The sequence below is a fragment of the Apium graveolens genome, chromosome 7, assembly GCF_009905375.1.
Source record: "Apium graveolens cultivar Ventura chromosome 7, ASM990537v1, whole genome shotgun sequence".
Taxonomy (NCBI): Eukaryota; Viridiplantae; Streptophyta; class Magnoliopsida; order Apiales; family Apiaceae; genus Apium; species Apium graveolens.
In genome coordinates this window covers 49,285,067-49,558,557 of record NC_133653.1, presented here as the reverse complement: position 1 = coordinate 49,558,557, position 273,491 = coordinate 49,285,067, and the positions used below count along the sequence as shown (strand labels likewise).

Genomic DNA, 273,491 nt, shown 5'->3' with positions numbered 1-273,491 from the left:
TTCCAGAAATGATTTGTCTTTCAGGATAATGACTATCCGTTGATGAGCAATTTTGACTTCAACGGATAGGGAACATCCGTTGATGGAATAAACTATGTTAAAAGTCAAATTTGTTCTTAGCAACTAATATATTTCAGGCTTCAATTCAAATTGCAATAAAGACATAATTTTAAGAGTAATTAAGGCATACCTAGCTCACTTACCAATCTTGTGAATGTTGATTCATCAAGTGGCTTGGTAAATATGTCAGCAATTTGTTGTTCACTTGGAACCAAAATGTATGTCCACTGTACATTCATGACATGCTCCCTAATGAAGTGGTACTTGATATCAATGTGCTTGTTTCTTTGAGTGCTGCACAGGATTCTCTGTTATGGCTATGGCACTTGTGTTGTCACAAAAGATAGGGAATTCTATCAACATGAAGTCCCATAGTCAAGGAGTTGGTTCCTCATCCATAACACGTGAGAACAGCAAACCTTCCAGCAGCAATGTATTCAGCCTCAGCTGTAGAAGTAGAGACTGAATTTTGCTTTTTGCTAAACCATGATACAAGCTTGTTTCCCAGGAATTGGCAGGAGCCTGTTATACTTTTCCTATCTATTTTGCAACCTGCATAGTCTGCATCTGAATAACCAATTAGATCAAAGCCAGATTCTCTGGGATACCAAATACCTAAATTTGGTGTACCCTTGAGATATCTGAAAATCCTTTTGATAGCAATTAAGTGAGACTCCCTAGGATCAGCTTGGAATCTAGCACATAGACATGTAGCAAACATTATATCTGGTCTGCTAGCAGTTAAATATAAAAGTGAACCAACCATGCCTCTATAACTTGTATATCCACAGACCTTTCAGTCTTATTTAATTCAAGTTTGGTGGCAGTGGCCATGGGAGTTTTTGCAGATGAACATTCCATTAAGTCAAACTTCTTTAAAAGATCATAAATATATTTAGTTTGACTAATGAAAATTCCATCACTAACTTGTTTAACTTGTAAACCAAGAAAATAGGTTAGTTCTCCCATTAGGCTCATTTCATAAGTACTTTGCATTAGCTTAGCAAACTTTTTGCAAAGTTTATCATCTACAGAGCCAAATATTATGTCATCTACATAAATTTGAACAAGTATACTAGAGCCATTAACATCCCTAAAGAAGAGAGTTTTATCAACAGTACCTCTAGTGAAGTGATTCTCCAAAAGAAATTTTGATAAGGTTTCATACCAGGCTCTAGGTGCTTGCTTCAGTCCATAGAGTGCTTTCAACAGATAATACACATAGTCTGGAAAATTTGGATCTTCAAATCCTGGAGGTTGACTTACATAGACTTCTTCTTCTAATTTCCCATTTAGAAATGCACTCTTGACATCCATTTGATAGACTTTGAAATTGGCATGGGCTGCATGGGCTAGAAATATTCTGATGGCTTCAAGTCTTGCAACAGGAGCATATGTTTCATCAAAATCTATTCCCTCTTGCTGAGAATAGCCTTTAGCAACCAGTCTGGCTTTATTGCTTATGATAATGCCATTCTCATCCATCTTGTTTCTGAATACCCACTTTGTGTCAATAGGACTCTTGTTCTTTGGTTTGGGTACCAGCTTCCATACTTGGTTTCTCTCAAATTGGTTCAGCTCTTCCTGCATAGCTAATATACAATCTGGATCCAATAGAGCTTCTTCCACTTTCTTAGGTTCCTCCTGAGACAGAAAACTACTATACAGACATTCATCTTGAGTGGCTTTTCTTGTTTGCACTTTAGATGATGCATCACCAATGATCAGTTCAAAGGGATGATTCTTGGTCCATTTCCTTTGTGGTGGAAGATGCTCTCTAGATGAGGTGGCCTCAGTATTGTCATGATGTGAGACAGAGTGTTGACTAGTTGTAACTCCCCCTGAGTTGTTGGTCCTTTGCAGGGAACTTGGAGTTCTATCAACTGATGATGTAAATCGATTATCCGTTGATGAACTATGATCAACGGATGCTTCATTTTGTACTTCAAACGGATGATGCACTATGTCTTTCAACGGATACTGCATTGCCTCTATCAACGGATGCAGTATTTTGTGCATTATCCAAGGGCATGTTTTGAATCCCTTTTGAAGTGTCATCTCCATCAGTCTCCTCTTCACTATCATCACAATATATCTCAATGTTGTCAAATTTGAGTCTCTCATTATGTCCCTCATCTGTTAGTCCATCAATCTTTTTATCATCAAACACAACATGCACAGATGCCATAACAATGTTGGTTCTTAGATTGTAGACCCTATAAGATTTTCCAGCTGAGTAACCAACAAATATCCCTTCATCAGCCTTTGCATCAAACTTCCCTTTATGGTCAGATTGATTCCTCAGTATAAAGCATTTACATCCAAAGACATGAAGAAAGTTTAGAGTTGGTTTTCTTCTCTTGAACAACTGATAAGGAGTCATGCCTTTAGCTTGATTGATCAAAGAAATATTCTGAGTGAAGCAGGCACAATTAACAGCTTCAGCCCAGAAATATGTTGGTAACTTTGATTCTTCAAGCATTGTTCTGGCAGCTTCAATTAAAGATCTGTTCTTTCTTTCAACAACCCCATTTTGCTGAGGTGTTCTTGGAGCTGAGAACTCATGCATGATTCCATTTTCTTCACAGAACAGCCTTAATGTCGAATTCTTGAACTCAGTTCCATTGTCACTCCTGATATTTCTAACCTTCAAGTCAGGATGATTGTTGACTTGCCTGATGTGATTGATAATGATTTCACTTGCTTCATCCTTTGATCCAAGAAAATAGACCCATGAGAACTTTGAGAAATCATCTACAATCACTAAGCAATATCTTTTTCTTGCAATAGACAATACATTGACTGGTCCAAACAAATCCATATGTAGCAGCTGTAATGGTTCATCAATTGTTGTTTCAAGCTTCTTTTTGAATGATGCTTTCCTTTGTTTGCCTTTCTGACAAGCATCACACAAACCATCCCTTGAGAATTCAACTAGAGGGATTCCTCTAACTAAGTCCTTTTTGACTAGATCATTCATTGTCTTGAAATTCAAGTGAGATAGCTTCTTCTGCCATAACCAACTTTCAACTGTGCTTGCTTTGCTGAAGAGACAAGTAATGGATTCTGCATCTGTAGAGTTGAAGTCAGCTATGTACACATTTCCTTTTCTAACTCCAGTTAGAACCACTTTGTTGTCTTTCTTACTAGTGACAACACAGGCTTCAGAATTGAAGGAAACTGTATTCCCTCTATCACATAGTTGACTGATGCTCAGTAAATTGTGCTTGAGACCATCAACTAATGCAACTTCATTAATGATGACATTCCTTGTTAAAATCAAGCCATATCCCATAGTAAACCCTTTGCTGTCATCTCCAAAGGTTATGCTAGGGCCAGCTCTCTCCTTGAACTCTGTGAGCAGGGAGAAATCTCCTGTCATGTGTCTTGAACAACCACTGTCCAAGTACCATAGATTTCTTCCATTTCCCTGCACACCATAAAATCAATCAATTTGATTTTGGTACCCAAGTTTCCTTGGGTCCATTCTTGTTAGCCTTTTTCCTAGACTTCATTCCTCCTGCATCTTTAGACTTAGGTAAGTTTGAGTCAACCTTGGTCTTAGATGTAGTTGGTTGAGGTGTAGGGTTAGTCACAGAATCATTTAGCACATTTGTAAAATTATTAGGCATTGATTGTGCAAACATGTTATTCCACATGGGCATATTGTATGGCATTTGAGGCATACTAAATGCAGCAAGATAAGGATTGTTAAAATATGGCATGTTTACAAAATGTGCATAAGGATTTTGTTGAGACATAACAGGCATAGCATGCAGAGGTGATGCAGACATATTAGGCATAGAAGAGGGTACAGTTATGGGAGTCTTCTTAATGGATTTACAATTATCAGATAGATGATTAACACTACTACAATGCACACAGCTTTTTCTAGGAGCATACCTATCAGGTGTGTAATTGTTGTGTTTATTAACTCCTACCTTCCCATTTCTGTTGGATTTTCTTTTAGATTCCTTTTTATCCTCAACCATCTTGAGCCTATTATTTAACTGTTCTAAGGTCATGTGCCCTACATTCACCTTACTGACATCTTTGGATGTGCTTGCTTCTTCTTTGACAAAGTTCTTAAAGTTGAACCAAACTTTTTGTTGAGTTTCTTTAGATTCTCTCTTTTAGAAACATCTGCCTGTTTTGATTGAGGAACCTTCAACGGATGCTCCTTTTCTTCCTTCAACGGATAACTTTCATCATCCGTTGATTCCACATCCGTTGACAGCCCATCAATTAATTCCAGTTTCTTTTTATTTTTATCCCAGGCAGTTTCACAGAATGATTCAATTCCTTGGACCTTAGCAATTTGAGCACTTACATCCCTAGATGTCTTCCAGGCTTTAATCACCTCTTGCTCTTTCTCTAATTGATTGGAAAGTATTTCTACTTTCTTAACAGATTCAGCTAGTTCATTTTCAACAGATATACAATGCAACTTTGTTTTCTCTAGGTCAATCATCTTATCTTCTAACAACGCATTTTTATTACTTAAAAACAGATTGTTCTCTCTAATCCTACTATTTTCTTTAGCAAGAGATTTAAGAGACACACGAAAATGATACAATTCAGTAGACATGTCATTAAAAGCATCATTGCACTCTTCTTTAGTAAGCTGTGTTAAGTCAGTAGTGATTACCTGATTGCTTGATGAACTAACTTCATTTTCTTCAGAATCAGCCATGAGAGCAAGGTTGACATACTCCACATCTTCATCCTCTTCATCTCCATTAGCTGCCCAGTCCCTTTCTTGAGTAATGAAAGCCCTCTCCTTTTGCTTGAGTAGATCAAAATATTTCTTTTTGTAATCTACTTGTTCAAATTTCTTCTTTTCAGAAGTTGGCTTTCTGCACTCACTTGCAAAGTGTCCACTTATACCACAATTGAAACACTTGAACTTGGATTTGTCCACAGTGTTTTTGTGAGGTTTAGTGGCTCTAGTGTTTTTCTTGAATTTCATCTTTGCAAATCTTCTGGACAGAAATGCAAGATGCTCATCAATACCATCTGAGTCATCTTGGCTGGAGTTGTCTTCATTTTCAGCAACTTGCTCTTTCCCCTTGCTTGATTCCTGATTTCTTATACCATCTTTGGAGTTTGATGTAGATCTTGCAGTTTCTTGTCTGCATTTCCTCTCATCTTCAGCTACCAATGCAACTGAATTTCCTTTCTTTCTCCCCTTCTCCAATATCTCATCCTGTTCCAGCTCTAGTTCATAAGTCTTCAAGATTCCATACAATCTTTCAAGAGTGAAGTCCTTATAATCTTGAGAGTTTCTTAAGGAGACAGTCATGGGTTTCCATTCCTTTGGCAAGGATCTTAAAAATTTAAGATTTGAATCCTTCACCTGGTACACTCTTCCATACAGCTTCAGTCCATTCAACAGCTTTTGGAACCTATTGAATGTTTCATTTAAAGATTCATTTTCTTCAAAATGAAAGTATTCATACTGTTGAATGAGAAGATGCATTTTGTTTTCTTTCACTTGTTCTGTACCTTCACACAGTAGTTGAACTGTGTCCCAAACCTCTTTGGCAGTTGTGCAATTTATCACATTATCAAACATATCCATGTTAAGACCATTAAACAAAATGTTCATAGCCTTCTTATCCTTGTGGACTTCTTCTGTGTCTTCCATTGTCCATTCTGCTCTAGGTTTTGGAATGGATTGACCAACAGCAACTGTGGCTGTAGTAACTGTTGCTACTTTGTGGGGAATGTGAGGACCATTCTCAATGCAGTTTACATAACCTTCATCTTGGGAGAGTAGATGAAGGTGCATTTTCACCTTCCAATGGTGATAACTGTCTTTGTCAAGAACTGGGATCTTTACTCCAATATCCTTCTTACTCATCTTTGTTAGATTCCAAGATCTTTAAACTCTTTGTATGTCAAGAGCCTGCTCTGATACCAATTGTTATTCCTAGTGGACTAACAATGAGATTTACAGAAGGGGGGTTGAATGTAAATCTCAAAACTTTTCAAGTTTTGAGCAGTTTATGAAAGTTGTGTGTTCAAGAAGAACAAGTGTGTGAATTGCTTTAAGCTAATACAGACAGATATATATTCAAGCACAAATGTAAAGAACACAACAGACCTTAAAAACTTTTCTGGTGGATTTGTTGTTCCACCAGAGATGGTATTTTAGAAAATCTGTGATTCAACAATGTTGATCACAGCTGCATCCTAGTACAAACTAGATGAATTTTCTCTCAATATTTTTCTAAACAGCTCTGGAAAATCTCTCCTCTAATTACTAGCTTCTACTTGGTTTATATATTACCAAGTGTACAAGTGAAGAACAATATAAAATACAGTAATAAAATAAGATCTTCACTTGCTTCTTTTCCTGCTCACTCCAGTACTTTGTTGACTATTGCATCTTTGTACTAAAGAAGAACGGCTGCTTTTTCTGTTGTTCCTGAAATTCGGCTACCACATCTCAGTTGTCTCTATCAACCCATGTGCCTCTGTTTGTAGGTACAACTGCCCCTTATCAACGGCTAATCATCAGAACATCCGTTGAAGCTTTCATCCGTTGATGCACTCATCCGTTGAAGGATGTTATCCGTTGATGACTTTATCCGTTGAAGCTTTAGAGACATCCGTTGAAGCTTAGCTTCTCATCCGTTGAAGGTCTTTAAGTCATCCGTTGATACCACTTCACTTATACAAAATTACAAGGCATGAAGTATTTACAATTGGCCTTCCTATCTGCATATCATCTAGTAGTCAACATGACTCATAGTTTCTCTCAACTTCCAAGAATTACATTTTAAATACAGAGACTGAAATATGCTACAACACTAGACTTATTTCTAAGTAAAGCTACACCATCAACGGATAGCCAAAGTGGTCTTATCCGTTGAGGCTACAGACACTAAATTTCTACTTAAGTATTTTGTTAAACATATCATCAAACTAATGCATATACATTCCTAACAACAGCCTTCTGTGGAACAGCTCATTCATAGATCAGGGAGAGTGTCTCACCAACCTTAGAGGTAATATGGCCTTGTCATTGAGAATGATAATGAGTTGTCAATCATTGATGATGACGACCCTGTGACCTATAATGAGGCTATGAGTAGTGTTGACTCAGAGAAATGGCATAGTGCCATGAAATCCGGAATGGAATCTATGTATACGGTATACGAAAGAATGATTAGAGCAGATGGCCAGGTGGAGACCTTTAAGGCCAGGCTTTTGGGAAAAGGATTCAGACAAAGGCAATGGATTGTCTTTGATGAAACTTTTTACCTATAGCCCTGTTAAAATCAGTTCGGATTTTGCTTGCGATTGCTGCTTACTACGACTATGAGATCTGGCATATAGCCAGATGGTTTTCTTTCCAAGGTAAATGAAAGCCTAGTGTGTAAGCTACTGCGAACCATATATGGTTTAAAGCAAGCTTCTCGAAAGATGGAACATTCGTTTTGATGAGACAATCAAAGAGTTTGATTTTATCAAAAACGAAGATGAACCATGCGTCTACAAAAGGGTAAGTGGGAGCGCGGTAACATTTCTTGTATTGTATTGAATTAGAGTTGACACACATAACAACATAGCAGACCCACTCACAAAGCTACTTTATGAAAGTCACTTTGATCGTCATAAAGACAAGATGGGTATTAGATACCAGAGTGATTGGCTTTAGTAGAAGTGGGAGATTGAAAGGAATATGTCCTAAGTCCAATCATGTATGAGGATTTAGGAATAACTTTTATGTAATATGTTTTGATTTCATTGATATTAATAAAAGACTTGTTTTATTTTTATTACGGGCTTTATCTATTTAAGTGTTTAAATAAGATATACCATAGTTTAGAATAAAGCTTTTTATGGATTATGATGAGATTATAATAGTGAGACCTAAAAGATGATAACTCTAAACTTAAATAGTTCCTGGTCGTAGGATTACTAACTGGTAATTAATAATCCGCAAAGATCGGTACATACTATGCTTGCTTCATTAAGAAGGATGTCTGTTCTCATAGACATTTATGTGGTGACACTATAGCTAGTATGTAGGTGCTTATTATGGAATAAGTTCACTGAACATGACTCGCACAGCTGAACAACTGATGGAGTTCACTCACGTGTCAGCAGTTGTTCACATAGTGATTGTTGTACAAGTATCCTTAGACTTGAGGTCATCATAGTCATCTTGTGTACACTGAACTATGCTTTGGTTTAGTTCTTAGTCTCCAGGGACAATTATTAGGGCTCTACTGGGTATAGGAATTTGTACACGAAGATAGTGTATGATCAATAAAGGATCTACCCCTTCCAGTAAAGGAAGCGAATGTTCAAGGCTGATCCACTTATGCTAGTTCAGGAATCTCTGGCCAGAGTGAATGAAATTAGAAAGGAGTTTCTAATTTGCATAGAACTAAGCACAGTAATTGGTAAGCAAGTGATTGAATTAGATAGGCTTGACACGAGATCCATGCCTTGTATTTAATCGGGACATTGTAGGGTAGAAGGAGTTTATTGTACGGTAACTATTCACTGAATAGGTTCTTGGTATTCTAAGCAATGAATTCATATTATCCGGATAGTCGCGATATGCTGAGAAGTATCCCTCACGATGTAGAATAAATGTGATTAATTAATTAATCATATTTAATAAATTAGAGAATTTATATAAATAATGATAAAATAGTTTTATTATTATTTATTTCTACTACCGGCTTAATAATGAACCTACCGGGTCACACCATAAAAAGAGAATGATTTAATGGTGGAGGAATTAATTAATAATGGCTAATAATTATTTATTTATGAAATAAATAATTAATTGACAAATTTAATAATTGATTAAATGAGATTTAATTGATTATAAATTAATTAAGAAAAGTTCTTAATATTATTAATTAAGGATTTAATTTTTGGAAATTAAATCAAGAGAGAGAATTATTTCTAAAGTATTTAGAAAAAGGATTAATAATTAAAAGGTGTTTTAATTATTAATGAGAATAATAAATGGGATAATAATAATAATATTTATGGGAAAATTTTAGCTGAAAATTTTGCCTATAAATATACTATTATAGACCCTATTTTTATGCGAACCCCAAAACCCAAAAAGTTTGGAAAACCCAATTCTCTCCACCTCCTTCCTCCTCCTTAACATCGTTTTCTTGGTGGATACCGGTGGAGTGCTTCACACTTGAGGAGCAACTGCTAAGGATCTCTGATCGTTGTCTCCGAATTATTTTAAAGGTTAGATTCGATCCCTATGTTTTTACCACGATTTATATGCTTTTATTTGGATTTTGTATGTGTAAAAGTGTTTTACCATGCCCCCGCTGCGATTAAAATCCAACATTGACAAAGTTTGATATCAGCTTCTCTTCTGCATTTCTTAGGACTTGAGCTAATTTAGCCTTGACTTGCTGCAGTTCTTCATCTTGACTTCCAATATGGTAGATGGCAGTCCTAAGTGCTGAAATGTGATTTCTTTCCAATCCATCTTCAAGTCTGATAACTCTGGGATGTAAAGAGTCTTCATTGTAACATAAGCATCTTCCTTTCAAAATTACTTCTACCTTAGCAGAATTCTTCCTCATAGGAATTTCTCTTCCATCATCTTCAACTATCCTTGGAATAAATTCTGCAACCCTTGATCCAGAAATTCTGGCTTTATCCCTTATGGTCTTCATCAAGAAATTTGACCATCTTCTGGTAACCTCAGACTTTATCTTCAAAAGATAATTAATGAATTGAAGTTCTTTAAGAGATTTGTTTAGCACATCTGATTCTGACATTCTGTATGTTCTTCCACCTTTAAGAAATAGAATCAGCTTTTCCTTGACTTTACTCTTATCATGAGTATCCAGTACCACTTGAGCAGATATAACCTTGTCAAGGTGTTTCTGTGTAACTTCCTCAAGTGGTTTGTCAGTTAATAAAAATGGATCTTTGATAGTTACTTTAACTCCCATTTTGATCTTGGCTTCGCTTGATCCTAATCCAGATTTGTCTCTTGCTTCTCTGGTATTCAATCCAACAGTCATGAAATCAGATAATAGTTGACTTTTCTTGGGATCTGATGGTTTAACATTTCTCCATATGAGTTTCTTCTTATCAGCAATTGTCATCTTGTTCAAATCAACTTGAGCTCTGTCAGAGGTTGATGTCTTGATGACTTGTTCAGGATTTGTAGATTCTTCTGTAGCTTGCTGTTCTCAAATATCTTCACTCTGAACAACTTGAGCTATGTCAAAGGTTGTCTTAGATTCTTCTGTCATCTTTCCTTTTTCCAGAGTTTCAACAGTTTCATCTTCATCAGCAGTATCATCAAAGACTTGAACCATCTTGCGCACAGAATCCATCAGAATTTGAGGAATCTTCATTTTCTGCTTCTTCACTGTCTCCCCAAGTTTTCCTTTTCCCTTATATTTGGGATCAGTAGTAGTTTGAGATCTAGTCCTTGATGTAGGAATATCTGTGGAAGATCTTTTTTTTATCACTATACCTTTCTCCTTAGGTCTGGGAGGCTTCTTTGCATTAAGAGCTTTAGATTTAAGATTTGTCTTCTCAGCAGCAAATCTAGCTTCTTCCTCCTTTAGAGTCTCTAAATCCATTCCAGGATTATGCTTGAGAAACAATCTTTTAGCAATTTCTTCATCAAGAGTCTGAATCTTGGGATCCTTATAGTAGATAGTAGTCTCCCTTCCCTTAAGCTTCAGAGTTTGTAAAAACTTCTGAGAGTCTTGACTTCCAGACTGAATCAGAATATCAGAACTTGATATCAGAGTTTGAGCATTCACAGCTTCGGAACTTGTATTCTTCTGTGTAGAAGATTTGCTAGAATCAGAAATTAGTTTTTGTGAAGAAACTTTGCTGCTTTGCTTGCCTTGACTTTGACCTTTGCCCTTGCAAGGGTTTCCCTGGTCATCTTCAGAATCATCCTTTTTCTTCAATGTTTGGCTTGGTGAGCATTTGGACTTAACTACCTTCTCCCCCTTTTTGGCATCATCTGACATGAGTAGAAAAAGAAGGAGTTCCACTGAAGATTGAATTTCATTGAGCTGTGTTTGTTGAGAGGCTTGATTCTGCAGGACCTCATTCAGTTGGGCCTGCTGCTTTTCTTGAACAAGCTCAATAGCCTCCACTTTTTCTTGAATTGGTCTGATAAACCTATTCTTATCTAGTTTGAGGATCAGGTCTAGCTTATCAGCTGCTTTCTGAAGTTTATCAACCTTTTCATGAGTCTTGGAGTGTAGACCTTGAAGATTTTTAGTACTGAGAGCAGTGACTTTTAGTTGGTGCTTGAAATCAGAACTTGTCAGCAACTCATCAGCTTTTGAAATTTGTTCTGACAGAACATATGAGCTGGAAATGAAGTCAGGTTCATTCCACTTCTTTTTCCATTCAATTCCTCTAAAGGTCTCCTCCCATGGAACAGGAGCATCTTCTTCATTAAATTTAAGCAGTGCCTCCTTGCCAAGAATTGGAGCATTTACTGGAGCACTTGCTGGAGCACTTGCTGGAGCACTATCTCCAGAATCTGATAAAATCTCATCATCTTCTGATAACACCAAAGTGTGTGTAACTGAAGGAGATTCTGGAGCAGCTTCATCTAAATTCTGATCTTCAATACCAAGATCAAGAATTGGTGTTGTTGGAATGTCAGCCTGTAAAATTGGAGAAGTAACAGGAGTTGGCTCTTGTGCTGGTGGTGCTTCCAGATACAACACAGTTGGAATATTCAACCTGTGAATGTCAATTTCAGGACTTAACCCTAAATCTTTAACTATAGCAGTTTCTTTGAATGGAGAGATAGGAGGTGTGATCACTGTGTCATGAACAGTGTCTTCAGGTTGAGGTGGAGCTGTCAAATCTTCAATGACTGTAGGTTCTAATGAGATCAGAGATTCCTGATCCCCTTCCTCAGCATCTTCAGCATCCTCATATTGAATTTGTGCAATATGCACACCTGCTCTAGTCTTCCTTGATCTTCTAGATGGAGGAGTGACTTTATCTGTATCAGAACTTGAAGGTATTTTCCTTTTCAAAATTCCAGAACCCTCAGCTTCATTCTCTTTCTGAAGAGTTGACTCTTCAGCTTCTAATGTCACAGGTTCTGATGTAGGAACCTATACTTGTTCATCCTCATCAGATTCATCTCTCAGAATCATCCTTCTTCTTCTCATTGATGGAGATTTAGGTACAAAGATAGTTCTTTTAGATTTGAGAGGTGAGGTTCTGATAGTAGGTGCTGATGGTTATGGTTGAGAGGATTGTGCTGGTTGATAGTAGGTTCTGATAGTAGGCTGTGGTTGAGTATTGGAAGGCTGGGTTGGTGGAGGTTGAGGAGTAGTAGCCTGTGTAAGTGCAATATCAGGATATATGGTTGTGTATGTTTGAGGATCAGAATTTACTAAGAACTGTTTTACAGATTAAGGAATTTGAAGAGATCTTAGTATGTCTTTCTTATTATCAGTAGATAACAAGTCTGTGAAGGCCCTTTTATGAAGTTTAAAAGGTTGAATCAAGTCACTAAAGGCTTGGGGCTTATCAGAACAACAAAAACTATAAATAAGTTGACAAAACCTAGCAAAGTAAATAGTATTTGGGTCCTCTTTCAACCTATCCCCAATAAAACCCAAAATAGCAGTAGCATAATCAAAATGAGTTTGATTAAGAAGTGCATACCCTATTTGCTGACTCAGAATTGGAATAACATCAAAGTTTGAGCATTTGTTGGCAAAGGCTCTGGTGATGCAATCAAAAAAGAAGCTCCACTCCCTTCTGATGTATGGCCTCTTCAGTTGTCCCAGCTTGGACAGACTTTTCTCATAGCCAAGATTGGCCATCATACTCTGTAGAAGTGGATCCTCAATCTGAGCATTGAAAGTACAAGTTTCTGGCAAATGCAGAGCTTGTCGAACAGTAGACAGGGTAACCAGGTGCTCATCTTCCCCAGTTGTGAAAATGATGTTTGGAGACCCATCTTCACCACCATCATCATAGACTGCAGTCCTCCAAAACTCCAGAATTTGTGTTCCTAAGAGTGCTTGTGGTTGGGTCAAAGCATACCCAATCTCACTGCGAGCCAGAAAATCTTAAATAAAGTGAAGATCTGAAGGAGCATCGTCCTTGCTAAGCATAACCATATTGGTGTTGGGGACGAACTTGGCTCCATTAAAGATAATGTCCTTTGGTGCCATTTCTGTGAGAAATTAAGTGAAATAATGTGTGTTCGCAAGGTGTTTGATAAAATGCCTATAAGAAAGTCCGTCAGAAAATAGAGAGAAAAAGAGAGAGAGAGAGAGAGAGAGTAAAAGAAATAAGAGATAAGGTAAGAGAGAATTTAAAAGATTTGTATAGTCTTTTATCTCTAATATTTATACTCTTTCCACTCAACGGCTCTTTTTGGAAGTAAAACCGGCATAATTACACCTGTCATGCAGTAAATAGTCAAGGCAGTAATTAGTGGGCACGAGAAATGTGCAGTAATTATTGCACACATGCATATGCAAAAACCAACACGCAACCCATTAACCAAATAATTATCACTGTTTTTATCTCACTTATTTATTTTTTGAAAATATGACCGTTACAGTAAATATAAAAAATAAGTCAAGTAAATAAATAATGCCACACAAGCATCAGAGTTTGCATCAGAACTTTACTATTATCAGAATTTAACGGTCATCAGAATATGGCTTCTGTACTCAAAAAGTGAATGACTGTTTATGTGATTCTTCACATAAATACTGACTGGTTTTTTCAGAGTTTAATCATCAGAACATAATCAGAACTTGTCCTCAGAATTTATGCAAATAATACTTAATTGTTTATCAGAAACAACTTAATCACCACAGTAATTTTCATCATTCATATGGAGTGATAGTGTGTGTATGTGCAAATGATCAGATAAAGATTAAAGTCCGATAAACTTCAGTATATCTTAGAAATAAGGTATAACTAAGAAAAATGTTTAAAATCTGTCTTGAATTGTGAAGTCTACTATAGAATAAAGTTATGCAAGAATCCACCTCAACTGTTTGTGCTTATTTTATGCATCTTTTGAAATTCTTTTGACAATGGGTTCTCAGTGTAAATGAGTTACAACTGTCATCAGAATTTATGCTGTTATCAGAATATTTCTCCAGTAATTAGAGAATGTGAAAAGTCACCAATAAAAATTAATTTGCTTTTCTAATGCATATAACTTAATACCAGCAATGCACTTGGATCTTCCCTTTCACATATTTACTCTAGATCTCAAAAGAGTACCTGATTTCAATTTTTCTTTTATTTTCTTCAAATAAGTGAGGCTTATCAAGCATGTAGTTCATCCTTAAGATTTACTGACATCAGAATTTGACATATAAGAAGCAATAATCTAGTTTGTGACTTAGTAATAAGATACACAAAGTAAATTTGACTAAGATCAAAATCAGAATTTGTTTGTGTTATTGATTTCCACATAAATAACTAATTCAAACATAGGATATATAGTTTATTAAAGACTACTAAGTCAGCATCTAACAAGATAATCCTCATTGGATTGAATAGTCACTGAACATTTAAAACACTTTTAGAGTTTATAGTATCACATCGGTTAATAAGCAGTGTTTAATATATTACAATTTAAGCACAGATAACATTGAGATAAGAAAATCTGTAAACACTGATCATAAAGTCTGATGCATGACAACAAAACTAAACAGATTTTGAGAAAGAACCTAAAACCATTCCAAGTTCATTTACCAGTCTTGTAAAAGTAGCTTCACATAGTGGTTTTGTGAAGATATCCGTTAGTTGTTGATCTGTTGGAACAAAATGCAATTCTGCTGTACCTTCCATCACATGTTCCCTTATGAAATGGTACCCAATGCTGATGTGCTTTATCATTGAGTGTTGAACTGGATTTTCTGTCATAGCAATAGCACTTTGATTATCATAGTAAATGGGTATTTTAGAAAATTCTAACCCATAGTCCAGTAACTAATTCTTTATCCAAAGAATCTGTGCACAACAGCTTCCTGCAGCAATATATTCTGCTTCTGCAGTTGATGTGGAAATTGATTTCTATTTCTTGTTAAACCAAGAAACCAATCTGAATCCAAGAAATTGGCAGCTTCCACTAGTGCTTTTCCTGTCAATTTTGCATCCTGCAAAATCTGCATCTGAGTAACCTATTAGCTAAAAATCTGATTCCCTAGGATACCACAATCCTAGATCAGCTGTACCCTTTGAAAGGAATATGTCCTAAGTCCAATCATGTATTAGGATTTAGGAATAACTTCCTGTGTAATCTGTTTTGATTTCATTGATATTAATAAAAGACTTGTTTTGTTTTTATTACGGGCTTTATCTATTTAGGTGTTTAAATAAGATATACCATAGTTTAGAGTAAAGCTTTTTATGGATTATGATGAGATCATAATAGTGAGACCTAAAAGATGATAACTCTAAACTTAAATAGTTCCTGGTCGTAGGATTACTAACTGGTAATTAATAATCCGCAGAGATCGGTACATACTATGCTTGCTTCATTATGAAGGATGTCTGTTCTCATAGACATTTGTGTGGTGACACTATAGCTAGTATGTAGGTGCTTATTATAGAATAAGTTCATTGAACATGACTCGCCCAGCTGAACAACTGATGGAGTTCACTCACGTGTCAGCAGTTGTTCACATAGTGATAGTTGTACAAGTATCCTTAGACTTGAGGTCATCATAGTCATCTTGTGTACACTGAACTATGCTTTGGTTTAGTTCTTAGTCTCCAGGGACAATTATTAGGGCTCTACTGGGTATAGGAATTTGTACATAAAGATAGTGTATGATCAATAAAGGATCTACCCCTTCCAGTGAAGGAAGCGAATGTTCAAGGCTGATCCACTTATGCTAGTTCAGGAATCTCTGGCCAGAGTGAATGAAATTAGAAAGGAGTTTCTAATTTGCATAGAACTAAGCATAGTAAATGGTAAGCAAGTGATTGAATTAGATAGGCTTGACACGAGATCCATACCTTGTATTTAATCGGGACATTGTAGGGTAGAAGGAGTTTATTGTACGGTAACTATTCACTGAATAGGTTCTAGGTATTCTAAGCAGTGAATTCATATTATCCGGATAGTCGCGATATGCTGAGAAGTATCCCTCACGATGTAGAATAAATGTGATTAATTAATTAATCATATTTAATAAATTAGAGAATGTATATAAATAATGATAAATAGTTTGATTATTATTTATTTCTACTACCGGCTTAATATTGAACCTACAGGGTCACACCATAAAAAGAGAATGATTTAATGGTGGAGGGATTAATTAATAATGGCTAATAATTATTTATTTGTGAAATAAATAATTAATTGGCAAATTTAATAATTGATTAAATGAGATTTAATTGACTATAAATTAATTAAGAAAAGTTCTTAATATTATTAATTAAGGATTTAATTTTTTGGAAATTAAATCAAGAGAGAGAATTATTTCTAAAGTGTTTAGAAAAAGGATTAATAATTAAAAGGTGTTTTAATTATTAATGAGAATAATAAATGGGATAATAATAATAATATTTATGGGAAAATTTCAGCTGAAAATTTTGCCTATAAATATACTATTATAAACTCTATTTTTATTCTAACCCCAAAATTTTATAAAACCTAATTCTCTCCACCTCCTCCTCCTCATTAACGTCGTTTTCTTGGTGGATACCGGTGGAGTGCTTCACATTTGAGGAGCAGCTGCTAAGGATCTCCGATCGTTGCTTTTGGATCGCATATTAAAGGTTAGTATTCGATCCCTATGTTTTTACCACGAATTATATGCTTTTATTTGGATTTTGTATGTGTAAAAGTGTTTTACCATGCCTCCGCTGTGATTAAAATCCAACATTGGTATCAGAGCATAGGTTGTATGCATATAGATCTGTGGTAAAAATTTCAGAATTTTATGTGCTTGTATGAATTAATTATGATTTTTACAAGTTATATCATGGATTAATTTTGTCTGATGAGAAATCATTTCTCAGAATAATTTTGAATGTTGATCTGGGTTCTACAAGTGTTGTAGATCGTCTGGGTATTTTTTTCATAATTTTATGATGTATAGATTATTTATTATGAATTTTTGAAGTTGTTTTGTTAAAAATTCGTAATTAAATAAACATATATATATATATATATATATATTATTTGTTAGTATGTATATATATATCTGTACTAATGCTGTGTTGAATGCTGATGGCACGGAAAGAGAAGGACGGCGGCATGTTGTTCGAGAAGTGTCAGACAAACGGCGACTGTCACAGAGGGGAAGGACCGCGCGACTAGCGCGCGCGTGGGGCTCACGCGCTGGCGGGCCACGCGCGGCGTGTGCCGGACACGCGCTGGTCAACGTGCTGACGTCATGCTGACGTCATCAGATGATGTCATGCTGACGTCAGCATAGGGGTTAGGGTGCGTGAAGCGCGTGTGGCGCGTGGAGCGCGTGGTCAGGTGTTAGATACGCGCCTGACAGCCCGTGTGCGCGTGTCGGCGCGTGGGATTGCTTCTCAGAGTGCGTGAGGGCGCGTGGGAGCTCAGAATTGGGCGTGCCTGGTGCCGTTGGATTCGTCTTTTCGAGACGCTTCTAATGGTGTATTTTATGATATTTTATGAAATTGTTTCGAACTGTTTATAGCTAACATAAGTGTTTTTAAGCTATTTTTGACTGTTTTAATTGCTTTTAAATGCTTCATGTGATACATAGAGATGTATAATACTTAGACTAATGTGCTAGATGATATAACATGCCTACCTTGATGTTTATTCATGTTTATATATATGATATATGCTTAGTTTATCATGCGATGAGAGATTTAGGTGAACTTAAATGAACATAAGGCGCTTGTTAGACAATCTAGTATAGTGAAATTGTTTCATAACCCTAAGAATAATATTATGAATACAATCATGAGATTCTTGTGTTTATGAAACACGTAATTGAATATGAATTTTCGATATGAGAGAAAGGATGATTCTGGCAACAACAGATTTCTATCTGTAAGAAAGGGTTATTAAGTGACGCCTCTTGACAATGCTCCACCCGATCTGGGAATCATCTGATTATTGATTATTGATTTGAAATATTTAATTTAAAAGGAAGAATCTCTTTATAATATGATTATGATTGTAACATAATATAATCCCTTTAAAATTAAATAATATCAAGTAGTAATTGGCCAATGACACAACGGGCTTGTGTTGGTCATAGCCTTCCAACATGATAGAAAGTAGTTCTTATTTTTGAATCATTGTCGGTTCGTGCTACAGCTGAGGGCTTTGATTTCGAAATAAGAAATACCTGTCTATTACATAGAGATGTGTACATTGAATAAGAATCTAAAGGTCGGTACGTGCCACAGCCGTGGGCCTTTGGGGACTGATTCAATTGTACGGAATGTTGGGTTAGACTTGACTTAAAATATTGAGTTTGTCGTGCCACAGCCGTGACTCAATTATTCAAGAGGCTAAAGTTTGATTAGGGAATAATATTAGATGTAATTGACAAGAGTTGTCTGCCTATTGAACATTACATAGCGGTTCGTGCTACAGCCGGGGTTGTGTAATGGAATGTAGGATCCCTATTCCCACTAGCATTATGAATGCTTAATTTTTCACGTAGGGGGTTGAATAAATTAGATAAACTAGTGGGAGCCACTTATGAATAAAGACCCGATTCATATAGTGTTTTGAAATGAAATCGAATATTTGCTAAGTGTTGTTATGTGTTTATCATTTACAGATTTACTTTGTACGTCATGTCTTCTGCACTATCACTCAGGAGCATACTAGATGCTCACAAGTTGACTGGTCCTAATTATGCTGACTGGCTTCGAAACTTGAGAATTGTTCTCAGGATTGAGAAGCTGGAATACGTGATTGACTCACCTAAGCCTACTGAACCTGCTAGCGATGCGCATAATGATGAACATGTTGTGTATCGTAAGTGGATAGATGATGCAAATGTTGCTCAATGCATCATGCTAGCCTCCATGAACACTGAGCTACAGAAGCAACATGAGCATATGGATGTTCACAGTATCCTCATGCATCTACAAGAGTTGTATGATGTGGCAGGGAGGACTGCTCGATATGAGATATCGAAGGAGCTGTTCGGTTGTAGGATGTCTGAGGGATCATCTGTGAATGACCATGTACTTAAGATGATCAATTTGATTGAACGTCTTGGACAACTTGGTTTTGCCATGGATGGGGAGCTGAGCCAAGACTTGGTCTTGCAATCGCTTCCGAGTTCGTTCTCGCAGTTTGTTGTGAACTTTCACATGAATAAGTTGGATGTCAGCCTGCCTGAACTCCACAACATGTTGAAGACTGCGGAATCGAATTTTCCCCCTAAGAGGAGTTCTGTTCTTCTAATTGGTGAAGGTTCCAATCCTAAGAAAAGGAAGAGGAACCCTTCCAAAAAGAAGAAAGTAGGTGAGAAATCGCCGGTTCCACCAAAAGCTGAAGACCCCAAGAGCAAAGTTGTTTGCTTTCACTGTAACAAGGTGGGGCACTGGAAGAGGAACTGCAAGGTTTACCTTGCAGAATTGAAGAAGAAGAAGGGTAGTGAGACTGTCGCTTCTGAATCAGGTATGTTCATAATAGAAGTGAATATGTCATTAAGCCAAATTTCTACTTGGGTATTAGATACCGCCTGTGGTTCTCAAATCTGCAATTTGTTGCAGGGACTAAGGAGAAGCAGGACTTTTAAAGAAGAGGAGGTGATTCTACTGATGGGAAATGGAGCAAGAGTTGTTGCTAAAGATGTAGAATCATTTCATTTACATATGCCTACGGGCAAGACTATTGTTTTAAATAATTGTTATTTTGTTCCCTCGATTGTGAGGAATATTATTCCCATGTTAGACTTGGCTGGATTTTCATTTATTATTGAGAATAATAAATGTTCTATTCTTAGAGATAATATTCTTTATGGATGTGGTACTTTAAATAATGGTCTGTATGTATATGACATAGAGCATGATTTACTTCAGATTGAACAAACTAATAAAAGAAAAGGGATGATGAAAATCTCACTTTATTGTGGCACTGCAGTCTCCATTTAGTGGACATGGAGAGAGGGCTGCAGATTTGCTAGGATTGGTACACACAAATGTATGTGGACCAATGTCTACGCAAGCCATGGGTGGATTTTCATACTTCATTACTTTCATAGATGATAGATCTGGATTCGGATATGTGTTTGATGAAACACAAGTCTGAGGCCTTTGAAAAGTTCAAAGAATATAAGTATGAAGTGGAGAAACAACCAAACATAGTATTATAACTCTTCGATCAGATTGAGGTGGTGAATACTTTAATGGAGTGTTTCTAGATTATCTCAAAGTAGATGGTATAGTCTCCCAGTGGACTCCTCCAGATTGGTATCTGAAAGGAGAAATCGAACTTTGTTAGACATAGTTCGGTCCATGATGAGCTATGCGAATCTTCCAGTATTCCTATGGGGTTATGCATTGGAAACCTCAGCATATTTACTGAATAAGGTGCCTTCCAAATCTGTTGCTCAAAACTCCGTATGAGATATGGAAAGAAAGGAAACCGAGTCTTAAACACGTTAAGATTTGGGAATGTCCAGCTTATTTCAAGAAAGTTGACCCAGATAAGCTGGAATATCGATCCATAAAATGTAGTTTTGTGGGATATCCTAAAGAGACTTTAGGGTATTACTTTTACACCGATCATCGGGTGTTTGTCTCCAGACATGCTACCTTCTTGGAAAAGGAGTTTATCCTTGAAGGAAACAGTGGGAGCAAAATTGAACTTGATGAAGTTCAAGAAGCACAAACTACTATGGATCAAGTGGAAACACCTGTTCTGACTGAACAACCTTTTGTGGAACAGCCCATTCATAGAACAGGGAGAGTGTCTCACCAACCTGAGAGGTAATATGGCCTTGTCATTAAGAATGACAATGAGTTGTCGATCATTGATGATGACGACCCTGTGACCTATAATGAGGCTATGAGCAGTGTTGACTCAGAGAAATGGCAAAGTGCCATGAAATCCGGAATGGAATATATGTATACGGTATACGAAAGAATGATTAGAGCAGATGGGCAGGTGGAGACCTATAAGGCCAGGCTTTTGGTAAAAGGATTGAAACAAAGGCAATGGATTGACTTTGATGAAACCTTTTACCTGCAGCCCTGTTAAAATCAGTTCGGATTTTGCTTGTGATTGCTGCTTACTACGACTATGAAATCTGGCAAATGGCCAGATGGTTTTCTTTCCAAGGGAAATGAAAACCTAGTGTGTAAGCTGCTGCGAACCATATGTGGTTTAAAGCAAGCTTCTCGAAAGATGGAACATTCATTTTGATGAGACAATCAAAGAGTTTGATTTTATCAAAAACGTAGATGCACCATGCGTCTACAAAAGGGTTAGTGGGAGCGCGGTAACATTTCTTGTATTGTATTGAAATAGAGTTGACACACATAACAACATTACAGACCCACTCACAAAGCTACTTTCTGAAAGTCACTTTGATCGTCATAAAGACTAGATGGGTATTAGATACCAGAGTGATTGGCTTTAGTAGAAGTGGGAGATTGAAAGGAATATGTCCTAAGTCCAATCATGTATTAGGATTTAGGAATAACTTCCTGTGTAATCTGTTTTGATTTCATTGATATTAATAAAAGACTGGTTTTGTTTTTATTACGGGTATTAGATACCAGAGTGATTGGCTTTAGGATCTACCCCTTCCAGTGAAGGAAGCGAATGTTCAAGGCTGATCCACTTATGCTAGTTCAGGATTCTCTAGCCAGAGTGAATGAAATTAGAAAGGAGTTTCTAATTTGCATAGAACTAAGCCTAGTAATTGGTAAGCAAGTGATTAAATTAGATAGGCTTGACACGAGATCCATGCCTTGTATTTAATCGGGACATTGTAGGGTAGAAGGAGTTTATTATACGGTAACTATTCACTGAATAGGTTCTAGGTATTCTAAGCAGTGAATTCATATTATCCGGATAGTCGCGATATGCTGAGAAGTATTCCTCACGATGTAGAATAAATGTGATTAATTAATTAATCATATTTAATAAATTAGAGAATTTATATAAATAATGATAAAATAGTTTGATTATTATTTATTTCTACTGCTGGCTTAATATTGAACCTACAGGGTCACACCATAAAAAGAGAATGATTTAATGGTGGAGGAATTAATTAATAATGGCTAATAATTATTTATTTGTGAAATAGATAATTAATTGGAAAATTTAATAATTGATTAAATGAGATTTAATTGATTATAAATTAATTAAGAAAAGTTCTTAATATTATTAATTAAGGATTTAATTTTTTGGAAATTAAATCAAGAGAGAGAATTATTTCTAAAGTGTTTAGAAAAAGGATTAATAATTAAAAGGTGTTTTAATTATTAATGAGAATAATAAATGGGATAATAATAATAATATTTATGGGAAAATTTCAGCTGAAAATTTTGCCTATAAATATACTATTATAAACCCTATTTTTATTCTAACCCCAAAATTTTATAAAACCTAATTCTCTCCACCTCCTCCTCCTCCTTAACGTCGTTTTCTTGGTGGATACCGGTGGAGTGCTTCACGTTTGAGGAGCAGCTGCTAAGGATCTCCGATCGTTGCTTTTGGATCGCATATTAAAGGTTAGTATTCGATCCCTATGTTTTTACCACGATTTATATGCTTTTATTTGGATTTTGTATGTGTAAAATTGTTTTACCATGCCTCCGCTGTGATTAAAATCCAACACCCTTGAGGTACTTGAAAATTATTTTCACAGCTATTAGATGAGGTTCTCTTGGATCAGCCTGAAATCTTGGACAAAGATATGTAGCATACATGATATCAGGTCTACTTGCGGTCAAATATAAAAGTGAGCCAATCATACCTCTGTAGTTAGTAATATCTACTGATGCTCCAGTGTCTTTATCTAACTTTGTGGCTGTGGCCATGGGAGTGGATGCAGTTGAACTGTCTTGCATTCCAAATTTCTTGAGTAAATTTCTGGTGTACTTGGATTAATTAAAGAAAGTACCTTCTTCAGTTTTCTTGACTTAAAGTCCTAGAAAATAGCTAAGTTCTCCCATCATACTCATTTGATATCTTGACTGCATTAGCTTTGAAAATCTTTCACAAAGTTTTGAATTTGTAGAGCCAAGGAAATCTGTACCGAAAGTAAGTCCTTTCCATGGTTGAGGTAGAATAAATTCTTGTCAACTGTGCCTCTATGAAATCCACTTTCCAGAAGAAATTGAGTCAGAGTCTCATACCATACTCTAGGAGCTTGCTTAAGGCCATAAAGTGCTTTGTCAAGCCTGTAGACATGATTTGGAAATTTTGGATCTACAAAGCCTGGAGGTTGTTCAACATATACCTCTTCTTCCAATTCTCCATTGAGAAAAGCACTTTTCACATCCATTTGAAAGACTTTAAACTTCTTGTGAGCAACATAAGCCAAAAAGATTCTTATGGCTTCCAATCTAGCAACTGGAGCAAATGTTTCATCATAGTCAACACCCTCCTATTGAGAGTCACCTTTAGCAATCAGCCTTGTTTTGTTTCTTATAATTATGCCATCACAATTGATCTGTCCTTTGGTCTTGGTACTAGGGTCCAGACTTTATTTCTTTCAAATTCATTTAACTCTTCGTGCATTGCTTGCACCCAATCAGCATCTTGAAGAGCTTCTTCCACTTTCTTTGGTTCAGTCTGAGATAGAAAGGAATGATACAGACATTTATTTGTTGTTGCTGTTCTAGTTCTGACACCTGTTTCAGGATCTTCAATTATTAAGTCAGGTGTGTGTGATTTAGTCCACTTCCTTACAGATTAAAGTTGATCTCTAGAACTGGATCCTCCCCCATGATCCATGTTGTCTCCATCAGCATTTTATGATGCTCCCCCTGAAGTTTTGCTCTCTGAGATTCCATAATTTGAGTTGGATCCTTCAGGAATTGAAGAATCAGAGTTTCCAGAATTATCAGAGATTGGCTCATCAGAACTTGATAAATCAAAACTTGAAGAGCCAGTGACTGGTTCTGATGCTTCTTGAGAGTCTTATGATGTGGTATGATCATCAACTTGCTCCCCCTGAACAGGTGCATTTTCCTTTGGAGCAGTTACCACAGTTTCAATGACATCAGAATTTAACCCATCAGAACTTACATGATCAGGATTTAGGTCATCAGAATTTACAGAATCAAGATTTAGGTCATCAGAATTTACAGAATCAGAATTTATATCTTCATTTTCAAATCTCAGCTAATCATGATCATTGAAATCTTCAAGTCCAGTAATCTTTTTATCATCAAAAGATACATTGATAGATTCCATGACAACCCTTGTTCTTAAATTGTAGACTTTGAAGGCTTTTGTGGAAAGTGGATATCCAACAAAAATTCCTTCATAAGCTTTTAGATCAAATTTTGATAGTTGTTCAGGATGAGTCTTAAGAACAAAACGCTTGCATCCAAATACATGAAAGTATTTCAGATTTGGCTTCTTTTTCTTCACCATCTCATATGGTGTTTTTCCATACTTGTTTATGAGTGTAGCATTCTGTGTAAAACAAGCAGTCTGCACAGCTTCAGCCCAAAAATAGGTTGGTAGCTTTGCTTCATCAAGCATAGTTCGTGCAGTTTCAATAAGAGTCTTGTTCTTTCTTTCTACAACTCCATTCTGCTGTGGAGTTCCAGGTGCAGAAAATTCATGCTTTATTCCTTGCTCTTTGCAGAACTCTTCCATGATGGAATTCTTGAACTCAGTGCCATTATCACTTCTTATTATTTTAACAGAATCTTTGACTAACTTATCCAGTTGTCTGATATGATCAGTTAGAGTAGATGCAGTTTCATTCTTCTTGTGCAAGAAATACACCCAAGTGTATCTTGTTAATTCATCCACTATAACGATAGCATATTTCTTCTTTGCAATAGACATGACATTGAATGGACCAAATAGATCAACATGCAGTAAGTGATAAGACTCAAAAATTGAGGATTCAGTTTTGCTCTTGAATGAAGATTTTCTTTGTTTTGCCTTTTGACATGAGTCACAAAGACCATCAGGAGCAAATATTGATTTTTGCAGTCCTCTCACAAGATCTTTCTTTACTAGCTCATTTATGTTGTTGAAATTTAAATAAGAGAGTCTCTTGTGCCAATTTCAGCTTTCTTCAATTGATGCTCTGCTTAACAGACAGATTGCAGAACCATCAGAATTTATTGAAAGTCTGGCTTCATATATGTTACCATGTCTGTAACCTTTCAAAACCACTTTGCCTGTAGAATTACTTACAACTTCACAGTGTTCTTCAAAGAAATCCACATGATAACCTTTGACACAGATTTGACTCACACTTAGCAGATTGTGTTTAAGTCCAGAGACAAGAGCTACTGATTCAATTATGACATTCCCATGATTGATATTGTCATATCCAAGAGTCTTTCCCATGTTGCCATCTCCATAAGAAACTCCTGGGCTAGCTTTCTCCACAAAATCTGATAGCAGGGCTTTATTTCCAGTCATATGTCCTGAACATCCACTGTCCAGAACCAGGATATTTTTCATGTTGCCCTGCAATCACAAATACCACTATTGATTAGTTTAAGGACCCAGAAGTGCTTGGATCCTTTGGCCTTATTAAGTTTGTTAGCATTTGCAGCGGATTTATTTTCAGAGTTTGTGCTAACATGCTTTTTATCAGACTTTATATCAGAATTTACACTAGAAGGAATTACACTAACTTTCTTTATAGAAGGTTTTATTTCATAATAATCAAAGTACAAACTATGATATTCCTTATAAGTATAAATAGAATGTCATAAACTATCACAACGTAAACAAGGATTTTGTGGTTTAAACCTAACAGACTGACTCTTAACTCCTGATCTAGGAGGTAAAGAGTTTATATCTTTATTTTTCCTACAAAAAGAAGCAAGATGGTTAAAGTTTCCACAATTATAGCATTTCTTTCTAGGAGCATTAGGAACAAGCATTTAATTATTACTTTTATTCACACCTTCCTTTCCATTCCTATTTTTTCTAGCTTCCTTTACCTTGTTTATATTTCTAATCTCTTTCAGCTTATACTTAAGCTGCTTCTTTGTTATTAAGCCAATGTTTACTACAGTTGGTTTATCCTGTTTTAATTTGTCAGAAGTTGACTTTTCTTTGACTTCTGTCTTAGAGTCTTTCATCTCTTCAGAATCAGACACTTCAGTTTTTGCTACAAATTTAACAGGATTTACCTTTGGCTTAATTGGCAAAGTCCCTTTCTCACTTTTACCATCTTTATAACCTAGCCCCTCTTTCCAGTTTCCACTACTTAGAATATTCTGAGTTGTTTTTCCTGAGTTGGTCCAAGTCCTGATGATTTCTCTTTCTTTTTCTAATTCAGAATTTAGATAATAATTCTATTTAAGCAATTCATTCTTAACATACACAACATTATCTCTCTCTGTCTGAATAGTGTTCTGGTGGACTAACTCTTCTTCAAGATAGCTAATTCTGTTTTTGTACTTTAGATTTTCAGATTTTAATCTTTCATTCTCTAAAGTCTGATCTCTATAGCTATTATAAATGTTTTTCAGAAATAATCTCAACTCAGTAATATCATCTGTATCAAAAGTAAGAGTTGATAGAGGTACCTCTAGTTTAGCAGCATCAGAACTACTACCAGCATTTGCCATTAAGGCATAGTTCACCTCTTCTTCAGATTCTGAAGTGTCTGCCCAGTTTTTCTTCTTTGTGATAAATGCCTGGCCTTTATCACCTTTTTCTTTCTTGCAATCAGGAGAGATGTGGCCTCTTTCATCACAATTGTAGAATTTGACATTTGAGTTGTCTCTTCTGTCAGACTTTCCTCCTTTGCCTTCAGACTTTCTGAACCCTTTCTTGTCAGAACTTCCACCATTCCTGGAAAAGTTCTTACCCTTTCTGAATTTCTTGTAGGCTATCTTTGTGATACCCTTCACCATAAGAGCACACAGTTGCATCATCTCTGCATCAACATCCACTTCAGATAAATTTTCAGGTTCTGAATCATCATCATCAGAATCTGATGACTCTGAATCAGACTATATGATGAGAGCCTTTCCTTTTACCTTCCTAGAGATAATTGGCTTTTCTTTAGCCTTTAAAGCAACTATCTTTGAATTCCCTCCATGCCTCTTCTTTCTTTGCTCCATCTCAAGTTCATGAGTCTTGAGCATCCCATAGATTTCATCAATAGACATATCAGCAAGTTCATAGTTGTCTCTTATTGTAGTAGCTTTCAAATCCCACTTTTCAGGAAGAGCTAGTAGGAATTTCAGATTTAAATCTTCTTGATCATATTCCTTATCTACTAGTGACAGATCATTCAACAGCTTTATGAATCTGTCATATGTATCAGTTAATGACTCATCAGATTTTGAGTCAAAGTGCTCAAACTCATGTGTGAGTATTATCTTCCTATTCTTTTTGATGGCATTGGTTCCTTGACATCTCACTTCCAATGCATCCCAGATTTCTTTTGCAGTCTTGCATGCAATCACCCTATTTGACATGACATTATGAAGTGCACTATGAAGCAAGTGTCTTACTTTTGCATTCATGCGTAGTGAAGCAATGTCTTCAATGGTGTATTCTCTCTTTTCTTTGGGAATCATCCTCTGTGGCTCAATCCTAACTGTAATAGAAAGTTTTGTGGGCTTGTGTGGACCATCATAAATTCTGTCTAAATATTCTGGATCTGTAGCTTCCAGACACATGGCCATCTTCACACTCCATACAGGGTACTCAGACACCCTGAGTAAAGGAACCCTGATGGTTTCATATCTACTGGTGTTTTGAATGGGTTGAACCTTTGCATGTTCTTGAGGGTCTGGTATTTTTGCTTGTTCAGACATGATTGATTATTTTTTTGGATCTTAACTGTTTGTAAGCTTAACAGATTGGCTATGATACCACTTGTTAGGCTTCAATGATACTATAGAAGGGGGTTGAATATAGTATCTACAATCAATTCAATTATGAACATAAGTATGTAACAGAAAATAAGTTTATTCAATATATCAAACTCTGTTACAGTAGGTTAATCTACTCTCTCAGTGATGTATGATATCACTAAGAGCTACTAGGGTTACAATTAATAATAATCTCGTGAATGATAACACATATAGTGTAAACCCTAATCTGTGTTTATATAGTACACAGTTACAAGATATCTTCTAATTGATATGAAATATATCTCTTCCTAAAATATATCAATCAGATATTATCTTTTTACAAGTCTTCTAGTTGTCCAACTCCTAAAGCATATCTTCCTTTGTTTAGTCCAGATCCTCTCCTAGAAATCAGTCGCATTTTACTTCTGAAGCATATCCTTTCTTAAGTTCTGATATCACAAGTTCTGATACCTTAAGTTCTGATATCTTCCTATCTTCAGTAAATCCTGATTTCCAGCTGAGTCCTGATAAGTCTCGATATTAAGTTCTGAAACTAAACACATCAGATTAGTCATGACATCACAAATATATCTAACATGGACAACCGTTCGAGTGATACAGGTCATTGTGCTATGACTAAATGCTTAATTTGCATTATGTAGAAAATCTATCTATTTTCATCTTTCAATTTGCTTAATTATTTTGTTTAGATATCATTCATGTGAGAAATGTTTACTTAAATTGAATAATCAATGTTTATTTGTATGTGATAGAAATGCAAAATGATATCGAACTTGGGGAACCAGAGAACCATGAGCTTGATTTGGAGGCTGGCGTGGAGCACATTGCTACAGGAATACAACAAGCAGGACTAAACATTGATCTTATCAATTTTACTGTTGTGATGAGCCAATCTAATATGGACAACACAGCTCATGGACCAGTACGTGAAACGTGTAAAAAAAAGAATTAATATAGTTCGCTGAAATATCATAGTGTTTGTATTCTTCAAATATTTTGTAAATAACAATTATAGTTCGCTTTTGAGATTTTGTTGGATTGATCAGTTTAATTAAACTCTCTTTCTGTAGTATATTCCAAAACACATCAGTTCACGAAATTGGTCTTTCGAAGCTAGCGATAGAGTTATCTTGAGGACTCCAAACAGTGAATGGAGTGTTGCGATTGTGATATCCGGCATAACTTTTAGGATGTCAGGAGGATGGAATCAATTTTCAAGAGATAACCACGTATCTTTGGATGAAACTCTGGTTTTCATCCTTTTGGAAGAAGATGCTATCGTATTTCTTGTTAGCTTCCCCGGTAGAAATTAATTAACTCATTTTATGCTTAAGCTACGGAACTTGCTTTTGACATGTACGGTGATTTAAAAAGATGTTGTTGAAGGTTTCTATTACTCTGGCATTTCACAAATTGTCATTGACTCTATTCTAATTCTATCAAGTTTTTAAAGTATGTTGCTACGTGCGAGTATTATACTCCGTTTAATTATCATTTTATGAATGTTTAATAAATTTTTATGCATTGTCAATTGAAATCATTACACATTTGAATGCTTTGTTTAATTTTACTTAGTGTATGGAGGCATCTCACAATGGATTATTTTGTCTAAATTACATGTATAATAGAATAACACATATTGTTTAATGATTTCGTAGAAAGATAGTGCAATATTGATCAACAAGATATGTAAAAAATGGAAGAATTATGTTCAAATCTTACTAAAAATACTTTACACATGAAAGATCAAATATCGATTTCACATTACTATAAATTAGGTGAAAATAAGGCAATTTTGAATATATTATTTCTGATATTTGAACAATCCTATAAATTAAATTCATACAATAAAGTAAAGATTAGGAAGTTAAGTGATACATATCCACTCTATAAATTTGTAAGATATTCTTTAACAAAAGTTGTTATTAGAGATAAATGTAAATTGTACAGTTACTGATTTTGATTATCTTTGCTCGGAAAATTGTAGAAAACTTCTTCAAAAATTACATTAGCCGTTACATTTGTATATCCTCCACTATCACTGTCAATCAGAATATGTAAGCCTGAAGGAGAAGTAACTCTCGATACAACAACATAAAGTTGTCTATGTGTAAATACGGATGTCGGCAAATAAAGTCCAACTTTATGAAGCGATTGTCCCTGACTCTTATTAATCGTCATAGCATAACACAACTGGACTAGAAATTGAACTCTTTTGAACTCAAATGGCCATTACGTATCTGACGGTTCCATTTCTATCCTTGGAATAATGTGAGTTGTTCCAACTTGAGAACCAGTAAGTATATCGCATACTGTACTATTGGGCAAACACCTGTTGACAATCATTCTTGTTCCATTAAAAAGTCTCATTATCTGTTTGAGGTTTCTCATGGGCATAATCACGCATCCTTCTTTAATTTTCAAATAATGTTTTGGCAGGCAAGGCATATTAATGGAATTTAAGTATTCAATGGGAAAAGCAGAACCAAAATCATTGTTATCACCTTCACTGTCTACCAAGGAATCTTGACTAAAATATGAGTGCTCCTTTCCTGGAACCTGATCAAGAATGTATGAATTTATATCACCCACAATGGCATTCATTGGAGTAAGAATTGATTTTTCCCTCAAGTAGTCAGCATTCTTTATGTTCTTTGCAAGATCAGGATACACTACGTCAACAACAGCCTTGAGTGGGTTCTCTCTTTCTCTAATCAGAAATTTATCCAGAATTTCTACTTTCGGATCACTGATCTTGTTAGGTCACACACACTGTAGAAGGGGGTTGAATACAGTGTCTAGTACAATCAAATTGAATTAAGAACACAAGTATGAAACACAGAATAATCTTATTAATAAAATAGTATTACAATGGAACCATTCTCTCTCAGTGATGAACAAATTTCCAAGAGCTGCTAGGGTTACAAAGAATAATATTCTCGATTAAGATAACACTTATAGTGTAAACCCTATGCTGTGTTTATATAGACACACAGTTACAAGATAATCTTCTAATTGATATCGAACATAAGTCTGCATCCTAAAATATATCAACTAGTTATCTTTTCTTCCAAGTATTCTATTCTTCATAGAATTCTTCTCCATGCATATCTCTTCTTGTGTTTGCCTTAATCTTCTTTCCTTCAATCAGTCGTCTTCCTTATCTGAATGTCTTCTTAAGTCCTGATATTATCTCCTGATAAATATCTTCTGATATCTTAAGTTCTGATAACTTAAGTTCTGATATCTTAAGTTCTGACTTCAGTATAAGTACTGATTTCCAGTTAAGTCCTGATTTGTCCTGTTAGTTAAGATCTGAAAACTAAACATAAATCATTATTAGACATGGCATCACAAATATATCTAACAATCTCCCCCAACTTGTAAATTAGCACAAAATACAAGTTCAATAGATATTTGATTATGTCAAAAACATTAAGTACAAATGCATATGAGAATTTAACTAAGTAACTACAACTCACAGTCTTTATAGCTTTTACCATCTTTAAAGTCTGATATCATCTTTAACCTGTATAACCTTCAGAATTTAAAAGTTGCAGTCCTTGACTTGGCTTCAGTGTGTAATCTCTCTAATGTCAGGAGTTGTTCTGAGATAGTTCCTTAACAAACTTCTCTCAGCATATTCAAGTTCATTCTTCATCCTCCTTTTTGAATCTTTAAGTTCAACTGTATCTTCACCTGTTTGAAAGATAGCAGCCCTGAGATCATTTATTTTTGCTTTCCTTATATCCTGATCTAGTCTGATGACATAGGCTTTATCAGACTCTAGATTGAATTCAGGACCTTTAATACTAAGAAATGTAGTGATGATTTTGGCGGTATTAGGCTTCATCTCAACTATATCACCATCATGAGCTCTGTACCTAGGATAGTATGGCCTGTCAGACTTTACAGAGTAAAGTTTCTTCTGCCTTTGAATATCAGATTTGAAGTAACTGACAGCACCTTCTGTTGACCTGTTTTTCACTTGAAGTAGAAATAGCACATGTTGCAATTCTTTAAAGTACTTCAAACGAATAGTATTCTTTCTAATCTGGAATACCCTCCCATCTTCATGAAGTATAGCATGACATCTTCCTTTAATACAGAGTGGTAAACCATTTGTACAGACTCCAGTTGATTCAATCTTTTAGGAGTTATTCCTACTCCTGCTTCACTCAAAGAAGTTGGATCAGAGGTAGTATTATTTACCCTCTTTTCTTTAGAACTACCCAATCCTGATTTATCTCTAGCTTCCTTTCCTCTAATAACTCTTGCTTCAAAACCACTTGATATAGTCTTCAAAAGTTGTGTAGATCGTTGAGCTTTAGTAAACCCAGGTAGTAGAATTTTTGAAGGTTTAACATGAGCAATGTTAGAGGTTTCCTTTCCTTTATCTTCTGATATCAAGCCAACTTGAGCTCTGTCAGAGGTTGCTTGCTTCATTGTAATATCAGAATTTACTAAGTCCTGATCTTGAACAACATGAGCTATGTCAGAGGTTGTTTGAATATTCTTTTTCTCCAAAATCAGACTAGTATCTTCATCAGATTTTGCTTCCAGATCCATGATTGGCATATATACCTTTACAGGTTCATCAACTTTAGCTTTGCCCTTGGATCTAGGATCAACTTCCACCTGTGATTTGGCTTTGAATTCAGATTTGATTGCCTCAGAGTTTTTTTTCTCTTTAATCACAATGCCCTTAGGCTTAGGTGGTTTCTTTGCAATAACTTGAGCTTTAGACTTTGATTTGACATTTTCTGCTTTAAGTTTGGCTTCTTCTTTCTTCAGACTTTCAAAGTCCATTCCTGGATTGTCTTTGAGAAATAGTCTTTTTGAAATTTCTTCATCCTGCTTCTGTAACTTGGGGTCTTGATAGTAGACTGATGTTTCCTTCCCCTTAAGCTTCAGTTTCTGCATAAACTTCTGTGATTCTTGACTTTCACCGTGTATCAGAACATCAGGCTTAGTCAGAACTTGCTTATCAGAACTTATTCTTCTATCAGCATCAAAACTTAATTTCTGAGGTAAAAGTTCCTGTTTTCCTGAATGCAGAGCCTTTGCCTTGACCATGACCTCTACCCCTTTCAGAGTTTCCCTGGTCATCATTTCCATCATCCTTTTTCTTCAGTGCTAAATCAGATTTGCATTTGGACTTAATCACTTTCTCCCCCTTTTTGGCATCATCAGGTAATAGGAGAGAGAGAAGTAATTCCACTGAAGATTGGATTTCATTTAGTTGAATTTGCTGAGAAGCTTGATTCTTCAGTTTTTATTCCCAAGGAACTAACAATGAGATTTACAGAAGGGGGGTTGAATGTAAATCTCAAAACTTTTCCAAGTTTTGAGCAGTTTCAAAGGCTAAGTGTTTTGATGAACAGTTGTGTGTGAATTTCTTTGAGCAGGTGCAGACATATATATATTCAAGACACAAATGTAAAGAACACAAAGTCTTCAAAAACTTTTCTGGTGGATTTGTTATTCCACCGGAGATGTGTATTTCAAAAAATCTGTGATTCAAAGAATTGATCACAGCTGCGTCCTAGTACAAACTAGATGATTTTCTCTCTGGATTTTTCTAAATAGCTCTGGAAAAATTCACTCTCTAATTACTCGCTGCAACTTGGTTTATATATCACCAAGTTTACAAGTGAAGACAAAAGTACAAATATAATTAAAAAGGTTCTTCACATGTTTCTTCTTCATTTCTCTATCCAATGCAATCTAGGATAATCTGTGAATCTTTGAATACTTCCTTGTTTGCATTAGAACAGAAATGCTGCATTTTCTTGATTCCTCCAAGAGGCTACCACTACCACATTTCAATTGTCTCTGTCAACCCATGTGCCTCTGTCAGCTTATGAATTATCACTGTCAACTGCTATTGAACTGAGCATCCGTTGAAGCTTTCATCCGTTGATGGCTTTATCCGTTGATGCACTCATCCGTTGATGCTTTATCAGTTGAAGCTTTATCCGTTGATGCACTCATCCGTTGATGAATGTTATCCGTTGAAGCTTTAGAGACATCCGTTGAAGCTTTGTTTCTCATCCGTTGAAGGCCTTTAATTTATCAGTTTATACTACTTCATTTATACAAAATTACAAGGCATGAAATATTTACAATTAGCCCTCCTATCTGCATATCCACTAGTAGTCAACATGACTTATAATTTCCCATAACATCTAAGAATTATAACTTAAATACAGAAACTGAAATGTGCTACAATACTAAACTTATTTCTAAGTAAAGCTACTCCATCAACGGATAGTCAGAATGGTCTTATCCGTTGAGGTTACAAACACTAGATTTCTACTCAAGTGTTTTGTTTAACTTATCTTCAAACTAATACACATATTCCTAACAATCTCCCCCTATTTATGTCTACTAGAATTGTAGGCATAAATTTGGGTTTAACTTGATGATAATAAAACACTTAACAAATATATGAACTGAAATCAAGTAGAAATTCAAAAGTGCTGCAAAAGTGTATGTACTGAGATAGAATTGAAGAATTACATTATTTCCAAGGATGCTCCTTTAGGCTGAGCAAATTATTTTCTTTTCCTTTGATCCCTTGTTTTCTTCCCTAGCCTCTTGTCCTTTTCCTCTACTTGGAGTTGGAGTTGTCTGAATTCAGCTTCATCTTCTTCACTGATGTCCAACTTAGATTGCATGTCCTTGAGAGTTTCATTACTGGCAATTTTAAGTTGGTCTTCAAGTCTGAAAAATCTTCTGACTCCTTTATTGTCTCTGAACTCCATCAACCAATGAGGTGATTTATGAATTTTAATTCCATGCTCAGGTATGAGTAATGTTCTAGGCAAGGAATTAGACTCCCACCAAGTTTTCCTTATGCTGGCAATCTTGTTGAGAATCTCAGTTTTGGCAGTCCTGGTAAATCCAGAATCCCTTTTGATAGCTGAGTAGACTCTAACCAAGGTAGAATAGCCTTCATTCCGAATTCTTTGAAGAGGCCAAGTCCTTTCCTCACTTCCTTTATACTTGAACACTAGCCTTTCTGGGAGTTGTTTGTATGCACTTATTCCCCTTACTTCCTCTAGCTCATCCAGATAGAGTTCAATATCTGTAAACTCTTTTATGTCACAAATGTGAACATAATCATCCTTTGAGGCTTGTGGCTTAGGCTTAGGTTTATATTTCTGAGTGAATTTACTTGAGGTTGGGGGAGGTGTTGATTTGGATTTTCTTTTCAGTTTCTTTTGTGGTGGAGAGGTAGTTAGGAAGGTAGGCAAGTTGATGGTGTCCCAATCAATAGGTTCCTCTTTAGGGATGATTGGTTCACCATGGACATTTATACTAGGATCAGCAACAAAAGGTTCAGGAATGGAAGGTAGTGGTTTAGATTTTGATTGGGTTTCCACAGTGTCATCTCCACTCTTCCTTTTTGCATTGGCCTTCTTTCTGTTCCCTTTCTGCCATTCCTTTCTTTCCTCCACACTTTCACCAACCACATTCCCCATATCCACATTTCTGCTTTCAATCTTGTATTCTTCACTCTTGTCTTCAATCTTCTTCTTTTCTTCAGTCTGACTTGACTTTAACTGTTTTTCAAGCTTTGCTTGTGCTCTTTTGTCATCCTTCAGCTTTTTAGCTTCTTCCTTTAACCTCATGGTTTCTTCCCTCTTGGCTTTTGAGAATTTAGGATGTCCTTGCATCACACAGATACTCTTTCCCTCTCTATAAATGATAGCCATATTCATTCTTTCCACTACATCATTGGTCTCTTTGTGCTTTATGATGCTACCACCCAAAACTTTGTCTTCATCAGGTTTTAGAAGAGGAAAATCCACTTCTTTTGGTTGACCAAAGTTTAAAGGGTTCTTTGTAGAGTCCCTGTTAAATCTAGTGGATGGCTTGAGTACCATGGGTTTCAAATTCCTGAAAGAAGTTTCTCCAACCTTATTCCTCCTTACTGGCTTGTGCTCCATAATGATTGGCTCAACCTTTGTGCTATATTTCACAGATAATGATTTTGAAGTTATAGAGCCAAACACCTGTTGCATCCTTTCATCAATTGTTCTCCTTTGCTCCTTCACCTTCATCTCAGCTGCTGCTAGCTGGATTAGATCAATTCCATCAAGCTTTCCTTTGATTTAAAGTGTTGGAGAAGTAGTGATGGCAGGAACTAGCACTTTGGATATTTGAATGTTTGTAGATGGCTCCCCTCCCCCTTCCACTTTATTCTCCCCCTTTTTGTTATCATCAAGGAGAGGAGTCAAGCCTTGTGCTTTAGCCAGTTGCATTAGAAGACTTGTTTGAGACTGTTGATTTTGAAGAATGGTGACCACAGAGTTTTCAATGACTTGAACTCTGTCCTCCAACTTGGCCAGCCGCTTTTCAACATCTGATTCTCTTCTCTGTCTCAGTAACAAGTCCTGCATGGTACCACAGGGCATGATTGAATCCAGCTTCTCAGAATTGTAGGACTTCAAGTCAGCTATATCCCTCTTGAGTTTATCCATACTCAGATTCTGTCTTAATTGCTGTAGCTTCATGAGATGTAGATAATCTAGGTGGGCTTGAAGAAGAGCCTTGGTACCAGCATTGGAGGTGTTCTGAATGGCTTTTTGGATAGACATGATTTGTTTGACTAAGGATACATTGAATTGTCCTGGTGTTGACTCATTTGTCAATGCCCATTCAGGTAAATCTGGAATAGAACTTGGGCCTTCATCTCCCCCTAAGTTCATGCTTCCATCAAATGAAACAGAGTCATCATCATTAGAATTTACTCCAAATTCTTCAAATGGTACACCAACTGTAGAAGGCATCAAGTTGACATCAACTTTATCCCTTTGTAGAGATTCTGAAGTATGTACTAGATTTAAAGTCTTTTCTGCCTCCTCATTGCCCTGAGTAGCCAACAATTGATAGGCTGACACAGGATGAGTAAAAGTGTCAGCATCCAAGGAAATGTTATCAATTACAGCTTTATAATGTTGCTGAAATTGTCTTTCCTTTTCAGCATCATCAACAATCATTGACTCATTAGCAATGGCTGGATCCGCCCTTATACCATCTGTACCTGCTTTTCTCTCAATTTCTCTCTTTTCTTGCATCAGGGGCTCCCCCTGGCTCACACTCCTCACACCCTCACCTTCACCTACTAAGGTGGCACTCCTCTCACTTTTTTTTGCCATGCTGGAAGAAATAGCATGCATATTTAGACTCTCAAGCTCTCCTTTTGCCTGGGAGCAACCCAGCCTCTCACTCAAATTTTCACTCCCTTCCCGCAATCCTAGAAGTGATTGTACAGTAACCATGTCTTCTACACTAGGAATTGATTCAGTTATTTGTGTAGAGACTATCAACAGATAGGGAGTATCTGTTGAAGTAGGAACTGATGGTATCAACGGATAACTGTTGTTAAGCTTATCCGTCGAAGAACAACCACTTGTCAACGGATGAGGAATATCCTTTGAAGAAGGAAAAGAAGTAGAAATTGAAAGTGACATAATTGTTAAATCTGTGTGGATTGATTTTAATTTAGGTGACACAGATTCTTCAACTAAGTCTGAAAGTATTGGCTGATGATCCAACAAATCATCTAAAAGATGATGATCACCAGTATTTGAGTGGGGCTCCTCCCTGAGTTGTAAAGAGGGAGAATCAGGAATTGATGTGAATATCATGTCCACATCTAGAGATGGTGATGGATAATTTGGTGATTGATGTGTGTCAATTTTGAGAGAATGGGGCTGTGACTCCATATTTGTTGGAGTCACATCAAGCTGAATTGGAGAAGGCATAGATACAGGTGGGTGTATCTGTGCAGTGTGTGCACCCTATGTGGAAACTAAGGTTTTGACCCTCTTTCTTCTTGTAAAGGCTTTTACAGGTGAGTGTGTGGCTTCAGTGTCCCTCCCTCTTTTGTTCTGTGTCCCTGGTTGGGGACTATTTTCAATAGCTGCACCCTTTTGGGAGGATGCAACTAGGGATGAGTTTGAATCCTTTTCAACCACCACAGTCTTTTGAGAAACTATGGCTTGGCTAGCTGGGGTACCACTCACCTCTCCTACCTTATCCTGGGGAGTTTCTTGATGTTCACCCCTCCCCTCACCACTCACACCCTGTTCACTCTCCTCAGGGTTTATGGTAGTTGTTACAACTGTTGTCTTTTGAGAAACAACAGAGGTGGCTTTCTTTGACTTTGGTTTTGAAACTTTAGATTTGGTGGCCTTGGTAGGAATCTGTTGGGACAAGGACACAGATTCCATGGCCACACTTTAAGGCAAAGAAATAATGGGGTTGGAAGTAGTGGAAGTTGAAGAAGTATTTACCTCACTTACCTGAGGTGCATTCATTATTGGTAAATATACCAATGGCACCTGATTGTTGAGGTTAATTCTCAAAAGGTCTGCAAGGACTCTTTTCTCTTGTGCCCAGCACTTGAGTTTATTACTCTCATTGGTTATGACCAAACCTTCAGCAACATGGTTAGCCAATAACATAAAGAATCTAGCATAGTAGATGTGATGAGGTCTATTAGCTTTGTTACCTAACCTGGTACCCAATTCTAGCATAACATAGTTGCTAAAATTAAAATACCTATCAGAAACTAGCATATAGAGCATATTAACAAGATATGAAGTTATTGCATCAAAATTACTAATTTTCCCAGAGAAAACCTTGATAAAGGCATCATCAAGAAAACTCCATTCTTTCCTAAGGCCTTTTCTTCTAATACTCCCTAAACTAGCAAATCAAAAGAATAGCCTATGGAATCTAACATGTTAGATACATCATTATCAGTGTGTGGTGTCATGGAATTGTTCTCAGGTAGTTTGAAACAGGACTGTATATCATCACAGTTAATACAGTAATATTTACCTTTGAGAGAGAAAGTGATGGTCATATCAGTTGGGTTGAACTCTGCAGTTGTCCAAATCTCCTCAATTACCTCACAGTAAATAGTTGGGGCTTCCAGCATTGCATAGCTTAGTTTGCAGTTTTTGATGAAGTCCATCATCTTGTGATAATCTGAGTGGGCTTCACTCTTTTCCACCAAAGCTACGAATTTTTTTTTCTCATAGACAAATCCAGACTGGGACATTATCTTTACTACTGGTGCCATTGTAGTGGGTAGAGGTTGCAGAGAAAAGTTGAGAGTTTTAGAAGAGAAAGAGAGTAAAAGCTTTTGTAAAATTGCAAAAAAAACGTAAAGTGAAAATAAGAATTCAAAGGACTTTTATACTTTCTCAAATTAAAACATAAGGAGAATGATTAAACAATATTTTTTTAAGTAAATTACAGCCGTTTGAGAATAAAGAAAACTGTATGAATTCTAAAAACTGCCTTTAATACAAATATATACAACTGTGTATATATATATATATGTATCAACGGTTAAGTAAAAGAATCAACGGTTGTGACTTACTTAAAATAACTGATGTGACACTTCAATGGATGAGGTAAACAGTTATCCGTTGAATATTAACACAGTTTTATCCGTTGAAGGATAAAATTACAAGAAATGTATTTGTCTTTCAACAGATAATGAACATCCGTTGATAGAACAATTTTGGCTTTCAACGGATAGGGAATATCCATTGATAGGATAATCTTTACTTAAAGCCAACTTTGTTCTTGCAACAAATTCATTTCGGGCTACAAAAAAATTATAATAAGGACATGAATTTATGAATAATTAAGCATACCTAGCTCACTTACTAATCTTGTGAATGTTGATTCATCAAGTGGCTTGGTAAATATGTCTGAAATCTGCTTTTCACTTGGAACAAAATGAAGTTCCACTGTACCATTCATCACATGTTCCCTTATGAAGTGGTACTTGATGTCAATGTGCTTGGTTCTTGAGTGTTGTACTGGATTTTCAGTAATGGCAGTGGCACTTGTGTTGTCACAGAATATTGGAATTTTGTCAACATTTAGCCCATAGTCAAAAAGTTGATTCCTCATCCACAGTATCTGTGCACAGCAACTACCAGCAGCAATGTACTCAGCTTCAGCTGTTGATGTAGAAACAGAATTTTGCTTCTTGCTGAACCATGACACAAGCTTATTCCCTAGAAATTGACAGGTGCCAGTTGTACTTTTCCTGTCTATTTTGCAACCTGCATAATCTGCATCTGAGTAGCCAATTAGATCAAAACCAGACTCTCTATGGTACCAAATTCCTAGATTTGAAGTCCCTTTGAGATATCTGAAAATTCTTTTAACAGCCACTAAGTGAGATTCTTTAGGGTCAGCTTGAAATCTAGCACAGAGATATGTAGAAAACATTATATCAGGTCTACTAGCATTTAAATATAGAAGTGAGCCAACCATGCCTCTATAACTTGTAATGTCCACAGACTTTTCAGCCTTGTTTAATTCAAGCTTGGTGGCAGTGGCCATGGGAGTTTTTGCAGATGAACAATCCATTAAGTCAAACTTCTTTAAAAGATCATAAATATATTTAGTTTGACTAATGAAAATTCCACCACTAACTTGTTTAACTTGTAAACAAAGAAAATAAGTTAACTCTCCCATCATGCTCATTTCATATTTACTTTGCATTAACTTAGAAAACTTTTTGCAAAGCTTATCATCTGTAGAACCAAATATAATATCATCTACATAGATTTGAACAAGTATTGTAGAGCCATTAACATTTATAAAGAAAATAGTTTTGTCAAAAGTACCTCTTGTGAAGTAATTATCTAGAAGAAATTTTGACAAAGTCTCATACCAGGCTCTAGGTGCTTGCTTTAGTCCATAGAGTGATTTCAATAGATAATACACATAGTCTGGAAAGTTTGGATCTTCAAATCCTGGAGGTTGGCTTACATAAACTTCTTCCTCCAATTCTCCATTCAGAAATACACTCTTGACATCCATTTGATAGACTTTGAAATTGGCATGGGCTGCATAGGCTAGAAAGATTCTGATGGCTTCAAGTCTTGCAACTGGAGCAAATATCTCATCAAAATCTATCCCCTCTTGTTGAGAATAGCCCTTGGCAACCAATCTAGCTTTATTCCTTATGACAATGCCATTTTCATCCATCTTGTTTCTGAATACCCATTTTGTGTCAATAGAGCTCTTGTTCTTTGGCTTGGGTACCAGCTTCCATACCTTGTTCCTCTCAAATTGGTTTAGCTCCTCTTGCATTGCTAAAATCCAATCTGGATCCAATAGAGCTTCTTCCACTCTCTTAGGTTCCTCCTGTGATAGAAAACTACTGTATAGACATTCATCTTGAGTAGCCCTTCTAGTCTGCACCTTAGATGTTGCATCATCAATGATCAATTCAAAAGGATGATTCTTGGTCCATTTCCTTTGAGGTGGTAGATTGGCTCTAGATGAGGTTGCCTCAGTATTGTCATGATGTGAGATAGAGTGTTGATTGGTTAAAACTCCCCCTGAGTTACTGATCCTTTGAAAATAACTGGGAGTTCTATCAACTGATGAAGTAAATTGATTATCCGTTGATAGACTATGATCAACGGATGATGCACTTTATCTTTCAACGGATGCTGCATTACGACTTTCAACTGATGCGGCATTTTGTGCATTATCCAAAGGCAGATTTTGAATCCTTTTTGAGGTGCCTTCTTCATCATTCTCATCTTCACTATCATCATAATATATCTCAATGTTGTCAAATTTGAGTCCTTCATGATGTCCCTCATCTGTTAGTCCATCAATCTTTTTAACATCTAACGCAACATGCACAGATTCCATAACAATGTTGGTTCTTAGATTGTAAACCCTATATGATTTTCCAGCAGAATAACCAACAAATATCCCTTCATCAGCCTTTGCATCAAATTTCCCTTTGTGATCAGGTTGATTCCTTAGAATGTAACATTTGCAACCAAAGACATGAAGAAAGTTTAAGGTTGGTTTTCTTCTCTTGAAGAATTGATAGGGAGTCATGCCTTTTTCCTGATTGATTAGAGAAATATTCTGAGTGTAACATGCACAGTTAACAGCCTCAGCCCAAAAATATGTTGGGAGTTTTGACTCTTCAAGCATTGTTCTTGCAGCTTCAATTAGTGATCTGTTCTTCCTTTCCACCACACCATTCTGTTGTGGAGTCCTTGGAGCTGAGAACTCATGCATGATCCCATTTTCTCCATAGAGCAACCTCATGGTAGAATTCCTGAACTCAGTTCCATTGTCACTCCTGATATTCCTTACTTTGAAATCTGGATGATTGTTGACTTGCTTGATGTGATTGATAATGATTTCACTAGCTTCATCCTTTGATCCAAGAAAGTAGGTCCATGAAAACTTTGAAAAATCATCTACAATCACTAGGCAATATCTTTTCCTTGAAATTGACAATACATTGACTGGTCCAAAAAGATCCATGTGTAGCAGTTGTAATGGTTCATCAATTCCTGATTCAAGCTTCTTACTGAATGATGCTCTCTTTTGCTTTCCTTTCTGACAAGCATCACACAGTCCATCCCTTAAGAATTCCACTAGAGGCATTCCTCTAACTAAGTCCTTTTTTACTAGATCATTCATTGTCTTGAAATTCAAATGGGACAGCTTCTTGTGCCATAGCCAACTTTCATCTGGACTTGCTTTGCTAAAAAGACAAGTAATTGATTCTACATCTGTAGAGTTAAAGTCAGCCAAGTATACATTCCCTTTTCTAACTCCAGTTAGAACTACTTTGTTGTCCTTCTTACTTGTGACAACACAGGCTTCAGAATTGAAGGAAACAGTATTTCCTCTATCACATAGTTGACTGATGCTCAATAGATTGTGTTTGAGACCATCAACTAATGCAACTTCATCAATGATGACATTTTCTTTTGAAATCAAGCCATATCCCATAGCGAACCCTTTGCTGTCATCTCCAAAGGTTATGCTAGGGCCAGCTCTCTCCTTGAACTCTGTGAGCAGGGTGAAATCTCCTGTCATGTGCCTTGAACAACCACTGTCCAAGTACCATAGATTCCTTCTTTTTCCCTGCACACAACAAAAACAAATCAAGTTGATTTTGGTACTCAAGTTTCCTTGGGTCCAGCCTTGTTAGTCTTTTTCCTAGACCTCATACTTCCTGCATCTTTTGACTTAGGTAACTTTGGTTCAACCTTGGTCTCTGATGTAGTTAAATGAAGTGTAGGGTTAGTCACAGAATCATTTAGCACATTTGGTTGAATTTGATAAGGCATAGATTGTGCAAACATATTATTCCATATAGGCATGTTGTATGGCATTTGAGGCATACTGAATGCAGCAAAATAAGGATTATTAACATATGGCATGTTTGCAAAATGTGCATGAGGATTCTGTTGAGACATAACAGGCATAGCATGTAGAGGTGACATAGATATGTTAGGAATTGAAGGAGTTAAAGGCATGGGAGCATTCTTAACAGACTTGCAGTTAGCAGATAGATGATTAACACTTTTACAATGCACACAACTTTTTCTAGGAGCATACTTATCAGGTGTGTAATTGTTGTGTTTGTTAATCCCTACCTTCCCATTTCTATTAGATTTCCTTTTGGTTTCCTTTTTATCCTCAACCAACTTAAGCCTATTTTTCAACTGATCTAAAGTCATGTGTCCTATATTCACCTTACTGGCATCTTTGGATGTGCTAGCTTCTTCTTTGACAAAGTTCTTGAAAGTTGAACCAAACTTCTTATTGAGATTTTTCAAATTGTTCTTTTTAGAATCACTTGCCTGTTTTAATTGATGAGCCTTCAACAGATGCTCATTTTCTTCCTTCAATGGATAACTTTCATCATCTGTTGATTCCACATCCGTTGACAATCCATCAATTAATTCTACTTCCTTTTTGTTTTTCTTCCAGGCATTCTCACAGAGTGATTCAATTCCCTGAACCTTGACAATCTGAGCACTAACATCCCTAGATGTTTTCCAGGCCTTGATTACATCTTGCTCACGTTCTAATTGTTTAGAAAGAATTTCTACTTTCTTAACAAATTCTTCTAGTTCATTCTCAACAGATAAGTATTTGATTTTAATCTTTTCAAGCTCAATTACCTTACCCTCTAACACAGCATTCCTATCACTTAAAAACAAATTATTCTCTTTAATTCTTGTGTTTTCTTTAGCTAGTGATTTAAGGGAAACACGCAAATGATATAATTCATTGGACATATCATTTATAGCTTCATTGCATTCAATTTTAGAAAGCTGAGAGAGGTCTGTAGTGATTACCTGGTTGCTTGATGAACTAGTTTCATTTTCATCAGAATTAGCCATCAGGGCTAGGTTGACATATTCCATATCATCATCTTCATTGGCTCCATCCGCTGCCCAGTCATCCTGAGTCAGAAAAGCTCTTTCCTTTTGTTTGAGCAAATCAAAATATTTCTTTTTGTAATCCACTTGCTCAAATTTCTTCTTCTCAGAAGTTGGCTTTCTGCACTCATTTACAAAGTTTCCACTTATGCCACAGTTATAACATTTGAACTTAGATTTGTCCATCATGTTCTTGTTTGACTTAGTGAATCTAGCATTTTTCTTGAATTTCATCTTTGCAAACCTCCTGGACAGAAAAGCCAGATGTTCATCAACATCATCAGAGTCATCTTGACTGGAACTATCTTCAACCTCAGCTACTTGCTCCTTTCTCTTGCTTGATTCTGATTTGCTTGTGCCAATTTTGAGACTTGGCATTGTCTTTTCTTCATTCCTGGCTTCAGACTTCTCATTGTCAGCTACAAGTGCAACTGATCCACCTTTTCTCTTTCCCTTTTCCAATAGCTCATCTTGCTCCATCTCAAGTTCATAGGTCTTCAAAATTCCATATAATCTTTCAAGTGTGAAGTCCTTATAATCCTGAGAATTCCTTAGTGAAACAGTCATAGGCTTCCATTCCTTTGGTAGAGACCTCAGAAATTTTAAGTTGGAATCCTTGACTTGGTACATTCTGCCATACAGCTTCAATCCATTCAACAGTTTCTGAAATCTATTGAAGGTATCATTCAGTGATTCTCCTTCTTCAAAATGAAAGTATTCATACTGTTGAATGAGAAGCTGCATTTTGTTTTCTCTAACTTGTTCAGTACCTTCACAGATAAGTTGCACAGTATCCCAAATTTCCTTAGCAGCTTGGCTGTTAATGACATTATCAAATATATCTTGATCTAGGCCATTAAACAGAATGTTCATGGATTTCTTGTCCTTGTGAACCTCTTCAATATCTTCATCAGTCCATTCTGCTTTTGGCTTGGGAATAGACTGTCCAACAGCAACTGTGGCAGTTGCAGCTGTGGCCACCTTGTGAGGGATGTGAGGACCATTTTTAATGCAGTTGATGCAGCTTTCATCTTGAGAGAGAAGATGTAGATGCATCTTCACTTTCCAGTGATGATAATTATCTCTTTCCGGGATTGGAATCTTTACACCAATATCCTTCTTACTCATGATGTTAGTAGAATAGATCTTTAAGCTCTTTGTAAGTTAAGAGCTCGCTTTGATACCAATTGTGATTCCCAAAGAACTAACAATGAGATTTATAGAAGGGGGTTGAATGTAAATCTCAAAACTTTTTCAAGTTTTGAGCAGTTCAAAGGTAAGTGTTTTGATGAACAGTTGTGTGTGAATTGCTTTGAGCAGGTGCAGACAGATATATATTCAAGACACAAATATAAAGAACACAAAGGCTTCAAAAACTTTTCTGGTGGATTTGTTGTTCCACCAGAGATGTGTATTTCAGAAAATCTGTGATTCAAAGAATTGATCACGGCTGCGTCCTACTACAAACTAGATGATTTTCTCTCTGGATTTTCTAAACAGCTCTGGAAAAATTCACTCTCTAATTACTAGCTGCAACTTGGTTTATATATCACCAAGTTTACAAGTGAAGACGAAAGTACAAATATAATTAAAAAGGTTCTTCATATGTTTCTTCTTCATTTCTCTATCCAATGCAATCTAGGATAATCTGTGAATCTTTGAATACTTCCTTGTTTGCACCAGAATGGAAATACTGTATTTTCTTGATTTCTCCAAGAGGCTACCACATTCCAATTGTCTTTGTCAACCCATGTGCCTCTGTCTGCTTATGAATTATCACTGTCAACTGTTATTGAATTGAGCATCCGTTGAAGCTTTTATCCGTTGATGGCTTTATCCGTTGATGCACTCATCCGTTGATGCTTTATCAGTTGAAGCTTTATCCGTTGATGCACTCATCCGTTGATGGACGTTATCCGTTGAAGCTTTAGAGACATCCGTTGAAGCTTTGTTTCTCATCCGTTGAAGGCCTTTAATTTATCAGTTGATACTACTTCATTTATACAAAATTACAAGGCATGAAATATTTACAATTAGCCCTCCTATTTGCATATCCACTAGTAGTCAACATGACTTATAATTTCCCACAACATCTAAGAATTATAACTTAAATACAGAAACTGAAATGTGCTATAATACTAAACTTATTTCTAAGTAAAGATACTCCATCAACGGATAGCCAAAATGGTCTTATCCGTAGAGGCTACAAACACTAGATTTCTACTTAATTGTTTTGTTTAACTTATCATCAAACTAATACACATATTCCTAACATCAGTACTTCAGCAATCTGAGCTTGCTATTTCTCCTGAGCTTTGTCAATATACCCAATGCGGCCAAAGGCTGGTTTAAAAAACCTGTTCTTTTCCAATTTGACATTCATGTCTTGCTGAATCAGAGTTTCTTGAATTTTGTTCACCTTGGCTTGAGTTATTGAGTGTTGACCTTGAAGGTGCCTTGTACTCAATGCAGTAACTCTGAGCTGTGCTTTGAAATCATCATTCATTAGCATCTCATCAGCTTTAGCCAGGTGCTCAGCAAGAATTTTTTCAGTAGGAATAAAATCAACTTTGTTCCACTCCTTGATCCATTCTTGTCCTCTTGGAGTTTCACTCCGAGGTACTGGTGCATCCCCTCTCACAAACTTTTTAATCAAATCAGCTTTATTAACTGCTAGTAGAGGTGCATGTCCTGAAGGACCAGCTGCATCAGCATTTTCATTTATAGCAGCTTCACCAGTAGTGTCAACATTTGTAGCATCAGAACTTACAGAGCCTGCAGAATGTGTGTGAGGCTATAGAGGTTTCAAAATCATCCTCTAAGTTCTTATCAACATCCAAATTCTGATGCTCACCTAATATCTGAACTTCATCATTTAGATTCAGAAGAGGTGTTGTTGGAATATCTGCATTGAGATTAGCATCTAAAATTGGTGTTGTTGGTGGAGTATGTTGAGGAATGGTTGGAGCTTCCAAGTACAGAACTGTTATGGATTAAAACTACTATATATAATTGCTGTATTTAATACTAAGGAACGTGAGCTTCGAGGCTCGATTTGACTGCTCTTGTGTTTCGTGACTCAATCTGCCTTAACAAGATGCCTACGTACCTTGCTGATTGCCAAGGATCAAGTCAAAAAACGTAGTTCTGATTTGTGGGGTGAGGCCCCTTATATAGATGCGGGAGTCCTTGAATTGGACTTGGTATAGGAGACTTGGTGGGCAAGTCTCATAGTTAGAATGGACTTTGGAGTCCTAGATAGTAGGAAACTGATTTCTTATCCTTTTAGGTCCCCTTGAGGCTAATCTACAAGGATTTATATCCTTATCAGGACTCTTCTCAATAGCTGACTTTTCCCTTATTAATTAATTACGAAATTAATTAATAATCAGGGTTTTTGGGCCTTCTTTATTCCATCAGGCCTGATCTGATCCACCAGGCCTGATCAACGTGTTAACCTTTCTGGTCTGAATATCATACATCTTCTTATTGGGCCCAGCAGCCCATTAATGTAATATTTAATTATAAAATCAGGATTTATTTATCCCTATCATTTGCCCCCCAACTTTTGGGAAACATCGGTTAGGTTTCACAGAAGTTAAGTCTATTCATTCCCTTGCAGGGTTTCGTTTTTGCGTAAAGTGTGGAGCGACCTACACGTTTACGATGAATTTTCCTTTTATTCAGGATTTATTTTAATTTCCAGGAATTTTTTTCCTTATTTCCGGGATTTTTCCCTTAATTTCTGGATTTTCCCTTATTTTCTGGGATTTTCCCTAATTTTCTGGGATTTTCCCTAATTTTCTGGGATTTTTCCCTAATTTTCTGGGATTTTCCCTAATTTTCTGGATTTTCCCCTAATTTTTTGGGATTTTCCCCTAATTTTCTGGGATTTTTCCTAATTTTCTGGATTTTTCCCTAATTTTCTGGGATTTTTCCCTAATTTTCTGGGATTTTCCCTAATTTTCTGGGATTTTTCCCTAATTTTCTGGGATTTTTCCCTAATTTTCTGGGATTTTCCCTAATTTTCTGGATTTTTCCCTAATTTTCTGGGATTTTCCCTAATTTTCTGGGATTTTTCAGATTTCCAGCCCTTTTTCGACCAGGATCCTAGTCGAAATTTCGACCAGGATCCTAGTCGAAAATAGGGGTCAGCCTTGCCATCCTGGTCGAAGGATTTCGACTAGGATCCACGACCTGGAATTCGACCAGGATCCTAGTCGAAATTTCGACCAGGATCCTAGTCGAAAATAGGGGTCAGCCTTGCCATCCTGGTCGAAGGATTTCGACTAGGATCCACGACCTGGAATTCGACCAGGATCCTAGTCGAAATTTCGACCAGAATTCTGCTCGATTTTTGTTTTTTTTTTTTTTTTTTTTTGGTTCTCTTGATTCCTAGTCGAAGGATTTCGACTAGGATTCACGACCTGGATTTCGACTAGGATCCTAGTCGAACCTTCGACCTGGATCTAGGTCGAAAATTTGTCCTTTTCCTTGAAAAATATCATGCTTGATTTGGGAATTCGACCTCAATCCTGGTCTTTTTTTCCTGGATTTTGACCTCAATCCTGGTCTTTTTTACCCGTAATTTTCGGGTGTCTGTTCGAAAGAATTCGAATAGAATTCACGACCTCAAATTCGACCTCAATCCTGGTCTTTATTGGGCTTCTTCTTTATTCAACTTGGAATGGGCCTTACTTGGACCTTCTCTAGAATTCTTGGGAATATTCTTGAATTTTTCTTCCCTATTCATTTATTTCCTTTAGAATTTCTTGGAGTATTCTGGAACGTTCCACTTTGGGCCTTTCTTCTTTGGGCTTTTAAACTTACTGGGCTTTTTGTCCCTTAAGACTATCGATTTGTGTTTAGCCTCAACCAGGCTTTTCTGATCATTTTCTAGTAAACGTTCTATTCTTCATGAAACTTGTTTTCGTGGATGTCCTAGTCTTCACGAAATTTGTTCTCATGGACTCTTTAGCCTTCGCGGAACTTGTTCTCATGGACTCTTTAGTCTTCGCGGAACTTGTTCTCATTGGGCGCCTAATTTTTCAAGAATTCTCAAGGAATTTCATAGGAGTTCCACCAGAAAACCTTTAGGAGGGTCTGGATCAACCCTACATAGGTTCCCGTCGGCTATGAGGCCTTCATGTGGCCCGGTCGGCGAATTCTGCTCTTTTTGGACGTTTGGCCCTTTTTCTAGTGAGCGTTATGTACTTGTTCTTGTGAACATTCTATTCTTCACGAAACTTATTTTCCTCTGTGAAGGTTCTAGTCGGCCTAATCCTTCCTTGTGGAGGGCTAGGCGTCACTGACTCTTGGTAGCCGTGAGCGTCTTACTCTTCGTGAAACTTATTTCCCTTCGTAAGGGTTCTAGTCTTTACGAAACTTGTTTTCGTGGAAGTTCTTGTCTTCATTAGGAGCATCCCTTGGCTCTAGTTCATGGTTTTCTTGGAACCTTCTTTTAGGGGCCATCCCTATTAGTTCAGGACGTCTCTAGACGTTCCTTTGAGGACATCCTAGTCAGCCTAACCCTCCATGTGGAGGAGTCAGCTTCAAGGACTCTTGGTCGGCCATAGAGACCAAGCCCTTGAGGCCCTTGGTCGGCCGTAACCTTAATGTCTAGAGCTTCTTGGCCCTTCGGGATCCTATTTCATGGAAGTTCTTGAACTTCAATATTCTCAATATCAATTCGTGGATTTGACTTCTCTCTTTTTTATTCGAGGGAGTGCATTGCCGGGTGGGGACCTCATCCAAGGAACCTTGTTAAAGTTGGCCTAACCCCTCTTATCTTTCCATTGGTTAAGTTTGTTCCAATTAGGCGAACAGCTTCCTGAGGCGAGGATGTGCGGGGCTCATGCCTTGTATTTGGTACATCTATTCTTTTTTAGAACTTTCAGTACTTCACAAATTAAAGGAGGAGCTTGGCTGGCTTAGGACATCCCTTGGAGGCCGGTCTGGCGGAGCCCTTTCTAAGGGATCTCCAGTTGGTCAGGCTTTCTCTTGAGGCTGATCAGCCTTCTTTGGTAGGCTGGAGTTTGTAATGTGGACTCCAATTGACCATATACATTTTGTGAAGTTAGATTTCTAATATCTTTTTCTTATTAGGCCAACGCCTACTTCACAGCTTCTTTCACTAGGAGTGCAAAATGAAGGAGTGAGCACATGGCCTTGGAGGCATTGATGAAGAAACTTGAGAGAAAGTTTTAGGACTGGGATTCTAGAGCTCTCTTAGCGTTTATCGACGGTCAGAAGACTTATTCAAGATGATGGACACCCATGATGATGCGTTAATATGTCCATTGGCTCTGTTCATAGCTCTTACCCGGATATGGTAAATTTGCGGGGCTTTCCTAGCCTTTGGGTTATTTCTGAGGTTACCATTATTGGCCAATCATCTGATTTTGGACTATAGATTGTCCTTCAGTGTTTAGGCCTTGCATGGCTTTGTTTGTCGTGTGTGGCTTTTATCTATTTACGGTCCTTTATGGACTTGAACATCTTCAGTATGTAACCTAATTGTTCATCATGACTTGATTTCTGATCCTTCAGGATCTCATGCATTTGTAGTTTGATTTCATATTCGTCTTTTATTTTTGATACTTTGGTCCTTCGGGAATTTTATTCATTGGATGCTCGTACACTGGTCGACCTTATTCCTCCATTTACTACTAAGTACCACGAACATGTCTTTCATGTCCTGAACATATTAAACCTTCAGCTTCGAAACGTGCCAGGTATGAGGCACTTTGTCACTGCTCAGGGTTTCCGACTTGTAGGATCCTCGTCCTCATGTTTTCTTGACCTTATACGGTCTTTCCCAGTTAGGGATTAGCATTTCTTTCTCTTCAACTCCCGAAGCCTCAATCTTTCTTAAGATCAAGCCTCTTTGGTAAAAGAACCTTTCTTTAACCCTTAGGTTGTAATAGAATGAAGCCTTTTTCTGATATTATACTATCTTTGCATGTGCCTCATCTCGCACTTCATCAATTAGATCCAGGGCTAACCTCTGCCCTTCCTCATTTTCTACAGCATTGAAAGTCTGAATCCTTGGAGAGGAATGCGATATCTCCACGGGAACTACTGCTTCTGCCCCATATGCCAACACGAAAGGAGTTGCTCCTGTCGTGACTCTACAGGTAGTCCTATAGGCCCATAATATTGGAAGTATCTCATCCACCCAATTATTTCTTGACTTCTCGATCCTCTTTTTTAGTCCATCCAGGATTATCCGATTTGCTACCTCTGCTTGCCCATTGGCTTGCGGGTGAGCCACAGAGGTGAATCGTAACTCAATTTCATTTTCTTCACAATACTTCTTGAATTCCTCATTGTTGAATTGTGTTCCATTGTCAGTGACGAGGATACGGGGAATTCCATATCGGCACATAATGTTTTCCCACAGGAATTGTGCAACCTGCTTAGTTGTGATTTTGGCCAAAGGTTTGGCTTCGATCCACTTGGTGAAATAATCAATGGCTACAATCAGAAACTTCCTTTGTGCTGTGGCATAGGAAAAGGCCCTAGAATATCCATCCCCCACATAGCAAAGGGAATAGGTGAGTTGATAGAGGTCAGCATCTCGGGGGGTTTTCTGGCGACTGGTGCATGCTTCTGACAGCGATCACACTTCTTTACATATTCTTTGGCATCAGCCATCATTTCTGGCCAATAGAAGCCTAAACGGGTTATCTTATGAGCCAAGCCAAGGCCCTGCCCCCCAAGTGTTGCCCACAAATACCTCCATGCACTTCCTCAAGTGCTAAGCGTGCCTCATCGGGCCTGAGACACCTCAAGTAAGGAACCACGAAAGATCTTTTATATAGAATCCCATATATCAAAGAGTACCTTAGTGCTCGAACAGTTAACTTCCGTGCCTCAATTGCATCGCTTGGCAACCAACCGGTCTGAATGTGAGCCTTGATGGGATCAATCCATGACGTCCCCAAACCTATGGGAGCCACAAGCTTAACATCTATGCTTCGTGTCTTCAAAACACGGAAGTACACACTTCCTGAACTTTCTTCAATCTCAGATGAAGCAAACTTTGATAGCGCATCTGCTTTAGCATTTTCTTCCCTTGGAATGTGTTCAACATGGCATTCATTAAATTGGGTCATCACAGCCCTTACTAGGTGAACATACTTAGCCATCGTATCATCCCTTGCCTCAAATTCTCCCTTTACCTGGGATATGATCAATTTCGAGTCTCCACGGACCTTTAAGTTTTTGACTCTAAGTGTCCCAGCTAGACCAAGGCCAGCAATCAGGGCTTCATACTCTGCCTCATTGTTTGTGGTTGGGAAGTCTAGCTTCATGGCATACTCAATTAAGAACCCATCAGGGCTTTGCAAAACCAACCCTGCTCCACTGGAATTTGTTTTTGATGCTCCATCAAAATAGAGAACCCAATATTCTTTCTCCTTGTCATTCTTCTCCCTGTCCCCATTGTCGACTCCGACTCCCTTGTCTTGAGGTATGGTATCTTCCTGCCCCCGACTTCTTGGTTGGGTATGGTACATTCCACCACGAAGTCAGCTAGTGCCTGGGCTTTTATGGCCGTACGTGGCTTATACTTGAGATCGAACTCTCCCAACTCTATTGCCCACTTAATCAGTCTCCCACTTGCCTTGGGACTGTGAATGATATTTCTCAGTGGCTGATTTGTTAGCACTTCAATTTGGTGAGCTTGAAAATAAGGACGCAGCTTTCTTGAAGCCATTACCAAGGCTAAGGCGAATTTCTCAATGGCAGAATAATTCAACTCAGCACCATGCAAAATTTTGCTGACATAGTATACGGGTTTCTGGACTTTCAGTTCCTCCTTAACCAACACCGCGCTCAAGGCGCTCTCTGAAACAGCCAAGTACAAGAATAAAACTTCATTCAGAACTGGCTTGGCCAACAACGGGGCCTGGCCCATATATTTCTTTAACTCTTCAAATGCCTTCTGATTTTCCTCACTCCATACAAAGTCTTTGATGTTCTTTAGTGACTTGAAAAATGACAAGCACTTGTCTCCTGACTTGGAAATGAACCGTCCTAACGCAACAACCCTTCCTGTGAGCTTCTGAACATCCTTGACAGTTTTGGGGGTTTCCATGTCCAGGATTGCCTTTATTTTATCGGGATTTGCCTCAATTCCCCTCTTTGAGACCATCAATCCCAAGAATTTTCCAGATCCTACTCCGAAAGCACACTTCGTCGGATTCAACATCATCTTGTGGTACCTCAGGACCTCAAAAGCTTCCCTTAAATGGGCTATATGATCAGTCTTTACTAGACTCTTGACTAACATGTCATCAACATAGACTTCCATAGTCTTACCAATAAGATCCTTAAAAATTCTATTCACCAACCTTTGATAGGTGGCTCCTGCATTCTTGAGACCAAACGCCATAACAAGATAACAATAAACACCAAAGTCAGTGATAAATGATACCTTTGGAATGTCATCCTTATGCATTTTGATCTGGTTGTATCCGCTAAACCCATCCATGAAACTCAGCATCTCATGTCCAGCGGTGGCATCAATCAAAGTATCAATTCTAGGCAGCGGAAAACAGTCTTTGGGGCATGCATCATTCAGATCGGTGAAGTCTATACACATCCTCCACTTTCCATTAGCCTTCTTTACCATTACAGGGTTTGCTAACCATTCCGGAAATTGAATCTCCTCAATGAAACCAGCCTCTAAGAGCTTTTCCACTTCCTGCTTTATAGCCTCTTGTCTTTCCGGGGCAAAATTTCTTTTCTTTTGTTTCACTGTCTTCCGGCTTGGATCTACGTTTAGCTTGTGAGTAATTAACTCCGGGTCTATGCCTGGCATATCAGCTGCTGACCATGCAAACACATCACTATTTTCTTGCAAAAATTTCACTAACTTCCCTCTAAGGGGCTCCTCTAATGTGGCTCCAATGAAAGTCGTCCTCTCAGGATTCTCGGGGTCTAAAGGAACCGAGACCAATTCTTCTGCTGGCCTTCCTCTATTCTCATCATTTTCTCGAACATCCATATCTTCAATAGGAAGAACCTGCCCCCCGACTCCATCTGCCCTCAAAGAGGCCACATAACAGCTTCCAGCCATTTTTTGATCTCCTCTCTCTTCTCCAATCCCGTTTCGGGTGGGAAACTTCATGACTGAATGGTAGGAAGAGGGGACTGCCTTGAAGGCATGTATCCCTGTTCTCCCCATGATAGCATTATAAGTTGAACTAGCCTTTACCACTACGAAATCCAGCATCTGCGTTGCTTGCCTTGGCTCCGTACCTATGGTGGTTGGCAACTTGATTATCCCTTCCACAGGATATTCTACTCCAGCAAATCCATATATCTGCATGTCGGTTGGTGTTAACTGGGAGTCGTTATACCCCATCCTTAGAAAGGTGTCGTGGAGCAAGATATCCACAGAAGCACCATTATCCACAAGGACCCTCTTAACCGGGCTATTTCCTATTATTGGTGTTATGACCAGCGGGTCGTCATGGGGAAACTTCACACCCTCTAGGTCGGAATCATCAAAAGCCAATGTTACTTCTGTCCTGGCCCTCTTCGGGGCTTCTCCAACAATATGCATAACCTCTCTAGTATATGCCTTTTTGGAATTTTTGGACAATCCAGCAGCAGTTGGACCTCCAAAGATCGTGTTTATCACAGGCCCTCGAGGTCTCGGCCCTCCATAAATGGTGTTTATAACTGGTCCTCTAGGCTGGGGGTTTCGCCCCTGATCGTCTTGGTCCCTCCTACGATCTTCAAAGTTCTTCCTTCCATTATTATTTCTGTCCCCTCCATCTCCAGTATACTTTTTTAATCTTCCTTTTCGAATCAAAAACTCAATTTCATCTTTCAATTGCCTACACTCATCGGTGTCATGGCCAACATCTTTGTGAAACCTGCAATACTTGCCCTTATCTAGCTTGGCGGGATCAGCCTTCAAAGGCTTAGGCCAGCGAATATCTCTGTCTTTCTCAATCTCCATCAAAATCTGACTTCTGGGAGCATTCAGCTTAGCGTATTCAGTGAACTTTTGCCCAGGTCCTCCCTTCTTGGGGGTTGAATCAGGGTTTTGCTCGGTTCTAGGATATTTGTCCTTTGCAATATATTCCAAATCAGTTTTTCGCTTCTTGCCTCCAGTGGGCTCATTACTTACTATGGTCTTCCTCATGCTTTCTTCAACCTTGATAAACTTCCCTGCTCTCTCTTGGAGTTGCAACATGTTTTCAGGGGGACGTTTGGCCAAGGACATCTTGAAAAACTCATCCCTGGTTCCTTGTTGTAGTGCTATCATGGCTACCTTATCATCAAGGTCTGGGACTTTTAAAGCCTCCTTTGTAAAACGATTCAGGTAATCTCTCAAGGATTCCTTAGCTCCCTGCACAAGACTCATAAGGGATGCTGAACTTTTCTCATGGACTCTTCCACTGATGAATTGCTTAATAAAAGCCTGACTTAATTCTCTGAATGATCCAATAGAATTTGGGGGTAGGCGACTGTACCATCTTTGAGCCATACCCGACAGGGTTTGACGGAAGGCCCGACATTTTATAGCATCGTTCACGGGTTGCAGCAGCAGTGCATTAGAGAATGTCCTAACATGATTAGCGGGGTCTCCCGTGCCATCATAGGCTTTGATAGTGGGCATCTTGAATTTCCTTGAGATATGGGCATTCATTATCTCTTCTGTGAAAGGTGGAGTTGGATCATCAGGATCTCCAAGGGGAAGGAGATTGCTTGGATCAGTTCTTGGGACAGCAGCCCTTCTTCTTATCGGACCATCCAGGTCTATGATAGGAGGAGGATTTCTCCCCCTAGGAGGTATGTGGGGTCTGGTGGCTTGGTGAGCCTCCAAATCACGCCTCAGCCTTTGGATTTCAGCCTCATGAGCCCTGATCTTTTCCTGCACTTCTTGGGGATTCGCCCCTGGGGTGCTTTGGGGGCGTTGCCTTCCATCGGCCATTGGCTCTTTTCCAGGACGCCTCCTTCTCGGGGCCACTTCATCATCCGAAGATTCGGAGTCTCTCTCAGTGTATGGACCAGAAAATTCCCGATCCTCAGGGATAGGATCCAAACCTCGTATATAGGGGGGCGACCGCCCTCGTGCTTCGCTTCGCCCAGCATATCCACTTCCTCCAACCTCAGGGTGAAGGGGCATCCCATAAGGGGGGTTAGTAGTAACAATAGTTGAGTATTCATACCCGACGGGTCGAGAATTCACAGGTATATGTATTTGTTGAACTTGAGGATTCGTACCTTGAACAGTCGGGGGAGTTGTCCCTTGTGGCTGAGGATGAGTTGCCCCTGTCTGGGCTTCCCCCTGAGTAGATGCATAAGTTGAATGGGGAGGAACCTCTACGGTTGATGAAATCACCTGGGTTGTCCCTGATGGTGTTCCCTCCTCCAGAGTGCTGGTTGTTCTCCGTGTTCTCGCCATGGTCGTGGGTTCGTGTCCCACAGACGGCGCCAAATGTTATGGATTAAAACTACTATATATAATTGCTGTATTTAATACTAAGGAACGTGAGCTTCGAGGCTCGATTTGACTGCTCTTGTGTTTCGTGACTCAATCTGCCTTAACAAGATGCCTACGTACCTTGCTGATTGCCAAGGATCAAGTCAAAAAACGTAGTTCTGATTTGTGGGGTGAGGCCCCTTATATAGATGCGGGAGTCCTTGAATTGGACTTGGTATAGGAGACTTGGTGGGCAAGTCTCATAGTTAGAATGGACTTTGGAGTCCTAGATAGTAGGAAACTGATTTCTTATCCTTTTAGGTCCCCTTGAGGCTAATCTACAAGGATTTATATCCTTATCAGGACTCTTCTCAATAGCTGACTTTTCCCTTATTAATTAATTACGAAATTAATTAATAATCAGGGTTTTTGGGCCTTCTTTATTCCATCAGGCCTGATCTGATCCACCAGGCCTGATCAACGTGTTAACCTTTCTGGTCTGAATATCATACATCTTCTTATTGGGCCCAGCAGCCCATTAATGTAATATTTAATTATAAAATCAGGATTTATTTATCCCTATCAAGAACCTCATGCATAACCAAGTTGTGAATATCTATTTCAACACTTGTACCTGGGTCTTCAGCATGAACTTGTTCAATGATAGAAGACACATGAGCTGTAGGCACTCTGTCTTGAGCAGTGTCTTCAGCTTGAATTGGTGACAGTAAAGGTGTAGATGCAGTGGCTTCAGCAAATTTTGGTTATGTAGAAGGAAGGGATTCAATTATAATTGGCTCCTTTGAGATCAGAGATTCCTGATCCCCTTCCTTAGCTGCTGCTTTCACATCCTCTGAATCTGACTCAACTGTGTCCCTGTTAGCTCTTTGTTTCTTCCATCTCTTCAAGGGTGGAGAGAATTTGGGAGCTTTGTCATCAGAATTTATCTTTCTAAGCCTTTTGAGGGGCCTAGAACTCCCAGTTTCCTGAACTTTCTGAGAAGAGACCTTCTCAGCTACTTTAGCAATAGGTTCTGATGGTTGAACCTGTACCCCTTCATCATCAGACTCATCTCTTAAAATTATCTTCCTTCTTTTCTGTTGTGTCTGAGGTACAGTCTTTGTCCTCTTTGCTCTAGAAGAAGAAGGCTTAACTGTAGGTGCTGATGGTTGAGTGGTATGTGCTGATGTTTGTGGTTGAGTGATGGTTAGTTCTGGTGGCTGTTGTGTGTTGGTGGGTTGGACATCAGGATATAGCAATAAATAGGTAGCAGCATCAACATTTACCAGAGCTTTCTCTATTGATAAAGGGATTTGTAAAGGTCTCAAAACTCCCTTCTTGTTGTCAGCAGTGAAAAGATCAGTAAGAGCTCTCTTTGCTAACCTAAAAGGTTCTATGAGTTTACCTGCTAGTTTTGGTTCATCTTCTGTACAGTAATTGTAAATTAACTGACAGAATCTAGCAAAGTAAACTACATTCCTGTCCTCTTTCATTTTATATCCTATAAAACATAACACAGTCTTTGCATAATCAAAATGAGACTGGTTTAGGAGTGCACACCCAATTTGTTGTGTTAGAATAAGAATGGCATCAAAATTTGAGCATTTGTTGGCAAACGTCTTCGTGATGCAATCGAAGAAGAAGCTCCATTCCTTTTGAATATATGGGCGTTTGAGTTGACCTAACTTAGCCAAATTCCGTTCATACCCAAGATTAGCCATCATTTGTTGTAGCAAGGGCTCCTCCATAGCAGAACTGAATTGACAGGATTCAGGTAGGTGTAGAGCTTTACGAACTGCTCCTGGAGTTACCACATACTCAACCTCATTTGCTGTAAATACGATGTTTGGAGTCCCATGCTTACCACCATCATCATAATGTCCAGTACGCCAGAATGTCAGAACTTGAGTTCCAGATATACTGGATGTCTGTGTCAATACGAACCCAATATCAATATGATATAAGAAATCCTGAATAAAATGAAATTCCAAAGGAGCTTCACTCTTAGTGAGAATGGCAGCATAGTTGTTGGGGACGAACTTTGCTCCATCAAAGATTATATCCTTGGGTGCCATCGAAAACGAGTGAGAATTTAGAATGCCTGAAAAGTGTTTGATAGAATGTCTGTATAGTAAACCGTCAGAAAATATGAGAGAATAAGAAAAAGAGAGAGAGAGAGAGAGAATAGAATAAAAATGTAAATAAAAGATTTGAAAATCTTTTATCTCTTTTACTTAGACACCCCACGTGACAACAGTTATGGAGAAGTGGAACAGACGTTACACCTGTCAGGCATGTAGCAGTTAAATTAAAAGTTAATGGGCACGGGAAATAAGTAATGATTACTATGCACATTCAGTTTTTCCAAAAAACAACTGTTCCCACGAAACAAATGATTATGACTGCTTTATCTCACGTAATCCAATATTCCGATAAAATATAACCATTCAAGTATTGACTTAAAAATAAATCAAGTAAATAAATACTGCCACATAAGCATCAGAACTTGATTATTATCAGAATTTAAAAGTTATTAGAATATGGATTCTTTACTCAAAAAGTGAATGTTTATTTCTATAATTCTTCACACAAATACTGATATGGTTTCAACAGAACTTAATCATCAGAACTTCCATCAGAACTTGTCCTCAGAATTTATGCAACTAACACTTAAACTGTTCATCTAAAACAACATTGATCACCACAATAATTTTCATCATTCATATAGAGTGTAAGTGTGTGCATTAAGCTAAATATCAGACAAAGAGTAAAGTCTGATTCACTTCAGTACATCTTAGAAATAAGGCATAACTAAGAACTTTGCTCAAAATCTGTCATTAGTCTAAAGTCTACTATAAAATGAGTTCATGGATGAGTCCACCTCAATTGTTTTATGCTCATTTATGCAACTTTTGAAATTCCTTTTTATAGTGGCTTCTCAGTGTAAGTGAGTCACGACTGCTTATCAGAATTTATGCTGTTATCAGAGTATTTCTCCAGTAATCAGAGAATGTGAAAAGTCACCAAGAAAATTTTATTTTGCTTTTCTAATGCATATTACTTAATACCAGCAATGCACTTGGGTCTTCCCTTCCACATATATTTTTCTCTAGATCTCAAAGGAGTACCTGATTTTTATTTCTTTTTCTTTTCTTTTTCTTTTGATAAGTGAGGCTTACCAGCACTTAGTACACCCATAAGCTTTACAAACATCAGAACTTAACAGATAAGAAGCACTATTCTAGTTTTTGACTTAGTAATAAGATACACAAAGTAAACCTACCTAAGCTCAACAACAGAATTTGCTTGTGTCAAAAGATTTCCACATAAACAATTACTTCAAACATGGGATATTTAGTATATTAGAGATTACTAGGTCAGTATCTAGCACAGTTATCCTCATTGGATTGAATAGTCACAGAAACATTCATATCACTATCAGAGTTTAGAAATTCACATCAGACAACAATCAACACTTAGGTAAATTTCAATTTAAGCACATATTACATAAAGAGAGTAATATCTGTAAATACTGATCATAAAGTCTGATGTATCAGATCATAAACTAAACAGATTTAGAGAAAGAACCTGAAACCATTCAAAGTTCGTTTACCAATCTTGTAAAAGTAGCTTCACATAGTGGTTTTGTGAAGATATCTGCTAGTTGTTGATCTGTTGGAACAAAATGCAATTCTACTATACCTTCCATCACATGTTCCCTTATGAAATGGTACCTTATGCTGATGTGCTTTGTCATTGAGTGTTGAACTAGATTACCTGTCATAGCAATAGCACTTTGATTATCACAGTAAATAGGAATTTTAGAAAATTCTAACCCATAATCCAGTAACTGATTCTTCATCCAAAGAATCTGTGCACAACAACTTCCTGCAGCAATGTACTCTGCTTCTGCAGTTGATGTGAAAATTGACTTTTGTTTCTTGCTAAACCAAGAAACCAATCCGCCTCCAAGAAATTGGCAGCTTCCACTTGTGCTTTTCCTGTCAATTTTGCACCCTGCAAAATCTGCATCTGAGTACCCTATTAGCTTAAAATCTGATTGCCTAGGATATCACAATCCCAGATCAGCTGTACCCATAAGGTACTTGAAAATTCTTTTCACAACTGTTAAGTGAGGTTCTCTTGGATCTGCTTGAAATCTTGCACAAAGGCAGGTAGCATACATGATATTAGGTCTACTTGTAGTTAGATAGAGTACTGAGCCAATCATACCTCTGTAATCAGTAATATCTACTGATGTACCGGTATCCTTATCCAATTTTGTTGCAGTGGCCATATGAGTGGATGCACTTGAACAGTCTTGCATTCCAAATTTCTTCAACAAATTTCTGGTGTACTTATATTGACAAATAAAAGTTCCTTCTTCATTCTGCTTGACTTGAAGGCCCAGAAAATAGCTAAGTTCTCCCATCATACTCATTTGATATTTGACTGCATTAGCTTGGCAAACCTTTTGCAAAGTCTATCATTTGTAGAACCAAAAACGATATCATCAACATATATCTGCACCAAAAGTAAGTCATTTTCATGGTTGAGATAGAATAAAGTTTTGTCAATAGTCCCTCTGTTAAATCTATTTTCCAGAAGAAACTGAACTAATGTCTCATACCATGCTCTTGGAGCTTGCTTAAGGCCATAAAGTGCTTTATCAAGTCTGTAGACATGATGAGGAAATTTTGAATCTACAAAACCTGGAGGTTGTTCAACATATACTTCTTCTTCCAATTCTCCATTAAGAAAATCACTTTTTACATCCATTTGAAAGACTGTAAACTTTTTGTGAGCAGCATAAGCTAAACATATCCTTATGGCTTCCAATTTAGCAACTGGTGCAAATATTTCATCATAATCAATTCCCTCAAGTTGAGAATATCCTTTTGCAACCAGCCTTGCTTTAAACCTTGTAATTATGCCATCACTATCAGTTTTGTTTCTGAACACCCACTTTGTACCAACAACTGATCTGTTCTTTGGTCTTGGCACTAGGGTCCAGACTTTATTTCTTTCAAATTCATTTAACTCTTCCTGTATTGCTTGCACCCAATCAGCATCTTGAAGAGCTTCTTCCACTTTCTTTGGTTCAGCCTGAGAAAGAAAAGAATGATAGAGACATTCATTTGATGTTGCTGTTCTAGTTCTAATACCTGCTTCAGGATCTCCAATAATCAAGTCAGGTGTATGTGCTTTAGTCCACTTCCTTGCAGATGGAAGATTATCTCTAGAACTGGATGCTCCCCCATGATCCAGACTGTCTCCATCAACATTATCTGATGCTCCCCCTGAAATCATGCTCTCTGAGTTGGATTCTTCAGAATTTGGGTTTCCAGAATTATCAGAACTTGGCCCATCAGAACTTGATGAATCAGAATTTGAGTTTCCAGAATTATCAGAACTTGATGAATCAGAACTTGAAGAGCCTGTTCTAGGTTCTGATTCTTCTTGAGATGTGGTTGGATCTTCAATATGCTCCCCCTGCACAGGTGCATTTTTCATTGGCGTAGTCACCACAGTTTCAATAACATCAGAGTTTAACCCATCAGAGTTTGCAGTATCAGGATTTAGACTATCAGAATTTACAGAATCAGAATTTAAAACTTCATTCTCAAATCTCAGCTGATCATGATCATTGAAATCTTCAAGTCCAGTAATCTTCTTATCATCAAAAGAGACATTGATAGATTCCATGACAATCCTTGTTCTTAAATTATAGACTCTGAAGGCTTTTGTGGAAAGTGGATATCCAACAAAGATTCCTTCATCAGCTTTTAGATCAAACTTGGATAGCTGTTCAGGATGAATCTTGAGAACAAAACACTTGCATCCAAATACATGAAAGTATTTCAGATTTGGCTTCTTTTTCTTCACCATCTCATATGGTATTTTTCCATGCTTGTTAATGAGTGTTGCATTTTGAGTAAAATAAGCAGTCTGCACAGCTTCAGCCCAGAAATAGGTTGGAAGCTTTGCTTCTTCAAGCATTGTATGTGCAGTTTCAATAAGAGTTCTATTCTTTTTTTCAACAACTCTATTTTGTTGTGGAGTTCCAGGAGCAGAGAATTCCTTCTTTATTCCATGGTATTTGCAGAACTCTTTCATGGTCATATTCTTGAACTCAGTGCCATTATCACTTCTTATAATTTTCACAGAGTCTTTTACCAACTTATCCAGTTGTTTGACATGATCAATCAAGATAGATGCAGTTTTACTTTTTGTGTACAAGAAATATACCCATGTGTATCTGGTAAACTCATCTACTATAACCATAATATATTTCTTCTTTGCAATAGACATGACATTCACTGGACCAAATAGATCAACATGTAGTAGGTGATAAGGCTCAAGAATTGAAGATTCAGTCTTGCTCTTGAATGAAGATTTTTTTTGTTTTGCCTTTTGACATGAATCACAAAGGCCATCAGGAGCAAATACTGATTTTGGCAGTCCTCTCACAAGATCTTTCTTGACTAGATCATTTATATTGTTCAAATTTAAATGAGAGAGTTTCTTGTGCCAATCCCAGCTTTCTTAAATTGATGCTCTGCTTAACAGACAGATTGCAGAACCATCAGAACTTGTTGAAAGCTTGGCTTCATAAATGTTACCATGCATGTATCCCATTAGAACAACTTTGCCTGTAGATTTACTTACAACTTCACAATGTTCTTCAAAGAAATCCACATGAAAACCTCTGTCACAGATTTGACTAACACTCAGCAGATTGTGTTTAAGTCCTGAGACTAGAGCTACTTTTTCAATGATGAGATTCCAAAGATTGATATTGCCATATCCCAGAGTTTTTCCCATGTTGTCATCTCCATAAGAAACACCTGGGCCAGCTTTCTCCATAAATTCTGATAGCAGGGTTTTATTTCCAGTCATATGTCCTGAACATCCACTGTCCAGAACTAGGATGTTTTTCCTGTTACCCTGCAATCACAAAGACCACTAATGATTAATTTTAAGGACCCAGACTTGCTTAAATACTTTGGCCTTATTAAGTTTGTAACATTTGCATCGGATTTAACATCAGAGTTTATGTTAACATTTTTCTTATCATAATTTACAGTATCAGACTTTGCATCAGAACTTACACTAGAAGGAATAATGCTAACTTTCTTTAAAGAAGGTTTTATTTGATAATAATCATAGTATAAACTATGATATTCCTTACAAGTATAAATCAAATGCCATAAACTACCACAATGAAAACAAGGATTTTTTGGTTTAAACCTAACAGACCAACTCTTAACTCCTGACTTAGAAGGTAAGGAGTTTATATTATTATTCTTCCTGCAAAAAGAATCCAGATGGTTAGAATTTCCACAGTTATAGCATTTCTTTCTAGGAGCATTAGGAACAGGCATATAATTATTGCTCACACCTTTCTTTCTACTCCTATTTTTCCTAGGTGGCTTTACCTTGTTTACATTCTTAATCTCTTTTAGCTTGTACTTAAGCTGCTTCTTAGTCATTAAGCCTATATTAATTTCAATTGTCTTATCCTGTTTCAATTTGTCAGAAGTTGACTTTGCCTTAACTTTTGTCTCAGTATCTTTCATCTTTTTAGAATCAGACTTTACAGATTTAGCTACAAACTTAACAGGATTTAACTTTGGCTTAGTAGTCTATTTAACAATAATTGGCTTAATTTGTTCAGTTCCTGTTTCACTTTTATCATCTCCATAACCTAAGCCCTCTTTCCAGTTTCCACTACTTAACAAATTCTGAGTTGTTCTGCCAGAGTTAGTCCAAGTCCTGATAATCTCTCTTTCCTTTTCTAACTCAGTTTTTAGAGATTGATTCAATTTCAACACTTCATCTCTAACATAAAAAGCATCATCTCTTTCTTTCTGAGTTTGATGGAACATAACTAACTCCTTTTCTAAATAGTCATTCCTTTTCTTAAAAGCCAGATTTTTAGAGGTTAACCTATCACATGTTAAAGTCTGATCTCTATAGCTAATGAATATGGTTCTAAGATAAGATCTCAACTCAGTAATATCATTAGTATGAAAAGCATAAGTTGTTTGAGGTACCTTTAACTCAGCAGCTTCAGAACTGCTATCAGCATTTGCCATCAGGGCATAGTTCACCTCCTTCTCAGAATCTGAAGTGTCTGTCCAGCTTTTCTTCTTTGTGACAAGTGCCTTGCCTTTGTCACCATTTCCTTTCTTGCAGTCAGGAGATATGTGACCTTTATCACCACAGTTGTAGCATTAAACATTTGAGTAATCTCCTCTGTCAAACTTTCCAGCTTTGCCTTCAGATTTTCTGAATCCCTTCTTATCAGAACTTCCACTTTTCCTGGAAAACTTCTTTCCCTTTCTGAATTTCCTATAAGCTATCTTTGTGATGCCCTTCACCATAAGAGCACACAATTTCATCATCTCTTTATCAGCATCCGTCTAAGATAGACTTTTAGTTTCTGAATCCTCATCACTATCAGAACTTGATGACTCAGTGTCAGACTTTGTGATGAGAGCCTGTTATTCCCAAGAAACTAATAATGAGATTTACAGAAGGGGGTTGAATGTAAATCTCAAAACTTTTTCAAGTTTTGAGCAGTTTCAAAAGCTAAGTGTATGATGAACAGATGTGTGTGAATTGCTTTGAGCAGGTGTAGACATATGTATATTCAAGACACAAATGTAAAGAACATAAAAGCTTTAAAAACTTTTCTGGTGGATTTGTTGTTCCACCAGAGATGTGTATTTCAGAAAATCTGTTATACAAAGAATTGTTCACAGCTGCTTCCTAGTACAAACTAGATGATTTTCTCTCTATGTTTTTCTAAACAGCTCTGGAAAATTCACATCTAATTACTAGCTGCAACTTGGTTTATATATCACCAAGTTTACAAGTGAAGACAAAGATAAAATACAATCATAAAATAGTTCTTCACATGTTTCTTCTTCATTTCTCTATCCAATGCAATCTAAGATAATCTGTGAATCTTTGAATACTTCCTTGTTTGCACCAGAATGGAAATGCTACTTTTTCTTGATTCCTCCAAGCGGCTACCACATTCCAATTGTCTCTGTCAACCCATGTGCCTCTGTCAGCTTATGAATTGTCACTATCAACTACTATGGAACTAAGCATTCGTTGAAGCTTTCATCCGTTGATGGCTTTATCCGTTGATGCTTTAGTGACATCCGTTGATGCTTTAACAGTTGAAGCTTTATCCGTTGATGCATTCATCCGTTGATGGATGTTATCCGTTGATGCTTTAGAGACATCCGTTGAAGCTTTGTTTCTCATCCGTTGAAGTCCTTTAATCTATCAGTTGATACTACTTCATTTATACAAAATTACAAGGCATGAAATATTTACAATTAGCCCTCCTATTTGCATATCCACTAGTAATCAACATGACTTATAATTTTCCCCAAATTCTAAGAATTATAACTTAAATACAGAGACTGAAATGTGCTACAATACTAAACTTATTTCTAAGTAAAGCTACTCCATCAACGAATAGCCAAAGTGGTCTTATCCGTTGAGGCTACAAACACTAGATTTCTACTTAAGTGTTTTGTTTAACTTATCATCAAACTAATACATATATTCCTAACAATCTCCCCCTATTTATGTCTACTAGAATTGTAGGCATAAATTCAGGGTTAACTTGATGATAACAAAACACTTAACAAATATATGAGTTGAAACCAAGTAGAAATTCTAAAGTGCTGTAAAAGTGTATGTACTGAGATAGAATTGAAGATTTACAGTGTTTCCAAGGGTGCTCCTTTAGTCTGAGCAAATCATTTTCTTTTCCTTTGTTCCCTTATTTTCTTCCCTAGCCTCCTGTCATTTTCCTCTACATGGAGTTGGAGTTGTCTGTAGAATTCAGCTTCATCTTCTTCACTAATATCCAACTTAGATTGCATATCCTTGAGAGTTTCATTACTGGCAATTTTAAGCTGGTCTTCAAGCCTGAAAAATCTTCTGACTCCTTTATTGTCTCTAAACTCCATCAACCAATGAGGTGATTTATAAATTGTAATTTTATGCTCAGGGATGAGTAATGTTCTAGGAAAGGAATTTGACTCCCACCAGTTCTTCCTTATGCTGGCAATCTTGTTGAGAATCTCAGTTTTGGCAGTCCTGGTAAAGCCAGTATCCCTTTTGATAGCTGAGTAGACTCTAATTGTGACGCGCTCCAAACCCGGGTCAGAAGTTTGGGGTCCAAAACACATTCACAATATATAAACCTGTACATAAAATATTAATTACAATGACCCTGTTTCACATAACCACGGATCGCAACAGGTTAAAGTATGAGAACAAGCCACAACCTTAATTATTACATCGTACCAAATCCCAACTAATTTAACTTACAATTGATAATAAAATCATTCTTACAAACTAAATATCTCTTTACCGCGTGAAACTTCTGCTAGCTCGATCCAACTCGACTGGAACCTTAGCCCGCACTTTGGACTGAGGAACTTCACTATCATCCATATGCTTTTCAACTGTAAAATATATAAAAGAGTCGCAAGGGTGAGCTAACTAGCTCAGCAAGTCATAATAGTGATAACTGAGGTTAAACAATGATCAAATGAGATGATTCAAAGGAATCAAGTTTCTTTTTAACTAATCATTAGAATTGGATATTCATTTTAAGTTTCAAAAACCAAGGTTAGGCTGCTGATCAGTCACGCACTAACCCCGAGCAAGCACACAGCACTGCTCTAATTACTGGATCCAAGGCACACATTGGCCTAACTTGACCATTGGTATGGTCTGACCACGAATCTGGTCCACATATATAAAAACTATCCAATCCTAAAGCAGTTCAATATGATAAACAATATAATTTATTAAAACTAGACCATAATCAATGATGGTTAAACACTTGAATAAAAACATAAGGAACTCATGGATATCTCAAGGGTATATCAGGATATGTATAAGAAACGGTTTTCAGTTTGTACAAGGGTCAGGTATTAGACCAGTAATGATTTTTCAAAATATGGTTCTTTGAGGTTATAAAGAATGATTGGAGTATAAAAGTTTCTGTGTTTTTAAACCATTCTCTTCCAGTGTTTGGTGTTTGGTAGTTATACCTTAAAGAGTAGTATTATATTTGTATGGTTTGGTGTTTGAGGATCAACAAAGGACAAATTATAAAGAATAAAGCTTATGGCTTAAGATCAAGAAAATCAGGGTTCAAGGTTAAATGGTTTAAAGCTCTTGCAATACAAAACATGAGTTATTTTGAATAATAGCGATATGTTATAAAACAGTTCAAAAACATTGGTAATATATATCTTGAAGAAAAGTTCAGAAATACTTGCCTTACAGGCTTTACAACTACTGCTGATCAATTCTGATCCAACGCTGTCGCTCAGGCTTTAACGCCCAACCACTAGATCCCATTAGATTCGACTTTGACACTCAGGTTTTTCTGTTGAAACCCTACTGAGCTCATCGACTGATCACTATGTTATCTTTAATCCATCGTCCACTTTCAGGTTCCCGACTATAACCTACAGGGTCGAAATACCCTACGTTAGATGTCTAGGTATGCTTGACATATCCTCGATACTAATTCTTACTCAATGATATTCAAACCCGACTCGTAATTATTTATATTAGAATAACACAGAGAATAATTAGGGTTCACATTCTCGAAATCGATCTAGTGTTCATGTTCAGAAAATACGTATACTCGTCATTTTATGAAATTAGGGTTACTGTGTTTTGGTCAAAACATACAACACAACATACAATCAGGTTCTGTATAAAACATGCATATATGTATTTACTTATATTCGCTCGACGTCCCGATAATCCTCGGATACGCTCTAGTATTTCCGTAGTTTGATTTTCCGAAAATTGGACAGGGTCTCCTTTGTTTATCGGATTACCCGCCGAACACAATATCGACGTCAAATCAATTCACAACAACTACAATGACAACCCCAAATCACAATCCAATTGTACGAATCCCAGTCACCGATATTATTTAACTATTACTCTTATTCATATTTTATATTTTTATTTGTATTAGGACTCAGAATAAACATCATAGTCCACCGTCCACTCATAAATAGTCATCGCAAACAGCGGTAAAATATCGCGGGTACCCGATAAATTTTCGGGTTTCAAGCACAAATTTCACTAATAAATAAATTCCTGCACGGGTATATTTTATTTCATGATTTTTAATCAACATATATTTTTCTGCAAGAAAATAAATATTTCAATAAGTAAATTAAAATAAGCATCGGTAATTTTAAAATAAGCATTCGGACAACCACAATCCCGGACACACGCTTCACGCGCCCGGAATACAGATGAGCACCAGCCGGAAAACAACCGACGGCGCAAGCAATAAACAGAGCAGCACAACCGCAACTAACCATTCATATACGGATATACACATACCCAAACATATACATACACTGGATTCACCAAACCACTCGGTGGAAATTCGCCAAAAATCAAACGGAGAACCACCACAACAGAGCGACAACGGGAGGAAGAGAGAAAATGAGAGGGAGAGAAAGAGAGATTAATGAGAGGAAGAGAGTAGAGAGAGAGCAGGAGATTAAGGATAATCCGAGAGGTAGGAGATTGAGAGTTGAGACTGTGTAGGATTAACTCTAATGAAACAAAAAGGAAAACTCAGAATTACATAGCAAAGACTCGAATCTGCCTATTAACAGAAACATGACACGTATCCCTCATGGACAGCAAGCCTAATTTGGTATCGTTTTTAATCTAGTTAACGGTACATAGCCCCGAATTATTTTTAATTAAAATTAATATCCAAATAGTCTTAAAATGTTACAAATATCTCGAATCTAATAAAATAAAAATTTCATAATTTTTAAAAAAATATTGAAACGCAACTCGTACCCGTATTTCATAATTAACGAAATGAGCTACTCTTAAAACAAATTCTAAGAATCGCGAAAATAGTCTTAAAATATTAAAGATATCCCGAAGTAAATAGAAACGTAAATTTCGTAATTTTAAAATAATTTTTAAAATGCACTTTATACTCGCTTTTAACAAATAAACGAAACAACGCACGGGTAAAATTAATCCCGAAAATTTCCAAAATAATTTTAAAATTCTCGGAATATTCTAAACTTAAATAAATATAAGTTTCATAATTTTTAAAGATTTCCTGAATTAAATATAAGTTTTACAAATAAATACAATCAGAAAATCATACAGGGTTAAATAATTGATGAAATATTGATTTTTCAATTTTATAAAATCCCAAAAATAAATATTGTCATTATAAAAGCATAAAAACAATTTTAAAGATAGTTCCAGTATTTATGCAAATAAATTTGCAATAATCCACTTTTGAAAGTGAAAACAATTCAGTACGATCCCATAATTAATCGCGCGGACAACCCGGTGCACTATAAATCACATATAGATAATACTCAAGCATCACATAGTGGTCAAAATCAACACACATATTTTATTTAATAATTTACATAATAATCACATATTTAAATAACTCAAAAATACACGAGTCGTTATATCCTTCCCCCCTTAAAATGATTCTGTCCTCAGAATCTGATCTAGTTACACAAGTGAGGATATTTGTCAAGCATATATGACTCTAGATTCTAAGTAGACTCTTCTACTCGAGGTTTTCGAACGTACTGACTATAGATATACACTCATTTCCAATGACTCGCCTTTAACGATCACGAGTTTAGATTGATCACTATATGCAAAACAAACTTGGACAAGAGCCCCATTAGCTTCTGATCAATCACTTAATTCAAACCCAATACTTATCACTTTAATATTGACAAGTAAGATACATTAGGTGTACACACTGGTGTGACGGTCATATCATTCATAAACAACTTTATCTATATTTATCAATACCTCGAATGGTTCACTAATTTTAGGACTTAGCTTGTCCCTTCTACTCACACTTATCCAATCTCTTTCAAGACGACACTTTTACTAACACTACTGGTCCTATTTCTATGCTCATACTTTCTCTCAATACAATTTCATCTTCTTTCTTTGTCTACTCCGAGCTGCTTTAACCAATAACATTACGCTCTTGGTGTGTAGAATTAACTTAGAATTTAAAAACTTCCTTTCTCTCACTTTATCTCAAAAAAAATGGGAACTTACACTTGTATTCACATGAAGCTTGGTAAAGTAGCATTCCAAAGCTGACATTGATGATAAATAATTATTCCAGCATTTTCTTAAAAACTCAATCTCTCAATATATCTTATAATTCCTGAATCACTTTCGTACTTTGACTCTCCGCATAAGGATGTTAGACGGTGCTCGTTTTTAACTTGGTTTCCAAATATTTAAACATCTCTTACTCTTTTCCATCAGTTAAAGCTGAAAAGTAATCTCATATTTTCATGTACTGTTATTTTTAAATATTTGAACTTCAGATTTCACTCTGTCCAATTCATTTATTAACTCCTTGGTGGTCTTAGTTATATCCAACCCCTCCTGTCGGTATAGGGCATCTGTTATCATACGATTTTGCTTAGGTAGTTGTTACTGGATTACTTCAGAACCTTTTGTTAACCTTAGTCAAAATTTTATTCTTGAAAACTTAACGCATAGTTGCTTTCCTTCTGATCCTTGGAGAAAAATCCTTGGGCATCCCACGCAGACTTTCTTATTCCTTAAGTAGCTGAGGATGTTATCAATAAATACAGTTTGCTTATCCAAGTACTCCTTATACACCACGTTCCTTGATTCTTTATTATTACCTGATACACTTGTTATTTCACATAATATCATCTGAGCTTGCGATGCTCTTAACTCATTTTGGTCGTAATCTTTGTTATGTTCTCAGGTCGGATCTTAAGTTAATCCTTGATACATAACACACTTCTTAAATTAGGTCTCATAAGTAATCAATTCCTTATAGGGTCTCACTTCTTCTTATTCATTGTTTTGTTAAACTCCCGATAATCAGTACATACTTTTATATTTTCATTCCTTTTTCTCCCTTAACATCATTGATACACTTCATGATTTGTTTCTTGTAAAACCATTTCCTGGGTCTACCTTATCTACTAGGCCTCCAATACTTCGCTTTAACTCTTTGGCATGTCTAACACTTCCCAATCTATTCTGAAATTCCCTTCTTATATCCGGTCATTACTATTTTTCTTTAAGTTTTTATATATCTTGGCATTTCTTCAATAGATTAAATACTCGATATTGTGAATTCCCTATGGGATCTCATTCCTTAATTCTGTTTGTAACGTCCAAGTGCTAGAGGAGAATCTGGGGATATCATGATCATTCTCCTGGGTGCATGAATTTCCTCTCACTACTGCTAACATCGATCCATTATCTTCTTTTAACATCTCCTTATCTTTCCCTTAACAACTTCGACTGAGAGGTCATACTATTCACTCTTGCTCCTGCTTGGATTATAAACTCTGATTCCCAATTTCAACTTCTAAAATTCCATAGAAAATTCTTCCGGTATAGTCTCTATGTCCGTTATTGCCTTCCTCTATCTTTGCTTTTCGTCGTGAATATATATGTCAACCTCTTATAGCCCGTATAGATCTTACACCTTTCTCCATACATATTATGTTTCCCAAATCTTTCAAAACGAATATTATTATTGTTACTCCCGAATTATAGATAGGATACTTTTTGCTCATAAGGTTTCGGTTGTCTGGATGCATATACAATAACCCTATAGTGCTGCATCAACACACATCCTATTCCCTAATGAGAAGCATCACTATCAACTACCAAACCTCCTTGATACTTTTAAATTGATAAAACAGGTGCTGAAACCATTCTTTCATTTAACTCCGCAAAACTTTCCCTTCATCCTTCTCTATTTTACAAAACTTCTTGCTTTTCCTGGTTAGCTTCATCCAAGATATGGCAACTTCCAAGAAATCTTGCCCTAATTTTCAATAGTAACTGGCTTATGATAACACTTCTTACTTTTGTTGGTGTTTCTGGTCTTTCTTTTATTCATAGCAACTTTAATTTCTGCTGAATCTCCTTTGATCTTCTCCATATTGACTATTTATGCTAAAAACTATACTTCATACAACTTATTTCTTCTCTAATTTTCCAATCATCATTAAATGTTTTGCCTGGTCCTCCGTTGACTTTAAGCATCATAACTATAGCTTCTCCAGATATTCCTTAAAGATTCTATCCATCAAGTTCAAATATTACCCGTATATTGGTTAATATAAATGACAATACGAGAAAAGTACTTAGTTCGGAAAATTATCCTTGATACATCCATAGGTTTAATCTTCAATTGGTGAAATACCAAGTCTTAAATCAGTCTTATAAAAGTACTTTGCTTCTTTCGTTTGATCAAACAAATCATTGGGTTGAGGTAACAGATACTTATTCTTGATAGTAGACTTGTTGAGCTTCCGCTAGTTGACGTATAATCTCTTAATTCCATCTTTCTTATTAATAATTAATATCGGTGCACCTTATGGGTACACTAGGTCTAATCGCTTCTTTTTCTAACATCTCTTGCATCTGCTTTGCTAATTTCCTCATTTTAACTGGTGCCATTTTGGGGAAGGCCTTGGTCACCGGCTTCGTTTCATGTGTTAAGTAAATCGCGAGCTTCACTTCTTTATCAAAAGAAATATTGATAACCCATTTGAAAACATATCTTGAAACTCTTTAATCGTTATAAAATCTTCAAATTTTGTTTGTTTCCGACTTTTATATATTCCATAATCACCATAAGGCTCGTATCTTGATCACCGCAATTATTATTAACAAATTCGTTACCTTCTTTCATCTTCTGAACCTCCTCACCTTCTCATTTGGCATCCTCGGAATTATCTTTTCGTCACGATGATCTGTCTGGACATCACGCTTTAGTAGTCAATCCCTTCCTTAGAATAATATCAAATCTTATTACCTTCCAGGATATCAATTCTACACCACGTATTGCCAGGAATCTCAATTCCACCAATGGTACTCACTTATTTGACAATTACACGTTCTTGACTTGCTAACCCTTTAATCACAATCTTATCAATTCAACAAGGTAATTCATCTTATCAACAAAACTTTGAGAGATAAACAATTAAGTTTCTCCCACATCTTTTAATACTTTATCACGTAAGGTATTCACCTTGATCATCCATATCATCACGTCCGCATTCTGAATAACATATTTTATAGGAAAATCGCATATTCTCGTTCTCGAAAACGTATTCCTTATTGGAGTAGATTCCCTTAATTCTTAGTGGATTCTTCACTGGGATTAGTGATTTGCAATCCTCGCCAGGTGCCCTTATTTCCTTCCCATGCATAAGACGTAGATGGAACTTCGTCCGCTTGATTCAGAATACGTTGATTTCTATTTGAAAACCTCTTGCATAGAATAACAGTACAATGAAATGACTGGAAGGATTCAAAATTCATAGAAATTAGGGTTGAAAAGAAAGAAGAAGTAAGGATTTGAATATGAATGAGACAACCACATTGGTACTTAAGATGGCCAGTCTTTCGTACCATATGGCACATAACACATGATTAGGTGGCGTCCCACCCGACTCTTCGTCATTCTGATAAAGTGTCTCACCATAACACTGTTTGTCCCAATCCGAAAGCAAAACTTGAGAGAAAAATTAAATTTGAAAGGAATGGAATATCCTCCTTTTCGATATCATAGAAAAGAGTTTATTTGAGAAAAGAAGTTCATACATTTTAGGAATTGAGAAGGAATATACGCTGTAATATTGAAGACAAAAACGATACCGTGGGTTACCATCCATATTTCATTTGTATTCACTTTTCGAACTTGTTCGATCATATCCCGATTCCATCATATAAAAGTCCATTCGCTTCAATCTACCTTTTCTTCTTCATCATGTCCCCTTACCTTCCTTAATCGATGAAAATTCAATTGTTGTCGCACATTATCTTATTCGTAGTTTCACATCAAGGCTCCCATACTGGTGATACTCCCGACATTATCATTGCAGTAGTTAAGTAAAACAGGCTATCCAATAGTTAATAAGTCTATTTCATAGAACAAAGTTTGCTCGTATCACATCACATTACTACTTTACATATCGCATTTATCATATCATCATCATTTAATTTCACAAAAATCCCAGTTTTATACTTTTCTCTCTTACTCTTTCAAAATTCATCTAGTTCATCCCATACTTATTCACAGGTGGCTTAGTCACTAAGGGCTTCTTTTAAACCGATAATAGCTATCCTCTGAAACACTTAAATCTCCTCTCTAAACTTCGTCTCACCTCTATTTATAACTCAAGCGCTCACCATTTACTGTAGCTCTCGAATCCATCCTCGTAGGTACAATCGCTTCATAGGACAAGTTCTAAACTGGGGGTATGGAACAGGATGTAGGGTAACTAAAGAGATACACTCACAGCCGAATGTCCAATAAAACAAGAATAAACAGATAGAAGTTCTTGAATAGGTAATCTCGCATCAAGAGGCGGAAAATTAGCGTAGAATAACTTGAATAAGTGCAATTGTTATACCAGAAGGTAGTACCATTAATACTGGTGAAGGAATAAGGTGCAAATTCAATCTGGGAGAAGGTGACGATCCTCGAACGGAAAGCTCCAATTGATCCAATGACACCGGGGAATCAAGACCTGTCATTGTCGTTGTCTGGGAATCACGTCGCAAGCTGAGAATCCCGAATCGCAACACGAACCGTGTCGGAGACCTACTATGTAATCGCACTCATCCTTATGACGTCTTAGCTTTCTATATCCTAATCATAATCCTAATCCTAACCCTCTACCCAATCCCGACAATCTAGGCTTGTTTCAGTGACTTATAACCTGTAGCTCTGATACCAACCTGTGACGCCCTCCAAACCCGGGTCAGAAGTTTGGGGTCCAAAACACATTCACAATATATAAACCTGTACATAAAATATTAATTGCAATGACCCTGTTTCACATAACCACGGATCGCAACAGGTTAATGTATGAGAACAAGCCACAACCTTAATTATTACATCGTACCAAATCCCAACTAATTTAACTTACAATTGATAATAAAATCATTCTTACAAACTAAATATCTCTTTACCGCGTGAAACTTCTGCTAGCTCGATCCAACTCGACTGGAACCTTAGCCCACACTTTGGACTGAGGAACTTCACTATCATCCATATGCTTTTCAACTGTAAAATATATAAAAGAGTCGCAAGGGTGAGCTAACTAGCTCAGCAAGTCATAATAGTGATAACTGAGGTTAAACAATGATCAAATGAGATGATTCAAAGGAATCAAGTTTCTTTTTAACTAATCATTAGAATTGGATATTCATTTTAAGTTTCAAAAACAAAGGTTAGGCTGCTGATCAGTCACGCACTAACCCCGAGCAAGCACACAACACTGCTCTAATTACTGGATCCAAGGCACACATTGGCCTAACTTGACCATTGGTATGGTCTGACCACGAATCTGGTCCACATATATAAAAACTATCCAATTCTAAAGCAGTTCAATATGATAAACAATATAATTCAATAAAACCAGACCATAATCAATGATGGTTAAACACTTGAATAAAAACATAAGGAACTCATGGATATCTCAAGGGTATATCAGGATATGTATAAGAAACGGTTTTCAGTTTGTACAAGGGTCAGGTATTAGACCAGTAATGATTTTTCAAAATATGGTTCTTTGAGGTTATAAAGAATGATTGGAGTATAAAAGTTTCTGTGTTTTTAAACCATTCTCTTCCAGTGTTTGGTGTTTGGTAGTTATACCTTTGAAGAGTAGTATTATATTTGTATGGTTTGGTGTTTGAGGATCAACAAAGGACGAATTATAAAGAATAAAGCTTATGGTTTAAGATCAAGAAAATCAGGGTTCAAGGTTAAATGGTTTAAAGCTCTTGTAATACAAAACAGGAGTTATTTTGAATAATAGCGATATGTTATAAAACAGTTCAAAAACATTGGTAATATATATCTTGAAGAAAAGTTCAGAAATACTTGCCTTACAGGCTTTACAACTACTACTGATCAATTCTGATCCAACGCTGCCGCTTAGGCTTTAACGCCCAACCACTAGATCCCATTAGATTCGACTTCGACACTCAGGTTTTTCTGTTGAAACCCTACTGAGCTCGTCGACTGATCACTATGTTATCTTTAATCCATCGTCCACTTTCAGGTTCCCGACTATAACCTACAGGGTCGAAATACCCTACGTTAGATATCTAGGTATGCTTGACATATCCTCGATACTAATTCTTACTCAACGATATTCAAACCCGACTCGTAATTATTTATATTAGAATAACACAGAGAATAATTAGGGTTCACATTCTCGAAATCGATCTAGTGTTCATTTTCAGAAAATACGTATACTCGTCATTTTATGAAATTAGGGTTACTGTGTTTTGGTCAAAACATACAACACAACATACAATCAGGTTCTGTATAAAACATGTGTATATGTATTTACTTATATTCGCTCGACGTCCCGATAATCCTCGGATACGCTCTCGTATTTCCGTATGTTTTGGTCAAAACATACAACACAACATACAATCAGGTTCTGTATAAAACATGCGTATATGTATTTACTTATATTCGCTCGACGTCCCGATAATCCTCGGATACGCTCTCATATTTCCATAGTTTGATTTTCCGAAAATTGGACAGGGCCTCCTTTGTTTACCGGATTACCCGCCGAACACAATATCGACGTCAAATCAATTCACAACAACTACAATGACAACCCCAAATCACAATCCAATTGTACGAATCCCAGTCACCAATATTATTTAACTATTACTCTTATTCGCATTTTATATTTTTATTTGTATTAGGACTCAGAATAAACATCATAGTCCACCGTCCACTCATAAATAGTCATCACAAACAGCGGTAAAATATCGCGGGTACCCGATAAATTTTTGGGTTTCCAGCATAAATTTCACCGATAAATAAATTCCTGCACGGGTATATATTATTTCATGATTTTTAATCAACATATATTTTTCTGCAAGAAAATAAATATTTCAATAAGTAAATTAAAATAAGCATCGGTAATTTTAAAATAAGCATTCGGATAACCACAATCCCGGACACACGCTTCACGCGCCCGGAATACAGACGAGCACCAGCCGGAAAACAACCGGCGGCGCAAGCAATAAACAGAGCAGCACAACCGCAACTAACCATTCATATATGGATATACACATACCCAAACATATACATACACTGGATTCACCAAACCACTCTGTGGAAATTCGCCGAAAATCAAACGGAGAACCACCACAACAGAGCGACAACGGGAGGAAGAGAGAAAATGAGAGGGAGAGAAAGAGAGATTAATGAGAGGAAGAGAGTAGAGAGAGAGCAGGAGATTAAGGATAATCCGAGAGGTAGGAGATTGAGAGTTGAGACTGTGTAGGATTAACTCTACTGAAACAAAAAGGAAAACTCAGAATTACATAGCAAAGACACGTATCTGCCTATTAACAGAAACATGACACGTATCCCTCATGGACAGCAAGCCTAATTTGGTATCATTTTTAATCTAGTTAAGGGTACATAGCCCCGAATTATTTTTAATTAAAATTAATATCCAAATAGTCTTAAAATGTTACAAATATCTCGAATCTAATAAAATAAAAATTTCATAATTTTTAAAGAAATTTTGAAACGCAACTCGTACCCGTATTTCATAATTAACGAAACGAGCTACTCTTAAAACAAATTCTAAGAATCATGAAAATAGTCTTAAAATATTCGAGATATCTCGAAGTAAATAAAAACATAAATTTCATAATTTTAAAATAATTTTTAAAATGCACTTTATACTCGCTTTTAACAAATAAATGAAACTACGCACGGGTAAAATTAATCCCGAAAATTTCCAAAATAATTTTAAAATTCTCGGAATATTCTAAACTTAAATAAATATAAGTTTCATAATTTTTAAATATTTCCTGAATTAAATATAAGTTTTACAAATAAATACAATCAGAAAATCATACAGGGTTAAATAATTGATGAAATATTGATTTTTCAATTTTATAAAATCCCAAAAATAAATATTGTCATTATAAAAGCATAAAAACAATTTTAAAGATAGTTCCAGTATTTATGCAAATAAATTTGTAATAATCCACTTTTGAAAGTGAAAACAATTCAATACGATCCCATAATAAATCGCGCGGACAACCCGGTGCACTATAAATCACATATAGATAAAACTCAAGCATCACATAGTGGTCAAAACCAACACACATATTTTATTTAATAATTTACATAATAATCACATATTTAAATAACTCAAAAATACACGAGTCGTTATACTAATCAAGGTAGAATAGCCCTCACTTAGAATTCTTTGAAGAGGCCAAGTCCTTTCCACACTTCCTTTATACTTGAACACTAACCTTTCTGGTAGTTGTCCATAGGCATTTATTCTCCTTACTTCCTCCAGCTCATCCAGGAAGAGTTCAATATCTGTATATTCTTTTATGTCATAAATGTGAACATAATCATCCTTTGAGACTTGTGTCTTAGGCTTAGGTTTATGTTTCTGAGTGAATTTCCTTGAGGTTAGGGGAGGTGTTGATTTGGATTTTCTTTTCATTTCCTTTGGTGGTGGAGAAGTAGTTAAGAAGGTAGGCAATTTTATAGTGTCCCAATCAATAGGTTCCTCTTTAGGGATGATTGGTTCACCATGGACATTTATACTAGGATCAGCAACAAAAGGTTCAGGAATGGAAGGTAGTGATTTAGATTTTAATTGGGTTTCCTCAGTGTTATCTTCACTCTTCCTTTTTGCCTTCGCCTTCTTTCTGTTCCCTTTCTGCCATTCCTTTCTTTCCTCATTTCTTTCCTCCACACTCTCATCAACAATATTCCCCATATCCACATTTATGCTTTCAGTCTTGTTTCCTTCACTCTTGTCTTCAATCTTCTTCTTTTCTCCAATTTGACTTGACTTTAGCTGTTTTACAAGCTTTGCTTGTGCTCTCTTGTTAGCCTTCAGCTTTTTAGCTTCTTCCTTTAACCTCATGGTTTCTTCCCTCTTGGGTATTGAGAATTTGGGATGTCCTTGCATCACATAGATACTCTTTCCCTCTCTATAGATGATAGCCATATTCATTCTTTCCACTACATCCTTGGTCTCTTTGTGCTTTATGATGTTACCACCCAAAACTTTGTCTTCATCAAGCTTTGGAAGAGGAAAATCCACTTCTTTTAGTTGAGCAAAGCTTAGAGGGTTCTTTGTAGAGTCCTTGTTGAATCTAGTGGTTGGCTTGAGTACCATGGGCTTCAGGTTCCTTAAAGAAGTTTCTCCAACCTTATTTCTCCTTACTGGCTTCTGCTCCATAATTATTGGCTCAACTTTTATGCTATGTTTCACAGATAAGGATTTTGTAGTTGTAGAGTCAAACACTTGTTGCATCCTTTCATCAATTCTTCTCCTTTGCTCTTTCACCTTTATCTCAGCTGCTGCTAGCTGGATTAGATCAATTCCATCAAGCTTTCCTTTGATTTGAAGTGTTGGAGAAGTAGTGATGGCAGGAACTAGCACTTTGGATATTTGAATGTATGTATTTGGCTCCCCTTCCCTTTCCCCTTTATTCTCCCCCTTTTGTTATCATCAAGGAGAGAGGTCAAGCCCTGTGCTTTAGCCAGTTGCACTAGAAGACTAGTCTGAGACTGTTGATTGTGGAGAATGGTGATCATAGAGTTTTCAATAACTTGAACTCTTTCCTCCAATTTGGCCATCTTCTTTTCAGCATCTGATTCTCTTCTCAGTCTCAGTAACAGTTCCTGCATGGTACCAAAGGGCATGATTGAATCCAGCTTCTCAGTATTGTAGGACTTCAAGTCAGCTATATCCTTCTTGAGTTCATCCATACTTAGATTCTGTCTTAAGTGTTGTAGCTTCATGAGATGTAGAGAATCCAAGTGGGCTTGGAGAATGGCCTTGGTACCAGCATTGGAAGTTTCCTGAATTGCCTTTTGGATAGCCATAACTTGTTTGACTAAGGATACATTGAAATGCCCTGGTGTAGACTCCTTTGTCAATGCCCATTCAGGTAACTCTGGAATAGAACTTGGGCCTTCATCTCCCCCTAAGTTCATGCTTCCATCAAAAGAATCAGAGTCATCATCATTAGAATTTACTCCAAATTCTTTAGATGGCTCACCAGCTATAGAAGGCATCATATTGACAGCATCTTTATCCCTTTGTAGAGATTCTGAAGTATGTACTAGGTTTAAAGTCTTTTCTGCCTCCTCATTGCCCTGAGTAGCCAACAGTTGATAGGATGACACAGGATGAGTAAAAGTGTCAGCGTCCAAGGAAATGTTATCAATTTCAGCTCTGTAATGTTGCTGAAATTGTCTTTTCTTGTCAGCATCATCCACAATTATTGACTCCCTAGCAATGGCTGGATCCACCCTTATACCTCCTGTACCTGCTTTTCTCTCAACTTCTCCCTTTTCTTGCATCAGGGGCTCCCCCTGGCTCACACTCCTCACACTCTCACCTTCACCTACTAAGGTTGTACTCCTCTCACTTTCTTTTTCCGTGCTGGAAGAAATAGCATGCATATTTAGACTCTCAAGCTCCCCTTTTGCCTGGGAGCAACCCAGCCTCTCACTCAAGTTTTCACTCCCTTCCCTCAACCCTAGATGTGATTGTACAGTAACCATATCTTCTACACTTGGAGTTAATTCAGTTGTTTGTGTAGAGACTATCAACGGATAAGGAATATCCGTTGAGGTTGAAACTGATGGTATCAACGTATAATTGCTGTTAAGCTTATCCGTTGAAGAACAACCACTTGTCAACGGATGAGGGATATCCGTTGAAGAAGGAAAGGAAGTAGAAATTGAAAGTGACATAATTGTTGAATCTGTGTGGATTGATTTTAATTTAGGTGACACAGATTCTTCAACTAAGTCTGAAAGAATTGGCCGATGATCCAACAAATCATCTAAAAGATGATGATCACCAGTATTTAAGTGGGGCTCCTCCCTGAGTTGTAAAGAGGGAGAATCAGGAATTGATGTGAATATCATGTCCACATCCAGAGATGGTGATGGAGAATTTGGTGGTTGGTGTGTGTCAATTTTGAGAGAATGGGGTTGTGACTCCATATTTGTTGGAGTCACATCAAGCTGAATTTGAGAAGGCATAGATACATGTGGTTGTTTCTGTGCAGTGTGTGCACCCTGTGTTGAAACTAGGGTTTTGACCTTCTTTCTTCTTGTGAAGGCTTTTACAGGTGAGTGTGTGGCTTCAGTGTCCCTCCCTCTTTTGTTCTGTGTCCCTGGTTGGGGACTATGTTCAATAGCTGCACCCTTTTGGGAGGATGCAACTAGGGATGAGTTTGAATCCTTTTCAACCACCACAGTCTTTTGAGAAACTGTGGCTTGGATAGCTTGGGTACCACTCACCTCTCCTACCTTATTCTGGGGGTTTTCTTGATGTTCACCCCTCCCCTCTGAAAGAGATGTGTCCTAAGTCCAATCATGTATGATGATTTAAGAATAACTTTTATGTAATCTTTTTTGATTTCATTGATATTAATAAAAGACTTATTTTGGTTTTATTGCGGGCTTTATCTATTTAAGTGTTTAAATAAGATATACCATAGTTTAGAGTAAAGCTTTTTATGGATTATAATGAGATCATAATAATGAGAACTAAAAGCTGATAACTCTAAACTTAAATATTTTCTGGTCGTAGGATTACTAGCTGGTAATTAGTAATCCGCAAAGATCGGTACATACTATACTTGCTTCATTATGAAGGATGTCTGTTCTCATAGACATTTGTGTGGTGACACTATAGATAGTATGTAGGTGCTTATTATAGAATAATTTCACTGAACATGACTCACACAGCTGAACAACTGATGGAGTTCACTCACGTGTCAGCAGTTGTTCACATAGTGATAGTTGTACAAGTATTCTTAGACTTGAGGTCATCATAGTCATCTTGTGTACACTGAACTATGTTTTGGTTTAGTTCTTAGTCTCTAGGGACAATTATAAGGGCTCGACTGGGTATAGGAATTTGTACACGAAGATAGTGTATGATCAATAAAGGATCTACCCCTTCCAGTGAAGGAAGAGAATGTTCAATGCTGATCCACTTATGTTAGTTCAGGAATCTCTGGCCAGAGTGAATGAAATTAGAAAGGAGTTTCTAATTTACATTAAATAGAACTAAGCATAGTGAATGGGAAAGCAAATGATTAAATAAGATAGGCTTGACACAAGTTCCATGCCTTATATTTAATCGTGACCTTGTAGGGTAGAAGGAATTGATTGTACGGTAACTACTCACTGAATAGGTTCTTGGTATTCTAAGCAGTGAATTCGTATTATCCGGATAGTCGCGATATGCTGAGAAGTATCCCTCACGATGTAGAATAAATATGATTAATTTATTAATTAATCATATTTAATGAATTAAAGAATTTATATAAATAATGATAAAATAGTTTTATTATTATTTATTTCTACTACCGGCTTAATATTGAACCTACAGGGTCACACCATAAAAGAGAATGATTTAATGGTGGAGGAATTAATTAATAATGGCTGGTAATTATTTATTTGTGAAATAAATAATTAATTAACAGATTTAATAAATGATTAAATGAGATTTAATTAATTCTCAATATTATTAATTAAGAATTTAATTTTGGAAATTAAATCAAGTGAGAGAATTATTTTTCTAAAGTGTTTAGAAAAGGGATTAATGATTAAAAGGTGTTTTAATTATTAGTTAATTGGTTAATAAGAATAATCAATTAAAGGGTTAATAATAATAATATTTTATGGAAAATTTCAGCTGAAAATTTTGTCTATAAATATACTATTATAAACCCTATTTGCCTCAACCCAAATAATTAACCCTAATTCTAAAGTAGAACAAGAGGGAGGCAACTAATTCTCTCAACCTCTTCCTCCTCCATCACATTGTACTCTTGGTGGATACCGGTGGAGTGCTTCACACTTGAAAAGCAGCTGCTAGGGATTTATGTTCATCGTTCTTGGATCGCTATTAAAGACCTCCATCTTTCCATTAACGTAAAGCTTCTTAAGGTAAACATACTGAACTACGAATTAAATATTATTTTTCGCATGGATCCTGCGGAGGGTTTCGGATTTTTTTAAGATTTAAATTTACGTTTTCGTTGCGTTTATGTGCTAAAAAACCCTTCAATGGCATCAGAGCTACTTGCGAAAAGTTTTTAATTCGTTTATGTGTTTAACTGTTTTCGATTTACAGTGATTCTTATTTTTCAAATTAGTATGAAAAAGTGATTATTGTTTTTCTGATTTGATTCTGATTTTTCTGATTTTTGTCATATTTTTTTATGATTAGATCATGGATAATATGATATGCTAAGATCAGATTATGTGTTTTAACATGCTTTTATGTGTTGTATGAGCAAGGTGGATGGTTATGGCCTTTCGACCTTAGTGTTTTGGTTTTGGTTTTAAATACGACTTGCATGTCGTCAATCTTTGTAATCATAAATCTCGAATGTAACTCGAGTTATTCATGTAAGTTCATTAGATTAGTTTTACTTTCAATCTATGTAATGTAATTGAAGACTCAAGAAGGCTATCCAATGGAGGTGATACAAAGAAGAAGATGAGGCATACAAGAAGTCTAAACAAAGAAGAAGACTTATGTAATAAGTAGTTGTATTTATTTCCATCACCATATTAGATTGACCTTGATCTTTATCATGAGCTTGATAAAGATCACATAGGATGGGGCCATAACCAAACACATTTACATTATTGCACTTTACATTTACTTGTTTATTTAATTTTATATATGAGATATATGCCTATGTTTACCATGCGATGATAGATTTAGGTGAACTTAAATCAATATAAGGCGTGCTCTAGAAAATCTAGAATAGGAATCGTTTCTTGCCTTAACAATAATATTATGAATACAATCATGAGATTCTTGTATTTATGAAACACGTAATTAAATATAAATTTTCAATATTGAGAGAAAGGATGATTTTGTCAAAAGCAGATTTCTATTTGTAAGAAAGGGGTATTAAGTGACGCCCCTTGACAATGCTCCCCCCGATCTGGGAATCATCTGATTATCGATTATTGATTTGAAATATTTAATTTAAAAGGAAGAATCTCTTTATAATATGATTATGATTGTAACATAATATAATCCCTCTAAAATTAAATAATATCAAGTAGTAATTGGCCAATGACACAATGGGCTTGTGTCGGTCATATCCTTCCAACATGGTAGAAAGTGGTTCTTATTTTTAAATCATTGTCGTTTCGTGCTACAGCTGAGGGCTTTCATTTCGAAATAAGATGTGTACATTGAATTAGAATCTAAAGGTCGTTACGTGCTACAACCGTGGGCCGTTGGAGACTGATTCAATTGTACGAAATGTTGGGTTAGACTTGACTTAGAATATTGAGTTTGTCGTGCTACAGCCGTGACTCAATTATTCAAGAGGCTAAAGTTTTATTAGGGAATAACATAAGATGTAATTGACAAGAGTTATCTGCCTATTGAACATCACATGACGTTTCGTGCTACGGCCGAGGTTGTGTGATGGAATGTAGGATCCCTATTCCCACTAGGATTATGAATGCTTAATTTTCACTTAGGGGTTGTATAAATTAGATAAACTAGTGGGAGCCACTTATGAATAAAGACCCGATTTATATAGTGTCTTGAAATGAAATTGAATATTTGATAAGTGTTGTTACGTGTTCATCATTTACAGATTTATTATATTCGTTATGTCTTCTGCACTATCACTCCGGAGTATACTAGATGCTCATAAGTTGACTGGTCCTAATTTTGATGACTGGCTTCGAAACTTGAGAATTATTCTCAGGGTTGAGAAGCTGGAATATGTGCTTGACTCACCTAAGCCTACTGCACCTGCTAGCGATGCACATAATGATGAACATGTTGTGTATCGTAAGTGGATAGATGATGCAAATATTGCTCAATGCAACATGCTAGCTTCCATGAACATTGAGCTATAGAAGCAACATGAGCATATGGATGCTCACACTATCCTTATGCATCTACAAGAGTTGTATGATGTAGCAGGGACGACAGCTCGATATGAGATATCAAAGGAACTGTTCGGTTGTAGGATGTCTGAGGGATCATCTGTGAATGACCATGTACTTAAGATGATCAATTTGATTGAACGTCTTGGACAACTTGGTTTTTCCATGGATAGGGAGCTGAGCCAAGACTTGGTCTTGCAATCACTTCCGAGTTCGTTCTCGCAGTTTGTTGTGAACTTTCACATGAATAAGCTGGATGTCAGCCTGCCTGAACTCCACAACATGTTGAAGACTGCGGAATCGAATTTTCCCCTAAGAAGAGTTCTGTTCTTCTAATTGGTGAAGGTTCCAATCCTAAGAAAAGGAAGAGGAACCCTTCCAAGAAGAAGAAAGTAGGTGAGAAAAAGCCGGTTCCACCAAAAGCTGAAAACCCCAAGAGCAAAGCTGTTTGCTTTCACTGTAACAAGGTAGGGCACTGGAAGAAGAACTGCAAGGTTTACCTTACAGAATTGAAGAAGAAGAAGGGTAGTGAGACTATCCCTTCTGATTCAGGTATGTTCATGATCGAAGTTAATATGTCACTAAGTCAAATTTCTACTTAGGTATTCGATACCGACTGTGGTTCTCATATTTGCAATTCGTTGCAGGGACTAAGGAGAAGTAGGACTCCTGAAGAAGAGGTGGTGATTCTATGGATGGGAAATGGAGCAAGAGTTGATGCTGAAGCTGTAGGATCATTTCATTTATATATGCCTACGGGCAAGACTATTGTTCTAAATAATTGTTATTTTGTTCCCTCGATTGTGAGGAATATTATTTTTATTCCATGTTAGACTTGGCTGGATTTTCATTTGTTATTCAGAATAATAAATGTTCAATTCTTAGAGATAACGTTCTTTATGGAAGTGGTATTTTAAACAATGGTCTGTATGTATGTGACGTAGAGCATAATTTACTACAAATTGAACATACTAATAAAAGAAAAAGGGATGATGAAAATCTCACTTTCTTGTGGCACTGCGGACTTGGTCATATTAGTAAAAATAGACTGCGGAAATTGCATAAGGAAGGGTTACTTGACCCCTTTGATTTTGAATCATATCCTACATGCGAGTCTTGTCTATTGGGTAAAATGACCAAATCTCCATTTAGTGGACATGGAGAGAGGGATGCAGATATGCTAGGATTGGTACACACAGATGTATGTGGATCAATGTCTACGCAAGCCATGGGTGGATTTTCATACTTCATTGCTTTCATAGATGATCGATCTAGATTCAGATATGTGTATTTGATGAAACACAAGTCTGAAGCCTTTGAAAAGTTCAAAGAATACAAGTATGAAGTGGAGAAACAAACCAAACATAGTATTATAACTCTTCGATCAGATCGAGGTGGTGAATACTTGAATGGAGAGTTTCTAGCTTATCTCAAAGAAAATGGTATAGTCTCCCAGTGGACTCCTCCATATACTCCACAGTTGAATGGGGTATCTGAAAGGAGAAATCGAACTTTGTTAGACATGGTTCGGTCCATGATGAGCTATGCGAATCTTTCAGTATTCCTGTGGGGTTATGCATTGGAAACCTCAGCATATTTACTAAATAAGGTGCCTTCCAAATCTGTTCCTCAAACTCCATATGAGATATGGAAAGAAAGGAAATCGAGTCTTAAACACGTTAAGATTTGGGGATGTCCAGCTTATGTCAAGAAAGTTGACCCAGATAAACTGGAATCTCGATCTGTAAAATGTAATTTTGTGGGATATCCTAAAGAGACTTTAGGGTATTACTTTTACACCGATCATCGGGTGTTTGTCTCCGGACATGCTACCTTCTTGGAAAAGCAGTTTATCCTTGAAGGAAACAGTTGGAGCAAAATTGAACTTGATGAAGTTCAAGAAGCATAAACTAATATAGATCAAGTGGAAATACCTGTTCAGACTGAACAACCTTCTGTGGAACAGCCCATTCGTAGGTCAGGGAGAGTGTCTCGTCAACCTGAGAGGTATTATGACCTTGTCACTGAGAATGACAATGAGTTGTCAATCATTGATGATGACGACCCTGTGACCTATAATGAGGCTATGAGTAGTGTTGACTCAGAGAAATGGCATAGTGCCATGAAATCCGAAATGGAATCTATGTATACCAACCAAGTATGGACTCTGGTTGAGGCGCCTGAAGGTGTTAAGCCTATTGGGTGCAAGTGGGTATACAAAAGAAAGATTGGAGCAGATGGGCAAGTGGAGACCTATAAGGCCAGGCTCGTGGCAAAAGGATTCAGACCAAGGCAAGTGATTTACTTTGATGAAACTTTTTTGCCTGTAGCCCTGTTAAAATCAATTCAGATTTTGCTTGCGATTGCTGCTTACTACGACTATGAGGTCTGGAAAATGGACGTGAAAACAGCCTTCTTAAATGGGAAACTTGAAGAGGAAGTGTATATGACACAGCCAGAGGGTTTTCTTTCCAAGGGAAATAAACACCTAGTGTGTAAGCTGCTGCAAACCATATATGGTTTAAAGCAAGCTTGTCGTAGATGGAACATCCATTTTGATGAGACAATCAAAGAGTTTGGTTTTATCAAAAACATAGATGAACCATGTGTCTACAAAAAGGTTAGTGGGAGCGCGGTAACATTTCTTGTATTGTATTGAAAGAGGAGACGTCAAGACAATTGACACACATAACAACGTAGCAGACTCACTCACAAAGCCACTTTCTCAAAGTCATTTTGATCGTCATAAAGACAAGATGGGTATTAGATACCAGAGTGATTGGCTTTAGTACAAGTGGGAGATTGAAAGAGATGTGTTCAAAGTCCAATCATGTATGATGATTTAGGAATAACTTTTATGTAATCTGTTTTGATTTCATTGATATTAATAAAAGACTTGTTTTGGTTTTATTGCGGGCTTTATCAATTTAAGTGTTTAAATAAGACATACCATAGTTTAGAGTAAAGCTTTTTATGGATTATGATGAGATCAAAATAATGAGACCTAAAAGATGATAACTCTAAACTTAAATATTTCCTGGTCGTAGGATTACTAACTGATGATTAGTAATCCGCAAAGATCGGTACATACTATGCTTGCTTCATTATAAAGGATGTCTGTTCTCATAGACATTTGTGTGGTGACACTATAGCTAGTATGTAGGTGCTTATTATAGAATAAGTTCACTGAACATGACCCACACAGCTGAACAACTGATGGAGTTCACTCACGTGTTAGCAGTTGTTCACATAGTGATAGTTGTACAAGTATCCTTAGACTTGAGGTCATTATAGTCATCTTGTGTACACTGAACTATGCTTTGGTTTAGTTCTTAGTCTCTAGGGACAATTATAAGGGCTCTACTGGGTATAGGAATTTGTACACGAAGATAGTTTATGATCAATAAAGGATCTACCCCTTCCAGTGAAGGAAGAGAATGTTCAATGCTGATCCACTTATGCTAGTTCAGGAATCTCTGGCCAGAGTGATTGAAATTAGAAAGGAGTTTCTAATTTACATTAAATAGAACTAAGCATAGTGAATGGGAAAGCAAATGCTTAAATAAGATAGGCTTGACACAAGTTCCATGCCTTATATTTAATAGTGACATTGCAGGGTAGAAGGAATTGATTGTACGGTAACTACTCACTGAATAGGTTCTTGGTATTCTAAGCAGTGAATTCGTATTATCCGGATAGTCACGATATGCTGAGAAGTATCCCTCACGATGTAGAATAAATATGATTAATTTATTAATTAATCATATTTAATGAATTAGAGAATTTATATAAATAATGATAAAATAGTTTTATTATTATTTATTTCTACTACCGGCTTAATATTGAACCTACAGGGTCACACCATAAAAGAGAATGATTTAATGGTGGAGGAATTAATTAATAATGGCTGGTAATTATTTATTTGTGAAATAAATAATTAATTAGCAAATTTAATAATTGATTAAAAGAGATTTAATTAATTCTTAATATTATTAATTAAGAATTTAATTTTGGAAATTAAATCAAGTGAGAGAATTATTTTTCTAAAGTGTTTAGAAAAGGGATTATTGATTAAAAGGTATTTTAATTATTAGTTAATTGGTAAATAAGAATAATCAATTAAAGGGTTAATAATAATAATATTTTATGGAAAATTTCTGAAAATTTTGCCTATAAATATACTATTATAAACCCTATTTGCCTCAACCCAAATAATTAACCCTAATTCTAAAGTAGAACAAGAGGGAGGCAACTAATTCTCTCAACCTCTTCCTCCTCCATCACATTGTACTCTTGGTGGATACCGGTGGAGTGCTTCACACTTGAGGAGCAGCTGCTAGGGATTTCTGTTCATCGTTCTTGGATCACTATTAAAGACCTCCATCTTTCCATTAACGTAAAGCTTCTTAAGGTAAACATACTGAACTACGAATTAAATATTATTTTTCGCATGGATCTTGCGGAGGGTTTCGGGTTTTTTTTAAGATTTAAATTTACGTTTTTATTGCGTTTATGTGCTAAAACCCCTTCACCCTCACCACTAACACCCTGTTCACTCCCCTCAGGGTTTATGGTAGTTGGTACAACTGTTGTCTTTTGAGAGACAACAGAGGTGGCTTTCTTTGACTTGGATTTTGAAACTTTAGGTTTGGTGGCCTTGGAAGGAATCTGTTGGGGCATTAACACAGATTCCATAGCCATACTTGAAGGCAAAAAAATGATGGGGTTGGAAGTAGTAGGAGTTGAAGAAGTATTTACCTCACTTACCTGAGGTGCATCCATGATTGGTAAATATACCAATGGCACTTTATTGTTGAGGTCAATCCTTACAAGGTCTGCAAGGACCCTCTTCTCTTGTGCCCAGCATTTGAGTTTTTTACTCTCATTATTTATGACCAAACATTCAGCAACATGGTTAGCGAATAACATAAAGAATCTAGCATAGTAGATGTTATGAGGTCTATTAGCCTTGTTACCTAACCTAGTACCCAATTCTAGCATAACATAATTGCTAAAATTATAGTACCTATCAGAAACCAGCGTATAGAGCATATTAACAAGAGATGAAGTTATTGCATCAAAATTACTAATTTTCCCAGAGAAAACCTTGATAAAGGCATCACTAAGAAAACTCAATTCTTTCCTAAGGCCTTTTCTCTTAATATTGCCTAAACTAGTAGAATCAAGGGAACAACCTATGGAATCTAATATGCTAGATACATCATTATCAGTGTGTGGTGTCATGGAATTGTTTTCAAGTAATTTAAAATGGGACTGTATATCATCACAGTTAATACAATAATCCTTATCTTTGAGAGAGAAGGAGATGGTCATATCAGTGGGGTTGAACTCAGCAGTTGTCCAATCTCCTCAACTACCTCACAGTAAATCATTGGGGCTTCCAGCATTGCATAGCTCAATTTGCAGTTTTTGATGAAATCCATCATCTTGTGATAATCTGAGCGGGCTTCATTCTTTTCCACCAAAGCTACGAAATTGTTTTTCTCATAGACAAACCCAGATTGGGACATTATCTTTACTACTGGTGCCATTGTTGTGGGTAGAAGTTGCAGAGAAAATTTGAGAGTTTTGGGAGAGAAAGAGAGTAAAAGCTTTTGAAAATTGCAAGAAAGCGTAAAGTGAAAATAAGAATTCAAAGAGGCTTTTATACTTTCTCAAATTAAAACATAAAAAGAATGATTAAACAATATTTTTAAGTGAATTACAGCCGTTTAAGAATAAAAGAAAAACTGTATGTATTCTAAAAACTGCCTTTAATACAAATACATACAACTGTATATATATGTATCAACGGTTAAGAAAATAGAATCAACGGCTGTGACTGACTCAAAACGACTGATGTGACAGTTCAATGGATGAGGTAAACGGTCATCCGTTGAAGACTAACACAGTTTTATCCGTTGAAGGATAAAATTACCAGAAATGTATTTGTCTTTCAACGGATAATGGACATCCGTTGATAGAACAACTTTGACTTTCAACGGATATGGAATATCCATTGATAGAATAAGCTTTACTTAAAGCCAACTTTGTTCTTGCAACAAATTCATTTCAAGCTACAAAACAAATTACAATAAGGATATGAATTTAGGAATAATTAAGCATACCTAGCTCACTTACCAATCTTGTGAATGTTGATTCATCAAGTGGCTTGGTAAATATGTTTGCAATTTGTTTTTCACTTGGAATAAAATGAAGTTCCACTGTATCATTCATCACATGTTCCCTTATGAAGTGGTACTTGATGTCAATGTGCTTGGTTCTTGAATGTTGTACTGGATTTTCAGTAATGGCAATGGCACTTGTGTTGTCACAGATTATTGGAATTTTGTCAACATTTAGCCCATAGTCAAATAGTTGATTCCTCATCCATAATATATGTGCACAACAACTACCAGCAGCAATGTACTCAGCCTCAGCTGTTGATGTAGAAACAAAATTTTGCTTCTTACTGAACAATGAAACAAGCTTATTCCCTAGAAATTGACAGGTGCCAGTTGTACTTTTTCTGTCTATTTTGCAACCTGCATAATCTGTATCTGAGTAGCCAATTAGATCCAAACCAGACTCTCTAGGGTACCAAATTCCTAGATTTGGAGTCCCTTTGAGATATCTGAAAATTCTTTTAATAAAAACTAAGTGAGATTCTCTAGGATCAGCTTGATATCTAGCACAAAGACATGTAGAAAACATTATGTCAGGTCTACTGGCAGTTAAATATAGAAGTGAACCAACCATGCTTCTATAGCTTGTAATGTCCGCAGACTTTTCAGCCTTGTTTAATTCAAGCTTAGTGGCAGTGGCCATGTGAGTTTTTGCAGATGAACATTCCATTAAGTCAAACTTCTTTAAAAGATCATAAATATATTTAATTTGACTAATGAAAATTCCACCACTAACTTGTTTAACTTGTAAACCAAGAAAATAAGTTAGCTCTCCCATCATGCTCATTTCATATTTACTTTGCATTAACTTAGCAAACTTTTTACAAAGTTTATCATCTGTAGAACCAAATATAATATCATCTACATAAATTTGAACAAGTATTGTAGAGCCATTAACATTTCTAAAGAAAAGAGTTTTGTCAACAGTACCTCTTGTGAAGTAATTATCTAGGACAAATTTTGACAAAGTCACATACCAGGCTCTAGGTGCTTGCTTTAGTCCATAGAGTGCTTTCAACAGATAATACACATGGTCTGGAAAATTTGGATCTTCAAACCCTGGAGGTTGGCTCACATAGACTTCATCCTCCAATTCTCCATTCAGAAATGCACTCTTGACATCCATTTGATAGACTTTGAAATTGGCATGGGCTGCATAGGCTAGAAAAATTCTGATGGCTTCAAGTCTTGCAACAGGAGCAAATGTCTCATCAAAATCTATTCCCTCTTGTTGAGAGTAGCCCTTGACAACCAATCTAGCTTTATTCCTTATGACAATGCCATTTTCATCCATCTTGTTTCTGAATACCCATTTTGTGTCAATAGAACTCTTGTTCTTTGGCTTGGGTACCAGCTTTCATACTTTGTTCCTCTGAAATTGGTTTAGCTCCTCTTGCATTGCTAAAATCCAATCTGGATCCAATAGAGCTTTTTCCACTCTCTTAGGTTCCTCCTGTGATAGAAAACTACTGTATTGACATTCATCTTGAGTAGCCCTTCTAGTTTGCACCTTAGATGTTGTATCACCAATGATTAGTTCAAAGGGATGATTCTTGGTTCATTTCCTTTGAGGTGGTAGATTAGCTCTAGATGAGGTGGCCTTAGTGTTGTCATGATGTGAGATAGAGTGTTGATTGGTTGAAACTCCCCCTGAGTTATTGGTCCTTTGTAAGGAACTGGGAGTTCTATCAACTGATGATGTAAATTGATTATCCGTTGATGAACTATGATCAACGGATGCTTCATTATGTACTTCAACGTATGATGCACTTTGTCTTTCAACGGATGCTGAGTTATGACTTTCAACTGATGCAGCATTTTGTGCATTATCCAAAGGCAAATTTTGAATCATTTTTGAAGTGTCTTCTCCATCATTCTCATCTTCACTATCATCACAATATATCTCAATATTGTTAAATTTGAGTCCTTCATGATGTCCCTCATCTGTTAGTCCATCAATCATTTTATCATCAAACACAACATGTACAGATTCCATAACAATATTGGTTCTTAGATTGTAGACTCTATATGATTTTCCAGCAGAATAACCAACAAATATCCCTTCATCAGCCTTTGCATCAAACTTGCCTTTGTGAACAGGTTGGTTCCTAAGAATGTAGCATTTGCAAGCAAAGACATGAAGAAACTTTAAGGTTGGTTTTCTTCTCTTGAACAATTGACAGGGAGTCATGCCTTTTGCCTGATTGATTAGTGAAATATTCTGAGTGTAACATGCACAGTTAACAGCCTCAGCCCAAAAATATGTTGGGAGTTTTGACTCTTCAAGCATTGTTCTTGCAGCTTCAATTAGTGATCTGTTCTTCCTTTCCACCACACCATTTTGTTGTGGATCCCTGGAGCTGAGAACTCATGCATGATCCCATTTTTTTGACTGAACAACCTCATGGTAGAATTCCTGAACTCAGTTCCATTATCACTCATGATATTCCTTACTTTGAAATCTGGATGATTGTTGACTTGCTTGATATGATTGATAATAATTTCACTAGCTTCATCCTTTGATCCAAGAAAATAAATCCATGAAAACTTTGAGAAATCATCTACAATCATTAGGCAATATATTTTCCTTAAAATTGACAATACATTGACTGGTCCAAAAACATCCATGTGTAGCAGTTGTAATGGTTCATCAATTGCTGATTCAAGCTTCTTACTGAATGATGCTCTCTTTTGCTTTCCTTTCTGACAAGCATCACACAGTCCATCCCTTGAGAATTCCACTAGAGGCATTCCTCTAACTAAGTCCTTTTTGACTAGATCATTCATTGTCTTGAAATTCAAATGGGATAGCTTCTTGTGCCATAGCCAACTTTCATTTTGACTTGCTTTGCTGAAAAGACAAGTAATTGATTCTGCATCTGTAGAGTTAAAGTCAGCCAAGTACGCATTCCCTTTTCTAACTCCACTTAGAACCACTTTGTTGTCCTTCTTACTGGTAACAACACAGGCTTCAGAATTGAAGGAAAGAGTATTCCCTCTGTCACATAATTGACTGATGCTCAAGAGATTATGTTTGAGACCATCAACTAATACAACTTTATCAATGATGACATTTTCCTTTGAAATCAAGCCATATCCCATAGTGAACCCTTTGCTGTCATCTCCAAGGGTTATGCTAAGGCTAGCTCTCTCCTTGAACTCTGTGAGCAGGGTGAAATCTCCTGTCATGTGCCTTGAACAACCACTGTTCAAGTACCATAGATTCCTTCTTTTTCCCTGCACACAACGAAATCAAATCAAGTTGATTTTGGAACCCAAGTTTCCTTGGGTCCAGCCTTGTTAGTCTTTTTCCTAAACTTCACACTTCCTGCACCTTTTGACTTAGGTAACTTTGAGTCAACCTTGGTCTCAGATGTAGTTGGTTGAAGTGTAGGGTTAGTCATAGAATCATTTAGCACATTTGGTTGAATTTGATCAGGCATAGATTGTGCAAACATATTATTCCACATAGGCATGTTGTATGGCATTTGAGGCATACTAAATGCAACAAAATAAGGATTATTAACATATGGCATGTTTGCAAAATGTGCATGTGGATTCTGTTGAGACATAACAGATATAACATGTATTGGTGACATAGACATATTAGGACTGGAAGGAGTTAAAGGCATAAGAACATTTTTAACAGATTTGCAGTTAGCAGATAGATGATTAACACTACTACAATGCACACAACTTTTTCTAGGAGCATACTTATTAGGTGTGTAGTTGTTGTGTTTGTTAATCCCTACCTTCCCATTTCTATTAGATTTTCTTTTAGTTTCCTTTTTATCCTCAACCAACTTAAGCCTATTTTTCAACTGATCTAAAGTCATGTGTCCTATATTCACCTTTCTGGCATCTTTGGATGTGCTAGCTTATTCTTTGACAAAGTTCTTGGAAGTTGAACCAAACTTCTTACTGAGATTTTTTAAATTATCCTTTTTAGAGTCATTTGCCTGTTTCAACTAATCAGCCTTCAACGGATGCTCCTTTTCTTCCTTCAACGGATGACTCTCATCATCCGTTGATTCCACATCCGTTGACAGTCCATCAATTAATTCCATTTCCTTTTTGTTTTTCTTCCAGGCATTCTCACAGAGTGATTCAATTCCTTGAACCTTAACAATTTGAGCACTAACATCCCTAGATATTTTCCAGGCCTTGATTACCTCTTGCTCACATTTTTAGAAAGAATTTCTACTTTCTTAACAGACTCTTCTAGTTCACTCTCAACAGATAAGCATTTGATTTTAATCTTTTCAAGCTCAATTACCTTACCCTCTAACACATCATTCCTATCACTTAAAAACAGATTATTCTCTTTAATTCTCATGTTCTCTTTAGCCAGTAATTTAAGGGAAACACGTAAATGATATAATTCATTGGATATATCATTTATAGCTTCATTGCATTCATTTTTAGAAAGCTGAGAGAGGTCAGTAGTGATTACCTGGTTGCTTGATGAACTAGTTTCATTTTCATCAGAATTAGCCATCAGGGCTAAGTTGACATACTCCATATCATCATCTTCATTGGCTCCATCAGCTGCCCAGTCATTTTCCTGAGTCAGAAAAGCCCTTTCCTTTTGTTTGAGCAAGTCGAAATATTTCTTTTTGTAATCCACTTGATCAAATTTCTTCTTTTCAGAAGTTGGCTTTCTGCACTCATTTGCAAAGTGTCCACTTATGCCACAGTTATAACATTTGAAATTAGATTTGTCCACCATGTTCTTGTTTGGCTTAGGGGCTCTAGTGTTTTTCTTGAATTTCATCTTTGCAAACCTTCTGGATAGAAAAGCCAGATGTTCATCAACATCATCAGAGTCATCTTGACTGGAATTGTCTTCAACCTCAGCTACTTGCTCCTTTCCCTTGCTTGATTCTAATTTGCTTGTGCCAATTTTGAGACTTGGCATTGTCTTTTCTTCATTCCTGGCTTCAGTTCTCTCATATTCAGCTACAAGTGCAACTGATCCACCTTTTCTCTTTCCCTTCTCCAATAGCTCATCTTGCTCCATCTCAAGTTCATAGGTCTTCAAAATTCCATGTAATCTTTCAAGTGTGAAGTCCTTATAATCTTGAGAATTCCTTAGTGAAACAGTCATAGGCTTCCATTCCTTTGGTAGAGACCTCAGAAATTTTAAGTTGGAATCCTTGACTTGGTACACTCTTCCATATAGCTTCAATCCATTCAACAGTTTCTGAAATCTATTGAAGGTATCATTCAATGATTCTCCTTCTTCAGAATGAAAATATTCATATTGTTGAATGAGAAGCTGCATTTTGTTTTCTCTAACTTGTTCAGTACCTTCACAGATAAGTTGTACAGTATCCCAAATTTCCTTAGCAGTTTGGCTGTTAATGACATTATCAAACATATCTTTGTCTAGGCCATTAAACAGAATGTTCATGGCCTTCTTGTCCTTGTGAACCTCTTCAATATCTTCATTAGTCCATTCTGCTTTTGGCTTGGGAATAGACTGTCCAACAACAACTGTGGCAGTGGCAGCTGTGGCCACTTTGTGAGGGATGTGAGGACCATTCTCAATACAGTTTATGTAGCTTTCATCTTGAGAGAGAAGATGTAGATGCATCTTCACTTTCCAGTGATGATAATTATCTCTTTCTAGGATTGGAATCTTCACTCCAATATCCTTCTTACTCATGATGTTAGTAGAATAGATCTTTAAACTCTTTGTATGTCAAGAGCTTGCTCTGATACCAATTGTTATTCCCAAGGAACTAACAATGAGATTTACAGAAGGGGGGTTGAATGTAAATCTCAAAACTTTTTCAAGTTTTGAGCAGTTTCAAAAGCTAAGTGTATGATGAACATATGTGTGTGAATTGCTTTGAGCAGGTGCAGACAGATGTATATTCAAGACACAAATGTAAAGAACACAAAGGCTTTAAAAACTTTTCTGGTGGATTTGTTGTTCCACCAGAGATGTGTATATCAGAAAATCTGTGATACAAAGAATTGTTCACACCTGCTTCCTAGTACAAACTAGATGATTTTCTCCCTATGTTTTTCTAAACAGCTCTGGAAAATTCACATCTAATTACTAGCTGCAACTTGGTTTGTATATCACCAAGTTTACAAGTGAAGACAAAGATAAAATACAATCATAAAATAGTCCTCACATGTTTCTTCTTCATTTCTCTATCCAATGCAATCTAAGATAATCTGTGAATCTTTGAATACTTCCTTGTTTGCACCAGAATGGAAATGCTGCTTTTTCTTGATTCCTCCAAGAGGCTACCACATTCCAATTGTCTCTGTCAACCCATGTGCCTCTGTCAGCTTATGAATTATCACTATCAACTTCTATGGAACTGAGCATCCGTTAAAGCTTTCATCCATTGATGGCTTTATCCGTTGATGCTTTAGTGACATCCTTTGATGCTTTAACAATTAAAGTTTTATCCGTTGATGCACTCATCCATTGATGGATGTTATCCGTTGATGCTTTAGAGACATCCGTTGAAGCTTTGTTTCTCATCCGTTGAAGGCCTTTAATCTATCAGTTGATACTACTTCATTTATACAAAATACAAGGCATGAAATATTTACAATTAGCCCTCCTATTTGCATATCCACTAATAGTCAACATGGCTTATAATTTCCCATAACTTCTAAGAATTATAACTTAAATACAGAGAATGAAATGTGCTACAATACTAAACTTATTTCTAAGTAAAGCTACTCCATCAACGGATAACCAACGTGGACTTATTCGTTGAGGCTACAAACACTAGATTTCTACTTAAGTGCTTTGTTTAACTTATCATCAAACTAATACATATATTCCTAACAGAGCCTTTCCTTTGCCTTTCTTTGAGACAACCACTTTGGGGGATTCCTCCTCAGCCTTAAGAGCAACTGTTCTTGACTTTCTCCCATGCCTCTTGCTTCTTTGATCCATCTCAAGTTCATGAGTTTTGAGCATACCATAAATTTCATCAAGAGTAGTTTCATCAAGAGCATAGTTGTCTCTTATAGTAGTTGCCTTCAAATCCCAACTTTTAGGAAGTGCTAAAAGGAATTTAAGATTAGTATCTTCAAGATCATATTCCTTATCCACCAGTGACAAATCATTCAAGAGTTTGACAAATCTGTCATATAAACCAGTTAATGACTCATCAGGTTTTGAGTCAAAATGCTCATACTCTTGAGTGAGTATAGTCCTCCTGTTCTTCTTAATTGAATCAGTTCCCTGGTATCTTGTCTCCAAGGCATCCCATATCTCCTTTGCAGTCTTGCAGTTAATTACCCTGTTTGACATGACATTATCAATGGCACTATGCAGTAAATGTCTTACCTTTGCATCCTTGGCAATAGATGAGATATCTTCAGCTGTATATTCACTTTTCTCCTTTGGTACAGTCTGTGCTGGCTGATCTGCAACTATAACAGAGAGCTTGGTTGGCTTATGTGGACCTTCATTAATTCTGTCAAGGTATTCCGGATCTGTAGCTTCCAGAAACATAGTCATCCTCACTTACCATATGGGATACTCAGAAGGTTTCAGTATGGGAACCCTAATAGTCTCATATCGATTATGGTTTGAGTCTTTGGAGTTTCTTCAGTTTTGGTGGGCTTGGTTGGAGTTCTCTTCTTCAGACATGATTGTTTTGGATCTTTACTGTATATTTGTTAACAGACTGCTCTGATACCACTTGTTAGGTCACACATACTATAGAAGGGGGTTGAATACAGTGTCTAGTACAATCAAATCGAATTAAGAAACAAGTATGAAACACAGAATAATCTTACTAATAAAACAGTATTACAATGGAACCGTTCTCTCTCAGTGATGAACAAATTTCACGAGAGCTTCTAGGGTTACAAAGAATAATATTCTCGATTAAGATAACACTTATAGTGTAAACCCTGTGCTATGTTTATATAGACACACAGTTACAAGATAATCTTCTAATTGATATCGAACATAAGTCTACATCCTAAAATATATCAACTAGTTATCTTTTCTTCCAAGTATTCTATTCTTCATAGAATTCTTCTCCATGCATATCTCTTCTTGTGTTTTCCTTAATCTTCTTTCCTTCAATCAGTCATCTTCCTCATCTGAATGTCTTCTTAAGTCCTGATATTATCTCCTGATAAATATCTTCTGATATCTTAATTCTGATAACTTAAGTTCTGATATCTTAAGTTCTGATATCTTAAGTTCTGACTTCAGTATAAGTACTGATTTCCAGTTAAGTCCTGATTTGTCATGTTAGTTAAGATCTGAAAACTAAACACAAATCATTATTAGACATGACATCACAAATATATCTAACAGATCTGGATGAACATTAGGAAGCGTACCATTACCCACAGCAAGTACCCATTTGCTAAATTCTGCAATTTTATGTTTTTCTTGTTCTGTTTTCCTAGAGGAAAGACGCATATTTTTTCCTAGTAAGAATACCAAACAATGATCCCATATCTTTGAACTATTTAAAGAAGCACTCACAACCTGGCTTCTTGAAGCTTTTGGTATCACGGGGAGGATTTGCCGAAAGTCTCCTCCAAAAACAATAGTTATATCTCCAAATGGTAGGTTGGCTCTTTCAGGATCCAATGATGTCATGATATCTCGTAAACTACGATCAACACTTTCGGCGGTATATCGGTGCTACATCGAAGCTTCATCCCATATAATGAAACTGGTCTGCTTTAATAATTCACCAAGTTCAGTACCATGCTTGATTTTGGCAACCGAGTACTCGTCAACCTTCAACGGAATGTGAAACCTTGAATGAACTGTTCTTCCCCCGGGAAGCAGCATAGTTGCGATGCCGGAAGAGGCAACAGGAAGAACGACCCTTCCAACACTACGTAGTTTACAACAAAAAGTATTCCACAGGAAAGTTTATCCACATCCTCCGCTTCCGTATACAAAGAAAACACCTCATTTGCCATTTTCAACGCTATCAATAATAGAAGCGTAGGCATGAAGCTGCTATTTATTAAGTGTGTGGTAAAGTTTGTCATGTTCCTCATGCTCTTGTTCCTTGTTAAAAGAAAGTTCATCAGACAATAATCTGTTATCAAGTCCATGTATAGAGCTGTCATCTAGAAAAGGCATCGAGTTGTAATCTTTAAGACTTTTGCCAACATCGTTAAAGAGTTTTTCAATTTCTGCAATGTATTTATAAATCGGAATTAATGAAAAAAATTAACAGGTTAACTGTATGCTATAACTTTAAAAATGAAGTTTGTACAACTTTAAATAATTTATAAAATACCTGCCAAAGAAAAACTCTGAATGTCAGATTGATTAAGATACAGTTCATTATTGTTGGTTATCCGTCTTCTGATCAACAGAATATCCTCAGACATGGATTCTCAATGTTTCTCTCATAGTTTTAAAGGGTCAGCAACCTGATTGTTTGATAATATATGTATAAATAACTGCCTAAGTTGACGTGGCATTGCATGAACTGCATTTTCTGACATTGCAACATCCCAGTGTCTATCGTCCTTTAGAAGTCCAAGTGCGTCACACGCTTCTTAGAAAGAATTATAAATAATTCCATTGACAGTCTTGAGATCTTGGTATGATGTGGTACCTTTGATGTGCATGAGTAACATCCTAAAAAAAAGGTTTCACCGGAATGCGAGTGAACCTCTGATAATCGACCAAAAACCTGACCACGTTGCCGAAATTTCCATTTACATAAGTCTGCCTTCCAAGTAAAATATGTTGAAAATTCAGTATAAGTGTATTTTCTTGCCTCTGGGAAAGTTTTATTTGCTTCAAACCAGACTTCAAGTTTGGTAAATCGAGTTTTGTCTCTTTCAGCAACATCTCCAAGATCATCTTGTGGCTTAAACGAAACACTTTTCTCATCTTCCATGTGTAGCACTAAGCGCTCAACAGAAGGGAAACGATGGTGTATGTCAAAACCTAGTAATCTCCAAGCTGCTTCTAACATACATATATAACGACCATCAAGGAAATTTTTGATCTCATCCGTTAACTTTGTTTTGGTAGTGGATTCATCCTGTGTATCTTTTTTATTTTTCTTTCTAAGAAGCATTGTGACAGTATCATGACCTTTTAAGCAGTATTTAGAAAGATATTTCAAAGATCGCGAGGAGTTACAAACCTTGAGATTTATATGACAATGAAAGCGCAACAATAAATCTCTATCGTATGGTACAACATATTGGTTGTCAAGAAGAACTCCTTTTTTCAAAACACTTGCTTCTGTCCGCCTTCTACGATACACTGAAAATCCACAATCATCGAAGAAAGTGTTTGCATTATACCTTTAAGAAGAGAAAAAAGTCTAAATTAAGCAGTGCCTGTTTCTGCATATATGATAAATTGCATTATTCAATTAAAAATTAAAATCCTTGCTTGGATTACAAAATTTTTAACACACACTTACTTTTTAGGAAAATGACGTCCACACTTTCCTTTCACCATACATGGAGAATATGAAAAATCTTTACCACATGGTCCATGTATCATATGTGCTTGAACTATGTTGTAGCCGATAAGATCCGTATTTTTGTCTGGTATTTTGACATATATTAATTCATCAATCTGTTGCACATGTTGTGGCCTGCTTTGCGGGTGCAACCATATTAACATATGGCAATGAGGAAGTCCACGCTTTTGGAACTCAGTAACATGCATAACTGATATTAAAAATAAAAAAATAAAAAAAAATGTGTTAAATGCGTAAAAGACTACTTTTTAATTTATATTGTTTAGACATAATGAGTGTGTGTCATGCGAATTTAAAAAATTGTGCATAAACTCCAATACATTTGCCGAAATAGTTCTTTTTCTTTATAAGGTCTAGGAGTTGATCAAGTTTTAGCCTAAACACTCTAGCTATCACATCCGGTTTGATAGCCACATCCACTCCGAGAAGATATTTCATCATTTGTTTAATTTCCGGCCATTGAGTATTACATGTCATTGTCAAGAATAATGATGGATGTCCAATCGTGCGACAAATAGCCAAAGAATCTTTGAAATACTGGTTCATGTACCGTTGAGAACTTGTATGGGTAGCTGGTAATATGACATTCTTACCAATGTCTCCAGTATTTGTATCACCATTTGTAAGGGAATCACGAATAGATCTGTACAAATCTGAACGAATGGTGCTTTGGTGGTTTCTAATCCAGTCCAATCTGTACTGTTCTACTGCAGCAAATGCGTCGACAATAAATTGTTGCCAAAGACGACCACCAACATGTAGATTCATTCCTAAAACAACATAAATAGTATAACGTATGAAATAAAAAATAATAAGATTTAACATTACATAAACTGTAACGGATAATACTTTCATCAGGACTTATCATAAGCTTATAGGCATAGTATTCCCTCATTGTGACTGTAGTTCTGTGTCTGGTTTCGTCAGGATGTTGATCATTAACCGGTTCAGCATGCACATTCTGCTTCTTGCTCTTCAATGGTATATTGAGATGGAATCCATTATCAGCATACGGAAAAAGTAACTGATACTGCAGAGACATGAAGTGCTTGCATGTTTCATAAACTCTCTTAAGAAATTTTTGCTCTGTCTGAACTACAATGTATCTGAATGGACATGTATCATCACTATCACCAATAATTAACGCAACTAATTCATTGGATGGTTAAACCTGATTTTTTCTGGCGGATGCAGCCTGTGAATACACCATAATCAAACTAAAATCATCTGTGTCCGGAATATTAAGGCGATCACGTGCATAACAGAATCCTTCAGAGAGCTTATTATTCTCATCCAACATCTTTAAGAGTCCTTCGACTATCTCTGGATCAAAACCATCAGATCCAAGTACCACGTCCATCCGATTCTGGATTTCATTGTCAGTGTCATACACATAGAGTTGAGCAAACTTTGGTGATTGTCCTTCCTTTGGTTTAAGACTTCCAATCAAATGATAATTTTGTCCATTCAGTCTAAAAAAATACGGACCTCCTCCATTACTCTATTTTACTTCCAAGTGAGGTAAATTGAAATAAGGAGTTGTACGTCCTTATATTTTTCAGGAAATGAACAGTCTTTTCACCTCCGGAAAGCATATAGTAGAGGAAAGGAGGAGGAGGACGTTCTTTGGAAAGTTCAACCTGACCATTCTTGCAGCAAATTGAGAATGTAGGTGGACTGTTTTTATTTGATTTGTTGTTTCTCTCTTCATTCCACATCCTTGATTTACATTTTCCACATATTTTCGATGGTGGTCCAAGATTCATGTATTCTTTCCAAAAATCTGGAAAAATACTTAAAAAGGTTATGATATGTTTTCATCAGTTTCTTTATATAACATGCATAGGTAAATTAAGTGATTTGGCATATACCTAAATCCTCATCTATATACTCATCGTGACAATATGATAAATGTTCACATTGGCGTTCACTTGCATCAAGTTCATCATATGTAAACACATTCAGGATGTAAAATTATCAACATTCATCTTTCATGGATGTTTTCCAAATTATCTGAAAAATATTCAATATATGTATGTGACATTACCAGTTACATATTGCTAATATTCCGGCATATCTTCCGGTGGTACATCACTTGCATCATTGAAAGCATCCATCGAATTTCCTCTGCTTGCAGAGATACCTTCTGAATTTTATACTCACTTAATGAAAATTTTCTGAAACAACAAAAAACATGCGAAAAGAAATGCCTTTAAAAATAAAAAAATATTCGGACATAACTAACCTTCATTACGGGGAAACCAGTCTGTAGAGAATTTTTAAATTTAATTATATCAATATAAAAACAATGAGAGAACTACAGATAAAATAAGTAATATAGTAATATTGATACGACATGGTAGTGGAACACCAAGATCCTCAGTCTCTGGAATTGTAACTGATACTGTATTTCGCCGTTCTCTTTTCTTAGCTATGGTAGAATTTTCAGTAATGCGGATATCAATCTGCGCTTTTTTATCTTTAGCGTGTAACTTTGACGGGGATCGTAAATTCTTACAACAATGAACTGGATCATTCATATTTAAGTTTGGATTGTTGCTTGGTATTATCCTAGATGCAGAGAGCTCAAACATACTATGTTTCTTAGCCAATGTTGGCCTATTCTGTAATATTCGAGCTACTGGACTTTGCTGCAAAACTTAAGAAGCATGAATTGAAAAAGTTAAATGTACTACTAATAACTATCCGAAAGTTATAAAGTTATTGAACAGTAATAGTTATACCTGAAGACGCTGACTGTTTAGGACTATATGGATTAGCCGAGGAGTTTATGTGCGTCAATCCAGATTGAGATGTTAAATCAAATAAATTAAGCCTCTGTTATGATGGTGTAGTAGTAACTGCAGGATTAGTTGCACGACTAACAAAACTTAAAATAAGAATATTGTCAAACTTGCGTGGACAGGCAAGATATATGTTGGCAAACAAAATGTAAGTCAATGGAGTAATATATTTACCGCTTTTACTTGATGCTGAAACATTGGGGTCTGCATTCTCATGAAGTGAATGTTGATGCAACAATTTAGATTGTTCGGAAAACTGTAGATTTTTTATCCTCAAAGCTGAAAATATGCTCACAATATTTTGTTAGTTTGATGCCTAAATACTGATCTGTGAAATAATTTAGGTTAGTTGCATTACTAAGTTTAAAAAATGGCAGACCTTTAGGCGCAGAAGAAGGAGACAATGGTCCAGGAGAGAACCTCTTATGCCCTATAAATGGGAGGAAGATCGTTAATTTGCTAACAAATTTTAAATAACATATCGTCCAACAAACCTGATGATGATTCTTGGTTTACATGTCCTTCCTTCCGAGAACCTGTTAATTGAGTTGTTCCAGAGTGGTAGATCAAATTTGATGCATCGAGTTTATCTTGTGATTGTGAGTTCTTATTGGCATGCAAGAAGCGTTCATCCCAGCCTACAAAAATTTAGTTAATAATGCTGAAAATTTTACAGTCTAGTGAAATAAAAAGACAATACCCAAACCTTTCGATGAAGATGTCTGAGACAACTGGCCAAGAGGATTTCGTTTAATACCTACAAAAACAGAACATGAATTTGATCATTTAAGATTGCTATGCTTAACAAATATCTATAACACATACCTAAACCAGAAGATCCTTGAACATTGTGATTGCGTTTCTCAGGAACCGTAGAATTAATAGAAGAGTTCTCTTTATCAATAGAAAATGTAAACAACTGACAGGTTATTTTTCTCCTAGAACCTACAACATATCATGCCACAAACCATGTCAAAATATTATAATTCAAATATGACTTGGTAATCGAAGAGAATCTTACCTTTCTGTGCAGAAGAAGGAGATAATGGACCATTGTTACGTCATTTTTGTGCAGTTAGATTACCCTCTTCAATCATGGCAAGATGCTACTGTGTCAATACAATCCAAAAATTGTAAATATTGTAACTGATGTATTAATAAAGAAAGACTACATTTGAATTTGAATTCTATGTTTACACTTGATTGAAGTATTAATGTAATTTGAATTTGAATTTTACTTAAATTGAGGAGTAATGATAGGCTTGATCTTGTTAATTTGTTACACAAATATTTGATATGATTTGAAAATAATAGACATGGGTTTTATCCATGAAACTGGATTATCCATCTTTTAACCCAAAAAAATGTAAAAATTAAATAGCTTGTTAAAACATTTAAAGTTGGACTATTCATAATTGAAAGTATATTTACCAAAATAGACATATCTGAGTATAATTTTTCTTGGAATGGAGGGTATTTAGTGTAATTTGGTTTTTTGTTTGCCAGCAAAGTTTAGGAATATATTGATTAATATTTAAAAACCCACTGACAGTGTGTTACAACGAGGTAAACAAGCATCTATAGCTCATATGTTGAATTGTAAATCCTAAAATTTTTAAAATTGAACTTTAAAATATTGGTTGATGAATAAAGATTTAAAATTATTCCTAAAATCTGATGATACTATTAAGGTTTCATAAAATGATTTGATGGATTTGAAATTTAAAAAAATGAAGTATTTGTCAAAAAAATCCACTTACATAACAAGACTTTGCCAAAATTTATTTATATTAATTATAGTTGAACATCAATTAAATAATAATCGATAAAATAATAACATCTTTAAGATAATATTTTTCTCTGTTACCAATATAAAAGAGACATTATATTTTTTCTCCCGATAAAATAAAAAACTCGCTAAAATAAATTTTTTATCGATTCCAAACCAATTATTTTAAAGAGATTTAATTGTAAGTCAACAAACACAAAATAAAATTTAAAATCTAAAAATCTGGATAAGACATTTGTGACAGTTATATGGTGTATATATATTATATGTAAAAAAAAACTAGATCGAGCATTTACATTATTCATATGTGTTTTAGAGTAATGCTGGATAACTTCAAATATTTTTTCAATTTTTTTTCTCAACAAATATGGTGACGATTAAATTTATAAATTTAATTTATAGGTGCATATAAAATTACCACATATACACCTTATTTGTTATCACTTTTGGACACTCACATTTCTCATTTATTGCAGAAAATCTAATAATTTATCTACACAAAATCCTAAATAAAAATTTAATAATATAAATATGAAAAAGTCTTTCAACAATATCAAATTTCATAAATACCGGCATATTCAATTTGACCGACGATTAGTTATTTCTATTTCATTTTAAGAATTAACACATTTTCCACCTTCCCCTCTTTTTTTTTTCTTTTGCAAATTTTTTCCCTCTTTTCAATAATAATAATAATAATAATAATAATAATAAAATGATTATATGAATTATTTTTCCCTTTACACAAGGACTTCGCATAGGTCACCCTAGAGATGCACAAAAACTCGATTAAATAATAATCGATAAAATAATAACATCCCTAAAATAATATTTTTCTCTGATACCAATATAAAAGAGATGGTATATTTTTTTCTCCCGATAAAATAAAAAACTCGCTAAAATAATTTTTCCTCAATTCCAAACCAATTATTTTAAAGAGATTTAACCGTAAGTCAACAAGCACATAAAATTAAAATAAAATCTAAAAATCTGAATAAAACATTTATGACAGTTATATGGTGTATATATATTATATGTAAAAAAAATTCTCGATCGAGCATTTACATTATTCATATGTGTTTTAGAGTAGTGTTGGTTAACTTAAAATCTGTTTTCAAATTTTTTATTTTCAACAAATATGACGATTAAATTTAAATTTAATTTAGAGGTGCATATATAAAATTACCAAATATACACCTTATTTTATCACTTTTGGGAGTGTTCTGGACACTCACATTCCTCATTTATTGCAGAAAATCCAATAATTTATCAACACAAAATCCTAAATAAAAATTTAATAATATAAATATAAAAAAATATTTCAACAATATCGAATTTCATAAATACCGATATATTCAATTTGACCCACGATTAGTTATTCCTCTTTCATTTTAAAAAATAACACATTTTCCACCTTCCCCTTTTCCTTTTTTTTCCTTTGCAAATCTTTTCCCTCTTTACAATAATAATAATAATAATAATAATAATAATAATAATAATAATAATAATAATAATAATAATAAAATGATTATATGAATTATTTTTCCCTTTACACAAGGACTTCGCATAGGTCATTCTAGAAATACACAAAAAGTCCATCGGGCCGGATTTTATTCGGCCTTTAAAAAGCCCGTTTTTTAGAACGGATCTGGTTTGACTTTTTTAAAAATCGGGTCGGGCCGGACTTCCTAAGAAATATAAGGCCGATTTTAGGCCTGCGGACCGGACCAGATCGGGGTGCACCGGGCTTTTTATTTATATATTAAAAAAATATTTAAATATTTTATAACTCGAATTATGAGTAGTTTAAATACCGGAGAAAATGCTATCTTAATATTAGTTATAGTAGTTTGAACACAGAAATAAATAATTTTTTTTAACATAATATATAAATAATCATATATACCTTAATTGCTTCTAAAATTATAATATAATATTTTAAAAATCATAAAAAGTATTGTATATTTTCAAAAATTTTATAAAAAAATCGGTTTTTTAATCGGGTTTTTTAAAAAGCCCGGGTTTTTATTCGGGTCGAACCGGACTTTTATCCGGCCTATTTAAATCCGGACTTTTATCCGGCCTATTTAAATCCGGACTTTTATCTGGGTTTTTTAGATCCGGGATTTTCAAGTTTCGGACCGGACCGAATTTTCGAGAAAAAAGGAGGCCCATTTAAGGCCCGCGGGCCGGACGGAACCGGACCGAGCTTTTTTCGAATAAGACTTTTCGGTTTTTTCCGAATCAGATCGGATCAGTTTTCGGATTTCGGAATTTTTGAACATTTCCAAGTCACCCATGCTGATATTACTTCGCTTCAGCAAGTTCCCAGTTCACAGTTCTGATTGAATCTGATGTTTTAGTAACGCACTAACTGGGTATAACAATTGTTATTAAATGTAATATACTAAATATCGCACTTAAATTACTAAAATTCTATATCTTATAATTTTTTTATGTAGCACTTTAAAATACTATTATAATTATTATAAAATGCTGTGGAAGTCGAAAATATGGTAAAACTTAATTTTTTAAACTATTTTGAATCAAAATTTAATACATTTTCGTAGATATTTAGGTCTTCTAAAATATTTATTTAAAAAACAAGACAAAATGTTCTGAACCAGAAAAGACTCCTTCGATATGTAAATAAAATTTTAAACCTAACAATTTTTCTTAGTTCACCGAGTACGAGTACTACTTTCAAGTAAATGCATTGACTTAGCAGTTAGCTGCATTATTGATAACACAAGTCATAACTTTTATCCATTAAAGCAAACAAAAAATAGTAAAAAAACCATTGGCATGCCTCCCTCTTTCATATTGTCCCGAACTTTGACCTCCGAGAAACTTGCATTTAAACAAAAACATGGTCCAAAGTCAATATTATTTTAAATTAGGACATGGTCCAAAGTCAGTATTATTTTAAATTAGCATAAATTGGCATTCCAGGCTAGGGATGAGCTTTTTTCTGGTACGGGAGGGACGGGTACGGGAATTTGGGAAGATACGTATGAAAATTTCGGGAATTGGGGCGGGGTCGGGGATTGGTGTCTCCCCGTCTCGATTCCTAACCCGAAATCGTATTTTAAATAATAATATATATATAAATACCTTAAATAAATATTAAAATATATATAATATATTATTATTTTTAATTTCATATCTCCTTAATAATTTAAGTATACTTATCGTGATATTATTTTATTACAATACTATTATTTTTATTTATTACTGATACTAGAAATAAATATTAATTCAAATTTAGGTTAGAAATTAATATTAAAATTTTTAAGAAAATCCATATATTATAAATTACTATGTGAATTTTTATTGAAAAATTATATTTGTAATTTAATTTTATTAAACGAAAAAAATAAAGAAATTTTCCGAATCCCAGCGGGGATCCGCGTTCCCTGTTTGGGGTGGGGATCGGGGAGTAAAATAATTCTCGTTCAGGGATCGGGGTGGGTTCAGAGATCAGTTTTGAGTTCAGGAATCGGGGGCGGGGATAACACTCCTCGACCCCGAAGTGACCTGATGGCCATCCCTAATCCTGCCACTATAGCCACTATATAGCCTTGATAAAATTAAATAAAACAGACATTTCCGTCTATAATTATGTTCTACGCCTCCGTTCAAAATATATATTTACTTCTAAAAATAATTATTTAAATTTATTTATTCATTTTAACTTTCGATATAAATTTATATTTTCAAAATTATATTTACTTCACATATCTTATCTTTTATTTATATATCTAAAATCAACCTCATTCCACATATCTTTGTCAATTAATTTATCAACATTCACTTTTCTTAATATTTGTGGCTTTTCAAAAATGGACATGTATTTTAAAATAGAGTGAGTAATAGGGTGGAGATTTAATTCATGAGATGAAATCAAAAATGGGAAATTATATAAAGGAAATGCAACGATATCGTTCCGGGAGATTTATGATTGGAGTTCAGAACTATGATACAGCATGTTGGCATTACATGAAACCGTTAGAAAAAATAAGAGATTTTGGTGTCAAAGAGCCAAACAGTTTTGGCTCCGTGATGGTGAGAAAAATACCTGATTATTTCACAAATTTGCTTCTACCCGAAAGGAGCATAAAAAATTAAAAAAATTAAAAAATGAGAATGGGTATTGGAAGGAAACAAATGCTGAAATTAAAGAAGTTATCACAAATTATTTCAATAATATGTTTTGTAGTACAAGTACAGTGTACAAGTTTGAGTCTCAGCAAGAATTGAAATTCCAGTTGTTTCTGAAGTGCACAACCAATTGCTTGTCATGCCTAGATTTTTTATATCTGAACATTTTGTGGATAAATTAAAATGTGATATGTATCTTTCAGAAAGGAATTTGATTATTGAAGTGGCGAATCAGGATATAGTTACTGTCAATAGAATCTGTCATAGTTGCAATATTGAAATAGAAAACTGTCATTTCTCCGGTGGCTTGATACCTTTCAAGTTGGGAGAATTTGATATTATCTTAGGAATTGATTGGTTAGCGGAACATGACGCACATATTGAGTGTAAAGGGAAGAAAGTAAAGATTAAGGTCCAAAAGTGGTAAAGAGGTCATATTTTGTGAAAAAAAACAAGAGAAGAAGTTTTTATCCATCATTCAAGCCAATAAATTATTAAGCCAATAAATCATAGCGAATCACGTACATGCTCATATATCGAAAACAGTTAAACACATAAATGAATTAAAAACTTTTCGCAAGTAGCTCTAATGCCATTGAAGGGTTTTTAGCACATAAACGCAACGAAAACGTAAATTTAAATCTTAAAAAAATCGAAACCCTCCGCAGGATCCATGCGAAAAATAATATTTAATTCGTAGTTCAGTATGTTTACCTTAAGAAACTTTACGTTAATGGAAAGATGGAGGTCTTTAATAGCGATCCAAGAACGATGAACGGAGATCCCTAGCAGCTGCTCCTCAAGTGTGAAGCACTCCACCGGTATCCACCAAGAGTACAATGTGATGGAGGAGGAAGAGGTTGAGAGAATTAGTTGTCTCCCTCTATTTCTACTTTAGAATTAGGGTTAATTATTTGGGTTTTAGGCAAATAGGTTTATAATAGTATATTTATAGGCAAAATTTTCAGCTGAAAATTTTCCATAAAATATTATTATTATTAACCCTTTAATTGATTATTCTTATTAACCAATTAACTAATAATTAAAACACCTTTTAATCATTAATCCCTTTTCTAAACACTTTAGAAAAATTATTCTCTCACTTGATTTAATTTCCAAAATTAAATTCTTAATTAATAATATTAAGAATTAATTAAATCTCATTTAATCAATTATTAAATCTGCTAATTAATTATTTATTTCATAAATAAATAATTACCAGCCATTATTAATTAATTCCTCCACCATTAAATCATTCTCTTTTATGGTGTGACCCTGTAGGTTCAATATTAAGCTGGTAGTAGAAATAAATAATAATAAAACTATTTTATCATTATTTATATAAATTCTCTAATTCATTAAATATGATTAATTAATAAATTAATCATATTTATTCAACATCGTGAAGGATAGTTCTCAGCATATTGCGAATATCCGGATAATACGAATTCACTACTTAGAATACCAAGAACCTATTCAGTGAGTAGTTATCATACAATCAATTCCTTCTACCCTGCAATGTCACGATTAAATACAAGGCATGGAACTTGTGTCAAGCCTATCTTATTTAATCATTTGCTTTCCCATTCACTATGCTTAGTTCTATTTAATGTAAATTAGAAACTCCTTTCTAATTTCATTCACTCTGGCCAGAGATTCCTGAACTACAATAAGTGGATCAGCATTGAACATTCTCTTCCTTCACTGGAAGGGGTAGATCCTTTATTGATCATACACTATCTTCGTGTACAAATTCCTACACCCAGTAGAGCCCTTATTATTGTCCCTAGAGACTAAGAACTAAACCAAAGTATAGTTCAGTGTACACAAGATGACTATGATGACCTCAAGTCCAAGGATACTTGTACAACTATCACTATGTGAACATCTGCTGATACGTGAGTGAACTCCATCAGTTGTTCAGCTGTGTGAGTCATGTTCAGTGAACTTATTCTATAATAAGCACCTACATACTAGCTATAGTGTCACCACACAAATGTCTATGAGAACAGACATCCTTTATAATGAAACAAGCATAGTATGTACCGATCTTTGCGGATTACTAATTACCAGTTAGTAATCCTATGACCAGGAAATATTTAAGTTCAGAGTTATCATCTTTTAGGTCTCATTATTATGATCTCATCATAATCCATAAAAAGCTTTACTCTAAACTATGGTATATTTATTTAAACACTTAAATAGATAAAACCCGCAATAAAACTAAAACAAGTCTTTTATTAATATCAATGAAATCAAAACAGATTACATAAAAGTTATTCCTAAATCATCATACATGATTGGACTTAGGACACATCTCTTTCAATCTCCCACTTGTACTAAGCCAATTACTCTGGTATCTAATACCCATCTTGTCTTTATGACGATCAAAGTGACTTTGAGAAAGTGGCTTTGTGAGTGGGTCTGTACGTTGTTATGTGTGTCAACTCTCTTGACGTCTCCTCTTTCAATACAATACACGAAATGTTACCGCGCTCCCACTAACCTTTTTGTAGACACATGGTTCATCTATGTTTTTGATAAAACCAAACTCTTTGATTGTCTCATCAAAACAGATGTTCCATCTACGAGAAGCTTGCTTTAAACCATATATGGTTCACAGCAGCTTACACACCAGGTGTTTATTTCCCTTGGAAAGAAAACCCTCTGGTTGTGTCATATACACTTCCTCTTCAAGTTTCCCATTGAGGAAGGCCGTTTTCACGTCCATTTGCCAGATCTCATAGTCGTAGTAAGAAGCAATCGCAAGCAAAATCCGAATTGATTTTAACAGGGCTACAGGCAAAAAAGTTTCATCAAAGTTAATCCCTTGCCTTTGTCTGAATCCTTTTGCCACGAGCCTGGCCTTATAGGTCTCCACCTGCCCATCTGCTCCAATCTTTCTTTTGTATACCCACTTGCACCCAATAGGCTTAACACCTTCAGGCGCCTCAACCAGAGTCCATACTTGGTTGGTATACATAGATTCCATTTCGGATTTCATGACACTATGCCATTTCTCTGAGTCAACACTACTCATAGCCTCATTATAGGTCACAGGGTCATCATCATCAATGATTGACAACTCATTGTCATTCTCAATGACAAGGCCATAATACCTCTCAGGTTGGCGAGACATTCTCCCTGACCTATGAATGGGCTGTTCCATAGAAGGTTGTTCAGTCTGAACAGGTGTTTCCACTTGATCCGTAGTAGTTTGTGCTTCTTGAACTTCATCAAGTTCAATTTTGCCCCACTGTTTCCTTTAAGGATAAACTGCTTTTCCAAGAAGGTAGCATGTCTGGAGACAAACACCCGATGATCGGTGTAAAAGTAATACTCTAAAGTCTCTTTAGGATATCCCACAAAATTACATTTTATAGATCGAGATTCCAGCTTATCTGGGTCAACTTTCTTGACATAAGCTGGACATCCCCAAATCTTAACGTGTTTAAGACTCGGTTTCCTTTCTTTCCATATCTCATATGGAGTTTGAGGAGCAGATTTGGAAGGCACCTTATTCAGTAAATATGCTAAGGTTTCCAATGCATAACCCCACAGGAATACTGGAAGATTCGCATAGCTCATCATGGACCGAACCATGTCTAACAAAGTTCGATTTCTCCTTTCAGATACCCCATTCAACTGTGGAGTATATGGAGGAGTCCACTGGGAGACTATTCCATTTTCTTTGAGATAAGCTAGAAACTCTTCATTCAAGTATTCACCATCTCGATTTGATCGAAGAGTTATAATACTATGTTTGGTTTGTTTCTCCACTTCATACTTATATTCTTTGAACTTTTCAAAGGCTTCAGACTTGTGTTTCATCAAATACACATATCTGAATCTAGATCGATCATCTATGAAAGCAATGAAGTATAAAAATCCACCCATGGCTTGCGTAGACATTGGTCTACATACATCTGTGTGTACCAATCCTAGCAAATCTGCAGCCCTCTCCCCATGTCCACTAAATAGAGATTTGGTCATTTTACCCAATAGACAAGACTCGCATGTAGGATATGATTCAAAATCAAAGGGGTCAAGTAACCCTTCCTTATGCAATGTCCGCAGTCTATTTTCACTAATATGACCAAGTCCGCAGTGCCACAAGAAAGTGAGATTTTCATCATCTCTTTTTCTTTTATTAGTATGTTCAATTTGTAGTAAATTATGCTCTACGTCACATACATACATACCATTGTTTAAAATACCACTTCCATAAAGAACGTTATCTCTAAGAATTGAACATTTATTATTTTGAATAACAAACGAAAATCCAGCCAAGTCTAACATGGAATAGAAATAATATTCCTCACAATCGAGGGAACAAAATAACAATTATTTAGAATAATAGTCTTGCCCGTAGGCATATGTAAATGAAATGATCCTACAGCTTCAGCAACAACTCTTGCTCCATTTCCCATCCGTAGAATCACCTCTTCTTCTTCAAGAGTCCTACTTCTCCTTAGTCCCTGCAACGAATTGCAAATATGAGAACCACAGTCGGTATCTAATACCCAAGTAGAAATTTGACTTAGTGACATATTAACTTCGATCATGAACATACCTGAATCAGAAGCGGTAGTCTCACTACCCTTCTTCTTCTTCAATTCTGCAAGGTAAACCTTGCAGTTCCTCTTCCAGTGCCCCACCTTGTTACAGAGAAATCAAACAGCTTTGCTCTTGGGGTCTTCAGCTTTTTGTGAAACCGACTTTTTCTCACCTACTTTCTTCTTCTTGGAAGGGTTCTTCTTCCTTTTTTTAGGATTGGAACCTTCACCAATTAGAAGAACAAAACTCTTCTTAGGGGGAAAATTCGATTCCGCAGTCTTCAACATGTTGTGGAGTTCAAGCAGGCTGACATCCAGCTTATTCATGTGAAAGTTCACAACAAACTGCGAGAACGAACTCGGAAGTGATTGCAAGACCAAGTCTTGGCTCAGCTCCCCATCCATGGCAAAACCAAGTTATCCAAGACGTTCAATCAAATTGATCATCTTAAGTACATGGTCATTCACAGATGATCCCTCAGACATCCTACAACCGAACAGTTCCTTCGATATCTCATATCGAGCTGTCCTCCCCGCCACATCATACAACTCTTGTAGATGCATAAGGATAGTGTGAGCATCCTTATGCTCATATTGCTTCTGTAGCTCAATGTTCATGGAAGCTAGCATGATGCATTGAGCAACATTTGCATCATCTATCCACTTACGATACACAACATGTTCATCATTATGTGCATCGCTAGCAGGTTCAGTAGGCTTAGGTGAGTCAAGCACATATTCCAGCTTCTCAACCCTGAGAACAATTCTTAAGTTTCGAAGCCAGTCAGCAAAATTAGGACCAGTCAACTTGTGAGCATCTAGTATACTCCGGAGTGATAGTGCAGAAGACATAACGAATATAGTAAATCCGTAAATGATGAACACATAACAACACTTAGCAAATATTCAATTTCATTTCAAGACACTATATAAATCAGGTCTTTATTCATAGTGGCTCCCACTAGTTTATCTAATTTATACAACCCCTAAGTGAAAATTAAGCATTCATAATGCTAGTGGGAATAGTGATCCTACATTCCATCACACAACCTCGGCTGTAGCACGAAACGTCATGTGATGTTCAATAGGCAGACAACTCTTGTTAATTACATCTTATGTTATTCTCTAATAAAACTTTAGCCTCTTGAATAATTGAGTCACGGCTGTAGCACGATAAACTCAATATTCTAAGTAAAGTCTAACCCAATATTTCGTAAAATTGAATCAGTCTCCAACGGCCCACGGCTGTAGCACGTAACGACCTTTAGATTCTAATTCAATGTACACATCTCTATGTAATAGACAAGTATTTCTTATTTCAAAATCAAAGTCCTCGGCTGTAGCACGAAACGACAATGATTTAAAAATAAGAACTACTTTCTACCATATTGGAAGGCTTTGACCGACACAAGCCCGTTGTGTCATTGGCCAATTAATACTTGATATTATTTAATTTTAGAGGAATTATATTATGTTACAATCATAATCATATTATAAAGAGATTCTTCCTTTTAAATCAAATATTTCAAATCAATAATCGATAATCAGATGATTCCCAGATCGGAGGAGCATTGTCAAGAGGCGTCACTTAATACCCCTTTCTTACAGATAGAAATCTGCTTTTGACAGAATCATCCTTTCTCTCAATGTTGAAAATTCATATTTAATTACATGTTTCATAAACACAAGAATCTCATGATTGTATTCATAATATTATTGTTAAGGCAAGAAACGATTCCTATTCTAGATTTTCTAGAGCACGCCTTATATTGATTTAAGTTCACCAAAATCTATCATCGCATGGTAAACATAGGCATATATCTCATATATAAAATTAAATAAATAAGTAAATGTAAAGTGCAATAAAGTAAATGTGTTTGATTATGGCCCCATCCTATGTGATCTTTATCAAGCTCATGATAAAGATCAAGGTCAATCTAATATGGTGATGGAAATAAATACAACTACTTATTATATAAGTCTTCTTCTTTGTTTAGACTTCTTGTATGTCTCGTCTTCTTCTTTGTATCACCTCCATTGGATAGCCTTCTTGAGTCTTCAATTACATTACATGATTGAAAGTAAAACTAATCTAATGAACTTACAAGAATAACTCGAGTTACATTCGAGATTTATGATTACAAAGATTGACGACATGCAAGTCGTATTTAAAACCAAAACCAAAACCATTACACTAAGGTCGAAAGGCCATAACCATCCACCATGCTCATACAACACATAAAAGCATGTTAAAACACATAATCTGATCTTAACATATCATATTATCCATGATCAAACGCCTTCCAGAAGATTCGTTGATAGCTTTAGCTATCAGTTTTGTTCAGACGCTCGTTTACCTATGGAATAGGGTATTCGTTTGCGTAAATCAGACACCAAACCCAGATTTCAGCAAATCTGCAGCAGCCAATTCAGAATCCGTATCTAATATGATTCTCATAATTAGAACAAACATAAATCATGAATACATCAGTATATATACAGATTGTATAATCATCTTATGATTATACAACTCACATGATTATCATATATTCAAAACCATACATATATAAGCATATTATATCAACATCAAATCATGGCGAATCACGTACATGCTCATATATCGAAAACAGTTAAACACATAAACGAATTAAAAACTTTTCGCAAGTAGCTCTGATGCCATTGAAGGGATTTTAGCACATAAACGCAACGAAAACGTAAATTTAAATCTTAAAAAAACCGAAACCCTCCGCAGGATCCATGCGAAAAATAATATTTAATTCGTAGTTCAGTATGTTTATCTTAAGAAGCTTTACGTTAATGGAAAGATGGAGGTCTTTAATAGAGATCCAAGAACGATGAGCGGAGATCCCTAGCAGCTGCACCTCAAGTGTGAAGCACTCCACCGGTATCCACCAAGAGTACAATGTGATGGAGGAGGAAGAGGTTGAGAGAATTAGTTGCCTCCCTCTATTTCTACTTTAGAATTAGGGTTAATTATTTGGGTTTTAGGCATATAGGGTTTATAATAGTATATTTATAGGCAAAAATTTTAGCTGAAAATTTTCCATAAAATATCATTATTATTAACCCTTTAATTGATTATTCTTATTAACCAATTAACTAATAATTAAAACACCTTTTAATCATTAATCCCTTTTCTAAATACTTTAGAAAAATTATTCTCTCACTTGATTTAATTTCCAAAATTAAATTCTTACCTAATAATATTAAGAATTAATTAAATCTCATTTAATCAATTATTAAATCTGGTAATTAATTATTTATTTCATAAATAAATAATTACCAACCATTATTAATTAATTCCTCCACCATTAAATCATTTTCTTTTATGGTGTGACCCTGTAGGTTCAATATTAAGCCGGTAGTAGAAATAAATAATAATAAAACTATTTTATCATTATTTATATAAATTCTCTAATTCATTAAATATGATTAATTAATAAATTAATCATATTTATTCAACATCGTGAAGGATACTTCTCAGCATATTGCGACTATCCGGATAATACGAATTTACTGCTTAGAATACCAAGAACCCATTCAGTGAGTAGTTACCATACAATCATTTCCTTCTACCCTGCAATGTCACGATTAAATACAAGGCATGGAACTTGTGTCAAGCCTATCTTATTTAATCAATTGCTTTCCCATTCACTATGCTTAGTTCTATTTAATGTAAATTAGAAACTCCTTTCTAATTTCATTCACTCTGGCCAGAGATTCCTGAACTAGCATAAGTGGATCAACATTGAACATTCTCTTCCTTCACTGAAAGGGGTAGATCCTTTATTGATCATACACTATCTTCGTGTACAAATTCCTACACCCAGTAGAGCCCTTATTATTTTCCTTAGAGACTAAGAACTAAACCAAAGTATAGTTCAGTGTACACAAGATGACTATGATGACCTCAAGTCTAAGGATACTTGTACAACTATCACTATGTGAACATCTACTGACACGTGAGTGAACTCCATCAGTTGTTCAGCTGTGTGAGTCATGTTCAGTGAACTTATTCTATAATAAGCACCTACATACTAGCTATAGTGTCACCACACAAATGTCTATGAGAACAGACATCCTTTATAATGAAGAAAGCATAGTATGTACCGATCTTTGCGGATTACTAATTACCAGTTAGTAATCCTACGACCAGGAAATATTTAAGTTTAGAGTTATCATCTTTTAGGTCTCATTATTATGATCTCATCATAATCCATAAAAAGCTATACTCTGGACTATGGTATATGTTATTTAAACACTTAAATAGATAAAGCCCGCAATAAAACCAAAACAAGTCTTTTATTAATATCAATGAAATTGATAAGCGCCAACTTTCGTTGCACGAATACCATTCTACCAGGCATCCACAAAAGAGATAGAAGCTGAATAGGCACCAATTATATTGAGACCCTATATGTCTATAGAATTTGACAACATAACGGTTTAAGCACAAGTTATCCATAATGATTATGTAGGGAAAGTAAAACGGCTAGAGTTACCTACGAATCATGCATACACATACATGAACCTATGCTAGCATGGCAAGTTCTAAACCTCTATATTCACTGTCGCCTCAATAGAGATTAACACGTTATCTTATATGTTAGCTACGCACATAAGACGAATAAGCACGACCAATACTAGGATATCAATCAATCACCACACACCAAGATATCGAAACAAATTAACTATTGAAATCCATAAGTAAATCCGCTAGAATCCCATGATAATGATTAGACCATAATTGAACTCATCGTCACCATGGGTTCCAATGAAAGCATGGTATAAAACAAGGTCTTAATAAACCGAATTATAATTAAAGTACGAATAAACAAGATCTAGGTTCAACAAGAATGAAAACGAGCATCCAAAGTTATAACAAATTCAAGGAATCACAAGTTGAAAACAAGATCTTCTTTTTCGGAGTTGTTCTGTGCTTCTAGGTCTTCTCCTTGGTATCCCAATCTTCCCGGATGATGAAAACCCTTTTCTTAAGTATATACATGCCCCTAGTGGACCTGGACCCTTAAAATTGTCAAATTCCACTAAAAAAAGGCTTTTTCAGCGACCAGCCGTGCCTCGGGCGGCCGCCTCAGCTCTCCGGGCGGGCGCCTCAGCTCCTGGGGGCGGGCGCCTGGAGCCTGTCTGGAAATTTTTTTGATGAATCTTGTTTTGGCCATAACTTGAGTTCTACTCGTCAGAATTAGGCGATTCAACTGCCCACGCGAAGCTAACGAGATTCTCTACAACTTGACAATGGCCTAGGCTTCCAAATCTGATCATTTTTTTTTATCATATTTCCTTTAAAAACTCATTTCTTCATTTAACTGATACCTGAAATGCAATAACACAAAAACACATCAAAATACCAACAACTTGAGTCCAAAACACCAATTTAAGCTTGTAATAAAGCGTTCCAAGTGGATATAAAATCTACTTATCACACCCCCAAACTTGAATCGATGCTTGTCCTTAAGCATAAACAGACTCAAAACTATAAAACAAACCTAATGCATGAATGCAACTACGTGAATAAAACTAAATGATAATGCAATCGATCCCTTCAGAATAACCATAACCAAATGAATAAGCCAACGCCTCTAAGAATGCAATGACTTAAAACATAGCTCGAATAAATCCCACAAACCAACTCACACACCAGAAATGTGCGTGTGTGGAATGCTTAACAGATATCTCTCGATACTAGATCAATAACCATAACTTATCTATCATCGAAACAATCAAAAGTTTATAAACATAATAGACAATAAACGCATTATGACTCACAACACCTCCTTTCTACTAGAGTTATACAAGGATTCACACTATTATTGAACATATAGCAAAGATGCTTATTTGACCGTGCAATGAATGAGGTCCACAAAAGACTTATGCAATAATACCCATGTAGCGAGCGTTAGGTTAGCGGATCCCATACTATAAAAGCCTTATGTCACTAAGCACAAAGTCCCCTAGAACTTAATAACTCGAGTATTAAAGAGCTCACTCTTGATCAATTATGCATAAACACATACTTTTTTCTCTTTTTTTCTCTTTTTTCTCTTTTTTCTTTTTTTTAATAATTTCTGAATGAGTGTGTTTCGCTCCATCTCATTCAACCCTAGACTACTCATAAAAATATGAGCCGGCTACTAGCCATTTGACGCCTAGCCTTACAACAACTAGCAATGAAATCCAAGTTTTTCTTCAGATAAAAAAACCAGTATTTTTACGTCATTACGAGAATATCACAAATTCTAAATGTAACCAAGTGATTAAATCTCAACAACAAACAAGTATGATCATGATCTGGATCAAAGGCAACCCTATAAGACTTTGTGAAAATATTTGTTTCTAGCATGCAAATCAATTCATTAGGACTTAAACATCTGTAATATCCTATATTTTCAAAAATAATTATTATAATTATTTGGAATTATTTATGTGATTTTATGTAAATTTTAGTGAATTATCTTTTATTAGAGTTGATGTTTTGGATGTTTATATGTGATATTATTTGAGTATTTTAATTTTTATATGTTCAGAATAAAATATAGATAATTGTGATATTTTTCTGGTAATTTTTGGACTGTTAGATGATTTTATAATGATTTATGTATTTATTAATTATTTTCTGAATAATTACAAAACTGTTTTATAAGGCCGGGAATCGTCCAACTTCAACTGTTTTTACGTTTTTACAACCCGAAACTCTTCCGAAAACTCTTTCCTAAACTAATCTGGTAATTCCGGACATTTTTCGTGTTTTGACTTTTTCGATCCGGATTACGGTTTGACCCGTGCGCGGCCCGGCGCAAGATTTTCGATACGATAACCATTTCGATAAATCAACAAAACCCGTATTCTCGAGAGACGGGATATTTTTACATTATCTTCGTATAAGGTGTTTTATGAAAAGCCCGGTTGTGATAATTATCCAATTCTGGTATTGAATTGTATCGTTTTTATAGTTACTTAGCGGCTAAGTAATCTGTTTTTGGATCATTTTATAGTTACTTAGCGGCTAAGCAACTAATTTAACGATCCAAAATGATCCAGAACGAACCAATATTCCGTAAATATAAATAGCCTATTTTGTAATAACCCCAATTTTTGAGAAATTTTGAAACCCTTATGAATAGTGTTTTTGCTGAACGAGAAAACTTTTCATGCCACGCTATGTAGGGGTTCTGTTATTGATCTTATGGGATATTATTAGTACTCTATGTGGTATATAAGTGTATGTAAAGATCGTCAGAATCCAATTCCGAACACTTTGATTTTTCCCGGAAATCCACAAGATACGGAGAGAATTGAGTATAAGGTAACAGGATAAAAAGGATTGAAATTAAAGGATTATAGGAGAGGATCATAAAAGGAATATAATATATTGAGAAAGGTTAAGGGAACCTAAGTAATAAGATCCCGGGTATGATCCCTCAAACGATAAACGAGAACGAAAGATAAGCGAACCGTAAAACAAATAAGTGACCAAGAGACAAGCTTGTACAAGAAGCCAGGGATTGTGACATCATCAAACCACAAGGTGTGGACAAGTGGGAGCATAATGACATGTGCAAGGTGACACAAGCATGACATAGAAGGGAAGGAAGTGTGGTTGAATTATAACCACACAAAATCAAGGTTAATTAAGTCATTAACCAAAAACAACACAAAAATCAACCAACCAAGCAAATCATTTCATTTTCATCAAACAAAACACAAAAATATCTTCTTCCCAAGCTAGCTCTCGGCCCATTTCTTAAAATTTGAAGATCCAAGCTCCACCACTTACTATTTAGCAAGGTAATTATCTAAGCTTCCCCATGGATAGTTACATACTTCCTATAAGTTTAAGCTTCTAATTCCAAGCCAATCTTTTTCTATAAATCAAGGAAGAAGATGGTGAATAGTAACCTTCAAGAAATAACTTTAGTTTTCTTGAATTTTTATGAAAGATTAAGGTTATACAAGCAAGGATCAAGGTTCTTTTAGGCATTCAAAGCTCTTGGGTTGTGTTAGGAAGCTTCAAGGAGGTATAAACAACTTTCACCTTTAACTTATAGTTTGAACTTTGAGTTTTGATGAGTTTATGGATGGATTAATGTATATATAGAAATATCCATGTATGTATAGCAAGATCCATGTATGATAAATGGTTTGGTTGGATTTGTGGTGATTTTGGATATGAATCTTGGTTAATGGTTAATGAATCTTAAGTTATGGTTAGTAGATCATGTTTGTGGTTGAATAAGTTGGAAAACCTTGAGATTATGGACTGACTTTGCCTTGATATAAGTTGTGTTTGAGGTATTGATGATGGTTGGGTGGTTTGTAGTGAATTGGTAAAGAATTGGAGTGGTATAAATATTGGTAATCGCGTAAACATAGCCGTCGTAACGTCCGATTTTCTTTAGACTGTTTGTGCATAACATTAGGACCCGAGAACCCCCTGCTAGATTGTGACCACTGCCATGTTTAGGTAGCTCATGTTACGAGCTTCGTTTTGATATGTAGTTCGTTCGATTCCGATGCACGGTTTAGGAGAAACGACCGTTTCAAGTAACGGCGTTTCGCGAACGAAACTTTTTCCCTCGCCTTACTTTGAAACATAGGTTAAAGACCAAAAAGGGTTAATTAATGTATGAAACATTTATGGTAAGTGTGTTAGGCAGTTGGTAAGACATTCGCGAAGGAATCGCTTTAAAACTCGTAAAGGTTAAATTATTAAAAATGGTGGAGCCGAGGGTACCCGAGTGACTTAAGCGAATCAGTAAGCGCAGAATAAGCGTTAGAGTCTAAGTTAGTTAAAGTATAGATTTACAAGTGACTTTGGTTTAATTCCAACTTACTTGTTGTTTATAGGTTACCAGACTCGTCCCGAGCCATTCGTAACCCCAGTCGCTCAGGCAAGTATTCTATCCGTTATACTGTTGTTGTGATGTATATATGTATATGCATTATCTTGCGATAGATGCATGATGTTTATATTAGCAAATGTTGCGATATATTGTAGCATGTGATATGGTATATATGCATGCCTGTTTCATATTCTTGAAATATATATCTGTTGGTTCAAATGCTTATTCGTTGCATAATACCTATGCTAGAGATAAGCGGTATTTGCGTATACCCTTAGTATAGGGACCCAAAGGTGACAATATTTTCTAAAACCGGGAGTCGAGGATCCCGAGTAGATTTTGTATATATATGGATATGGATATATATATATATATATATTTATTTATATATGGTTATAGTTTTCCAAACTATTAATCGAATAAGGTTTATTCGATAACTTTAAACTTTATTTATTATTGAATATTATTTCGAATATCATTCGAGGGCTTATGACTCTTTTATATTATTTATTGAATATTATTTGAATATTCATTCGAGGACTTATGACTCCTTTTATTTATTTATTGAATATTATTTGAATATTCATTTGAGGATGTATGACTCCTTTATTTTATTTAATGAATATTATTTATAATATTCATTCGAGGTATTATGACTCAGCGTATTTTATTTATTGAATATTATCTGAATATTCATTTGAGGATCTATGACTCCGATTATTTGCTGAGGTATATTCTTTATTTTATTAAAGAATAAGGTGTAAATAATCAAACTTATTTTCGGTTATTCAAATAAAGATAATACTTTTATATAAGTATATCTTTGGTTATTTAATATTCGTTTTAAGTATAAGTTTTAAAACTTCTACTTCAATTATTTTTATAAAGATTATTCTTTATGGGAATATTAATTAAAATAATAATATTCAGTCATTTTCTAAAATATTCTGGGGACTGATTTACTTCATTAAATCAGCCTTACTCCAAACACTCTTTAAAGTGTTTTCGAGTCTTCAAAATGATTTTTAAAAGTCAGAGCGGATCCCAAAACTCATTTTTATATTTAAGATCTTCCTTTTAAGGGGATTTAAATACTCGCTCAAAACCTGGGGAATCCGGCTCTGTGGTGTATTTTATATTCGCAACAAGGTTGCAGATTTGGTAAATGAATTGATTACTTGCCCAACGTTCGGGAAGTAAGCCCCTCTCATTGAGTCGGCATAAGCGACAGGCCGGGGTACGGTCTATTATTGTGTAAGTGGCTCAGTGGGAGTCCATCAAATGCATAAGTGGCTGAGTGGCAGTCCAGCATAGGTCTTAATTATGACCAGGGTGATGACCAGTGGGGAATTCGTCCATCTACTAGTAGAAAAGGTTACTTATTGGTATCTTTGCCTGATCAGCGAGATATCGGGTTTATGCCAAAATTCTTTTCCTTTCCAAAGTTCATTGGATGTTTCAAACTCTGTTCATACTTTACATAACAGAGGTTCCAGGAAATGTTTAAGAGATATATATATGTGGATATATATATATCGGGACTAAATAAAGTATCTCGTAACTTTATTTCATTCAATAATATTTCAAAGATTGAATCTATTCAAATCTTGTCTTGTAGTCTCATCTATGTGATGAACTTTTGAAACTGATTATAACTTGAACGGTGGTAGTTCAAGTAGTATTGGGAAAGATATAAGTATATTGGGGTATTTGGTAACCTCATCTTTTAAACTTATATCTAATTAATAATTGTCTTATGAATGACAAAGATTTTCAGAAAAACGTTGAGACAAGGTTAGATATATGAGATCACCTTGCAACGATATTTTTTTTTATATACAGTTATACACTGGGACTTTGTGTATATTATGCATGGAAGAGGACTTCCAATATTTTGAAAAGTATATATGTATATATACTGAATATTTTGCGACTTCATCGCATTAAGATATCAAACTTGGTTCATTTCTTTTGACCAAGACTTTCATGAGTATTATGAGTAGGCTCATATATTGTAAATCATTATACATATTATTTTGGTGGGCTTGCTGCTCACCCTTGCTTTATTTCTTCATCACACAACAACAGTTAGGAAAGATGGCCAGACCCCAGCAGACCCAGCGCAAGCGCGTGGGAAGCGTCCCGCGTCTTCCCGTTGATGTTGTAGCTGCTATAGCTGCAGAGGTAGATCTATTGTAGATCAGACCATCTACTTTTGAGAATCAATTATGTATAATTATAACTTGTGGCAGATAATGGCAATTAACTGTAAATTTATCAAGTAATCATTTTGGGTTGTAATAACTTTTAAATTGTGGATTCAAAGACTTGTACTTATTTAAATTTCATCTCTGAGACTATAACGGGTTGTGGTGTGTGTTAGTGTGGGGTCACAGCATAAGGTTATTTATTATTAATTAAGTGAAGTGATATTGTGGAAAGAAAGACCGTGACGACCCGGATCCCCGACCCCGGATCTGGGGGTGTTACAGAAATGGTATCAGAGCTAAGCGTTATAAACCTCAGAGATGATGGGACGTAAAGATAATAAGTTCACTAAGATAATAAGAACTCTTGCCAAGTTCATAGTCGGGCTACCTAACGTAGCACTGACAGTTAAAACCCTTATGGGAACCCTTATAAATATCGTGATAGGAGCGTAGTTCGTTATCGTATATGGTAGCGGGACTCCGAACCCTGAGGTTGAGGAGCAACATCGCGATGATATTTTATTACTAATTGGAGATCGGATTGCGGATCCGATAGAGTGTCCTAATGCAGGACCGGATGATGTTGATAGTGAGGATGTAGCGGTTGATGATGTTGTCCTAGAAGGGATAGTTATTGAGGAGGATCCCATGGAGGATCCTGACAAGAATGAATAAAGGACCACTGAGGAATTGATGACCATGGTTAGGGAAACTACCAGAGGTAGGATTGGCCGGTCACTACCGGAGGTTCGTTCAAGTTGTAAAGATAGTAGCCCCTTTAACGCGGCTTACTCGTAAGACTGAGAAGTTCGAATGGACAGAGAAATACGAGAAAAGATTTTAACAACTGAAGCAAAGGTTGGTGGCGGCCCATATGTTGGCGTTGCCGGATGAAAAATGAGATTTTGTGATTTGTAAGTGACGCTTCGCATAAGGAATTAGGGTGCTTCTTATATAGCACAACAAGATAATCGCGTCTGCGTCAAGACAATTAAGGAAGTATAAAATTCGATATCCCCACCCATGAGCTTGGGCTCATGGCAATAGTTTTTCCCTAAAGATTGGAGGCACTACTTGTATGGAGAGAAGTGCAAGATTTACACAAACCATAGGAGCTCTAGTACATTTTTGCGTAGAAAGAGCTCAACATACGCCAGAGGAGGCGGTTAGAGCTAATCAAGGATTACGATTATGAGATTCTTTATCATTCGGGGGAAAGCCAATGTGGTGGCTGATGCCCTTAGTAAAAAGGAGAGACTCAAGATGATAATGTCTTTTGGGGAGTTTATAAGAGATTTTGAGAAAATGGAAATAGAAGTGAAGGTAACCGGAGCCGGTACCGAAAAGCTGTTTGAGATTGCAATACAGCCCGAATTATTGGAAAAGAAAATATTGTGCCAGTAAAAGTGATGAATGAAGGCAGAGAGCCAACAAATAGATATGAGATTAATACCGAGAAAGATGATAAAGGAATAATGAGGCATTTCTATAGAAATTGGGTTCCAAATGTTCAAGAGCCTAAAGATGAAATCTTAGATGAAAGCTAGTTTGAGGAATAAGATTTAGAGCAAACCCTGAACGCGATAGTCAGGGAGGTCGCCATCAAGATAGAAGGAACCCATGACATAATGGAGTGGAAAATGAGGATTTTAAATTAAAAGATGACCCCGATTATGGGGAGTAGGATGAAACATTTCATAATAAGGAAACAGAAAGTCGAGTAAGGAAAGGAGACCCGAGACGGTACTCCTATACGGCAATTCATGGACCTGTCTAGACAGAACTTAGACTATTATCCCCAACCACCACCCTGAGGAGACAGTGAGGTGGGAAATTCTTTCATGACCTTTAAGTCGCTAAGCTCTCAGAGTTCTAAGGAACAAGCTGACCCAGTCAAGGCAAGAGCCTGGCTAAAGGAAATAGATGAATCATTTGAGATTCTAAATGATTGACGAACCACAAAAGACTGTTTTGTCACTTACCCTCCCAAGAGAGAGACCACCCGCTGGTGAAAGGCCAAGGAAGGCACGGAGCAAGAGATTATAATAAACTGATTAAAGTTCAGCCAATTGTTTTCGGGATCGTAATTCCCAAGGTTATGGAATAGTGTAAAAGCTTTAGAGCCAGAACAAAGGCAGACGAGTATGATGAATTATGAATCTAAGCTGTAAAAGTTGTTAAGATTCGTTCTGAAGACGCGAATCCAGAATGACGGGATATTTGAAATCAACGCTTATGTTGTGTTGGTTCATGAAATAATGATAAGAGAAAGGAAAATAAAAAGGAATTGAAGTGGAAAGGAATAAAAAGGCAACAGAGTTTGAGGAATGATAAGGGAGTTGGGTATGAGGAAACCCTAAAGACTCCTATTAATAGAAATAGAAAAGTATATGATCGTCAGGATGAGGGTGATTCACCATGAGTTAAAGTTGACGGTTGAAGGCATAAGAGATGCATATAGTTTATCCCCTGTAAGTTGGGAGGATTCGAGGAAACCTTGAGATAATTCGAAGGATAAATAATGAGACGCGGATAGACTAAGGGGATAAGAAAGTAAGAAATTAAGAAAATTGGATGAAGGAAGTGACCTTCAAGAAGGTGAAGTGTAAGACCGGTGGCATGATACCCAGAAAGGGAGACGCCAGATATGAAAGATATCCCAACATTGAGGTGACTGTTGAGATAAACAACAAAAGTAAATAAGGAATTATTAAGAAGAAGTTCACGTTGAACACGACCAATATCTTCCAGAACATCCATGTTATCGTTACCAGATTAGGCAAGAAAAGCGGATAACCGTTGTTATCTTTTGGAGGCCATTTTGATTAACCTCATTTTGTATACAGATGTTATTGTGAAATTAGGCATTTACTATCGAGGTGGGAATGATTGAATAAGATACCCATATCAGGGATATATGACTTTATTTATCCATGGAAGGATGCTTGTACCTTTTTAAAGGTGGAATTAAGGATAGAACATCGGTAACTTAAAACGAATCCTAGGGGAATGCATAAAGGTTGGCATTTCACCCTTAATAGGGATAGTATGAGTTTTGACAGTATGAATTGGAAAGGATTAAGGTAATAATAACCTTTAAGGATCAGTGGAGAAATTCTTCAGAAGTATATAAACAATGGTTCTACTATTAGTAAATGGTATTGTGATATGCCCTGTATCTAGGAAATACAGGAGGAACGATTGAAGGATAACCTTAGAGGTTTTATAAGGAAAAAGGTAATATTCAAAATTCTCAAGAATGGAAATGGGGATAAAGGAAATATGACGTAATTATAATGATGCCAAGTGGGGCACGTGTTAAACCACGAGAAAGTATGGATCAAACCAGTAAAGGTTGAAATTGTTCTAGGCAATTAGGACTTAAGATAAAAGATGTTCTAAGTATAGTTGAGAGTCAGTCGTGACAGTGATTAACCTCTAAAGACTGAGGCAATAACTTATGGAAAAATGGTGATTTTTTTTTTACTCATCAGATTTTAAGGAATACATCTTCACATAAGCTGTGATTGAAATGAGGTAGAAAATTATTTGGAGGTGGTTAAAATGACATTGACTGTAAGGAAATTGTACTATCAGGAAAGGCCAAAGAGGTGGCCGACACTTTAAAGGTAAGAGGATAATTATAGGCACTTGTGCCAAAGGAATACAGTGATGATGGTTAAAACTGTGAAGGTTGTATTATGGTTTGGAAGATTGACATTCCTTCTGATGACTGTGCAATACCCAACCGTAATAGTAGTTAGTAAAGGTTTAATTCGTGTAATCGCCATGAGCGGGCTATCTATCTCAGAAGATACTATCTTGAGATAAGCCAGGACCATAGTTCAAAAAGGACTAAACAAACCTTTGAGTTAAGTCTTCTATTGAAGGCATATGATTAAGAATGGTATTAACCTGCTATCGTTGCTTTGAGCGAAACTCTTCTGCAAATTTTATCTGCTTCATGTCATGAAAGTACGCCAGAGTTTGGAGTGTTCTTCATGAATTATGATTGGTGATTATGTTAACTCCTTAGAAGTATTTGATACGACATGTATGGACTCCGTATGGTTAGATATTAAGACTTCATGGAAAATGAATGACTACAGTAGGTCAGTGGTGGACCATAGTAAGGCAGCAATGATTCTGCGAGTATCGAGCTGATTACAACTGTGAGAGTTGTATTGGAATAGGTGTCGAGATTGAGTACCCCTAATCGGGTCGTGGTAGTGTATAAGTTATCATTGATAGACTAATTAAGTAGAGTATCTACCTAGTGAATTATTATTCTTTCTTATCAATAGAGAGTCGTATTATTATACGAGGAAGGTTGCGGTGCAAGCATAGAATTCTAGTAGCGATGATGTATAGAATGAGATCCCAGATTCGATTTTCGATGTCGAGGGAGTTTCAAAGGTGATTGTGTTTAAACTCGAGGAAGAGCATGGTTCCATAGAATGATGGACGGAATAGAAATATTTAGGCATGGGAAATACGATGCTATAATACTTGATACTGATATAAATACGTTTATGTTTTGTTCTCCTATGACAAACCTCTATAATTCAGAGGTAGGTTCCAAGCCAGATATTTTATGGCAATAAAATTTTTATGAATATACAATTCTCTTCAATTCGTTCTTTTCTCTTCTTTTCATTTCATGTAATCTGAGAAGGACAACCCTTCCAAAAGGGGAGGTATTGCCGAATGACTATCTATCTGTGTGATAGAAGCCGAGTAGGATACCAGCTATTGTTTAATTGCTTGTCAAGTACTAAAGGCTGGCCACCTTCTGTACTAACTATGCAATATAACAAGTGTTCATGATCATAGTGATCTCTCAACAAATTCCTTTACTTCTATTTGATTGATCAAATTTTGGAAAATAGAAACAACTGAAAAAGGAGTAATAAAGTGGTGGTAGTATGCGGAATGGGAACACATTCGTGATACTAAGGTTGACGTGGTTATTAAAAGGTTATAGAACGCTAACGAGCAAAAGTATAACCAGTATAATATTAGGAACGGAAGGTAGTAGCGATTACGAACTGGAAAAGAATGGGTATTGAGAAGCAGAAGCTCTAATGATAAAAGCTATAATGAGAGTCTGTGCAATAGACTTGAAAGAATTTGGAATGATCACTTAATTCGGATTGAGTTATCTTACGACAATAGATCATATGTCATTATCGAGATGTCGCCTTATGAGATCCTTGAGGGAAGATAATGTCGATCTCCCTTATGTTAGGATGAAGTTGTAGAGCGCAAGATGCTCGGACCCGCAGTAGTCCAAAGGACCAAGGATATGATAGATCTAATCAGAGGACGGCTGGTAGTAGCCCAAGATGGACATGATAAGTATGTTGATTTGACACGAAAGGATAAAGAGTATGAAATAGGGGACCTAGTAATGTTATAGGTATCCCTTGGAAAGGATTGATGAGGTTCGGAAAGAAAGGAAAGCTAAGTCTACAATTTGTTGGACCCTTGGATATATTAAGACGTTTGGGAAGTTAGCATATAAGCTAGCCCTAACCCCGAATATGTAGCAAGTTCATAACGTGTTCCACGTATCAATGTTAAGGAAGTGTAATTCGGATGCCAGTCAAATAGAGGCATATGAGCGCATAGATATGCAACCCGACGTAACCTATATGGAGCAACCAGGAAGGGTTATAGAGTGAAAAGGAACAAGTGCTTAGGAGAAGGATTATCAAACTAGGCAGAGTTTGGTGGTAGAACCACAATGTGGAAAATTGACTCGAGAGTTAGAAAGTGTAATGCTAAGAAAGTATCCCCATTTGTTTTCTATCAGATTCCGGGACGGAATCCTTTTAAGGAGGGGAGACTGTAATAACCCCAATTTTTGAGAAATTTTGAAACCCTTATGAATAGTGTTTTTGCTGAACGAGAAAACTTTTCATGCCACGCTATGTAGGGGTTCTGTTATTGATCTTATGGGATATTATTAGTACTCTATGTGGTATATAAGTGTATGTAAAGATCGTCAGAATCCAATTCCGAACACTTTGATTTTTCCCGGAAATCCACAAGATACGGAGAGAATTGAGTATAAGGTAACAGGATAAAAAGGATTGAAATTAAAGGATTATAGGAGAGGATCATAAAAGGAATATAATATATTGAGAAAGGTTAAGGGAACCTAAGTAATAAGATCCCGGGTATGATCCCTCAAACGATAAACGAGAACGAAAGATAAGCGAACCGTAAAACAAATAAGTGACCAAGAGACAAGCTTGTACAAGAAGCCAGGGATTGTGACATCATCAAACCACAAGGTGTGGACAAGTGGGAGCATAATGACATGTGCAAGGTGACACAAGCATGACATAGAAGGGAAGGAAGTGTGGTTGAATTATAACCACACAAAATCAAGGTTAATTAAGTCATTAACCAAAAACAACACAAAAATCAACCAACCAAGCAAATCATTTCATTTTCATCAAACAAAACACAAAAATATCTTCTTCCCAAGCTAGCTCTCGGCCCATTTCTTAAAATTTGAAGATCCAAGCTCCACCACTTACTATTTAGCAAGGTAATTATCTAAGCTTCCCCATGGATAGTTACATACTTCCTATAAGTTTAAGCTTCTAATTCCAAGCCAATCTTTTTCTATAAATCAAGGAAGAAGATGGTGAATAGTAACCTTCAAGAAATAACTTTAGTTTTCTTGAATTTTTATGAAAGATTAAGGTTATACAAGCAAGGATCAAGGTTCTTTTAGGCATTCAAAGCTCTTGGGTTGTGTTAGGAAGCTTCAAGGAGGTATAAACAACTTTCACCTTTAACTTATAGTTTGAACTTTGAGTTTTGATGAGTTTATGGATGGATTAATGTATATATAGAAATATCCATGTATGTATAGCAAGATCCATGTATGATAAATGGTTTGGTTGGATTTGTGGTGATTTTGGATATGAATCTTGGTTAATGGTTAATGAATCTTAAGTTATGGTTAGTAGATCATGTTTGTGGTTGAATAAGTTGGAAAACCTTGAGATTATGGACTGACTTTGCCTTGATATAAGTTGTGTTTGAGGTATTGATGATGGTTGGGTGGTTTGTAGTGAATTGGTAAAGAATTGGAGTGGTATAAATATTGGTAATCGCGTAAACATAGCCGTCGTAACGTCCGATTTTCTTTAGACTGTTTGTGCATAACATTAGGACCCGAGAACCCCCTGCTAGATTGTGACCACTGCCATGTTTAGGTAGCTCATGTTACGAGCTTCGTTTTGATATGTAGTTCGTTCGATTCCGATGCACGGTTTAGGAGAAACGACCGTTTCAAGTAACGGCGTTTCGCGAACGAAACTTTTTCCCTCGCCTTACTTTGAAACATAGGTTAAAGACCAAAAAGGGTTAATTAATGTATGAAACATTTATGGTAAGTGTGTTAGGCAGTTGGTAAGACATTCGCGAAGGAATCGCTTTAAAACTCGTAAAGGTTAAATTATTAAAAATGGTGGAGCCGAGGGTACCCGAGTGACTTAAGCGAATCAGTAAGCGCAGAATAAGCGTTAGAGTCTAAGTTAGTTAAAGTATAGATTTACAAGTGACTTTGGTTTAATTCCAACTTACTTGTTGTTTATAGGTTACCAGACTCGTCCCGAGCCATTCGTAACCCCAGTCGCTCAGGCAAGTATTCTATCCGTTATACTGTTGTTGTGATGTATATATGTATATGCATTATCTTGCGATAGATGCATGATGTTTATATTAGCAAATGTTGCGATATATTGTAGCATGTGATATGGTATATATGCATGCCTGTTTCATATTCTTGAAATATATATCTGTTGGTTCAAATGCTTATTCGTTGCATAATACCTATGCTAGAGATAAGCGGTATTTGCGTATACCCTTAGTATAGGGACCCAAAGGTGACAATATTTTCTAAAACCGGGAGTCGAGGATCCCGAGTAGATTTTGTATATATATGGATATGGATATATATATATATATATTTATTTATATATGGTTATAGTTTTCCAAACTATTAATCGAATAAGGTTTATTCGATAACTTTAAACTTTATTTATTATTGAATATTATTTCGAATATCATTCGAGGGCTTATGACTCTTTTATATTATTTATTGAATATTATTTGAATATTCATTCGAGGACTTATGACTCCTTTTATTTATTTATTGAATATTATTTGAATATTCATTTGAGGATGTATGACTCCTTTATTTTATTTAATGAATATTATTTATAATATTCATTCGAGGTATTATGACTCAGCGTATTTTATTTATTGAATATTATCTGAATATTCATTTGAGGATCTATGACTCCGATTATTTGCTGAGGTATATTCTTTATTTTATTAAAGAATAAGGTGTAAATAATCAAACTTATTTTCGGTTATTCAAATAAAGATAATACTTTTATATAAGTATATCTTTGGTTATTTAATATTCGTTTTAAGTATAAGTTTTAAAACTTCTACTTCAATTATTTTTATAAAGATTATTCTTTATGGGAATATTAATTAAAATAATAATATTCAGTCATTTTCTAAAATATTCTGGGGACTGATTTACTTCATTAAATCAGCCTTACTCCAAACACTCTTTAAAGTGTTTTCGAGTCTTCAAAATGATTTTTAAAAGTTAGAGCGGATCCCAAAACTCATTTTTATATTTAAGATCTTCCTTTTAAGGGGATTTAAATACTCGCTCAAAACCTGGGGAATCCGGCTCTGTGGTGTATTTTATATTCGCAACAAGGTTGCAGATTTGGTAAATGAATTGATTACTTGCCCAACGTTCGGGAAGTAAGCCCCTCTCATTGAGTCGGCATAAGCGACAGGCCGGGGTACGGTCTATTATTGTGTAAGTGGCTCAGTGGGAGTCCATCAAATGCATAAGTGGCTGAGTGGCAGTCCAGCATAGGTCTTAATTATGACCAGGGTGATGACCAGTGGGGAATTCGTCCATCTACTAGTAGAAAAGGTTACTTATTGGTATCTTTGCCTGATCAGCGAGATATCGGGTTTATGCCAAAATTCTTTTCCTTTCCAAAGTTCATTGGATGTTTCAAACTCTGTTCATACTTTACATAACAGAGGTTCCAGGAAATGTTTAAGAGATATATATATGTGGATATATATATATCGGGACTAAATAAAGTATCTCGTAACTTTATTTCATTCAATAATATTTCAAAGATTGAATCTATTCAAATCTTGTCTTGTAGTCTCATCTATGTGATGAACTTTTGAAACTGATTATAACTTGAACGGTGGTAGTTCAAGTAGTATTGGGAAAGATATAAGTATATTGGGGTATTTGGTAACCTCATCTTTTAAACTTATATCTAATTAATAATTGTCTTATGAATGACAAAGATTTTCAGAAAAACGTTGAGACAAGGTTAGATATATGAGATCACCTTGCAACGATATTTTTTTTTATATACAGTTATACACTGGGACTTTGTGTATATTATGCATGGAAGAGGACTTCCAATATTTTGAAAAGTATATATGTATATATACTGAATATTTTGCGACTTCATCGCATTAAGATATCAAACTTGGTTCATTTCTTTTGACCAAGACTTTCATGAGTATTATGAGTAGGCTCATATATTGTAAATCATTATACATATTATTTTGGTGGGCTTGCTGCTCACCCTTGCTTTATTTCTTCATCACACAACAACAGTTAGGAAAGATGGCCAGACCCCAGCAGACCCAGCGCAAGCGCGTGGGAAGCGTCCCGCGTCTTCCCGTTGATGTTGTAGCTGCTATAGCTGCAGAGGTAGATCTATTGTAGATCAGACCATCTACTTTTGAGAATCAATTATGTATAATTATAACTTGTGGCAGATAATGGCAATTAACTGTAAATTTATCAAGTAATCATTTTGGGTTGTAATAACTTTTAAATTGTGGATTCAAAGACTTGTACTTATTTAAATTTCATCTCTGAGACTATAACGGGTTGTGGTGTGTGTTAGTGTGGGGTCACAGCATAAGGTTATTTATTATTAATTAAGTGAAGTGATATTGTGGAAAGAAAGACCGTGACGACCCGGATCCCCGACCCCGGATCTGGGGGTGTTACATATTTCTTATTTCATTTATTTCGTTTATTCATTTGCAACCAGTTAAAATACCGTAAATACAGAGAAAACCCTAGAAAACCGATACGTTCCTGAGAATCAATCGTACGAACGAAGGCGTTATCGAACTCCGATTCGGGCGTGCAGCATATCAAAACGAAGCTCTCGAAATCTTCTTTCTGAATCAATCATCAATTTCAACCCAGAAACATCAGGTAATTTTATGTTTATTTGTTTTAATTCTAATTTATTAAGGATTAAAATATGAATTTTTGTTCTTGATGTTATTGATGTGATTTGATGCTAGAATCGTGTAGATAATATTTTTCTGGTCATTTTGGTATATTATATGTCAAAAACTGAGTTCAATAACATGGTTAAATTTGAGTTTAATCTTCGAATTAATAAAATTAGGGTTTTGAAGCTTTGAATGTTCTTAATTGTTTTTAGGCGTTCTTGCTGTGAGGGTTATTTATTTAAACTGATTACACCATTAGATAGATCGTTGAACAAGGAATCAATTGATATTAGTTTGAAGAACAGAGGGTAAGTATTCGAGCTCGCCAGAAAATCGATGGCGGAGGCCGCGTTTTTTCTTTAAATCGACGTTGTGGCCATTTGGCCATGATTTTGATAGAAACGATTGCATATTTGTGTTTCTGGACACTAGACGATCAAACCCTGTAAATTTGGTGTCATTCTGGGCCGTTTTCGGTGGCCGGAAAAAGCTCCACGAGGCGGCTATGGCTGCCGGCCGCCGGAGTCGGTAGAAGAAGGAAGAAGATGGTGTAATTACCATTTTGCCCTCCTAGTTTGCAGAATCTTATAAATCAATCCCTGTGGTTTTAAAAATTTACAAAAATGATATTTCTGTTTCCAAAATTTTCAAAAATTATATTTTCTTATTATTTTATTTTCAGAAAATTGTTTTTATTATTTAAAATTCCAAAAATCATTATTCTGAAAATTTATTTTAATTCAAAAATAAATCCAAATTATTTAGTTAATTAATTTTAGTTGATAATTAATTATTTAATTACCCATTTAATTTAAATATTAATTGATTAATTAATTTAATTAGTTATTAATTAATTTTAATTGATTTAATAATTAGATTTAATTATTTACTTTTGATTTAAAAATTCCGGAAAATAGTTTCGAATTTTAAAATATTATTTTAAATTATTTTCCAAGCTCGGTAATTTCTATAAAATTATTTTTGTGTATTCGAGCCATATTATTTAATTATAAAATGATTCGGAGACCCGTTTTTAATTTCGAAAAATATTGAAAAATTCATATTAAATCAACCGTTCGTTCGTTTAATACGAAACGAACGCCTCTAGACTCAGAAAAATATTCCGCTTTCATTAAAAATACTTTCGAGGCCTAAATCCTTTTTGTTTCGAAAGGTCACTTGTTTTACAAATCATTCTGAGTCAATTTTTGATCGATAAATCATATTTTTGACCTAATTTCAGTTTTAAACATACCGAGTCAAACCTTTTGGTGAACTGAGTCATATGTGATATGAATTATGTGATATGTGAGTTATGTGTTTACGTGTTATGTGAATTACACGTGTATGTGGATCAAGAGTCCTGTGTTTGTCTGTTATATTTATGTGTGGGCTATCGTATGGGTAGACGATAGGCTTTTGACGCACAGTTCATCGAGTGATTATCGTTTAGACGATTAAAGTTCTATATTTTAATTATAGATGCGGATCTCTCGAGTTGATTGGGACAAGACGTTTGATAAAGAATGAGATGGAATGACATTGGATATCCGGTTTCTAGCAATCGCAGGAGCAGCATATCGGTGAAGTGTTGAAAAGAAAAATGGTGAAATTTTAAGACAGAATGTCAAAATTGATGCGTCTTTACGAGTGTGACTAACTACTAAAACCCAAAGGCAAGTATCTCTATCATCACTTATTGTTCAAGTGATATTTATTTTAAATCTTATCATGCAAGTATTGCTTTCCTCAGTATGGAATAGATAAATGTTTTACATATCGCTGAATTAAATGATTCTGTTTATGCAAGTATTCTTCTGCTATTCTATGATCAGAATAGCTAAGTGATTTTACTTATCAAATTACTGGATTTATAAATGTTTTGGATTTTGAGAAAGATGATTTTGTTGCGAGTATTCCTGCCCAAGTGAATGGGGGAATAAAAATTATTTAGTATATCGAAGGATTCGGCTCCTTTTTCAATAAAAAGGTTTTTAAGATTGGAATGGTTACTGGTTACTGGTTATTGGTTACAACGTAGGTGATCGAGATATCGGTCCAGCTGTAATATTTTTCAAGGCTAGTTATGCCTTTTCTGGCGCCCTATAGGTACCGTATATCTTCGGGATACGGGTAGTACCTATATTTACGGTATGGCTGCGGGATACCAGTGTTGTTTCGCGACTGATCGTCGGGAACAACATGAAATGTTATTGGTTCCAATTTAAATTGATATCTAAATTTATTTATTGTTTTGAGAATCAAAGAATAAATGATTTATCAACTAATTATGTTTTGGATTAAAAGTGAATTGCGGTTTTGATTCAGTTTCTGATTTATGTTGATACTTATATTGTTGTTAAATATCAAAGGTGGTATTAGTATAGATGATTGATGTTGACTTCAGTATGAAATATTGTGAGCATCAAAGTTCGTATTGATATCTAATTTGATATGACAGCAAAATAAATATTAATTTGAAGAGTTCAGTTTTGAGTAAAGTTTATGACTCAATCCATAATCATTGTTCTTGTTATTATTGTTTACGATATTTTCGTAAACACTGTTTTACGAGTTTGATTCTCGTCAAGATTCAAAGTATTGTTGAAGCATTTCGCTTAAAAATATCAAAATGGTTTTGAATACAATTAAGGAATCAATTCTGTGATTCCTCAACTAAAATTTTATGATTCAGCAATTATGGTTTTAAATGTTCTGCTCTACTGCAGATGTCGGTTTTATATCAAAATGACCCTATATATGCTATAATGATCTTGCTGAGCATTTCTTCCGCTCATATTTGCCTGTTTTTAAATTTAACCTCCAGTGAGGATTAGCTTGCGCTGTTTAGCTGCGTAATTCGAGGAAGCAAAGAAGAAGCTCTGGAAAGGTGATGGGTCCAGGGTTTGCGAACTAGTGTAAGTTTTATTGTGTAAAGTTGTTCATATTATATTATATTATAGTTGTATATTTTAATTGGGCCTAGTATACTTCTTTTCGAAGTTATACTAGGGGGTTTAGCTTTGAGATTGAGAATTGTTGAAAAGAGTTTCAAAAGAAAGTGAAAAATTTATTTGTGGAATTTGGATATCTTGTTTCTAGAACTGTAACCTTAAAAGATCTTGGATTAGTTTAGGGTCATAAATGATAAATATCTTCCGCTGGCATTTATTTATTGATTAAACAGGTTAATTTGGATTGAGGTTTTATAGTGACGACCAAATCCCTTGACCCCGGATTTGGGGGCGTTACAACATCCCTTTATTCGTCATCACCACACTCAAATCAACATCAACTTATCAAATATCATAGCTCATCTTAAGGGATCATGCTAAATATGCATGCAAATGCAACTATATAAAATCACATAAAAACAACAAATATGTCCTAAATGAACAATCATGCAAAAATATGAATGAACTACAACTAAACATGCAATATGAATCTATATGAATCTATATGGACACACACACTACTAATCCTTACATTATCACCCCCAAACTTAAAATTTTCAATGTCCTCAATGAAGGTAATAATAAGGATTTCAGGCATACCTAATTAGCGGGAGAGTCACCCTCGTCGGGTGGAGGATCAGGTGGCCAATCCACCTCGCCACCAGTGTCTCAGACAATATTACCGAAAGCGTGTGTCAAATCTTCAGCAAAACGATGGTGAATGTCGTGCATGGCCTCCATACGCCTAGTCACTCACCTGTACTACTCATCACCAAGACCAAACCTATCAACTGTCTGTGGCGCATGACAAGAACCCTATGTAGGCACTGGAAGATCCGTCCAGCCACTCTCTACATCATCAAAAATATATCCCAACCCCTTATCATGGGGTGCACCTAAGAATGAATAACTCAAGTGATCTGGCTTTCGGTTGAGCTCAAGTATGGGAGCTTCTTGAGTCAATGGTTCAAAACGCTCCTGAGAAATTTTCAGCTCTGCTAACCCAAGAGAATCGAATGGCATATCCAACTTCCTCTTCCACGGAGGTGCATTCAAAACCTGCAGTTGCTCTACTTTAAAGCACTCCTCTTTAGCTGTGGGTAACTTTATTTCCTTGAACACATTAAAAGTGACCTTTTGATCGTAAACCTTCATCGAAAGCTCTCCTTTTTGCACATCGATCATAGTTCGGCCTGTAGCCAAGAATGGTCTTCCCAAGATGATGGGAATCTTCTTATCTTCCTCGAAATCAAGAATTATAAAATCAGAAGGGAAGAAGGGTTTATCCACCTTAACCAAGACATCCTCCACCATACCTCGTGGATAAGCGATAGAACGGTCAGCTAGTTGTAATGACATGTATGTTGGTTTCGGATTAGACAGACCAAGCTTCTTGAAGATAGATAAGGGCATCTGATTGATGCTAGCTCCTAAATCACATAAACACTTGTTGAACGACAAGTTTCCAATGGTGCAAGGAATAGTGAAGCTTCCAGGATCTTTAAGCTTCGGAGGCAACTTCTGTTGCAGCACCGCACTGCATTCCTCCGTTAGAGCAACGGTCTCTAAGTCATCGAGCTTCACTTTCTGAGAGAGAATACCTTTAATAAACCTCGCATAGCTAGACATTTGTTCAAGAGCTTCAGCGAAAGGTATATTGATATGAAGTTTCTTGAACACCTCCAAAAACTTCTCAAACTGCTTATCCAGCTTTTTTTTCTGCAGCCTCTTAGGAAAAGGAGGTGGAGGATAGATATGTTTCTCCCCTGTATTACCCTCAGGAGGAGTGTGTTCCATAGTAGTCTTCCTTGGTTCCACCTCTGCTTCCTTCTACACTTCTTCTTCAGCCACAACTGCATTTTTTGAAGCTTGAGATTTTTCAGGCTCTTCGTCTTACTGAATTTGGGGGCTTGCGACCTTTCCAGACCTTAAGGTGATGGCGTTCACCTGTTCTTCAACTTCCCTCTTGCCTGGATTTGTTTCTGTATCACTAGAAAGTGTTTCTGGTGGGCGATTGACTAAGGCATTAGGAATTTGCCCTGTTTGGTTCTCTAGAGTCTTGATAGAAATAGCCTGGCTTTGGCATATAAGAGCCTGGTTTTTGCACATAAGCCTCAACTCCTCCAATTCAGATTTTTCATTCGAATATAGACATGCATCATGATTTTGTTGTTGAATTTGGAGTTGTTGTTTTGGTGCAATTTGCTGCTGAAAACCACGAGGGTTGAATAGCTTATTTCCAAACTGCTGGAACTGCTGTTGCGTCGCATTCTGATTGTTGTTCCAGCTGAAGTTAGGATGATTCCAGTTGTCAGGATGATAAGTGGCAGGAACTGGCTGCTGTGATCTCTGAAAATTGCTCACAAACTGAGCTGAGTCACTATATATAGCGCATTGCTCCGTCACATACGGACCTGCACACAGCTCACAAACACTAATTATCTGCTTAACACCCAAGTTAGCCAGAGAATCGATCTTCATAGACAACGCCTTCAGTTGAGCAGTGATAGTCGTAGCTGTATCCACTTCAAGAACTCCTGCTACCTTGCCCTGTGGAAATCTCTGGGTTGGATACTGATATTCATTAGCAGCCATCAGTTCAATTAGATCATAAGCTTCCTCATAGCTCTTAGCCTATAAGGCTCTACCTGATGCTGCATCGAGCATGGGTCTGGACTGTGCTCCCAACCCATTGTAAAATAAGTGATGATCATCTAATCAGGCATTCCATGATGAGGACATTTCCTAAGCATCTCCTTGTAGCGCTCCCAAGCTTCACATAGCGATTCTCCCGTTTGCTGTGCAAATTGAGTAATAACATTCCTGAGTGCAGCTGTCTTTGCCATAGGGAAGAATTTAGTGAGAAACTTTTGAGCAAGATCTTCCCAAGTAGCAATCGAACCAGCTGGTAGAGAGTGTAACCAGCTCTTAGCCTTGTCTCTCAGAGAGAATGGGAAAAGTCTCAGCTTAATAGCATCTTCAGAAACACCATTGAACTTAAAGGTGTCGCATATCTCAATGAAATCCCTAATGTGCATATTGGGATCTTCCGTTGGAGAACCCCCAAACTGGATTGAATTCTGCACCTATTGAATTATTCCAGACTTGATCTTAAAGGTATTAGCTGTGATAGTTGGCCGGACAATGCTAAATTGAATGTCATTGATCTTGGGTTGAGAAAAAATCCATCAAGGCTCTCGTTCGTGCTGCTGGATCTCCCATTGTAATGAGTACCTGAAACACAAACAAATAAATCGTGAAAGTAAAAGAATCCGAGTCAGTGAACTTTAACGACCACTGATGACAAGCATATAAACTAAAAATTAACACCGAGTCCCCGGAAGCGGCGCCAAAAACTTGTTAGGGTGAAAACACGCGCTAATATTCACGCAAGTATACGCGTTCGCGAGTAGTATAAGATATAAATCAGATTTGTTCCCACAGAGACTGGTTTAGGTTAAGTTCAATTTATGCACCTATGCAACAATGTATGGTTATCACTCAATGCTAAGACAAATAAGAAATTGGGTTTTGATTAAACTAAGAGATTATACTAAATAACATTAACTAAGAAAATTGAGGTCGACTATATATGACAAACATGGGATCCTAACTTCATTAAATACTTCATTCAAAGTCATTATTCTTAACCTTAGCATGTGATGGTGATGACACTAATCTGATAACACGAAACTGATAAACGCCAACTTTCGTTGCACGAGTACCATTCTACCAGACATCCACAAAAGAGATAGAAGCTGAATAGGCACCAATTATATTGAGACCCTATATGTCTATAGAATTTGACAACATAACGGTTTAAGCACAAGTTATCCATAATGATTACATAGGGCAAGTAAAACGGTTAGAGTTACCTACGAATCATGCATACCCATATATGAACCTATGCTAGCATGGCAAGTTCTAAACCTCTATATTCACTGTCGCTTCAATAGAGATTAACACGCTATCTTATATGTTAGCTACACATATAAGACGAATAAGCACAACCAATACTAGGATATCAATCAATCACCACACACCAAGATATCGGAACAAATTAACTATTGAAATCCATAAGTAAATCCGCTAGAATCCCATGATAATGATTAGCCCATAATTGAACTCATCGTCACCATGGGTTCCAATGAAAGCATGGTATAAAACAAGGTCTTAATAAACTGAATAATAATTAAAGTACGAATAAACAAGATCTAGGTTCAACAAGAATGAAAACGAGCATCCAAAGTTATAACAAATTCAAAGAATCACAAGTTGAAAACAAGATCTTCTTTTTCGGAGTTGTTCTGTGCTTCTAGGTCTTCTCCTTGGTATCCCAATCTTCCCGGATGATGAAAACCCTTTTCTTAAGTATATACATGCCCCTAGTGGACCTGGACCCTTAAAATTGTCAAATTCCACTCAAAAAAGGCTGTTTCAGCAAAATCAGCGACCAGCCGCGCCTCGGGCGGCCGCCTCAGCTCTCCGGGCGGGCGCCTCAGCTCCCGGGCGGCCGCCCGGAGCCTGTATGGAAAAATTTCTGATGAACCTTATTTTGGCCATAACTTGAGTTCTACTCGTCAGAATTAGGCGATTCAACTGCCCACGCGAAGCTAACGAGATTCTCTACAACTTGACAATGGCCTAGGCTTCCAAATCTGATCACTGTTTATCATATTTCCTTTTAAAGCTTATTTCTTCATTTAACTGATACCTGAAATGCAATAACACAAAAACACATCAAAATATCAACAACTTGAGTCCAAAACACCAATTTAAGCTTGTAATAAAGCATTCCAAGTGGATATAAAATCAACTTATCAGTAGTGGATCATGGCAAGGAACTGCCTAAAGTTGAAGAAATTCCTATCGTTAATGAATTTCCTGATGTTTTCCTGACAAATTACCTAGAGTACCTCCAGATCAAGAGATTGAATTCACCATTGATTTGGCTCCAGGGACAGAACCAGTTTCAAAAGCTCCACATCGCATGGCACTTGTTGAAATGAAAGGGTTAACAACGCAATTGTATAAATTACTCAATAAAGGAGTAATTTGACCTATTATATCTTCTTGGGGCGCGCTAGTACTGTTTGTCAAAAAGAAAGATGGGAGTATGAGATTATGTATTGACTACCGCGAGCTCAACAAGCCGACTATTAAGAACAATTATCCTCTACCGTGAATTGACGACTTGTTTGATTATTTGAAAGGTGCGTCTTGTTTCTCAAAAATCGATTCTAGATCTGGTTATCACCAGCTAAAAATGAAGGCGGAAGACATTCAAAATACAGCGTTTCGTACCAAATATGGACATTATGAATTTTTACTAATGGCATTTGGATTGAAGAATGCACCGGTTGCTTTTATGTAGAGTTTTTAAGAAGTATATTGACAAGTTTGTGATTGTGTTTATTGACGATATCTTCATTACTCCAAATCGGAAGTATAGCATGCTAAACATCGAATGATAATATTAGAAATACTACGAAAGGAAAAGCTATATGCTAAGTTCTCAAAATTTGAATTTTGGTTAAAGAAAGTTCAATTTCTTGGGCATGTAGTTAGTAGTGAAGGCATTAAAATGGATCCCGCAAAAATTAAAGCTGTGATGAATTGGGAAAGGCCTAAAACTCCAACTGAAGTAAGACATTTTCTAGGATTGGATGGTTATTATCGACGATTTATACAAGACGTTTCTGAGATAGTTGTACCCTTAAAAAGTTTGATCAGGAAAAGCAAGAAGTTCGTATGGACAGAGAAATGTGAGGAAAGCTTTCAGGAATTAAAGAAAAGATTGGTTTCTGCGCCTGTGATGGTTCTACCGATGAAAAGGACGAGTTTGTAATCTATAGCGATGCTTCTTATAAAGGATTAGGTTGTGTATTAATGCAACATGGAAAAGTGACAGCATATGCGTCTCGTCAACTAAAACCTCATGAACAGAAGTACCACACGCATGGTTTAGAATTGGCAGCGATTGTGTTTGCGCTAAAAATTTAGAGACATTATCTATATTGTTAGGTAATGAATACAACACAGGGGGTGAATGTGTTTTGGATATTTTTAATGATTTTTGAATGTTTATTTCTTGGTTAACAAAGCAGATTATAAATGCAGTAATATTATGTTAGCTGAAATAAAACAGTGCACAAAATATTTCAAAACTCACTTAATTTTCTATTGAAATCAAGCCAGTATTTTTCTACAGATCATGGGTTCTTTGTAAGTAAAGAACTCAACTTCTTCCTTTAGAGAGTTATAAGAAAAAGTAGATCTATTTGATATAATTTTAAAAGCAAAGAACCAGTGTTTACTTTATAGATTAGTAGACACAGGTTAACACATCATGCAATAATATGTACTAAACCCTACTTTAGGTAATCTCTAAAACTTTCCAATTTTGGCTTAGTAAATCTTTGCATATCTTGTAGATTCGTGACTTTCATTTTTCAGTTAATCTTGGCCTTTGCTCTTGCACTCTTCAAGCTGTTTTTGTATACTTCTCAATCAAAGTGATTATATCGTTTGTTGATTGATATTCTTGAATATTTAACTTATCTGCATTCTGTACATGAGGTTCATATCGAGATCTCCAGTTTGTTGCATAGAGAACTGACATCTCGATAAGTATAATGGCTTATCGAGATCTCTTAGTTCTCTATAAGTGTTTGACTTTTCGATGTCTCTGAGTTCTCTATAAGTGAACTTGTCTTGTCGAGGTCTCCAAATTTATGCTTCTAGAAATGACTTGTCGATATCTCTGAGATCTCTAAAAGCATTTTGACTTGTCGATATCTCTGAGATTTCTAATGAGAAAATTGACTTGTCAATATCACCAATCTCCATATCTTCATTTTGACTTGTCGATATCTCTGAGTTCTCTAATGGAGAAATGACTTATCGATATCTCAGGGATATCTATATACATTTTGACTTGTAGATATCTCTGAGATCTCTAATGATAATTTGACTTGTCGATATCTCCAATTTTCATGTCTTCATTTCGCTTGTCGATATCTCTAAGACTTCTCTATAAGCTATTTTGGACTTCTCGATAAGTCATTCTGGAGTTCTCGAATGACTTCTCTATATTACTTGATTTGTGACTTGTAGATATCTTGACTTAAAATATTTTTCCTAAAACAGATTTATTTAACTCCAAGCTTCTTCACAATTTCTCTGAGGCATGATCATCTTGTAGATATCTGTGATGCACTAATTTATTGGCAGAAAATCAGTTTGATCAAAAGAGTTCCAGACAGCCCTCTCAGTAACTTATAATTTCTTTGTTTTTTTCCAACATATTTGAAATGAATTTTGATTGGTGGCTTGAATGAGGGTAGGTTTGTGATTTTCTTCAAGGTGGATTGGCTAGATGTGATTGGGATTTTGAGTAGGGTGTTTGAAGTTGGCTTGTACAAAAATTTGTGCTTAGGGGTCAAAGATAGTTGAATATTTGAGCTTGTAGGTTTAATAGCTTGAGCATATTAAATTTGAATTGATTAGACATTTTTATTTGAGCCTTCACCATCTTCCTTCTTCTTTTTTCTTCTCTCATCACCCTGCTTCTCATCATTTCCCTTTTTCTTAGCATCCCTTTTCTTATCTTCTGTATTGCTGCCAGTTGCCCTTGAAGGTTGATTTGAATTTGAGCCAGAAGGTTTTTGGTCAGCTTTCTTCTGCTCATCATCATCCAAGTCACCATTTGTATTGATTTGAGTTTTGGGCAAATTGGTTTCAGCATTTTTCAGATATCTCCCCAACAACTTAATCATGTCTTCATCTTCAATAGTCTTCTTGTACTATTTTGTCTTCAAGTCCGTCTCCAAAGTCATAAATATCTTCTTGTTTGCCATGACACATTGCTTAGGAATTTGAAAATGTTTGCAATGTTTGGTGGTTGGACATAAGTATACCACTCCCTTGCTTGGTTATAATTATGCTTCTGGAAAAGCAACTACTTGAGCCTTCTTCAATTCATTTAGCAAGAGAGTGTCTTCTTGAATCATTCTGTTTACTTTATTGATCAGAATGCCCAATTCAGATGCCCTTTTTGTTATAAGATAGTTAAGGGACACTTGTATACACCTGTCTACCCCAGAGTTATTTATGTTGACAACTATTCTCTTTTCTTGAAATCCATCCACAATTACCATGATCACTCTTAGAACGTAACTGTTTTGTCCAAGTCCTTTTTGTATGTGAAAAAGTTGTTATTAAGAGAAGCCCTGAGAGCCTTTAGAAATTCATCAAATTCTCTGCTTAGACTAGGTCCTTCAGCTGCTTTTATAAGCCTCTCCATTCCAACATCAACTTCTTTGGATTTGCCTTTTTGAACATATGATCTTAATAACCTAGCATCAATCTCCCCTTTAGTCTTGTTAGCAGAAAATATGTGAGGTGAGGGGATTTCAGGCCTAACAGCTTTTAGAAGTGCAAGCAATGGAATGTTGAGTGCACCCACTCCCAATGAGACTGAATTTTGTATTTGTAGATATTTATAGGAGTCCACCAAGGTTTGAATATCAGCCTGCTGACTGTGGACCATAGCTGTGAGTTGTGATACTTGAGTTGTCAATGACTCATTTATTGACTGCAAAGTGGAGAATTGAGATTGGAGAGCTTGAATTTGCAAGTTGGTGGATGTTGACATGGGTTGTTAAGAGCTTGAAGATAGAGGAGCAGCAAAAGTGGCCTTGACAACTTCCTTTATTCACTCTATCAAAAGAGCTGAAGGTTCAAATCTATCCTGATGGAGTTGATCTAGTTTGACCCTGATGTCATTATTACTTGTGATTTGCTTCTGGACAACTTCATCCAGAGCTATATATGACTCCCTGAGATTCTTGATACTCTTGTCTACAGATGATAAATCAAACTTGGCCATTTGATCAGTAAATCTAGAGATTTTTTGTTTGATATCGACCTGAGAAGGAATGATCTCATCTAGCTTGTCCTTGACCAGTTTCCTTGTTTTGTCTTAATGATCTATGAATTACAGTTTTAGAGCTTTACCAAAGAGATGAAAAGCTTTAAGTTGAGATTTGCAGACCTCAGTGACTGCATCACAAACTTTTTACGGAGTTAGAAATTTGGAATTACTCCCAAGAATGGTCATGTACTCCTCCCTGAACCTTTCTAACACTGCATCCATCTCTAGACTAAAGTCTTTGTCCAGCCAGGCATATAATTTCCATCTTGTTCAGCTTCATTTATAATTTTGGCCTGCTGTTCTTGAACCTCTGTCTGATAAAAAATCATGATAGCTTGGTAATCTTGGTTAGACATGTCTGAGGTGAGAAGCTGTTATAAAATTTAAGCAAGTCCAGACAATTGATCAACTAAAAGATCATTGATAGTTGTTGGTTAAGCTTCTGCGTCCTATAGCCATTGTGAGATCAAATGAGGTTGTTGTTGAGTAGAGTTAGAAGTGGATGGTTGATCATTTGGATCTGAGGTGGAGGGTAGAGACTCAATAGAACCACCTGTGACAGATGTCACAGTTTGACTCACAGGTTGAACTGTGGTTATTGTAATAACCCCAATTTTTGGAAAATTTTGAAACCCTTATGAATAGTGTTTTTGCTGAATGAGAAAACTTTTCATGCCACACTATGTAGGGGTTCTGTTATTGATCTTATGGGATATTATTAGTACTCTATGAGGTATATAAGTGTATGTAAAGATCGTCAGAATCCAATTACGAACACTTTGATTTTTCCCGGAAATCCACAATATACGGAGAGAATTGAGTATAAGGTAACAGGATAAAAAGGATTTAAATTAAAGGATTATAAGAGAGGATCATAAAAGGAATACAATGTATTGAGAAAGGTTAAGGGAACCTAAGTAATAAGATCCCGGGTATGATCCTTCAAACGATAAACGAGAACGAAAGTTAAGCGAACCGTACAACAGATCAGCGGTCATTAGGCAAACGATTAGGGAGTTAATCAAAGGGTTTAAGGGGAGTGATGTCATCCAACCAATAGAAAGGAGACAAGGAAGGGAGGATGACATCATAGGGGTGACATAAGCATGACATGGAAGGAAGGAGGTGTGGTTGATTTAGGACCACACAAATGCAAGGACAAGGTGGTAATTTGCTAAATGGAAAACAAAAACAAGCCAACCAACTAGCAATTCATTTCATCAAAATCAAAAAATCAACCAAGGCATTGTCTTCACTTTGCTCTCGGCTTTCTTGCATTTTCAAAGCTAAAAATTTCCAAAATCAAGATCCAAGCATCCTTAATTGGTAAGAAAATTCCCTAACCTTCTTTATGCTTAGTAATGGCTATATCATAAGTTTAAGCCACAAATTCTTTCTCTAGCTTCTTGATTTAATCATTGGAGAAGACAATGAATAGTGTTTTCAAGTTTTAACTTGAGTTTTTTTCTTGTTTTCTTGAAGATCCAAGCTTTCTTAAGACTACTCCAAGCTTATTAAGGCTTCCTAGCTTCACCCACCAATCCAAGGAAGGTATACCACTTTCAAACCCTAGGTTCATATATATTATAAAGTGATTTTGATGAGTAAGATGTTATGGTATCTTGTTGTTATGTTTAGAGTTGAGATTTGGAATGGTGGTGAAATGAAATGATAATTTAGTGGTTTTGATTTAAAGAAACTTAAAGCATGATTAAAGTTAGGTTAAGCATATGTATGAATGAGTAATATTGAATTGTTTGGGATTGTTATGATGTGGTAAGGATGGGTGTTTGATGTGTGTGGATTTGAGGATGGTTTGTGATGATTGTGGGTAGTTTTAAAAATGGGAAATCGCGTAAACATAGCCGTCGTAATGTCCGATTTTCTTTGGACTGTTTTGTGCATAGCATTAGGACCCGAGAACCCCCTGTTAAATTGTGACCACTGCCATGTTTAGATAGCTCATGTTACGAGCTTCGTTTTGATATGTAGTTCGTCCGATTCCGATTTACGGTTTAGGAGAAACGACCGTTTCATGTAACGGCGTTTCACGAACGAAACTTTTTCCCTCGCCTTACTTTGGAATGTAGGTTAAAGACCAAAAAGGATTAATTAATGTGTGAAACATTTATGGTAAGTGTGTTAGGCAGTTGGTAAGTCATTCGCGAAGGAATCGCTTTAAAACTCGTAAAGGTTAAATTATTAAAAATGGTGGAGCCGAGGGTACCCGAGTGACTTAAGCAAATCGGTGAGCGTAAAACAAGCGTTAGAGTCTAAGTTAGTTAAAGCATAGATTTACAAGTGATTTTGGTTTAATTCCAACTTACTTGTTGTTTATAGGTTACCAGACTCGTCCCGAGCCTTTTATCACCCCAAGTCGCTCAGGCAAGTTTTCTACCCGATATACTGTTGTTGTGATGTAAATATATGTATATGCATTATCTTGTGATAGTGCATGATTGTTATTAGCAAATTTTGCGATATATTGGAGCATGCTGATATGGTATATATGCATGTCTGTTTCGTAATCTGGTTATCTATCTGTTGATTTCAATGCTTATAGTTGCATAATACCTATGCTAGAAATAAGCAAGTAGTTGCGTATACCCTTAGTATAGGGGATAAAAGGTGAACATATTTCTAAACCGGGAGTCGAGGATCCCGAGTAGATTTCATATATATATGGATATGGATATATATATATATATATTTATATATATATATGGTTATAGTTTTCCAAACTATTAATCGAATAATGTTTATTCGATAACTTTAACTTTATTTTATTATTGAATATTATTTCGAATATTATTCGAGGACTTATGACTCCTTTTACATTATTTATTGAATATTATTTCGATTATTATTCGAGGACTTATGACTCTTTTATATTATTTATTGAATATTATTTGAATATTCATTTGAGGATGTATGACTCCTTTATTTTATTTAATGAATATTATTTATAATATTCATTCGAGGTATTATGACTCAGCTTATTTTATTTATTGAATATTATTTGAATATTCATTTGAGGATCTATGACTCCGATAATGTGCTGTAATATATTCTTTATTTTATTAAAGAGTAAGGTGTTAATAATCAAACTTATTTTCGATTATTCAAATAAAGATAATACTTTCATATAAGTATATCTTTGGTTATTTAATGTTTATTTCAAGTATAAGTTTTAATACTTCTACTTCAATTATTTTTATAAAGATTATTCTTTATGGGAATATTATTTAATTAATAATATTCAGATATTTTCTAATATTCTGGGGACTGATTTACTTCATTAAATCAGCCTTACTCCAAACACTCTTTAAAGTGTTTTCGAGTCTTCAAAATGATTTTTAAAAGTCAGAGCGGATCCCAAAACTCATTTTTATATTTAAGATCTTCCTTTTTAAAGGGGATTTAAATACTCGCTCAAAACCTGGGGAATCCGGCTCTGTGGTGTATTTTATATTCGCAACGAGGTTGCTGTTTTGAGAAAACAATTTGATTACTTGCCCAATGTTCGGGAAGTAAGTCCATTTGATTGAGTCGGCATAAGCGACAGGCCGGGGTACGGTCTATTATTGTGTAAGTGGCTGGGTGGCAGTCCATCAACGCGTGAGGGGCCGGGGTACGGTCGAGCGCGAGGTCTTAATTATGACCAGGGTGATGACCGGTGAGGAATTCATCCATCTACAGTAGAAAAGGTTACTTATTGGTATCTTTGCCTGATCAGCGAGATATCGGGTTTATGCCAAAATTCTTTTCCTTTCCAAAATTCATTGGATGTTTCAAACTCTGTTCATACTTTGCATAACAGAGGTTCCAGGAAATGTTAAAAGGGATATATGTATGTGGATATATATATATCGGGACTAAATAAAGTATCTCATAACTTTTTCATTCAATAATATTTCAAAGATTGAATCTATTCAAGTCTTATCTTGTGGTCTCATCAGTGGGATGAACTTTTGAAATTGATTATAACTTGAACGGTGGTAGTTCAAGTAGTATTTGGGAATGATATAAGTGTAGTGAAGTATTTGGTAACTTCATCTTTTAAACTTATATCTAATTAATAATTGTCTTATGAATGACAAAGATTTTCAGAAAAACGTTGAGACAAGGTTAGATATATGAGATCACCTTGCAACGATATTTTTTTATATACAGTTATACACTGGGACTTTGTGTATATTATGCATGGAAGAGGACTTCCAATATTTTGAAAAGTATATATGTATATATACTGAATATTTTGCGACTTCATCGCATTAAGATATCAAACTTGGTTCAATTCTTTTGACCAAGACTTTCATGAGTATTATGAGTAGGCTCATATATTGTAAATCATTATACATATTATTTTGGTGGGCTTGCTGCTCACCCTTGCTTTATTTCTTCATCACACAACAACAGTTAGGAAAGATGGCCAGACTCCAGCAGACCCAGCGCAAGCGCGTGGGAAGCGTCCCGCGTCTTCCCGTTGATGTTGTAGCTGCTATAGGTGCAGAGGTAGATCTATTGTAGATCAGACCATCTACTTTTGAGAATCAATTATGTATAATTATAACTTGTGGCAGATAATGGCAATTAACTGTAAATTTATCAAGTAATCATTTCGGGTTGTAATAACTTTTAAATTGTGGATTCAAAGACTTGTACTTATTTAAATTTCATCTCTGAGACTATAACGGGTTGTGGTGTGTGTTAGCGTGGGGTCACAGCATAAGGTTATTTATTATTAATTAAGTGAAGTGATATTGTGGAAAGAAAGACCGTGACGACCCGGATCCCCGACCCCGGATCTGGGGGTGTTACAGTTATGATAAGTTATTGTTCTCCACTTGTGGTGGGAACCTCCATTGGAATTGGAGGGGAGTTGACTAGGTTACCGTCATGTACCTTAGCCTCAAACCCTTGTACTTCTTTCAAAGCAATATCACTTGAATGTGATGTACTTGCCTCCCCCATAGCAGGATCATTGGCAATTGAACTCCTAGCTTCAATTGTGAGAGTAATTTCATCTAAGGTTTTGAGGGAGTTGTTCCTTCAAGAGGAACCTCTAACTGAATCAGAGAGGATTTATATAGCTCCCCCTCAGGAGTACTACCCTCAAACCTAACAACATGTGAAGGTTAATTTGCATATGAAGGTGCATTTGAAACTACCACAAGGTCTTCAATAAATACTGATGAAACCCTTGTGTTTGTGTTGGTGTCATCAAGGTCTACCCCTGCTTATAGCCTATCACCAACTAAATTTGGGTTCTGGGTGGTGAGCATAGTTTCTTGAACCATATCACATGATGTTGGCAACACTTGAGAATCAGATTCAAGTGTTTGATTAAATGAAGAAGAAATTTGAGAGATTAGATTTTGAATTTCAGAATTGAGTGTTGGTAGCTCCCCCTGAATAGATGAGTGAGCTTCAAAAGATGTGCTCTCTTTGTGTGTGCCTTCTTTCATACACTTGAATTTGTTCAAGTGTTGGTGCGGACTCTTTATATGGTGCACTAGGGAGAGTGCTCTTTTCAATAGAGACACCCTATTGAGAGGATGCCACTAGAGTCTATTTTAATCCCTCTTTTTCAACTACATCCTTTTGGAAAGATGCAGAGGTGGCTTGAGTGGTCAACTCAGTTTGTTTTGCCTCTTTTGATTTCTTGACCAAGGTTGACTCTGGTTCTATTTGATCCTCACCACTCTCATTGATTACAGTTAATAGTGCCTGCTTTATCTTCTTTTTGCTCACTTCATCCTTTTGAGAGAAAAGGATGAAGCGGTTGATTTCCTAGCTTCTACTGGTAAAGAAGAAAGGGTCTCAGTTTGGAAAGGCCCCGATTGGTGTTCTTGTATTTGTACTTCCACAGGGACAGGAGCCATTACTGTACTAGATTCAATGTTAGACCTCATGTCAGGCATTGGGTTAGGGTGAGTCCTGAATCTCTCCAACATTAATGGAGTGATTCTAAGACTTACAAGTACCTTGTTCTTTGTAATAAGTGAACCAAATAGAACTTTGGACCTTGTTCCTTACCTCTTAATTCCAAGGGCATTATGAGCCTGGTGCTTAGCTCCTCTATGATGAGATGACCTACATTGAGGTATTTATTCTGGGCCATTGAGAACACTAGCTTCTAGACAACACTGGAGATGTTGTCATACCATATCTTTCAATAAGTGAATACCCTCACAATTGAATCAAACAAGAAAGACCATTCCCTCATCAGGTACTTCTTGTTCGGGCTAGCCAAGTTGATTCTTTCACTATAATTGATGAAGTCCATCAATTCAGCTAGCTCATCTAATTTTAGAACCTCCACCAAATTGTCAATAGGGATGCCCAAAGCCACATTGACATCATCCTCATAAAATTCCACTTGTTGGCCTCTAATGGATCAATTAACCATAATAGATACAGCCTGGTTTGCATGCACCAGAGTTCTTACCACATCCGTGTTCCAAAAATCCCTGATAACATCCAAGTACAGCACTGGATTTGCAGTTAGAGCACCTGCAAAGTATGTTTCAGAAGAAAACTTCACATAACTCTTGAAAGTATCAGGAGCCTGATTTACATCTGTAAATGCAAGATAATTAGTTCCTCCAATAATGGGTATAACTTTTTTGATGCCATTATAAGTGTTTAAATTTTAGTGGGTAGGAAAAATTAGAGAGAAAGAGCTTAAAATGAGAGAAAACGGTTTGGATTTGGAAAACTTAGGTCACTTAGAGATCATGAAGGCGTAAAGAGCTGTATGTCGAGATGTCTGGGTATTTATAGTAAAAAGTAAATGACTTATTGAGAACTAAAAATAGACGTTTGGGATTTACTTATCAAAAAGTAATATTGAGAATAGATACATATTGATATGTCATTTTCATGACTCTTATCGAGAACTAGAAAATGACTTGTCGAGATGTCAGATAAATACCAGGTTTGTCCTGAATGGACTGAATTATTTCCAATTTTATTTGAATAAATCAAAATAAAATCAGAATGATTTTTGTTAAAAGTATTTTACCAAAATAATTTATTAAATTAAATTATCTCATTTCAAAGTTGTGGATAAGTCTAAGAATTATAGTTGTAGAGAACTCTGTGAGTTAACACTTATAGAGAACTCTACAATGACTTATCGATTAGTATAATAAATCTTGTCGAGAAGTCCTTCGAGAAGTCAGAAAAATGACTTATCAAGAACTCACTCGAGAAGTTTTAAAATGGCTTGTGAGAAGTCAATTAGACTTATGTTCTCTATATACTTTTGTTTTTTTTTAATTTTGTCTTGTACTAATTTCACATATTAAAGATGTGAATTAACATTTTAGACAGTTTTCTTAAAATTGAAAAATTCCAGGCTATATATTGAATTTTGAAAAATAAATATACAAAGATTTCTGAAATATTTATAACTCATATTTCAGTTAATTTCTAATTAAATCAAATGAATTTTGATTTATTAGAAATCAATCTGCTGCAAAACATTAGCTGAGTTCTTGCCTTTATAATGAAGAATTTAGCATTCCAATTTCACCCACAAGTCTAGTGAAAGTTGCTTCATCCAAAGGTTTAGTAAAAATATCAGCTAATTGTTTTTCTGTTGGAACGAAAATGAGCTCAATGGTACCATTTATAGCATGTTCTCTAATAAAATGGTACCTTACATCAATGTGCTTTGTTCTATAATGATTAACTGGATTAGACACAATAGATATAGCACTAGTATTGTCACACATAATTCGAATTTTGTATAACACTAGGCCATAATCCATTAGTTGATTTCTAATCCAAAGTACTTGAGCACAACAATTTCCAGCAGCTATGTATTCAGCCTCAGCTATAGAAGTTGACACAGATTGTTGTTTCTTGCTATACCAGGAAACAAGTCTTTGTCCAAGAAACTGACAGCTTCCACTAATGCTCTTTCCGTCAACCCCGCATCCAGCAAAATCTGCATCTATGTATCCAACAGCTTCAAAACCTGTTCCCTTAGGATACCGCAATCTCAAGTTTGGAGTTCCCTTTAAGTATCTAAAAATTATCTTCACAACCATTAAATGTAATTTCTTTGGATTGGATTGAAATTTTGCACACAGACATGTTACAAACATAATGTCCGGTCTACTAGCAGTCAAATACAGTAAAGATCCAATCATCCCTCTATAACCTGAAATGTCTACATTTTTTCCCTTCTTATCTTCATCCAACTTTGTAGTTGTAGACATAGGTGTTGATGCAGGTGAACAATCAACCATACCAAACTTCTTCAATAAATCCTTGACATACTTAGTTTGGCTGATGAAGATTCCATCACTTTTTTGACTGACTTGAAGTCCAAGAAAGTAACTTAATTCTCCCATCATGCTCATTTCATATTCACTCTGCATGAGTTTTGAGAATCTTTTATATAGCTTTTCATTAGTAGAGCCAAAAATAATATCATCCATATAGATCTGAACTAGGATCATATCATCACCATGGTGCTTGTAGAAGAGAGTCTTGTCGATTGTACTCTAGTGAATCCATGTTTAAGCAAAAATTCTGACAGTGTGTCACACCATGCTCTAAGTGCTTGCTTTAGTCTATATAGAACCTTGAGTAGCTTGTACAAAAAGTTTGGAAATTCCGAATCTTCAAAGCCAGGTGGCTGTTGCACATAAACTTCTTCTTCCAACTCACCATTAAGGAATGCACTCTTCACATCCATTTGATACACCTTAAAATTTCAGTGTGCAGCAAATTTAAGAAATATCCATATTACTTCAAGTCTTGCAACTGGAGCAAAAGTTTTATCATAATTAATTCCTTCCTCCTATGAGTAGCCTTTTGCAACCAACCTTACTTTGTTTCTAGTGACAATTCCATTTTCATCCATTTTGTTCCTGAACACCCACTTTGTTCCAATTACACTAATATTCTTTGGTGCAGGAACCAACTCCCAAACTTTGTTTCTTTCAAACTAATTTAGCTTCTCTTTCATAGCAGATATTCAATCAGGATCAAGTAGATCTTCTTCAGTTTTATTAGGCTCAATTTGTGAAAGAAAGCATGCATGAAGACATTCATTTGCAGTTGCACTTCTAGTCTTTATTCCAGCAGTTAGGTCACCAATAATTGCTTCTCTTATGTAACACCTATCCCATTTCCTGGTGTGAGTTTGTTGACTTGAGTTTTCTGCATTTTCTTCACTACTGGCATGACTTGCAGAACTTTCTTCTCTTTCTCCCCCTGAGTTTATGCTATCAAATTTAGGTGTTTGAGATAAGCTTCCATATTCATGATTCACTTGATCAGTTGACTCTTCATCCATTCTGTGATTTATATTGACTTCAGCTTTATCCTCAGAATCACTATCAATATTGAGATTTTCAAATTTCAGGGCCTCAGCTTCATTTTCATTAAGGCATTACAAGTTGGGACACTTGTTATCATCAAAAGTTATATCCGTGTTTTCCCTAATTTTATTCTGTTCAATTACATAGACTTTGTAGGCAATTCTCTCCAATGAATATCCCAGAAAAATTACTTCAAAAACCTTAGAGTCAAATTTTCCCACATATTCAGAGTTGTCTTTCAAAACATAATACTTGCTTCCAAACACATGAAGATGCTTCACAATAGGCTTTCTTTGATTGAGTAGGGTGATTTTCCATGATTCTTTTTTATGAGATATCTGTTTTGAGTATAGCATGTAGTGTTGACAGCTTCTTCCCAAAAACTTGTTGGCAGTTTGGCATCTTGCAGCATTGTTCTAGCAGCCTCTACTAGTGTTCTATTCTTTCTCACAACTACCCCATTTTGCTGAGGTGTTCTAGCAGCTGAGAATTCTTGAACAATGCTCTTGTCTTTGCAGAATTCAGTTAAGGTCGTATTTTTGAATTCTGTGCCATTATCACTCCTCAATCTTTTCACACATTCCTGATGCTCAGTCTGCTTTTCAATCTTCTTGATGTGTTCAATTATGATGTGTGGAGTTTCATCCTTAGAATGCATAAATTCTAGCCATGTGTATCTTGAATAATCATCCACCATCACAAGTGTATACTTCTTTCTTGAAATTAATAAGATATTTACTAGTTCAAATAAGTCCATGTGAATAAGTTGCAAAGGTGAACTGATGGAATTCACAGTTTTACTCTTGTGACTTGATTTCTTCATTTTTCCTTTTTGACAAGCCTCACAGACCTCATTTTGAGCAAACTCCAGATTTGGCATGTCTCTCACTAACTATTTTTTAACTAGGGTATTGATTGCCTTAAAATTCAGGTGAGAGAGCTTTTTATGCCACAAACCGATTTGCTCTACAGATGCCTTGGTGTAGAAGCAACAGATTCCTTCTTTATTTGCTGAGTGTAAATCTGCAACAAACGGGCTTCCCTTTCTTACTCCTTTCAGAGAAACTTCACTAGTCTTTTTGCTGATGATTAAGCATTCTCTTTTGTCAAATGCAACATTGAATCCTCTATCTGTGAATTGACTGACACTTAGGAGATTTACTTCTAAACCAGCAACCAGTGCTACATCTTCAATGACAACATTTCTAGAAATTAACTTGCCATATCCCTTTGTTAAACCTTTGTTATTGTCTCCAAAAGTCACTAATGGGTCAACCATCTCCTCAAACTGTGATAGCAGGGCCTTATCACCTATCATATGTCTTGAGCATCAACTATCTATGATCCATATGATTTTCTTCATTTTTCCTTGCACACAATGAGGTTTAAGTGTGTTTAGCTACCCAAGCAGTGTTGGGTACTTTCTTATTGTTAACAGAATTTATAGAATTAGAATGAGTTGATTCAGAAAGAATGGTGTTTATTGATTGATTTGCATGTTCCCTTTTAGCTGCAGACCCAATGTTGACTTCCTTGAGGTCTACTCTTAGCTTGTGGCAACTTGTCATCACTTTCATGTTGTATGGGATGCAATCAAACTTATCACAGAAGGAATATGGATCTTCAGTCTTTGCTTCATTATATTTGCATGCTCCCAATCTTGGCTCACTAACAACCTTTTTACAAAGGTGAGTTAGATGATTCGTAGAGCTACATTTCTGACATTATTTTCTAGGAGCATCTGCAAAAAATGTAAATTTATTGCTCTTGTTTATCCCAATATTCCCAATTCTATTTTTCTTCTTCTTTCTTGTATTCTCAGTCTTAACCTCCTTGATTGGCTTCTTAGGGGTTTGGTCAACCATGGGCTTCTTCCCAGTTTTAGAAGGTGGAGTTGTTTCTGTACATTTCTTTGCATTATCCTCATCAACAATTTATTTTTTTATGATCAACTCCCATTCACAGAAATTTACTTCACATTCTTTGAACATAGTTGAACCAACCTTTCTCATCATAGCTGAGATATCTTCATTTATAGTTGCTTTTACCTTGTCACCTTCAACTTTCCTGTTATTGTTCAATACATCATAATCCAAGCCAATAGCTATGTTAACACCTGGCTTGTTCTTCTCATGATACTGACCAACTAACTGAGATACATTTCTTAATGATTTCAGTTTCACCTCATTCTTCTCTAGCTTCACCCTCAACACAGTTTCTATCTCAGTATCACACTTTAGCTTGTTCTTTAGAGATTCATTTTCTTGATTGACAGTTTTAAGCTCAACAAGCTACAGTTCAAGATTCTATTTCTCAATCTCAAGCTTTTTATTGACTTTTAACAGCCTACTCACTTCCTCAGTAGCTGCCATCATGCTTGTGTGCATGTGAAACATCACCATACTCATCTTTTCAACGGTCTCCTTATATTGACTAGCATTTAAATCAATAGTACTAAGAGTTGGTACCTCAATTTTTGATGCGGATGACTCTCCATGCTCCAAGGCCATAAATGCATAGTTTCCAAACTCCTCATATTCATCATTGTCAGAATCATCCCAACTCTTTCCCTTTGCAATATAAGCTTTTCCAGACTATTTCATCAAGAGAGCTTCATACTTTGCTTATAACTCCAAATATGCATTATCCTTTTTCACTTTCTTTGGCTTTCTACATTATATGCCAAAGTGGCCCAATTCATCACAATCGAAACATCTAATTTTTGACCTGTCAACAGATCCAGTCTTGTAGCCACTTTTGCCATCGGAGTTGTATTGAGTGTTTCTTTTCCAGCTGTTGTCCTTGTTGAATGTCTTTCCTTTGTTTTTGAAGAACTTTGGCTTCTTCACTCTAATATTAGAGAACTTTCTTGCTAGGTAAGCCATGGATTGATCCAACTTATCCAGTTCATCCAAGGTATAGAACTCATGTTTAGTAAGTTCCAGAATAACTTGGTTCTGTGGTTCCTAGTTCTTTTGCTAAACACTTGAGACAGTTGGAGTCTGGATTTCTTATTCATCATTAGATGAATTACAATCATTAACAACTAGTGCACTTGAACCATAAAAAATGTTCCCTTGACCAGCTCTTAAAGATTTTCTTTGAATCATTTCCAGTTCATAGGTTGTTAAAATACCATATAAAACCTCCGATGTCATTCTGCTCAAATCTCTCCCTTCTCTTATAGCTGAGATTTTTTGTTCTAGATGGTCAGGAAGGGTGAGCAAAAACTTCAAGTTAACCTCTTCAGCTTCATAGTATTTGTCAGGAAGCTGCAAGTTATTAATCAGCTTATTGAATCTTTCAAAAATATCAGTTATACTCTCCTTTGGTTTTTCCATAAAACCCTCATACCGAGATACCAAAATCCTCATTTGATTTGACCTAACTTCCCCTGTTCCCTCACATAGAATTTCTATTTTCTCCCAGATCTGTTTGGTTGTGTCATAGTTGATAATGTTATTGTACATTATATTGTTAAGTGACTCTATTACAATTAGTTGCAAGCCATTATTTAGAGAGACTTTCTCCTTTTCAGGTTCAGTGTACTTTGAGGGATCCTTAGGGGCAAAATGAGATGGGATGACCATGCCTCTATATGTAGATTCCTCAACTCTTTCCATGTGAGTGAAAGGGCCATTCATGAGAATCTGAACATATAATGGGTTGGCCATCTTTATAAACAACAATATTTTTTTTCCATAATGTATAGTTAGTTCTGTCAAAGGCTGGTATCTTGATACTGCTTAGCTTCTGTGTAATCATTCTTCCAAGATCTTTAATCTGGTTACTTTTATATTTTTCTCTGGTACCACTTGTTAGGTAATAAATACAAAATATGGGGGTGAATGTATTTTGGATATTTTTAAGGCTTTTTGAATATTTGTTTCTTGGTTAGAAAAGCAGATCAGAAATGCAGTAATATTATGTTAGCATAAAATAATGCACACTGTTGGGCATATGTTGTGTACTTGATGATTTCATAAACAAAACATCTAAGTAGATTTTACTTAGTGAAATAATGTAGCACTCGACGGATAAGAATTATAGTCCCGACGGATAACTCATTATAGTCCCGACGGATGATTAACTTATTATCCATCGAGTGAGTAGCTTATGTAATAATAAGTTTGTAGCACAATTATGTATGCACCTTTGTATAGAATCTGTAGTAGCATATAAGTCATGTTGACTTTAACTAGATATGCAGAATAGGTTGATTAATTGTACATAAATGATGTCTTGTAATTCTGCATAACTGAAATAGAGTCAAGTGCCAAAATAGCTACCGACGGATGATTAACAAAGCCATCGACGGATGATCAAATGACTATCAACGGATGTTTAATATAGCAGTCGATGGATGATCAATTAAATCATCAACGGATATTCTAAAAATTGACGGATAATCATATGAAGAATTCAAACAGTAGTTGAACAGTGAAAACTGACACACAGCCGTCGAGATGTATACAAACACACTGTGGAAGCCCATTAACTGGGTAATAGAGGACGAAAATCAGCAAAGCTTAAGACTGCTAGATTTTATATTTGTTCAGTCTTTTTGACTTTGTAATCTTGGTATTATATAAACCAAGAGAGTAGCAAATAGAAAATAACTGAAATAGCTGAGAAACACAAAAACAGAGAAATCTTTGTAAGCAGAATCTTTAGCATTTCCTGTATTCTCAGTAGTTCTATTTTGTAAGCAGCTGTGAGCATTTCTGCACACAGAGTCCTCTCGATATATTATATATATCTCTGGTGGAATTATTTAAATCCACCAGAAAGTTTTTAAAGACTCTTGTTTTTAATTACTTATGTTTTGATTCAATTAAGTTTACATTCCGCATTGTGCTAATCAAAACAAATATATCTATAATCGAGTTGAACATTTTTATTTCAAGAAAAGGGTTCAAGAATTCCATTCAACCCCCTTCTGTAATTCTTGCTACATTGTTAAAGGACTAACACACACAATATTTCAAAACTCATTTAATTTTGTATTAAAATCAAGCTAGTGTTTTGCTACAAATCCTGGGTTCTTTGAGAGAGTTACAAGAAAAACTAGATCTGTTTGATACAATTTTAAAAGCAAAGGACTAGTGTTTACTATATAGATTAGTGAATATAGTTACACAACATGCAATAAGATGTACTAAACTCTAATTTAACTAATCTCTAAAGCTTTCCATTTCTGTCTTAGTAAATCCCTGCATATCTTGTAGATTCGTGACTTTCCTTTGTCAGTTAATCTTGGCCTTTGATCTTGCACTCTTCAAGCTTCTTTTGTAGACTTCTCACTTTAAGTGATTAGATCGTTTGTTGATTGATAATCTTGAATATTTAACTTGTCTGCATTCTGTACTTGAGGTTCATATCGAGATCTCCAGTTTGTTGCATAGAGAACTGACATCTCGATAAGTATAATGGCTTATCGAGATCTCTTAGTTCTCTATAAGTGTCTTTGACTTGTCGAGGTCTCTGAGTTCTCTATACGTGAACTTGGCTTGTCGAGGTCTCCAAATTTCTGCTTCCAGAAATGAATTGTCGATATCTCTGAGATCTCTATAAGCATTTTGACTTGTCGATATCTCTGAGATCTCTAATGAGAATATTAACTTGTCGATATCTCCAATCTTCATATCTTCATTTTGACTTGTCGATATCTCTGAGTTCTCTAATGCAGAAATGACTTTTCGATATCTCAGGGATCTCTATATACATTTTGACTTGTAGATGTCTCTGAGATCTCTATTGATAATTTGACTTGTCGATATCTCTAATCTTTATGTCTTCATTTCACTTGTCGATATCTTTGAGACTTATCTATAAGCTATTTTGGACTTCTCGATAAGTCATTCTGGAGTTCTCGAATGATTTCTCTATATGACTTGATCTGTGACTTGTAGATATCTTGACTTAGAACATTTTTCCTAAAACGGATTTATTCAACTTCAAGCTTCTTCACAATTTCTCTGAGGCATGATCTTCTTGATCTTCTTCTAGAGTTTATTCTTAGGCTTGAGACTGTTTACAGAAAAATACTCCAGTATAATCTTTCACATTTTTACAGACTCAAGTGATATAATAGAAAATACATTTTCATATTATCATACAACTAATTCTTAGGTTTGCTATTTGACTTAGTCTTGTTATGATACAATCATGTCTTGCACATTATATATGTAGAAAAAGGTGAGATCTACATGGATCATAAGAGCCAAACGTATATCTTTACTCAAAAGAAATTGAATATGAGGCAAAGAAGATGGTTGGAACTAATTAAGGATTACTATTGTACCATAAATTACCATCCTGGAAAAGTGAATATTATGACACATGCATTGAGTCGCAAGGAAAGATTGAACCTGTTAGGTCACACACACACTGTAGAGGGGGTGAATACAGTGTAAAGTACAATCAAATCGAACTTTAATAACTCAAGTAACCGAAAACAAACTTTATTGAAACAATAAACTCTGTTACAGTATGGAACTGTTACCTCTCAGTGATGAACAAATATCACGAGAGCTGCTAGGGTTACAATGAATAATCTTCTCAAATATGATAACACTTTTAGTGTAAACCCTATGTCTGTGTTTATATACTACACAGTTACAAGATAATCGCTAATTGATATGGAATATAATTATGCTTCCTAAAATATATCAATCAGATATCTTTTCTTCCAAGTATTCTATTCTTCATAAAATTCCTTCTTCATGCATATCTCTTCTTATGTTTGTCTCGATCTTCTTTCCTTTAATCAGCTGATGTCCTTATCTGAATGTCCTTCAGTACTTAAGTTCTGATATCCATCTTCTGATGATTATCTTCTGATAATATAAGTACTGATATCCTTAAGTCCTGACTTCCATTAAGTACTGATTTATCCTATTTAAGTAAGATCTGAAAACTAAACATAAATCATATTAACCATGACATTATCAAATATATCTAACAATCTCCCCCAACTTGTAAATTAGCATAATATACAAGTTTAACAGATATTTGATGATATCAAAAACATTAAGTACAAATGCAAGAGAATTAGACTAGATAACTACAACTTATAGTCCTTAAAGCTTTACCAATCTTTAACTTCTGATAACAACTTCAGTCTGTACAAATATCAGAATTTAAGCAGTTGTAGATCTTGACTTGGCTTCATCTTCTGATCTCTCTGATGTCAGGAGTTGTTCTGAGATAGTTCTTCAACAAACATCTCTCAGCATATCTGAGTTCATCAATCATCCTCCTTTTAGCATCTTTAAGCTCTGCAGTATCTTCACCAATTTGAAAGATTGCAGCCCTGAGATCATTAATCTTAGCTTTTCTTATATCCTGATCCAGTCTGATCAAATATGCCTTATCAGACTCAAGATTGAATTCTACAGCCCTGTAACCCAGAAAGGTAGTTATAATCTTAGCAGTGTTGGGCTTCATTTCAACTATATCACCCTTGTGATCTCTGTACTTTGGAACATATGTGCTGTTAGACTTAACAGAATAAAGCCTTTTCTGTCTCTGAATCTGATCCTTCAAATAGTTTGCAGCACTTCCTGTCAATCTATCATTCACTTGAAGTAAGAATAGTACATGCTCCAATTCTTCAAAATACTTCAATGGAATGGCATTTTGCCTTATATGATAAACCCTACCATCTGTCATGAAGTACAACAAGATGTGTTCTTTCAAGTAGGTATGGTAAACCATTTGTACAGATTCCAGTTGATTCAATCTCTCAGGAGTTGCTCCAATACCTGGTTCACTCAAGGAAGTTGGATCATTGGCAGTGTTCTGTATTCTTCTTTCATCAGCACTTCCCAATCCAGTTTTATCTCTTGCTTCCTTTCCAGTAACTACTCTTGCTTCAAAACCACTTGCAACAGTCTTCAAAGGTTGAGTCTGTTTTGCTTTAGTGAATCCTGATAGGAGTGTCTTTGATTTATCTTCTGATATCAAGTTAACTTGAGCTATGTCAGAGGTTACTTGCTTCTTCGAAATATCAGAACTTACTGTCTCTTGACTCTGAACAACTTGAGCTATGTCAGAGGTTGTCTTAGAAACTTTTCTTGAAGTCAGAGCAAGATCATCCTTTTCATCAGTGATTTCTTCATTCTCAGGAGGCACATAAACCTTGATAGGTTCACCAACTTTTTCTTTACCCTTGGATCTTGAATCTATCTGCGGTTGTGATTTAGCCAATATTGCTTCAGTATTTGTCCTTTCTTTTATCACAATGCCTTTGAGTTTTGGAAGTGTCTTTTTACCAGAAGCTTCAGATTTAGATGTGACTTTTTCTGATTTAAGTCTGGCTTCTTCTTCCATTAAACTCTCCAAGTCCATTCCTGGATTTTCCTGAAGAAATAACTGTCTTGACATTTCTTCATCAAGATCTAAAAGTTCATCAGAACTTATCCTTTTACCAGTAGCAGAACTAATTCTTTTTCCAGCATCAGAACTTGTCCTGTGACTTGTGATTTCAGCTTTTCTTGATGAGAAACCTCTACCTTGACTATGACCTCTACCCATTTCAGAGTTTCCTTGATCATCCTTTTCATCATCCTTCCCTTTCAGTGTCTTATCAGTTTTACATTTGGACTTAATTACTTTCTCCCCCTTTTTGGCATCAGCAGGTAATAGAAGAGAGACAAGCAATTCCACTGAGGCTTGGATTTCACTAAGTTGAGATTGCTGAGAAGCTTGATTTTTCAGAATATCATCAATCTGAGCTTGTTGTTTCTCTTGAGTCTTCTCAATATAAGCAACTCGGTCAAAGGTAGGTTGGAAGAATTTTTCTTGTCAATTTTCTGAATTTGTTCCTGTTTGATGAATTCTTCCTGAATCTTGTTTAGCTCTGCATGAGTAGTTGAATGGAGACCGTGTAGATGTTTAGTACTCAATGCAATGACTCTAAGCTGTGTTTTGAAATCATCAATATTTAACATCTCATCAGCTTTTGTCAAGTGCTCAGCCAGATTCTTTGCAGATGGAACACAAGTAATTGAGTTCCATTCCTTAGTCCACTCCTGACCAGCAGGAGTTTCACTCCAAGGCACTGGTGCTTCTCTGGTAACAAACTTCTTAACAAGTTCAGATTTAAGAACTGTTTGTTGAGGGGCATGTCCTGAAGGACCTGCTTCATCAATATCTGCTTGTAGAGCAACATCACCAGTATCTCCAGCATTTGCAGCATCAGAACTTACAGAATCAGCATCTTCTGACAAAACAACAGTATGCGAAGCAATTGAGGCTTCAGCATCATCTTCTAAATGCTAATCTGGATCCAAGTTCTGATCAACAGCCATATCCTGATGCTCACCTATATTCTGATCATCAACATCTAGATGCAGAGAAGGTGTAGTAGATAATTCTGGAGTTTGAGCAGCATCAGTAACAGGTGTTGTTGATGGATTAGTTGTTGTTGGAGCTTCTAAATAAAGTACTTCAGGCACAACCAAGGTCTGGATATCAATTTCAGCACTTGTGCCTGTAACAACACGAGATACAGACTTTTGAACAGGAGACACAGATGGTGTGTTGGCCGTTTCAGTAGCAGCTTCCTTAGTTGGAGTTAATGGAAAAGCAGTGGCTTTAGCAGATTCTGGCTCTTGTGAGATCAGAGATTCCTGATCTCCTTCCTTAGCTGCTGCTTTCTCATCATCTGAAACTGGCCTTTTTGCCCTCTGTTTCTTGTATCTCTTTGAAGATATGGATTCCTTGGGAGTTTCATCAACAGTCATTCGTCTAAGCCTTTTGAGAAGCCTAGATCCCCCAATTGCAGAATCCTTCTGAGAAGGAACTTTCTCAGCTTCTTTGACAACAGGTTCTGATGTAGAAACCTGTTCCTCACTGTCAGATTCATCTCTCAAAACAATCCTCCTTCTCTTTTGAGGTGTTTGAGGAACAGTCTTTATCCTCTTAGGCTTGGAAGATGAAGGCTTCATAGTAGGTGCTGAGGATGAGGGTTGAACTGTCTGTGAAGTGGAGAGATATGATTTGAGATATGTTCTGAGGGATGGTTGAGTAGTATGAGTGGTATGTTCTGTTGGTTGCTGTGGTGTTTGAGATGTGATGGTAGGTTGGATATCAGGATAAACAGATCTATAGGTGTCAGGATCAGCATTTACCAAGATCTGTTTTACAGACTGAGGAATCTGTAAAGGTTTAACCACTATTTTCTTAAGATCAACATTTACGAAATCATTAAAGGCTCGTTTTGCAATTTTGAAAGGTGCAGTTAAGTCAGTGGTAGGTTGGGGTTCATCAGCACAACAAAAATTATATATAAGCTGACAAAAATCTAGCAAAGTAAACAACATTCCTATCTTCTGTCATCCTATCCCCAATAAAACCTATCACAACATTTGCAAAATCGAAATGAGTTTGGTTAATGAGTGCATACCCGATGTGCTGACTCATTATAGGGATTGCATCAAAGTTGGAACACTTATTTTCAAAAGCTTTAGTGATGCAGTCGAAGAAGAAACTCCATTCCTTTCTGATATGAGCCCGTTTCAACTGCCCAAGCTTTGCCAAACTCTGCTCATACCCCAAACTAGCCATTAATTCTTTAAGAGCTGATTCCTCCGGGGTTGAAAAAATACATCCTTCTGGTAAATGTAGAGCCTTTCGAATTGTACCAGGAGTTACCACATGTGTAGAATCATCCACTTCGAAAACAATACCGGGAGTACCATGTGTACCACTATTATCAAAGTGCCCAGTCCGCCAAAATGTCAGAACTTGTTGGCCGGAAAAGACTGAAGGTTGGGTCAATGCATACCCGATTTCACTGTGTGCAAGAAGATCTTGCACAAAATGCAACTCAGATGGAGCTTCAGCATGATCGAGAATTACAGCATAGTTGTTTGGAACAAATTTAGCTCCATCAATGATCAAATCCTTAGGTGCCATGAGAAAAATCGAGATTTAAGAGTGCTTGTTAGGTGTTTGATAAAATGTCTAAATGAAAAACCAACGTCAGGAGTAGAAAGAGAGTAAAAAAAATAGAGAGATAAAGTGTAAAAGTGAATAAAGGATTAGAAAATCCTCTCTCTGTCTTACTTATACTTTTAAAAAAAATGTAACCGTTGGACACCTGTCAGACATGCAGTAATAATGAATAGTTAATGGGCACGGGAAAACAGTAATCATTGCTTACCCACTTGCAGTTTTTCAAGGAAAAACCGTTCCACTTACCCAGTAATTCCATTAATCAAGGTAAATCAGTTTTAATTCAAAATTGAAACTGTTTCCACTTATTCAATTATTTTTCACTGCAACACCAATATTCTGAAAAAAAATTCGAGTGAGAATGACCAAAATAAATCAAGGGAACAAGTACTGATAACATAAAATCAGAACTTAATTTAAATTTAAATTGTAATGGTCATCATAATATGAATATTTATCAGGATTTATCAATGCATTTCAGAACATCTCAGAGACAAGAACTTGCAAAAAAAGAAATTTCATTAATATATTAAGAGAATACATTCATGAAATTTAAATTACATCATAACTTTTACAAGATTGTCCTAAGCTTCTAAACCTAACATCAACAGCCTTAGTCCTAGCTCAAGAAGCAGGGCAAGGCTGACGATGAAGAAAAACAGGAAGAAGAAAATAAATCATTTCTTCTTCCTACTCTCGATAAACAGAATAGCGAGTCGGATGATTCGCTCTTGCTGGCGGAGAGCTTCCAGCCTTTCCTCCTCCAATCGCTCCAGATGGCGATGGTAATCCATGTAGAAGAACAGGAGGTGGGTGAGTACCTCCTGGGGAACTGAGTCCCATATCTCATCAGGAATGGCAGTGACGTGCCATTCCTGCTGCCAGGCTTCACAGCTCAGCTCCATGTTGAATGTTTCATAGTTAAGAAACATATTGTAATTGACCATGGTATTTTTGATATTAAGAGTATGAAGATGAGTTTGTGATAAAAGAGTTGATGTGAAGGATAATGTGAAGTGGTTGTTTATATAGGCAAAAGAATGCCAGGAGATGTAAGGGAATTTAATGCTGACAGGTAGAATTAATTCTACCTCATCTCCCGAGACTGGGAAGACGAAAAACAGTCATTGGAAGTGTAAGTCAGGGTTAATGCGCACAGGTAACAAGTAAAAATTACTGTACGTGTACGTGAACCACTATCCCTAATGATATTGACTGTTAATATTCTACCCAAACGTGTTCTGATTTAAAATGAGACTATTTTTAGATTTTATCCACAAATAAGTCAAGTAAAGGATCGGAATGTAATATCAGAACTTAGACTTATATCAGAACTTAACAGTTATCAGAACATAATTTCTTAACTCGAAAAATGAACGCCTATCTTAGTAAGTCCTCGCACAAATTCTGATTTAGATTCTGCAGAACTTAATCATCAGAACATGCAATCAGAACTTGTCCTCAGAATTTGTGCAATGTGACATAGAAACTGTTCATCTAAAATAACATGGATCACCACAGTTATTTTCATCATTCATATGGAGTGTTTAGTGTGTGCATTAAGCTAATTATCAGACAAAAAGTAAAGTCTGATTCACTTCCGTACATCTTAGAAATAAGGCATAACTAAAACTTTACTAAAAACATGTCATTATTCTGAAACCTACTATTGAATGAGTTCATGCTTGAGTCCACCTCAACTATTTTGTGCTAATTTTGTGCATCTTTTTAAATTCCATTTTACAGTGGCTTCTCAGTGTAAGTGAGTCACGGCTGCTTATCAGAATTTATGCTATTATCAGAGTATTTCTCCAGTAATCATAGAGTGTGAAAAGTCACCAAGAAAATATTTTGCTTTTCTGATGTATATTGACTTAATACCAGCAATGCACTTGGGTCGTTCCTTCCACATTTTTACTCTAGATCTTAAAGGAGTACCTGAATTTTAATCCTTGAATCTTTTCTTTTTCTTTTGATAAGAGAGGTTTGTCAGCACTTAGTACATTCAACAGATTTACTAGCATCAGAATTTAACAGATGAGAAGCAATATTCTAGTTTGTGACTTAGTAATAAGATAGACAAAGTAAACTCAACTAGGCTCAATATCAGAAATTGCTTGTGTCAATGGATTTCCACATAAATAGTTACTTCTAACATGGGATCATTAGTATATTGAAGATTACTAGGTCAGCATCTAGCACAGGTATCCTCATAGGATTGAATAGTTACATAAACAGACATATCATTTTCAGAGTTTAGAAAGTTACATCAGACAACAGTCAGTACTTAAGGAAATTTTCAATTAAGCACAGAATACACAAAGAGAGTAATTTCTGTAAATACTGATCATAAAGTCTGATGCATCAGAACAAAATTAAGCAGATTTAGAGAAAGAACCTGAAACCATTCCAAGTTCATTTACCAATCTTGTAAAAGTAGCTTCACACAGTGGTTTTGTGAAGATATCTGCTAGTTGTTGATCTATTGGAACAAAGTGCAATTCCACTGTACCTTCGTCCACATGTTCCCTTATGAAGTGGTACCTAATGCTGGTGTGCTTTGTCATTGAGTGTTGAACTGGATTACCTGTCATAGAAATAGCACTTTGATTATCACAGTAAATAGGGATTTTGAAATATGTTAACCCATAATCCAATAACTGATTCTTTATCCAAAGAATCTGTGCATAACAGCTTCCTGCAGCAATATACTCTGCTTCTGTAGTTGATGTGGAAATTGACTTTTGTTTCTTGCTAAACCAAGAAACCAATCTGCCTCCAAGAAATTGGCAGCTTCCACTTGTGCTTTTCCTGTCAATTTTGCAACCTGCAAAATCTGCATCTGAGTAACCTATTAGTTTAAAATCTGATTCTCTGGGATACCATAATCCCAGATCAGCTGTTCCCTTAAGATACTTGAAAATTCTTTTCACAGCTGTTAAGTGAGGTTCTCTTGGATCTGCTTGAAATCTTGCACAAAGACAGGTAGCATACATGATATAAGGTCTACTAGCAGTTAGATAGAGTAGAGAGCCAATCATACCTCTGTAATCAGTAATATCTACTGATTTACCAGTATCCTTGTCCAGTTTTGTTGCAGTGGCCATGGGAGTGGATGCACTTGAACAATCTTGCATTCCAAATTTCTTCAGCAAATTTCTGGTGTACTTAGTTTGACAAATAAAAGTGCCTTCTTCATTCTGCTTGACTTGAAGGCCCAGAAAATAGCTAAGTTCCCCCATCATACTCATCTGATACTTTGACTGCATCAGTTTGGCAAACTTTTTACAAAGTCTGTCATTTGTAGACCCAAAAATGATATCATCAATATAAATCTGGACCAGAAGTAAGTCTTTTTCATGGTTGAGGTAGAACAGTGTTTTGTCTATTGTTCCTATGTTAAATCCACTTTCCAGAAGAAACTAAGCTAAAGTCTCATACCATGCTCTAGGAGCTTGCTTAAGTCCATAAAGTGCTTTATCAAGCCTGTAGACATAATCTGGATATTTGGAATCTACAAAGCCTGGAGGTTGTTCAACATATACTTCCTCCTCCAATTCTCCATTGAGAAAAGCACTTTTCACATCCATTTGAAAGACATTAAACTTTTTGTGAGCAGCATAAGCCAAAAATATCCTTATGGCTTCCTACCTAGCAACTGGTGCAAATGTTTCATCATAATCAATTCCCTCATGTTGAGAATATCCTTTTGCAACCAGCCTTGCCTTATTCTTTGTAATTATGCCATCACTGTCAGTTTTGTTTCTAAATACCCACTTTGTACCAACAACAGATCTATTCTTTGGTCTTGGCACTAGGGTCCAAACTTTGTTTCTTTCAAATTCATTTAACTCTTCCTGCATTGCTTGCACCCAATCAGCATCTTGAAGAGCTTCTTCCACTTTCTTTGGCTCAGTCTGAGAGAGAAAAGAATTGTAAAGACATTCATTTGAAGTACCTGTTCTAGTTCTGACACCTGCATCAGGATTTCCAATTATCAAATCAGGTGTGTGTGATTTAGTCCACTTCCTTGCAGATGGAAGGTTTTCTCTAGAACTGGATGCTCCCCCATGATCCATGTTGTCTTCATTTTCATTTTCTGATGCTCCCCCTGAAACTATGCTCTCTGAGTTGGATTCTTCAGAATTTGGATTTTCAGAACTATCAGAACTTGGCTTATCAGAACTTGACGAATCAGAAATTGAAGAGCCAGATGTATGTTCTGATGCTTCTTGAGATGTGGTAATATCTTGAGTATGCTCCCCCTGCATAGGTGCATCTTCCTTTGGCGTAGTCACCACAGTTTCAATAACATCAGAGGTTAATCCATCAGAGTTTGCAGTATCATGACTTATATTGTCAGGATTTTCAGTATCAGAATTTGAGTCTTCATTTTCAAATCTCAGCTGATCATGATCAATAAAATCTTCAAGTCCAGTAATCTTCTTATCATCAAAAGAGACATTGATAGATTCCATGACCACTCTTGTTCTCAAGTTATAGACTCTGAAGGCTTTTGTGGAAAGTGGATATCCAACAAAGATTCCTTCATCAGCTTTTAGATCAAATTTAGATAGCTGTTCAGGATGAGTCTTAAGAACAAAACACTTGCATCCAAATACATGAAAATACTTCAGATTTGGCTTCTTTTTCTTTACCATCTCATATGGTGTCTTTCCTTGCTTGTTAATGAGTGTTGCATTCTGAATAAAACAAGCAGTCTGCACAGCTTCAGCCCAGAAATAGGTTGGAAGCTTTGCTTCTTCAAGCATTGTACGTGCAGCTTCAATGAGAGTTCTATTCTTCCTTTCAATAACTCCATTTTGCTGTGGAGTTCCAGGAGCAGAGTATTCCTGCTTAATTCCATGGTTTTTGCAGAACTCTTCCATTATCAAATTCTTGAACTCAGTGCCATTATCACTCCTTATTTTCTTCACAGAATCTTTGACCAATTTATCCAGTTGTTTGACATGATCAATCAAGACAGATGCAGTTTCACTTTTTGTGTGCAAGAAATACACCCATGTGTATCTAGTGAACTCATCCACTATGACCATAGCATATTTCTTCTTTGCAATAGACATGACATTTACTGGACCAAATAGATCAACATGTAGTAGGTGATAAGGCTCAAGAATTGATGATTCAGTCTTGCTCTTGAATGAGGATTTTCTTTGTTTAGCCTTCTGACAAGAATCACAAAGGCCATCAGGAGCAAATACTAACTTTGGCAGTCCTCTCACAAGATCTTTCTTGACTAATTCATTTATATTGTTGAAATTTAAATGAGAGAGTTTCATGTGCCAATTCCAGCTTTCTTCAATTGATGCTCTACTCATCAGACAGATTGCAGAACCATCAGTACTTGTTGAAAACTTAGCTTCATAAATGTTACCACGCCTGTATCCTTTCAGAACAACTTTGCCTTTAGATTTACTCACAACTTCACAGTGTTCTTCAAACAAATCATCATGATAACCTCTGTCACAGATTTGACTTATACTCAACAGATTGTGTTTAAATCCTGAGACCAGAGCTACTTCTTTAATGATGACATTCCCAAGATTGATATTGCCATATCCCAAAGTTTTTCCAACGTTGCCATCTTCATAAGAAACACTTGGGCCAGTTTTCTCCACAAAGTCTGATAGCAGGGCTTTATTTCCAGTCATATGTCCTGAACATCCACTGTCCAGAACCAGGATGTTTTTCCTGTTGCCCTGCAATCACAAAGACCACTAATGATTAGTTTTAAGGACCCAGACTTGCTTGGATCCTTTGGCCTTATCAAGTTTGTTAACATTTGCAGCGGATTTAGCATCAGAGTTTATGTTAACAGTTTTCTTATCAGAATTTATACTATCAGACTTTGAATCAGAATTTACACTAGAAGGAACAATGGAAACTTTCTTTAAAGAAGGTTTTATTTGATAATAATCATAGTACAAACTATGATATTCCTTACAAGTATAAATGGAATGCCATGAACTACCACAATAAAAACAAGGATTTTGTGGCTTATATCTAACAGACTGACTCTTAACTCCTGACTTTGAAGGTAAGGAGTTTATGTTCTTATTCTTCCTGCAAAAAGAGGCCAGATGATTAGAACTTCCACAGTTATGACACGTTTTCCTAGGAGCTTTAGGAACAGGCTTATAATCATTGCTTTTATTCACACCTTCCTTTCCATTCCTATTTTTCCTAGGTGATTTTACCTTGTTTGCGTTCTTAACATCTTTCAGCTTATCTTAAGCTGCTTCTTAGTCATTAAGCCTATGTTTACTTCAGCTATCTTTTCATGTTTTAGTTTGTCAGAAGTTAATCCCTTTTTAACTTCTGATTTCTCATTATCAGACTTTACAGTTACAAACTTAACAGATTTTAACTTTGGCTTTTGCTTAACAACAACAGGCTTAATTTCTACAGTTCCTTTATCATTCTTATCCTCTCCATAACCTAAGCCCTCTTTCCAGTTTTCACTACTTAGCAAATTTTGAGTTGTTCTGCCAGAGTTAGTCCAAGTCCTGATAACCTCTCTTTCCTTTTCTAACTCAGTTTTTAGAGATTCATTCATTTTTAGCACTTTATCCCTAACATAAAAAGCATCATCTCTATCTTTCTGAGTTTGATGGAACATAACAAACTCTTTTTCTAAGAAATCATTTCTTTTCTTAAAAGCAAGATTTTCAGAAGTTAATCTTTCACATGTTAGAGTTTGATCTCTATAACTAACAAACATGGTTTTAAGATATCTTCTCAACTCATTAATATCATCAGTATGAAAAGCATAAGTAGTCTGAGGTACCTTTGATTCAGCAGCTTCAGAACTGCTTTCAGCACTTGCTTTATCAGCATTTGCCATCAAAGCATAATTCTCCTCACTTTCAGAGTCTGAGGTGTCTATCCAGCTTTTCTTCTTTGTGAAAAGAGCCTTGCCTTTGTCACCCTTCACTTTCTTGCAATCAGGAGATATGTGGCCTTTCTCACCACAGTTATAGCATTTGACATTGGTATAATCTCCTCTATCAGACTTTCCTCCTCTGCCCTCAGATCTTCTGAATTTCTTCTTATCAGAACTTGTGCCTTTCCTGGAAAACTTCTTTCCCTTCCTGAACTTCCTGTATGCAATCTTTGTGATCCCTTTCATCATAAGAGCACACAGCTTCATCATCTCCTCATCAGCATCAGTCTCAGGCAAGCTTTCAGACTCTGAGTCATCATCACTTTCAGAACTTGATGACTCAGGATCAGACTTTGTGAAAAGAGCTTTACCCTTGTCTTTCCTTGAGGTAGCTGCCTTGGGGGATTCTTCTTCAGCCTTAAGAGCAACTGTCCTTGACTTTTCTCCTTTCCTCTTGCTTCTTTGTTCCATCTCAAGTTCATGAGTCTTGAGCATTCCATAGATTTCATCAAGAGTTGTTTCATCAAGATTGTAGTTTTCTCTTATTGTTGTTGCCTTCAAATCCCAGCATTCAGGAAGAGCTTACAGGAATTTAAGGTTTGTATCTTCAAGATCATACTCCTTATTAACTAGTGACAAATCATTCAAGAGTTTGACAAATCTATCATATAAATCAATCAATGACTCATTAGCCTTTGAGTCAAAGTGTTCATACTCTTGAGTGAGTATTTTCTTCCTGTTCTTCTTAATTATATCAGTTCCCTGACACCTTGTTTCCAGAGCATCCCATATCTCCTTTGCAGTTTTGCAGTTAATTACCCTGTTTGACATTACATTATCAATGGCACTATGCAGTAAGTGTCGTACCTTGGCATCCTTAGCAATTGATGCGATATCTTCAGCAGTGTAATCACTCTTCTCCTTTGGTACAGTCTTTGCTGCTTCACCTGCAACTGCAACAGCGAGCTTGGTTGGTTTGTGAGGTCCTTCCTTGATTCTATCAAGATATTCTGGATCTGTAGCTTCCAGAAACATGGTCATCCTCACCTTCCATATGGCATATTCAGATGGTCTCAATATGGGAACTCTGATGGTTTCATACCGACTTTGAATTTGTGTTTTTGGAGAATCTTCAGTTTTGGTGGGCTTAGTTGGAGTTTCTGTGTTAGACATGATTGTGTTTGGATCTTAAACTATTTGTGCGTTAACAGATAGGCTCTGATACCACTTGTTAGGTCACACACACACTGTAGAGGGGGTGAATACAGTGTAAAGTACAATCAAATCGAACTTTAATAACTCAAGTAACAGAAAACAAACTTTATTGAAACAATAAACTCTGTTACAGTATGGAACTGTTACCTCTCAGTGATGAACAAATATCACGAAAGCTGTTAGGGTTACAATGAATAATCTTCTCAAATATGATAACACTTTTAGTGTAAACCCTATGTCTGTGTTTATATACTACACAGTTACAAGATAATCGCTAATTGATATGGAATATAATTCTGCTTCCTAAAATATATCAATCAGATATCTTTTCTTCCAAGTATTCTATTCTTCATAGAATTCCTTCTTCATGCATATCTCTTCTTATGTTTGTCTTGATCTTCTTTCCTTTAATCAGCTGATGTCCTTATCTGAACGTCCTTCAGTACTTAAGTTCTGATATCCATCTTCTGATAATATAAATACTGATATCCTTAAGTCCTGACTTCCAATAAGTACTGATTTATCCTGTTTAAGTAAGATCTGAAAACTAAACATAAATCATATTAACCATGACATTATCAAATATATCTAACAGAACCGGTTAGTCACGTCGGCAAAATTGGCAAAAGAATACGAGAAAATGGAAATTGAGGTACGAGTACCTGAGTCAACAGATGATACGATCTACACAATGATATTTCAGCCAGAAATACTAGAAAAGATTCATCGATGTCAGGAATAATTAATGGAGCATGGAAGGGTTAAATTTTATGGAGAAAAAATCAAAGCTTAGAAAGATGAGAAAGGCCTATATAGATTTTATTCACGTATTTCGATCTCGAACGTTACAGAGCTGAAACATGAAATTTTACACGAAGCGCATAATTCAAGATTTTCAATTCATCCCGGATATACGAAAATGTACCAAGATCTGAAGGAGAACTTCTGGTGGCCAAACATGGAGAAGGAGATTGTCGAATGGATAAGTAAGTGCCATACATGTCAAGAGTGAAAGCAGAACACCAACGACTCAGTGGGTTACTTTAACCACTAGGTAATCTCGAATGGAAATGGGAGCATATTACAATGGATTTTGTGGTCGGATTACCAAAAACAAAGATGGGACATGATGCAATTTGGGTGATTGTTGATCGACTGACTAAGTCAGTGCATTTCTTGCCAATTAACAAAAAATTCTCATTGGAAAAGCTGGTTAAGCTTTATTTGAATGAAATTATGGTGCGACATGAAATACCAGTTTCTATTGTGTCAGATAGAGATCCTAGATTTAATTCGAGATTCTGGAAACAATTTCATAATCATTTAGGCACGAGATTGAATATGAGTACCACCTCTCATCTACACACCGATGGGCAAAGTGAAAGAACTATTCAAACAATTGAGAATATGTTAAGAGTTTGTGCATTGGATTTTAAAGGAAACCGGGATGATCATTTACCATTAATAGAATTCTCGTACAATAACAGTTACCACGCAAGTATTGGCATGCCACCATATGAAGTGTTGTAAAGGCGTATCCAGATTCGGAAAGAAAGAGAAGGTGAATCCTAGATATATTGAACCGTTCGAGATACTCAAATGAGTTGGAAAAGTGGCGTACAAGTTGACGCTACCGCCGCAAATGCAACATCTTCATAATGTTTTTCATGTCTCTCTGCTTAAGAGATATAATTCTGATGCGAATCATGTGATAGATGTTGAACCAGTAGAGATTCAGCAAGATCTGTCTTATGTCGAACAACCAGTTCAGATATTAGATCGGAAAGAGAAGACGCTTAGAAATAAAGTAGTGCTACTAATAAGAGTGTATGGAGAAATCCTAGAGTTGAGGAATCGACCGGGGAATTTAAAAGCGAAATGCTTGAAAATTATCCCCATTTGTTTACTTAGGAGCTCTTCTGGGGACATAATCCTTTTAAGGGGGAATGATGTAACGACTGAGATTTTTTTGAATTATATTATGTGAATAAAATATAGATTATGTGGTTTATGTGGAAATTATGTAAATAAGTGAATGAATATTTAAAAATATATTATTCCAGTTTGATAAGTCAGTACAAGACTTAAGATATGAAATGTTGTTAATAACCGAGTTGAAGTGTCAGTAGGGTCGTCAGATGGGACGCGACCTGTAAAGACTGATTAAATAAAAAGTGAAATTGAAAAGATGATTAAGAGAGAAATTTAAACGAAGTATGTGGGAAAATATGAGATGAAAAGGGTCTTATGTGTTTATATGATTATTTGATTAAGATTATATGAAACTGATTTATTATTTGAATTATCGATTTATCGGTAATTGTGAAAAGTACTTAAAAATAAAGTTTAAATGAGAAAAATTCCAAATATGAGCTCTGATTGAATGAGATACATTAATATATGTTATCTAACCCTTATGTGTGAAAAAATGTGATTGGGAAATTTTTAAATATTTTTATATATTTATTTAATGAAAACTAAGGTTATTTGATCTTTATATATTTTTATAAATAATCAGAGTATGGTCAAGTTATGAAACTTATTTTATTATATCTAGAATAGTCCTAGAGACTTTTAAAAATTAAGGGTTTGATTTATTTTAAGGTTTTGGTATTTTAAAATGATTTTATAAAAGTTAATTCCATATTGCGCATCATCTTGCGAGATTCATATAAAATCATTCTTACACTCAAAAATTATTTAAAAATATGGCTGGTAAGCTAATTTTGTGATCTATATTTTAAAAAAATTCAGAATATTTTTACCCATTTTAGATCCTCAATATTTTATTCTAATTCATTTTTTTACAACTCATATCAAAAGAAAAAAAATTATAAATTAATTATGCAATTACGAGATTGCCCTGGGCTTTTAAAAACCCAGGGACTTCTGTTCTCTTCCCCGGCTTCTTTCTGTTTCTCTATCTCACTCTCGAATTCTCTCGGTTCTCACTATAGCTTTCTCGGGTATCTCTCTCACATCGAGTTCAACTCGATTTCTTGTTTGATTCTTCGATCTGAGGTTGATTTCATGCCATTCTTTGCTTCTTCTATAACTCTGTGTGTATGCATATGTGTATTACTCGAAATTTCGAAGACCAATATCGATTGGGGTTTGATTTTTTCGATTTTTTCACTTCGGTTTTGATGAATTCTTCACACGATTCACTGATGATGAATGATTACATGTTATATTCGTGTTATTAATAGAGTTTTTGGTTGGAAACCACAAGGAGGGCCCCACTGAGGCTCTGCCATCGCTGGCAATGATCGCCGGAGGTGGGAGGTGATGTTATTACTGAGCCCTACAAATTATAGTTTTAGAATTTCGATACTTGCTTGTCATAATTAAAAAATTTCAGATTTATGTTTTCGGGTTTATGGATCGAATTTTGTGATTAATCGATGTTTATGAGTCCATAAGTTATATTTAAGTGATTAATTATATTGCATGATGAAAATGTGAATTTTCAGATTTTTCGAGTACCAAAATATAGTATATAATTGTAAGTTTAATGAGGTCTTGTTTTAATTGTGCGAGGATTGAATTAGATGGGTATATAACGTAGTACATATCTGTGACAAGTCTTTGGGTTGTGTGAAATGGATAGCAAATAAATACAAATATATCATGTCAAAATTTTAATGCAAATATAATCGTGAAATAGTTAAGGAGCGTAAATAAGTAATAAGGATTGTATAAAAAATGGTATGATTAGTATATGTAAATGATTATTTCATTGATCATTATTATGTGACTTATAATAAGTGAATAATGATATGTGTTATGTGTAAACCAAGATTTACCTATGTGAAGTATAATCGATAAGGGATTGAGTATAAGTAAGTAATAGATATGATACAAATGAACATGGCAATGTGATTACGTGTATATGAGGCAAAGTGAATATAAGTACATGTGTACGTATATAAGTATGATATTTGATACAAAAGGATAGAAAGTTTAGATGTTAGGGAACGTCGTTTGATTATAAGGGTCCCTAATTAGGGTTTATTATTGATTGTAGATTTGGAATGCGAGGAAACACAAACTAGGAAAGGAAAGGAGATTCTGAGTGACAAAAACCCGGTCCTGATAAAAAGGGAAATCATTTGAGGCAAGTAACTCTGTCATTCTTATAATGATATAGATTGTAATTATGAAATGAAAAGATGGATAAATGATAGTATGAGTTCTGTTAATGTTACACATTTACCTTACTTAACCTGATTTCCTTCTAGATACTTATCAACCTTATTGCCCAGTAAAGATACAATTGTTTAAGGGGGTTGGATATAATTGTATTAATATTTCGAACAAGTAATAAAATATAACAGCTTTTAATATTTCTGATAAAAATTATTACAAAACCCTCTCAAGAAATACTGATGTTCTCGAGAGCTGCTAGGTCGAATGATACTCGAGATCGATACCTATGTGATGACCTAAACTGTATTTATATACTACACAACTACAACTAATCAATCTAAGATATGCATTATCAAAAGCTAACTGAAACTGATACATATCTTCAACTGAATCGATAAATTCCTATAACTAAAACGTAAAAGATATCTATTCCACAATACAAGGAACATAACAAATCTTCTAAGCTGACTGTCTTCATACTGATGACATCCAAATGCTGATGATGTGTCAAATCCTGACGACACATCAAATACTGATGACACCCGAACAACTAGATCCTGAGCTTCTTCTGATCATTGAGAATTCAATATGTAGCAATCTCCCCCAATTTATGCTTAATGTAATGAAGCACAAATTCCATTCTCAATGATGCCAAAACCAATCTACAAAATGTAAAAGGAGTAAAGCTTACTTCAATATCTTCAGATAACTGACAGTTATTTCCAGAAAGGTTTTCAATTTTTCTTCCTCCTTGTCTCGTAGGACTTTAACAAGCTTTTGCTTCAACTCTCTCTTTTCTTCAGTGTCTTCTCCAAGCTGATAGATGGTTGATCTCAACTTAGAAATTGAGCTTTTGTTTATCTCAAGATCACCAATCAACATGAAACTTAAACTGACATCGTCATGATCAGGACTGAAGGATAACTGAGGACTTTTGAGAAAAACTTTTAGCACTGCAGCTCCCTTTTTATCTTTATTTCTTGACCAGTATAAGTTCTGTACTCAGGAATATAATCACCATTGTATTTATCATCTTTTGTCATGACTCTTCTTCTGATGACTTCAAGTATAAACGATCTTCACAGCTTCAACTTTCTCAAGATGTGAAGGAGAAATTCTTTCACCAAGATTCTCTGTCAGAGTATTTGTATCCAGCAGATCAGTTCTTAAAATCTCCATATTAGAATGACCAATGACTCATTTGGTTCAAGATTTGACAAGTTTCAGTTTTTCATTATATTCCACCCAAGAAGGTTTCTAGATGGACTTATCAACATCTTCCTGTTCAGAAATAGAATCTCTTAACCCTGCTGACACAAATTCAACATGCTTGAACCCTTTAGGATAATCGAATGTATAAACATCTTTCCATCTTCTATCCTTCTTGCTGAGAGGAGAATAACTTGTAAACAGATCATGAATCTTTCCTTTTGCTTTATGCCATAGTTCTCTCTTTGATTTTAAAACTCTCTGCACATAATCTTTGCATGCTTGATCAGCTTTCCTTCTATTAACCTTTTCTTTTTCATCAACCTCTGAAATATGAGAAGTGACTACTGTAGTAAGGGCTGACTCATTTAATGCTTCGATCACTTTTTCATCAGAGTCAAAATCAGTTATCAGGTTCATAGCATCAGGATCTGCTTTTACCTCAGGATTTGTGTCTGCATCAGGAGATACATTCTGATTTGCTGTATCAGCTTGATCAATGTCAGTGGCTAATATTTTCTTCCTTTGTATTATCAACTCTTCTGGCTTCTGAACTTCTTCATCTTCTTCATGTACTTGTACAGGTTCATAACCTTCTCTGGATAGGAAATTCAGAAAAGTAGAGTTAAATGCAGTCACTTGACTTGATTTAGAAGTTCTTCCTCTTCCTCCTCTTCCTCTAGCTCTTGTAGATCTCCCATCTCTTTTTTCTCTTCCTTTAAAAGTGTTAGCTTCAGCTTCAATTTGATCCATTTACTCCTTTTGTTGCATAACTGCTTCTTCAGGTGTTAGATCAGGAAATTCTTCAGTTATATACCCAAGAGCACTCCTAGCATTCTTTTTCTCAAACCTCTTGTCTTTGTAGTACAAGACAATCTCTTCACCTGTTTCCTTATGCCTGTAAGGAAAGAATAATCCCTTAGTATCTACTAAATTAGAGATTGTAACATCATCATCCTCAGGAGCACCAGCAGTAGTCTTGTGCTTAGCTTTATGAGCACCAATAGACTTCCTTTATCTTGAAGAACCAGTCTTCTTGGAATGTTGAGGTTGTTGAGCTGTAGAAGCAATTTGAACATCTGTGACTGGATTCTTATTCTTATCACCATCATCATCAAAATCTTTATCCTTTATCTGAATAGAATCTGGTGTACAGTTTGTAGCAACTATCTTCTCCCCCTTATTGGCATCAGTATTTGAAAGAAGAGAAAACAGAGCATCCGGTTTGTCACCTATAGAAGAGACCTTATCTTCTAAGGAGGAAAGTCTAGAAGCCATGTTGTGTTGAGATTCAACAACATATATGATAGTATTTTTCATACTTTTGAATTCAGCTGAGGTAGGTGTGTGAAGTATAAATCCATCAATTTTCTCCTTGACAGCAGCATGAGACTTCCTCATATCATCAAGGTCAGAGTTAATTCCTTTAACAGAAACAGTGGAGGCCTTAAGATGCAACTTCAGATCAAAAGTTTGAATTTCATCATAGGCACGATGAATATGTTGCAGGCCAACAACAGATGAGATAGAAGTATTTGCAAGTTTCCATTTATAATCCCATTCTGTCTGTCGAAAGTGCTCAGCATCAGCATTGTAATAAGATGGATTTTCATTGAAGTGTGAAGAAGAACCAACATTGGACTTCTTAGATGCATCAATTGTAGTCTTAAGCTGAGCTGTGTCAGAATCATCTGCATCACTGTCATTATCAGAATCAGACTACCCATCAGAAGAATTTGTAGAATCAGTCAGAATTGTCTTGCCTTTATCGAAATCCTTTGCAAGAGGTGCCTGTGGCTGATAAGATCCTGAAACAGAAACATGGTAACACCTAAATCTCCCTGTTCTTTTTAAATGATCTCATCACTTCTCACACAATATATTACTTTTAATAGTAATATTGTTCTCACAGAAGAAACTCTATAAGTAAAAAAACTTATAAGATTCTTGTCTTAAAGCTACCTCTCCTTTTTCCAGTATAGGAGAATGCCACTCAAAACATTAAAAAAATTATGATATTTTCACACAGTCTCCTAGAAAGGCTCAATCACACATTTAGTAAAGAAATAAGAGATGGTTGAGAAGAGTAGTATGCTTGTCATATAAATAGAGGTAACCTCAAAGAAGAGACTATTTATAATCATACAAACATGAGAATATATGAGGAAGTTAGCAATACCTGAAGGTAAGTCCTCAAGTGGAAGTGATGATAGTGGAGGAACAAATAGCACATCAGGATGCTTTTGTAAACTAGCAATCAATAGGGAATCATCAATAGTAACTAGTTCAGTTGAAGGATGAATCTCAGTAGGAGTTTTTATAACATCAGGATTTGATCTGTCAGAAGAAGGTGAGAGACCAACATCAGTACTTAGAACTGATGGTTCTTGTGGAGTCTGAGAAATGTGAGCAGATTCAGCAATTCTTGGTGAAGGTTCTTGTGTGCTCTTCTCAAAAATAGGATCATTTATGATTGCATCCACCTTTGACAGTATCTCCTGATGAGTTTGCTTTTCCTGTAGTAGTTGAGTAGAGTCAGCAAGAAGATCACTCTGAGCAATATTAATAATGATTTGTGCAGCCTCATTATCTGCATCTTCCCTTTGAGAAGATGGTTCTTGTGTGACTGGATGTGTTGCAGTTGCTAAATCCCTTTGAGACTTAGGTTCTTGTGTACTGACATCCATGGAAAGAGGCTGAGTCTTTTTTTTCTTTCTGATGTATCCAACTACTTCTTTACTTTTTCTTTTCAACTGGCTCTTTGTAGTTGTCTTGAGTTCAGCATTTGCTTTAATTACTGGAAGCTTGTCGAGCAGAGCACTAGCATCAGTAGTTGGCTCCTTGGTTCCAGTAGTGTCAACAGAGTCATCCGGATGTTGATAAATGGATTTCTTAAATTTTGACAAAGACCCTATTGACATTTGATCATCTGAGTCAGAATCATCTTGTATGATCAGTCTTCTTTTCCTGAATGGAAAACAGTCGTCTTTCTTCTCACTCTCACTCAGTGAGGCTTGTTTAGAAATCTGCCGAGATGTGAAATATTTCTTAAACAACCTTTTTTTGTTACAACTGATGTCTTTTGAGAGACAGCAGAGGAGGCTAATTTCTTAGCATCAGGAACTGTGACAGAGGTGCCAACATCGGGATTTGTAGGCACTTGTGTAGGAGTAGGTCTATTTCTTAACAGAAATTGCCTGACCTCTCTAGGCAGATAGGGAGGTCCTGAAAATTTATTCTTCTCATCCCTTTTAATATGATCGGTGATAGCTTTTTCAGAAATTTTAAAAACAGGAAGTAATTCATCATCATCAAAAATAGCATTAGGGCATAGAAAATTGAAAATCAGTTGTAGAAATCTAGTATACCCTATCACTCCTGAAGCATCTGCTCTCCTAGCATTTATGAACTGTAGTATAGTATTACCATAATCAAAATTATCAGAGTAAAGAAGAGAGTACCCAATTTTTAGAGAAGTGGATGGAAGAGCATCAAAATTTGTTGTCTTATTCAAGAAACACCTACTGATGCAATCAAAGAAAAAAATTCCATTCTCTTTTCAGTTTGGTCCTTGCCAGTTTTCCAATGGTTGTGATTTTTCCTTGATAGCCTAAAGTCCTTAGCATATCAAACAGCTGCTTAGTGGTATGAGTACCAGGAGCGCCATCAAGGGCAGACAATCTCAAGGCTTGAAGCAGAATATCAGCATCAACTTCATATCTTTGGCCCTTATACTCAAAGAAAAAACCAGTGTTTGTTGAATTAACCAAAGCTGTATTCCATACCTGCATTACAGCCCTGTATGACACCTTGACAGGATTCGTAAGTGCATACCCAATTGGACATTGAAGTAGAAAATCCTGAATATCATGAAAAGATGATAGTAGCTGCTGATGTGTAAGCAGAGCTAAGTAATTATTAGTGCCAAATATATTTCCATGTATGATTGTGGTTTGGATGAAGAGTGGTGAAACTTCAGACGGTGTCATGATGTGTATAGCTTGTGAGAGAGAGTATAAGTGAGACGTGTATAATAAAACTATGTGTATGATGAATTGTGTCACAGAATTTCTTCTAGTTATATAACTTTACTACTCTGGAGTATGTATAACACATTCATATGAATAAAGCAATTTAGTGAATTTGACTTCGGACAGGTAACAATTACTGAGTAATAGAATTTGACGGTGGAGTAAATTGCGGAAGTAAGGATAAAATACATACAGATATGTCAAGACACAACTGTAGAAATTTGTTTATCAGATAATCCACCATTAACCATTAATTAAGTGAGACACTTAATTGCAGCAATAAAACTACTCAGAAATTAATTATTACTAATAATCTAAATTAGAACATGTTGACCCGTCGTCAGTATTTGAGACCTCTTTTCTGTCAGGATTTGACAAACTCAAGATATGTCGATTCGAATTCAACAGTTGTTTGTCAAAGCATCACAAATTATTAACAAACCGCAATTTTAATCAAAACAATCATCAAGATATACATTTTAAGTGGATGATGTAAAGATTAACAGGCTTTATTAAGAATATTCACATGCATACATAGCGAAATAAGCATAGACTAAATCTTGCAATCAAAAGAAATTTCATTAATATATCAGAAAAGTACATTTCATGAAATTTGTAGATTATATGCAAAAGAAGTTACAAGATAGTCCTATTCTAAGAAGATCCTCAACAGTCTTAGTCAAAGAACTAAGGCTGTTGATGTTGATTAGTTCCTCCTACTATTTACAAATAGCACAACAAGATGGATGATCCGTTCTTGCTGAAGAAGAGCCTCTCACCGTGCTTCTTCTAAGCGATTAAGATGGAGTTGATAATCCATCTCAAAGAACAGGAGATCTGTCTGAATCTCATATGGAACCGAGTTCCACACCTCATCGGGAATGGCAGTGATGTGCCATTCCTGCTGCCAGTCATCACAACTCAATTCGACGTTGAAGTTCTCAAAGTTCATGAACATGTTGAATAGAACCATTTTTGTTTATGGAGAAAAGCAATATGAGAAATGAGTGTGACGAAGGAAATTTGTGTATAGGCAAGGGTGATTTGATGGAATGAGAATGACAGTTTAAATAACCAAGGGAATATCAAAGGACTAGAGGACTGCTCAATTATTAAGTGTAGAGTTAACTTAATGATTTAACCAAAAGATGTCTTATAAAGGCACGTCTCCCTAGACTGATTTGTAATGATGACAATGAGATATTTATTCATACATGCACAATTAGCAAATAAATTTACTTAATATATCATGCATATAATAAAATACTTCAAATATTCCTGGCTTAATATCTAAAATAGCATCTAGGACATATCAGGATTTGATCAATATACATCAGGATTTAATCAAATATAAATTGAAAAGAATTTATTTATCTCAAATAACCATAAAAAGTTCATTTACAAGCTTTATAAATGTTACTTCAGGTAATGGTTTTGTGAAGATATCAGCCAGCTGCTGATCAGTAGGAACAAAATGAAGCTCTATGGTTCCTTCCATGACATGCTCTCTTATAAAGTGATATCTGATACTGATATGTTTGGTAAGAGAGTGTTGCACTATATTTCCTGTCATGGTAATAACACTTTGATTATCACAATAAATAGGAATTTTTGAAAATGATAATCCATAGTCCATGAGCTAATTTCTTTTTTATAATAACTGAGCACAGCAACTCCCAGCTGCAATATATTCAGCGTCAGCAGTTGACGTAGAAATAGATTTCTGCTTCTTGCTGAACCATGAGACTAATTTGCCTCCCAAAAACTGACAGCTTTCTGATGTACTCTTCCTGTCTATTTTGCATCCAGCAAAATCAGCATCTGAATAACCACATAATGCAAAATCAGCTTCCCTTACATACCAGAGTCCAAGTGAAACAGTACCCTTGAGGTATCTAAAAATTCTCTTTACTGCAATTATATGTGGCTCCCTTGGATTTGCCTGAAATCTTGCACACAAATAAGTGGCAAACATAATGTCTGGCCTACTAGAAGTTAGGTATAAAAGAGAACCAATCATACCTCTGTAGCTTGTGATATCAACTGCTGTACCTTCATGAGAATCAAGTTTTGTAGCAGTTGCCATAGGAGTACTTACAGTTGCACTTTCTTGCATATTAAACCTCTTCAGTAGATTCTTTATGTACTTGGACTGATTAATATAGATGCCATTATCAGTCTGTTTAATTTGCAAGCCTAGGAAATAGCTCATCTCTCCCATCATACTCATCTGATATCTTGATTGCATGAACTTTGAAAACTTATCACACAGTGTTTGATTAGTTGATCCAAAAATGATATCATCCACATAAATTTGAACTAAAAGCAAATCTTTACCTTTATTCAGATAAAATAAGGTTTTATCTATTGTACCTCTTTTGAATCCACTTTCAAGTAGAAACTGAACAAGGGTTTCATACCATGCTCTAGGTGCTTGCTTCAGTCCATAGAGTGCTTTATCAAGTCTGTAAACGTAGTCAGGATGTTTAGGATCCACAAATCCTGGTGGTTGTTCAACATAGACTTCCTCTTAAAGTTTTCCATTGAGAAATGCACTCTTGACATCAATCTGGAAGACTTTAAACTTCTTGTGAGCAGCATATGCCAAGAAGATTCTGATTGCTTCCAGCGTAGCAACAGGAGCAAATGTCTCATCATAGTCAATACCTTCCTGTTAGGAATAACGTTTAGCCACCAATCTTGCCTTATCTCTGATGATTGTTCTATCAGAATTAGTCTTATTTCTAAAGACCCACTTTGTGCCTACAATTGACCTGTTCTTAGGTCTAGGAACCAGCTTCCATACTTCATTTCTTTCGAATTCATTCAATTCTTCTTGCATAGCCATGACATGACCCAATTTGCATCCTTGAGTGCATTTTCCACTTTCTTTGGCTCTTCTTTTGAAAGTAGATTGTGATATAGACATTCATTCTGAGTTGCACTTCTTGTCTTTACACCATCATCAGGATTTCCAATGATCAGATCAGGAGTATGATCTTTAGTCCATTTTCTGGCACTGAGAAGTGTCCTTCTGGAGCTAGATGCTCCCCCTGAATTTTATGCCTCATCAAATGCATTTGAGGCTCCCCCCGAATCTGTTGTGTTATTTCCTGATAAAATATTGGGACTTGACTCATGTTCATCTGATGTTGAGTCAGTATGGGATTCTGAGAGATTAGATTGAGAAGAACCTTGAGATGATTCTTCAGTGTTAGTACTATCATCTAACCCTTGCTGTTGCTCCCCCTCAACATATGTAGGTTCACCAGTACAATGATTATCTTCATAATCTGAAGGAGTGTCAGGATTGGATCATTATGATTTGATAGTTCATTAGAGTTTGATCTAGATTCCAACAATGCATTTTCATTTGCAAAGATTAGATTCTCATGAGTGTCTTCTTCGAAGCCAGGAATCTTCTTATCATCAAAGGATACATTTATGGAGACCACTACAGTATTTGTTCTCAGATTGAAAACTCTGTATGCTCTTGATGGTGAGTATCCAACAAATATTCCTTCATCAGCTTTTGATTCAAACTTTCCTAGCTGATCAGTATGAGTTCTCAAAATAAAGCACTTACATCCAAATACTTGAAGATGTTTGAGACTGGGCTTCTTTTCTTTCAGTATCTGATAAGGAGTAACACCATGTCTGTTTATCAGAGTGATATTTTGAGTATAACATGTTGTGTTTACTGCTTCATCCCAAAAGTAAGTGGGTAGTTTTGCTTCTTCTAGCAGAGTTCTGCCAGCTTCAATCAAAGTTCCGTTCTTCCTCTCAACAACACCATTTTGTTGAGGTGTACCAGGAGCTGAGAATTGTTATTCTATGCCTTTGTACTTGCAGAATTCCTCCATTTTTGAATTCTTGAATTCAGTGCCATTATCACTTCTCAGAATTTTCACTTTATGAGTGGATCCATTTTCAATTTGCCATATGTGGTCCAGAAGAATTTCTGGAGTTTCATCCTTCCTGTGTAGAAAATAAACCCAAGTATATCTAGTGAAATCATCAATAATTACGAGTGTGTACCTTTTCTTGTTGATGGACATTATGTTCACTAGTCCAAAGAGGTCCAAGTGTAGCATGTGATATGGCACAGAAATAGAGAATTTTGTTTTGCTTTTAAAAGATACTCTTCTTTGTTTGGACTTTTGGAAAGAATCACAAAGACCATCAGATGAGTATAGCATATTTGGTAATCCTCTTACCAGCTCTTTCTTCACAAGTTCATTGATTGAATTGAAATTGAGATGTGAGAGCTTCTTGTGCCAGTTCCAGCTCTCATCTACTGATGCATTAGAGATAAGGAAAGTAGCTTCCTTTTCAAGACTTTCATGTAGCCTTACTTCATATATGTTACCATATCTGTATCCTATCAAGACAATTTTCTTTGACTTGTTATGAACAACTTCACAGTGTGAGTCATAGAATATCACATGATAACCTCTGTCAGTGATTTGACTGATGCTCAGAAGATTATGCTTCTGTCCATCCACCAGAGCTACATTCTCTACTTCTACCTTTCCAATTATCAAGTTGCCATATCCCCGAGTGTGTCCTACATTTCCATCTCCATAAGATACATCTGGGCCAACCTTCTTCTCAAATTCTCATAGTAGGGATTTATTTTTAGTCATGTGTCCTGAACATCCACTATCCAAGACAAGTGTATTTTTTTTGTTACCCTGCAATTAGAAGAATAATTAATTAGAAGGATTTTTAAGGACCCACACTTGTTGGGCCCTCTTTTTGGACAACTTAAGCCTTTGTGTGTTAGGAGTACTTCTGACAGTTTTTCCTTTGTTAGGATTTGTCATGTCAGAAGCAGATTTAGTAGAACCAGAAGAAATAAGCACACAAGCAACTTTATTAAATTTAGGCAAAGGTCTATAATAGTTGTGATACAACTTATGATAGGAACTATAAGTATAAATCGAATGCCAACTACTATCACAATGGAAACAAGGATTTTGTGGTTTATAAAATACTGATCTACCCCTAACATCAGACTCAGGAATAACAGTTTTCATTTTCATACTCCTCCTGCAATCAATAGCAAGATGATTAGTATTTCCACAGTTAAAATAAGTTTTACTAGGAGCATTGGAAACAACCTTGTGTTTTGAATCCTTAGAAATACCTTGCTTACCATTCCTGTTTCTTTTAGGACTTTTTACTTGAGGTTTGTCAGTAACCTCAGATAATTTCTTTTTCAATTGTCTTGCTGACAAAAGACCTATGTTCTTTTCTTTCTTAACAGTCTTAATGGTTTCCTTGCTTTCCTTTCTGTGAGATTTATTACTTACCAATTTATCTTGTGATACTGATGTTGAACCCTTTTCAAAGATGGATTTGGGTTCATCAGCTTCTGAAGAGATAAACTTAACAGGAGCCTTAAGGGAAATTTTATTTTTAGTGTCAACATCTTTAACTCCATCTTTATAGCCTAGGCATTCTTTCCAGTTTTTCTTTGAGATCATCTCATGAACCTATTTGCCTGAATCATTCCAGGATTTAAGGGTTTTTCTCTTATTTTCTAAATCCTTTTCTAACATCTTGTATCTAGCCTCAAGGATCTTTACTGTATGTTTAGCTCTCTCACATTCTTTCTTCAAGTTAATCTGATTTATTAAGTCAGACTCTAACTATACATTCCTAGATTTCAAGATCTCAATTTCAGTTTTAAGTCTATCATTTTCTAGAGTCTTATTCTTAAAATTACCATGGAGAGATTTAAGAATAGATTCCAACTCAGATATATCTTCAGTATCAAAAGAGAAGAAAGGAGTTAATACCTTAGACTCAGAGGAAGTAGGATCATCAAAGCTAGCGACCAGTGCATATCATGTGTCTTCATTTTCAAATTTAGAGGAGTTCATCCAATTCTTGCTTGATGTGATCAGGGCTTTGTTCTTCCCTTTATCATGTTTTGTCTTCTTGCACTCTATAGCAAAGTGACCAGGTTCATCACAGTTGTAGCACTTGATTTTTGTCCTGTATACCCTTCTAGCTTTAAAGTCCTTTTCATCTCTTCTTCCTGTTGACTTCCTTTCACCTCTAGTGAACTTCTTCCTGAAGCTTCTATTGTTCTTAGACTTCCTGAATTGCATCCTCCTGAAACCCTTAACCAGCAATGCAGCCATTCGCATGACATCAGAATCTGTCATGTTCTCATCAGTTTCAGAATCAGTATCATCATCAGGATTTGATGATGAATCATCAGTATCTGATTCTGGTAAATTGTTCTTCTTTCTTACAACTCCAACATACTTTTCTTTTGAAGCTTTATCATTTACTTTTAAAGCAACTGATTTCCCCTTGTTATTTTTTCTCTCTTTCCTTTGCTGGACTTCCAAATCATGAGTTCTCAGCATGCCATAGACTTCATCCAGAGTAATTATTTCCAAATCATACTGATGTCGTATGATTGAAGTCTGAGTCTCCCATTCTTCACTCAAGGCTCTCAGAAACTTGGTGTTTGAATCCTCTCGATCATACACTTTTCCCACAAAAGACAGATTGTTGAGCAGGGTCATAGATGTTAGTGAGACTTTCATCAGGCTTGGCCTCAAAGTGTTCATATTCTTGAATCAGAACAGCCCTTCTATTCTTCTTGATGGCCATGGTTCCTTGACATTGAGTTTCAAGAGCATCCCAGATCTCTTTGGCAGTCTTGTAGGCTATAACCCTGTTTGACATCACAGAATCAAGACTATTATGCAAAATGTTTCTTACCTTTGCATCTTTCAGCATAGCTACTTTCTCTTCTGGTGTCCATTCACTCTTCTCCTTTAGCTGATAGTGTTCAGCAACAGTAGAAGTTGCAGGCACCAGTTTTGTTGGCATGTAGGGTCCATCATTAATCACGTCGAGATAATCTGGATTTGTAGCTTCGAGGTGCATGAGCATATTCACCTTCCATGTAGGAGATTCAGTCTTTTTCAGAATGGGAATTTTAATTCTTTCATACTTGTTCAGAGACATGTTTAGATCGTTTCTGATTGTAAGTTTATCAGTATGCTCTGATACCAATTGTTTCCCAGTAAAGATACAATTGTTTAAGGGGGGTTGGATACAATTGTATAAATGTTTTGAACAAGTAATAAAATATAACAGCTTTTTATATTTTTGATAAAAACTGTTACAAAACCCTCTCAAGAAATACTGATGTTCTTGAGAGCTGCTAGGTCGAATTATACTCGAGATCAATACCTATATGATGACCTAAATTGTGTTTATATACTACACAACTACAACTAATCAATCTAAGATATACATTATCAAAAGCTAACCAAAATTGATAAATATCTTCAACTGAATAGATAAAGTCCTATAACTCAGACGTAAAAGATATCTATTCCATAATACAAGGAACAGAACAAATCTTCTAAGCTGACTGTCTTCAAATACTGATGACATCCAAATGCTGATGATGTGTCAAATCCTGACGATACATCAAATACTGATGACACCCGAACAGCCAGATCCTGAGCTTCTTCTGATCATTGAGAATTCAATATGTAACAAACCCTAATTATAACTTAAACATTGTACCCTTGATAGCCTTTTTATTTTGTTTATATTTTTACCCTATTGATAGTTCACTGATAACTTTGCATTCAAAATCCCTGTGTTGATTGAATACCTATAACTTATTGATACCCGTGTTTAATCGATAGCTTCACATTGATACTACCTTCACTGTTCGATAATGAAGGATTATAAACTTGAGCTAGGTTACACTTCATGCTATTAATATCTCTGTTCATTCTTTTTTCAAACCCTAATTATTGACTTCCATGTGATCCTTGTTATATTCTTATACCCTGAAATGAAAATAAGAATGATTTTTGACTTGAAAGAATCTGAATAATTTCATAGGTCGGTAAATGTTTTAAAATGGATTGAATTTTGAAAAGTGAAATGATTTTCCAATATAAAGGTTTTCATTGAAATCCTAAAGATTGGAGGCATAAACGGCCATGTAACAGTGGTCCGACCAAGTTTATAGAGTCGGAGATGGACCAGTGTGTTATTGAATCCAGAGATGGACCAACATATATATATATATATATGTATATATAAATATATATAAAGGCAAAATTGTGCCTTAGTTACCTTTAATAACCAGACGGAGGTTAGTACAGGCTGATCACCCGTATTATTTATTTATGGAAATTGATATACACTCCAATATATAAATGTTGATTTTATTTTCAAAAAGATATAATTGTGTGATAACACTGTTTATATTCAAAATCATAGTGGATTCAAAATTCTTGAAATGACATGAAATGAAAATATTTTGAAAAGAAATATATTTTAAAAGGAACTATAGAACCTTGCCCTCCTCGTAACCCTCGGCTTAAACCCTAAATCACATTGAAACTGAGATGAGATGGATAATCAGACTTTTACTACTAAGATTAATTGTATTAATTGTTAATTCTAGTTACTTTTTGAGCTTTGTGGCTCATTTATTCTATTTTGATCTAATCAATGGCAGTTAAATAAGAAGATGGCGATCCTTAGGTGCACAACACATAAGAGTTTATTTAGTGGCCCCTTGCAGACTGTTATATTTGCTCTTCTAGCACAGGTAGATGGCAAGTAGGAGGATCACTTCGGTTTTGGTTTTGTAAATTTTGGCTCCAAATACTTATGGGTTATATGGAAATTCCAACTCGAAATTGTAAATTATTTTAATAATAAACTTGGTTACGTAATTTTAAACTCCTGATTAGTAGTTGTAGTCTTGTTCATACCTTATCCCGTAAAGATCATGTTATAAGTTCATAAGCTAATCAAATGGATGTTACCTTTGCTAAGAGAGGTCTTGGACCCGGATGGTTAGATTTGGGATGTTAGTTGGTTGCCTATGAGACAGTTTGTGGAGCCCGTAGTATATTGTTGTTTTTTTCCAGCGTTGGTAGGCTTAGGGTGACTTGGTTAAATGTTGGGTTTCCCGTTATATTTTTAGTTGTTTTAAGTATGATCTTGATGGTAGTAGAATTGACGGATAGCGTGACGCCCTCCAAATTCGGGGTTGGGATTTGGAAGTCATTAACTGCTTAAATAATAAAATACTATACATGGCGGAATAAAATACTAAAACAAATTATGATTTAGTACATTTACATACCTGATTAGAATAACCTATACATGAAGTTATTCTAAGCCTCAAAAGTCTGATATGTTTTACAAACTAGTTCACTTTTATTATTACATTGCACACAAATGTACATACTACACTGTCCTTCGAACCCTACCTGCTGAGGTATCTGAAACCTGAAAATCTGAGGATGCTCAAGAGGCACCCTCTTTCGAGTGGTATAAGCATGATAGACATCACTAGCCCTCTCTGAAAGATCATCACAATAAAATAAGTATGAGCTATGAAATGCTCAGCAAGCAATATTAATTATGTGCTCGAAATGATAACAACAGTTTATGCTGATAAGTAAAAAACAAGAGATAAACAATGGTATCTGAACAATAACCAAAGCTACATAAGTTGTAAACAATAAACAATAAGTTTTATATTGGAATCCTTAACTGACGGACGTACTACATAGCTGATCAATTCATGTGATAGCACTGGATCATTATTCGCAGAAACATCCCATAACACGAGTACTCAAATAACAAGGCAACATAATGGCATGTGGAAAAATTTATACTATAATTATATATAATACATAGCCCTTCACCGGACCGCCATCACAGCCTCTTACGCTTTCATACAATCAAAATAATTTAATAAAGGATTTGAATCAATCGATATCCTCAGATAATCAACTCCGTTTCACATGGTTCAGAGTAATCTCAACAACTGATGGTGAAATTACTAGAATAATTCATTATTCGCTAATCACGGAATAAGGATTCACTGTATAGAATATATCTGGATAGAATAGTTATTCACTATCTATCAAAATAGGAATTAATATTCTAGTAGAACAATTACTAGAATAATATGTACTTAATAAATTCCTGAGTATTGGTAAGAATTATATCACAAGAATATTTACAACAATAATATTCATTTCGCATATGTAGCATTCATCTATTCTGAAATTGGAATATGACATGGGTACGTGCCTGATAAGCACAATTAGAATTAACCTTGTCTATACCCCGGTTTCCTTCATGATCTTGATTCTATAAAGCAAACATATTTTATTTAATAAGCTAGACAAAATTCGAATGACATCTATATGCCTCAACGTCTACCCAATCATTTATTTAAACAGGGCATTGAAAGCTATAAACAGATAGCATGCATATCACATAGGACATAATCATGTTATTCATATAGCATATAGGTCATATCATCAAAAGATAGGTCTCGGTATTTTTGAAACTCAAATCGGATCAAAAATTGGAATTTTCGATAATCATTCAACTCAGAATGACTCACAAAATGAACGACCTTTTGATACAAAAGTATTTGGGTCTTAAAAGTATTTTTAATGAAAGCAGAATATTTTTCTGAGTCTAGATGCGTTCGTTTCGTATTAAATGGATGAACGTCTATTTATTATGAATAAAATAAGAATAAATCAATTAATAATAATATTAATTGATAATAAATACTCAAATATAATTTTTAAAAGCTTAAAAAAAAATTTAGGAATTAGTTGGCTTAATTATAAATAATTATATTTCATTTAACTATTTATAAATTAAATTAATTGATTATATAAATTAATTAATTCAGTTAAATCATAAATATTTAATTAAAATAAATTATAAATAATTAAATCAAATTTGAATTTTTGAAAATAATAAAAGAAAATAATTTTTCGAATTAAAATAATTCAGTTAATTATTAAAAATAATTAACCATATTAATTTTTGAAATAAAATTAATTTTTAAAGATATGTCATGAATTGGACCCAAACGGGTCACCAACAATCTCAACCGGGTCGAATTTGAAGATGGCCGAAAACTGGGTTGACCCCAGTATCCGGTGACTTTTGTCGGACTTCGGCGAGGTCAAATTGGTACCAAAATGATTGGTTATGCCTAATCGATCTACTACTGCTCCTCGACCTTCCTAAGCGCTCAAAATCTTGGAAACATCCCTGGAATTCATTTCCCGATCTAAAACTGGCCATGTTCTTAAATTTTCTAACCAAAACATCGATTACACTAAATTATTAACCAAACACTACATTTTATATATGAAATCAAAGCTGCTAATACCTGGAATCTATTTACATAATCAAAATCAATCACAAACTCAAGAACAATTCTAAAATTCGAATTAAAAATTGGGCAAAAAAACAAAACTCATTTTTAATCAAAACAATTATGAAATTTATATATGAAATTGATCCACATAAACTCAGGAATCATAATCAACCATCAAAACATTAAAACAGTTCCTAAAATTCAAAAACCGAATTTATAAGAAAATTATGAAAATATGAAATCGGAAAATAATCAACCTTATATTATGACTTTGGTATGGATACGACTAGAGATGCGCAAAAAAGCCCATCGGATCAGGCTTTATCCGGACTTTAAAAAGCCCATTTTTTTGAAAACGGATCGGGCCGGGCTTTTTTAAAAATTGGGCTGGGCGGGGCTGGACTTCCTAAGAAATATAAGGCCGATTTTAGGCCCGCGGGCCGGGCCTGATCGGGCCGAACCATGATTTATCTGGGCTTTTTATTTATATATTAAAAAATATTTTAATTTTTTATAACTCGAATTACTGGAGAAAATAATATCTTGATATATCAGATAGACTAATTTAGACAGCGAAATAAATAATATAATATATAAATAATCATATATACCTTAATTTCTTCTAATATTTTAATATTTAAAAAATCATAAAAAAAGTATTGTGTATTTTCAAATTTTATATAAAAAAATTGGATTTTTAATCGGGCTTTTCACAAAGCCCGGGCTTTTATCCGGGATTTTCGGGGTTCGGGCCGGACCAGATTTTTGAGAAAAAAGAGGCCCATTTAATGCCCGCGGGCCGGGCCGAACCGGACCGGGCTTTTTTCCGGATCGGACTTTTCGGATTTTTTCCGGATCAAATCAGATTTTGGGCTTCGGATTTTTTTGAACATCTCTAGATACGACCATCTCGTCGAGAGCTTCGATACGGTACCAAGAACTCAATCAACGGATTACCGGTTTGATTAGAAAGCTAGAATCTTTAAATTCAGAATTTCGAAATCTAAAATTAAAAATAAAACGAAACAACGTTTGTGTTTATCTTTCTGCTGAAGATTACTACTGACTGAAACAGATAAATACGAGACCTATTTATATCTAAATAAACGGTTTCGATAAAATACAAAGCGGTACCTTTTATTCGTATAATTTAAAATCATAAGCCCGGAGATAATAATTTACGAGGAAAAGCTGTAAAAATATAATTTATAGATAATTACAATATTTATGCCAAAATTCCCGGAAAAATATGCACTTTTCAAAAATACGAAAACACGAATTATTCAAAGAGTCCTTGATTTTTTAAAAAATATAAGTACAGATTTTGTGGGCTTTTACGTTCTGGTCGGGTCCGAGTCCAATAATTTTTATGAAACCAAAATACTCCCTAAATTCAAAATAATCTCGAAAACAAATATAATAAATACAAATGTACACAAAACAAGTTCTAACACATAACATCAAAGACACGTAATTTGGCATGCGTCTAGATTACGTATCGGATTATATAATTGCATTTTAAACACGTAATGAATATCCAAAAAAATGTACCGACCTTTGCAGGACTACAATTAATATTTAACATACATTAAATCATGGAAATAAACATTTTTTTCTAATTACATAGGTGATATTTATTTTATATATCACAAAATATATATAGAATTTTCTCGGATATTATAGATAGTTAGAAGTTGAAGGTAAAATAGGGGATGTTTTCCAGTTATTCCTCTATTTAACTCTATCTCGGTTGTTTGTATTTTAATTCCAGAATTTGTTGCACCACTAACCCTTTTAAACTATCTATCCTTATAACTTTAGTTGAAAGTAAGAAAGTCGAGTATGCAAGTTACTATCTAAATGATGAAGCTATATTTTGGTGGGAATCCACTAAAGCTTTGTAAAAAGAAGAGGATATATTTTTATGGCAGAAGTTTACTGAACTGAATCTAGAGAAGTATTTACCAAGCTATGTGCAAGATCAATTGAAACTTATATTTATGGAATTGAAACATGAGAATATTTCGGTATCGGAATATGAAGTTAAGTTCTCGGAGTTGGCAAGATTCGTGCCACAATATGTTCGTACTTAGGCGAAGAAGGCAAAGAGATTCCAACAAGAGCTAAAATCATGGATTCGAAGTATGGTTGTAATTTTTTAATTGAAGACGTATGCCGGAGTTTTTTAGAAGGCACTAATAGTAGAAGAAAGTGAGGCCACTAGAAAATATAAAGAAGCGAAGAAAAGGAAAATAGAAGAATCAGATAAAGGTACAAGAAAACTCCAAGTTTAGAAGCAAGTTTGGGAAAGGTACAGGGAGTATGGGTCAGAAGTTCCAGAATTTCAGATCTGGATATAATAATCAAGGGAACTGTTTTATGAAACCGAACTGGTCAGTTAGAGACAGTAGACCCAGATTTAGGACTGCAAGATCTATGGGAAGAAGCACCCTTGGAGATGTAATAAACTAATGTTACATGTTTTAGGTGTAATCGGAAGGTTCACTATTCAACTGAGTGTCCAAGTGTGACAGGAAGATCAGAAATGACTTGTTTTAAGTGTGGTAAAGCTGGACACAGAGCCAAGAATTATAAGGAATCAGTGCAGAAGGCTAATGTCTTATGGATTATAAGACCACCCCCACCAACTCCTCCGGTTCAACCAGAGGCAAGAACCTTTAACATGACAATGAAAGATGCTATTAAGGTTTCAGATGTGGTGTCAGGTACGCTCACTGTGAACACTTTGGAAGAAAAAAGTGTTAATGGATTCTAGAGCTACTAAATCTTTTATATATGAATATTTTGTGGATAAATTAAAATGTGATGTGTATTTTTTAGAAAGTAATATGATTATTGATGTGGCGAATCAGGATTGAGTTACTGTCAACAAAATATGTCCTGGTTGCGATATTAAAATAGAAAGTTATCATTTATCCGCTGACTTGATACCTTTCAAGTTGGGAGAATTTGATATTATCCTAGGAATGGATTGGTTAGAGGAACATGACGCGTAGATTGAGTGTAAAGGGAAGAATGTAAGATTAAGGTCCAAAGTGGTAAAGAGGTCATATTTCGAGGAAGAAAGCAACATAAGAAGTTTTTATCTATCATTTAAGCCTGGAAATTATTAATACAAGGATGTGAGGCTTATCTCGCTCATGTAGTGGATCATTAGAAGAAATTATTAATACAAGGATGAGATTATACATTTACTACCGTGAACTCAACAAGCTGACTATTGAGAACATGTATCCTCTACCACGAATTAACGACTTGTTTGATCAGTTGAAAGGTGTTTCCTACCAGATATGGACAATATGAATTTTTAGTAATGGCGTTTGGATTGACGAATGTACCTGTTGCTTTCATGGATTTGATGACTAGAGTTTTTAAGAAGTATCTAGACAACTTTATGTTTGTAATTATCGACGATATCTTAATTTAATCCAAATCGGGAGTGGAGCATGCTGAACATTTAAGGATAGCATTAGAAATACTACGAAAGGAAAAGCTATATGCTAAGTTCTCAAAATGTGAATTTTGGTTAGAGAAAGTTCAATTTCTTGGACATGTAGTTAGTAGTGAAGGAATTAAACTGGATCTCGCAAAAATTGAAGCCGTGGTGAATTAGGAAAGGCCTGAAACTCGAACTGAAGTAAGAAGTTTTCTAGGATTGGCTAATTAATATCAACAATTTGTACAAGACTTTTCTAAGATAGTGGTGCCCTTAAAAAGGTTGATCAGGAAAAGCGAGAAGTTTGTATGGACAGAGAAATATGAGGAAAGCTTTCAGGAATTAAAGAAAAGATTTATTTATGCACCAGTGTTGGTTCTATCCGACGAAAAGAGCGAGTTTATAATCTATAGTGATGTTTCTCATAAAGGATTAGATTGTGTGTTAATGCAACATGAGAAAGTGTCAGCATATGCGTCTTATAAACTAAAACCCCGTGAACAGAAGTCTCCCACGCATGATTTGGAATTGGCAGCAATTGTGTTTGCGCTCAAAATTTGGAGATATTATCTATATGGAGAAAAATGTGAGATCTACACGGATCATAAGAGTCTAAAGTATATATTTACTCAAAAGAAATTGAATATGAGGCAAATATTGAACTTGTAAGTCATGTCGGCAAATTTGGCAAAAGAATTCGAGAAGATGGAAATTGAGTTACGAGTACTTGAGTTAACAAATGATACGATCTACGCAATGACATTTCAGCTAGAAATACTAGAAAAGATTCGTCGATGTCAGGAACAATTAATGGAGCATGGAAGGGATGATTTGATTGGAGAAGAAATCAAAGATCAGAAAGATGATAAAGGCCTATATAGATTTTGTTCACGTATTTGGATCCCGAACGTTACAGAGCTGAAACATGAAATTTTACACGAAGCGCATAATTCAAGATTTTCAATTCATCCCGAAAGTATGAAAATATACCAAGATCTGAAGGAGAAATTCTTGTGACTAAACATGAAGAAGGAGATTGTCGAATGGATAAGTGCTAGACATGTCAAAGGGTGAAAGCGTAATACCAATGATCCAGTGGGTTACTTCAAACACTAGATATTTCAAATGGAAATGGGAGCAGATTGCAATAGACTTAGTGGTCGAATTACCAAAGACAAAGAAGGGATATGATGCAATCTGGGTTATTGTTGATCGACTGACTAAGTCTGCGCATTTCTTGTCAGTTAACGAAAGATTCTAATTAGAAAAGCTAGTTAAGCTTTATTTGAATGAAATTGTGGTGCGACATGGAGTACCAGTTTTTATTGTGTCATATAGAGATCCTACATTTAATTTGAGATTATGGAAATAATTTCATGATCATTTGGGCACAAGATTAAATATAAGTACTGCCTACCATCCACAAACCGACGGGCAAAACGAAAGAACTATTCAAATAATTGATGACATGTTAAGAGTTTGTGCATTAGATTTTAAAGGAAACTGGGATGATCATTTACCATTGATAAAATTCTCGTACAATAACATTAACCACGTAAGTATTGGCATTCCACCATATGAAGCGTTGTATGGAAGAAGATGCAGATCTCCTGTATATTGGGACGAAGTTGGTGAGCGTAAGTTGTAAAGACCAGAATTGGTGCACCAAATAAAAGAAAAAGTGGAATTAATTCGCAAGAGATTGATAGCGGCCTAGGATCGACAGGAAAAGTATGCAAGCCATAATCGAAAGGATATGGAATTTGAACCTGGAGAAAAAGTGCTATTGAAAGTGTCACTATGGAAAGGCGTGTTCAGACTTGGAAAGAAAGGGAAGTTGAATCCTAGATATATTGGACCGTTCAAGATACTCAACGAGTTGGAAAAGTGGCGTACGAGTTGGCGCTACCGCCACAAATGCAACATCTTCATATTATCTTGAGAGATATAATCCTCATGCCAATCATGTGATAAAAATTAAACTAGTATAGATTCAGCAAGAGCTGTCTTAGGTCGAACAACTAGTTCTGATATTAGATCATAAAGAAAAGATGCTTAGAAATAAAGTAGTGCCAATAATAAGAGTGTTGTGGAAAAATTCTTGAGTTGAGGAATTGACCTGGGAACTTGAAAGAGAAATGCTTGAAAAGTATTCCCATTTGTTTACTTAGGTGAGATTCCGGGGACAAAATCCTTTTAAGGGGGAATGATGTAGTGATTGAGATTTTTGTGAATTATATTATGTGAATAACATATAAATTATGTGGTTTATGTGTAAATTTTGAAAACAAGTGAATGAATATTTAGAAATATATTATTCCAGTTTGACGAGTGTGTGCAAGACTTAAGATATGAAATATGGTTAATAACCGAGTAAAGAGTCAGTTGGGTCGTTAGATGGGGCGTGACCAGTAAAGACTGACTAAATGAAAAATGGATTTGGTAAGACGATTAAGACAGGGATTTAAACGAAGTATGTGAAAAAATATGAGATAAAAGGGGGTTTATGTGTTTATATGATTTTTTGATTAATAGTATGTTAAATTAATTTATTATTTGAATTATCGATTTATTGGTAATTGCGAAAAGTACTTATAAATAAAGTTTAAATGAGAAAAATTACAAATATGAGATTTGATTGAATGAAATATATTAATATATGTTATCTGACCCTCATGTGTGTAAAATTGTGATTGGGGAATTTTTAAATATTTTTGTAAATGATTTATTTAATGAAAATTAAGGGTTATTTGATCTTTATATATTTTTATAAAATAATTTTAGTATTGTTAAGTTATGAAACTTGTTTTATTATCTCTGGAATAATCCTAGAGACTTATAAAAATTAAGGTTTGGATTTATTTTAAGGTTTTGGTATTTTAAAATGATTTTATAAAAGTTAATTCTATTGTGTGCATCATCTTGCAAAATTTATAGAAAATTATCCGTACACTCAAAAATTATTTTAAAATTTTGGCTAGAAAGCTAATTTTGTGATCATATTTTAAAAATATTTTCAGAATATTTTTACCCATTTTAGATCCTCAATATTTTATTCTACTTCATTTTTTACAATTCATATGAAAAGAAAATAAATTTCAAAAATTAATTGTGCAGTTACGAGATTGCCCCTGGGCATATAAAAACCCAGGGGACTTCTTTTCTCTTCCCCGACTTCTTTCTGTTGCTCTCTCTCACTCTCAAATTCTCTCGATTCTCTCTTTCTCGGGTATCTCTCTCATCGCGTTCAACTCGATTTCTTGCTTGATTCTTCGATCTAAGGCCAATTTCATGCCCCTCTTTGCTTCTTGTATAACTCTGTGTGTATGCATGTGTGTATAACTCAGAATTTTAAAGACCCATATCGATTGGGGTTTAATATTTCCGATTTGTTTATTTCGCTTTTGATGAATTCTTGACATAGTTCACTGATTATGAATGATTACATGTAATATTTGTGTCATTGGTAGAGTTTTCAGTTAAAAACTCCAAGAAGGGCACCACCGAGGCTCTGCCGCTACCGACAATGATCACCGGAGAGCCAGCGGTGGACGGTGATGTTATTATTGAGCCCTACAAATTATAATTTTAGAATTTCGATACTTGCATGTCATAATTAAGAGATTTCATATTTATGTTTTCGGATTTATGGATCAAATTTTATGATTAATCAATGTTTATGAGTTTGTAAGTTGTATTTAAGTGATTAATGATGTTGCATGTCGAAAATATTATTTTTCATAATTTTCGAGTTTGAAAATATAGTATATAATTGTAAGTTTCATGAGGTCTTGTTTTGATTGTGCGAGGATTGAATTAGATGGGTATAAAACGTAGTATGTATATGTGACAAATGTTTGGGTTGTGTGAAATGGATAACAAATAATTACGAATATATCATGTCAAAATTTTGATGGAAATGTAATCTTCAAATAGTTAAGGAGCGTAAATAAGTAACAAGGATTGTATAAAGAATGGCAAGATAAGTATATGGAAATTATTATTTTATTGATCGTTATTATGTGACTTATAATATGTGAATAATGATACGTATTATGTGTAAATCGAGATTTAACTATGTGACTACTTGGTATAGTAAAGCAAAATCGATGAAGAATTGAATATAAGTAAGTAATATATATGATACAAATGAACGTGACAATGTGATTATGTGTATATGTGGTAAAGTCAATATAAGTACATGTGTATGTATATAAGTATGATATTTGGTACGAAAGGGTAGAAAGTTTAGACGTCAGGGAACGTCATTTGATTATAAGGGTCCCTAACTAGGGTTTATTGTTGATTGTAAATTTGGAAAGCGAGGAAACATGAACAAGGAAAGGAAAATAGATTCCAATTGACAGAAACCCGGTTCAGATAAAAAGGGAAAGCATTTGAGGCAAGCAACTCTTCCCTTCCTATAATGATAAAATTGTAATTATGAAATGAAAAGATGGATTAACTGATAGTATGAGCTCTGTTAATGTTACGCCTTTACCTTGCTTAACCTGATTTCCTTCTAGATACTTATCAACCCTAATTGTAACTTAAACATTGTATCCTTGATAACCTTTATGTTTTGTTGATACTTTTACCTTGTTGATGTTATGTTCACTGATAACTTTGTATTCATAATCCCTGTTTTGATTGAATACCTATAACTTATTGATACACGTGTTTAATCGATAACTTTACATTGATACTACCTTTATTGTTCGATAATTATGGATTATAAACCTGAGCTTGGCTACAACGCATTCTATTAATACCTCTTTTCATTCTTTGTTCAAACCCTAAAAATTGATTTCTATATGATCCTTGTTATATTCTTATACCCTAAAATCAAAATAAGAATGATTTTTGACTTGAAAGAGTCTGAATGATTTCAAAGGTCGGTAAATATTTTAAAATAAATTAAGTTTTGAAAAGTGAAATGATTTTCCAATATAAAGGGATTCATTGAAATCCTAAAGATTGGAGACGTAAGCTGCCATGTAACAGTGGTACAGCGAAGTGTATAGAGCCGGAGATGGGCCGGTGTATTATTGAATCCGGAGATGGACCGGTATATTTATATAAAGGCCAAGTAGTGCCTTAGGTACCTTTAATGACAAGAAGGAGGTCAGTACGGGCTGATCACCCGTATTATTTATTTATGGAAATTGATATACACTTCAACCAAAAAAAATTATTTTATTTTCAAAAAGCGATATTTGTGTGATAGCACTATTTATATTAAAAAACTTAGTGGATTCAAAATTCTTGATATGACAGGAAATGAAAATTTTTTGAATAGAAAGATTTTTTAAAAGGAATTATAGAACCCAGCTTATTACCCTCCTCGTAACCCTCGACTTAAACCCTAAATCACATTGAAACTGAGTTGAGATGGATAATTAGACTTTTACTGCAAAGATTAATTGTTATAATTGTTAAATCTAGTTACTTGCTGAGCTTTGTGGCTCATTTATTCTGATTTGATCTAATCCTTGGTAGTTAAGCAAGAAGATGGAGATCCTTAGGTGCACAACACGTAAGAGTGTATTTAGTGGCCTCTTGCAGACTATTAGGTTTGCTGTAATAAGCGTAGGTAGATGGCAAGTGGTAGGATCGCTTTGTTGTGCAAGACATGTCTGTAAAATATAAGACTAAGTCATATTGACAACCCTAAGGATAAGTTGTATGATAATCTATATTTGTATTTTGTAATTATATTCCTTGAGTCTGTAAAAATGTTTAGTAGAATAGAATGGAGGATTTTTCTGTGAACAGCCTTTCAAGCCAAGGAATGAACTCCCGAAAGAAGATCAATTCATGATCATGCCTCAGATTGAAGTGTAGCAGCTTGGATTTGAATAATAATATTCTGGGAAAAATGTTCTAAGTCAGATATCGACAAGTCACAGATCAAGGGATATCAAGAAGTCTGTCGAGAATTCCAAAATGACTTATAGAGAAGTCTCAAGAGATATCGACAAGTTAACATGCATGTAGAGATCTCAGATATTGACAAGTCAAAAGGTATATGTAGCAAACTAGAGATATCGATAAGTCATTTCTTCGTATAGAGATCTAGAGATATCGACAAGTCAAAATCTTCATGTAGAGAACTCAAGATGTCGACAAGTTAAAAGCCCATGTAGAGAACTGGAGATGTCGACAAGTTAAAAGCCCATGTAGAGAACTGGAGATGTCGACTAGTCATTCTGCATGGAGAGAACTAGAGATCTCGAGATCTCGATAAGTCAAATACACATGTAGAGAACTCAAGATATCGATAAGTCATTTTACTTATCGAAATGTGTTAGTAATATGTTGTAGTCTTGATGATAACTTACCAAAACACCTAAAATTGATTTATTTTGTGTCATTTAGAAGCCTTCAACGGATAACCACAGTTTATCTATCCGTTGAAGGAGTAGCTTATGTTAATAAGTATGTAGCACATTCTGTAAACTATGATAACCGAAGGATTTGGTAGTTATTATAGTTTCTAAGTCATGTTGACTACTAGCAAGATATACAAAATACGCGGGCTAAGTGCAAATATAAAATGCCTTGTAATTTGGTATAAGTGAAAGAGTATCAACTGTTAAGGAAACATCTTCAACTGCTAAACTACAAGCTTCAACGGATAACTCTACAAGCTTAAACAGATAACTCATTATGCCTTCCACATATAAGCTAGTCAAGAGGTCTTTAACCAATACTCCCCCCGTCCCCCAAAATGTTCACATTTGGGCTGGGCACAGAATTTAAGAAAAGTGATAAAATAGTGGAGGAAAGTTAAAAAGGTGAGTAAAGTAGTGGGACCGATTAATATTATATATAGAAAATGGGTATAGTGAAGAGAAAGTAGTGGATGTAGTTATTTTAAAAATTATAAAAACTTTACTATTTTTGGAAAATTTTGAAATGTAAACAATTAGAAGGTACATCCTAAAAAGGAAAGTGTAAACAAATGGGAGGGACAGATGGAGTATAAGATAAAGCTTCAACAGATGACACTAATATAGTGTCAACGGATAACATTAATGAAGCTTCAACAGATGATCAACAAGATAGAAGTTGACAGTGACTAAATAGAGGCTGACAGAGTCACATGAGTTGATAGTTCCCAAAAAGAATGTGGTAGCATGATTACAGGTTTTAGAAGAAAATGAAGCTTTTCCATTTCTGTGCAAAACAAGCTCGTTCGAAGATGTTATATCTTTCTTGGATTGTATTGAAAAGAGAAATGAAGAAGCATGTACTTGGACCTAGCTGATATGAATATTATTCTTGTCTTATTGCACATGTAAACTTGGTTCCATATAAACCAAGTGTAGCAAGTATTTAAAACATCGAGTAAGAAATAGAGAGTTAAGCAAGCTATATCTTTAGAAAGTACTCTCAAGTTCTAAGTTGTTAAAAATTACCTGTAAACAGCTGTGTGCATTTTGCATCACATAGAATTCTTCAAATATACATATATGGTGGAAAGACAAATCCACCAGAAAGTTTTTAAACTGTGTGTTTATTTACTTTGTGTTAGTAGAATACTTCAAAAGCTTAATCTGCATTCTTGCTTATTCAAAAACATAGTTGTATATTTATAAAGAGTTTTTCAAAAATAAAAAAGAAACCAGAATTCCATTCAACCTCCCTTCTGTAATTGTTATTGTATTATTGGGAAATAACAATATGTCACTTCTCTACAGAATAAAAAGTGATCTCGACAAACTATTTCAAATTTAGAATAAAGACAAGTTCAAGATTCAAGATTACCAGTCAAACAATTTATTCACTTAATTGGAAATACTACAAAAGTAGCTTAAAGAATACAAGATCAAAGGCTAAGATTCACTGGACAAAGGATGGTCACAGACCTACATGATTCTGCACATATTTTCTAATGCCAGAAAAGGAAATAGACAAGATAGCTTTAAAAAATATGTTAGTGCATTTTAGTGCAAGTTCTGTAATCTTGTATTATTGGTCTATAAAGTATGCATGGGTCCTTAGTTTAGAAGAAACAAAATAGATCTACAAAAATCTTGTACTCTCTTTCAAAATTTGTAGCTAAGTTCTTATTTCTAAGAACACGGATTTGTAGCAAAATAAATTTGATTAATACAATCAAGTGAGTTTTTGATATCTTGTTTTGTGTTTACTGTCAAACAATTTATCTCTACAAATTCATATTTACTTTTGTTCAAATTAATCCAAACAGTTTCAAGAAGAGAATTAAAATCCATGAAACATATTCACCCCCCTCCGTGTTATATTCCATTGCAATCAATATCTAACAAGTGGCATCATAGCAAAATTTGAAAGTAAACAGATAAAGATCTTGGAAAAATGAGTGCTAAAAAATTAAGCAGTAACAAGATACATGTCTTTGACAAGATCAATTACACACTGTGGAAGAAGAAAATGATGTTGTTCATAAGGATGGTCAACCCTATGTACATTCAAATTCTCAAAAATGGACCTTTCATTCCTATGGAAATGGTTTCTGAATCTAGAGATGGAGACATGCACATTATGCACCTAAAGATCCCTCAACCTACACAGAGCCTGGAAAAGAAAAGATTTTGCTGGATAGCAGATTACAACTCGTATTAATTGATTCTCTTGATAATGTAATGTAGAATAACATTATTAATCGTGGGTCAGTTAAACAGATCTAGGAGAAAATAAAAATACCGTGTGAGGGAACAAAAGAGGTTAGATCAAATCAAAGAAGGATCTTGGTATCACAATATGAAGGTTTTATGGCTAAACCAGAAAAAGGTACTACTGAAGTGTTTGAAAGGTTTAATAAGCTGACAAATTATTTGCAGCTTCATGATAAGTATTATGAAGCTCAAGAGGTCAACCTTATATTCTTGCTCAGTCTTCCTGATCATTTGGAACAAAATATATATGTTATTAGAGAAGGAAGAGATTTAAGCATAATGACTCTGGAAGTCTTATATGGTATTTTGAAGACCTACGAGCTAGTGATGTTACAGAAGAAGTCATTCAAAGCCAATTAAGGATATATTATTGATGGAACTAGTTCCTTGGTAGCCAATGACAACAAAATCTTTGAAAATGAACTAGGAGCTCAAATTCCAGTTGTTCATGCCATTGAGCAGAAAAATAAGGAACCACAAAAGCAAGTCATATTAGAACTGGAGGAGGATGAATTATACACTCTTGATGAGCTGGATGAGATGGACCAGTCTATGGCTTATCTTGCAAGGAAATTCACTAACATCAGGGTCAAAAAGCTAAAGTACTTCAAGAGCAAGGGTCAGACATCCAACAACATCAATTGGAAAGGAAAAACTCAGTTCAACTCAGTTGGAAAAAGTGTCTATAAGTCAGGGTCTGTTGACAGATCAAAGATAAGGTGCTTTAATTGTGATGAACTAGGTCACTTTTCCACTGAGTGCAAAAAGCCAAAGAAAGTGAAGAAAGATAAAGCTTATTTAGAATTGGAAGCAGAGTATGAAGCACTCTTAAGAAAGCAACAGGAAAATGCTTACATTGCAGAAGAAAAAAGTTGGGATGATACAGATGATTAGGATGATTGTAAAGAATATGGAAATTATGCTCACATGGCTCTAGAGTAAGGAGAATCATCTGCATCCAAATTAGAGGTACCATTCTAGCTACAATTGATTTAAATGCCACTCTATATAAAGAAACTGTTGAGAAAATGAGTGTAGAGATGTTTCATATCCACACAAGAATGATGACAGCTACCGAGGAAGTGAGAAGACTTTCAAAAATTAATGAGAAGCTTGATATTGAAAAACAGGAGCTAGAACTACAGCTTGTAGGTCTTGAAATAGTCAAACAAGAAAATGAGTACCTCAAGAACAAGCTTAAGTATGCTGGAAAAGTAGAGGCAGTGTTGAGAGAAAGAATTTAGAAAAATGATATGAATCTCAAATCATTCAAGAATGCATCTCAGTTGGTTGGTCAGTATCATGAGAAAAACAAACCATGTGTCAACATAGCTATTGGTTTGGACTATAAATCCTTGAATTCTAACAAGAAAGTTAAAGCTGACAAAGGAAAACACATTGTGAACCATGTGAAGGGTTTCGAGCACATAAACGCAACCGAAATAGTAATTAAAAACGTGAAAACCAGAATTTTCGAAACCCATCGCATTATCCATGAGAAAAACATATATTTAATTCATAGATCAAATTATTTACCTTAAAAAGCTTTGCAAATTGGTTGAATAATGGAGATCCAAAGATTGTTCAATCACCACGCATTCTGCTCTCGCGATCTATGCTCTATCAGTATCTACACGAATGCTTGAACTCAAGGATTGGATGTGTACTAACACAAATTCGTTTCTTCTTGCTCTCTCCATCTTCTCTCTTGGTGTCTCGGGTTTTAGTAAAAGTCTTATCTTAAAAATCAGCCACAAGAGATATTATATAGAGAGTAGAAAAACGAATTATAACTCTTAACTAATTAGGAGTTATTATTAATTCAAAATTCCTATTTTTATAATAATTTAGTCATACTTAATTATTTAACAACTGAATTTCATAACTGATATCAGTAAATTTAAATATCCTTATTTATCTAATTAATTAATTCATACTTAATTAATATTAAAAAATAATTCGAACTACTTTAATTTAATTTGAATCCAATTTAAATTAAATAATCCCTCAAATATTCTGTGTGTGACCCTATATGTTATAATTACATTGGCAACGAATTTTAAATCTAATTTAAAATCGTAAACAATGAGCGATATCTAGTAATATATCATTGCTACCCAAGTAATAATAATTAAATCGGTGATCGATTAAACCTTTCGTGAATAATGTACAATATAATATAATTCCTTTAACCCCATATTATAGATTAAACTAGAGGCATGTAATGTGTCATCCTCATCAATATTTAATCCAGGTTTCCTTGATCAATGAGAAGAGTATCATATCAAATCAACATTTGAGCATGGCCACACATTTTATAGTCTAGCTCACACAAGAGGCCAATAATATCACTCCTAAAATTAAGAAGGTTAAGTCCTTTCTGGATCATTCATATTTCTCATACGATTCATAATATACCCGAAATATACTTTTATCATTGAAAGAGATATGTCCTAAGTCCAATCATGTATGAGGATTTAGGAATAACTTTTATGTAATCTGTTTTGATTTCATTGATATTAATAAAAGACTTGTTTTGTTTTTATTGCGGACTCTATCTATTTAAATGTTTAAATATGATATACCACAGTTTAGAGTAAAGCTTTTTATGGATTGTGATGAGATCATAATAATGAGACCTAAAAGATGATAACTCTAAACTTAAATAGTTCCTGGTCATAGGATTACTAACTGGTAATTAATAATCCGCAAAGATCGGTACATACTATGCTTGTTTCATTATGAAGGATGTCTGTTCTCATAGACATTTGTGTGGTGACACTATAGCTAGTATGTAGGTGCTTATTATAGAATAAGTTCACTGAACATGACTCACACAGCTGAACAACTGATGGAGTTCACTCACGTGTCAGCAGTTGTTCACATAGTGATAGTTGTACAAGTATCCTTAGACTTGAGGTCATCATAGTCATCTTGTGTACACTGAACTATGCTTTGGTTTAGTTCTTAGTCTCAAGGGACAATTACAAGGGTTCTACTGGGTATAGGAATTTGTACACGAAGATAGTGTATGATCAATAAAGGATCTACCCCTTCCAGTGAAGGAAGATAATGTTCAATATTGATCCACTCATGTTAGTTCAGGAATCTCTGGCCAGAGTGAATGAAATTAGAAAGAAGTTTCTAATTTACATTAAATAGAACTAAGCATAGTGAATGGGAAAGCAAGTGATTAAATAAGATAGGCTTGACACAAGTTTCATGCCTTGTATTTAATCATGACATTGCAGGGTAGAAGGAATTAATTGTACGGTAACTATTCACTGAATAGGTTCTTGGTATTCTAAGCAGTGAATTCGTATTATCCGGATAGTCGCGATATGCTGAGAAGTATCCCTCACGATGTAGAATAAATATGATTAATTAATTAATCATATTTAATGAATTAGAGAATTTATATAAATAATGATAAAATAGTTTTATTATTATTTATTTCTACTACCGGCTTAATATTGAACCTACAGGGTCACACCATAAAAGAGAATGATTTAATGGTGGAGGAATTAATTAATAATGGCTGATAATTATTTATTTATAAAATAAATAATTAATTGGCAAATTTAATAATTGATTAAATGAGATTTAATTGATTATAAATTAATTAAGAAAAGTTCTTAATATTATTAATTAAGAATTTAATTTTTAGAAATTAAAGCAAGTGAGAGAATTATTTCTAAAGAGTTTAGAAAAAGGATTAATAATTAAAAGGTGTTTTAATTATTAATGAGAATAATAAAGGGTTAATAATAATAATATTTTATGGGAAAATTTTCAGCTGAAAATTTTGCCTATAAATATACTATTATAAACCCTATTTTTACCTCAACCAAAAAGATTTACAAAACCCTAATTCTCTCCACCTCCTCCTCCTTCATTACATCGTTTTCTTGGTGGATATCGGTGGAGTGCTTCACACTTGAGGAACAGCTGCTAAGGATCTCCGCTCATTGTTCTTGGATCGCCATTAAAGACCTCCATCTCTCCATTAACGTAAAGCTTCTTAAGGTAAACATACTAAACTACGAATTAAATATTATTTTTCGCATGGATCCTGCGGAGGGTTTCGGTTTTTTTTAAGATTTAAATTTACGTTTTCGTTGCGTTTATGTGCTAAACACCCTTCAATGGCATCAGAGCTACTTGCGAAAAGTTTTTAATTCATTTATGTGTTTAACTGTTTTCGATATATGAACATGTACGTGATTCGCCATGATTTGATGTTGATATAATATGCTTATATATGTATGGTTTTGAATATATGATATTCATGTGAGTTGTACAATCATATGATGATTATGTAATCTGTATATATACTGATATATACATGATTTATGTTTGTTCTAATTATGAGAATCATATTAGATATGGATGCTGAATTGACTGCTGCAGATTTGCTGAAATCTGGGTCTAGTGTCCGATTTACGCAAATGAATACCCTATTCCAAAGGTAAACGAGCGCCTGAACAAAACTGATAGCAAAAGCTATCAACTACTCGTCTGTAAGGCGTTTGACGTCGTTTACTACCCGTAAACAGTGATTCTTGTTTTTTTGATTTGATTCTGATTTTTGTCATATTTTTTTTATGATTAGATCATGGATAATATGATATGTTAAGATCAGATTATGTGTTTTAACATGCTTTTATGTGTTGTATGAGCATGGTGGATGGTTATGGCCTTTCGACCTTAGTGTAATGGTTTTGGTTTTGGTTTTAAATACGACTTGCTTGTCGTCAATCTTTGTAATCATAAATCTCGAATGTAACTCGAGTTATTCTTGTAAGTTCATTAGATTAGTTTTACTTTCAATCATGTAATGTAATTGAAGACTCAAGAAGACTTATGTAATAAATAGTTGTATTTATTTCCATCACCATATTAGATTGACCTTGATCTTTATCATGAGCTTGATAAAGATCACATAGGATGGGGCCATAACCAAACACATTTACTTTATTGTACTTTACATTTACTTGTTTATTTAATTTTATATATGAGATATATGCCTATGTTTACCATGCGATGATAGATTTAGGTGAACTTAAATCAATATAAGGCGTGCTCTAGAAAATCTAGAATATGAATCGTTTCTAGCCTTAACAATAATATTATGAATACAATTATGAGATTCTTGTGTTTATGAAACACGTAATTGAATATGAATTTTCAATATTGAGAGAAAGGATGATTATGTCAACAACAGATTTCTATCTGTAAGAAAGGGTTATTAAGTGACGCCTCTTGACAATGCTCCACCCGATCTGGGAATCATCTGATTATCGATTATTGATTTGAAATATTTAATTTAAAAGGAAGAATCTCTTTATAATATGACTATGATTGTAACGTAATATAATCCCTCTAAAATTAAATAATATCAAGTAGTAATTGGCCAATGACACAACGGGCTTTTGTCGGTTAAAGCCTTCCAACATGGTAGAAAGTAGTTCTTATTTTTGAATCATTGTCGTTTCGTGCTACAGCCGAGGGCTTTGATTTCGAAATAAGAAATACTTTTCTATTATATAGAGATGTGTACATTGAATTAGAATCTAAAGGTCGGTACGTGCCACAGCCGTGGGCCGTTGGAGACTGATTCAATTGTACGAAATATTGGGTTAGACTTGACTTAGAATATCGAGTTTGTCGTGCCACAGCCGTGACTCATTTATTCAAGAGGCTAAAGTTATATTAGGGAATAACATAAGATGTAATTGACAAGAGTTGCCTGCCTATTGCACATCACATGAAGTTTCGTGCCACAGCCGAGGTTGTGTGATGGAATGTAGGATCCCTATTCCCACTAGCATTATGAATGCTTAATTTTCACTTAGGGGGTTGAATAAATTAGATAAACTAGTGGGAGACACTTATGAATAAAGACCCGATTCATATAGTGTTTTGAAATGAAATTGAATATTTGCTAAGTGTTGTTATGTGTTTATCATTTACAGATTTACTATATTCGTCATGTCTTCTGCACTATCACTCCGGAGCATACTAGATGCTCATAAGTTGACTGGTCCTAATTTAGCTGTTTGTTTTCACTGTAATAAGTTGGGGCACTGGAAGAGGAACTGCAAGGTTTACCTTGCAGAATTGAAGAAGAAGAAGGGTAGTAAGACTACCGCTACTGATTCAGGCATGTCCATGATCGAAGTTAATATGTCACTAGGTCAAATTTCTAATTGGGTATTAGATACCGCCTGTGGTTCTCATATTTGCAATTTGTTCCAAGGACTAAAGGGAAGTAGGACTCTTGAAAAAGATGAGTTAATTCTACGTATGGGTAATGGAGCAAGGTTTGCGGCCATATCTGTAGGATCATTTAGTTTACATATGCCTACGGGCAAGACTATTATTTTGAATAATTGTTATTACGTTCCCTCTATTGTGAGCAATATTGTTTTTATTCCTATATTGGATTTGGATGGTTTTTCATTTATTATTAAGAATAATGAATGTTCTATCCTCAGAGATAATGTTCTTTATGGACGTGGTATTTTAAATAATGGTCTGTATGTATGTGACATAGAGCATGATTTACTTCAGATTGAACAAACTAATAAAAGAAAACGAGATGATGAAAATATGACCTATTTATGGCACTGTAGGCTAGGTCATATTAGTGAAAATAGACTGCGGACATTGCATAAGGAAGGGTTACTTGACCCCTTTGATTTTGAATCATATCCTACATGCGAGTCTTGTCTATTGGGTAAAATGACCAAATCTCCATTTAGTGGACATGGAGAGAGGGCTGCAGATTTGCTAGGATTGGTACATACATATGTATGTGGACCAATGTCTACGCAAGCCATGGGTGGATTTTTGTACTTCATTACTTTCATAGATGATAGATCTAGAATCGGATATGTTTATTTGATGAAACACAAGTCTGAAGCCTTTGAAAAGTTCAAGAAATATAAACATGAAGTGGAGAAACAAATCAAACACAGTATTATAACTCTTCGATCAGATCGAGGTGGTGAATACTTGAATGGAGAGTTTCTAGATTATCTCAAAGAAAATGGTGTAGTCTCCCAGTGGACTCCTCCATATACTCCACAGTTAAATGGGGTATCTGAAAGGAGAAATCGAACTTTGTTAGACATGGTTCGGTCCATGATGAGCTATGCGAATCTTCTAGTATTCCTATGGGGTTATGCATTGGAAACCTCAACATATTTACTGAATAAGGTGCCTTCCAAATCTATTCCTCAAAATCCTTATGAGATATGGAAATAAAGGAAATCGAGTCTTAAACACGTTAAGATTTGGGGATGTCCAGCTTATGTCAAAAAGGTTGACCCAGATAAGCTGGAATCTCGATCCGTAAAATGTAATTTTGTGGGATATCCTAAAGAGACTTCGGGGTATTACTTTTACACTGATCATCGGGTGTTTATCTCCAGACATGCTACCTTCTTGGAAAAGGAGTTTATCCTTGAAGGAAACAGTGGGAGCAAAATTGAACTTCATGAAGTTTAAGAAGCACAAACTACTACGGATCAAATGGAAATACCTATTCAGACTGAACAACCTTCTGTGGAACAGCCCATTCGTAGGACAGGGAGAGTGTCTCGCCAACCTGAGAGGTATTATGGTCTTGTCATTGAGAATGGCAATGAGTTGTCAATCATTGATGATGATGACCCTGTGACCTATAATGAGGCTATGAGTAGTGTTGACTCAGAAAAATGGCATAGTGCCATGAAATCCAAAATGGAATCTATGTATACAACCAAGTATGGACTCTGGTTGAGGCGCCTGAAGGTGTTAAGCCTATTGGGTGCAAGTGGGTATACAAAAGAAAGATTGGAGCAGATGGCCAGGTGGAGACCTATAAGGTCGGGCTCGTGGCAAAAGGATTCAAGCAAAGGCAAGGGATTGACTTTGATGAAACTTTTTCGCCTGTAGCCCTGTTAAAATCAATTCGGATTTTTGCTTGCGATTGACTATGAGATCTGGCAAATGGACGTGAAAACGACCTTCCTCAATGGGGAACTTCAGGAGGAAGTGTATATCACACAGCCAAAGGGTTTTCTTTCCAAGGGAAATGAACACCTAGTGTGTAAGCTGCTGCGAACTATATATGGTTTAAGACAAGCTTCTCGTAGATGGAACATCCATTTTGATGAGACAATCAAAGAGTTTGGTTTTATCAAAAACATAGATGAACCATGTGTCTACAAGAAGGTTAGTGGGAGCGCGGTAACATTTTTTATATTGTATGTAGATGACATACTTCTTATAGGAAATGATATACCGATGCTACAATCAGTCAAAGTATGGCTATCAAAGAACTTCACCATGAAGGACTTGGGAGAAGCATCCTACATTCTCGGTATGAAGATCTATATAGATAGATCTAGAAGAATGATAGGTCTTACCTAGGGTACATACATCTAGAAAGTGCTTAAAAGGTTTAGCATGGAAAACTCCAAAAGAGGTCTCATACCGATGAGCCATGGAGTGTCCCTTTCCGAAAAAATGTCTCCTAAGACACCTGAGGAAAGAGAGCGTATGAGTAAGATTCCTTATGCTTCAACAATAGGATCCATCATGTACGCGATGTTGTGTACAAAGCCTGATGTTGCTTATTCAATTAGTGTGACGAGCATATATCAGTCCAATCCAGGTGAATACCACTGGAAAGCAGTGAAAAACATCCTTAAGTACTTGCGAAGGACTCAGGACATTTTTCTTGTTTTTGGTGGTGAATCTGAGTTGAAAATAGAGGGTTATACTGACTCTAGTTTTCAATCAGAAAGTGATAGCAAATCCATGTTGGGGTACGTGTTTACTCTGAATGGTGGTGCGATTAGTTGGAAGAGTTCCAAACAGTCTACAATGGCTGACTCCACATCGGAAGCAGAATATATAGCTGCAAGTGAGGCTGCAAAAGAAGCCGTTTGGATAAGGAAATTTGTTTCTGAGTTGGGAGTTGTTCCTAGCGTTGAAGAGCCTATTGTGTTATCTTGTGATAACAACGTAGCAATAACACAAGCCAAGGAACCTAGGTCTCATAAAAATTCCAAACATGTCATGCGGCGCTTTCATCTGATTAGGTAGATTGTTGAAAGAGGAGATGTCAACGTCGAGAGAGTTGACACACATAACAACGTAGCAGACCCACTCACAAAGCCACTTTCTCAAAGTCACTTTGATCGTCATAAAGACAAGATGGGTATTAGATACCAGAGTGATTGGCTTTAGTACAAGTGGGAGATTGAAAGAGATATGTCCTAAGTCCAATCATGTATGAGGATTTAGGAATAACTTTTATAATCTGTTTTGATTTCATTGATATTAATAAAAGACTTGTTTTGTTTTTATTGCGGGCTCAATCTATTTAAATGTTTAAATAAGATATACCACAGTTTAGAGTAAAGCTTTTTATGGATTGTGATGAGATCATAATAATGAGACCTAAAAGATGATAACTCTAAACTTAAATAGTTCCTAGTCGTAGGATTACTAACTGTTAATTAATAATTCGCAAAGATCGGTACATACTATGTTTGCTTCATTATGAAGGATGTCTGATCTCAGAGACATTTGTGTGGTGACACTATAGCTAGTATGTAGGTGCTTATTATAGAATAAGTTCACTAAACATGACTCACACAGCTGAACAACTGATGGAGTTCACTCATGTGTCAGTAGTTGTTCACATAGTGATAATTGTCAAAGTATCCTTAGACTTGAGGTCATCATAGTCATCTTGTGTACACTGAACTATGCTTTGGTTTAGTTCTTAGTCTCAAGGGACAATTATAAGGGCTCTACTGGGTATAGGAATTTGTACACGAAGATAGTGTATGATCAATAAAGGATCTACCCCTTCCAGTGAAGGAAGAGAATGTTCAATGCTGATCCACTTATATTAGTTCAGGAATCTCTGACCAGAGTGAGTGAAATTAGAAAGGAGTTTCTAATTTACATTAAATAGAACTAAGCATAGTGAATGGGAAAGCAAGTGATTAAATAAGATAGGCTTGACACAAGTTCCATGCCTTGTATTTAATCGTGACATTGCAGGATATAAGGAATTAATTGTACGGTAACCATTCACTGAATAGGTTCTTGGTATATCGCGATATGCTGAGAAGTATCCCTCACGATGTAGAATAAATAGGATTAATTAATTAATCATATTTAATGAATTAGAGAATTTATATAAATAATGGTAAAATAGTTTTATTATTATTTATTTCTACTACCGGCTTAATATTGAACTACAGGGTCACACCATAAAAGAGAATGATTTAATGGTGGAGGAATTAATTAATAATGGCTGATAATTATTTATTTATGAAATAAATAATTAATTGGCAAATTTAATAATTGATTAAATGAGATTTAATTGATTATAAATTAATTAAGAAAAGTTCTTAATATTATTAATTAAGAATTTAATTTTTGGAAATTAAATCAAGTGAGAGAATTATTTCTAAAGAGTTTAGAAAAAGGATTAATAATTAAAAGGTGTTTTAATTATTAGTGAGAATAATAAAGGGTTAATAATAATAATATTTTATGGGAAAATATTCAGCTGAAAATTTTGCCTATAAATATACTATTATAAACCCTATTTTTGCCTCAACCAAAAAGATTTACAAAACCCTAATTCTCTCCACCTCCTCCTCCTTCATTATATCGTTTTCTTGGTGGATACCGGTGGAGTGCTTCACACTTGAGGAGTAGCTGCTAAGGATCTCCGCTCGTTGTTCTTGGATCGCCATTAAAGACCTCCATCTTTCCATTAATGTAAAGCTTCTTAAGGTAAACATACTGAACTACGAATTAAATATTATTTTTTGCATGGATCCTGCGGAGGGTTTCGGTTTTTTTTAAGATTTAAATTTACGTTTTCGTTGCGTTTATGTGCTAAAAACCCTTCAATCATTACCCAGACAAAACTTTTAATGTAATCAAAGTACATTAATTCTCGTATAAAAATAAAATGATTTCAAGTCTAAGGACCATTACATCATTAACACAGTGAAAATTACTTATGACACAACATACATGTAGAATCTCACATTGGGTCTGTCCAGCACCATGTACATATACATCTGTCTGTGTTTTTTATTTTAGTATCACTATACTTATGATCAATGAGATATGATCATCAATAAACAAACACACCAGTCTTAATGCATTATTATTGTCCCTTAATAATAATGCTTGACTAGGGACCTTTAGGAATATTGATACTATTCTCATAATCTCATTTCTAAGTCACATACTTAGAGGTATAGAATTTATATCATATTCCAGGGACATTTATTAATCTAACATTTATATCACAAAAAATTAAGAATTAATAAATTATAAAAAGAATAATCGATAGAACATAAATATTAATAAACCATATTTTTTAAACTAAAACATCATAGTGTTGTCTCTAGGGCACAAACACTAACAATCTCCCACTTGCACTAGAGCCAATCACCCCTGTATCTAATACTCATGGAACTAGTATGACTATCGTGCTTCTGTTGCGACAAAGCCTTAGTCAGTGGGTCTGTAACATTATTATTACTATGCACTTTACATTTATATCTCCTTGATCATTAATCTCATTAATAAGGTGATATCGCCTAAGGACATGCCTAAACAGTCTCCTTGGATGTTTCAAAAAATATCAATATATTCGGCTTCCATTATAGAATCATCAATATTCTTGCCGTGAACTATTCCAGCTAATATCACTTATATTTAGACAAAACACAAAACAAACATTAACACGTAATAATCCTTGTCTGTCCAAAAATTAGGTTCAGAAATTAGCATCAGTGTAACTCTTTAAAAGTAGTTCCCTATCTTCTCCATACACCAAAAATAAATCTTTAGTCCTCATTAAGTACTTAAGAATATTCTTGAAAATTATCTAGTGACCCTCACATAGATTAGATTGATATCTGCTCGTCATGCTCAAATCATACGAAATATCAGGATAAATACATATCATTGGACACATTATAGATCCAATTGCTAAAGCATATGGAACTTTCTCAAACGGCCCTTATCATCTAATGATTTGAGGGGCAATTATATTTTGAGATCACTATCCCATGAGACATCGAAACATATCCTTTCTTTGTCTCCTGCATCCTAAAATGATGCAATATTTTATCAATGTATGTACTCCGACTAGGTCGATTAATCTCTTCAATCTATCTCTATAGATCTTGATCCCTAATATATAGGTAGCATCACCTAAGTCTTTCATCGAGAAATTATTTCTCAACCAAGTCTTAATAGCCTCTAGAGAAGGTATGTCATTTCATATCTGTATAATACTAGGAATGTCACATGGCTCCCACTAACCTTCTGGAAAATACATGGTTCATCTTCGTTTTAAATAAAGCCAAACTCTTTGACTATTTCATCAAAATGAATATTCATTCTCCTTGAGGCATGCTTCAATATATAAATATATAAAAGCAACTTACAAACCATCTTAGCAAACTTTGGATCTACAAAACCCCCAGGTTGTATTATATATACATCATCTTCAAGGCTCCCATATAAAAAAGCGGTTTTAACATCCATTTGCCAAATCTGATAGTCAAAGTAAGAAACTATTGCTAACAAAATCCTGATGGACTTGACCATAACAACTGGTGAAAAAGTCTTATCATAGTTTATACCATGAATTTGTTTGAAACCTTTTGCCACTAGTCTCACCTTTATAGGTCTGTACTTTACCATCCATGTCAATTTTCTTCTTCAAAACCCACTTGCACCCTATAGGTTTTACCCTTCGAGTGGATCAACTAAAGTCAATACTTTATTTTGATATATGGATTCCGTCTCGAATTTCATGGCCTCCAGCCATCTCTCGGAGTCTGTACTGTTCATAGCATCTTGGTAGGTGAGAGGCTTATCATTATCTGTAAGCATCACATCACCTTCTTGAGTCAAAAGAAATCCATAATTTCTCCCGGACTCATGGTGAATCCTACTAGATCTACAAATAACCTGTGTTTCCTGAACATGATTACTTTCAACATTTTAATATACATCCTGATCTTATTCCAACTCTGGTTCAATATAGTCATGGGGTTCTCGATCTTCATCGAGATGTATTGTCCTCCCATTGATTTTCTTAGAAAGTAGTTCTCCCTCAAGAAATACAGCGGCCCGAGCAACAAAAACTTTGTTCTTGGAAGGATTATAAAAACTAAACCCTAGTCTCACTTGGGTATCCCACAAAATAGCATCTATCTAATTTTGGTCCAAACTTGTCAAAGGTTAAACGTTTTACAAATGCTTCACGTCCCCAAATTTTCATAAATAACATGCTATGATGTTTATCAGTTTATATCTCATGTGGAGTATTTTGAACCGCTTTAGTTGGAACTTAGTTAAGTATATCTGCAGCCGTTTCTAGAGCATAACCCCAGAAACTGAATGGAAGATCCGCTTGACTCATCATCGATCGCACTATGTCCAACAAGCTATGATTTCTCCTCCCAGAATCTCTATTCCAATGAGGTGTTTCAGAAGGAGTAAGTTGTGATATGATATCACACTATTTCAAGAAACTCTTGAATTTGAGGCTTAAGTATTCTCCTTTACGATCTGATCGTAAAACTTTATACTGTTCCCTTTTATTTTCTTTTCTATTTTGGCCTTATATTCTTTGAACATTTCAAAAGAATCGAAGTTGTTCTTCATAAGAACCACATATCCATATCTACTGAAATCAACAGTAAATGTTATGAAGTAGTATAAGCCACCCGTTTCCATCATACGCATTCGACCACATACATCATTATGTATAAGTCCTAATCGTTCGGTGTCCCTTTCACCTGATCAGGTAAAAAAAGCTCTAGTCATTTTGCCAATGAGACAAAGTTCGCATCTTCCGTATGATTCAAAATTAAGCTTATCCAAGTATCCATCTATATGTAACTCCGAAATGTATTTCTCATTAATATGGTTTAACGACAATGCTAGAGGTAATGTTTGATTTGAGTCATCTTAGAACATATAAATTGTTATCTAATTGTGCAACATTATAAGCCTTATCATTAAAATAGAATAGACAACTATTGTTTATTTAATTAAAATAAAAACCTTTCTTGTCCTGACAAGAAATTGATTTAATGTATCCGCTAAAGGAAGGAACGTAATAACAATTTATCAAGTTCTCAATCTCGACTTATGGGCAAAATTAGGTCTCGAGTTCCTTCAACTAGAGCAACAACTTTTGCTCCAATTCTAACCTGATACCTGAAGCTTGACCATTGTCGGTCTTCTTCTTTAGATCTTCCAAACAAGCTCAACAATTTAACTTCCAATCATCCAGTTATTTCCATAAAAGGTGACAATCATCTCCTTTAGGAAAACCACTATCAGGCTTCAAAATCCCTTTGGGATTGGACTTTGGTTTGGCACCGAATAAGATCAAATCTTCACCTTGTCTATCCACTTTCCTTTCTCATTTGCATTTCAAGTGTACACCATCAATATGGACATAATTCATGCTTTTGTCGTGTTATTTTCAGCTGTTCTAAACATGCCTAACAACTCAGTGAGTGTTCTGTGTATCTCGTTCCTTTTGTTCTTAACAAACGAAGAATATAAGTTGTTCAAAGATTGTTTGATCAAATCAAGCTTAGTCTCTAGACCGTTCTGGAAACCTAAAATATCAAGGTACATATACATATCATCTTTAGAACATGTGGTCCAACCGGATTTCATTCTTATTAATGCAAAAGTATGGTACCTTATTAATGTCAAATCTTTCTGACGAGCATATCCTTCAAACATCTTTTGAAGGTGCTCAATCATATCATAAGTATTTTTATGCTCTTGTTGCTTCTAAAGCTCAGCACTCAAAATTACAAGCATGAGACATGAAACATCAGTTGCATAACCAATTTGCTTCCGGTAAGCATTTTGTTCAGCACATGTTTCATTCTCAGGTAGAAGAAATAACGGAGGGGTTTGAGTGACATCATTGAACCTGAGGACAATCTGATAGGGATAAATAAATTATGATTGTATAATTAAATACTGCATTAATTGTACAATCTGTGGGCTGCTAGGCCCAATAAAAAGATATATGATACTCAGACCAGAAAGGTTAAGCCTGATGGACCAGATCAGGCCTGATGGAATAAAAAAGGCCCAAAAGCCCTAATTATTAATTAATTTTGTAATTAATTAATAAGGGAAAAATCAGCAATTGAGAAGAGTCCCGATAAGGATATATATCCTTATAGATTAGCCTCAAGGGGACCTAAAAGGATAAGGAATCAGCTTCCTACTTCCTAGGACTCCCAAGTCTATCCTAATTCAGAGGCTTGTCCACCAAGTCTCCTATACCAAGTCCAATTCAAGGACTCCCACATCTATATAAGGGGCCTCACCCCACAAATCAGAACTACGTTTTTTGGCTTGATTCTCTAATTCACAGAGATACGTAGGCATCTCGTAAAGGCAGAATTAAGCTACGACACACGAGAGCAGCCATTAAAGGCCTTGAGCTCCCGAATCTTAGTAATAAATACAGCAAATAATAACCTTAGCTTTTTATCCATAACATTTGGCGCTGTCTGTGGGATGCACAACAACAACCATGGCGAGAACACGGAGAACAATTGGAGCTCTAGAGGAAGGAACACCATCAGAGATAACCCAGGTGATTTCATCAACCGTGGAGGTTCCTCCCCATTCAACTTATGCATCTACTCAGGAGGAAGCCCAGATAGGGGCAACTCAACCCCAGCTACAAGGGATAACTCCCCCGATTCAAGGTACGAATCCTCAAGTTCAACAAATACATATACCTGTGAATTCTCGACCCGTCGGGTATGAATATTCAACTATTGTTACTACTAACCCCCCTTATGGGATGCCCCTTCACCCTGAGGTTGGAGGAAGCGGATATGCTGGGCGAAGCGAAGCACGAGGGTGGTCGCCCCCCTATATACGAGGTTTGGGTCCTATCCCTGAGGATCGGGAATTTTCTGGTCCATACACTGAGAGAGACTCCGAATCTTCGGATGATGAAGTGGCCCCGAGAAGGAGGTGTCCTGGAAAAGAGCCAATGGCCGATGGAAAGCAACGCCCCCAGAGCACCCCAGGGGTGAATCCCCAAGAAGTGCAGGAAAGGATCAGGGCTCATGAGGCTGAAATCCAAAGGCTGAGGCGTGATTTGGAGGCTCACCAGGCCACCAGACCCCAGATACCTCCTAGGGGGAGAAATCCTCCTCCTATCATAGACCTGGATGGTCCGGTAAGAAGAAGGGCTGCTGTCCCAAGAACTGATCCAAGCAATCTCCTTCCCCTTGGAGATCCTAATGATCCAACTCCACCCTTCACAGAAGAGATAATGAATGCCCATATCTCGAGAAAATTCAAGATGCCCACTATCAAAGCCTATGATGGCACGGGAGATCCCGCTAATCATGTTAGGACATTCTCTAATGCACTGCTGCTGCAACCCGTGAATGATGCTATAAAGTGTCGGGCCTTCCCTCAAACCCTGCCGGGTATGGCTCAAAGATGGTACAGTCGCCTGCCCCCAAATTCTATTGGATCGTTCAGAGAATTAAGTCAGGCTTTTATTAAGCAATTCATCAGTGGAAGAGTCCATGAGAAAAGTTCAGCATCTCTTATGAGTCTTGTGCAGGGAGCTAAGGAATCCTTGAGAGATTACCTGAATCGTTTTACAAAGGAGGCTTTAAAAGTCCCAGACCTTGATGATAAGGTAGCCATGATAGCACTGCAACAAGGAACTAGGGATGAGTTTTTCAAGATGTCCTTGGCCAAACATCCCCCTGAAAACATGTTGCAACTCCAAGAGAGGGCAGGGAAGTATATCAAGGTTGAAGAAAGCATGAGGAAGACCGTAGTGAGTAATGAGCCCACTGGAGGCAAGAAGCGAAAAAATGATCTGGAGTATATCGCTAAGGACAAATATCCTAGAACCGAACAAAACCCTGATTCAACCCCCAAGAAGGGAGGACCTGGGCAAAAGTTCACTGAATACGCTAAGCTGAGTGCTCCTAGAAGTCAGATTTTGATGGAGATTGAGAAAGATAGAGATATTCGCTGGCCTAAGCCCTTGAAGGCTGATCCCGCCAAGCTAGATAAGAGCAAGTATTGCAGGTTTCACAAGGATGTTGGCCATGACACCGATGAGTGTAGGCAATTGAAAGATGAAATTGAGTTTTTGATTCGAAAAGGAAGGTTGAACAAGTATACTGGAGATGGAGGGGACAGAAATAATAATGGAAGGAAGAATTTTGAAGATCGTAGGAGGGACCAAGATGATCAGGGGCGGAATCCCCAACCCAGAGGGCCGGTTATAAATGCAATTTTTGGAGGACCGCGACGCCCTCGAGGGCCAGTGATAAACACGATCTTTGGAGGTCCAACTGCTGCTGGATTGTCCAAAAATTCCAGAAAGGCATATACTAGGGAGGTTATGCATATTGTTGGAGAAGCCCCGAAGAGGGCCAGGACAGAAGTAACATTGGCTTTTGATGATTCCGACCTAGAGGGTGTGAAGTTTCCCCATGACGACCCGCTGGTCATAACACCGATAATAGGAAATAGCCCGGTTAAGAGGGTCCTTGTGGATAATGGTGCTTCTGTGGATATCTTGCTCCACGACACCTTTCTAAGAATGGGATATAACGACTCCCAGTTGACACCAACCGACATGCCGATATATGGATTTACTGGAGTAGAATGTCCTGTGGAAGGGATAATCAAATTGCCAACCACCATAGGTACGGAACCAAGGCAAGTAACGCAGATGCTGGATTTCGTGGTGGTAAAGGCTAGTTCAACTTATAATGCTATCATGGGGAGAACAGGGATACATGCCTTCAAGGCAGTCCCCTATTCCTACCATTCAGTCATGAAGTTTCCCACCCGAAACGGGATTAGAGAAGAGAGAGGAGATCAAAAAATGGCTAGAAGCTGTTATGTGGCCTCTTTGAGGGCAGATGGAGTCGGGGGGCAGGTTCTTCCCATTGAAGATATGGATGTTCGAGAAAATGATGAGAATAGAGGAAGGCCAGCAGAAGAATTGGTTTCGGTTCCTTTAGACCCCGAGAATCCTGAGAGGATGACTTTTATTGGAGCCACATTAGAGGAGCCTCTTAGAGGGAAGTTAGTGAAATTTTTACAAGAAAATAGTGATGTGTTTGCATGGTCAGCAGCTGATATGCCAGGCATAGACCCGGAGTTAATTACTCACAAGCTAAACGTGGATCCAAGCCGGAAGACAGTGAAACAAAAGAAAAGAAATTTTGCCCCGGAAAGACAAGAGGCTATAAAACAGGAAGTAGAAAAGCTCTTAGAGGCTGGTTTCATTGAGGAGATTCAATTTCCGGAGTGGTTAGCAAACCCTGTAATGGTGAAGAAGGCTAATGGAAAGTGGAGGATGTGTATAGACTTCACTGATCTGAATGATGCATGCCCCAAAGACTGTTTCCCGCTGCCTAGAATTGATACTTTGATTGATGCCACTGCTGGACATGAGATGCTGAGTTTCATGGATGGATTTAGCGAATACAATCAGATCAAAATGCATAAGGATGACATTCCAAAGGTATCATTTATCACTGACTTTGGTGTTTATTGTTATCTTGTTATGGCGTTTGGTCTCAAGAATGCAGGAGCCACCTATCAGAGGTTGGTGAATAAAATTTTTAAGGATCTTATTGGGAAGACTATGGAAGTCTATGTTGATGACATGCTAGTCAAGAGTCTAGTAAAGACTGATCATATAACCCATTTGAGGGAAGCTTTTGAGGTCCTAAGGTACCACAAAATGATGTTGAATCCAACGAAGTGTGCTTTCGGAGTACGATCTGGAAAATTCTTGGGATTGATGGTCTCAAAGAGGGGAATTGAGGCCAACCCCGATAAAATAAAGGAAATCTTGGATATGGAACCACCAAAAACTGTCAAGGATGTACAGAAGCTCACAGGAAGGGTTGCGGCGCTAGGACGATTCATCTCCAAGTCAGGAGACAAGTGCTTGTCATTCTTCAAGTCATTAAAGAACATTAAAGACTTTGTATGGAGTGAGGAAAATCAGAAGGCATTTGAAGAGTTAAAGAAGTATATGGGCCATGCCCCGTTGTTGGCCAAGCCAGTTCTGGGTGAAGTTTTATTCTTGTACTTGGCTGTTTCAGAGAGCGCCTTGAGCGCGGTGTTGGTTAAGGAGGAACTGAAAGTCCAGAAACCCGTATACTATGTCAGCAAAATCTTGCATGGTGCAGAGTTGAATTATTCAACTATTGAGAAATTCGCTTTAGCCTTGGTAATGGCTTCAAGAAAGCTGTGTCCTTATTTTCAAGCTCACCAGATTGAAGTGCTAACAAATCAGCCACTGAGAAACATCATTCACAGTCCCAAGGCAAGTGGGAGACTGATTAAGTGGGCAATAGAGTTGGGAGAGTTCGATCTCAAGTATAAGCCACGTACGGCCATAAAAGCCCAGGCACTAGCTGACTTCGTGGTGGAATGTACCATACCCAACCAAGAAGTCGGGGGGCAGGAAGATACCATACCTCAAGACAAGGGAGTCGACAATGGGGACAAGGAGAAAGAATATTGGGTTCTCTATTTTGATGGAGCATCAAAAACAAATTCCAGTGGAGCAGGGTTGATTTTGCAAAGCCCTGATGGATTCTTAATTGAGTATGCTATGAAGCTAGACTTCCCAACCACAAACAATGAGGCAGAGTATGAAGCCCTGATTGCTGGCCTTGGTCTAGCTGGGACACTTAGAGTCAAAAACTTAAAGGTCCGTGGAGACTCGAAGCTGATCATATCCCAGGTAAAGGGAGAATTTGAGGCAAGGGATGATACGATGGCTAAGTATGTTCGCCTAGTAAGGGCTGTGATGACCCAATTTAATGAATGCCATGTTGAACACATTCCAAGGGAAGAAAATGCTAAAGCAGATGCGCTATCAAAGTTTGCTTCATCTGAGATTGAAGAAAGTTCAGGAAGTGTGTACTTCCGTGTTTTGAAGACACGAAGCATAGATGTTAAGCTTGTGGCTCCCATAGGCTTGGGGACGTCATGGATTGATCCCATCAAGGCTCATATTCAGACCGGTTGGTTGCCAAGTGATGCAACTGAGGCATGGAAGTTAACTATTCGAGCACTAAGGTACTCCTTGATAGATGGAATTCTGTATAAGAGATCTTTCGTGGTTCCTTACTTGAGGTGTCTCAGGGCCGACGAGGCACGCTTGGCTCTTGAGGAAGTGCATGAAGGTATTTGTGGGCAACACTTGGGGGGCAGGGCCTTGGCTTATAAGATAACCCGTTTAGGCTTCTATTGGCCAGAAATGATGGCTGATGCCAAAGAATATGTGAAGAAGTGTGATCGCTGTCAGAAGCATGCACCAGTTGTTAGACAACCCCCCGAGATGCTGACCTCTATCAACTCGCCTATTCCCTTTGCCATGTGGGGGATGGATATTCTAGGGCCTTTTCCTATGGCCACGGCACAAAGGAAATTTCTGATTGTAGCCATTGATTATTTCACCAAGTGGATCGAAGCCAAACCCTTGGCCAAATTCACAACTAAGCAGGTTGCACAATTCCTGTGGGAAAACATTATGTGCCGATATGGAATTCCCCGTATCCTCGTCACTGACAATGGAGCACAATTCAACAATGAGGAATTCAAGAAGTATTGTGAAGAAAATGAAATTGAATTAAGATTCACCTCTGTGGCTCACCCGCAAGCCAATGGGCAAGCAGAAGTAGCAAATCGGATAATCCTGGATAGACTAAAGAAGAGGATCGAGAAGTCAAGAAATAATTGGGTGGATGAGATACTTCCCATATTATGGGCCTATAGGACTACCTGTAGAGTCACGACAGGAGCAACTCCTTTCATGTTGGCATATGGGGCAGAAGCAGTAGTTCCCGTGGAGATATCACATTCCTCTCCAAGGATTCAGGCTTTCAACGCAGAAGAAAATGAGGAAGGGCAGAGGTTAGCCCTGGATCTGATCGATGAAGTGCGAGATAAGGCACATGAAAAGATAGTAGAATATCAGAAAAAGGCTTCATTCTACTACAACCTAAGGGTTAAAGAAAGGTTTTTTAAACAAGGCGATCTAGTCTTGAGGAAGATAGAAGCATCTGGTGTAGGACAAAAAGGGAAGCTTGCCCCGAATTGGGAAGGGCCGTACAGAGTCAAGAGTGTTCAAGGTAGAGGAACTTACAAGCTAGAGACTATGGATGGATTTGAAGTCCCGAGAACTTGGCATGCACAAAACCTGAAGGTTTACTATGTGTAGGGCAGCCGGATACGATTCTCACTCGTCAGGATGACGAGTAGGTTGAAAAGCACCTTGAAGCTTTACTTGCTTAGGATTTATATGTTTTAGTTTTATTACGAAGTTTATTATTACTTGTGTAAGGGACGAATCCCAGACAATTTTACGAAATTCATGAGTTCTTCAAAGTATGTTTGTGGCCTAACAAATAAAAATCAAATGCATGGATGCAAGCATAGAAGGTGATAAATGAAATAGATCTGATAGATATTATAAAAATTTGATAAATAAAGTCTCGAAAATAAAAAACAACAAGCCACGCAGGGCTGAAAAAGCTCTAAGGAGCTGAAGTACCCTCGGCATCCATATCATCGTCCTCTCCGCTCTCGCTGGATGTCTCTGTCGTCTCGGAGGAGGAGGAAGAGCTATCGTCCTCAGCTGGTCTGGAAGAAGACTCGGGAGGAGGAAGGAGTGGATCCTGAGGAACATGGTCCGAGACAACTACTCGGGTACGAAACCTCTGTAGCAAAGCCTCGTCATCAGGGCAGATGTAGTCCGCCGGGTTAATATCAGGACAAGCCTCGTTCACGGTCCCAAGGGCCGTGTCCCAACCAGTCCTAAAAAACCCGGGAAAGACTGAATTATCCCTAATCCTCATGGATTGGGCAAACTCCTCTGAGTCCAGATAGTTGTCTATAGCTTTATCCTTCTCCGCCCGAAGTACCACCAGCTCGGCGTTAGACTCTCCGAGTTCTTCCTCCTTGCACTTGAGCTTCTTCTCCAGGGTAGCATACTTCTTCTGTTACCTCCTGAGGGCATTATCGGCCTTATCAGAAGCCCGCTTCCATGATTCGGCTTGCCTCACAGCGCCTTGAAAGTAGGCGTTAGACTGAAACAAAGCAATTAACAAAGTATAAGGCAAGAAAATGCTACAAGAACGGAAAATAAGTTCAAAAAAGAGAAGGCATACCGAAGCCAGAGACTGAGCTCCCATGAGCTTAATCCTCTCAAGATCAGGGGTGGCCACCACATCAGTAAAGTCCTTGGGAGTCACGCTATGGTAGGACCAATCCCAAGCATGTTTCGTGGAACCAACTACGGTGTCCCCTCGGCGGAATCCCCAGAGAGGCTGAAAGGCGCCTGTGGCAGCAGCAGTAGGGGCAGCAGCAGTGATAGAAGCACCATGGCCTCCAGCTCCTTCAGTTGAAGCCTCCCCTATAGGCTCTTTGTGCTTCTTCAAAAAGATAGGCTCCGTGGCCTTTCCCCGGGTGTCTAGGCCTGCGAGCCGAGCTTTCTTCATCCTAGCTATTTCCTCAACCAAAGGAACATTGTCCTCGTTAATCTCCTTAGCAGCTGAAACAAAGCAAAGGACAAAATAAGTGATGTTAATAATGCATGAAATGAAGTAAAATTGAGAAGGGAAGAAAAATACCCTGTTGAGAAACTGAGGATAGTCCCACATGAATCAGGGAAAACTCCTCTAAGAGAGTCCAGCTGGTGGTGGTGCCATCATCCTGAGTAAGCCCATTATAAATAATAGTTTCTTCAGGAGTTAAGTGAATGGATTTGAGGCTACCATCACTGACCTTCCCGAAGGAAGATCGAAAAAGTGTGCCCCAGTCACCATTCTCCCAACGTAACCCAACGAAACTATTCCTCCAATTTTGATTATTATCAGGAATAGAGGCGCTGTTAAAGATATGTTTGCTTTTGGGCCTTTGCTTGACATAGACCCAGCCACAGATATTGGAAGAACTATTATAACACTGAAAGACCTTCCTAAAAACAACTACAGAAAGAGGAAAGCCCTCCCTAAGACAACAAACCATAAAACATAGAATGTTCCTCCAGGCGTTTGGAGGAAGCTGACACGGGTTGATTTGTAAATCAGCCAAAAGATGAGGAATAAAAGGATGAAAAGGAAACCTAAGCCCAGCATTAAGGGCATCTGTGTAAATGAAGAGAGTGTCGGGTCTCCAGTGGCAAGTACGGTCACCACCAGAGACTGGAACTAATCTAAAAGGAGGAAGGACGTTATAACGAGCATTTAGTTTATTGAAATCAATGTTGTGCCAAGTGTTACAATGATTAAAAGAATCGAGATGTGCAGTAGAGGGGTATTCATCCCCCCTAGTGTTAATCATATCGATTAAAGACATGTATGAAGAACGGATCTCGATATCCTTACCTCGTTTTGAAGCCGAGGCAATCTTCGCCGCTCTCTCGAAATTCTTGTCAGCCATTAGTAAAGCCTAGAAAACCTGAAAGTCTTGAAGGGAGGAGTGGCCAAAAAAAAACTAAGGGAAGAGAAGAGGGAGAAATTTTTAGGATGAGTGGAGAAGTGAAATGAGAGGTGTGAGGAATCACACTCTCATCCCACCTTTTTATAGCCAAGAAGAAGGGGATTTGGGCCTCAAAAAAGCCCATATGGGCCCAAAAATGGAAGGATCTGGAATGTTCCAGAATATTTTAGAAAAATCTTAGAAAAATATGGAAAAATCTGGAATGATATAGAAATTCCAGAATATTCTGGAAGTCAGGCTTAAGAGTTAAAGCCCAATCCAAGTTTGAATGGGCTTTGGATATTAAAGCATGATAAAGGCCCGGTCCAAGAAAGCCCAGAAAGAGGGCCCAATTAGTTGACAGACAAAATCCCAGATTTAAGAAATGGGCCCTGGATGAAGACCCATTAAGAGGGTGGCCCAAGAAATCCAGGCCCAAATCAAGGACCCAAGAGAGTCCACCCCAGATGTATGGCCCAACTTCAAGGTAAAAAAAAAAGGGGGAGCCTGACCCAATTCGATCAGAACCTGCACCAAGATCCTAGTCGATTGCATTGAGGTCGATTTTCCTTCGACCAAGGCTGAAAAAGGGGCTATTTCGGTCAAGAGAAGGATCCTGACCAGAAATTCCTGGTCGAAAAGGGGAAATAACTGTTTCATTCAACCAGAATGCCAGAACGTTTTTTGACCCTGTCGACCAGGAAGCAAAGTAAAATCCTGATCGAATGGACCCTGCACGAATTTACGTCGACCTGGGCAACAAAAGATGGCTAATTCGGTCAAAAAGCATGAAATCCTGACCGAAATGAAATCCTGGTCGAAAAATTCTGCTTGAAATAAAAAAAAAAAGAGGGAAAAATCCTGGCCGAAATTCGACCAGGATTCCTGATCGAAACCATCCTACCCGAAATCCTGTCGACCAGGGCAATATGAAGGTTAATTCGACCAGGATCCTGGTCGAAATCTGTATAAAAAAAAGGGAGAGAAAAGGAAGAAAAAAGAAGGAAAATGAGGGAAAAATTCCCGGAAAATTACAGAAAAATAAGGAAATTCCTTAAATAATTTCTGAAAAATACTAATATTTTCAGGAATAAGGAATAAATCCAGAAAATAAAGGATAAATCCCAGAAAATTAGGGAAAAATCCAGAAATTAAGGATAAATCCCAGAAAATTAAGGGAAAAATCCAGAAAATAAAGGATAAATCCCAGAAAATTAGGGAAAAATCCAGAAATTAAGGATAAATCCCAGAAAATTAGGGAAAAATCCAGAAAATTAGGGAAAATCCCAGAAAATTAGGGAAAAATTCCTGGAAATTAAGATAATTCCTGAATAAAAGGAAGATTCATTGTAAATGTGTAGGTCGCTCCACACTTTACGGAAAAACGAAACCCTATAAGGGAACAAATAGACTTAACTTCTGCGAAACCTAATCAATGTTTCCCAAAAGTTGGGGGGCAAATGATAGGGATAAATAAATTATGATTGTATAATTAAATACTGCATTAATTGTACAATCTGTGGGCTGCTAGGCCCAATAAAAAGATATATGATACTCAGACCAGAAAGGTTAAGCCTGATGGACCAGATCAGGCCTGATGGAATAAAAAAGGCCCAAAAGCCCTAATTATTAATTAATTTTGTAATTAATTAATAAGAGAAAAATCAGCAATTGAGAAGAGTCCCGATAAGGATATAAATCCTTATAGATTAGCCTCAAGGGGACCTAAAAGGATAAGGAATCAGCTTCCTACTTCCTAGGACTCCTAAGTCTATCCTAATTCAGAGGCTTGTCCACCAAGTCTCCTTTACCAAGTCCAATTCAAGGACTCCCACATCTATATAAGGGGCCTCACCCCAAAAATCAGAACTACATTTTTTGGCTTGATTCTCTAATTCATAGAGATACGTAGGCATCTCGTAAAGGCAGAATTAAGCTACGACACACGAGAGCAGCCATTAAAGGCCTTGAGCTCCCGAATCTTAGTAATAAATACAACAAATAATAACCTTAGCTTTTTATCCATAACACAATCCTCAAGTTCCCATGTTAGTCAAGGAAATTATTTCATGGCAGCTTGTCCTTCTCAAGGACTATTACATAGAGAAATCATTTGAGTTATTTGTCATTTGATATCTACAATATTAAAGTGCATAAAATGAATTAGTCTACAGATGATCATTAAATTATGTTCAAGTGATTATTCATATATATATATATTCATAATATATATCTCCCACTATTTTTATCAAATAAATAGCCCTAACTACTAATTCGGAAAGAATATCTTCTATATCATTTCTAGTGAGCCAAGATCCATATTTCACCATATGTTAGGTCAGCTTTGGCTTTCCTCCTAAAACATGATTATTTAGATAGATAACATTTGTCAATTATATCAACTATATAACTCTTGGATAGCTTGGTGGAATAACATTTGTTCATATTTATCTAATAAATCTCGCCAAAGTCTATGCCTCTAAGTTCACAATCCTATTGTGGTAACTTAGTTAAGTCAAACCCAATAGTCAAAAAGTATTAATATACTTCAACAGATCTCCCACGATAGATGGGAGTACTTCGCTTTGGCGAACCCACTCCTTGTCGATCTAGGGGTTAACGCATTGGACTCATTGGAAGGCATCTGATCAACTTAATATTAACTTTAGGATTTTGTTAATTTTAAAACGATCATGATCCCATCATAAAGATATTCCCAATTTTTCCTTGAATAAAATACTTCAAATCAATATTCGTCTGTGGTTTAATTTCCAGGTAGTGAGGGAGTCACAACGGTCTTGCTAAAAATCCACAACCTTACAAGTTCAATGAACTTGCTTTTGACAAAATCGCCCCATGTCAGAATCAAAGAAAATTTGTATTTTATTATGTGTTTTATAAATACGAGAATCTCATAATTATTTGTTTATTTTAAAATCTTGAGTCGTTATAGATTTTATCTTGTTTAGCAAGTATGGAATGGGTGTCGTATCTAATACATACATCCTTAATCTAATTATGCATGCATCTTTATAAACTACTCTACACATACATTCATCATATGAGCATATATATATAAAGTGCAATATATTAAATGTGGTTGGTTATGGCTTCATCCTTTGTGATCTTTATCAAGCTAATGACAAAGTTCTAGGTCAATCTAAGGTGGAAAATAAATACAGGCTAACTATTACACGTCTTCTTTCTTGTATTGCTTCCTTGGATGGCCTCCATATGGGATTACCCTTTATCGATATTAAATCTTCATGTCTTCGTGTACATTATGAGAATGAAATATAAAACTAATCTAATAAACTTACAAGAAGAACTCGAGTTACATAGAGATTTAATAATTACAAAATCGAATGACATGCAAGCTGTATTCAAAAAACCAAAACCATTAACCTAAGGTCATAAGCCATAACCATTCACCATGCTCAATTAAAACATATGAACATGTTAGAACATATAATTTGATCTTAATATATCATACCCGTCATGATCTAATCATAAAAACCAAATATGGAAAAAATCAGAAAATTCAAAATTAAATCTGATAACATTAAATCGCAGATTACAGGGTCTAAACGGCGTCAAATGCCTTACAGACGAGTCGATGATGGCTTTAGCCATCTTTTTTGTTCAAACGCTTGATTACCTATCGAATAGGGTATTCGTTTACGAAAATCGGACACCAGACCCATATTTCAGCAAATCTGCTGTATCCGATTCAGATGCGTATCAACTACGATTCTTATAATAAGAACAAACACAAAACATGTATATATATACATATTATATAATCATCATATGATTATACAACTCTCATGAATATCATATATTCGAAACATATACATACATACACATATATAAATATAACAACATGTAAAAGATACAAAATCGCATACATAACTGTCATGGAATATTGTATACATGTTATCATCATAAAACCAGTAAAAACATAAATGAATTAACCACTTTTCGCAAGTAGCTCTGATACCATTGAAGGGTTTCGAGCACATAAACGCAACGGAAACAGTAATTAAAAACGTGAAAAACAGAATTTTCGAAAACCGCCGCAGGATCCATGCAAAAACATATATTTAATTCGTAGATCAAACTGTTTACCTTAAAAATCTTTACAAATTAGTTGAATAATGGAGATCCAAAGATTGTTCAATCACCACGCATCCCGCTCTCGTGATCTACGCTCTATCGGTATCCACACGAATGCTTGAACTCAAGGATTGGATGTGTACTAGCACAAACTCGTTTCTTTTTGCTCTCTTCATCTTCTCTCTTGGTGGCTAGGGTTTTAGTAAAAGTCTTATCTTAAAAATCAGCCACAAGAGATATTATATAGAGAGTATAAAAACGAATTATAAATCTTAACTAATTAGGAGTTATTATTAATTCAAAATTCCTATTTGTATAATAATTTAGTCACACTTAATTATTTAACAACTGAGTTTCATAATTGATATTAGTAAATTCGAATATCATTATTTATCTAATTAATTAAGTCATGATATTCGAATTACTATTGAAAAAGATTAATCCTCGTATAAAAATATAATGATTTCATCAACAAGGGAGATATCATGTACATCTGTGACATCAAGGAATTCTCTGATCTAAATCTCTATCTAGATGAACTGGAAGAAGTTGGAGGGATTGAAGCTAACAGTCTGGTTTGACTCTCATGGTTGGGGTTGCTATTGGAGCTGCAACTGTTATTGGATTTGTTGGTGTTGTTGTTTAATAATTGCTGTTGTTGTTGCTGCTGTTCCAGGAATTGCTGTTGCTGCTGGAATTGTTCTTGCTGTTGAGCCATCTGATTAGACTGTTGGCGCAGCAAATCTAGTAATCCATCCATGATTGGGCCCCCTTCAGAATTCCTGCTGGAGGAATTGGACGGGAAATTTTTCTTGGGAGGCATTCTCCTAAAACACAACAAAAGGTTTTATATAACTGTGACGGTCTCAACCCCGGGGTCAGGGGTTGACGTCACCAAAGTATAATAAAATACAACATAAATTACTAAACAATCTTTATTATAACACACGACCCCAAACCAGGAGCCGATGCAGGTTCAAGTATTATTTAGGTTACAAAACAATACTAACTTATTCATGATTCGACATCCTAGCTTATTACAGCAACTCATCAGACCTCAGGGTTTGATACAAACTATCTCAGAGAAGCCGGGACCGGAGAGGGCTAACACTCTACGCTGACCTGGTCTTCTAGACATCTGCAATAAATAAGTACAAAACAAGCTGCAAAGGATGAGAAATCAATTGCTCAACAGTACCTCTATATGAATACAAGTAAAATAGGATATATAAAGCAGTGTAGGAACATATATCAAAACTAGTTTATGAAAAATCCGTAAAACAGGTATAAACTGGATATCAAAACTAGCATGCTCCGCAAAACAATATCATTTGTAGTTAGAGCCGGCCAAACGAGCGGGCCGAGCGAGCCGGGCCGAATTTCGGACGGGCCGGTTTGTTGACAACTGAAATCGTGACCGACACGTAAGGATATACGGTCCGGGCCGAGCCGGGCCGATTACATAATTGGAGGACTCGTGAACGGCACGCGAATAAACCGAATAAAATGGTTCAGGCGGTTAACAAACGAATAATTTGATTAAACAAAATAAAGAAACCTGGTACTGTAGCTGGTAGTGGGCGGTTAACCGTGGTTAACTCGCGAATTGCATATTTCTACTTTTTTTTAATAACCTGTTATAACTTGTAATGAATCAGAGTTTTTATAATATAAAAAACATAAAATATTCTCAATTTGATTTACAAATTGATTGTAAAGATTAAAGTTAAAATATTGTAAACATAAATTGATTAATTTAATTCGGTAATTTTTGAAACATAATAATATTTGTAATTAATTATTTTAAGCAGAAGGTATTTTGTGATTGGTGAGAATTAAAATCTTTTTTCTTTTTTTCATCTTCATTTTTCTGTTGAAAATATATTTCCAAATTTTAAAAATTAATATGTATTAAAATATTAATGCCTATTTTAACCGAGCCGGTTAACCGCGGTCCGAGCCGTGCCGGTTCGGGCCTTCGAGTTCGTTGGCGATTACACCGTGCCGGGCCGGCCCGGTTCCGGGCCGGTTACGGTTTTCATAATGGTAATTCGTGCTCGGTTCGTTTAAATTACCGGTTCGATCCGAATAGTGATTCGGCATGTCACGAGGCGAACTCTACGAATTTCTGGCGAGCCGAATAGCGAGCGGGCCGGCCAAACGAGTTTGTAGTGTGTTGTGTCAAAATACCAGAGTCAAATTTTAGCATGCTATTTTCCTTCCAAATTCACTGTCCATTGTTGGATCCATAAATCATCTGTCCCGTTACGGGGACAATAAACCATTTGTTCTGTTACGGGAACAATTAAACCAAAGTCAGATATAAAAGTGGATGAATTCTAGGGACAGCTGATCAGTCTATCCCACCATAATTTGTTCCAGAACTTTGAGACTAGCTAGGTCTCTATTATGCTGGACTAAGTGGCCTACCAGTGCGCGCATCTGACATAGCCTCTTACGCAACCATGCTGGGTCGTTACCTAATAACGGGCCTCTTACGCCACTGATCATCCAATATCTGATTCATTTTTATCCAGTTTCCAAAATCAATTACACATATCTCTTTTTAAAACGATTACAGCACATATTCTAAAAATCCCTTTTTAATTTTAATCACAATCTAGAGATAGGCATTTTCAGAAGTTACTTTGTCCCCAAAACATCGTTTAGTAAAACATATTTAAATACGGGAAATATGTAACTTAAAATGTTCTGTTCCAGTACATAATTTAAATCAACAACTATTCATATATACTGAACTGTAAAAGATTAGTTCAGGGGTACTTGCCTTGCGAAGCTTTGTACTAACACTGGCTTGACTCTAATTGACTTCACAACTGGGTCCTTCGACTCGAACCTATGAAATCGAAACAACCTAGGTTAAACGACCGATTATGCTTGACTTATCATCACTAAACTAATTACCCAACAATACAATTTCCAACTCGTATGCATTCAAATAATCATAATATATATGCAATAATAGTGCACGTAGCAACCAGGGTTTAATTTGTATTTATCGAGTTATATACACTCGATTCGTAATTAAAGGAAATTTTTAGAAAAATTTGGACAACGACTCCTATGTTTATAGACCTACCCGTCAAAACATCAATCGACGAAAATTCCCAACAAAACCAATTCGAATTGCCACATAAATAAATTTATAATCCCGAAAATAATTTATACGAGTTGTTTATTTATTTAAAATATTTAGGGCTCAGATATCGATCATCACGACCCACCGTCCGCTCGTAGAAGTCATCGCGGACGGCGATAAAATTTCGCGGGTATCCAATAAATCCTCGGGTTTCCAACGTGAAATTCTATCGATTAATTATAAAAAAAATCACTTCCAACACAACAAGTTAATGTCACGAATATAATCAATATATTCCTGCAAGAAAAAAGAATTTCAATTAATATAATTTGTGCAAGAATCCAATCCAATACACAAACGACCCAACAGGAACAGGCCCAACAGAACCAAAACACAGCCGCACAACACCGCACGGAGTTGCCGCACACGCGCCACCGCGCAACACACACACACACACACTACTCACACATGCACACATAGATATGCATATACTGACACACACGTATACATATATATATATATACCGAACACAACCACACCACCGCCACCATACCGGAAATCGGCGGCAAGAAAAGAAGGGAAACAGCAGCAAAATAAGAGAAATAGGCGGCAAAGCAATTACCAGGGAAAGGAAGTAACAAGGCGATAAGAAAATCGAAAGGAAGAAGAGAGAACCGAGAGATTCGAGTGAAAGAGACAAAGAGATTCGAGATGGAGAGATTGAGAGACAAGAGTGCAAAGACGAGGAGGAGGAGTTGTAAAATAAAGAAATAAAAATTACTCTATTGAATTGATTCCAAGAGGCCACGTATCAACAGGGAAAACAAGAATTTAACACGTATCCCTGGCCCGACTTTTGCAAATACTTGGTTCGTCCCTGCTTAAAATAACTAACCAGCTACGCGCTTAAACATATCGAAAAAGTTACAACTTTATACCAAAATTCTCGAATATTCGGAAGTTAATAAAAATAAAATTTTCGAGATTTTTAAACTATTTTTAAAATGTAACTAATATCCGTTTTTCGCATTTAAGCAAAACTAGGCGCGGGTAGAATTAATCCCGAAAATAACCAAAATAATTTTAAAATTCTCAGAATATTGTAAACGTAATAAAATATGAGTTTCATAATTTTTGAAGAATTCAGGAATTAAATATAAATTTTACCATTAAACAAAATCAGAATGTCATTTAAGAATAAATAATTAACAGAATATTGATTTGTAAATTTTATAAAATCCCAAAAATAATCATTAAAATTATATAATCATAAAAACAATTTTAGAGAAAACCCAAGTAATTTTTGAAAATAAGATTATCATAAAATCACTTTTTAAAAGTGAAATAAAAATAAAATGGTGCAACAGTTAATCCTAAAAACACACCACGCAATCCAACAATCACATATAAACAATAATAAGACACAGAGACCATAATTAATATAAAATTATTTATTTAATTATTTACGCAATAATTACATATTTAAATATTACAAAAATATACGAGTCGTTATATCCTTCCCCCTTAAAAAGATTTTGTCCCCAGAATCTTAACTAATTAAACAAGTAAGGATATTTTTCAAGCATATCTGATTCTAATTCCCAGGTAGACTCTTCTACCCTAGGGTTTCTCCAAAGTACTTTAACTATAGGGATGGATTTATTTCTAAGTACTCACTCTTTACGATCTAATATCTGGATTGGCTGCTCCACATAGGAAAAATCTGATTGAAGCTCGATCGGTTCATATTCGATTACTTGATTCGAATCAGGGATGTATGGCTTCAACATGGATACGTGGAACACATTGTGAACATGCTGCCATTGGGGGGGTAGAGCTATCTCATACGCAACTTTTCCTACTCGCTTCAAAACTTCGAATGGTCCTATATACCTCGGACTCAGCTTACCTTTTTGACCAAATTGAACAAATCCTTTCCATGGTGATACTTTTAATAATACTAATGATCCTATTTCAAAGTTTATATCCTTCCAGTGTAAATCTGAATTCTTCTTCTGTCTGTCCTGAGCGGCTTCCAATCTTTTCCGAATTAATACCACTGCATCTTTCGTCTGCTGTACTAATTCAGGTCCTAACACTTTCTTTTCCCCTACCTCGTCCCAATACAGAGGTGATCTACACATCCTTCTGTATAAGGCTTCGTAGTGTGGCATTCCAATGCTGGCATGGTAGCTGTTATTATAAGAAAATTCTATCAACGGTAAATGATCATCCCAATTTCCTTTGAAATCCAAAGCACATACCCTTAACATATCTTCGATCATCTGAATCGTTCTCTCACTTTGGCCATCAGTTTGAGGATGATAAGCGGTGCTCATATTTTACTTAGTTCCCAAACATTCTTGAAATTTTGTCCAAAACCTTGAATTGAATCTTGGATCTCGATCTGATACTATAGACACAGGTACCCCATTTTTGGTGATTATCTCATCCAAATATATTTTAACTAGCTTTTCCAATGAATACCTTTCATTGATCGGAAGGAAATACGCTGACTTGGTCAATCTATCATTGATTACCCAAATAGCATCGTGATTCGATCTTGTCTTTGGCAATCCTAACATGAAATCCATTGCAATCTCTTCCCATTTCCACTGTGGAATCTCCAAAGGCTGTAACAATCCACTGGGCCTTTGATGTTCTGCTTTTACCGTCTAACATACGTGACATTTACTGACCCAATCCGCAATCTCTTTCTTCATTCTTCGCCACCAAAAGTGCTTCTTTAAATCTTGATACATCTTTGCTACCAGGGTGGATAGAAAACCTAGAGTTGTGCGCTTCGTGCAATATTTCATTCTTCAATTCCGCTACATTAGGAATCCAAATGCGAGAGGAAAATCTAAACAAACCTTGGTTATCCTTTTGAGTACATAACTCTTCTCCTGTCAGAGTATTGATAAGTGGCATTTTATACCACTTAGAACGTCTTAAAATGGCTTAAATTGGTGTCTTGAAATCAAGTATTTTGTGTATTTGATGCGTTTTTCTAGTGTTTATGCATTTTAGGGTATTAGTTGCTTTTCGGAGGAGGAATCATCAAGAATAAGCCTTGGCATGTGTTCACCATTGCGAGAGGAAGAGAACGGGCAGATTACGGCGAAGAAACGGAGCAAACAGAGAATTTTTCCAGTAGGGTCCTGCGCGCCCGCGCAGCAATGCTGAGCGGCCGCGCAGCAGCCTTGCGCGCCCGCGCAGAAATGCTGAGCGGCCGCACAGGGTCGGGGAAAAAGCTGAATTATTTTAGACTTCTACTTCTATTTGGCTTCCAACTTCTATGTAATCTGAGTTTTATGGGACTATTATATAAGTAGATTTGAGACGTTTTCATAGAGAATAAGAAGGAGATTATGTTTTAGATTGTGTTTTTGCGCAAGAAGCGAAGGAGATAAGGAAGAAGACCGATTTAGCACACTGCAGCGAAGAGGAAGCATATATTCTTGTGGTTCTTGTTTCGTTGTAACGTTGGATGCTAGTTTTCTTGCTTTGACTTATTTACTCTTGTGACGTACTCTGTTTTAATATAATTAGTTTAGTTATTATTTTCTTGTGTTCTTTATCATGATTTCATATGAACCCATGATGGCGATAAGTTCTATTATGGGCTAATCGTGATCATGGGGTTGCAACGGATTTATTATGGAATTCTTTAGTTAATTGTTTAATACTTTAGTGTGTGATGATTGCATGATATCTAGTATTGGTTGTGCGTATTCGTCTTATGTGCGTCGCGAACATATAAGATAGGGTGTTAATCTCTTGTGAAGCGACGATGGATCTTGAGATTTAGAACTTGCCATGCTAGCATAGGTTCATGTATATTGTGCATGATTAGTGGGTAACTCTAACAGTTTTATTTGCCCTATGTAATCAAAAGGAATAACTTGTGCTTAAATTGTTGTGTTGTCAATTTCTGTAGACATATAGGAACTCAACATAATTGATGACTATTCAACTTCTATCTTAATTGTGGATGCTTGGTAGAATGGTATTAGTACAATGAAAGTTGGCTTTTATCAGTTTCGTGTTATTCGATTAATATCATCACTGTCACATGCTAAAGGTAATAATAATGGCTATAGAAGGAAGTAATAATGAAGTTGTGATCTCATGAGTGTTTTATTATTGATAAGTTGAAGTGTTAGCTAAGTGGTTAATTAAGTAGTTAATTATAGTTAATATTTAATCAACAATTTTAAGTGTTATTATCTTAACATTGAGAAGTAATCATACATTGGTGAGTGAGTTTAATTAGACAAAAACTTAGTCTGAGTCTCTGAGGGAACGAACTAGAAAATATTCTATATTACTTGCGAACGCGTATACTTGCGTGAATATTAGTGCATGATTTCGCCCTAACAAGTTTTTGGCGCCGCTGCCGGGGACTCGGCGTATTTGTTTAGTTTATGTACTTACCATCATTGGTCATTAGGACTCAGTGATTAGGACGTAGTAGTTAATTACTCTTTTCGGTTGTGTTTTAGGTACATTAGCAAGCGTTTATGCAAACTCGTTCTCGTGCTCGCAAGAGGACTTTAGATACAGCTGAGGAGACAGACGAAGTTCTTGATACTCCGGAGAAGTTAGATTTTGAGGATTCGGATTCAGGAACTGAGCAGAAAGAACCAGTAAACATGGGAGATCGTATTGTTCAAGCTGATCCAGCTCTTATGGATTTTTCTCGGCCTAAAATTGATGATATTCAGTCAAGCATCCTCCATCCGGCTATTCAAGCTAACACCTTTGAAATCAAGCTGGGCACTATTCAGATGGTGCAGAATTCTGTTTCTTTTGGAGGAGCGGCAACTGAAGACCCCAACATGCACATAAGAAATTTTGTCGAGATCTACAGCACTTTTAAGTATAATGGCGTGACTGATGAGGCTATCAAGTTGAGGCTTTTCCCATTCTCACTGAGGGATAAGGCTAAAGACTGGTTACATTCTGAACCAGCTGGGTCCATCACTACATGGCAAGATCTTGCGCAAAAGTTTCTGGTGAAGTTTTATCCAATGGCAAAGACTGCTGCTATGAGGAGTGCTCTTACTCAGTTTGCGCAGCAACCTACAGAATCTATGTGCGAGGCTTGGGAACGCTACAAGGAAATGTTGAGAAAATGTCCACATCATGGAATGCCGGATTGGATGGTAATCACTGGTTTTTATAATGGTTTGGGGGCCCAATCTCGGCCCATGCTCGATGCAGCAGCTGGAGGCGTCTTATGGGCTAAAAGCTATACTGAGGCGTATAATCTTATCGAGACGATGGCTGCAAATAAGCATCAAAACCCAACTCAGAGGATGACGTCAGGTAAGGTAGCAGGTATTCTGGAAGTTGATGCAGCCACCGCTATTGCAGCCCAGCTCCAAGCGCTATCAATGAAGGTTGATTCTCTGGCTACGTATGGAGTTAATCAAATAGCTATGGTTTGTGAGCTTTGTGCAGGTTCTCATGCTACGGATCAGTGTTCTCTTGTCAACGAATCTGTTCAGTATGTGAATAATTATCAGCGACAACAGCAGCCTGTGCCAGCGATCTATCATCCTAACAACAGAAATCATCCAAATTTCAGCTGGGGAAATAATCAGAATGCTATTCAGCCACCATATCAGCAAGGAGTGAGTAAACAGTTTAACCCACCTGGATTCCAGCAACCACAGCAGTATGCTACAAGACAATCATATCCTCAACAGGGAAGTGCAGCTGCACCTACTAGTGCTGATTTTGAGGAACTTAAGCTGTTGTGCAAGAGTCAGGCGGTTTCTATCAAGACCTTGGAAAATCAAATCGGTCAATTAGCCAATGCAGTGCTCAATCATCAACCTGGCACTCTTCCCAGTGACACGGAAGTACCAGGCAGGAAGGAAGCTAAAGAGCAAGTCAAGGCTATTACCTTAAGGTCTGGAAAAGTAGCTGATGCTGAAAAGGCAAAAGAAGTCGAAGCTGAAGTTAGAGATGAAGAATCTAAGCAAAAGGAGAAAGTGGCGGAACCAAAGAAGACTACTGTTGAACACACTCTGCCTGAGGCTAATACAGGGGAGAAACAGCTCTATCCTCCACCACCTTTTCCTAAGAGATTGCAGCAATAAAAGCTGGATAGACAGTTCGGGAAGTTTCTGGAGGTGTTCAAGAAACTTCACATCAATATACCTTTCGCTGAGGCTCTGGAACAAATGCCTAGTTATGCGAAGTTTATGAAGACTATTCTTTCAAGGAAGGTGAAACTGGATGACCTTGAAACCGTTGCTCTCACGAAAGAATGCAGCGCTGTTCTGCAGCAAAAGTTACCACCAAAACTGAAAGATCCAGGAAGCTTCACCATTCCTTGCACCATTGGCAATCTAACTTTTGACAAGTGCCTTTGTGATTTGGGAGCAAGCATTAATCTGATGCCGTTGTCGATCTTTAAAAAGCTGGATCTGCCTGATCCAAAACCCACATACATGTCGCTACAATTGGCTGACCGTTCCATTACTTACCCAAGGGGCATAGTTGAGGATGTGCTCGTCAAGGTGGATAAGCTCTTCTTTCCTGCTGATTTTGTTATTCTGGATTTTGAGGAAGATAAGAAGATTCCCATAATCTTGGGGAGGCCTTTCTTGGCTACTGGCCGTACCTTGATAGATGTGCAAAAAGGGGAACTTACTATGCGGGTCCAAGATCAGGATGTGACCTTCAACGTATTCAAGGCAATGAAATTCCCTACAGAAGATGAGGAGTGCTTAAAAGTGGATGTGATTGATTCTGCGGTTACTTCGGAACTCGATCACATGCTAATGTCTGATGCATTGGAAAAGGCCTTAGTGGGGGAATTTGACAGTGATGATGAAGATAGCAACGAGCAATTACAATATCTGAACGCTTCTCCATGGAAGCGAAAGCTCGACATACCATTTGAATCTCTTGGTACTTCTGACCTTAAGAATGCTGAAGGGAAGCTCAAACCATCAATAGAGGATGCACCTACCTTGGAGCTAAAACCATTACCTGAACACTTGAGGTATGCTTTTTTAGGTGATTCATCTACGTTACCTGTTATTATTTCAGCTGACCTTTCAGGTAGTGAGGAAGACAAGCTCTTAAGGATTTTGAGAGAATTCAAATCGGCTATAGGATGGACCATAGCAGACATCAAGGGGATAAGTCCTTCATATTGTATGCATAAAATTCTGTTAGAGGAAGGTAGTAAGCCGACTGTGGAACAGCAGCGAAGACTGAACCCGATCATGAAGGAGGTGGTGAAGAAAGAAATTCTGAAATGGCTAGATGCAGGCATCATTTATCCTATTTCTGACAGCTCGTGGGTGAGCCCCGTGCAATGTGTACCTAAGAAAGGAGGTATCACTGTGGTCGCAAATAAAAAGAATGAGCTCATCCCTACTCGAACAGTTACAGGATGGAGAGTATGCATGGATTATAGAAAATTGAACAAAGCCACAAGGAAGGATCACTTCCCTCTCCCATTCATTGATCAAATGCTTGACAGATTGGCGGGACATGAGTATTTTTGTCTGTTGGATGGTTATTCCGGGTATAATCAGATTTGTATTGCACCAGAGGATCAGGAAAAGACTACCTTCACTTGTCCATTTGGCACATTTGCTTTTCGAAGAGTTTCGTTTGGGTTATGTGGCGCCCCGGCCACCTTTCAGAGATGTATGATGGCTATATTCTCTGACATGATTGGAAATAACGTCGAAGTGTTCATGGATGACTTCTCCGTCTTTGGACACTCATATGATGAATGTTTGAATAATCTGCGCGCCGTACTCAAAAGATGCGTGGAAACTAATTTGGTGCTTAATTGGGAGAAATGTCATTTTATGGTGCGTGAAGGCATTATCCTTGGGCATAAGGTCTCTAGCAAAGGTCTGGAGGTGGACAAGGCCAAGGTGGGAGTCATTGAAAATCTTCCCTCACCTAATTCGGTGAAAGGAATCCGTAGTTTTCTCGGTCATGCGGGTTTTTATCGGCGATTCATCAAGGACTTTTCAAAGATATCTAAGCCGTTGTGCAATTTACTTGAGAAAGATGTGCCTTTTAAATTTGATGATGAATGTTTGGCAGCATTCGAGACTCTCAAGGAGAGTTTGATCACGACACCAGTTATTACAGCACCAGATTAGACAGAACCGTTTGAGATGATGTGTGATGCGAGTGACTACGCGGTAGGTGCAGTTCTGGGACAGCGCAAGAAAAATCTCTTCCATGTGGTCTACTATGCGAGTAAGACTTTAAATGGGGCCCAATTGAACTACACCACTACTGAGAAGGAGTTTTTGGCTATAGTCTTTGGCTTTGAGAAATTTCGATCTTATCTGCTTGGTACGAAAGTAACAGTATTCACTGATCATGCAGCTATTCGCTATCTGGTTTCTAAGAAGGATTCAAAGCCGAGACTCATTCGTTGGGTGCTTTTACTTCAGGAATTTGAGTTAGAGATCAAAGATAGAAAAGGTACTGAGAATCAAGTAGCTGACCATCTCTCTAGGTTGGAGAATCCCGATTCTACTTCACAAGATAGGACGTTAATCAATGAATCTTTTCCGGATGAGCAGTTGTTTGTAATTCAGGAGGAAGAACCATGGTTTGCAGATATTGTAAACTATCTTGTCAGCAATATAATGCCGCTTAATTTGACATCCGCTCAGAAGAAGAAGTTTCTGCATGAGGTGAAGTGGTATATGTGGGATGAACCATATTTGTTTAGACAGGGAGCTGATCAGATCATCAGGAGATGTATCCCGTTCTGTGAGACGGAGGGGATATTACGAGACTGCCATTCCACGGTTTATGGTGGACACTATGGAGGTGAGAAGACGGCAGCTCGTATTCTGCAAGCAGGTTTTTTCTGGCCTACTTTGTTCAAGGATGCTCATCAGTTTGTTTTAAGGTGTGATCGTTGCCAAAGAGTGGGAAATTTGTCAAGGAAGGATGAGATGCCATTAAATGTGATGCTTGAAGTCGAGGTCTTTGATGTATGGGGAATCGATTTCATGGGGCCTTTTATCTCGTCTTGCAATAATCAGTACATCTTGCTGGCAGTCGATTATGTCTCAAAATGGGTCGAAGTTAAAGCTTTACCGACAAATGATGCAAAGGTAGTGCTAAATTTTCTTCATAAGCAAATTTTCACAAGGTTTGGAACGCCTCGGGTAATCATAAGTGATGAAGGATCGCATTTTTGCAACCGTAAGTTCACTTCTATGATGCAGCGTTATAATGTGAATCATCGAGTAGCTACTGCCTATCATCCGCAAACAAATGGTCAAGCGGAAGTGTCTAACAGAGAGATAAAGCGCATTCTAGAGAAGGTTGTTTGTCCGTCAAGGAAGGATTGGTCTTTAAAGCTCGATGAAGCTGTTTGGGCTTACAGAACAGCATACAAAACTCCACTTGGGATGTCACCGTTTCAGTTGGTGTACGGTAAGGGATGTCATCTACCGGCGGAGCTTGAGCATAAGGCCTACTGGGCATTGAAGAAATTGAACCTGGATTTAGATGCAGCTGGTAAGAAAAGAATGCTTCAGCTTAATGAACTTGATGAATTTCGACTGCAAGCGTACGAGAATAACAAAATGTATAAGGAAAAGGTGAAGAGGTGGCACGATAGGAAGCTACATCCTAAGTTATTTGTGCCAGGGCAACAAGTTCTGTTATTCAACTCTCGGCTCCGACTTTTTCCTGGGAAGTTGAAATCAAGGTGGTCTGGACCTTTTATTGTCAAAACTGTGTTTCCACATGGAGCGATGGAAATTTTTGAGAATGATTCAGACCAAGCATTCAAGGTTAACGGTCAGCGGTTGAAGCACTACTATGGGGACATGGCAAACCGAGAGGTGGTTAGTGCCATTTTGTTGACTACTTGAGAAAGGTACGGAACGTCAAGCTAATGACGAAAAAGAAGCGCTGCGTGGAGGCAACCCATGAATTGTTGTTACAGGAACCCTTAGAAGTTAATAACCTATCCAAAAACACAAAAAAATCAGAAAAAAGGGGCTGAAATTTTTTTTTTCCAGAGACCCTCTGCGCGCCCGCGCAGCTATGCTGAGCGGCCGCGCAGCTTGCTGCGCGCCCGCGCAGAAATGCTGAGCGGCCGCGCAGGGGTCGAGTTCCAGAAAATTTTTTTACAGTTCAGAAAAAAAAAAAAAAAAAAAACAAAAACCCATCACAGCCCATAAACCCACGAATTCTTTTCCCATTACCCCATGATTTTATCCCTCAACCCCACTCCTAATCTAATTTAACCTACTCCACACCCTATATATACATACACCTATCCCACATATCTCCCACAAACTTCCTACACTTAAACCCTCTCATAAACATCAAAAATCAGTTATTACACACTTTTATTCACAAATCAATGGCACCCAAGAGAGCACGCACTATTGACAGCAGCAGCACAGTTCCTACTGCTGATTCATCAAGAGGTACTGCTGCAAGGCCTCGGTTAATTGACAGAGCTGCGGAGGAGGAGTACACTAGGCTGTTGGGGAAGCCGATTCTCAAGGAGAGGGGGTTTTTACCATCAGGGAGGGATGGTGAGTTGTTGCCCATGATTGCAGAGAAGGGGTGGATAGCTTTTTGTGAGTCACCCGAAGTAGTACCGATGAGTGTTGTTCGCGAGTTCTACGCGAACGCGAAGGCTGAAAAGAATGGGTTTTCTGTAGTTCGTGGGCTGACGGTTGATTATCATCCTGCGGCGATTCACCGTGTGATTGGACAGCGAGAGAGGAAGCCCGAGGAGGAGAACTGGAATGAAAAGACTGCTGAGGATTTTGACTTGGATTTGATTTGTGCGACTCTCTGTCGACCGGGCACAGTTTGGAACCGCAGTCCAGCCAATAATGAGTATCGTCACTTTCCGGCGATTGCCATGAACAGGTATGCCCGTGCATGGAATGCATTTATATGTGCTAATATTTTGCCTTCTTCACATGCACACGAGGTCACAGTTGAGAGAGCACAGTTGTTGTGGGGAATTCTGAATGAGGAATACTATGTGGACCTTGGTGAGTTTATCTACCAAGGAATTCTGAAGTTTTTTAGGGGAGCAAAGCATATGAACATCCCTTATGCATCCACGGTTACGAAGCTATGCCGAGCAGTAGGAGTGAACTGGCCGGCTCATGAGCAGTTGCAGTTGTCAGCAGCTCCGATAGATTCTGGCACTCTGAATGGGATGCAGGAGTGGACCGGTGGTGAGCCTGAGGAGCATGGGTTGGGTTATCGTCTTCCAGGAGGGCGTCCAGCACGAGGTGCTACTATGGCTAGGCCAGGGCATGGTGAGGCTGGTTCTTCGAGAGCTCAGGAAGGTGCTGGGATGGGTGATGCCCAGTATAGGAGGCTTTCACGGCGGATGGATGCCATGTATGAGACGCAGAGCAGGTTTGCTCAGGAGCTCACCCTTGCGTTAGGGACTGCTTTTCGAGGCCTTGGAGCTGATATCCAGTGGCCAGTTTTTGGTGAGGACTCTGCATACCCGCCGCCTGATACTCCACCCACTGAGGGTGATGATGATGATGATGACTCCGAGTAGGTATACCCTGTGTTCCTTTCTACTACCTTCACTGGGGACAGTGAAGATTGTAAGTTTGGGGGTGGTAGTTAAGGAATATTTTGTGTGTGATATATAACTGCATATTCATGATAGTTAGTTCATATAGTTGCATAATTTTTGTCATATAAGTTTTTTTTATATAGCTTTATTTGTTTGTCATATCATATAGCTCATGCATATACCATGATCCCTTTTGCAATGATTTATCGACTGAATTGTGATATTGATGCGAGTGTAGTGATAGCATTAAAGTGATATTAAGTTGTGTAGGTTGATATGCATGCTAGAAGCACTTGTATTTTCACTAAGTCTTAGAGAATGCTTAAGGGCTAGATTGTTGTTATGATCTGATTATTTTCGAGGATAATCTATTTATTATGCTTAGAATTTGATAATAGGTTCTTAGTGGTAAAGGCATGAAAAAGAAAAAAAAATGGAGTAAAAATGGAATTTGTTGCTAGTTGTGGCTAGGCGTCAAATGGGTAGTAGCCGGCTCGCATGTTATGCGAGTAGTCTAGGGTTGAGCAAGATGGAGCGAAACGCACTTGCTCAGAAAAAAAAAATTGCATAATTGATCAAGAGTGGGCTCTTTGGTATTCGAGTTATTAAGTTCTTAGGGGACTTTGTGCCTAGTGACCTAAGGCGTTTAGAGTCTGGGATCCGCTAACCTAACGCTCGTTACATGGATACCATTGTATAAGTCTTTTGTGGACCTCACTCATTGCACGGTCAAATAAGCATTTGAGTTGTAAATAAAAAGCACGATTCCGTAGTAAGCTCCAGAGTTCTTGTAGTGTTGTATATCACTTTGTGCCTAGAATTTTTATTCTTTGTATAATCGTAGGATTGCCTTGAGGATAGTCTAGTCATAGTAATTGGTCTAGTTCCGAAGCATATCTGTTAAGCATTTGCACACACCACGTTTCTGGCTGTATGTCCGTTTGCATGAGTTTATTGATCTTTAGTGTCTAACTGCATTCGTTGAGACGTGACAATTTGGTTGGTTAATTGTAGTAAGGGGGATCGTTGCATTTTCATATAGATTGCATTCATGCATATTTTTATTTGTTTTGAGTCTGTGACGCTTGAGGACAAGCATCGATTTAAGTTTGGGGGTGTGATAAGTGGCATTTTATACCACTTAGAACGTCTTAAAATGGCTTAAATTGGTGTCTTGAAATCAAGTATTTTGTGTATTTGATGCGTTTTTCTAGTGTTTATGCATTTCAGGGTATTAGTTGCATTTCGGAGGAGGAATCATCAAGAATAAGCCTTGGCATGTGTTCACCATTGCGAGAGGAAGAGAACGGGCAGATTACGGCGAAGAAATGGAGCAAACTGGGAATTTTTCCAGTAGGGTCCTGCGCGCCCGCGCAGCAATGCTGAGCGGCCGCACAGCAATGCTGAGCGGCCGCGCAGCAGCCTTGCGTGCCCGCGCAGAAATGCTGAGCGGCCGCGCAGGGTCGGGGAAAAAGCTGAATTATTTTAGACTTCTACTTCTGTTTGGCTTCCAACTTCTATGTAATCTGAGTTTTATGGGACTATTATATAAGTAGATTTGAGACGTTTTCATAGAGAATAAGAATGAGATTATGTTTTAGATTATGTTTTTGCGCAAGAAGCGAAGGAGATAAGGAAGAAGACCGATTTAGCACACTGCAGCGAAGAGGAAGCATATATTCTTGTGGTTCTTGTTTTGTTGTAATGTTGGATGCTAGTTTTCTTGCTTTGACTTATTTACTCTTGTGACGTACTCTGTTTTAATATAATTAGTTTAGTTATTATTTTCTTGTGTTGTATATCATGATTTCATATGAACCCATGATGGCGATAAGTTCTATTATGGGCTAATCGTGATCATGGGGTTGCAACGGATTTATTATGGAATTCTTTAGTTAATTGTTTAATACTTTAGTGTGTGATGATTGCATGATATCTAGTATTGGTTGTGCGTATTCGTCTTATGTGCGTCGCGAACATATAAGATAGGGTGTTAATCTCTTGTGAAGCGACGGTGGATCTTGAGATTTAGAACTTGCCATGCTAGCATAGGTTCATGTACGTTGTGCATGATTAGTGGGTAACTCTAACAGTTTTATTTGCCCTATGTAATCAAAAGGAATAACTTGTGCTTAAATTGTTGTGTTGTCAATTTCTGTAGACATATAGGAACTCAACATAATTGATGACTATTCAACTTCTATCTTAATTGTGGATGCTTGATAGAATGGTATTAGTACAATGAAAGTTGGCTTTTATCAGTTTCGTGTTATTCGATTAATATCATCACTGTCACATGCTAAAGGTAATAACAATGGCTATAGAAGGAAGTAATAATGAAGTTGTGATCTCATGAGTGTTTTATTATTGATAAGTTGAAGTGTTAGCTAAGTGGTTAGTTAAGTAGTTAATTATAGTTAATATTTAATCAACAATTTTAAGTGTTATTATCTTAACATTGAGAAGTAATCATACATTGGTGAGTGAGTTTAATTAGACAAAAACTTAGTCTGAGTCTCTGAGGGAACGAACTAGAAAATATTCTATATTACTTGCGAACGCGTATACTTGCGTGAATATTAGTGCGTGATTTCGCCCTAACAAGTATTCAATTCCTGTTCCATAACTCCTTCTTGACACTTCTTGATCTTTTTCGTTAATGCTGGCTGGAAGGTAATCTCGTATAGTTGTTCCTGACTTTCATTTGATACTCGAGCTTCAATCTCCATCTTTTCCAAATCCCGCGCTAGTTCATTCACAATACGAACCATATTTAATTTCTCTTTTCTACTGAAGGCATCAACTATCACATTGGCTTTACCTGGGTGATAATTAATCGAACAATCATAATCCTTAATCAGTTCCAACCACCTTCTCTATCTCATGTTCAAATCCTTCTGGGTAAATATATATTTTAATCTTTTATGATCTGTATAGATGTCACATTTCTCTCCGTACAAGTAATGACACCATAACTTCAAAGCAAACACTATAGCTGCCAACTCAAGATCATGAACTGGATATTTCTGCTCATGGGGTTTTAACCGCCTAGACACATACGCGATAACCTTACCATGTTGCATTAATACACAGCCTAATCCTTTGAGAGAAGCATCACTGTAGATTACGAAATTCCCTGCTTCATCTGGTAACGCTAACACTGGCACTGTCACTAACCTTTTCTTTAGTTCTTGGAAACTTTCTTCACATTTTTCAGTCCAAACAAATCTCTCATTCTTCCAGGTCAGCTTGGTCAACGGGGTTGCAATTTTGGCAAAGTCCTTCACAAATCTTCGGTAATAGCGTGTTAATCCAATAAAACTTCTAATTTCTGTCGGGGTCTTCGGTTGCTCCCATCTGGATACAGCTTCAATCTTCATAGGGTCTACCTTAATACCATCCTTATCCACTATATGACCTAAAAACTGAACCTCCTATAACCAAAATTCACATTTTGAGAACTTAGCGTATAACTATTTTTCTCTCAGCCTTTGCAAAGCAATCCTTAGATGTTCGGCATGGTCGTCTTTGGCCTTTGAGTAGATGAGGATGTCATCAATAAATACGATAATAAACTTATCCAGATACTCCTTATACTCCCAGTTCATTAAATCCATAAAAGCTGCTGGCGCATTAGTTAATCCAAATGACATTACTAGGAACTCATAATGGCCATACCTGGTTCGAAATGTAGTCTTCGGTATGTCTTCAGGCTTGATCTTCAACTGATGATAGCCCGATCTTAAATCGATCTTTGAAAAGCAACATGCTCCCTTAAGTTGGTCACACAAGTCATAAATCCTGGGGAAAGGGTACTTATTCTTGATGGTTAGCTTATTCAATTCCTGATAGTCAATACACAATATTATGCTTCCATCCTTCTTTTTCACAAATAACACTGGCGCGCCCCACGGGGATACACTTGGTCTAATCACCCCTTTATCCAAGAGTTCCTGAAGTTGTTTAGCTAGCTCTTTCATCTCTACTGGGGCCATATGGTAGGGGGCCTTTGAAACTGGTTCTGCTCCTGGAATTAGATCAATATAAAACTCAATCTCCCGATCGGGTGGTAATCTTGGTAACTCATCTGGAAATATATCTAAAAATTCACTAACTACTGGGATCTCCCCCAACCTGGGTACCTTCTTCTCAGTATCCACAATATGGGCTAAGTACGCTTCACATCCTTGTCTCAACAGCTTCTTTGCTTCCAGTATCGAAAGATATTTATTTTCCTGCTTCTGTCTTTGGTAAATTATCCTATTATTATCTCCTGTGTATAACAAAACTTCCTTTTCTTACAATCAATATTTTCCTTATGCCAGGACAACCAATCCATTCCTAGAATCACATCAAACTCTCCTAATTGAAAGGGTATTAAGTCCATTGAAAAGAAATGCCCACAAATTTCTAGTTGACACCTAGGACAAAACTGGTTTACTGAAACTTTATCCTGATTAGCCACTTCTATGGTCAAGGGCTCATTTAGATCCTCCAACATCAAATCCAGATTACTTACACATTTTTTAGATATAAAAGACTTAGACGCTCCTGAGTCAAATAAAACTTTAACAGGCACAGAATTTAGAGAAAGCGTACCTGCAACTACATCTGAATCCTGAGCATCAGATCTCTTGGTCATCTTAAAGGTTCTGGCTCTTGCTGTGCTAGTTGTTGGTCCTTGAGATTCACCTCCTCCTACATTGCCTTGAGTAGCCATCTTGCAGTTTCTGGAGATGTGCCCAACTTTACCACACTTAAAGCAGGTGACTCTGAAGTTTCCTGTGTTACATTCTGACGCATAATGACCCTTTTTATCGCATTTAAAGCACTGGATATCCTTCCTGCATTGACCACTATGCTTTTTACCACATGACTTACAATCCACAACTGGCCTGGTTGACTAAACTGGGGCAGAGGCAACTGAGGTGACACCGGAACTCGTCTGAACCATGTCTTGCCTTCTAAACCTCTTATTCCTATTCCGGCCAAACTTCCTTGGGAACTTCTGACTAGACTCTTCCTGGTCTGCATTACCTATACCACTTTCAAACCTTCTCTTCTTATCACTCCTTTCCTTGAAGGCCAAATTCTGATCACTTTCAATCACCAGGGCGGCTTGAACTAAAGAGGTATACGTCTTAAGCTGCAGGACCACCACTCCACTACGAACTTCCGGCTTCAGTCCTTGCTGAAATCTTCTAGCTTTCTGAATTTCCGTGTTCACATATCTAGGGGCTAGTCGGACCAACTCCGTAAACTTGGCCTTATACTCAGCCACACTCTTCTCTCCTTGCTTCAATTCCAGAAACTCCACTTTCAACTGATTCTGCAAGCAATCCGGGAAATACTTTTCTAGGAACAACTCCGTAAATCTGGCCCAAGAGACAGGGCCTTCTTCTTCTAATACACGCGCAGATTCCCACCAAAAAATTGTTTCACCTTTGAGAAAGTAACTGGCATAATCCGACTTAGAATCATCACTGGCTTGAATACGGGTGAAGGCTTTCTTAATTTCTTTAAGCCAAATTCTAGCAGCCTCCGGATCTACCTCGCCCTTAAACTCTGGAGGTTTAACTGACTGAAAAAACTTGAAGCTAACAGTCTGGTTTGAATCTCTTGGTTGGGGTTACTGTTGGAGCTGCAACTGTTGTTGGATTTGTTGGTGTTGTTGTATAAATTGCTGCTGTTGCAGGAACTGCTGTTACTACTGGAATTGTTCTTGCTGCTGAGCCTTTAAATTACACTGTTAGCGCAGCAAATCTAGTAATCCATCCATGACTGGGCCCCCTTCAGAATTCCTTCTGGAGGAATTGGACGGGAAATTTTTCTTGGGAGGCATTCTCCTGAAACACAACAAAAGGTTTTTAAATAACTGTGACGGTCTCAACCCCGGGGTCAGGGGTTGACGTCACCAAAGTATAATAAACCACAACATAAATTACTAAACAAACTTTATTATAACACACGACCCCAAACCAGGAGCCGATGAAGGTTCAAGTATTATTTACGTTACAAAACAACACTAACTTATTCATGATTCAATATCTTATCTTATTACAGCAACTAATCAGACCTCAGGGTCTGATACAAACTACCTCAGAGGAGCCGGGACCGAAGGGGGCTGACACTCTACGCTGACCTGGTCTTCTAGACATCTGCAATAAATAAGTACAAAACAAGCTGCAAGGGTGAGAAATCAATTGCTCAACAGTACCTCTATATGAATACAAGTAAAACATGATATATAAAGCAGTGTAGGAACAGATATTAAAACTAGTTTACAAAAAATCCATAAAACAGGTATAAACTGGATATCAAAACTAGCATGCTCTGTAAAACAATATCATCTGTAGTGTGCTGTGACAAAATACCAGAGTCAAATTTTAGCATGATATTTTCTTTCCAAAACCACTGTCCATTGCTGGATCCATAAATCATCTGTCTCGTTACGGGGACCATAAACCATTTGTTCCGTTATGGGAACACATAAACCAAAGTCAGATATAAAAGTGGATGAATTCTAGGGACAGCTGATCAGTCTATCCCACCACAATTTGTTCCGGAACTCAGAGACTAGCTAGGTCTCTGTTATGCTGGACTAAGTGGCCTACCAGTGCGCGCATCTGACTTAGCCTCTTACGCAACCATGTTGGGCCGTTACCTAATAACGGGCCTCTTACGCCACTGACCATCCAATATCTGATTCATTTTTATCCAGTTTCCAAAATCAATTATACCTATCTCTTTTTAAACAATTACAACACACATTCTAAAAATCCATTTTTAATTTTAATCACAATCTAGAGATAGGCATTTTCAGAAGTTACTTTTTCCCCAAAATATCGTTTAGTAAAACATATTTAAATACGGGAAATACGTAACTTAAAACGTTCTGTTCCAGTACATAATTTAAATCAACAACTATTCATATATACTGAACTGTAAAAGATTAGTTCAGGGGTACTTGCCTTGCAAAGCTTTGTACTAACACTGGCTTGACTCTAATTGACTTCAACTACGGGGTCCTTCGACTCGAACCTACGAAATCTAAACAACCTAGGTTAAATGACCGATTATGCTTGACTTATCCTCACTAAACTAATTACCCAATGATACAATTTCCGACTCGTATGCATTCAAATAATAATAATACATACGCAATAATAGTGCACGTAGCAACCAGGGTTTAATTTGTATTTATCGAGATATATACACTCGATTCGTAATTAAAGGAAATTTTTAGAAAAATTTGGACAGCGACTCCTCTGTTTATGGACCTACCCGTCGAAACATCAATCGACGACAATTCCCAACAAAACCAATTCAAACTACCACATAAATAAATTTATTGTCCCGAAAATAATTTATATGAGTTATTTATTTATTTAAAATATTTAGGACTCAGATGTCGATCATCACGGCCCACCGTCCGCTCGTTGAAGTCATCGCGGACGGCGATAAAATTTCACGGGTACCCGATAAATCCTCGGGTTTCCAACGTAAAATTCTATCGATTAATTATAAAAAAATCACTTCTGATACAACAAGTTAATATCACGAATATAATCAATAAATTCCTGCAAGAAAAAGGAATTTCAATTAATAATATTTCTACAAGAATCCAATCCAATACACAAACGACCCAACAGGAACAGGCCCAACAGAATAGGCCCAACATAACCAAAACACAGACGCACAACACCGCACGGAGGTGCCGCACATGCGCCACCGGGCAACACACACACACACTACTCATACATGCACACATAGATATGCACATACTCACACACACGTATACACATATACATATATATATATATACCAAACATAACCACACCACCGCCACCACGCCGGAAATCGGCGGCAACGGAGGCGAGAAAAGAAGGGGAAACAACAGCAAAATAGGAGAAATAGGGGGCAAAGCAATTACCAGGGAAAGGAAGTAACAAGGCGAGAAGAAAATCGAAAGGAAGAAGAGAGAACCGAGAGATTCGAGTGAAAGAGAGAAAGAGATTCGAGATGGAGAGATTGAGAGACGAGAATGCAGAGACGAGGAGGAGTTGTAAAATAAAGAAATAAAAATTACTATGTTGAATAGATTCCAAGAGGGCACGTATCAACCGGGAATACAAGAATTTAACACGTGTCCCTGGCCCGACTTTTGCAGATATTTGGTTCGTCCCTGCTTAAAATAATGTACCAGTTACGCACTTAAACGTATCGAAAAAGTTACAACTTTATACCAAAATTCTCGAAATATTCGAAAGTTAATAAAAAAAATTCGAGATTTTTAAACTATTTTAAAATGCAACTAATATCCGTTTTTCGCATTTAAGCGAAACTAGGCGCGGGTAGAATTAATCCTGAAAATAACCAAAATAATTTTAAAATTCTCATAATATTGTAAACGTAATAAAATATGAGTTTCATAATTTTTGAAGAATCCGGGATTTAAAATGAGTTTTACCATTAAACGAAATCAGAAAGTCATTTAAGAATAAATAATTAACAGAATATTGATTTGTAAATTTTATAAAATCCCAAAAATAATCATTAAAATTATAGAATCATAAAAACAATTTTAGAGACAACCCAAGTAATTTTTGAAAATAAGATTGTCATAAAATCACTTTTTAAATGTGAAATAAAAATAAAATGGTGCAATAGTTAATCCAAAAAATACACCACGCAATCCAACAATCACATATACACAATAATAAGTGAGACACAGAGACCACAATTAATATAAAATTCTTTATTTAATTATTTACGTAATAATTACATATTTAAATATTACAAAAATGTACGAGTCGTTATAATTCTAGTAGGCATAAATTGGGGGAGATTGTTGGAAATATGTTGTGAACTTGATGATTACATTAACAAAACACCTTAGTAGATTTAACTTAGTAAAAAATATAGCACTCGACAGATGATCAATTATAGTCCCGACGGATGATGATTTGACATCCATCGAGTAAGTAGCTTATGTAATAATAAGTATTGTAACTCATTTCTGTAAACAACTTTGTATAGATTCTGTAGTAGCATATAAATTATGTTGACTCTTATTAGATATGCAATATAGGTTGATTAATTGTAAATATAAGATGTCTTGTAATTCTGCATAAGTGAAATGAAGTCAAGTGTCAAATAGCTACCCGACGGATGATCAACAAAGCTACCCCACGGGTGATCAACAAAGATACCCGACGGATGACAAGCATGTACCCGACGGATCATCAATTCAAATGTCTATTGACAGTGACAACACAGTCACATGCGTTGGGTGTTTGCAAAAGGAATGTGGCAGCTTGTTTAACAGCAAATGAAGAAACCATTTCCATGCAAGTTAAGAAGATTTTCAAAGATGATGGAATAGAGTAGTGAAGCAGCATGCAGTTTGACTTGATAGTTTAATTTTATTATCCTGTCTTATTACCATGTAAACTTGGTGGTATATAAACCAAGTATAGCTAGTAGAACAAACAACCAAGCAAACACTTTTAGAAGAGAAATAGAAAAAGCTGCAACTGTTAAGAATTTCTCTGTAGTTTGTTTGTTCACTTGTAAAGAAGATGTGAGACAATTTATTATTCACAGAGTTCTTAATTCTATATATATATATATATATATCTGGTGGATACTTTTAAACCCACTAGAAAGTTTTAGAGACTTGTGTTTTTATTACTTTGTGTTTTTGATTTATTTAACTTGTGATTCCGCACCTTGCAAATCAAAACAATTATATATATAGTTTGAGTTAGAACATTTTATAGTTCAAGAAAAAGTTTACTAGAATTACATTCAACCCCCCTTCTGTAATTCCTGCTGCATTGTTAGGGACTAACATGTGTAAACAAGAGCAACAATTATGTCTATGTTGCGGATGTTCCAAGGAAGAAATGTCAAGAATGTGGCTCAACAAATCATCTAACTCAGCTTTACAAAAAGGCTGTTAGTGAGCCAAAATTTAGAGCATGCAAGTATAATGAGGCACTAGCTGAAGATCCCTATTTCTTCTGTGATAAGTTTGATTGCATTTCTTGCAATATGAAGGTTATGGCAAGCTGTCATAAGTTGAGAAAAGATCTTAAGGAAGTCAATCTTGGATATGAGATTAAAAAGGATGATACAGATCAAACAATGAATGTTATTCTTTTTGAATGTTCAAATTCTACTTTTGCAACTTCTGTGAAAAAGAAGAAAGTACCCAACACTGCTTGGGTAGCTAAACATACTTAATCCTCATTGTGTGCAGGGCAAGAAGAATAAAGCCATATGGATCATTGACAGTGGATGTTCCAGGTATATGACAGGTGATAGAGCCCTACTATCACAATTGAGGAGATGGATGGCCCATTGGTGACTGTTGGAGATAATAACAAAGAATTCACAATGGGGTATGGCAAGTTGATTTCTGGTAATGTTATCATTGATGATGTATCACTAGTTGCTGGTCTTGTAGTAAATCTTCTCAGTGTCAGCCAGTTTACAGATAAAGGTTTCAAAGTAATATTTGACAAAAAAGATTGCCCAATCACTAGCAAGAAGACTGGTGAAGTTGCTCTGAAAGGAGCAAGGAAAGGTAGCATATTTGTTGCGGATTTAAATTCAGCAAACAAGGATGGAATATGCTTCTTCTGCACCAAGGCATCCATTGAGGAAAGCAAAATTTGGCACAAGAAACTCTCTCATCTGAATTACAAAGAAATCAACACCTTGGTGAAAAAGAAATTAGTGAGAGACATGCCAACTATGGAATTTGCTCAAGATGAAGTTTGTGAGGCTTGTTAAAAAGTCAAAATGAAGAGGTCCGGTGATAAGAGAAGACTGTATATTCAATAAGTGCTCCATTGCAGCTTATTCACATAGACCTGTTTGGACCAGTTAATTTCTTATCTATATCCAAAAAGAAATATGCTTTGGTGATGGTGTATGACTACTCAAGATACACTTGAGTGAAATTTATGCATTCAAAGGATGAAACTGTTGCGCAGTAAAGTAAATATTTAAAGGGCGTTGGATACAATTACTAAATAAATCGATGTATTATGAAAGTAAAGTAAGAACATATGAATCAAATAAAAATTTATATTGATCTTTAATAAACTGTTACAAAACTCTCTCAAGAACAATATTCTTAAGAGCTTCTAGGTTATACGAATACTCGAGTTCTGCTCACCACTTATTGTGATAACCTATTTCGTGTTTATATACTACACAGCTAAAATCAGTCCTATATCAATTACAAGATATATTACAATATAATTTTAACATGTTACATATCTAAATCAACTACGATCCTATATATCAGCACCTTCTGATTTATCTCGCAATCCTGACTTATCATCCAAATCATTCTCAATAGATAGGCTGATCAACGGATAAATGTTGTAGCTTCAACGGATAATTATTTGTATATATCAACAGATGACTAACGATCATCAACAGATGATATCAAAGTTTTCAACGGATAATCATATCACAACCGTTGATCTTATCCTGATTGTTAGATAGATCCTGATCTTCGACTTAGCCAAATCTCAACAATCTCCCCCAATTTATGCTTTGCGGAATAAGCATGAATTCTAATAGAATTGTGTAGTGCCAAAAACCATATAGACAAAATAAGTAGTGTAAATCTTACTTTGTTTTAGACTTTAATCTTCATATTTCTTGATAAATTTTGCAATATCTCTGAACAAAAGCTTTAACTCTATCATCAATCTTTTTCAACAACCCTGTTTTGTCATACTCTGTTTTGTCAGATAATTGATAGATAGCAGCTCTCAGATTTATGATTTGAGCTCTTTCTGTCATCATGTCTTCCAATGAAACATACCAAGTTTTCTTCCATCAGGATTCATAGTTATATGTCTCTGAGTAAGAATATTTCAATGACAGCTTCACCTTTCTTCATGCTAACTTATTGCCCTCTGAAATTTTTGTATTTAGGAACATATGATCCAAAATAATATAGACCATCATCAAGTATCCTTCTTCTGATATTGGAAAAAATCATGTTTGACTATAACCTAGAAGTTTCATCTTCAACTCTTAGCAAATAGTGAATGCACTTCAATTCCTTTGTAGACATGATCATCAGTTCATTAAGTGAAAGAACTTGAACTTGATCATTTTGCAATTAGAGTAAGATCTTCTGTTTAGATTTAAGACCATCATATTTTTCAAGAAAAATCTTCACAGCTTCAAGTCTATCCAGATGATCAGCAGTTATTTGCTAATCAGGACTATCAACAAGTGTGAAGTTCAACAACTTTAAGTTGACAAGTTTAGCTTCATGATGTCCTATTCCAGATCTTGTGAATGGTTCAATCAACTTAAGATTCTTAGCTTGTACTAACCAAGACTTCTTATCTCCCATGGTATTAGAACCAAGTAAACCATCCATCCTTATTCCTCGAGGAGTAAAACTCAATTCATCATTACAATTAAGATCATCAGCTCTTTTTTGCAACATATTCATATATGTACTCCTCCATCTATTCCTCTCAGATTTTTTAAGCAGATTCTTGTGTTCTTGATCTGCTTTGACAACAGCTATTCTGATTTTTCCTTCCTGTGCCCTTTCTTCTTTGTCAAAAACCATTTCTTCTTCCTTGAAGTTTTCAACATTAACAGCTTCAACATAAGCAGAGAGAATCTGTAAATCCATTCGAAATATAATTTCTTCTTCAGTCTTCACAGAATCAGGAATCGCTATTACTCTTTCAGTGTCAGAAAAATCATTAGAACTTGTAACTTTGTCATCATAAATTGAACTAAGAGTAACAAGAGCAGCTTTCATATTAGATCTATGTGATCTATCCTTAGAGACTTGAGTTGACTGTGTCTTCTTTTGACTTTGAATTACAGTTCCAGTTTGAACTTTCATAGTATCAACTTTCACAGCATCAAAGGTCTCCATTTCTTGTTCATCACCATCATCATCAGAACTGGTATTTCTACTCAGAATTGATTTAGTTTGACATTTTGTCTTTGATACTATCACCCGCTTTTGGCATCTAGACTTTGTAGAAGAGAGAAAATAGCATCCAACTGGGAATTTTTAGAATTTTGACCAGCTTCCAAAGTTGTCAGCTTTTCAGACATATGATCTTGTTTTACTTCCAAGCTAAACATTCTCTTTAGCAAACCACTTTGTTTATTTGTACCTTTAATAGTCACCAGAAAGATCAGCAAGCTCTTATCTGATTTTAACAGTATCTTCCATGAGTGCAGAGGCACAAGAATGCAGTCCTTTGACTAAAACTGTAGTGGTTTCGATAGATGCTTTCATATCAGTATGTGAAACCAATTGAATAGCATGATCAGCTAAAGTATGAGCAGATTTCATAGATATCTTCGCACTAGGTAATCTCCAAGAATGATTCCATCCATAAGCCCTATGAGGATGTAGAACATCAGCATGACCAGATGATGAACCAAAGGTAGAAAATTTAGATACTTCAATACTAGCTGTCAAAGAAGCATCATCAGGATTATCATCATCAGAGTCATCAGAATCATCTTGATCACCAAAGAATTCTCAGGAATATCAGAATTAAAATCAGAATCAGGAACTATGCCTTTGAGCTTTAAATCAAGATTTGACTTAAAAGGCTTAGTTACATGTGTAGATCCTGTAAGAAAAGAACCATGAGTACCTAAATATATCTATTCTTTTAAAGTTATCTCATCACTTCTCACACCACTCATCTCATGACTTTTAATAGTCAGAGCTTCCTCACAAGGATTAACGAAATCCTGAGTCTCATCTACCTCTCCTTTTGCCAGGTAAGGATCCCGCCTCTCTTGTAATAACCCCAATTTTTGGATTTTTTTTTTTGAAACCCTTATGAATAGTGATTTTGCAGATTATGCTGAATAAGAAAACTTTTCATGCCACACTATGTAGGGGTTCTGTTATTGATATTTTGAGATTTTATTAGTACTCTATATAGTATATAAGTGTATGTAAAGATCGTCATAATCCAATTCCGAACACTTTGATTTTTCCCGGAAATCCACCAGATACAGAAAGAAGTGAGTATAAGGTAACAGGATAAATAGGATTTAAATTTAAGGATTTTAAGAGGGGATCATAAAAAGGAATATAAAATATTGAAGAAGGTTTAGGGGAACGCAAGTGATAAGATCTCGGATATGATCCCTCAAACGATAAACGAGAACGAAAGTTAAGCGAACCGTATAACAGATAAGCGGTCATTAGCCAAGTAATTAGGGGTTAATCAAAGAGGTTAGTGGATGATGATGTCATCACACCAACAAGAAGAAGACAAGTGTAACAAGATGACCTAAGCTTGATGACCTAAGCTTGATGACCTAAGCATGACAAGTGGGAATGATTGGTTGGTTGATTGTGAGCCACACATTTTTCACCATGGTAAAAATTTAATTTATTTTCAAGACAAAAGGAAGCAACCAACCAACAAATATCATAACACAAATACAAATTGAAAGTTGACTTTCCCATTTCAAGAAGAAAGCTCTCGGCTAAAATAAACCCAGCAACTTCAAACTGCCATATCTCCTTCAATACTCACTCAAATGTTATGTTCTATAGCTCGTTGGAAAGGTATTGAGATGGCCTACAACTCTTGTTCACAAGTCTCGTCCAAATAAGCATGGTAAGACCCTAATTTTTACAGTTCTTTCAATCGGACTTTTAGAAACTTTAAAGCCTAACTTTGTGTTCTTGATTTCTTTGGAAAGATCAAGCTTGTAGGAGGCTCCATAAGTCTTCCTAGTAACTTTCCACCCTCCAAGAAAGGTATAAATCTTCACACCCTTTAGTAATAAGTTTGAATGTTGAATTTTGGAGATGGTTTGGATGGATGAGTAGTAATTTGAATGATAAGCATGATTCGAACTTAATTGTTAAGTAGTTTAGTTGAATTTGGAGATGTTATAATATATGATTGGATTGAGATCCTTGAGCTTATTATGACTGAAATCAGTAGCATTGATGTGTATCTTGAGTTGTTGTTGATTGGTAGTTGGATTGATATGATTTGGAATGGTAAAAATTTGGGAAATCGCGTAAATATAGCCGTCGTAATGTCCGATTTACTTTAGACTGTTTTTGCTCTTAATATCAGGACCCGAGAACTCCCTGCTAGGTTTTGACCATTGCCATGATTAGATATTTCATGTTACGAGCTTCGTTTTGATATATGGTTCGTTTGAATCCGATATACGGTTTAGGAGAAACGACCGTTTTAAGTAATGGCATTTCGCGACCGAACCATTACCCCTCGCCTTACTTTGAAACCTTGGTTAAGGACCTTAAATGACTAATTGGGGTATGAAACATTTATGTAAAGTGGATTAGGAAGTTGGTAAGGTACTCGCGAAAGAATCGCCTTAAAAACCTTAATGGTTAATTTATTAAAAATGGTGGAGCCGAGGGTACTCGAGTGACTTAACAGAATCAGTAAGCGAAAAGCGAGCGTTAGAGTCTAATTTGGTTAAAGTATAGATTTACAAGTGACTTTGGTTTAATTCCAACTTATATGTTGTTTATAGGTTACCAGACTCGCCCCAAGCCATTTATAATCCCCAGTCGCTCAGGCAAGTTTTCTACCCGTATAACTGTTGTTGTGATGTATATGTGTATATGCATGATCTTGTGATAAATGCATATTTGTTATTAGCAAATTCTTGCAATATATTGTAGCATGTGATATGGTATATATGCATGTCTGTTTCGTATTCTTGATTTATATATCTGTTGGTTCAAATGCTTATTAGTTGCATAATACCTATGTTAGAGATAAGCAGTAGTGGCGTATACCCTTAGTATAGGGGACCCAAAGGCGAACATTTTCTAAACCGGGAGTCGATGCTCCCGAGTATATTATATATATATATTTATATATATATGGATATAGTTTTCAAAACTATTGATCGAATAAGGTTTATTCGATAACTTTATTTTATTTAATGAATATTATTTGAATATTCATTCGAGGACTTATGACTCTGTTTATTCTATTTAATGATTATTAATTGGATATTCATTTGAGGATGTATGACTCCGTTTATTTTATTTAATGAATATTATTTATAATATTCATTCGAGGTATTATGACTCCGCTTATTATTTAATAATATTCTTTATTTTATTAAAGAATAATGTTTCGATAATTAAACTTATTTTCGATTATTCAAATAAAGATCGTACTTTCGTATAAGTATATCTTTGGTTAATTATTATTCATTTCAAATATAAGTTTTAAAACTTCTACTTCGATTATTTTTATAAAGATTATTCTTTATGGGAATATTATTTAAATAATAATATTCAGATACTTTCTAATATATTGGGACTGATTTATTTAATTAAATCAGCATTACTCCAAACATTCTTAAAAATATTTTCGAGTCTTCAAAATGATTTTTAAAAGTTAGGGCGGATCCCAAAACTCATTTTCAAATTTAAGATCTTCCTTTCGAAGGGGATTTAAATACTCGCTCAAAACCTGGGGGATCCGGCTCTGTGGTGTATTTTACATTCGCAACGTGGTTGCTGTTTTGAGAAAACAATTTGATTACTTTCCCAATGTTCGGGAAGTAAGTCCATCTAATTGAGTCGGCATAAGCGACAGGCCGGGGTACGGTCTATCAAAGTGTAAGTGGCTGGGTGGCAGTCCATCAACGCGTAAGAGGCCGGGTGGCGGTCCAGCACAAGGTCCTTATGTGGCCAGGGTGATGACCGGTGGGGGATTCATCCATCTACTAGTAGAAAAGGTTACTTATATTGGATTTTTAATCGCAGCGGGGCATGGCAAAACACTTTTACACATATAAAATCCAAATAAAAGCATATAAATCGTGGTAAAAAACATAGGGATCGAATCTAACCTTTAAAATAATTCGGAGACAACGATCAGAGATCCTTAGCAGTTGCTCCTCAAGTGTGAAGCACTCCACCGGTATCCACCAAGAAAACGATGTTAAGGAGGAGGAAGGAGGTGGAGAGAATTGGGTTTTCCAAATTTTTTGGGTTTTTTTGCGGTACAAATAAAATTAGGGTCTATAACAGTATATTTATAGGCAAAATTTTCAGCTGAAATTTTCCCATAAATATTATTATTATTATCCCATTTATTATTCTCATTAATAATTAAAATACCTTTTAATTATTAATCCTTTTTCTAAACACTTTAGAAATAATTCTCTCTCTTGATTTAATTTCCAAAAATTAAATCCTTAATTAATAATATTAAGAACTTTTCTTAATTAATTTATAATCAATTAAATCTCATTTAATCAATTATTAAATTTGCCAATTAATTATTTATTTCATAAATAAATAATTATTAGCCATTATTAATTATTTCCTCCACCATTAAATCATTCTCTTTTTATGGTGTGACCCTGTAGGTTCAATATTAAGCCGGTAGTAGAAATAAATAATAATAAAACTATTTTATCATTATTTATATAAATTCTCTAATTTATTAAATATGATTAATTAATTAATCACATTTATTCTACATCGTGAGGGATACTTCTCAGCATATCGCGACTATCCGGATAATATGAATTCACTGCTTAGAATACCAAGAACATATTCAGTGAATAGTTACCGTACAATAAACTCCTTCTACCCTACAATGTCCCGATTAAATACAAGGCATGGATCTCGTGTCAAGCCTATCTAATTCAATCACTTACTTACCATTTACTATGTATAGTTCTATGCAAATTAGAAACTCATTTCTAATTTCATTTACTCTGGCCAGAGATTCCTGAACTAGCATAAGTGGATCAGCCTTCAACATTCGCTTCCTTCACTGGAAGGGGTACATCCTTTATTGATCGTACACTATCTTCGTGTACAAATTCCTATACCCAGAAGAGCCCTAATAATTGTCCCTGGAGACTAAGAACTAAACCAAAGCATAGTTCAGTGTACACAAGATGACTATGATGACCTCAAGTCTAAGGATACTTGTACAACTATCACTAAGCGAACAACTGCTGACACGTGAGTGAACTCCATCAGTTGTTCAGCTGGGCAAATCATGTTCAGTGAACTTATTCTATAATAAGCACCAACATACTAGCTATAGTGTCACCACACAAATGTCTATGAGAACAGACATCCTTCATAATGAAGCAAGCATAGTATGTAGCGATCTCTGCGGATTATTAATTACCAGTTAGTAATCCTACGACCAGGAACTATTTAATTTTAGAGTTATCATCTTTTAGGTCTCACTATTATGATCTCATCATAATCCATAAAAAGCTTTACTCTAAACTATGGTATATCTTATTTAAACACTTAAATAGATAAAGCCCGTAATAAAAACAAAACAAGTCTTTTATTAATATCAATGAAATCAAAACAGATTAGATAAAAGTTATTCCTAAATCCTTATACATGATTGGACTTAGGACATATTCCTTTCAATCTCCCACTTGTACTAAAGCCAATCACTCTGGTATCTAATACCCATCTTGTCTTTATGATGATCAAAGTGACTTTCATAAAGTAGCTTTGTGAGTGGGTTTGTTATGTGTGTCAACTCTAATTCAATACAATACAAGAAATGTTACCGCGCTCCCACTAACCCTTTTGTAAACGCATGGTCCATCTACGTTTTTGATAAAATCAAACTCTTTGATTGTCTCATCAAAACGAATGTTCCATCTTTCGAGAAGCTTGCTTTAAACCACATATGGTTCGCAGTAGCTTACACACTAGGCTTTCATTTCCCTTGGAAAGAAAACCATCTAGCTATATGCCAGATCTCATAGTCGTAGTAAGCAGCAATCGCAAGCAAAATCCGAACTGATTTTAACAGGGCTACAGGTAAAAGGTTTCATCAAAGTCAATCCATTGCCTTTGTTTGAATCCTTTTGCCACAAGCCTGGCCTTATAGGTCTCCACCTGGCCATCTTCTATAATCTATCATTTGTATACCGTATACATAGATTCCATTCTGGATTTCATGGCACTATGCCATTTCTCTGATTCAACACTACTCATAGCCTCATTATAGGTCACAGGGTCGTCATCATCAATGATCGACAACTCATTGTCATGACAAGGCCATAATAACTCTCAGGTTGGCGAGACACTCTCCCTGATCTATGAATGGGCTGTTCCACAAAAGGTTGTTCAGTCAGAACAGGTGTTTCCACTCGATCTGTAGTAGTTTGTGCTTCTTGAACTTCATCAAGTTCAATTTTGCTCCCACTGTTTCCTTCAAGGATAAACTCCTTTTCCAAGAAGGTAGCATGTCTGGAGACAAACACCCGATGATCGGTGCAAAAGTAATACCCTAAAGTCTCTTTAGGATATCCCACAAAACTACATTTTACGGATCGATATTCCAGCTTATCTGGGTCAACTTTCTTGACATAAGCTGGACATCCCCAAATCTTAACGTGTTTAAGACTCGGTTTCCTTTCTTTCCATATCTCATACGAAGTTTGAGGAACAGATTTTGGACGGCACCATATTCAGTAAATATGCTGAGGTTTCCAATGCATAACCCCATAGGAATACTGGAAGATTTGCATAGCTCATCATGGACCGAACCATGTCTAACAGAGTTCGATTTCTCCTTTCAGATACCAATCTGGAGGCGTCCACTGGGAGACTATACCATTTACTTTGAGATAATCCAGAAACTCTCCATTCAAGTATTCACCACCTCGATCTAATCAAAGAATTATAATACTATGTTTGGTTTGTTTCTCCACTTCATACTTATATTCTTTGAACTTTTCAAAGGCCTCAGACTTGTGTTTCATCAAACACATATCCGAATCTAGATCTATCATCTATGAAAGTAATGAAGTATGAAAATCCACCCATGACTTGCTTAGACATTGGTCCACATATATCTGTGTGTACCATTCCTAGCAAATTTGCAGTCCTCTCTCCATGTCTACTAAATGGAGACTGCAGTGCCACTATAAAGTGAGATTTTCATCATCCCTTTTCTTTTATTAGTTTGTTCAATCTGAAGTAAATTATGTCACATTTATACAGACCATTATTTAAAGTACCACGTCCATAAAGAATATTATTTCTAAGAATATAACATTCATTATTCTCAATAATAAATGAAAATCCAGCCAAGTCTAACATGGGAATAATATTCCTCACAATCGAGGGAACAAAAAAACAATTATTTAAAACAATAGTCGTGCCCGTAGGCATATGTAAATGAAATGATTCTACATCTTCAGCAGCAACTCTTGCTTCATTTCCCATCAGTAGAATCACCTCCTCTTCCTCAAGAGTCCTACTTCTCCTTGGTCCCTGCAACAAATTGCAGATTTGAGAACCACAGGCGGTATCTAATACCCAAGTAGAAATTTGATTTAATGACATATTCACTTCTATCATGACCATACCTGAATCAAAAGCGGTAGTCTCACTACCCTTCTTCTTCTTCAATTCTGCAAGGTAAACCTTGCAGTTCCTCTTCCAGTGCCCCACCTTGTTATAGTGAAAGCAAACAACTTTGCTCTTGGGGTCTTCAGCTTTTGGTGGAACCGGCGTTTTCTCACCTACTTTTCTTCTTCTTGGAAGGGTTCCTCTTCCTTTTCTTAGGATTGGAACCTTCACCAATTAGAAGAACAGAACTCTTCTTGGGGAAAATTCGATTCCGCAGTCTTCAACATGTTGTGGAGTTCAGGCAGGCTGACATCCAACTTATTCATGTGAAAGTTCACAACAAACTGCGAGAACGAACTCGGAAGCGATTGCAAGACCAAGTCTTGGCTCAGCTCCCCATCCATGGCAAAACCAAGTTGTCCAAGACGTTCAATCAAATTGATC

The 273,491-nt window shown here is 36.1% G+C and overlaps 2 protein-coding genes and 2 non-coding genes across 4 annotated transcripts; 1 reads left to right on the top strand and 3 right to left on the bottom strand.

Moving 5' to 3' along the window:
• Positions 1–30,282: 30,282 nt before the first annotated feature.
• Positions 30,283–100,627, bottom strand: LOC141673605 (uncharacterized). Its single transcript, XM_074480358.1, has 2 exons — positions 100,335–100,627; positions 30,283–30,760 (listed from the first exon to the last, which is right to left on the bottom strand). The coding sequence occupies exons 1-2, from the start codon at positions 100,625–100,627 to the stop codon at positions 30,283–30,285; spliced, it is 771 nt and encodes a 256-aa protein (XP_074336459.1).
• A 45-nt stretch (positions 100,628–100,672) lies between these two features.
• LOC141673604 (uncharacterized) lies at positions 100,673–257,375 on the bottom strand. The gene is made up of 18 exons (XM_074480357.1): positions 257,255–257,375; positions 106,127–106,246; positions 106,008–106,058; positions 105,796–105,939; positions 105,681–105,731; positions 105,360–105,580; positions 104,851–105,148; positions 104,743–104,763; positions 104,043–104,280; positions 103,669–103,936; positions 103,347–103,527; positions 102,818–103,267; positions 102,435–102,687; positions 101,610–102,312; positions 101,422–101,520; positions 101,286–101,301; positions 101,076–101,178; positions 100,673–100,871 (listed from the first exon to the last, which is right to left on the bottom strand). Exons 1-18 carry the CDS (start codon positions 257,373–257,375, stop codon positions 100,673–100,675), a joined length of 3,537 nt encoding a protein of 1,178 aa, XP_074336458.1.
• On the top strand, positions 142,919–143,025 carry LOC141675606 (small nucleolar RNA R71). Its single transcript, XR_012556249.1, has one exon. It is a non-coding gene; the product is annotated as a small nucleolar RNA R71 (small nucleolar RNA).
• On the bottom strand, positions 246,120–246,226 carry LOC141675543 (small nucleolar RNA R71). The gene has a single exon (XR_012556191.1). It is a non-coding gene; the product is annotated as a small nucleolar RNA R71 (small nucleolar RNA).
• Positions 257,376–273,491: the final 16,116 nt, after the last annotated feature.

Coding starts and splice junctions, on each gene's coding strand:
- LOC141673605 (XM_074480358.1), bottom strand. CDS start 100,627: ATGACATCATTGGATCCTGAAAGAGCCAACCTACCATTTGGAGATATA. Junction 30,761..100,334: donor CCTAATGTTCATCCAGATCT/GTTAGATATATT, acceptor ATTTCTGATTAG/AGAAAGAGAGAACCCACTCA.
- LOC141673604 (XM_074480357.1), bottom strand. CDS start 257,375: ATGGCTACTCAAGGCAATGTAGGAGGAGGTGAATCTCAAGGACCAACA. Junction 101,521..101,609: donor GTTACTCATGCACATCAAAG/GTACCACATCAT, acceptor GGACTTCTAAAG/GACGATAGACACTGGGATGT. Junction 100,872..101,075: donor GGACTTGATAACAGATTATT/GTCTGATGAACT, acceptor TAAACTACGTAG/TGTTGGAAGGGTCGTTCTTC.